The sequence below is a fragment of the Delphinapterus leucas genome, chromosome 1 (genome assembly GCF_059928025.1).
Source record: "Delphinapterus leucas isolate spDelLeu-1000000601 "Yukka" chromosome 1, BTC_Dleu_Yukka2, whole genome shotgun sequence".
Lineage (NCBI taxonomy): Eukaryota > Metazoa > Chordata > Mammalia > Artiodactyla > Monodontidae > Delphinapterus > Delphinapterus leucas.
Window position 1 is genome coordinate 29080041 of NC_143129.1, and position 288358 is coordinate 29368398.

General features: G+C 42.5%; 4 protein-coding genes and 2 pseudogenes across 7 annotated transcripts; 1 reads left to right on the forward strand and 5 right to left on the reverse strand.

Annotated features, from left to right (window-relative positions):
• Positions 1-779: 779 nt before the first annotated feature.
• ACBD3 (acyl-CoA binding domain containing 3) lies at positions 780-34840 on the reverse strand. 2 transcript variants are annotated; one of them, XM_030761751.2, is made up of 8 exons: positions 34530-34840; positions 18559-18700; positions 17773-17913; positions 14774-14932; positions 12878-13052; positions 8896-9082; positions 6703-6987; positions 780-2917 (listed from the first exon to the last, which is right to left on the reverse strand). In XM_030761751.2, exons 1-8 carry the CDS (start codon positions 34813-34815, stop codon positions 2706-2708), a joined length of 1587 nt encoding a protein of 528 aa, XP_030617611.2. In that variant the 5' UTR covers positions 34816-34840; the 3' UTR covers positions 780-2705. The 2 variants fall into 2 exon arrangements, with proteins under 2 accessions (XP_030617611.2, XP_089763452.1); XM_089907326.1 differs by lacking the exons at positions 18559-18700; positions 34530-34840 and adding an exon at positions 18327-18394.
• Positions 34841-64011: 29171 nt separating this feature from the next.
• On the forward strand, positions 64012-67071 carry MIXL1 (Mix paired-like homeobox). Its single transcript, XM_030761768.2, has 2 exons — positions 64012-64639; positions 65819-67071. Exons 1-2 carry the CDS (start codon positions 64232-64234, stop codon positions 66122-66124), a joined length of 714 nt encoding a protein of 237 aa, XP_030617628.1. The 5' UTR covers positions 64012-64231; the 3' UTR covers positions 66125-67071.
• A 4303-nt stretch (positions 67072-71374) lies between these two features.
• Positions 71375-177332, reverse strand: LIN9 (lin-9 DREAM MuvB core complex component). Of its 2 annotated transcripts, XM_030761752.2 has the most exons (15): positions 177157-177332; positions 170200-170232; positions 168690-168784; positions 167061-167165; positions 156028-156161; positions 154410-154535; positions 143706-143863; positions 111052-111185; positions 109334-109453; positions 108378-108479; positions 104535-104615; positions 78437-78562; positions 73669-73848; positions 73412-73509; positions 71375-72926 (listed from the first exon to the last, which is right to left on the reverse strand). In XM_030761752.2, the coding sequence occupies exons 1-15, from the start codon at positions 177233-177235 to the stop codon at positions 72821-72823; spliced, it is 1677 nt and encodes a 558-aa protein (XP_030617612.1). In that variant the 5' UTR covers positions 177236-177332; the 3' UTR covers positions 71375-72820. The 2 variants fall into 2 exon arrangements, with proteins under 2 accessions (XP_030617612.1, XP_089763466.1); XM_089907340.1 differs by lacking the exon at positions 170200-170232.
• On the reverse strand, positions 111192-136365 carry LOC149750431 (WD repeat, SAM and U-box domain-containing protein 1 pseudogene; annotated as a pseudogene).
• A 9395-nt stretch (positions 177333-186727) lies between the features above and the next one.
• Positions 186728-187793, reverse strand: LOC111177402 (isopentenyl-diphosphate Delta-isomerase 1 pseudogene; annotated as a pseudogene).
• A 27949-nt stretch (positions 187794-215742) lies between these two features.
• On the reverse strand, positions 215743-257818 carry PARP1 (poly(ADP-ribose) polymerase 1). Of its 2 annotated transcripts, XM_030761753.2 has the most exons (24): positions 257532-257818; positions 252957-253122; positions 245133-245248; positions 243608-243822; positions 241903-242002; positions 239940-240056; positions 239138-239314; positions 236643-236787; positions 236244-236303; positions 234860-235000; positions 233692-233934; positions 233320-233388; positions 232999-233131; positions 230938-231133; positions 226762-226890; positions 223693-223776; positions 222093-222215; positions 221414-221542; positions 219888-219986; positions 219229-219381; positions 218152-218279; positions 217307-217368; positions 216615-216729; positions 215743-216309 (listed from the first exon to the last, which is right to left on the reverse strand). In XM_030761753.2, the coding sequence occupies exons 1-24, from the start codon at positions 257649-257651 to the stop codon at positions 216228-216230; spliced, it is 3102 nt and encodes a 1033-aa protein (XP_030617613.2). In that variant the 5' UTR covers positions 257652-257818; the 3' UTR covers positions 215743-216227. The 2 variants fall into 2 exon arrangements, with proteins under 2 accessions (XP_030617613.2, XP_022435056.3); XM_022579348.3 differs by lacking the exon at positions 236244-236303 and having other exon boundaries at positions 257532-257817.
• Positions 257819-288358: the final 30540 nt, after the last annotated feature.

The following is a 288358-nucleotide window of genomic DNA, read 5'->3' on the forward strand; positions in this document are numbered from 1 at the left end:
TTAGGACTTGTGCTACCCCAAGAATACATGCATACATTTTTATGTTGCTGACAGAAGTGCTGAACTGAGAAGAAGCTTTGGCTATAGACTACTGCACTCTAAGTCCCAAGGAATTATTAGCAATCATTTGCTATTTTGAACTAATTGTTTCTTCTCTTCCATAAAGCAGATGGTCAAGACTCGGTAGCATGGTTTCTAAGATGTGCTCACACATCAACAACTCTCCTTAACTGTTCTATGATCTGCCTTCATGGTAGCAACAAACTACACAGAAAGGAAAAAAAAAAAAAAAAAAAGATGGCAACTTCATCTAGCCTCTCCAAATTTCCAAACGAGAAAAAAAAATTGATGTCCAAGTGACCGTGCATTTCAGTGGGGTCATTTTTAGAATAGTTTGTGGCACTCCACATCACACTGACTGGGGCATGCCTCTCATTGCTGCTTCCCAGGCGCCACACCTCAGGAGATATTTTAAAGGAGCATATTCCGTCTTCAAGGAACATGGTACACAAGTGGTTTGGAAGGGGAAATACTTTTATAATGTCACTGTCAATAAGAAAAGTCAGCGCTTTCCCTTCCACCAAGAAGTCTGAAAAACTGTTAACCTATTTTAACTAGGGTAATTCACAGCAGAAACGAAATAATTAGCCAGAAAGTTTGTTGTTGTTTAACTTTCTAAAACAGAAAAGATCATTTAAAACATTTCTTGTCCTACCCAAATGATGAAATACAGAACTAATGCTTCAAAGAGTAACTATATTAATGAAACATCAAGAAGATACAGATAAACATTTTAATTGATTAAATATATTATTTTCAAGATCTTTTTGAAATCGCACTTGTAATATACTAATCAACAGCCAAAGGCAATAAAAAAGTTTAAAACCAAAAATGTTCTGACATGAACATGTGACAGGAATTGCCGCTACGTCAAGTAACATACACTGCTCCCAAGAACAATATTTTTGGAGGATAATTCATCTTAACATGTGCAAGGAAAAATCTGTAATCAAAGGCTGGAAGAAATATATATTAGTGCCTGCTTTTTAAAAGTTTATTTTACATTTTAAATACAGTGTTTTCTCATTAAAAAAAAAAAGCCAGGAAGTGCCTAACCCCAAGGTTTCTATACCATGTACACATGAGAGCTGATGGACAGCTTGACAAACCTGGTGTAACAGTACGGACATCCATAAGCTGGGACTACTGAAATCAAAATTAAAAAACACACATTAAGCATCGCTTAGGAGAAAATAATCCAGTTTCTGAACAACCAAAAGAGAACAGAGTTAGATATGTACAAAACCAGGTACTGAAAAACAGAAAGAAATGCAGCACACAAAAAACAAACAGCCCCATATGTAGTGAATTGTATACACTGCAGCTAATCAATGGAAACCCTCCTACAAGAAGTGATTTGTGATTTGAAATTTTAAAAATCTAAGTATTTCAGTAATAACATATAATAACAGCATTATGTGTATACTGCCATCTTTGTGATTTTTCTATCTATACCACCCTCCCTTCTGAAAACAAGAATCTCCAGACGAGTCAATCACTTATACAAATTTGAGGCAATTAATCCATATTTGTTTTCAGTAAGGAAAACAAAGATGTACCTCTTTCCATCAATGAAGACATAATACAGATTAAAGCTATAAAAAAATTTAAGTACAGGCATACGCATTTCCAACTCTTTCTCGTAATTCCCAACTGGAATCATGTAGGGTGTATGCCTAAGTAGTATCAAATCAAAAGAAAACGGACTGTCTCTGGCAGTGATTTCCATATTAGTGCAATGTTATTCCCCATACACTGAGTTATATTTAAATGATTTTATGTATTTCAATTCAGTAGGTGTCATTTTAAGTTTACAAAATCCCTAACTAGATGCTTGTGTAGAGAACAGTTTCAATTGGAGATGCTCCGTAAAGCCAAATCAAGGCAAAAATGAATTGATTTCGCATTGCTACTGGCAGTTATGAATACCAGATGAAGAGAAAAGGGCCAAGAGTTTGTGGAGGCTTGCTAAGATGGATGTTTGAAGTGTTCTATGTATCTTGATACTTCAATTATCAATCAGGTTTGAACATTCTATATTAAGATTATTCAGAAAATAATTATCTGTAACATAACTCTGAACTAAACAGCTGCACCCAAAGCAAAAACAATCTGGGTCATTCAGAACAAGATCAAGTTGAGGCAATTTCTTTTTCTATTATAATCCGTGAGGTCTTAAGTTTTTAAGTTTTAAAAATGGTGACCTTCGATCAAAGTCAGATGTACCTCATGTAGACTATTAACAAAGGATTTCAACTCAGAGGGCACTGTAAAGGAACTAAGTGCTCTCATAAAACACAGAGCAGGCAGCAATGCACTAACCATCAGCCAGGTGGGGTCAATGTTGAGCTATTTTATTTCGGAGACTTTAAAAATTTAACACGTAGCTCATGTAACGTCAGCATCCACTTGTGACTCTGCTGGTCAGCACCAAAGGGCTGGATGAGTCTGAGGAGTCCCTTTAACCCCAAAGTACTAATGCTCAAGAGTTTCAAGGAAATCCTGATTCCCAAGAAGAGTCACAAACCATCAGACCAAAATCAACAGGGTAAACACAGACTGCAATGCTCCACAAAAGTCAAAAGATATTTCCAAATTAAATGCCATCTTCTGCCCAACCCTAGACTCCAGACTCTGTAACATCTTTATCTAGTATAATAGACTCTGTAGTAGACCGATTTTGACCTCCACAAAGAGTAGGAGTTGTCAAACTTGAGGAGGTAGACTCCTCTCCCTGGATATTGGTGGCTGCCAGCATACACCTCTTCATGACAGTCCCGTCGGTACACAGGCACAATCTCGTCCAGTAGAGGCTTGTTGGCATTCTTTTTGGCTTTCTCTTCAGAACTGATGTTTTCTGTGAGAAAGAATGGAGACATGTCACTGTGAACAGATCCAGGAAAACCACATTTGCCTCAAGCATCTTAAACTCCATCCTTTCTTTGAGAAATTGCTCATTAGGAATTCTCTCAATCCATTCTACAACTTTCTGCAGGCAAACATGTGTTGATTCCTTCTATACCTGAGCAGCTGCTATGTGTACCAAGCACTGTCTGGGCCCTGGAAGCCCAGCGGCAAACATCTGGTGGTGGCAGCAGTCAGCATCCTCTCTCCCTCTCTGTACTCACACCATTGCTCCTATTTCTGAGCCCCACTTTTTCCCTTCCACATCCACTCAATTCCTAATTCCTCCCAACAGGTGGAATCTCACTGATCTGAGTGAGACCAGGGAAAATGTTACTCTGATCCTCCTCTTCTCAACAATATGAAAGTCCTCTCTTGTTTTAGGAAGGTGGGAAGGGAGCTTATGAGGACTATTATTTTCTATTTATCTGAAATATAAAGAGTAAAATGAGAAAGCCACACTCGAGAGGTAGACATTCAGACACTCTGAAAATTCAATTATTTTCACTAGGCCTGTGAAACCCAGGGATGATCTCAGTGGCAAAAAATAAACTCTGATTCTAGGTTTGCCCCAGTTAATAGTTTTCTGAACTGTAATGATATGAGGTCAGGAAAAAAAAAATACCTGTAGAAACCTATAGGAATGAGAACTATGAACCAGTTTAAAAGTCTCAGTTTAACATATTAAATATAAACAGCCTCAAGGAAAATAGATCAAGGGAATACTCAGCATAGATTTTAAAAGACTTTCAGGTTTACAACATGACAGAATGAATTACAGAGACATGAGTCAATTATGTGACGCCTGTCAGTGGGCCACTATTAGGAATTTAAACCAGGAAGGTCTAAGAAACTCTCACAGTCTAGAAGAGCTTAAGGAGATGTGGTGACTGTAATGTGGCATCCTGGATGGGATCCTGGAACATTAGGAAAAATTAAGGAAATGTGAATAAATATGGACTTTAGTTAATAATGTATCAATATTGGTCCATGAGCTATGATGAACATACCACAGTACAATGCAAGGTGTTAATAATAGGGGAAACTGGGTTGTCGGGTATATAGGAACTCTTTGTATTATCTTTCCAATACTTCTCTAAATCTGAACCTATTCTAAAATGAAAAGTTTATTTTTAAAAAGTAGATGAGGGCTTCCCTGGTGGTGCAGTGGTTGAGAGTCTGCCTGCCGATGCAGGGGACACGGGTTCGTGCCCTGGTCCGGGAAGATCCCACATGCCGCGGAGCGGCTGGGCCTGTGAGCCATGGCCGCTGAGCCTGCGCGTCCGGAGCTCCGCAACGGGAGAGGCCACAACAGTGAGAGGCCCGCGTACCGCAAAAAAAAAAAAAAAAAAAAAAAAGTAGATGACACTTATAAACGGGCCCAAGTCAGATTTGCCTTAACACAGCAATACTACTTGAAAATTAAATGTCCTCCATTTGCAAATGCGAAATACAAGCCATTCAAATTATACACTATTGCCCATAAGAATATCCATGAAACAGATTATCAGGCCCCATTAATTCAAGATCCAAATTTTGTTCAAAATCTATAAAACTGAAGGTTACTGGGATAGACGAACAATGCATCTTTCATCAATCTAAGCAAAGACTTGAGACCTGGAAACAATCAAGTGGAGAACTACAGCAGGATGATGGATTACCATTATGTTTTCTTCAGAGAAAACAAACTCCTCCATCTTTCTATCTTTCAAGACCTAATGGAGAAAAACTAAAGCAACAAACAAAAAAACTGGACTCCTCTTCCATCTTAAACCAAGCTAAAAGGACCCCCCATAAAATAAAGTACACAACGTGGATAAGACATGGTGACACAGTAGCCTCCATAAGGAGGCATATGGCTAAAAGCCATTTGTGAGATAAATCTTCAAAAAGGAGACAGGCTCACTCTTAGGGAACAATTCTGGGGAGCAATAAATCCTCAGTGTTGTGCTTTTTTTTTTTTTTTTGGCCACACCACACAGCTTGCAGGATCTCAGTTCTCTGACCAGGAACTGAAAACCCAGGCCATGGTAGTAAAAGCCCGGAATCCTAACCACTAGGCCACCAGGGAACTCCCCTCACTGTCGTTACTGTTAATGTAGAGGTTTTAATGGGTTACTTTTAGTTGCAAATCATTTTATGATTAGGAACAGCACAAGGATAGGTAATGCCATTTTCCATTTGAGGGCTATCATACATTAGAACAAAGGTCAAGGATGTCTTACCTCTAGTCAGGCACTGGACCCCAGCCATTTTTACCAGTGCTCTTCCCAACAGCAATAACCCCAAAATGATAATCAGCTGAGGGCTCAGACTAGGAAGTAATCTCCTTTAAAAGCTACCTGGCTTACAAGCCAGGAGAAATATATTACCTCAACCCATTTCTTAACAGAGAATTCTTCTTACTATTCACAAAGTACAGTAATTTGCACATGCAACAAAAACTTCCCTTCCCTTGACAGGTATACACTAATATATATAAAATAGATAATAAGAGCCTGCTGTATAAAAAATAAATAAAATTAAATTTAAAAAGAGAAAAAAACCAAACTCCCCTTCTCAAACATTTGCAAACCATCTGATTTTAATGAGTCCCCATGTGCATCAGAAAGGCTAGTAAATGGCTTAGTTACTGGTCCTGATGTTGCTGAGGGGCACTTAAGACAACGGTAGTGGCACCTGCCCTGCAATCTCAGGTCTCTCTCTCACCTTTTCTTTTTGTTTTTCCTCATTCTTACATTTTTTTTCTTTCTGGTTCCGTTAGTAGTATTTATGGGCAATGCTTTACCTTGCTGGTGGTACTTAGAAATAAAGATTTGCTGAAAACAAAATGCCATGTAAGACAAAGTAGCTCCTAAATGACACTGGCCCATGTGTGTGTGTTGCCATACATGACCCTAAAGGGCCTAGACTGTCTTGGTGATGTAACTGAACTTGTATATCAAAAGCTGATTGAACTTTTAGCCCCCCTCCATGCACCTTCCAACAACTACCTCTTTAAACGTATCCCAATGGAGTCTCTGTGATTACCAACACTCTTCAAGAATAAGCAGTTTGTTTACAAGTCACCTGAAAGGTTAGTTAGGGCCAGAATTGAAGGTGCTTTTCCATTCTCCCAGTCAGGGCACTCTTTCCATATTACTGTCACTCAAGTCAACAAATACTTAAGTGCTTACTAGGTGTGTACAAAAGCCCTGCGTTCTAACTTTTCTGGATAACAAAACTGAAGAGACCATCTTCTCAATTAGTAAGCAATACATTTCACAACCTACTCCTTAGACCAAGATAGTTTAGACGGTCATTGGAAACACTCTATTTTGTCTAGTTAGAGAAAATAAATCTTAGAAAAACAACCTAGAAAGCTGATATCAGAAATATAAATTTAAATAAATTCCAGAGTTGGCAGAATTTCTTGCTTGCTCTTCTAAAAATTTTCAAAATGGCCTTGCACATTTGGCTTTTCAACACACAAGGCTGGAAGTAAAACAGCATTCAGAAAGCGGTAAAATAAACTGTCAAACAGACCTTCCCGGTGTTAAAAAAAATTCACGTTCAGGCCCCAGTCCCTTAAGAGGCTAGCTTCTCTCACAATCTTTTCAGCCCAAGGTCCCACTAATGAAGCGACTGATTCCCGTCCAGGAAGTGTTAGTTAGGAAGCATATGGCTGGCTGACATCTGAACTGCTAGCATTTTTGCCAACACACAACCCAGCTACTAAATATGGACCAATGGCTCTACCTTCTTCTTCCTCGTCGTCATCGCTGGACTCACTGACATGCACGCTGACAGCAGTGTTTGGAGAGTCTGTCCATTCAAAATACACCCCAAACCCAATGTCATAATTGTCTGTAGCAAATTCCCAAAAGAGATATGATCCTTCTTCATGGGTGGGTACTCGAACAGTGACTACTTCTCCTCGGCCCACTGTAATCACAGAATCCGCATCCTGTCGAATCTTCTCTTTAAAGTCTTTGATCTGGGGTCGTGTCCACATGGATGGAGCTGCTATTACTGGAAGAGATTCTAAAGGCAACAGGAATTACAAAGGCTAAAGAGGATGAGACTTCACCAGTAGGCAGCAACATTTGCATAGGATGACCTGCTCAGACACATGAAGGCACCAAGTGCAATCTGGTCTACCTTAGATTGAGGACTTTAAAAGCCTCCCCATGGAAGTCTCCCCGCAAATTACTACATTTAACAATGCCATAGGTATTTAGAGGTCATCATACCACTTTAAGTAATAAATGCAATCCATAGTCTTAAGGAGGATTTTTTCCAACACTCTAATTGCATATGGGCATTGAAGAATGACCTTGGAAACTTCCTAGCTGGAGATAGGGAAACATTCTAACAAAGAAGAGAGATCTGGACTTGAAATAAATTCATTTTTGGATGTGAACAAAGAAAGCTGGGCTTTGACTTCAGTCTCTCTGTCAGAAAAAAGTCTTGACCTCAGAGTAAACCAAAGTTCTAGGGGAGGGGCTATTCTAAAAGAACTCAAAGAAAGAGAAAAACTTGGATAGGAATGGAACCGCTAGCGACTGAGTAAAAATGGGTGAAGTCTTGTTACTGAGCAGTATCTACGTGTACTCAACAGGTTTTCCAGAGTTATTCACAGAGCCTTTGACAAAAGATTCATTTGAAAATACTGGTGAACTCTTAATAGGAAAAAAAAGGGGGGTGCTGTGTGAACCAAGGTATTTCAAGGTCTTTTCTGAAACTATTATCTGTTACTTGTTCTAAAAAGAATAAGGAAGAACTCTGAAATCAACTTTCTTATGAACCACACTACCATCTCTGATCACCGTCACTGAAATGTTCTCTTCTTCCTTTTTACTTAGTGAACTCTTACTCTTGCTTCAGATCTCTCAGCTCAAGTGTCCCTTCCCCCAGGAAAACCTCTGGTGACCTCTCTAACTAGGTCATAGCCCCCATATTATGTGCTCTCACATCATAAAAGACCTTTCTCTCCAGCACAGTACCTACCATAGCCACAATGCTCATTTTATGTGTGTAATTTTGCTTCACCACTGTAGCCCAACACTCAGAAGATCTTCAACCAATTGCTGAATAAATGAATGAGCTGCCCATGAAAAGGTAAGCAGACCTTTGAAAACCTAAATTCTTATTGGTAACATGGTACTTTTGTCTCAAAAATATATTGCAAATATATGGTAGCCAATCTACAAGATGGCCCCCAGTGATCCTCTGCTGTGCGTATTCATGTACTTGTAAGGTTACCACCCAAAATGCATCAGGACCAACAGAATATGGCAGAAGTGCGGATGTATTACTTCCAAAGCTAGGGCATAAAAGACACTGACGCTTTTGCCTTGTTTTCCTTTGCATCATGTGCTCTGGGGGAAGCCAGCCACTGTGCTGAGATCACTCAAGCAGCCATTTGGAGAGGCTTCATGGGGCAAGGAATTGAAGCCCTCCTGCCAACGGCCAGCACGAACTTGCCAGTCATGGGAGGGAACCACTTTGGAAGCAGAGCCTCTAATCCCAGTCAAGCCTTCACGTGACTGCAGTCCCAGCCGACATCTTGACTACAACCTCATGAGAGACCAGAGCCACCACCACTCAGCTAAGCAGCTCTCAAATTTCTGACCCACAGAAACTGTGAGAGATAATAAATGTTTATTATTTTAAGCTGCTAAATTCAGGTACAGTGTATCACACAGCGACAGATAACCAATATATACAACAAGACAACCCAAAGTGTCCAAAGGACATCTGATTTGCTCTTCTAAACTATTCAAAGAGTCACCAGAAGCACCAGATTCAGACTAAAGAGTGAAAAAGCGTTCAATTCTCACAAATACCTAATTGCTCTCAAAAGCTAATTAACCTGACTTCCTGACTTTTGCTTTTCATGAAGTCTGAATTACAGCATGTGGATGGAAGAGCACATATGCCAAACCATACCTTTTGGTCCATTCTCCAGGGCTTCTTCTGCGGCTTCTGGTTCAAGCTCTTTTTCAGAGTTGTCAGTGTGGGTTTTGGCCTGTCCATTCACTGACATCATATCACTTGGCGTAGTTGTATTCACTTTTGATGATGTAGGCAAAGAAGCCCCAGCTACTGGTACTTCCTGTTGTTTCTGTAATGCTGCCTATAAGTCAAGAAAGAGTGAAGATACACTGACCAGGAAGGCTTAATAAACCAGACATTGGCCCTGAAATGCATTCTGACCCTATGTTTTTGCCCCATCAAGTAGCTCCAAGAAATTACTAATAAACTTTATCAGTTTTTATCCTATCTATAATGAATATTAGTATCACAATATCAAACTGATAGCTAAAAATGTCAAAATATTAACGTGGACAAAAAAACTGTAACTGAGGATCACATTTTTGTGACCTGAGGATCACTAGAAAAACTGACCAGGAAAAATTAAAGTAGGTAGAAATAATCAACCCAAAATAAAATTATTATAGGTAAAAACTGAACACAGTAACATCTGTTCTTAAAATTGATAAAAGAAAATCTTGATAAAATTCAGATACATAAAATTTGAATCAGAAAAATTAAACTTGGTAGAAATAAATGGTCACAGAAGAAAATTCATAAAGGCAGAAGCTATAACTGGTGAAACCTGATAAGGGCCCCCAAAGTAACCAACAAATCAAATATGGACAAAAGTAATCAATAAATTAAATCTTCACTGTAAACTATATACAGAAAAATTCTTATCACGATTAAACTACAAACTGTTAATCATGTAAAAAATATTGACCTAAAAATTAAATAGGCTTATAAAATGGAGTCTGAGGTCAAAAGACTTTCTTAATGAAAATTCATCACTGTTTACATAATTATGATTAAAATATGTATATTCATAAACATGAAGTCAAAATGTCCTCTGAGTCAAAATGGAGAATAAAAACATCTTAAATCTAAAGGACAACTACTTTAGGACATTCCTCTCCTATCAAGATGAATAAATATTAATACTACTAGAAATGCCTAAGTATTACTTGAGTAACTTTTGGGGGAACTGTGAATTATAATGTACATATAGAAAAGTATACAAATCATAAATGTACAGCTTGATCAATTTTCATTAGCCAAACATACACATGTAACCAATGCCCAGATCAAGACATTACCTGTGGGTCTTCCCTGGTGGTGCAGTGGTTAAGAATCCGCCTGCCAATGCAGGGGACATGGGTTCGATCCCTGGTCCAGGAAGATCCCACATGCCGCGGAGCAACTAAGCCCGCGAACCACAACTACTGAGCCTGCCTGCTGCAACTACTGAAGCCTGCGCACCTAGAGCCCATGCTCTGCAACAAGAGAAGCCACTGCAATGAGAAGCCCGCGCACCACAAAGAAGAGTAGCCCCCGCTCGCCGCAACTAGAGAAAGCCCGCGCGCAGCAACAAAGACCAAACTCAGCCAAAAAATAAATAAAAATTAAAAAAAAAAGATATTATCTGCATGTCAGAACCCTTCCTGGTACCCCATTCCAGAAAGTCCCCCAAGGGTAACAACTATTCTAACTTGTAATATTACAGATTTGGCTTTGCCTGTTTTTGAACTTTACATACATGAAACTGTATAATATATGCTCTTTTTTGTGTCTGGCTTCTTTTACTCAACATTTGTTTGTGAGGTTCATCACAAGTAATTATAACTATTTTGTTTGTTTGCATTGCGACAGGATATGCCACTGTGAAAATACAAAATTTATTTATCCAGTCTACTGTTGAGTGTTGGGGCATTTCAGTAACTTTTTAAACTAAAACACTAAATTATAATAAGTAAGCATACATTTACAACAGTTAAAAAAAAAAAGAAAACCCAGGAAAAAAAAGCCTTTATAATATAATTTCATGGTTTAGGGATAATGATATATTTTGGCATATCTGTATATACATTTCATTTAACGTATCATTTACAAACCAGTTATTCAAACAGCAACGCCTCTCTCTGCTGCTAGTGCAGGTTGGCAAAACACTTAAGAGTTTAAAATACCTTCTTCCAAGGCCTAGATTCTCAGTAATTTCCACATCAGTTTTCTAAAAGAGTACCAGCTTCAAGAAAAAGGGCATATAACCAAAACAAGTCAGCACACTCAGAACATTCACTGCATGACAGGAAAGCAAAAAAAGCATTTCTGTTGATGATCAATTGGTCAGCTCAAATGGTCCCTCTCCATTTCAAGCCTTTCTTGAAACTCTCTAGCAGAATGAACAACTCCCTACCCCGGGATCCCACTGCCTATGAATATACATCTATTACATAAAATAGACTGTAATCATGTATTTACATAATCTCTCTTCTATACTCCAGGAAGTTTTTAAAAGAACAGAAAGGCACAGGAACAATGTAACAAACACCCATGTAACCACACCCCCAAATTAACAAGTGTTCCCATTTTGTTATTTTGCTCAGTATTTATATAAAAATTAATACTTTATGGGACTGAAGTTTCCCTTGCTCCTTCCCCAGTCCCTCTCCTTCTCTCTCTCCAGAGACAATCAATCAATTTGATAAACTTGAGTTTGTTCACTGCAATCTAAACTATGGCTTTCCAATTCTGTTTCAAAGATTTTTGGTTTTCCCCTATATGACTGACTTTGTTATGACTAAGTGATAGCAGCCTATAAGCAGGACAGTGTGTAATGAGCTAGCCTATTAAAAAATTACCTCAATGTCCATCAAAGAAGCAGGAAACGGGGAGTGACATGCTAAAGTAGAAACAGGCTTTAGAGGACAGAAAAGAAATCCCTCCAAAATACCACTTATCTTGTAACTCTAGTTTGACATCCTTTTCCTCTTCTCACGGATTATACAAAACCTGCAGTGCCTTTTAGCTGCTCACTAAATGTTAAAGACTCAGGGGAAAACGTATTTTAGGTGAGGATTAATTTTCAAGGAATTTAAAGAGCCTGGCAAAACAACAAAGATTACTTCGCCTAACAAGAAATATGGAGCAACTATAATGCAACACTTCTCTTCTTTTTTTTTTTTTATAAAACATTTTATTAAATTTACAGAGAAACATAGTTTGTGTTTTTTGGTTTTTTTTTTTTTTTTTTTTTTGGCCATGCCATGTGGCTTGCGGGATCTTTGTTCCCCGACCAGAGATTGAACCTGGGCCCCTGGCAGTGAAAGTGCCGAGTCCTAACCACTGGACCGCCCGGCAATTCCCTGCAACACTTTACTTCATTCAGGTATTTGGACAGGTAGTAACTGCTTTATAAGTGAAAATTAATTAAATACGTAAACTTAGCTACGTTAACTTTAAGGAGGCATTTTATGCCTCTGCAAGATGTAAAAAAATGAATGTAAAATCAGTTATCTTCCCTATGTACCAAATACTTTCACAGAGTAACTATTTTCTCATTTTATTCCTCTGATAGTCCTGTGAGGTTAACAAGACAAGTACCAGGATTTTATAGCCCATTCTTACTGACGGGGAGAAAAGGCGGAAAAATCAGAGCAATAGGTAACTTGTCTGAGATCAAACAAGATAATGGCGAAGCCAGGACAGAATCCAAGTGGTGTGTGACCTCCAGTCGCATGTCCTTCCCCTAAACCGCATATTCCTATGTGGAAGCAAAGCCTGTGGGGGCACTAATCACCCAAGTCCTCATGGTTCCAGGACCACTATTAGAATCTACGTCAAACTCACTGGAATAACACTAGGTCCATACAAATCCCAAATACATGTATGACAATATAATAGTGGCCACTTCATTTATTGCTTCAATATCATATCCTTCTTTTCTTAATTGCCAGTGCAATGTTAAAATCTCCCTTAATAAAGGTCATCTAAAAGTTACGTTATACCTGAGAGGCTAACTAATGCAAAATTCATCAGCAACTGTTAAAAAAGAACGTGCGTTCCCGTGAAACTAAAAACCCCGTCTGTGGCTGAATTCGGGGGTTATCTAGCGTACCTGTTGCTGTGCAAGCTGGACTTGATACAACTGCTGCATATACTGCTGATAGTGTTGCTCCTGCAACTGGCGGATGAGAATTTGCTGCTGTTCGTAGTTCCCTGGATACTGTTGGGCTGCATACTGCTGGAACTGCACGGCAGTCTGCGAGTTTAAAGCTGCCATTATCTGCTGCCTAAAAACATTAAAAAATATACACTAGTCTGACTACAGGAGATTGATTGTTCATGACAAAATAAAATGTCCTTGTTATTGATTTTTATAATGCATAACTCTTAAAAACGACTAAGGTAGTAATGTATACCAATCAACATGTGTCCTAGGTCCAGACAAAGAATAAGAAAATAAACTTGGCCCCTAATCTTTCACATAGGTTTTTCAAGGAAAATCTGGGATGAAGAGGGAGAATAATAAGCATATCATCACCACCACCATCATAACTGCTAACATTTATTGTGCCCTTACTATGTGCCATGCAGTGTTCAGAGCACTTCCATGTACTAACCCACTTAGTTCTCACAACTGCCCTCTGAGGTAGGGTTTCACAAAGCAGGAAATGGAGGAGTTCAGTAACTTGCCCAAGATTACACTGCTAGTAGATGCCAGAGCCAGGATTCAAGTCTAGGAAGTCTGGCTCCAGCCTATACTCTTTAAACACGGTGTTGTAAAAGGATGGGTTGTCATCTATGGCAGCGATGAGATATTTAACTGTTGGCCATGGTTTCTCTACCTAAATACATGAAAAGGCAGAATAGCTAAAAGATGTTACAGATGGTTCTGGTAAGTATAAAGAAAGCCAGTGAAAATCTGAGTGCCCTTGGCATTTAATGTAAAGCTTGCCTTAAAGAGGAATACTGAAGATAATAACTGGGCACACTTGGTTTAGAGATACTGATTTCTGTAAACTATTACTCTTCTTTTTTTTTTTTTTCCAGAGGAACCACATGCTTAAGTCAGTCATGTGACCAAACATAAACACCTCAAAGCCATCTCTTAACAGATAATAACAAAGCAGAATCTCACAAACTCCTGAATAGAACATGACACTGGGTCCATCTAGGGCACCCCTCTCCCCTCAAAAAGAGTAGCAGTCATAGTCTCTCTCCAAGGCAGACTGAGGCCCTGGGTCAGTTTGAAGCTTTTCTGAGGAACTACTCAGAAATAATGGGGAGAAAACAATGGACCCGCATGTCCTCTTGTTTAATCTATATTCCATGCCACCTCTAGAACCCTAGGCCTTCTTCCCACAGTGTTTTATGGGCGTTAATCCCTTTCTCCTTATTCCCACAGCTCCCTCTGGAAGAACCAATCCCTTCTGAGACAGCTGCTCTCACAGCCCTTACTGAATAAGAAATGGCTTCAGCTCCCAAGTTCTGTACTAGGAGACTAGGAACAGGCTGAACCAACTAGATCCTTTGGCCTGGGAATTTGTAACTGGGTCTCTCATATGCCAGCCAGTCTCTGTCAGATGCATGAAAACAAAGACCACATAAATCTTGGCTAGGACAGCCTTGCATATGCCAAAGCAGAGTGACAATTTGCAGAGAATAGGAAGAATGAAACAGAGACATAGCTGAGAGAAGCAAAGACAAGAGACTGTGTGGACCCAAAGACAGAGAGCAAGCAAGCAACCTCAGCTCCTATTCTAGTGCCTGGGTTCTGGGAGCAAATTCCAAATCCTTCTAATACATTCTTCATTCGCAACCAAATGATGCTTAAGATGAGGCCTTCCTTGGTAATACATCATTGGTACAAATGGCAAGCAGCTAATGCTGGTCGACTTCCCAGTCAAACAAATCAGAGAATTATTCCAAGGCACACAATGGTAAACGGTCAAGCACAACAGTGTGGCAATCCATTGCTCGTTGTGAAACACAAGCCACACAACACGCGTACTTTTGCTGCTCCAGCCGAAGCCTCTCTTCTTCTATCCGCCTCCTCTCTTCTTCCTCCCGTCTAAGCCTTTCTTCCTCTTCTTGCCTACGTTTCTCTTCCTCCTTTTGCAGACGTTCTCTTTCTTCCTCTTCACGCCGCCTTCGCTCTTCCTCCTCCTTCCTACAAGGTAAAGGACAGAGGGAATGAACCCTAAACAAAGAATCCCGTTTAAAAATAATTTAAGACTCTTTCCCAGTGAAGGCTGACACAAGCTTTTTAGAGAATCATGTGATAATTTTATCACAATCTGAAATACATATACTTCATGAGGAGAAATTTATCATATGGAGTCAATCTCAAAATACACAGATCACAGCAAAAACAATGACTGCTTCACAGCAACAGAAAAAGGAGTCCATCAGTAAGGTACCACTTAAAACATTACGATACCCTGAAACCTCCCTTCTAAGATATGCTCACAGCACCACAAGTTTTTCCTTCATACTACCTGCTGTGGTTGAAATTAAATTCGTGTGATAAAGTTAGCAATACATCTGCCTTACTCATTAAGTACATGCTCCATAAGGGCAGAGACTGCTCATCTCACACTGCTATATCCTCAGGGCTTACCACAGTGTGGGAAAGAAGAAGCACACAATAAATGTGTAGAGAAATGAATAATCCACCCTGAAATGCCACGTAGCCATAAAATAAGAATAGGACTACATGGCCCAATATGTAAAGACATTTAATATATATGTCTAATGGAAAAAGCAGGTAAATAAATAGAAGAAGGCCTGGAAAGATATACCTTAAATCTGTCCGCTATTATCCACGGAGAGGAGAGTGAGACTAAAAGTAAGGTGGGAAGGAAGGTTTTCAGTTTGTGCTTCATATACTGTCATAAATGGAAAATCATTTATATTGCTTATATTCATGTATAATTTCTGAAATTAAAAAAAAATTAAAGCTTTTAATTAAAAAAAAGAAAAGAACAGTTGGGGATCTAGGCGCAGCCCTTACCCAGCTCTTGCTCACCACCACAGCCCCTCTCCCGAGGGAGAGCAGACTCTGTTGCACTAGGAATGGAGGCCATATAGGCTGAGAGTTGTGAGGACTGCAGGGAGGTTGAAGATGGGATGAAAGAGAAGACTGCTGAGGGGTCTCAGAGGAGACACCATGTCATGGCCCTCCATGAGAAGTGTGTGCGTTACCCCTTTTCTCCCCAAACTTCTATAAGTGATTAACACGCCCGAGCCACAACCAAGTCTCAAACTACAGCAAAAACATGACCTACTTTTTATATGTCACAGATAGTACACAGGGCAAGATGTTCCATAAACCAGAGCTTAAGCTTCAGGATAGAGGAAGTCTAGTCTTAAATGCTTTAAAAGAATTCTACATGGACCTCATCTCATGACAAAGGTATATTTTTAAAAGGAAAAATACAGTTTTACATGTTGAGTAGTAACTTAAGTATTCAATTTATCATTAAAAAAGAACTTAAGGGACTTCACTGGCGGTGCAGTGGTTAAGACTCTGTGCTGCCAATGCAGGGGGCCCGGGTTCAATTCCTGGTCAGGGAACTAGATCCTGCATGCTGCAACTAAAAGAGCCCACATGCTGCAACTAAGACCCAGCGCAGCCAAATAAATAAATAAATATTTTTTTAAAAAAGACCTTAAAAAGCAATATATACTACTTCCAAAGACACAGCTACACCTCAATGATCCAATATCACTACACAAAGGACTGCAGCACATAAATCAATTCCAGTAAAGGAACCTCATTGCATTCTCATAGGAATCAAACTTTTTCTCTGGCTAAAAACTATCTTCCTTTGGATAAGTATCTTCTGGAAATATATTAAGGTATTTTCTATTCGCTTAAAGAGAAATAAATTATACCCAATACTCTGTCTCTTGGTAACTCAGGAGTTATAACTGCAAGCATAAAAGCTGTACACGCCATAATACAGTGATAGAGAGTTTACTTTCACATTAGCCCTGACTGCCACAGTTTTATCATTCTTGCAACTATTTTTCATGGTTTCTGTCTCCTCCCTCACTGTTAGGCTATTTTTTCTTCTAATGTTATTTCCAATCCAGGTTAAGGTGGGAAACCAGAGAACCAACTGTTTCTAAAGTAAGTATAATATAATCTGAGGGAAAATTGGTGTTACAGCATTATTTTCATTACCTAGAAATTTTGGACTGTCAAAGTTTTTGAAAATATAACCTCTAGATAAATAAAGTACTGGGGGACTTCCCTGGTGACACAGTGGCTAAGACTCCATGCTCCCAATGCAGGGGGCCCGCGTTTGATCCCTGGTCAGGGAACTAGATTCCACATGCATGCTGCAACCAAGAGTTTGCATGCCACACCTAAGGAGCCTGCCTGCTGCAACTAAGACCTGGTGCAACCAAATAAACAAATAAATACATATTAAAATAAATAAATAAATAAAGGGCTAACTATAATTCTGTTGAGTTCACAATCATGACAGAGAATCCCATAAACATACAAACAGCGCATTCAACAGCTCCCCACGCAACCTCTGGAAATAATAAGCCATCTGGAAGCCATAGCCAATATGAAATGCCTATATAAGGTCTACCATGTAGCACAGCTGATAACCATGATATGGAGTATGAATATTCTAGAAACCCAAGGGAGGCAGCAGCAAAGGGTGTCAGACCAGAGGGTAAGGAGGAAGGGAGTGGCTGAGCTTACTGTGCTTGCTCAGAAACCTAGTGTAGCAACACAAAAGGAATGCTGCCATGATGGATGGGTGGTTACTTTTAAAGGTATAGCCAGACGGAAGCAGCCAACCTTCTCCCCTCAAAACTCATAATAAAAACACCTGCTCACATCGGAAAGTTTGAGCAATTGCCATAAGAAGTGGGGATCCAATGGAACTAAGACACCTGATTTAAAACAGACATCCATAAAGCAAAAGCATCAGTATACCATGCAGTAGGCTGCTCAAGGGTAAAGTATTCTGTGCCTTCAAACTTCACCTTTTTTTTTCTTGCTCTTCCTTCTCTATTTTGTGGGATGCAACATACGTTGAAAAGAGATGGCAACACCTATTCAGGAGCTTGACAAACTCTACCATGGCATCCTCTTTAGACATGTTTCCCAGGGCTGCCCATTCTCTCCTGTGAAGAATAACAAGAAAAGTTACTTCCTCTTCTTAATACAATGAGAATTTGATTTAATTTAAACCTAAATATGAACAAGTCTCAATTATAACTAAAATGAAGAATAATTCTACTATAAACAAAAGGTTCAAAACTTCAACAAGCAGGTAGTGATTTACTAAATTAGATATGCCACATACAAACCAAACTTACTGTTGTAAACCACAATTTAACTGCACTGCTGATAATTTCCATACCAGTAAAAGGTATCAAAGTTTTACTTTTCTTATATCATACTTTAGCCTTAACTGAATAAAATGCTTAATATATTCTTTCTTGTCACAACTCTGTATATCCCAATAAGGGAATCAATTACTACATTGTAAATGGCTTTTTAAATATCATTTAGGAAGAATCAAATGAAGCTGTACTTGTCGTATGTTCATAAACAGATGAGTAAACTTCTTCCACAATATTTAGCCATAAACATCTCCGAGCCAAAAACAGATAAACGTCTGAAGACTCCAAAAGCTGCAAGCAAAAATGTTTGTTTAGTTCTTATTCTAAAGCTAACGAGCCAACTATATACATCTTAATCAATTTACTTTGTACCCTTTTCAACATTACTCTCATTAACTTCATTATACAATAAAACACCGTTACCTCCTGTCATTGCCCAACACATCAAAGAATCCAACCTCAGGACAAGTGTCTGGATTATATGGACCCATAAGAACCTGCTTAGGCAGTGCCACAAGCTTCAGTTTTTCTTCATAAGTTGGATGAAATGCTTTGCCATCTTTTTCTTTAAGAAAAATAAATACAAAGAAAACAATTAGCACTGACAAAATACATAATTTTCAGGATTATATGTTGAAATTTTGCTGTAAGGTATATCACAAATTGCCTGTGATATATATAAACCCCACTATAGGGAGATTTTAATTTCAAGTACTAAATTTTAATAGTCAAAGCCAAGATAGAAACACTTTATGCTGAATTAATTTTTTAAAAATAAAGCTTAAGTACTGATATTTATGTTAAAACTACTACAAAGAGTAAATCAACTACATTTAAATTAAAAAAAAAAAAAGCCGCTACTAAAGAGAAACCAATCTGTCAAGCTACAGTAGGGACACACATACTAGTGTACCACTTGACATATTTTACAAATGTTAAAAATGTTCAGCAATCATTTCTTAAAGTAGTTTAAAAACTAATTTTATATCAAGCACTTTTAACATAAGAGACAATTACATATACTTTGAAAGGCTATATTCAAAAAGCATCCATCCCACTGAGGCACTATGATGTGGTAGAAGGGTCTTTGGAATCAGACAGCCTAGGTTTAGATCTCATCTCAGACACTTCCTAGCTGTAGGACCATTTAACCTCTTTGTTTACCAATAAAGTGAAAAGTCCCCTGATACTTCAGAGGTAACAGGATAGTATTAATGGTAATAACTGTTAGATCCTTTTACTTCCTTCGTATTATGGCTGGCTCTGGCAGATTTCCAATGGGCTATTATGAGAGAAGCCAATCTGACCTGTAGAGACTTAACTACCACCAACAACATTCCAAAGTAGTATGAAACTGGGTAAATGGGAAGTCCTTATAGAATAGTTCTACTTCTTTGATAAATGGTAGGATTAATTACTGGTTGATTCTAATGATAATAAGAGATTACCAAATTTCAAAACAAACAAAACAGGAGGTAGAAAGTAGTATATTTTGCCTACAAATTTTATCCATGTACACAGAGGTCACCAAAAGAAAATCACTGATGATGAGAGAAGAATATGGTTTAAAAGGATATGAACAGGAAACTCAGAGAAGAAAAAAACAGAAGTTGCCAATAAGCATGCCAAGATACTCAATTTCACTAGTCAAGGAAATGGAAAGTGAAACCATTAGATACTAAGATGCTTTCTGCCATCAGATAGGTTAAAAAAATGCCATCAGATAGGTTTAAAAAAGTTAAGTAACATCAAGAGTTGGTAAGGACAGGACAAACAGGTACCCATTCTCATACACTAATGTTGAAAGTATAAACTGTTACAGTTATCTTGGAAGGAAGTTTGGCAATATATTCCAAAATTATAAGTAGATGCCCTATGGTCCAATAATTCCAATTCTCATCATCTACCCTTGATAAGCACTCCCAAATACACAAAAGCAGGTGGATATAGGGATATTCTTGCAGCACTCTTTTCTTGTTACTGTAACCAAATTAAAAGTTCATCAGTAAGGGAACAGCTAAATAATGTGTCATATTCAGCCTGTGGTATAAATGAAACACATAAAGGGAACACTGTTAAATGAAAAAAGCAAGCTGCAGAAAACTACATACAATCATAGCACAAAATATATATCCTCAATTCTAAGTACTTCTGCTACCCACACTTTAACATCTCTAAAATCAGACTAGCTTTTACAATCTATTGTATTTTACAGTTATCATTGGCAGTTTTTCTTTCTTAAATTACTTAAATAAGTTTTTCTTTCTTAAATAATAGTAAGTCTTAGAATTGATGAAATACATCATGTCAACATACCACATATATATTCTATAGGTACATTTATATGAATGTAAATGCAAAGAAAAAGATCTAGAAGGAGTCACACTAAAAAGATAAGAATGAGAAAGTGGGAGGGGGCTAAGATCAGGAGTGGTGATCAGAAAATTGAAAACTGGAAACATTTTATAGTTCTTTTTTTTTTTCTTTAGGCCACACCGTGCGGCATATGGGATCTCAGCTCCCAGACCAGGGATCGAACCCGTGTCCCCTGCCCTGGGAGTGTGGAGTCTTAACCCCCGGACTGCCAGGGAAGTCCCAAAACTAGAAACATTTTAATCTTTCAAAGGAAAATATGTGGAAGAACAAACTAACCTGTTAAGAGGTACTGCCTCTGGGGAAGTGATTGGCAAAACTGTGGGTGGGAACTGAAGAGAATTATACATACGTACTTCTATCTGCATTTTTTTCAACAAGAACAAATTCATGTAATATTTGGAAAAAAGACAAACCTGTGGCACTGACCTTACTTATGTAATAAAAATCAAAACAACTCAGAAACCTGCGGACCTGCCATCTGTCTTTGCTACTGAGCAAACAGTATCACTAAACAATTAGCACGAAGAGTAGGAATTTCCTCTAAAGCTTTTAGAACAGGATTATCCATAGGTCTATATTTACCAACTAAAACGCAATCCTCATTTTAAAATCTAACTCTTAGAAGTCTATTTCAATCAATGATGGAAATTATAAGCACTTTTTTACATTCATTCATTCAACTTAATAAATACTTATTGAGCCCTTGTACGCAAATCATTGTGCTAGACACGAGGATTCATAGCCCTCCTGGAGTTTACAAACTACTGAGCTCAATTAAAAATGTATAGCTTGGCAATACAGTATATAATTGTGTTTAGGTGCATATTTCAGGTATATATATACTGCAAACAAATTATTAAAAATTATATTGAGATAAAGGAACAATTATTTTAGAGTTAAGGAAAAAATAAAATTATGTCAGAGGTAATAAGATGACTTGTTCCAACTCTTTAGGTTGGGCCAGTAGTTACGTTTAATTCGAATATAGTATATAATCAAAATAAAGCAAAACAGATGAGAGCTTACAAAACCGAAATACATCTTTACATTATCTTTCATGTAAAACACAACAAGCCTAGGGACTTCCCTAGTGGCGCAGTGGTTAAGAAGCCACCTGCCAATGCAGGGGACACGGATTCAAGCCCTGGTCCGGGAAGATCCCACATGCTGCACAGCAACTAAGCCCGTGTGCCACAACTACTGAGCCTGTGCTCTAGAGCTCGTGAGCCACAACTACTGAGCCCATGTGCCACAACTACTGAAGCTCATGTGCCTAGAGCCCGTGCTCCACAACGAGAAGCCACAGCAATGAGAAGCCCTCGCACTGCAACAAAGAGTAGCCCCTGCTAGACACAACTAGAGAAAGCCTGTGCGCGGCAACGAAGACCCAACGCAGCCAAAAATAAATAAATTAGTTAATTTAAAAAAAATAAATAAAAAATAAAACCCAACAAGCCTAAAAGAGGTGTTCCTTATTTCATTCACTTCCCAATGAATCTTTTCTAAATACAGCCTTGAACAATTATCTTAGCAAGAAACACGGTGTTATACCTGTTCACTGCTGCATTACTTAAAATTAAAAACCTAATTATTCAACAATAACGCAATGCTTATAGTAATCCACTGAATAGATTATACAGCTATTAAAATAACAATATAAGGGCTATATAGCATTTCAGAGAATATATTTATGATGTATTAATTTAAATAAGTAGAATAAAAAATTAGATACTAGGTTTATAACTATGTAAAAATGGGTGATTACACATATAGATCTTTCTTTTTAAAAATTACAGTTAAGATTTTTCTTACAAAATTAGCTTATCAGAACTCTGTATTCTAAGATGTTAGGGTGCTAAAAAATGTGAAACAATAGTGGCAACTTTTTACCAAAAAGCCTTTCTCCAATTTTAAAGATGCCCATAAGCTGCCTTTACCATCTACCTTAATTTTGTACATATTAATCACCAAAAGTTTTCTTATGCTAATTATGTCTCAGAGAAACATAGCACAGACAACTTTCTTCTTACTTCCCCCAAAAGTGATGATCTGAAAAACAGTTCCAACCTTGACCATAGCCTATTAACTGAAAGATTATTATTTAGAAAGTTTTTGTTTTTTAAAACCAAAAAGGCACCAACCTAACTATTCATTTTATCTTGAGCCTTATAAAAGAAAAATATGCTGCTGGTCATTCAAGAAAAAAATAGGTGTAGTGAGGCTGGGAAACAGTGGAGGTAGAGTGCATAGCAGAATATAACTTCCTTGTTTTGTTCAATCAGGATCCCTGAGATTTTGTTTTGTTTTTTCCTTTAAAAAAAAAAAAGTTCTGAGTAGTCATGTAATACAGCAACTTTCAAACATACACAAGAATTCTTATTTGCTTTAGGGAGATGATCTGAAGCTAACAGATAGGACTAGTGGGTATGAAAAAAATATTTTTAAAATATGACTACTATAAAGTTATTCTAATGGAGGGAGGGTCCATTTCTTATGAGGTGATAAATTTGCTCCTTTATTTCAAACTAGAATCAGGGACCATGGGAGAGGGTGAGTCAACAAGGAAACTGTACCCATTATTCAGCAAGGTGTTAGGCTAACCTTGACCCTAAAAGGTGACTCATCAACAGAGGGAGGGGGGGTTTCAGGATTTTTGGATGTCATTTTAACATCTGCCCTTTTTATGCCTGACGGAATTAATTTTTCAAAAGGGGAATATGCTTTTAAGTGTAAGTTTCTGTCAAGCACTCACATAAATTTGTTCACCACCATGAACGCCAGCACTAAGCACACGCTTTGTTAACAGGCACTCACCACACCAAAACCACACCCAACAAATCTCTCTAAAGAAGAAACTGACTGTACAGGTCAAGTTCTGTGAAAATGAGCAAAACAGTATATCCAATCTTGCGAATTTTACTGGCCTTTCCATAGAATCTTTTATGCATTTGCTAGTTTTAAGACTTGCTCTATAATCCTTCCTTTAATACGTATTACTGAATCTTCAATTTATTCATCATTATTCTAGCTGGGAACTAAATCTGTCTTAAACACACACACATACAAACCAAAGAAATGGAAACACACCAAAATGTTAATACTAATAATTATTTCTGAAAGATTGGATTACAGATTTTTTCTTTATTCATTTTTTATTTCCTCAGATTTCCAATGTGCATATGTACTTTTATATCAAATACACATATGCTTTTTTTCTTTTTTAACAAACCTTTTTTAAAAGTCAAGGCAACTTATTTTTCAGCCTTTGGGACGAGATTAACAGATCAATTATTCTCTCCTGAGGGATATACAAAACCCAGAAGGATATACTAAGAATCCCAACCACCTTTAGTACAGGACAGCCCACATCATGTTGACATTCTAAACTTCAGCCAAAACAGAAAATGAAAACCCTTCACAATCAATATCATTAGGCAGACTATTATAGTATCACAAAAAAGTTACTTCTCTCCTACTCTTCAGATGGCTCTAGTTCACACACCACGAAGGTTTGTTTTATTTAGTTTTTCTGCGTTAGATGAGAATAATTTTCTCCTAAATTATTTCTTTTTTAAAAAATATATTTTATTTATTATTATTATTGTTTTTTAACTTGGCCTTGTTTCACGACTTGTGGGATCTTAGTTCCCTGACCAGGGATCGAACCCAGGCCCTGGCAGTGAAAGCACCAAGTCCCAACCACTGAACAGCCAGGGAATTCCCTCTCCTAAAATTATTTCTGGTTCCAAGGGCATTAAACATAGTTAGCAGGAAAGAAGTTATAACTACCATAACTGCAATAGACAGAAAAGCCTTGCTGAAACTCAAAGATCTTTAGCCAAGACCATATTCCCAAAGGAAAGCTCTTTCAGTCCTACTGGTAAGGAAGAGAGGCATCATCCTGGGTCCCTGCACTTACAGAGTTAATTAGTACAAAGTCATTAAATTCAATCAATTTGGAAAAGCTCTTTCTATGGCAACAAAAAAAGACAAATATAAATTATGCTGGAAAGAAGCGGCAGAGCTATTTTTCAGATGCAAGTGTGTGAAAACACATCAATGAAAGGCAGGAAATGACCATCGCTACTACCTGGAGAAGCGTGCGTACAGAGCTAGCCACTTTCAATCAAATGGACTAAAAGGGATCACTTGTTGGCATCTGTCCAGCAACAATTATATTAAAAAGTTTATTTTCTATAAAATTGAAGACCAAAAGTCAGGTTAAAAATCTATTTTACCTAAAGGAGACAGACTAAAGCAGGGATTGGCAAACTAGACCAACTCTGCCTACAGTTGTTTTTTAAGGCCTGTGAGCTAAGAATGTTTTTTATCTTTTTTAAGAATTGTTAAACAACAAGCAGAAATAGACAAACAAAAAACAAAGAATATGAACACAGACCATATACGGTCCTTAATGCCTAAAATATTTACTATCTGCCCCTTTACTGAAAATGTTTACGGACCCTGGACTAAAGGAAGAAATAAATGCAAAAGTCAAATGATTTCTAAATATTTTAAAAATTCGAACATAATTAAAAGGATTGAAAACATAAAATTCAAGTTCCAGTTAAACATGGTGAATTGAACACACACAATTACACCTGATCCTCAATGAAACCCCACTAAAAGGAAAAAGGAAGCCAATTCAGAGAACCCTGGAAAGGCTCGGGAATTGAAGGTACCAGGTTCTTTAAAAGCTGAAGTCTAGATAAAAATAGGGGTTTTGGTTTAAAAACTATCTAGGAACCTCCCTGGCAGTCCAGTGGTTAAGACTCCATGCTTCTAATACAGGGCGCTCCGATTCGTTCTCGGTTGGGGAACTAAGATCCCACACGCCTCGGGGCGTGGCCAAGAAGTAAAACAAACAAACAAATAAATACACACACACATATGTATGTATATAAATAAAAACTATCTAAAAAGCAGGTACCCCTACCTCCCATTTTGTTTGGCAATCCCAAGCAGGCAGATGGCTACCTTGCCCCTACTTAGCAGAGGTCTGGATGTGTACACTAGAGAACACGAATCACAGATACTCCAGGTAGGAGAACACCAGCCTGAGAGTGAACTGCAGGACTAAAAAGAGAAATGAAATGAAAGTTACGCTGGTAAATGGTAAACAACTTCCACCCACCCTCCCTTCTCCTGTCTAGTGCCTAAATGCTGGCCAACTAGATTCATACACTCCAGGCAGGAGACAGGAATATTTCCATGAAAAACTGGCACAAAATAAAAGACTTACACATACTAGTTTGAAAGACACTGATGTCGAGGGTTCCCCGATGAAACTTTTGCCTCATTACCTACAATAAAAGCTTGTACTCAAGGTTACAATTGGCTCTCCAGTGCCTCACCCTTTAACAAGAATGAATACCCAAGGATCACCGGACATTTGAGAAAGCTCCCAACATGGGGAAAAAAAAAAGGCTGAAAGAAATTTCCAACAGGAAAAGAGAAAGTCTAAAAGAAAATAAGGAATTCCAGGAGAAGGAATTCCAACACCACAGAGAGTTGAAGGTAATTTTCAGGATGACAGTGGGCAGAGACTCACAAGGTAGAAAGCTAAGACTGAATCAAAAATTTAAGGATATCTAGGAGAGATGTCTCTTAAAAAAAAGAGTTTACCTGAGGACAGAGAAAAAAATGATAATTACCTCTAACTACACAAAAGACAAAGAGTTTGCATAAGAACCAAAATATAATCAAAGTGCATGATCTGTCTCAGGTATGAATAACACAAATAGAAACAACTGACACTGATTTAATCACAAATGTGATATTATAAAATTAAGAATTTGGGAAGAAGGAAGAGAGAGGCATACATGTATAAGCTACTTTCTTCTTTTTCTTTCTTTTTTTTTTTTTAAATTAAAGAAGCAGGGACTTCCCTAGTGGTCCAGACTCCACATTCCCAGCTCAGGGAGCCTGGGTTTGATCCCTGGTCAGGGAACTAGATCCCTCGTGCCACAAGTAAGACCTGATGCTGCCAAATAAATAAATATGTAAATAATAATAATTAATAAATTAAAAGAAGCAGCAGGAAAATGGAGACAAATACCAGAAGAAACAGTTAAAATAATGGAAAGTGGTTGCCTTGGGGGAGAAGGTCTTGGAGATGGGAAAAAAGAGAGACGGGGTTGGTTATTTTTCCTTATAAATTTTATAGCACAACTTGACCTTTTAAATTGCCTTGGTTTTCACTTTGATAAAAAGGTAAAAGGAGTAAACTCATATGCTCAATTTCAGTAATCAGCTCAGAAGACATTATAACATGTGGTAGGCATAGTAATACCACCCCCCCCCAAAGATATCCACATCTAATCCTCAGAATCTATATCCCAGTGAATATGTTAGGTTACAGGAAAAAGGGGAATTAAGATTGCAGCTGACCTTATTCTGGACTACCCACGTGGGCCCAAAGTAATCACAAGAGTCCTTATAAATGGAGGGAGAGCAAGAAGAGTCAGACGGAGATTTGAAGATGTTATGCTGCTAGCTTTGAAGATGGAGGAAGGGGCCACAAGCCAAAGCATGCAGCTGGCCTCCCGAAGCTGGAAAAGGCAACAGATTCTCCCCTAGAGCCTCCAGAAGGAACAGAGCTCTGCTGACACCTGGATTCTAACCCCGTGAGACCCATTTTGAGCTTCTAACCTCCAGAACTATAAAACAGTATGTGTTGCTTTAAGCCACTAAATTTGTGGTAACACATTTTCCCAATAAAGAGAGAAATGGCTTCTAGATTACATTTCTACTAAATTCATAAGTATCTAACTTTACATTTCTAGTAAGACAGCATAAATAATTTGATAATAGCGTTATAATCACAGTTACCAAGCCCAAAGCTCTGAAAGATTACCCTTCCATCTGAGATCAATTAAACAAAAGGTTATTAGTCTCACATGTCAACTGTCAGAGTAAGTTTACTGAGAAATATTTTTCTCTTCTCTCTGGACGTGAAGATAGAGGAAGGTAACAAATTATTTCAATGTTCCTTCTAGCCTTTATTTGATGAAATGAAAGCCAATAAAATCTATGGGTTGGAAAGGATATTAAAGATAGACGACTGAACTGCGCAACCAAAGTTCAAATCCTCTCTACATAACCACTTGCTCTACAATAATTTGTTACTGGACACACTATATAAAAAGGTGTATATTGTAACATCAATAGTCTAAAATGTGAGGGAGGGAGAAGTGAAAGAACAGAGTTACTGTATGCTATGGAAGTTATCAGTTTAACCTATATTTTTATACTACAGTATAGTATTTTATAGTATAACTATATTATATAAGCCGCACGGTAACAACAAAGAAAAAACCTGAAGTAGATACATAAAAGATTAAGATAAAGAAATCAAAGCATACCCACCTAGTTACTGCTAACGTATGTTTGAACACTTCCTGGTGATGGGAATTCATTGTCTCAAACAGCCTATTCCATGTTTGGATAGCTGTGATTTTTATTTTAGGTCTTTATTCTGAGTAGATCTGTCTCAATTTTATCCACAGGGTCTATTTCTAGTCCTTGGCATTAAATAAAACACATCTAACAGATCAGACCTCAAAAAAAGCCACAAAATACTGTACATCATATTTGCCCTGAGTTCTCTATTCTTTAGGCTAAATATTCCCAGCTTATTCACTCATACATACCTCCTAAAGACCCAGCTCTGCTATTATACTAAGTATATAACACAGACACAGATAACCTTTCTTAGCCTCAGTTTTGCTATCAATAAAATGGAGATAATAACTTCTCACATTCCTTGTGAGGGTTAGAAATAATGTGTTCCAAAGTCTTGATACAGTGCCTGAGTAGAGCAGACACTCACTAAACAGCAGCTATTATGATAATGATGGCAGGGATTCGAATCCCCACACTATACAAGTTGCTCTCTTCTGAGTGAGCTCCATTTTGTCTTTAACCCTAAAGAATGATGCCTCAAACTGAAAGCAGTATCCAGGGACTGTCTGAACTGTGTGGAAGATAGCAGGACCACCTCCCCCTTCTCTCATTGCAAATACAGAATTTCCCCCAAAGCAGCCTAAGCTCAAATCTGTTTTCTTTCATGGCCCTATCACTGTTGTCTGGCAGAGAATACACTTTGAATAAAATCCATCTTCTAGAAAAATTAAAATTAAAACCACATCTCGTCCATGTTCAATTGAGAAATAAACTGATACATTCTTATACTACTTGTAAGAAAGTATAATAAATGCAGTATTTCTGAGTTAATGAGTATGAAACTCTGGAAACTGTCTAGCATGTACAAAGTGCTTAATAAAAGTTGATCTCCCCCCCATTAATTCAACACACTCTCTAACAAATTCTTGGTAATCTCTCCTCTTCAACAACATAAGCAGTCACAGAACACCAATTGCTAGGTACTCTGCTAAGAGTTTATATATATATATACACACAATTCTTATAATTCTTACAATTTGAGTAAAGGAAGGCAGATTTCAAACAACTGAGTGGCAAAACTAGGAAAAAGTACCCCAGGTAGTGTTCACTCCAGAACTCAACTTCCTAAATACTGAGCCAGAGTAGCTCTCGTTTTAGCTAACTGATAAAAGTAAACATTACCTCCTTCTGGTTGTTGGTTACCAAAGTGTACTCACTTTGTAAAAATTCATCAAGCACCATTTATGATTTATATACTTTTCTGCACGTGCAGTAAATCAACGGGAGGCCTCAGGCAAATGTTAAATCAGTTACACTAAAATATACACATATACAAAAATATATACAAAAAATACACATATATAAACATATCCTTGAATCCAGTATTCAAAGGAAAATTTTAGTTCAGCTCAAATCTAATATGAAATAGCAAATTAAAAAAGCAGATGTTTAAAAGGCATTACTATTCTTGGCGGCTATAATTTTCTTTCTTATAAGTGTCTCTTAGGTCTATTACATCCTCCTACGCTATACATGTATACCTAAAGATAAAGACAATAAAGAAAGAAGGGAAAAATAAACTCAAAATTTAATAGATATTCAATAGTAACAATTAAACTTGAAATTGTCTGAAGCTAGTCCACTTAAGCCCAGGAGGCGCACACTAATTATTATGTTACCAAAGAATAAATTACAGTTGTACAGTATTTTAAAACATTAATGGAGCCATTTATAAAAGTTCTTGGAGATGCATATGTTTCAAGAGGACAAAAGGAAATGGAACTATTCAGTATGTACATATGATTGCTTCTCTGCTATCAGCAACATAACACAGTGTAATCTACAGCAATGCTAGTGGAAATTCATTAACAATTCCACAGGGAAACTGAGTCCTAGACTTAAGTTCCTCCAAATTCAACTACAGCTTCCTTTCACATATCACACCCTCAAAAACTTATCACTCCCCTCACACACACACACCCTAGATCTGTCTACTGAAATAACGACCAATCCAGTAGCAATGAGCGTCCACTGCTAACACCTAGATTACGGCTCTTCAAATGCCACTTCCCACTAAAGGAACCATGTCTCTTTGGAGAAATAGCTGATTCCTATGGAGGCAGGAAATGTATACGATGAATCTGGAACATCTCATCATACCAGATACCAAGGAAGCTACAGAAGACTACTAGTCATGTCAAAGGAACTTAGGACCCAATCTTAAGAGGCCACCACTTGCTAAAGATCATACAATTTGAGCATCAATAATAAGAGCCTAAGTAAAAAAAAAAAAAAAAAAAGGTTTACATGCATGAGTATATAACATTTTGAAAACTGTCACCTTTTGAGGCTGCTAAGGGAGACAACTCAATATTTTGAAACCTAATAATGGGAAAGAAGCATTTATCTTTTCTTTCTTATTTAAGCTGTACCCCAAACCAAATAGCATGTGAAGAAAAGTATTACAGTGAAGGAAAGACAATTAGAATATTACCATTTTTCAATTGCTAATGAATCACACATCCATTTTCAATTTACCAAGAGTAAAACACAATCATTATGTTGGCTAAATGCAGGCCTCTCAAAAGGTCTAATAATGTATTAGTAGCAATGAGATTTAGCATTTACCAATATTTTTGATGGGCACATTTACTTCAGTCCTTTGGAGGGGATTTTTTCATAACAACCAAAATTGGAAACTGGGTAACAATGTTATGTAGGAATTTAGAGCAGATGATTCTCCCACACTTTACCTTTCCAGATCTCTGAAGAGATTCTCGATAAAACAATATCTTTCCATTAGCTCTTAATATTTTCAAGCAAATATATTAACGAAGTTCTAAAACGTGATAAGGCAACAAGGTAGGTAGTTTTGAATGTTTTCCTAGGAACACCATCAAAAAGCAAGGTTCCTATTTGCTTTTCATCTCCTATAGTGAGAAGAACTGCCTTTGGAATCAGATAGACCCAGGACCCACTCTGCCTCTTACTACTGGTAACTAACGGGCCTATAGGGCAAGTTTCTCAACTAAGAAACCAGGATAACATCCCCATTGAAGGGCTTGTAGAGGATTACACAAAACAGTATATATACAGCTCTCAAAATAGTACCTGATATTTAGTGCACATCTGCTCAATAACTGGTGGCAATTATCACTCTGGAATTTTAAATTAATGCAACCATCTACCAGCTCAATGGAGTGAGGCAACAAAGTATTAGAGAAGGAAAAACTCACCCCCAAGAACTCTAAAAACTGAAACACAACTCCCCAGGTTAACTCTATCCAAGAAGTATAAAGGCTACAATAAAGCCAGCTGATTCATTCCTTAACCTAAAGAGATAAGGAAACCAGCTTAATCTTCCTAAAGTAGAACTGGGCAACTTTGCTCCTCCTTTTAAAAACCTTCAATGGTTCCTCACTGTCTGCTGTCAAAAAGGCTATTTACAATAGCATTCCAGTCCTTCCACGGATCTGACACCAACTTACCTTCCCAGCTCTCTCCATTAAACTACAGTACCTACTTCCTATTTGCCATTTCCCCGACACACGTCTTGCCCTTTCATGGCTCTTGGCCTTCCCCCTTCTCTGGAATGGCATTTGCTCTCTGGATCCTCCACACTGTATTGCAGTTGCCACTGGGTCTTTAACTCCTCTTTTGGACTCTAAGTTCCATAATAGCAAAAGGGAATATACTATTCATTTACAGTGGTAACCTTATATAAAACTTGATCCATAATAAGGATTCAACAATGTCTGGAGCTTAGATGGTAAACTGCTAACTTACATTTTCCAGTATTTTCATCTATTATTTTACTTTTATCTTCAAAAACTAAGAGGGTTAGCTAATTGACACAATGGGTTCAGTCACTGGCCTATGATCACTGTGACAGGGATAGAATGAGAAACAGGGTTCCTAATTCCCAATCCAAGTTATTTTCAATGGAAAAAGATACCCATGCTTTCAAGATTTATTCCACAGTAAAAGATAAAGTGTAATGTTATTTCTAATTCATGTGAGATACAAAACCACAAAATAGTGATTTATTAAAGTCCTTGCAAGACTGATAAAAATGCCAAGTATTATGCTGGAAAAATTCACACATTAAAACAAAGGCAGCCAACACTCGACTCACCCTACTTTCCATAATTCTTCTGACTGTTTTTAGATCCTTCCCCCCAACCCCAACTCAGGAACCTCATATACTAATAGCTTCTTCCTTGCTAACATGTAATGATCCATGCAGAAAGGGAGCTTTTGATTGCTAGACTGTTATTTCTCCTTTTAAGTACTTGGACATTGCTTTGAGAGCTTGACTTAGGAACTTAGTAAATCATAACTATCAATGTAGCTTTTTTCTTTAAGGTGACTGATAACTAGGTCCCAAATTACAGGTTCCCCTAGGAGTCCTACCACTCAACAAACATGTTAAGATAATGTTAGCTTTAGAGCACTAAACCTTAAATCTGAGATGTCAAATTTCATTTAATCCAGCCATATTATATCTCTCTATATAAACAAACTGAGTCTGGAAGACAAAAGTTAATTGTCTAGGAGTACATGGTAAATAGAATCCAGAGGGATTCCCTGGAGGTCCAGCGGTTAGGACTTGGCGCTTTCACTGCAGTGACCCGGGTTCAATCCCTGGTCCGGGAACTGGGATCATGCAGGCGGCGCGGCACAGCCCAAAAAAAGGAATCCAGAGCTTCCTGACTCCCAAGCAATGCTAAATTTACTGCACATTAAGAGTGTTTTAGGGACTACCCTGGTGGCGCAGTGGTTAAGAATCTGCCTGCCAACGCAGGGGACATGGGTTCGAGCCCTGGTCTGGGAAGATCCCACATGCCGCGGAGCAACTAAGCCCGTGCGCCACAACTACTGAGCCTGCGCTCTAGGGTCTGCGAGCCACAACTGCTGAAGCCCGTGTACCTAGAGCCTGTGCTCTGCAACAAAGAGAAGCCACCTCAATGAAAAGCCCGCACACCACAAGGAAGAGTAGCCCCATCTCGCCGCAACTAGAGAAAGCCCGCCTGCAGCAACGAAGACCCAACACAGCCAAAAAAAATAAACAAATAATGGGGGGAGGGGAAGAGTGTTTTAATCTTTCAAAGAAGACATTACTACCATTTTCAAATAAGACAGGCTCAGAAGATAAAATTATCCATTTAATTTTTGTTAGTTATATGGTGAAAGTTAGTATTAGAAGTTCATTCTTTTCTATTCTTACATGTTATTCTGCTACAATATACTTTAATCTTATTGTACACCGGAAAAGTAAGTTCCAAGAATAAAAATTTTAAGTAAAATGTAGTTATATGAATTGTACAGAAACCACCAGATTTTTACATAAGTGGTATCATCACCTCAGGAAACTCTAAATTCAAGCCAGTGACCTAAGGGTCAAGTGATCCAAAACCCATTAGCCATTACCAATTCCCCAAGCTGGCACGGAGAGCTGAACTCATCATGCAATGACGATGAATATTTCAAGGGTAAACTTTTTAATAAAAAATGCAATGAAGGGGAATGACCAAATATTCTGGAAAATTTATAAAAGACTTTCATTAGTTTGCACAATTAGAGTCATTTTCAGAGAAAACAAATAACTTTCTAATGTATCACTACTTTCAACGACTCAACTTCAGCTAGTAAAATATGTACTCCAAAAGGTACTCCCTCTGGGAAAAGTGTCATAAATATGCTGTTCTGGAATGTAAACGGAACCTAGCAACCACGTCTAAAGTTTCATTTGCCGATGTTTCTCCTTGCTCATCTACCCCACAAGATCTAAGTATCTCTTCTCATCAGTTTTTCCCACTGACAAGGTCATGTGACTGGTACCACCACCATCTGACTACGTGAATCACCCAATTAAAAAAACCAAAAAAAAAAAAAAAAAAAAAAACGCACACACCACAATCTAGCTCTAAGACAAGATTTATTACAATTAATTCTGTGAGAAGTACAGAGGGTACTTTTAGGCCTTAATCTGAGAATTCACTCTTGGACATTGCTTATAAGGTAAAATTTTAACGATCTAGAAGTTACTAGTTACATAGTGAGCATCCCTTCTCTTCAGAGTTTGACAAGCCAAGGGGGATTAATACTTTACTTCTTTCTCTCTGCCACATCAGTACTGCCAGGTGATCAAGTCCTAAGCTCTCCAGAATGAATGGAAAGTATATATATGAAACCCATGGAAAGATTTCCACTGTGGAAAAAGGGCAAAAATCGGTGGCTCTGACGTGCCAAGCCATAACAAACAGGGAAAGGAATGCGACAGTTAAAAAAAAAAAAAAAATCCCAGAACGGGAACCTCTGGGAAAGAGAGAGATAGCTCATTCTTCCACCCAGGCTCCTGGAAAACCGAGAAGCTAAGTCAGGTAAGATGCCCCGGTAACCTCGGGGAGGCGGGACCCGGACTAATAAACCAAGGTTCCAGGCCCCTGCGGGTGGGACCTAGTGGCCAAGCGGGTAGTGACAAACTTCGGGTAACCCCAAGGACAGAGCCCAGCTCCGGTCACCGCGGTCCCGCACGGGTGGGTGAGGACGAGACGGGTCCAGTCTCCCCGGGGCGGGGCAGAGGCGGCGGGGGTGGGGCCTGCTCGGCTCACCTTTGAAGAAGCGCAGCGCCAGGCCATACAGCTCCTCCAGGCCGAAGCCCCAGCGCTGCTCCAGCCGCCGCGCCTCCTCCGCCGCGCCCCCAGCCGCCGCCTCCCCGGGCTCCGGCTGCTCCCCTGCGGCGCCCGGGCCCTGGCGGGACCCGGGAGGCGAGGGCGGCGGCAGCGGCGGCGGCAGCAGCGGGGCACCCTCCGCGCCGGGCCGCTCCTCCGGGTCCGGGCTTAGTGTGAGCCCGTCGACGGACACCTCGAGTCGCTCTGCGTTCAGCGCCGCCGCCATCTCCGCCTGCTGCGCCTCCTCGGCGGGGACAGGCGGTGGCCACGTATCGACTTCCTGCTGACCTCTGACCTCCGCCTACCGACACCGGAACTTCCGCCGCTGAGTAGAATCTAGGGCTCCCGGGCATGGTGCCCCGCCCCCCCGATCCGTCGGTGGGCCCCGCTCTGCTACCACTCGCTCCGACCCCTAGCCCCGCGGGTCCCGAGCGCCCCGTGCCCACCTTCACCCGGTCCCCCTCCTGCCCTCTTTCCTCCCGGAGGGAGGGTACTACGGCCCAGCGGCCCCCGCCCCGCCGTTCTTTCCGGCGGCTCGCGGTGTCCGGCAGGGGAGGGGCCGAGCGGGGTCAGAAGGACCCCGAGTAAGGTCTGTGACGGGAGGGTGACTGCTGGTGAGCTCCCTACCCCTCCGGTCAGACCCTCCGCATTGGTAGAGAGTTGTGTGGTTGGCGGAACTCTGGCAATTCTAAGGAAATGCCGAGCAAATGCCTTTTTTTTTTTTTTTTTAAGAAGAAACTGAGGCTGCAGAGAAATTCCGTGGCTTCTGAGACTGTCGTGGAAGGGCACATCCTGGTTTTTTCGGGAACTGAAGCTCCTACAATTTGTGGGGCCCTCATTAAGTAGAAAACACAAAAATCACGAGCAGAAACGTAGGAAAGTGAATATATATTTAGAATGAGAAAGAACTCAGAAGTGACATTTTGAAAAGTTAACAAAACTCACAAACATCACACAGATAACCATAAAATTTTTATTAACTGCCTGACACACTTCTACAGGGCGTCCAAAAATCCAGAACATAATTATTTATTTTTTAAAGATTGAGAAAGCTCTTGACAACATTATATTTATCTGTGTTCCTAGACTTTATGGGCAACAGTTACGATAATTTTCCCCACACTTTTTGGCTGTATACTTTTGATCAGCTTTTCCTATGATAATTATGTTGTAATGTTTTCTATAAGGAAAACAGAAAAATCAGTCTTTAGCATGGTGATCCTTTCTTTTTTTATTGTTAATTGCTTATAAATTTTAGCTTCACAACTTATTACTGAATTACTGTGTATTTTTTTAGGGTTATTGTCAAATTTGGGAAAACGTGTCAAGTTTGTCTCACATATGAGCTATAATATTTCAGGACTGTCTGGCTGCTCCAATGGCAATTTTTTGCCTGGTTTTTACTGGATCTCCAGCGATTTTCAGGACAAGATTTATCTGCTATGTTAAGACAGAATCTCCTCCATTAAGATGAATAAAACGTGACTTCACATAGAGACTCACTACAGTACAACTGCAAGTTTGTGTCCCACAAATACAAGAATTCTAATATATTCCATTCCATTCCATACAAACAAAAATAAGTATGGTGCACTTATAATTGTATATATGACATTACTTAGATTCCTGATGAGTGAGAACCTCTATTTTAGGTTAGGCATTGGGAGATTTGATCCCCTACTAGAGTCGGAAGGATTTTTTACTTCTGACAGTCGGAAGGATTTTCTATGGGCTAGTTTCTCGTTTTCTTTCAAATCTTGTTTCTCCTCTGCTGCCCATGGCATCACATTCCTGTACCAGACATCACAGAGTTCTTTTGCCCTCTAGTCCTACACCTCTGTGACATGGTGCTGGCTGAGCTGGCATAATGGGCAGTAGGTGTATTCCAGAAAGCCATCCCTACACCCACGGTGAGTAATAATTTAACAGTAGCCGGAAATGACTGCAAACCATAAATGCACGCTAGTAAACCCAAATGAAATGTATCCCTAATTCAATCATTGTTCCCTTAGTCAGGTCTCAGAAAAGCCAGTGGCCATTCCTGCACCACTTAATGCAGAAGAGAAGTGATGGAAGTCTGAATACAGTGTGACAGTGGTCTTAAATATCTTACTTTAGAAACTTTTACAGAAACATTTGATCTGGTAAATATATTGCCAGGGCCTCTCCAAGGGCCTTGGAAGTGGCCTGTGCAAGGGGCCCTGAAGCTTAAGCTTCATTGATCTACGGTAAACCCACATCTTGAAACAAACTCTCGTACTCTAAGCCCAGTGATTTTTTTTCACTTAGCTTGGATCTTTAGATTTAACTTTTTTTTTTTTTTTTTTTGCGGTACGCAGGCCCTTCACTGTTGTCGCCTCTCCAGTTGCGGAGCACAGGCTCCGGACGTGCAGGCTCAGCGGCCATGGCTCACAGGCCCAGCCGCTCCGCAGCATGTGGGATCTTCCCGGACCAGGGCACAATCCCGTGTGCCCTGCATCGGCAGGCGGACTCTCAACCACTGCGCCACCAGGGAAGCCCTAGATTTAACTTTAATTATTATTTTTTAATGTTTTGTTTTGTATTTTTGGCTGTGTTGCGTCTTCGTTGCTGCACGCAGGCTTTCTCTAGCTGCAGCGAGCGGGGGCTACTCTTTGCTGCGGTGCACGGGCTTCTCATTGTGGTGGCTTCTCTTGTTGTAGAGCACGGTCTCTAGAGCGCAGGCTCAGTAGTTGTGGTGCACAGGCTTAGCTGCCCCGCGACATGTGGGATCTTCCCGGACCAGGGCTTGAACCCGTGTCCCCTGCATTGGCAGGCGGATTCTTAACCACTGCGCCACCAGGGAAGCGCTAATTACTTTAAAGATATGCATATCACAAGGCCTAACCTCCAAGAAGTCATAAGTACACTACATTTTTGTATTCTATCTTTAGTAGTCAATAACTTTTGAGGGTGATAATGAGATGGGTAAATACAACTCTAGTTCCTGGAATTATAGATTCTGTTTTCCAAGTTTTCTACAATAAGCATTTCTTTTGTAATCAGAAAAAAAATTTTTTTTAATTTAGTGTAAATATTAAAACCTACAGAACACACCTAGGAAGATGGACAGGTAAAATATGATGCAGTGGTAATTATTGACATTTTATTGTTTTAGAGTTTAACATATTGAACATTCTTGAAAAATCTGCACATTCTCTAGATCAAACACATAAACCTCTTCCTAATATAACCATCAAAGAATGCCCTGTAGGTAGTTGCTCTTAGTGACCTAAAACAGATTAGGAAATATAATTTTCCTTTAACAACTCATGGTAGGAAATGAGTTCCAGACATTCACTACAAGAGGTCAAATTTAATGTGTATGAGAACCACACAAGGGTATCGTTAAACTGCAGATTCTGACTCAGGAGGGAGGCCTGAGAGTCTGCATTTCTAATAAGCTTTCTGGGCTGATACTGCTGTCCACAGACCACATTTTGAACAGCAAGAGTCTAGGAAACTTTTTCCACGGCTTTATGGAGGTATGACTGACGTCAAATAAACTGCAAGTACTCGAAGTTTACAATTTGATGAGTTTTAACATACACGTATACCTGTCAGACCATCACCACAATCAAGATGACATGTCCTTCACCCTTTCTGTAATGCCTCCCTCCCTCAAGCCATCTCAGTAGGTGTTTGTTAGAATGTGTTTGTCACAGTAGAATTTGATTTCTATAAACAGTTCAGAGAACCTACCTCTATTTCCCCAATCCTGTCTTTTATATGTGAGGAGACACAGAACCAGCAAAAACGTATATTTTCTGAAACCTTTCAAATATCTTCCCCAAGTCTGTTCCTATACAAGAGAGCGCTTTTCAATCAACCAACTTTGTTGTGTGAATTTCAGTTAAGCTCCATCCCTTTCAGTCATTTGCCAGATGAAGTATTACCATTGCTGAAATGCTTTTGAAGTTTCTTCCCTAAAATCAACCTTTCCCTTTGTTCCCTCCACATATTTTCATCTTCTCTGAAATACGGTTAGATCACCAGACAAAGACTGGGTTGAATTATACGTTCCCTGCTTTATCTCGTGAATTCATAATCGGTCCTTGGTAAAATTTTGCACTTAGTCTAATTTAGTAATGATAATTACTGCACTTTAGTAATGATAATTATTTTGTGCTCCTTGACTGGAAGCACCTGGAGACCAAAGGCTGTGTCCCTGGACTCCCGTAGTCCCTAACACAGGACAGGAAACATGGTAGGCACTCCAAATATCTTACTGAGTAAATGAATAAAGGTATAATTATATCTATTACATGCAATACCAGTTCAGCTCAACATACATTTAGGGAGTGCCCCCTATACTAGACATTGTAGGAAGTACACAGATGAGAGGCTGTGGACCACAAAGGAATCATGGTCCAGTAGGTGAGATCACGAGAGAAGCATTTATATTACAGGCGGGCTGCCAGTACTGGAACGCGCTCACCAACTCAGCGACCTTGAGCAGGTTACTTAACTTCTGCTTCCTCCTTTGTAAAATGGGGATAATAATAGTAACCGCCTCTCAGGCTGTTGGGAAGACTGGATGCATGAATACACGTAAAGCACTTAGAAAAGGACCTGCCAGGCACATAGTGAGTGTTTAGTACATTTTGGCCACCGTTATGTACAATGTTCCATTAAAATGTAGACGAGAGGGAATTCCCTGGCGGTCCCGTGGTTACAGCTCCACGCTTTCACTACCAAGGGCTCAGGTTCAAACCCTGGTCGAGGAAGTAAGGTCCTGCAAGCCACGCAGCCAAAAAGTTGTAGAAGAAAGATTGCACACTGGAGGCCCACTGGATGAACCCTGCCCACTAATGTCTTTTACTTGGCTTGCAAGAGTTGGCCCCTGTAGTGCTTTAAATCTGAATGGGTTGGGCTTCCCTGGTGGCGCAGTGTTTGAGGGTCCGCCTGCCAATGCAGGGGACGCGGGTTCGTGCCCCGGTCTGGGAAGATCCCACATGCCGCGGAGCGGCTGGGCCCATGAGCCATGGCCGCTGAGCCTGCGCATCCGGAGCCTGTGTTCTGCAATGGGAGAGGCCACAACAGTGAGAGGCCCGCGTACTGCAAAAAAAAGAAAAAAAAAAAATCTGAATGGGTTGCTAGCATTTCAAAATCTGGAATATTGTTTTAACAGAATCATTACTTTATTTTATTTGTTTATTTTTTGGCCTTGCTGCGTGGCTTGTGGGATCTTAGTTCCCTGACCAGGGATGGAACCCAGGCCCATGGCAGTGAAAGCGCCGAGTCCTAACCGCTGGACCGCCACGGAGTTCCCCCCAAATCTGGACTTTTAATGTAAAAGTCCAGATTTCTGAGTTACCTTTAAAAATTAAGAAATTTGGTGACACTGAGCCTGGCATTGATGCTAGACATCCATGAGCTGGAATTATGTAGAGGCTGCCTTCTTAAGAAGGGACACATGCTCTCGAGTTTGCGAGAATCCCCCCAGCCCATGGTGATAGACCCTGTCCTTGATGTTTATCATGGGCCTGTAGCCGGTGCTAGTGATCATTTTACACCAACTCTATTTATATTGTTACCTGCCTGGCCACTGTAGGCATTTGTGTTTGGAACTCCCTAATGCAGAAGAAAGAGAATGGCATATTGCCAGGAGGTTTTAGAGGTGGCTTCAGAGAGGAGATAAGTATGATCATTGTGCATGTTTACATTTGAAGAAAGTAGAATTCCAGGCAGAGGGAATACCATTTGCTAACTTCCTGAGGGTTAAGAGAGACCAGCGTGTTTGGTTAGCCTTGGAGGAGTGACAGGAGATAAGCCTGAAGAGGTAGGAGGGGTCAGATGTGCAGAACCTAGAAGGGTAGGCCAGAGATGGTCCTGAAGGTGATGGGGAGCCACTGAAGGATTTTATACAAGGGAGTTTCACAAATAACTTGGGCGGCGGTGGAAGGAGAATCTGGAGGGGAGGCTGGCAGTAGGGAGCTCAGAAAGAAGCTGTTGTTAGCCCAGGAGAAGACCATGTGATCCTGAAGAGGAGCTGCATAGGGAGATGACAAGGAAGAGATGGATTCTAAAGAGATGTGCAACAGAGCCAGCCAGAGTAGGTAAGGCAAGAGACTGAACCTGTCACTTTTTTTTTTTTTTTTTTTTTTGCGGTACGCGGGCCTCTCACTGTTGTGGCCTCTCCCGTTGCGGGGCACAGGCTCCGGATGCGCAGGCTCAGCGGCCATGGCTCACGGGCCCAGCCGCTCCGTGGCATGTGGGATCTTCCCGGACCGGGGCACGAACCCACGTCCCCTGCATCGGCAGGCGGACTCCCAACCACTGCGCCACCAGGGAAGCCCTGTACCTAATTTTTTTAATCCTTTTTCTTTAAGAGCTCCCCTTCCCCCCATAACTGAACAAGCTTCAGGCCTGGCTGTGCCCGTGCTTGGGTGTACTGGAGGACTGCTCTCCAAAGAGCATAGAACTAAAGCCAGGAGACCAGACTTCAGGGTTGGCTTGGTCACTTGTGGTCCTGTATCTCGGATCCAGCCTGAGCCTCCTTCCAGCTCCAGCACACACTCGTGCCGCGCAACCTTCCTTTACCTGCACGTGCACTTCACCTCCCTGGTGGCCAAGCCAAAGACTGACTGAGGTTTCCTGAGGGACGCTGGCCGTGGCTTGGGACTGCTGCCTTCCATTTCCTTGCACAGTGCCTGGAAGCCTTGGGTTGCTCTCCAAAAAAGTGGGAACACACCAAAAAACTGGCAAGTGCAAACAAATAGGAAGAATGGAAACTGGGTCCCCAAGGGCTGACAAGATAACTGGGGCAGGGGGACACAGCTGCTTACTGCGGTTTGGGAAGACTTCCTGGAGAAGGGATAATTTTGAGCCTTGATTAAAATCAACAAGCAACAAGAGCAAGAAGTACAGCTAAATGGATGTGGGAGAGGGAGGCTGAGCCTGGGAAAAAAGTATGTCAAGGAAGCAGTGATTGTTCTCCTTACATATCCCAATGACTCTCATGTGGACGAGGGGTACTTCTTCCACATACAGGGACTGGTCTTTATTCTCAGTTGTGCTCACAGGCCTGGCCCAGCCCCTGGCACGAGGGAAACAACCAATTCATGTTTGTTGAATGAACGAAAGAGCATGCAAAAATAAAGAACATTATAAAGAAATTAAAAAAAAAAAGAGCATGCAGATTTCATAGCAATGCAAGGAAGTTACAGGAACAAATTTTAGCTCAATAAGAGGAAAAACTTTCTAAAAATTAGAACTTATGATTGAAGGACACCAATAATAGCTACTGAACATGTATGTGTCACGGACTAGGATAAACTCTTTATGTACATTTCTCATTTAAGCCTTACAGTAGCTGCTTGAAATAAGCATCATCGTCCACATTTAAAAATGAGGAAACTGAGTTACAGAGGTTAAGCTACGTGCACAGAGTCACAAACCCTCCTTCAGAGCCAGTGGAGGAGCCTTGACTTGCAGACAGGTCTGTCTGACCCCAAAGCCACAGCTGACCGTACCCTGAAAGTTTGTCAGTGCTTCAAGCACCTTGCTGACCCGTGAGGCCCTTGCATTTCATATGCAGAATATGCACAGCCTTTCCCCTGAGGAGGCCCTGCCTGGTAAGATCTGCCAACAGGTACAGGAAAAGGTGCTCAACATCGCTAATTATCAGGGTTTTGCAAATCAAAACCACAAGGAGATACCGCCTCACACCTGTCAGAGTGGCTTTTACCAAAAAGGCAAGAAATAACAAATGTTGGGAGTTCCCTGGCGGTCTAGTGGTTAGGATTCAATGCTTTCACTGCAATGACCCGGGTTCAATCCCTGGTGGGGGAAGTGGGATCACACAGGCCGTGCGGCACAGCCCAAAAAAAACATGTTGGCGAGGATGTGGAGAAAAGAGAACACTTTTGCACTGTTGATGGACATGTAAATTGGTGCAGCCACTACAGAAAACAGTATGGAGGTTCCTCGAAAAGCTAAAAATAGAACTATCGTATGATCCAGCAATTCCACTCCTGGGTGTATATCCGAAGAAAGTGAAAACATTAATTCGGAAAAATACATGCACCCCAATGTTCATAACAGTATTATTTACAATAGCCAAGATATGGATGCAACCTAAATGTCCATCAACAGACGAATGGATAAAGAAGATGCACACACACACACTCACACACTAGAATACTACTCAGCCACAGAAAAGAATGAAATTTTGCCATTTTGCAACAAAATGGATGGATCTAGAGGATATAATGCTTAGCGAAATAAGTCAGAGAAAAATGCTGTATGTTATCACTTGTATATGGCATCTAAAAAAAAAAAAACAAACGAATGAATATAACAAATCAGAAAGAGACTCTCAGATGTAGAGAACAAACTAGTGGCTACCCGTGGGGAGAGGAAAGGGGGAAGGGGCAAGATAAGTGTAGGGGATTAAGGGATACAAACTACTATGTATAAAAGAAATAAGCTGCAAGGATATATTGTACAGCACAGGGAATACAGCTGTATTTTATAATGACTTTAAATGGAGTATAATCTACAAAAATTTTGAATCACTGTGTTGTACACTTGAAACTAAAATAGTATTGTAAATCACCTATACCTCTATAAAAATAAATTAAAAAATTTGAAAAAGAAGCAGCAAAGATACTGCTACCTCCCTCCAGAACGTGTCATAAAACTATTTAAGATAAAGTCGAGGTTGCTTTTTTTTTTTTTAACTTTAGAAGTACATGTTTGTTATAGAAAATTCTGTCAACATATAATAATATAAAGAAATAATCAGGCAGAATTCTGCCACCCAGAGAACCACTATTACACAAATTCTATTAACTGTATTAGCATTATCTCCTAATGGCAGGCTCTCCTGACCCAGCCCAGCAGAGGCTGCTATTTGAGAGACAAAATCTCCTTTGCAGTCCCCTTGTTTTGCCTGGGGCAGGGCAGGTGAGACAAGATTTGAACGTGGCCTCCCATCCAGGTACTAATGAGGTCCGACCCTGCTTACCTTCCAGTATCAGAAGAGATGAGGTATGCTCAGGGTAGTATGGCTGTAGGCTGAGCCTGGCCTCTTGATAAGAGACACAGAGCCCCTCAAAAGGGTACTAAGACATAGGCACAGGAATGTTTATTACAACAGCATTTATAATAGAAAAAATATTAGTAGCAACCAAAGTGCCCAGCAGTAAGAGGCAAGCAACATACATAATGGTGCATCCATTGGATGGAGTTCTAGTAGCTATTTTTAAAAAATGCCCGAAAATAGAAAGATCTCAAAAATATGTTACTATGTTACAGAGCCACATTTATAGTATGGCTCTTTTAGGTTAACATTTTTATATAGCTAAAGAAATCAATATATATGGGATATATGAGGGAGGTTTTAACCTTTCATTTTCTACCTCTCTGTACTGTTTGAATGTTCTAATCTTATATGGGCATTATTTTAAAATATCACAGTGAATTCCCTGGCAGTCCAGTGGTTAGGACTCCACGCTTCCACTGCAGGGGGCATGGGTTCTATTCCTGGTCTGGGTACTAAGATCCCACAAGCCCCACAGCCAAAAAAAAAAAAGTCACTGAGGATTATCTGGAAAGGAAGGGTTACGGATAATTTTTAAAATCTTTTCATTGTGTATTTAAAAAAACACATGAATCTTCTACTCCTGTATTCCAAATACTCTTTTTTTTTGCCCACGCTTTCTGGCTTGTGGGATCTTATTTCCCCAACCAGGGATCGAACCTGGGTCCCCAGCAGCGGAGTCCTAACCACTGGACCGCCAGGGAATTCCCTATTTTTGTATTTTTAAAATTAACCTTTTAGATATATATATATGTATCACTGAATCACTTTGCTGTACAGCAGAAATTAACACAACATTGTAAGTCAACTATGCTCCAATAAAATAAATTTTTAAAACATTAACCTTTTTTCAAAGCCTAATTTAGGAATTTTTGAGGTGGCACCCGTTATGGCTACCAGGACTGCCAACCATCCTCATGCCTGGCACATACTAGATACTGAATAAATTATTCAGTGGATGAATAAATTTGGTGAATCTGTTGGAGGCAATTCACCGTACTCACAGAGCTCAGCCCCTGAAGTCCTCCCACAATCTCTGAAGAGCAGGTTATCTTAAATGTAACCTTTGCAGCCTTCCTCTTCTACCCAAAAGCTCAAACATTTTCACACATTCAATCAGGAAATATTTATCGCTCACTTACTATATGCACAAGGCAGAGCAAGGGGCTGGTGTTAACTTCCCCAAATTATTTTCATAGCTAACTAGTTATTAAGTCAACAAATATTTATTGATCACCTATTCCAGGTGGAGGGGCAAACAGATGTGAACCCTGCTCTAAGGGACCTAGAGGTCCAAGGGCCATGGATCTCAACCCTATCAGACCCCGAACCTCTTCATAAAACAGATCCCTTTTAGTATCCCTCTTCCTATCTAAAAGAAATCCATAGATAAAACATCATATGTACACAGTCATTTTTTATGTCCTAAATATAATATAAAGGAGAAATGCAGGAAAAGCAATTAATAACAAAACTGTGGCTGTTTGAGCATGACTTGTAGGGCAATAATGAAGTGGTCAGATGCTTGCATGCATACATGGAACCACCTTGAAAACATCTGCTATAAATGCAGATGGATAATGCTGTTGCTGTTGGTAATGTGCTTTTTGAAATTGTGAACAACGCTTGAGAAAGAAAATTAGCTCATACATAGATACTTCCCTGGAAATTTTAGTGCAAAAACTCACTGTGTTTCTTTGTAAAATTCAGGTTCTGTGCTTGGATCATTACAGACCGGCTTTTTGTCTCCATGACCATCCAGCGGGACGTGGGAGTTGGGTAACCTGACCCATGAGTGGCAGGACATCGAGTGTCCCCGCCCTGCCCACGGATCGCCAGGTTCATTGCCCCCATGGGTAAGAAAAGCAGAAATGCTGGAGGGGAGATACTAAGAATACCAGGTCCAGAGGCTGCCACGGGAGGCTTCAGAGGCAGAAACTGAAGAGTCAGAAGCAGCCCAATCACACTGCATATCTTCAAACAACAGGAAGTCCTGACACCCAGGAAAAATGTGGTGTGCAAGCCCCAGAGCAGGGACTAGGGTGTCGGCTTTCCAGGTGCCAGACAGCAGGATTCCGGCTGAGGCAGATATAAAGGTGATAATCAAATAAAACCCCCATTATAAAGGGCCTTAAAGTAAGTACCAAGAGTGTGCCAGCTACACCCTCCCCCATGGCACAGGGCTGTGTGCAAGGCTGTATCGATTTATTTTTTAAAAAGCAAACTTTTGGGGGATTCCCTGGAGGTCCAGTGGTTAGGACTCCGTGTGTTCACTGCCATGCCCAGGTTCAATCCCTGGTCGGGATGCTGGGATCCAGCAGGCCACATGGCATGGCCAAAGTTAAAAAAAAAAGAAAGAAAAGAAAAAAGCAAACTTTTAAAAAGCTGCCTGGAAAGCAGGGCTATGGCAGCTCTTGTGTCAGGGTGTGTAACAGGGCGAGAGGCCCAGAGAACATTTCAATAGTCAAAAGGTAGTGGGACCAGGCAATATTTTCTTCTTCTTATTTTTACTCCTTCTGAATTTTATGTACTAGTCCTTACTAACATTAATCATAATTAATAAACTTCAATATATGGTGTATGTTTTAAATATAAAAGATAAATATATCATATTGTTATAATCATTAATATAATTATATAAATACCAATAATAATTCATTCTTAATAAAGGAATATTCTTTATTCCTACTGACTTCTTTCTAATATATTTACTTTTAAATTAATCACAAAAAAACACAGATTTGTGGTGAAAAATATTCACACAGCACTGCAGGGTATGAAGTGAAAAGTTAAATTCCCCTGCCCCACTCCTAAACTCCGCAGTCCCACCTCCTAGAGGTCAGAGTTTCTCAAGTATCCTTCCCTGAAATTTTTTCTATGCATATGCAAATATATACATGTAAATACAGTACAGAGCTTCTTTCAAAACATACACATGTGCTTATAGTAACAACTTGTTTGGCAATTTTCTTTTTTCATTTCACAATATTTTGGGGACCTCTTTCCAGATAGTACATTTAGAGCTACAAATTCTTTCTGCTTGGGTCTAGATCTCCTTTGAACCAACATACCCCAGTTTATTTAAGCAGGGTAGAGGGCACAGGAAACCAGACAAGAGGCACTCACCCATGCAGTCTCTCAGGTTCACCTGGGGAAGGGCAGAGGGGCCGCATTCCAGAAGGTGGCTGTGCTGTGTCATTATCCCTTCTCCCACTGCAGGAGACCGTGTATCGCTATGCTGGGAGATTATAAATGTGCCAGAGTTGAGAGAAGGGAGGGATGGAGGCTTGTCATGGTGAGGAGGTTAGACTGTGGTGTCTGGCAGACCTGGGCTAGGGTCCAGGCTGGGCCACTAAGCAGCTTGTGTAAGGAGGTCTTGAGTAAGTTATTTGGTCCTGTGCCCAAAGCCACAGTTTCCTTTTTAAAAATTAATTAATTAATTTATTTTTGGCTGCGTTGGGTCTTCGTTGCTGTGCACAGGCTTTCTCCAGTTGTGGCGAGCAGGGGCTACTCTTTGCTGCGGTGCACTGGCTTCTCTTGCGGTGGCTTCTCTTGTGCAAAGCAGGGTCTCTAAGTGCACGGGCTCAGTAGTTATGGCACACAGGCTCTAGAGCGCAGGCTCAGTAGTTGTGGTGCACAGGCTTAGTTGTTCCACGTCATGTGGGATCTTCCTGGACCAGGGCTTGAGCCCGTGTCCCCTGAATTGGCAGGTGGATTCTTAACCACTGGGCCACCAGGGAAGTCCAAGCCACAGTTTCTTTATCTATAAAATAACTGGTGACCACCATACAATGGGATATTTTCCAGCCGTGAGAAAGGAATGAAGTGCTGATACATGCCACAGCATTAGATGAACTTTAAAATGTTACACTTAAGTGAAAGAAGCCAGACGTGAAAGATCACACACGGGATGATTCCGTTTCTATAAAATATCCAGAATAAGCAAATGCAGAGAGAAAGGAAGTAGCTTGGTTGTTACCAGAGGCTGGGAGAGGCGAGAAGGAGTAGGAACTCCTTAGTGGACACGGCGTCTTCCCTGAGGGTGATGAAATCCTTTGGAACTAGAAGCGATAGTTGCACAACACTGTATACGTACTAAATGCCACTGTATTGTACACTTGGAAATGGTTAATTTTGTGTTCTGTGAATTTCACTCCTTAAATAAAATAAACGGTCACAGTGATTGTACTTACCACATAGGGCGGCTATGAGAGTGAAGTGAGATAAACTGTAGAAAGCATTAAGACTTCCCTGGCAGTCCAGTGGTTAAGACTCTGCATGCTGGGGACTTCCCTGGTGGTGCAGTGGTGCAGTGGTTAAGAATCCACCTACCAATTCAGGGGACGCGGGTTCGAGCCCTGGTCCGGGAAGATCCCACATGCCGCAGAGTCACTAAGCCCATGCGCCACAACTACTGAAGCCCGCGCACCTAGAGCCCATGCTCCGCAACAAGAGAAGCCACCGCAATGAGAAGCCCGCGCACCACAATAAAGAGTAGCCCCTGCTCGTCTCAACTAGAGAAAGCCACGCACAGCAACGAAGACCCAACGCAGCCAAAATAAATAAATAAATAAAATTTATTTAAAAGAAAGAAAAAAGAAAGAAAGCATTGAATGCAGAGCTCAGCACAGAAAAGAATTCACTATCAGCTATGGTTACAAAATCCTTCCTCTGAGCAAAGCCTTCCAGGGCTTGGGCCCCCAAGAAAAGCCAAAGTCATTACTCTGTGTCTACTAACTAACCTGGGCCCATCACCTCCCTGGCCTCTTTTCCTACTGCTTCCCCTGCTTCACACACTGAACTTGGGGTTCCTGCAACCCACCAGGCACACTGCCACCCTAGGACCTTTGCATTAGCTTTTCCCTCCACAGCCGTCACCTTCAGCGTTTGTTCCAGGCCCCTCTGACCGTCCTATTTAAGAGTGTCATCTCCACCCTATCCTCCTTCCCTACTCTTTTTTTTTTTTTTTTTTGCGGTAGGCAGGCCTCTCACTGTTGTGGCCTCTCCAGTTGCGGAGCACAGGCTCCGGACGCGCAGGCTCAGCGGCCATGGCTCACGGGCCCAGCCGCTCCACGGCATGTGGGATCTTCCCGGACGAGGGCACGAACACGTGTCCCCTGCATTGGCAGGCGGACTCTCAACCACTGCGCCGCCAGGGAAGCCCCCTTCCCTAATCTTTATAACACTTCTACCAAACTATGTAGTTAACATCATACCAAATTCCTGTATAATGAATCACTTATTTTGCTTATCGTCTGTCGCCTCTCAATCAGAGCCCCATGGGGGCCAGGAATTTTGCTGTTTGGTTCACCTCTGTGCTCCCAGTGCCCGGAACAGTGCTGAACTGATGGTAGGTACCCCCGGAACACCTCTGGATGAGTCAGGTCGGGAGGCCAGAATGTCTCCCATGAGATTTGTGTTGGGAGTGAGGACAGGACCAGAGAGTGTCTGGGGCTCACGAGGAGCCTCGTGGGTTCAGAAATCCTAAACTTCTGAGGCGAGTGTGCCGAGAAAGGGCAGGAGGGAGGGCACACTGACCAGATGGCAGGCTCCAGAAGAGCCAGGAAACATCTGTTTTGTCCCCAAATTGGTTGTCTGAGGACCGGGTTGTCATCTCAAGACTCGGTCCCTTTGGGGTTTGTGCGAGGGAACACCTTGATTCCTAGATGCTCCCAGGTGGATGAAAGAGGGCAGGGAAGCTGAGGAAGAGGCTCTGGCTTTCCCATCGTCTAGAGGGGAGTGCTGGGCGCCGCAGAGTGGTGGTGGGAACTGCATGGGGTTTGGAGGTGTGGGCAGACCCCTCCCCACCACATACAAGCTGTGGGTCCTTGGGCTGGTCATCTACATTCTCAGAGCCTCAGTTTCCCCACCTGTAAAATGGGAGAAAAGGCACATGAAGAGTGGATTATTGGGGAAACGATTAAGGTTATATGCACAGAGCAGTTAGAAAAGTGCCTGGCCCAGCATGGATACTCCTTCCTCCCCCTGGATCGTACTGAGTCTCCGTTAGTTTCTAAGTAGATGTGTAAGAGAGCTAAGTCTCATAAGAGGGTTTAACATGGGTCTACATGAAGTGCACTATTGGTCAGAGGCCATGAAAAGATTTTGTAGTAAAAGCCCAGTATGTTGCGTCCCAAGGGTTTTTATTAGCAGTCTGATAAAACCATGGCTGTATCTCCCAACAGTGGCGTGGGGGTGAGGGGTGCTGCCTCCTGTCTGCCAAGCCTTGTTGTAGGGCATGATGCACAACCAAGGCGGGACTCAGGCCCTGCTACAAAGATTCAGACAGTAGGGTGGGAGAGTGTCTGGATCAGCAAGGGGGGCACACGGTGATCCTAGCACCATGAGGGGCCAGGTGCCAAAGAACTTGGTACAAGTGGGCATCTGGCCACCTCTGTCTCTCCCCTCTGTCCCTGCAACTCCAAACACAGCACTAGCTCTTTGTCCATTTCCCTTAAGTGTCTGGGGTGATGGCCTGAGTCCGGAGGCCCCTGCACAGTGCACAGCCGTGGGCAGATCCCCGAGGTCCTCTCCTCTCTGAACGGCCTCTATGTTAAAGAAAAACATTATTCATGACACTTGTTAAAGATGGTAATGCCGACTTTATTCAAGACCATCTTGATAGAAATGGGGACCACTATGATCGAATTTTGCAGGGAAGGGAGAGAGATTGGTCTCAACTCCACATACGGCATGGGCAGGGGGGAAATTAGAGCCCAGGAGCAGGGTAGGAATCAGTGGATGGAAAATTACTAAGAGGTCATTACTAATATTACATCGGGGAAAGGGGGATTCTGGCTAAACTAAGCTAACAAGATTCTTGCTAAGACAGGCCAGGGTGACCGGACACCACCTGGGGATGGTGAAGGATGAAAAACCTGATCAGACATTTGAGGGGGGGATTCCTGCTAAACTGACTTAGCAGGGTTCTTGCTAAAACTGGATTCTACGAGGAGGTGCACAGACGAGCCTAGAAGCTTCGGGAGCCTGACTAAAGTTTGGTCGGACAAAGAATTCTTGTCACCCTCAGGCACTACAGTTTCCCTCTCCACACACAGGGTCCTGGGCCAGGTCCAGAGCCCCCTCATTGGACTTGGTGAGAACCTGAAACCCCCCAAGTCTCTGCTGGGCAGGGATGATGCCTATGGACTCGGAGTTCCCGGGGCAGAGAGAGGGAGAGGAGCTGGCATCAGGCTGGAACCCCTCCTACTTGTGATGATTTGAGAGTCTGTGGGTCATCCTTGCTCCCCCTCTCCTGGCTGCAGGCTTTCGGACCCTATCTCACTGTTCACCAAGGTTTCCACCTAAGAGGGTCAGGAGAAATGGCAGGAGATTGAAAACTCAAATAGTCTAATGTGATTATCTACTTACAACTCTGGTTTTAAAATTAAATTAATTAATTATTAAAAAAAATTTTTAATTGAAGCACAGTTGCTGTACAATATTGTATGTTACAGGATTACAATATACCGATTCACAATTTTTAAAGGTTATGCTCCATTTATAGTTATCATGAAATATTGGCTATATTCTCCATATTGTACAATATATCCCTGTAGCTTATTTTATACCTAATAGTTTGTACCTCTTACTCTCCTACCCCTATATTGCCTCTCTCCACTTGCAACTGTTTTTAAAAAAAGAATTTTTTAATTTTTATTTTATACTGAAGTATAGCTGATTTACAATGTTGTGTTAGTTTCAGGTGTACAGCAAAGTGATTCAGTTATACATATACATATGTTTATTCTTTTTCAGATTCTTTTCCCATATAGGTCATTACAGAGTATTGAGTAGAGTTCCCTGTGCTACACAGTAGGTCCTTGTTGATTATCTATTTTATATATAGTAGTGTGGGTATGTTAATCCCAACCTCCTAATTTATCCCTCCTCCCCCACCTTTGGTAACCATAAGTTACGCGGGCCTCTCACTGTTGTGGCCTCTCCCGTTGGAGCACAGGCTCCGGACGCACAGGCTCAGCGGCCATGGCTCACGGGCCCAGCCGCTCCGCGGCATGTGGGATCTTCACAGACCGGGGCATGAACCCGCGTCCCCTGCATCGGCAGGCGGACTCTCAACCACTGCGCCACCAGGGAAGCCCCGTAAGTTTGTTTTCTAAGTTTGTGTCTTAGAAAAGAATTTTGAGGAAGAGAATAAAACCTGACCAAAAAGAGTACTAGAGAAATCTTATATTTGAGAAGCGGTTGGAAGTGGGTTCTGCACACAGAGGGGGCTCCAAAAGACTCAGATATATGGTTGAATTTCTCAGTCCCTCATAGACTCCTCACTTGGTGGGAAGGTGGGTTATGATTAGCTAACCATAGAATTCTAGACATCCTTTATTCTAGTGCTCAAACTTGGCTGCACATTGGAATCACCTGGGAGCTTTAACAACTCTGATGCCAGTGTCCCACCACAGAGCCTCAGATTTATTCCATCTGAGGTGCAGTCTGGAGTCAGGATTTTAAAGATTTCCCCAGGAGACGACAGTGTGCAGCCAGTTTGGGGGGTCACATCTCTCCTCAGTTTCCTCCGTTTACACATCAGGAAACTGAGGCCCAGAGAGGGGAGAGTTTGCTCAAGGCTTCGCCTTTCTGGGCTTTGCCCTTGGGCCCAGTCTCCTCAGCATGTAACCCAAAGCCCCCCTCCTCAGGGAAATGACAGATTTTGCCCCTGATAAGGGCCCTGCTCCCTGCTGCCCTCACGCCCTAGGTGTGGCTGATTGGCATGCTAATTCTCCCCCCACCCCACACACCCAGCATCACCCTCTGGGTGGCTTCACAAGTCCCTGTCAGCTGACCACTTCCTCCAGCCCCTCCTCCGAGGCTTCAAAAACTGTGGAGAAACTTAATATGGCCCCAAGGTCCTTTCATCCCATCAGTGCCTTTCATCTGAGCGTTTTAAAAGTGAAAAGTTTCAACTATCAAAGAACCCCCGGGAAGAAGGTAGGAGGCAGGTACCACTTTCCCCATTTCACTGCTGGCAAAACTGAGGCTCTGGGAGAAGCTGTCAGTTGCCCCCCTGAGCCCTCCAGTTCCTCTTGAGATAAATCAGTTGACAGAAACCTGCAGGGGCTGAAAGAAACCCCACTGAGTCTTCCAGAAAGAGACGGCCGACCAGACAGTTGCTTCTGCATGGACGGCCTCCCCTGTCCTCTTGTGTCTCAGCACCTGGGGTGGGTGCTATACTCCTTACCTTTGTGCCCTCAGGAGCTCAAGGCCCCGGACTCATACAACCCCAGACACGTCTGAGCGTGGCCCCAGAGCTCGGCAGACACCGGGGGCCCTACACACCGGGAGCTCGCAGGCCAGATGGGAGCCGAGATGAGCACACCTGAAAAAACACTGACTTTGCAAAGCAGTAGTGAGACGTGATAGACCCGGCAGTGAGGGGCCACGGAGGGCGGGAGGGTGTATGCACAGAGCCAAAGTGAGTGCACGGTGTCCCTCTACCTCACTCAACCCGCAGCCCTGCCAGGAATGTAGTAAGGATCAGCTCCACGGGCAGTATTTGCAGTGTTCTCACGAGCCGAGACTTGCACCTGGCCTGGGCTAGCCAGCTTAAAAAGCCCTTTTGGGCGTAAGCACCTCTGCTCTCCACAGGCACATTTTGCAGAGGAGAAAACCAAAGCCTGGAGACGTTAAAGCCCTCACCCAAGGTCCAACCACTAATCGAGGACTCAAGTGAAGACAAATTCAAGAATCTGCACCCTTCTGGGGCTGGAGACTTGACCCAGAGTGGGCGGGAACCCCGAACTTGTGCAGTGTGCCAGCCACAGAGAACCCCTGACCCCCGCCCGCTTATCATAATGAAATGTTCACCGAGCCCCTCTTGCGTGCCGGAAACGAGGCTGGTGTTGGGTGAGTGGAGAACAAGTCAGATCCAGCTTCCGCCAGTCTCCCAGGGAGGCGGACAATTACCCAGGCGTCCCAGGCAGCGTGTAGACAGGAGGGCTGGGAGCAAGTGCCCTGGTCTTGGGCTCAGGGCTCCTTTTGGGTGTTCGTACCACACTTCTACGTGGGCCAGAACCCCAGGCCATCTAGCGCAGGTCAGGAACTGTAGTGACTGCGTGGGAAGAAAGGGGGTGGGGTCACCCAGACAGGGCTGTGCGCGGGGATTGTTGCCTGTGTCTGGCCTCAGGCTGTGAAATACACTCAGGATCAGCGCAGTAATATACCTGAACAGACACGTGCTTCGAGGAAAAGCTGGGGCTAAAACAGGGAGAGGCCTTTTAGAGTCTGAGATGGGTGCTCCCCAAACAGCCCAGCCAGCCCCTCGTCATCCAGGCCCCTGCAGACTCCACTCCTTCAGCCCTCAGCCCTCAAGGTGCCTCGTGGACCCCCAAGTAAGAGATACACACTCAGCCATGCTCTCCACTCAACCTCATCCCTCTCTGGACACGCTGGGAGGCATAGGCTGCTCAAGTTGCTGGACCTCTCCTAACCCAAAGGCTTGTAAAAACATCTTTGCTTCAAGATAAAAGCTGTGGCCGAGGCCCCGGCTCAGACCAGATCTCACTCAGGCCCTTCCCGGAGTGAGCTAAATCACCTTCTTCCACAGTCAGCGTCAGATGCTTCCAAAGTAGCGCTGCCTCCAGGAAAGCGGGGCCTTCCCAGAGCTGGAGCAATCCAGGGATTTCCCCCGGGGCATCCTCGACATACCCTGAGTCTTTCCAAATGCAGCACACACAGAAGATTACGAGAGTTTGAGAATGATCGCTGTGCAACGAATACAGATACTGTTAAAGCCTGTAAGGAAAAGTGTGAAAGTCTCTCTCCCCCATGCAACGCCACTTCCCACACAGATGGGCACACACACAGATTTTAGATTGTGATTTCTCTCCGGCGTCTGACAGATTTTATAGTGTGCTAGGCACACGGGGGCATAGTGATATCAAACAAAGAAATTATAGTCTGGCCAGGGAAACAAGATTCGACTGCAGAAAAACTATACATGAAATTATATAAATATATGTATAGACACACACACCCATACACGTGTACCTACACAGAAAAGGTTCTACCCGAAAGGGTTGATAAATGGCCGACCTCAGATAGATTTATTTCTGGGTCTTTTCTTTTTTCTGTGGTTTACATTTGACTTCTGCAGAAACTAGGACTCACATGAATTGACTGGAGAGCCCCACATACATAAGCAAGGAACAGTGGCAGCTGGGGCAGACCCGGGGGAAGGACGACTTGAACCCGGACTGGCAGGGGGTGGGGTGGGACTTGGAATAAGTATCAAAAGGTGGAACCAAGTTACTCCCGAGAAGGACAGGGGTTTGAGAGACGAGGAGGGATGGCCTGAGGGGGAGCAGACAGCACAGGCCCTGGCTTGGGTCAGCCTGGCTCTGATTCCAGCCATCTCAGGCCTCCCGGGCCTGTCCCCTCCCTGAGTCACCCTTCACCCCAGGGAGACTCGGGCAGGAAAGGCTCTGTGAGATCACATCTGCGCAGTCTCCACACGGGGAGCTCCAGGCTGGGCCGGGCCTGGTAAGCCCACCATTAGGCCCCCGGGGGGCAACGTGGAGAACCGGCAACAGGCTGAGGCGGGTCTTCCCGACTCTGGAAAGTTCCCAGGGTGGGCTCCTGAGCTCAGCCTCTCCGGGACAGGTCCCCTGTCGCCCCTGCCTCTGCTCTTCACCTTGGGCCAGGACCAAGCGCTCAGGAAGGGGGAGCTCCCCCAGCAGCGCACACCCCCAAGGCACTCTCGGCCCCAGTGGCCGAGGTCGGAGAGGGTCCGGCCTGTAGGGGGCTGTTTTCTTAAACCCCACTCAGGGACATTTTTAGGGCTGTGGTTGCAACTGGGGAGTCTCCTCCCAGACTTACAATGGAACGGTCCTGAGCTGACCTCCGACTGGTTCTTTGCCACCAGGGTGGGCACGACTTCCAGCAACTCGTCCTCTGGGGAAGACTTTAACAACAGATGAGTCAAAATTCCCGGCGATGCCTCAGAACTCAACCCAGAGTCCCCAGAAACTTGCCCAGGACCATGGGGGAGAAAAAAGGTGAAGAGCTGTTTGCAGAAGAAGAAAAAGTGCCTCGAGAGCAGTGGAATGAGAGGCCTGATTTTCCCTCTTCTGGCGTATTAGCTCTTCCCCTGGAGTCCCTGGCCATGGGGGATCCCTGTCCCCAGGCTGATACCTGGTGCTGGGGATCCAGGCTCCCTGACAGGCCTTGCTTATTCCTGCATTTGTACCTGTGTTCATGCCCTCTTCTCCCAAAGTCCTTCTCACAGCCTCCCTAAAGCCTGTCTGCCCGCCTGCAAGGCTCAGCCCGGCCACCCTTCATCCAGGACGTGTTCCTGCACCTGCCAAGCCCACCCTTGCCTCTCCCCCGCGTCCTCTCCCTCTCCCCCCAGTACTCCCTTCATTTGATAAAGCAGCATGACCAAGCCTTCTGTGGTTGTGCGATAAACACACTGACTCGGTGGCTGTGCTTTGTGCAACCTGGCTTGTGGCAGATTCCCCAGAGGGAAGACCCAGCTACAGATCACACTCAGCTCCGGCACCGCCCCCTTCCTCTGCTTCCAGCTCCAAACCGGGTGACTGTGGCTGGTCTTCTCTCCCCGGGGTTCATAAAGCGAGTGCCACCTCAGGCCAGCAGACCCTGCCTCTCCTAAGTGGTATTTCTGTCCTCAGCCTCAGTATCTATCTTCTGTTTCTTTCAAAAATACTGCCTATTGCTTTTTAAAACTTTTTATTCCGGAAAAATCTCAAGCATTCACAAAAGTAGAGAGAATAGCATTGTGAAAGATCATGACGTAACTTCAACTGTTATCAATTCATACCCAATCTTGTTTCTTCTATATTTCCCCTCTCTTCCCCCGACCCCCAAAATAGATTATTTTGAGAGCAAAGCCCAAACATCTTATTATTTCATCTGCCGATATTTCCATGTATCTCTAAAAGACAATGAGTCTTTTAAAAATATAACACAAAATCACCATAACTGAAGAAATATTAACAGCAATTCCCTAATATCGTATCCTATCTAATGTTTAAATGTCCCACCTTGTTTTAGAAATGAATTTTTACAGATGGCTTGTTGGCATCATTCCCCAGATGTTGCATTGGGTTGATATGTCTCTTTGGTTTCTTTTGGTCTTCAGGTTTTCTCTCTCTCTGCACTTTATCTGAGGAAGCAGCTGGTTTGTCCTGCAGAGGTTTCCACACTCTGGGTTTTGTAGAGTGTATCCCTGTGGGTGATGAGGGACCTGCTCCTGTACTTCTTTTGAACGGGTAGGGAGCTCTAACGGCTGAATGAAATTCTGGTTCTAAATTCTGGCAAGAATGATTCATAGGTGGCGATGTGCATTTCTACAAGGACGTAGAGTTAGCAGCCATGACGATCACCGCTTAGGTCCACTATTTCATTAGAAGCTGCAAACGGGGTTATTCTAACTCTATCATTCCTTCTTCATGTATCAGCAAAACACCTCTATAAGGAGAAATTTTTCTTTGTCAAGAGTGTGTTTCCCTTGAGTTTCAGTAAAAGGAAGGATAAATACTTCTTTCTTTTTCTTTGTTTACCAGTCTTCAGAATAAAGGGTTTTTCCATAGGTGACCAATTTTTGGTTTTTGTGATCATTATGAAATAAAGTTTTTTTTTTAACGTACTTGATATGTTTCAACCTATTGCTTTTAGTGTTCTTTTTTGACTTTTTGTTTTGTTTTTGCTTTCAGGATTTTTTTTGTTTGTTTATTTATTTTTGGCTGCGTTGGGTCTTTGTTGCTGCGCTGGCGATTTTTCTAGTTGCGGCGAGCAGGGGCTACTCTTCGTTGTGGTGGGCAGGCTCCTCATTGCAGTGGCTTCTCTCGTTGTGGAGCATGGGCTCTAGGTGTGCAGGCTTCAGTAGCTGTGGCACGCGGGCTCAGTAGCTGTGGCGCACGGGCTTAGTTGCTCCGCGGCATGTGGGATCTTCCCAGACCAGGACTTGAACCCATGTCCCCTGCATTGGCAGGCGGATTCTTAACCACTGCACCACCAGGGAAGTCCACTTTCAGGATTCTTATTGATGCTCAAACTGTCCCAATGTTTGGTCAGTAGGAGCCTATTCAGATGGTTTCTTGGGAGGGCTCCCTCAGTAGTGCTTAATAGTTTTGTCATTTTCAGATATGACTAAATATTTTAGACTCATACATTTGCTGTCTCAGGCCTAGAATGAGCCATTTCCCAATGTTTTCCCTTTTAATAGGAAATGGTATGTAGAGACCAAAGTCTCAGTGCTAATGAGTTTAAATAATTCCAGAATAAGCAACCCAAATTAAAAGCAGGGCCCCCTTTGGCACTATGTACAAGTGATAAACCCAAGGCAAAAGCATATTTGGGGCAATAAAAGGGAGTGGGCTGAGTCTGGGTCAATGTCTGGGGTCTCGGAGTGGTGGGTCAGCTGCGTGGGGTGGGCTTCATTCATGCAGAATGGCCACTAGCCCAAGAAGCCAGGCTGCAAAGCAGAAGGCCCAGCAGTAAGGAGATTCTCCTCATGCTACTGCAGCTCGGTGCCTGGAGGACATGAGCACTGTCTGAAAGAAGAGGAGGTCAAGGTTACTTACTGTTCCGTCCAAAGGAGTCCGAGGGCCGGGACTGTGAAAAGGTAAATGCCCAATTGCTGGAGACAGTGGATCTGTTTATTTAAAACAACCCTTCCTGGTGCACACTAAAATGGCTGAGAATCCATTTGAAGGTGCCTTATTATATCCTATATCCACCAAGAATCTGTGCTTGATTGGACTAATTTTAGGTGGTATTTTACTTGCACAGATTTTCTCATCTATTATAGGCTTATAATATATCCAGTAAATGACAATATATTGGAAATACAGACCCAGTACATGCTGGGTGGGACACAGAGTCCGGAATTGATCTTAGGTTACTTTGGGTATCTGCTAACATGTAATAAATTATTTGGGGGCAGAAAAGACAGGTATTGGCAGATTCTGCGTTCTCCTGATACCTCTCTCTTTACTTTTTCCTGGTTCAGTTTAACTTTGTGCAAGACACATGATACGCGCTAATTCAATACCATGCCGCACCCCACAGAGAGTCAGGGAATTCTGAAGCTAAGTTTCATTTCCCGCTTAGAAGAGAACAGAATGATCAAAATGAAATGGAGTTTAGTCAACTGACAATGTTGAAGAAACTCATGGTATCATAAGCAGTGTTCTCATATCATCACTTTGGAGAAACACCATTCACGAATGCTACAGGAGTACCTCACACACCGCTCAGCCAAATCTATAGGAGACTGTCCAGTAGGAAAATGAGGTGATCATTTTGATGATCCAGAGTTCTGTTTAAACAATAAAAATGAGATTCTAGAATTCAAATCTAGTGTATGATTTTGTATCAACTGAATATCTCTTTGTATCTACATATAAAAAATTATCATGGAGGAGTTCCTTGGTGGCCTAGTGGTTAGGATTCCGGGCTCTCGCTGCCGTGGCCCAGGTGCAATCCCTGGTCGGGGAACTGAGATCCCGCAAGCTGTGCAGTGTGGCCAAAAAAAAAAAAAATTATCATGGATCTAGAGATTATCATACTAAGTGAAGTAAGTCAGACAGAGAAAGACAAGTATCATATGACATCACTTATATGTGGAATCTAAAAGAATGATACAAATGGGCTTTTTTACAAAACTGAAATAGACCCACAGACACAGAAAACAAACTTATGGTTACCAAAGGGGAAAGAGGGAGGAGGGATAAATTAGGAGTTTGAGATGAACATATATGCACTAATATATATAACATAGTTAACCAACAAGGTACTTGTAACTGAACTCAATATTTTGTAATAACCTATCCGGGAAAAGAATCTGAAAAGGAATATATATATTGATATATACATATATTTATATATATAAAACTGAATCACTTTGCTGTACACCTGAAACTAACATAATGTAAATCAACTATACGTCAATAAAAAATATCAAATCAACTATATATTCAATTAAAAATAAATAAAATCAAAACAAAGAGGAGGATAGACAAACAGGCTGTGGACAATGAAAATACGAAAGATTTCAAAACTTAAGCTACAAAATCTAGCACTTACCAAATAAAACATTTTCAGATGAAAAAAGAAATTATCAAAGAAGAGTGATTTGCTGGATGATGATATAGAGCTTAGCTGTTAAATATGATAGCTACTAGTCATATGTGGCTACTTAAATTTAAATCAATTAAACTGAAATAAAATTTAAAATTCAGTTCCTTGGGGGCACCAGCCCCATTTAAAGTGCTCAGTAGGCACATTGCAGAAGGAAATGTCAGACAAACGCCAGGTGTGAGGACCAAATACTCTGCTAGTGGTTTCAGTTTTTCTTTTCAAGTGTGTAGACATAAACTTGGAACATTTATGGTTTCCTTTCTCTGAGGTTGAAATGTTCTTTTAACTTTATTGCATAGCTATGTGAATCGGGGTCGTGAAAGACATACAGGAGAGTCTTTCCTGCTCAGAGGCTTTTGGGTAAAAATCACTGAAAGAAGAAAAGGAATCATCCTTTTAAAAAACTCAACACGCTGGGTTCAAAATCTGTTTCGTGTTTGTTATTTGAATTTATACGACGCTGACTAAACAACAAAAAAAGCTTCTTAACATTTTATCACTTTCCTAGCACATTAATACCTTTTGGGGGTGTTGTCTCTCAATCTCTTGTAACCACTGGTTCTGAAATAAACTTCAGAAACTGAAGAGGTCTGGGCAGAAGAGGAGATGAAATCAAAGCGAGGCCAGGATCAAAGGGGCAAACAGCTCTCGGATCTCAAGGTGAAAGCAGAGCCATCGACTCCCCTCGGTTGCCTTTTCCTGGCTCTCCCTTTAATAAACACCCAGGGCTCCAGAGCCAGGCCTTAGGGCAGCCCAGAGGGGAAGAGAGTACTTAGCACTTGGAGAGGAAAGGCAGGCCTCTGTGATGTTTGGGGGAGTCAGTGACAGGAACCGTGGTGGGAAATGTGGAGGAAGCAGAACAGGATGGTGACCCCAGATGGCTCCATCCTCCCCAGCCTGGGCTGTCACAGAGCCAGTCTTGGCTCCAGAGAATAATGTTTTCTTTATGTGTCGTTTTTCTCCTGCGTTTTTACTTGTATTTACCAGCTCTCCCCCCATTATACAGGAAGCATCTCTGAAAACTGTCTTCTATTTCACCTTGCCCTTCCTTTGTGTCTATTTCAATAGGCGTTACTGACAGACCGAATATAAGTAATGGCCAAAAGCGCTCAGCAAATCAAGTGGTGAGGAGCAGAGCCCACGTGTTATGAGGGGGAATCAGACCCCTGACCTCAGGGATCCTTGTCTTCCGCTAACCCTGAACTTCGCTTTGCTATTCTGTAGCTGGTAAACTGACGTGCTTTGGTAGAAGAAAGTACTTTACAGAGCTTATGTAAAAGGTACTTAAATTTCACAGATTATCTATTTGGGGAAAGAACTTGCAATAATTATTTCTTAAGATATTGCCAAGGATCGGGCTCTTTCCATTTTGCATTTGGAGAAACAGGTATAGAAGAATGAACAAATGTTCGGTGTGCATTCGCAGCAGGGTCAATGAGTAAGGAACCTAGAACTTGGATTTAGTGAAAACCGCTTATGATTTTTTAGGTGTTTGTCAAGCAAAAGAGAAGCAGAAAATAACTTTAGAGTGAACGTACTCCCTAGAGACCCTGTAGAGGCTTACAGATTGCTCACCTTAGTCAATGAAAAGCCCAAGAGAGCTGGGAACACTGTTCCTTCTGTGTAGTAACACCTCTTTTCAGATACATTACATTGCATTCTTTGCTTCAGTTTTTAAAAATTAGTTTTTTTTTAAATTCAGATTTTACCAGTTTTTCCACGAATGTTCCTTTTCCTTTTCCAAGGATCCAACTCAGAATACCACATTGCATTCAGTCATCAAGAAACTAGGTTTTAAAAATGAACTTATAACAATAATACAGGCACATAATTAAAAAATAATAAAGCACACCAAAGGGTATAAAACAAAGTCTCCAGCTATAACACTTCACTCCAAATTCCAACCCTGGGTTTCTACTGTCTCCTCAGTGAGGTTATTTTTTTAGGTATATGCAAGCACACACCATTAAAACTTCATTTTAGAGCGAAAGGAGGAGAGAAGGGGAAAGGATGAAATCTTATTTCAACATAGAGGATTATAATTCCACACAGACTCTCAGGAAAAGTCATAAGGAGATAATGCTCATTTAGTCAGTTTGGAGGATTATCAAGTTGCAAATTGAACACTGCAATTTCTTATCACCAGTTTAAAAGACAGAGAAAAGACTGTCTTACGTGTTTAGATTCCTTCATCAAATCGTCACCAGGCACTCCATTCGTGTCTGCAGGTCCATTTTCCTGGCAAAACTGCAAAACAGGCTGGTTCGGGGGGCCCCTCACAAGTGAGCAGATAGCAGCAGAGGAAAGAGGCTTGGACAAAGGACTTGTGTGTGGGGGGGTATTTCCACACAGGCTGGAGAATGCTGATGACTCTTGACCCCTGGGCAGAGTTACTGGGTTGCTGGGCCATCTGGCTCTTAAACCTCAGCTGGCAGCCAGCAGCCGGCAAACCTCTGCTTTCCTTGCGTGGTTGGCCTCCTGATCTCAGAGCGACAGCAGTGGAACTCGGGGTCTGCGTGGATCTGGCTTCATCACCTCTACCTATGACTGGGAACCCAATGGGCCCAATGTGCCTGGAAGAGAACAACCCTGGGACTGGGGAGGGCCAGGGGGCTTCACCCTCCTCTGAGGCTGGCAGGGGAGCTCAGCAGGGCCCCCGGGGGTCATGTCTGGAGACCAGCTCGGCACAGTGCCTTTGGAGTCATTTGGGCCTCGTCTAGATTGTGGAGTGTTTCTTGATCTGTAAAACTGGGATAGGAATACCTACTTCATAGGTACGTAAGTAAAGCACAGCCTAGTACAGTGACACTACAAAAATGGTTTTTGAATTAATGAATGAAGAAGCATAGTAAAATAAGAGGGTCTGACCTCCCATCCCATACATCCTCTGCCTAAAAACCCCAATGACCTGGCTAAGGAATAAGGGAGGAAGGGAGGAGAAGGGAGAAAGAGAAAGACGGGGTAAGGGGTGGGTGCAGTTGTGAGAATGGTCAGACTGCCTACAAGAGCCTCGGGGGCTGCGCAAGGGCTCTGGGACACGGTCCCCGACCCTATCCTCTATCCCCACAGGGAGAGAATCAAGCACAGGGCTCCTCGTTGCAGCTGCCCCAAGAATCCTTTTTGCTTTGACACCTGGAAAGTCCATCCAGGACGAAAATATCCAAGGTCTTCCTGAGGCTGTCTTGTAGCATTCTAGAATGGATAGAGACAGGTGGGGACTGTAGCCTAAGAGACCCTCCCAACTCAGAGCCCTCTCTGAGTCAGTGACAGTAAATGGTCCTGGTGAAATCAGGGCTCAGGTTCCGGGAGCAAGAAGACCCAGGCCTTTGGGTTCCTCTCCTGAGGACGTGCACTCTGGTGGAGCAGTTCCCATACTGGACCATGAGTTTCTATAAAGTGAATTCAGTGGCATCCAATTCAACAGATGTTAATTGGTGCCTTATGCATAGCACCTTATGCATAGTAGATGTACAAAGCAGACACTCAGACTTGAATGAGAGAAGTGGTTCCTGTTAAGTCTTTACAATCTAGGAGAGGAAGCAGATACATAAACCGTAACCACAGTACCAATCTGGGTAAAACGGGAACCTTAAATGAGGACCAAAAGGCAGAGGCAAGAGAGAGTGGAAACTTGGTGGTGCCCCTTTCATCTCCTCCCTTCCAGCTCAGACGCGTCTTGAGCATTGTTGGCTATCTGCAGAAAGGCCAGATCAGGAGTCAATAAATGAGTCTAGAAAGGCATATTCTCAACCCTGCTGTGCCTAGGGTACCCTTATTCCTAGGCCTACAGGGACATTCCAGACAAAAGGTCTCCTCCCCTCCAAGGTGAGTTTACTGCCTCTCTTTAAGGTCTCTTTATCTGCACCCCCTTCTTCTGATTCAGGATTTGTTAGGGAGGCTTGCGGAGGACAGGGGCTGGGCTGTTTGACCAACCTGGTACAGGGTCTAGCACATAGCAGGGGGGGGTAAATAAATACCTTTGCTGACGACAGACGGGGCAGCGGGCAAAGGCTCACTGACCTGGCCGTGCGAGAGAGAGGCGGCCCCCGGCCCTCGCCGCCCTGAGTGGGTGACCTGACCCCAGAGGAGGGCGGTTCCGCCCGCACTCCGCCCACGCACTCGAGGGGCCCCTGGCCGCCGCGCTCCCGGGGCAGACCTGCTCTGGGGGATGTGGATTGCGGTGGCGGTGGCGGGGCTGGCGGGGCGGATGAACGGGGGAGGGGTGGGAGGGGGCCCCGGCCCAAGTTCACGCCTTCCTCCCTCCATCCCACGGGCAGCGGAAGCGATTATTCCCCACCGGCGTCTGGCGGGGCGGGGGGCGGGCTCGCACCCCGAAGAGACACGGGCCTCCCCGCGTCCACCCTTTTGATCGCGCCGCCACACCGGGCCCCCTCCCTCAGCCCCGGGGCCGGTATAACTAGAGGCCGTGCCCCTCCCGGCGGCGCACTGGGGTCCGGCAGCGATGGCCGCAGCTGAGCCCAGCCAGCTCCAGTTCGGGGAGATCGCCGCGCCCCCAGCCTACCGGCCCGCCCACCCCGGCGGGGCGTTCCTGCCGACCCCGAACCCCGCGGCTGCTCTGCTCCCCGCGCGTCCCTCGGGCCCCGGTCCGGAGCGCGGCGCCCCGGTGGCCTTCGCCGGCTTTCTTGGTAGGGGTCCCGGGCCCGCGGCGCCGCCCTCCGCCGCCCTGGGCCCGCCTGCGCCCCCTAAAGGCGCGGCCGTCCCGTCGGCGTCGCAGCGCCGAAAGCGCACGTCGTTCAGACCCGAGCAGCTGCAGCTGCTGGAGCTCGTCTTCCGCCGGACCATGTACCCCGACATCCACCTGCGTGAGCGCCTGGCCGCGCTCACTTTGCTCCCGGAGTCCAGGATCCAGGTGAGCGGCCGCGGCGGGCCGGCACGTTCGCCGGTGCCACTTGCTTGACGTTGGGCAAGTTCCTTCCCTTGAGCCTCGGTGTCCTAGGCTGTAAAACCAGTACTTGCCTACGGTGATTGTGAGGCTTAAATGAAATAATTCAGCTGCACGCTCAATGACTTCTGCCTCTCATTGCTGAGGATAATAAGGGCCCCTCCGAGGAGGCTAGCTGGTCTCTTTGAAATGGTCAGAAAGTAAATCCTCAGCAGGAAGGTAATAGGAAGTATTTTCACACTTTTTCCTTATCCAGGAAGAAGGGACAGATGAGGCACAGTTGGTGTTTCCTCCTGCTGGCTCACCAAGTTGCCCCCTGGGCCCCTAGGCCACTTTCTTGGCAGGTATTGGGTCTGCAATGTGGGTTGTAAAGGATGTAACGTCTTGGGGCAAAGCCTGAAGCATGTGGAGCTTCTCGTCAGAGTTTGAAAAATCTAGCACAAGGTGCGTTTGTTGCCTAAAGTAATAAAGACAGGTTCCTCGGTATTTGTGGGGAAATAGTGAGCTGAAAAATTTATTCATATAAGTGAATGAAGTCCACTGAGCAAAATGCCTCCTTAAATAATTTGACAAGGGAGTACACTTTCAAAACCTAATTTTCCAGGGCTTCCCTGGTGGCGCAGTGGTTGAGAGTCCGCCTGCCGGTGCAGGTGACACGGGTTCGTGCCCCGGTCCGGGAATGATCCCACATGCCGTGGAGCGGCTGGGCCCGTGAGCCATGGCCGCTGAGCCTGCGCGTCCAGAGCCTGTGCTCCGCAACGGGAGAGGCCACCACAGTGGGAGGCCCGCGTACCAAAAAAGAAAAAAACCCCTAATTTTCCAAATTCTTTTAAGGGCTATCATCTTTAAGCATAGTAGCATTTTTTCCTAAAATTCTTAAGTGCTGCTATTTCTGTGGCCTCATTTTTCATTGCAGATGTCCCTATATAAAGTATAGCTAGAACTAGGTATTATTCCAATTTTGCATCTGGGAATGGTGAGGCCGAGAAAGCTAGGTGCTCTGATTTGTGAAGTGTTCTGTGAAAACCATAAGGTTCGGGAGCAGGGAGCCAGGGCATGTTAAACTGGAATTTATAATGAACTATGAAGGTGTAATAGTAGCATGAGGACTCCAACCAAAAGCAGTTTCTCTCTCCCCCCTTCCAGGTGTGGTTCCAGAACAGGCGCGCCAAGTCGCGTCGTCAGAGCGGGAAATCCTTTCAGCCTTCAGCCAGGCCAGAGCTTTTCCTCCATCACTCTGCTTGTGAAACTGAAGCAGAATATTTGAAGCCCCAGCTGCCTCTGGAGGTAGATGTGAACTGCCTGCCGGATCCCAACAAGGTTGGAGGAGACATCTCCAACCCTAGCTCCCAAGCTCAGAATTTTGAAACCTATTCTCCTCTCTCTGAAGACATTGGTTCAAAGCTGGACTCATGGGAGGAACACATCTTTTCTGCCTTTGGTAACTCTTGAGGAGTCTGGGAGAATTCAGGATAAGTTCAGAGGAACCATGACTGACAGCCAGGGAGACACACATCAGAATACCATCCTTTCTGGCTTCCATGTTAAGGACTCATCCATGTTAACCTTGGTAATGGTTTTGGGTCATCTCTCACCTGTGAAGCTTCTTCCCCTTTTGCCCATGAACTTTTGCCCATGGCCTGTTCTTTCTTTATAGTACACACCCCCTAGGAGTTATGGCATTTTTTACCAGTGCATCTCCAAATCTGCACTTTCATTTTGGTCTGCATACCTGCTCTTTCCTACCAGTCCTGTTGGTATTTTTTTGAACTAGTTTTTCAGAACTATCTTCACAAGAACGCCTTGGTTCGACTCAGTTTCCCCTTGTGCTTAACAGCTGCTGTCTTCATATGGCTCCTCCAAGGCTTATACCCTTAGACTCATGTTAACCCAGCTCCTTCAATCCTCATCCTGTCATCAAGATTCACTACTCTTTAAATTTGGCCTGACATCTTTATGCTCATTCGTAGCGCCGGTGATTCTGCATCCAGATTATTTAAGAGCCCCCTGCCTCACGTTTCTCAGATTTAAAAAAACTGCTCTCTAGAAATCTGTAGTAGCCTCCAGCTGCTACCAAATTATAAAAACGTTTTGGTTACCCTTCCAGATAATGGACATTGATAGCCTACAGGACCATTATGCGCATCTTCTTAGGGTCACCCATCCACGATATATATATGCCTCTGTCTCAAAGCCACTCCTTTCAGTTTTAGAACCAAATGAATAACCTGTCTCTTTCAAAACACTCTAGACCTCCCTCCTTCTGAAGGCTGTAACTTTTTCTAATCCTCATTTTGTACCTGTTACTTCAATCACTGCAGCATTGCCCTTAGCACTTGTTGTTGTACTTCTGTGCAACTTCAGTTTATTATTATTAAATGTTTTCCACCAATGTCTCATTGTAATTCTATTTAAATGAGTTCTGTCCTTTAGATAGCACTTAGTACAGCGCTTCACTCCATAACTGCTCAGTACATATTTTGTGGTCATGAGAAACATTTCTAAAAGAAAAGTTTCTGCAAATGTAGTTTATAAAGCCAGTAATCATGGTATCAGCAGGCCACTGTGCTGAGGAATTTAACTTGGTTAAAAGTCTATCCAGCTTGTTCAAAGTTTAGTAACATGAGTCTTCTGGTTTCAGGAGATTTCTCTTTCCCAATTTATATGATAAGAATGTATGTAAATTACTAAGTTAGCCCAAGATGAATTACTGCTTCGAGGTTTTGAGGGTTTTCAAACTCCTAAGGACAAAAGGAAACTGTTTGTATATGAGGTAATCATAGGTGAGGTTTCTCTGTAAACTGTGCTTTGGAGGCAGCTCATGAGAAGCCATGGCTCGGGCCAGGACTCAGGTTTGTCTTTTTTTTTTTTTTTTGTAATGGAATTTTTTTTTTTCTTTTGGCTATGCCACACAACTTGCAGGATCTTAGCTCCCCGACCAGGGATTGAACCCGGGCCCTTGGCAGTGAAAGTGTGGAGTCCTAACCACCGGACCGCCAGGGAATTCCCCAGGACTCAGGTCTTGATGATTCCTAGAAGAGTCAGAGCTATGCTGAATGTCTCAGACATCATACATGCCAGTTACCCTGATTTTCAGAGGTGTTAAATGGCTTGCATTTTTCAGAGTAGCAAATCCACTATTAAAAGCAACCAGGACATGGGCTTCCCTGGTGGCGCAGTGGTTGAGAGTCCACCTGCTGATGCGGGGGGCACGAGTTCGTGCCCCGGTCCGGGAAGATCCCACATGCCGTGGAGCGGCTGGGCCCGTGAGCCATGGCCGCTGATCCTGTGCTCTGCAACGGGAGAGGCCACGACAGAGGCCCACGTACCGCAAAAAAAAAAAAAAAAAAGAAAGCAACCAGGACATAGTTCAGGCTTTAGTAGCACACTTGCCTTCTGAACCCTGAGAAGCTGTCTGAAACCAAAAATGAAGCGATAAACATTAGCTCTTACCATTTTCAGTGCTTGTTATGTGCCAAACATCGTGCTCGGGGCCTGCCCCCGGGGTGGCCAGGAAGTCTCACAATCACAGAGCCCTTCCTTTGCATTTAGCCTTGTGACAAGGCCAAATGAGACGACATAAATACACTCACAACTGAGAGACATACAATAATTAACTTACAGTCCCTTGCTGGGGAGAGACGCCCGCTGGGGGAAGCGCAGGGCAGGGGCCCCGTCCTCCCCAAAGCTTGGGTCTGCAGCCAAGTGGGTGCGCGTCGCCTCCTGTTCATGTCTGTTTCCCCACTTGTACCAGAAAATACTACAGTACTGCACCATCTCTGGACAGTTGAATCTGAAGATGTGGAACCACAGACAAGGAGGAACTACATATAGGAGAGATGACTGTGAAGTTACACAGGGATTTCCTATGGCAGGGAGGGTTGGCCCCTAAACGCCCTCCCCACACCATGTTCAAGGGTCAACTGTGTATCAGACTTTTCCTTTATTGTTAGCACGTTGTGCATCCAGTTGAAGACATCTTTCCTGCTCCTGGATTATAAAGGTATTTTCCTGGGTTGTCGTCCTACAGTGGCCTTTCCTGTTTAGGCTTTCAGTCCACCTGGATTTGACTTCTGAATATGGTGTGAGGTGGGGGGCAAGTCTCATTTGTCTGTCTGTCAAACTGTCCCAGCACCAGATTAACTTTTCAGTTACATCAGCAACTAATTGCTTTATTTTAAACAGTAATAGAAAAAAAAAAAGTAATAGAAACACTCCTACTAAAGTTAGTGAAGTACAAACCACTTCTTTCTTATCTATAGGCAATGTGAAGATTTTTGTTGTTTTTTTGTTGTTGTTAGGGAAAGAAACCATTATAAAAAAACATTTACACTACTTTATTTCACTTAAACATTCGTGTATCAGGATATTTTTATTTCATCATAAATGATTACTTAAGTCACTAGCATAAACATTCCTGAATTTTGAATCACTTTAATTATAAATACTAAATATAAATTTTAAAAAGCTAGAAAGACAATTTCAACACATTTTACATGAAAAACTTAAAACATTCGGTCTTTATTTTCTTTCCGTTCTTACTTTTCCTGGATGTTCTCAAATAAAGATAAGCAAATGACTTAAAAAAAAAAAAAACTTGCAGTCCACTAAGGATCACATTTAAAGGAAACATGGTAATTAGCTTACTAACTTTATCATTGCATTTACATTGTGTTATGTTCTGCTTTCCCCAGTGAAGAGTTTAGAAAATCTACAAATATTTAAATATTGCCACAAGTTTTAATGTGGGATCCTCTAAGAACAGTGATTTGTACCCCTCTCAAGCTCTTAGGAGACCCTAACTGCTAAATGTATCTATTATAGGCACTATATGTTTATTCCTCACAACTGCCATATAAGGTAGGGACTATTATTGTTTTAAAGACTACGAATTTTAAGTAGTGGTTGACAAATCACACAGCTAATAAATGACGGCCTGGACACAAATCTAGGACTAACTCAGTCCACCATTTTATTCACCACCATATAATGCCTGCTATATTGACCTGGCCTTTTTAGTTAGGACTAATGATAACGTGACAGGTTTAAAGGCAACTCCTTAAGCAGAATTTGTACACCCAAGTGAGTACTGTCTCATCTTTCAAAACAATCATCATGGAGGACGATACTTTTACTCCAGTGACACTAATGTTGCTTAGAGCTCTTTTGAGACTCTTATTTGTTCATTTGTTCCACAAATATTTGGTGCCTATAAAAGGTACTTTATCAGGGCCTGGAAATAAAATGGTAAGCAAAACCAGCAACGGTCCCTCCCCTCATGGACCAAAGAGGCTAGTATGGAGACAAAAGAAGAAATATAAAATTGCAAATGTGACAAAGTGCTGGAAGGAGGGGTACACGAAGACCTGTAGATGATGTGTTGTGGTCAAATAAAACTTCCCTAAGACAGTGATGCTGAAGGTAAGATCTGTAGGATGATCAGGAGTTACCAAGGTAAAAGAAGAGGGAACACAGAGGTCACTGAGTGTGCAAAGGCCCTGTGGAGTAAGGAGCAGGATGGAGAAATTGTAGGGGAGGCTAGATCATGCCTGGCTGTGTAGGTCTTGTAAGAGAGTTCTGAAATTGTCCCGAGAGCCGTAAGACTTCAGATGGGGATAACGTGACCAGTCCTGTGTTCTAAGAGTGTCGCTCTGGCTGCATCTGAGGAGAGCTGAGTGGCTACTGGGAGGTAAGTTAGGAAATAACTGCTGTGTTCCAGGCTAGTGATGATGGCAGCTGGGCTAAGAGTACTGGTGATAGTGTAGATGGAGAGAAGTGCATGAATTCAAGGGAAAAAAAATTTTAATTGGCAAGTTGTTTTGTAGATTCTCAACGGTAGCAAGTGAATCTGATTTTTGGAACTAACAGTAATTCAGAACCAAATCTGCGTTAACACCTGATATGCTTGCTTGTTCACTCAATCTGGCTTTGATAGTTTTCTTTGGAGCTCCAAAAATGTGTTAGGCAGTGGCAGCATCATTTAAATGAATGTACAGCTGACCCCAAATGACTACTTTGAATTATATAGATTTCTTCTTCCTTACACAAAAATAAAATTCAAATATATTCTTAGGCACAGTTCTTGCCATCAACACATGATGGCACTGAAAGATACGGACAATGCTTAATTAAATATGTGCAAAACCATGTATAATTTATTTTATTATTTTTTTAACATCTTTATTGGAGTATAATTGCTTTACAATGACGAGGTATAATTTAAGTGTGACAAGTTAGCCTTAAGAAATGTAAAAGAAAAAATGTAAAAAATGCTTACCTAAGTCTAGGCAGAATATATTAAAAAATAAATCCTTGGGCTTCCCTGGTGGCACAGTGGTTAAGAGTCCGCCTGCCGATGCAGGGGACACGGGTTCGTGCCCCGGTCCGGGAAGATCCCACGTGCCGTGGAGCGGCTGGGCCCATGAGCCATGGCCGCTGAGCCTGTGCGTCCGGAGCCTGTGCTCCGCAATGGGAGAGGCCACAACGGTGAGAGGCCCGTGTACCGCAAAAAAATAAAAATAAAAATAAACCCTTCTCTAGGTCTATATAGTAAGCCAAGTAACTTACTTGCTTAGTGTTTTCCACAGTGATTACTCAGTGATGGGAAAAAAACAACCCTAATGATATTTTAATTCAAAATGACTTGGTAATTAATCTGTACCGTTTTTCCTAAAAATATAATTTAGTGGAAATGATAATTTTTAAAAACTTTTTAAATAGAAGGAATACTTACCAACTTGTATTAATTAAATGAAAATGTAGATCATATTAATTTTCATAGATCAATTTATTTAGAATTACAAATATTAAGAATAAAAGATTTATGCATTTCTTAATTAACATAACAGTTTAGCTAAATATAAACTCTGCACTAAAGTTCTGCAGTGGCACAATACCAACAAAGAATATGGAAGCATTTTTAAACTATACAAAAATTTCAAATGGAAAATAATCTTGTTTCAGTTTTATTATACATTAACATATAAAAAGTCTCATTTTATGAGACATCTAAAAGAATCAAAGCCACTTCTACAGCTATATCTTTAACTCCAAATCTGAAAACAATTCATTTTATTTTGACTTTATAATATTCTATATTAAAACAGAGAAAATTCCAAATACACATTTTTTACAAGATTAACATCTTAGGCAGGGTTTTCCTTAAAAAACCAAAAACCAAAAAAGCCCACAACCAAATACAAACCTTTTTCTCCTTTTCCTAGCACTGGCTATTATATTTGTTTTCCTTATAAAATCTTTTTACTTTAAAAATTGTGTAACTGTTGGATTTTAACCAGTAATCTGGTTCAAGAGTTGTGCAAATAAACAAAAAATATGAAAATAGTGTGTTATCAGTCTTTTTTTTTTTTAAAAATAAATCCCATAACAATAGCACATCTTCCCCTGAATTGATGGGAAGAGACATGCCAAATCCATTTGCTGAAATTAAGCATCTTGCAGTAATGTTTCTTTCCTGCTCCTTCATTTTCTTTCAACAGACAAACAACAAAGGTTTCTTTTATAAATTATGATAAATTAAAATATTTATTATAAAATGATCTATAGAACCATGTCACATTGCAAGTATATATCATATATACTTGTAAAGTCCATATTTCCCACCTATATTCCAGTGGCTTCCTAAAAATGAGGACTTCCCATATCTCATGATGTTATCTTTTGAAGACTGAGGTGGTGATCAACTAAATGAACTGGAGTTGTAATTTTCTAGATGGAATTTCCACATTGCCATGCATAATGCACAAAAAGACCATGTTTCTTCACGTTCTCCATTGCAGTAGTTGTCTGCATGGGTTGGGTTGAATTCATGCACGTTAAAAAGATGGTCAACATATTCTTCCATAAAATTATATTATGTTCAGACATTTTCAGTTTAAAAGTACTTGCTAATAAACATATGTAACATAAGCGGTGCTACTGCAGCTGAGTAATAAAAGAAAAATAAATATAATGCTGGTCAGCAATGCTGGTTTAAGAAGCAGCACAGTATATTCAAATGCCTTACTTGGAGATTTAAATTTCCCTTGTTTTCCAGCAGTTAGGTTATTTGGTGTTGGAAGCCTATATAAAGGAAGAGAACTTCTCAAAAACAATGTCCTATGCAGTTGGAATAATTAAATCTTCTATTCAGTCTCTGTTGGTGTTATTTGCTGCAAAGGCATGTAAGTTTCCCATCTGGCTCAGGCCACTCTGAATATGTGCAACATGAATTTCTACATTATTCTGAAAGCAACTAAAGAAAGAAGAAACATGGTTAGCTACATTATCTCACAAAATGAAGAAAAACAATTTTTAAAAAAGGTAGAGCTGAAATGCTGTTAGGAAATAGCTAAGATAATGACCCCAGGTAAGTAAGAAATCTTCCCTTTACATTAGCCATAATTCTACTTCAGTAATAATTGAAAAAGTATATTTGAAAGAAGCAAAGAAGCCACAGGAGTACTGGAAAAGGAGGACGAATCTCTCTTTGGGAATCTCTCTAAGTTGAAATCCATGCTAATTCCAAACCTAAATATTATGTCTTCTGATTCCTTTGTATAAAAAAATCCATCTGAAAATTCTACTCTGTCAATAGACTGGATATAACCGAAAAGCTCAATTTATTTCAAGGATAAAAATCATATGAGTACTTCATAAATATGTAAAAGTCTTAAAGCTTATACTGGAAATCATTATGAATTTAATATAAAAATAATTAGAATACATCTAATGAATTACCTGATATTAGAAGCATCTATTGTACTCTTGATATCATTTAATGAATCTGTAAGTGATTTAAATTCAAAGGAATTCAGGTCTCCTCCTTCTGCCAGACACTAAAGGAAAAAATATTTCAAAATTTAATCGAATTATAGTTCAGATACAGACAAACACCCTGCTCTAGTATACAGTTTAATTTTTTAGCAACAAATTAGCATAGTTTGTTTAGGTGTCAAAATTAAGAAAATATTCTTAATATTTTCTCCGAAATTTACCTTAATTTGTAATAAAATAGCTGTAAGCCTGGAGATTAAGTCTGTCAGATTTTCATTTTCAACACAGGGCTGTCCTGTTGAGGAATTTGCATGCCGAACAATCTCCTGTGCCTCTTCCTCACACCTTCGTCTCATATCTGTCGGCTGATCTGCAGGCTGGAGCCCTTGGTCTGGAGCAAGCTGAATACAGATGATTAAAACATAAAATGTACATTCATAAGGCCATGATAACTTCTGTGTGTTTGTGCCCTGTTTTCAGGTTAAGATTTTTATAAATGTAGCATTTATAACAAAAATGATGCTCACTCTTACCTTAGAGGTTTTTTCTCCTCTAACTGTATTTTCTTTCTGATTTGTTTTATATTTTTGGTAACTTTTAATTTTGAGATACTTTAAAACTTCTAAAAAAGAATAGAACAAAAAACTCTTGATAACCTTTTACCCAGATTCACTAACTGCTTATGGTTTACTGTTTGACTTAACACTTGATCTTTTTCTGTCTGTATATAATTTTTTTTCTCTTAACTATTTGAGAATAAGTTGCAAACACTGTGCCTCTTTACCCCTAAATGCTCCAGTTTGTATTTCTTAAGTCCAAGGATACTCTCTTACATAATCACAGTGCAGTGATCACAATCAGGAATTTAGCACTATTTATAATGCTATTTTCTAACAGTCTACATTCAGATTTCATCAACTGTCCCAACACATAGCTAGTTTTCCCCCTGAAAACATTTGGTTGTCCTGTTTCTCTAGACTTCTTTACTCTGGAACAGTTCCTCGGTCTTTCATGACCTTGATATTTCTGAACAGCACCAGCCAATTATTTTGCATAATATCCCTCAGTGTGGGTCTGTCTGTCTCCTTTTGATTAGACTAAGGTTATACATGTTTGGCAGGAACAGCACAAAAGTGATGTTGAGTTCTTGTCAGTGCATGGTGATCAGGGAGTGCATGATGTTTATCTGTCCCACTACTGCTGCTGTTACCTCCGGTCACCTCGGTTAAGGTAGCCATGTGCCTCCTAATCATCCCAGAGAGCCTCCTTGATCATTCTTAGAGCAGCACACTGCTCCACCATGGGATGTGCCATAAGTTTAGCCAACTCCCTATGTATGGGCGTTTAGGTTTTTTCTAATATTTTGCGATTATCAGTAACACTGCAGTGATGAACCTTGTCTTCTAACACTTAAAAGTTTTTTTTAAATTGAAGTATACATAAACATATAAAAGGATACAAATCCTAAAGTGTATGGGTTAATGAATTTTCACAGATCAAACATGAGAAATCAGCATCGAGATTAAAATGGAACATCACCAGCGCCTCAGAGACCAACTGTCATCTTCCAGTAGAATACTCCAAGGGTAACCACCATCCTGACTTCTAGTATTGTATGTTGGCTTTTGCTGGCTTTTGACTTTTACATAAACGGAATCATGCATCATATATTCTTTTGTGTCTGACTTTATCTGTTCAATATTTACATATGAACAAATATGTTCACATATGTGTGAGTTCATCCATAGTGTTGTGAGTAGTTGAGTTCATTCATTCATTTTTTTTTCCTAAGATTTTTTTTTGATGTGGACTATTTTTTTAAAGAAGTCTTTACTGAGTCTGTTACAGTATTGCTTTTGTTTTATGTTTTGGTTTTTTGGCTGCAAGGCACGTGGGATCTTAGCTCCCTGACCAGGGGTTGAACCTGCACCCCCTGCACTGGAAGGCAAAGTCTTAACCACTGGACCGCCAGGGAAGTCCCAGAGCTCATTCATTCTTATTGCTGAGAATTCCATTGTATATTATATGTCAGTTTACTGATTCATTCTAGTATTGATGGGTATTTGGGTAATTACTAATTTCTGGCTATAATGAACAGTGATGCTATGTATATTCTTGTGTATATCTTTTGGTAAATACACGTTCACATATATTTGGTATATATTTAGAAGTAGACTTGCTTGTTCTTATTTTAAAATCAATATTGTACTTCCATAAGAACTTTGTGAAAATTAAATCATTTTACTCCATTAGGAAATGAGCCTATCACATATGGCCTTGTGTACATAATGAGATACAAAAAGACTGGTGAGCAATCCACTTCTGCATGTTTTGTTATATGTTATCTTGGACTGCTTGGTTTGCACCTCTTGTGGATGGTTGCTAGTCCATGGGGAGAACTCTATTTGCTAGGACACACATATTGCTATGTAGGTAAATGACAATTACCCGGAAAATAAAAATAAATGATAATGGATGGCTAAAGGAATGAGCAAAATATACTCAGAGTTTAGATACAGGTAATCACAGTTCATTTCCCTCAGTTCTATTCAAGTGGATTGATAACATCACCAATGGCAGATCTTTGGGACTTATCTATGAGGCTAGTGTCATAAAAAACTATTTAAGAATCTGATATCACAAATAGAGATGGCTTTAAATAAACCCATGCACTTATGGTCAATTAATTTACAACAAAGAGGCAAGAATATACAATCGAGAAAAGGCAGTCTCTTCAATAAATGGTGCTGGGAAAAATGGACAGCTACATGTAAAATAACGAAATTAGAACATTCTCTAACACCATATACAAAAATAAACTCAAAATGAATTAAAGACCTAAATGTAAGACCAGATACTATAAAACTCGTAGAGGAAAACATAGGCAGAACACTCTTTGACATAAATTGCAGCAATATTTTTTTGGATCCTCCTACAGTAATGGAAACAAAAGCAAAATAAACAAATGGGACCTAATTAAACTTAAGAGCTTTTGCACAGCAAAAGAAACTAAATAAAACAAAAAGACAACCTACTGAATGGGAGAAAATATTTGCAAACAATGCAACCAACAAGGGATTAATTTCCGAAATATACAAACAGCTTATACAGCTCAATATCAAAAAGCAAACAACCCAATAAAAACATGGGCAGAAGATCTAAAGAGACATTTCTCCAAAGACGACATTCAGATGGCCAACAGGAACATGAAAAGATGCTCCATATTTCTAATTATCAGAGAAATGCAAATCAAAACTACAATGAGGTATCACCTCACACTGGTCAGAATGGCCATCATCAAAAATTCTATAAATAATAAGTGCTGGAGCGGGTGTGGAGAAAGGGGTACCTTCAGACACTGTTGGTGAGAATATAAATTGGTACAGCTAGTATGGAGAATGGTATGGAGGTTCCTTAAAAAACTAAAAATAGAGTTACCATTTTGATCCAGCAATCCCACTCCTGGGCATATATCCAGAAAAGATGAAAACTCTAATTCAAAAAGATACATGCACCCCAATGTTCACAGCAGCACTATTTACAACAGCCAAGACATGGAAACAACCTAAATGTCCATCAGCAGATGAATGGATAAAGAAGATGTGGTATAATATAAGAAAAAAACAAAACAGAACAAAACAAGAAGATGTGGTACATACATACAATGGAATATAACTCAGCCATAAAAAAGAATGCAATAATGCCATTTGCAGCAACATGGATGGACCTAGAGATAATCATAAGTGAAGTAAGTCAGACAGATAAAGACAAAGATCATATGATATCACTTAAACATGGAATCTAAAAAAATGATACCAAAAAAAGATTAAAAAATGATATAAATAAACTTATTTACAAAACAGAAATAGACTCACAGACACAGAAAAGGGGACATATAAAGGTTTACCAAAGGGTTTCCCAAGGGGTGGGGGAAGGATAAATTAGGAATTTGGGATTAATAGATATACACTACCATATATAAAACAGATAAACAGTAAGGACCTACTGTATAGCACAGGGAACTATATTCAATATCTTGTAATAACCTATAATGGAAAAGAATCTGAAAAAGAATATATATAATTATATATAATATATATATGTAAAATTCAGATACATATATATATGTATCTGAATTACTTTGCTGTACACCTGAAACATTGTAAATCAACTATACTTGAAAAAAAAAATAAGAGTGGCTTTACTGGAAATATACAGCCTCTAAGAAAGCAAATGCAGGAGCACACTAAACTCATCACAATCATCTAATTCTTACCTTTCAGTAAGAAACTCAAATTTTAGGTGAACCTGTTGAACCACCTTCATATATATAATTATATGTGCATGATAACAATAATGATAATTCACAAATAACCCCATAATCTATGTGACTGAAGTTCAAGAATCTATAGTTCTAATGTAAAGTTTATTTTTTTAATTTTTATTTATTTTTTAAATTGTTTTGGCCACGCCGCATGGCTTGCGGGATCTTAGTTCCCTGACCAGGGATTGAACCTGGGCCCTTGGCAGTGAAAACACGGAGTTTGAACCAGGGAATTCCCAAATATAAAGTTTAAAAAGGAACAAACAAAATTATATACACAGCATGATCATAACTTTGAGAGAAAAAGCATGTATGGTAAAAAAAAAAAAAATTAGGAGGAAGTAAACCAAAATATAGTCTTTGGGGTAGTGGAATTAAAAGAAATTATTTTTCTGGATGTTTCTAAATTTCAGGAGAGCTATAATATAATCATTTGTAATTCAAACAAACAGAAAACCAACAGAATTGATAGCTCACTGTGTATAAAGCACTCTTCAATACTGATGCTGTAAGGAATAGAAATATATATAAAATATGGTTCTGCTACAGGATCTTGGCTTAATTTGGATTTTCTAAAATGTGATGGTAACAGTATTAAGCTTCAGATAAGAGTGGAAAAAAAAAAAGACTGGAGGTCACAAGGGAGATTCATACAAATTACCTACCTCATAGCAGTACTGTTGAACTTTATGCAAAACTTTGTTTAGGTCCTTGTTCAGTTGTTCAAGCTCTAGAACAATTGTTGCATATCTCCGCTGAAATTCAATGCTAATGGGCATGGAATATGATTTCTGAGAAGAAAAAAAAAAGTCAGATTTTGATAAATTTTTTTTAACAATGTGATTTCAATTTATAACAGGACATTGGACTTACTCAAAATAGACTAAAAGTTATTAAAACAGTCTGTACTCAGTGTTATACTTCTTAAATGTGATAATGGTATTATTGCTATTTAGGAGATGGTTCTTAGGAGTGTCATGATGCCTGTCATTTACTCTTTTTTAAAAAAAATATATTTATTTATTTATTTTTGGCTGCGTTGGGTCCTTGTTGCTGTGCGCGGGCTTTCTCTAATTGCGGCGAGCGGGGGCTACTCTTTGTAGTGGTGCGCGGGCTTCTCACTGCAGTGGCTTCTCTTGTTGCGGAGCATGGGCTCTAGGCGTGCAGGCTTCAGTAGTTGTGGCACGCAGGCTCAGTAGTTGTGGCACATGGGCTTAGTTGCCCCGCGGCGTGTGGGATCTTCCCAGACCAGGGATCAAATCCGTGTCCCCTGCATTGGCAGGCGTATTCTTAACCACTGCGCCACCAGGGGAGTCCCTGTCATTTACTTTTTAAAAAACAGAGATCGCAAAAAAAAAAAAATAAATAAAATAAAATAAAATTATTTTTTATTTTGTAATTATTTTTTAAGCTGAGGTACAACTGACATACAACATTCTATTAGTTTCATGTGTACAACATAACGATTCTATATTTGTATATATTGCAAAATGATCACTACAATATGTCAGTTAGCATCCATCACCAGTTACAGAATTTTTTTCCTGTGATGAGAACTTTTAAGATTTACTCTCTTAGCAACTTTCTAATGTGCAGTACAGTATTATTAATAGTTTGGTCTGCAGCTTTCCAGTCACTTTCTCAAGGCATTTTATACACATATATGTATAGCTTTTTTTGTTTTTTTTTTCTGTTTTTGTTTTTGTTTTGCGGTACGCGGGCCTCTCACTGTTGTGGCCTCTCCCGTTGTGAAGCACAGGCTCTGGACGCACAGGCTCAGCGGCCATGGCTCACGGGCCCAGCCGCTCCGTGGCATGTGGGATCTTCCCAGACCGGGGCAAGAACCCGTGTCCCCTGCATCGGCGGGCAGACTCTCAACCACTGCACCACCAGGGAAGCCCTGTATAGCTTTTTATAAAAATGAGATCCTAATATAAATATTATTCCACAATTTGTCCAATTACTTAATGTGTCTTAGAGAGCTTTCCATGTTGATATAGACAGATCTAGCTTGTTGCTTTTAAGAACTACATAGTGTGGGACTTCCCTGGTGGTGCAGTGGTTAAGAATCCGTCTGCCAATGCATGGGACACGGGTTCGAGCCCTGGTCCAAGAAGATCCCACATGCCATGGAGCAACTAAGCCCGTGTGCCACAACTACTGAGCCTGTGCTCTAGAGCCCACGAACCACAACTACTGAACCCGCATGCCACAACTACTGCAGCCTGCGTGCCTAGAGCCTGTGCTCACAACAAAGAGAAGCCACCGCAATGGGAAGCCCGCACACTGCAACAAAGAGTAGCCTCTGTTCGCTGCAACTAGAGAAAGCCTGTGCATAGCAACGAAGACCCAACACAGCCAAAAAAAAAATAAATAAATTTATTTAAAAAAAAAAAAGAACTACATAGTGCTCCAGAAGAATGGCTGTCCCATGATTTATTTAACCTCTCCTGTTTAGATGGACATATTGTTTCCACCTTTTTTTTTGCTATTACAAGCAATGCTGCAATAAACATTCTTGTATGCACACCTTTGTGCATATGCACATGAATGTTCATTTGCAATAGCTAAAAACAGTAAACAATCCAAATGTCCATTGACAGATGAATGGATAAACAAATTGTGCTACAGCCATACAATGAGATACTACTTAGCAATAAAAAGGAACAATATTGTGCTAACTTTGAAACGTGCAACCAAGAGGGTGAATCAAAACTCATTATACTGATTGAAAAGAGCCAGGCAAAAAAAGAGTACATGCTGTATGATTCCATTTATATAAAATTCTAGAAAATACAAATGAATTTATAATGATAGAAATTAGATCAGTAGTTGCTGGAGCCTGAAGTAGAGGGAGGGATGGATTACAAAGGGCTTGGGAAATTTGGTGGGGGGAAGGGAGAAGATAGAAATATTTGTTATCTAGCTTGTGGTGATGGTTTCATGGACGCATATGTCTATGTATACACACACAAATATATCCCACCAAATTGTACATTTTAAACAGGTATAGTTTATTGTACATCAGTGATACCTCAACAAAATGATAATGGGAAAAAGCTACCCAGATCAAACAACAGAACATTGCTAGCACCCCAGAAGCCCTCCATGTGTCACCTTACAATCAATTCTTTCATCTCTCTCCAAAGTAACCATTATCCTGACATCAAACATTATAGTTGAGTTTTTGAACTTTATATAAAATACAATCATACTATATATGCAGTCTTTTGTTACTGGCTTCTTTCGGTTAACATTAAGTTTGTGACATTCATCCACACTGTTGTGTATATCTGTAGTTAGTTCATTCATTGCTGTATATTATACCTTTGTAGAAATACGATATATTCACACATCCTACTGTTCTATTTGTTGTTGGGCATTTGGCCTGCTTCTAGGTTTTGGCCAATGTGAATAGTGCAGCTATGACATTTTGTACTTTGTTCAATTTTAGTAGATAGATCTAAATAGTTTCCCAAACTGATGGAATAAGAAAGTTCTGGCTGCTTCATATCTTCACCAATCTTTAATACTGTAGTCTTTGAATATTAGCCACTTCAGAGGGTGTGAGTGGTATCTCACTGTGGTATTAATCTGCATTTCTCTAATTACTACTGAGGTTACTACTTTTCAAAAAAATTTTTGCTAATTTGAATATCCTCTTTTTAAAAATATCTGTTCAGTTTTCTTTCCTGTCTTCTATTGGGCTGCATATATTTTTCTTATTGACTTAGAGTTCTTTATATATTCTGGATACAAGCTTTTTATCAATTATATGTGCTGTAAATATTTTCTTCCATTTTGTGGCTTGCCTTTTCTTGTAGTTGTATCTTTTGATGAACAAAGGTTTTTAATTTTAATGTAGTTCAATTTATCAATGTTTTCTTTTATGGTTATTGCTTTCTATATTCTATTTATTTCATTAAAAAAATTCTTATCCCAAGGTCTTAAAAATATTCTCCTATATTATCTCTAGAAGCTTTATAGTTTTGCCTTTCACATTTATATCTAAAATGCCAGTCGTCTGGCTATGTTATGAGATTTACCCCCCTCCCCATACTGATAACCAACTGATCCAGCACCATTATTTCAAAGGCCTTTCTTTCTTCACTGTTCTGCAGAACCACCTTTGCCATAGATCAAGTGTCTGTACATGTGCAAGTCTATTACTGGGCTCTGTATTCTGTTCCATGGTCTTTTTGCCTATGTTGTGTCAGTAGCACACAGTCTTCAATAACTCTAGTTTTGTAATAAGTCTTGATATCCAAGAGTAAGTCATCCTACCTTATTGCAGTTCCACATAAATTTTAGAATCAGCTTGTCAATTTGAACGCACTTATACACACACACACACACACACACACACACACACACGTGGGATTTTGATTGAGATTACATTCAATCTATGGATAAATTTGGTGGAAATTGACCCCTTTACAAAAGATAGTGTCTGAAATCATGAATATGAATACCTCGCTTTTTATTTAGGTCTTCTTTAATTTCTCTCAACATTTAATAGTTTTCTATATAGAAGTTTAATATATCTTATGCTATATTTATATCAAGGTATGTAGTTTTAAATGGTATTTTTGAAATTTCATTTTATAACTGCTTATTGCTGATATATAGAAACACAACTGCTTAAATAAAAAAACTGACCTTAAATGTAGCAACTATGCTAAACTCACTTATTAATTCTAATAATTTATCTGCAGATTCTTTTACATTTTCTAGGTACACAACCACATTATCCGTGGATAAAACGGTTTTATTTCTTCCTTTCCAATCTTTATAGCTCTTACTTCATTTTCTTGCTTTGTTACACTGGCTAGGCCCTCCTGTGTACTACTGAATAAAAACTGCGATAGTAGGCCTCCTTATCTCATTCCCAATCTTAAAGAGAAAGGTTTTAACACTCACTAATAAGTATGATATTGGGAATTCCCTGGTGGTGCAGTGGTTAAGAATCTGCCTGCTAATGCAGGGGACACGGGTTCGAGCCCTGGTCCGGGAAGATCCCACGCGCTGCAGAGCAACTAAGCCCATGCACCACAACTTCTGAGCCTGTGCTCTAGAGCTTGCGGTCATAACTACTGAAGCTCGCGTGCCTAGAGCCCATGCTCCGCAACAAGAGAAGCCACCGCAAAGAGAAGCCTGCATACCACAACGAAGAGTAGCCCCTGCTCGCCACAACTAGAGAAAGCCCGCGAGCAGCAACAAAGACCCAACAGCCAAACAAACAAACAAACAAAAACCCTGTACCTGAATGTTCATAGTCACCTTATTCATAATAGCCAGTGTGGAAGCAATCCAAATGTCCCTCAATGATGAATAAATAAAATGTGGTATATCCATACAATGTAACATTATTTGGTAATGAAAAGAAGTACTGGGAATTCCCTGGTCATCCAGTGGTTAGGACTTCACGCTTCCACTGTCAGGAGCTGGGTTCGATCCCTGGTTAGAGAACTAAGATCCCACCCACAAGCTGCACAGCCAATAAAAAAAAAAAAAGTACTAATACATGTTACAACATGGATGAGCCTTCAAAACATTATGCTATGTAAAAGAATACAGTCACAAATGATCACATTTACATTAAATGTCCAGAATAGGGGGACAGAAATTAGATTAGTGATTGCCTAGGTTTGGGGTGGGGGGTGGTTAGAGGTGAAATGAGGAAAAAATACAGGGTTTCTTTATTGGGATAATGAAAATGTTTTTAAATTGATTATGATGATGCCTGTAAACCTGTGAACTGAACTGTAAACTAAACACCACGGAACTGTCCACTTACTGTAAATGGGTGAATTGTATGGTATATGAATAATACCTCAATAAGGCTGTTATTTTAAAAACCTGCCCTTTTAAATAAGTTACTATAATTAAGCGTGGTTTCCTATCAATCCCTGCTATATAATCAGCTAATGTGCTTTAGGTCAGGGGTCCCCAACCCCCAGGCCATGGACTGGTATTGGTCCGTGGCCTGTTAGGAACCAGGCTGCACAGCAGTGGTGAGTGGCAGGCAAGCGAGCCAAGCTTCATCTGTATTTACAGCCGCTCCCTATTGCTCACATTACCGCCTGAGCTCCGCCTCCTGTCAGATCAGTGGCAGTGTTAGATTCTCATAGGAGTGCGAACCCTACTGTGAACTGTGTGCGCAAGGGATCTAGGTTGCGTGCTGCTTATGAGAATCTAATGCCTGATGATCCGAGGTGGAGCTGAGGTGGTGATGCCAGTGCTGGGGAGCGGCTGCAAATACAGATCATCATTAGCAGAGAGGTTTGACTGCACAGAGACCATAATAAATCAATTGCTTGCAGACTCATATCAAAAACCTATCAGTGAGTGGCAAGTGAAATCAAGCTCAGGGCTCCCATTGATTCTGCATTATGGTGAGCTGTATAATTATTTAATTATCTATTACAATGTAATAATAATAGAAAAAGTGCACAATAAATGTAACGTGCTTGAATCATCCTGAGACCATCCCCCGCCCCCCACCCCTGGTCCAGGGAAAAACTATCTTCCACAAAACCAGTCCCTGGTGCCAAAAAGGTTGGGGACTGCTGCTTTAGGTTGTCACATACAGGTTGAATGTGGCACACAAAATGGACTTTTTTTTTTTTTCTTGGATGTATTCTACTTTCAGGACTAGTTAACTAGTAAGGAGATTTCTGCAGAGATGCATAATCTCAAAAATAAAAGAGGACTAACAAACATGATATGACAATTCTGACAACATATTCAGGGCAAGAAAAGACCAACTTTCACAGTGGTGGATGGAGAGAGGGAAGGAGTACAGAGAACATAGTATTCAGAGTTTTCCAAAGCCACTAATACATGGTTTTAAAAATGGTTAAGACAGAACTCTCAGGGATATCCCCTTTTCCACTCTTGAATTATTATTAATGTCCATGTATGACAAGTCAAATTTCCAAAGTGGAAAAGCAATTATTAGAGACTGAGACTGCTAGTTCAATATCTAATAGTGTTGAGGCAATTCAAATCTATTTTAATAAATTCCACATGCACTATTAATTTCTATGTGGATGCTTTGTATATGTATTTTAAAAATATTTTAATAATCCAAAATAGAAAAGGCATATTGAAGTCAATAAGCTTAGACAAACTTTCACTGACTTTAACATACTACGTAATCTGGACAAGAAAAGGTAGTTCAAAGCTTTAACTCTGAATGAACTTGATAAAAACTTCTCAGGTGTATGGCTGAGAAATTTGTCCTTGTTGTATCATAAAAGTGACTAAAGTATTTTAAAATCATTTTCCTCCCTTTGCTTTACAAATTGAAAGTCTGAACATCTAATTTCATATTTTGACAACTGTGGTTGTAGTTTGCTTTTGCTGAGTAAAGTATTAGATAAACAATTAAGTTTTCCAAAATTAAAGGAGACTTTATCAGACCAATGTTCCATTTTTTAAATAAATTCCATCAGAAAATATACTGGACAAAGTAGTATGTCTAGTTCTTTGAGATGAAAAATAGTGAACTACTCAGGTCATTTTGGTAAAAACAGAATAGAAATTAGCTATCAGCTTCAAAATTAAGTTAAATTAATTAAATAAAATTAAATATTTGTTAGGGCAGAGGCTGGGTAGGGATAGGGTAGATAAAATTACTCCTAGTCAGTGCTAAAATCACTTGGGATTAACGCAAATGTTAAATTAGTTCAATGTCACTAACCTGATGTGTCACAGAAAATTAGGAAAAAATGTATACCAAGAAAATCTGTAATCCATAAATCTGAAAGAATTGCTATACTTCTGAAGGTTTTTTAAAATAATAGTTCTGGATATATTAAAAACAAAATCTCCTTACAATACCTGGGAGTCTTCCTTCTGCAAAGAAGGAATTAAACTAATTGAATAATCTGTATTTGTCCCTGAAATACTCTGCAAAATTCCAACTCACAAATAATATACAAAACAGAATAAATAATAGGTATGTTAAGATTAAAGGATATAACTCAATTTTTACTACCTCTACAAGGCTGTACATATATTACATCAACATAATAGAAATGGCATAGTCTCTGAAGATACTTTCCACACTTTATTTACTTTTTAAAACTAATCTCAAATCACATACCATACACCTATTTCCTTTTTGATGATTCCACTTAAACTTAAGGGTATGGTTTGTTAAACAAAGCTTATGAACAAAATAATTATCATGTTTATTGTATGTTATACAAAGGAGCTACTCTGAATAGAAATCCATCCTTCTCCGCCATTTGTTTTGTTTTGTTTTGTTTTGTTTGCGTTACGCGGGCCTCTCACTGTTGTGGCCTCTCCCGTTGCGGAGCACAGGCTCCGGACGCGCAGGCTCAGCGGCCATGGCTCACGGGCCCAGCCGCTCCGCGGCATGTGGGATCTTCCTGGACCAGGGCACGAACCCGTGTCCCCTGCATCGGCAGGCGGACTCTCAACCACTGCGCCACCAGGGAAGCCCTGATGTACCTTTTTAAACATACTAACAAATTCCCATTTGTTAATATTTTGTTTAGGATTCTGTCACCTACATTCATGAATGAGATTGGCTAGTAGTTATTCTCTTTTGTCGTATCTTTGTTAAGTTCTGATATCAAATTATTCAAGCATTACAAAATGAATTGGAAAATGCTCCTTGTTATTTTCCTATTCTCTAGAAAAAGTTTTTGAAAGTTGATGGTAATGGTAAACACCTGGTTGAATTCACTGGTATGGAAGAATTCATCTGGGGTTGTAGGATCTTTGTGGTCAAGTTTTAAATTACAAATTCATTTATAAGGTAGTGATAGGCTTATTCAGACTTTCTAGTTCTTATTATTTCAATGTTAGCAAGTTGTATTTTGCTAGGAATTTGTCTCCATCTCAATTTTCAAACATATTTACAGGTAGCTGTTTATAATATGTATTAGTCTGCTCAGGCTGCTATAACAGAACACCATGGACTGGTGGCTTAAGTAACAGAAATAAATTTTTTTGTAGTTCTGAAGGCTGTAAGTTCAAGATCAAGGTGCTGGCAGGGATGGTTTCTGATGAGAACTTTCTTCCTGGCTTGTAGATGGCTGTTTTCTCATTGTGCCCTCAGATGGCCTTCCTTCTGTGCACACGTGAGAAATCTCTGGTGTCTCTTCCCCTCTTCTTATAGGACACCAGTCCTATTAATCTGAGCCCCAACCTATGGCCTCATTTAACCCAAATTACCTCCTTAAAGGCCCTATCTCTAAATACAGTCATATTGGGCTTAAGGCACCAACTTCTGAATTTGGAGGGGACAAAATTCAATCACACAAAATTCAATAACACAGTATCCTCTCAAGATCTTATTCATGTCTGTAGGTGATATTGTGATGTCCCCTCTTTCTTTCTTCCGTTTTTTTAAAAAAATTAATTTATTTTTGGCTGCACTGGGTCTTCGTTGCTGTGTGCGGGCTTTTCTCTAGTTGTGGCGAGCGGGGGCTACTCTTCGTTGCGGTGCGCAGGCTTCTCATTGTGGTGGCTTCTCTTGCTGCAGAGCATGGGCTCTAGGCCCGTGGGCTTCCATAGTTGTGGCTCGCGGGCTCTAGAGCGCAGGCTCAGTAGTTGTGGCGCACAGGCTTAGTTGCTCTGCTGCATGTGGGATCTTCCTGGACCAGGGCTCGAACCCATGTCCCCTGCATTGGCAGGTGGATTCTTAACCACTGCACCACCAGGGGAGTCCAGTCCTCTCTATTTTAGATTTGTTTTCCTTTTTCTTAAAAAAAAATTATTTATTTATTTTTGGCTGTGTTGGGTCTTTGTTGCTGCATGCGGGCTTTCTCTAGTTGCAGCGAGCGGGCTTTCTCTAGTTGCAGTGAGCGGGGGCTACTCTTCGTTGTGGTGAGCAGGCTACTCATTGCGGTGGCTTCTCTTGTTGTGGAGCATGGGCTCTAGGCACGTGGGCTTCAGTAGTTGTGGCATGCGGGCTCAGTACTTGTGACTCGCAGGCTCTAGAGCACAGGCTCAGTAGTTGTGGCACACGGGCTTAGCTGCTCTGCGGCATGTGGGATCTTCCCAGACCAGGGATCGAACCTGTGTCCCCTGCATTGGCAGGAGAAATAACCACTGTACTACCAGGAAAGTCCCTAGGTTTGTTTTCTATTTCATTATTTTTCTCTTTGGATTTAATTTGTTGTTCTTATTCTAATGTCTTGAGATAGATGCTTAACTTACTGATTTTCCAGTCTTTCTTCAATTTAAACATGTTTTTTATTCTAAAATAGGCATGGCTGCATACCAAGATTTTGATATATAATTTTCAATACCACTAAATTAAAAACATTTTCTATTTCCTGATAATTCATCCTTTGATCTATGGTTTATTTAGCACTGCATTCTGTAATTTTCAAGCCTGAGTTTTTTTCTTGGTATCCTTTTGTTATTAACTTCTAAGCTTATTTGCACTGTGATCAGAGAACTTATTCTGGAGAATTCTAATCACTTTGCAATTTGTTGAAATTTGATTTAGGACCAGCATACAATTAATTTTTTTTTTTTTTTGCTGTACACTGGCCTCTCACTGTTGTGGCCTCTCCCGTTGTGGAGCACAGGCTCCAGACGTGCAGGCTCAGTGGCCATGGCTCATGGGCCCAGCCGCTCCACGGCATGTGGGATCTTCCTGGACCGGGGCACGAACCCGCGTCCCCTGCATCGGCAGGCGGACTCTCAACCACTGCGCCGCCAGGGAAGCCCTACAATTAATTTTTGTAAATATTCCATGTGGGCTTGAAAATAATAGGTATCCTGAAGTTGGCAGGTATAATTGTCTACATATGCTCATGAGATCAAGTTTGTTAACTGTGTTTTTCAAGTCTATGTTCTTTTTTAAAAAAAATTATTTATTTATTTTATTTTTGGCTATGTTGGGTCTTCGTTGCTGTGTGCGGGCTTTCTCTAGTTGTGGTGAATGGGGGTTACTCTTTGTTGTGGTGCGCAGGCTTCTCACTGCGGTGGCTTCTGTTGTTGCAGAGCACAGGCTCTAGGCACACGGGCCTCAGTAGTTGTGGCACGCAGGCTCAGTCGCTGCGGCACATGGGCTTAGCTGCTCCGCAGCATGTGGCATGTAATATTCCAAGTAATATTCCATTGTGCGTGTGCGCACCAAGTAATATTCCGTTGTGCGTGTGTGTGCACACGTGCACGTATATGTGTACACACATACATACAGACTACACCTTCTTTATCCATTCATCTGTTGATGGACACTTAGGTTGCTTCTGTATCTTGGCTATTGCAAATAATGCTGCTATGAACATTGGAATGCATGTATCTTTTTGAATTATTGTTTTTGTTTTCTTCGAATATATAACCAGGAGTGGAATTGCTGGATCATATGGTAGGAGTTGGGTTTTGTTTTTCTTCCAGTCTGGCAATCTTTGCCTTTTATTCAGGAAATTTAGTCTACTTATACTCAATACTATTTATCAATATATTTAGACTTAAATCTACCATCTTACTATTTTCCTTCTATATGTCCCACCTGTTAGGTGTCATTTTTTTCTTTCTTTCCTTGCCTTCTCTTAGACTGAATGAACATTTTATTGTTCCATTCCCTCACCCACCTTCCCCTGATTAGTTTGGTAGTTATTCAACTTTTACTATTATTTTAATAGGTACCTTAGAGATTAAAATGTACATCCTTGATTTATCAAAGTCTATGTGTATACACACCCCTTACTCTGACCAAAAGACAACTGTTGTACTTTTAAACCTTTATATTTTAAATGCCACAAGATACTATTTTATCATTTTATATGGTGTCACTTAGACTAATCTACATATTTATCCTTTTTGTTGTTTTTCATTCCTTTTTGAAACTTCAAGTATCTTAAAAAAATAAGTTTTTCTTTCCTGCTTGAAGAAAACCTTTATTATTTTCTTAAGTATAGGTATTCTGGTAACAAATTCTATAATTTGTCTGCAAATGTCCTTATATTAACTTTACCCTTAAAGGAATTTTCACTGGATATAGAACTAGGTTGGCAGTAATTTTGTTTCTGCCCTATAAAGATGTCATTCCATTCTCTTCCATCCTCTGTGGTTTCTATGGAGAAGTCACCTGTCAAACAAATTGTTACTCTTTTGAAGGTACTTCCTCTCTTCCATTCTACTCTGGGTACTTTAAATACTTTTCACTTTGTGTTTGGTTTTCAGCAGTTTTACTATGATGCGTCTAGGAGTCATTACCTTTTTATTTATCCCATTAGGATTCATGGGGGTTCTTGAATTTGTGGCCTGTTGTCTTTCAACAGTGTTGGAATGTTCTCAGCTCTTAAAATATTCTTTCTGTCCCATTCTCTTTCTCTTCTCCTTCTGTTACTCTAGTAGACATATTAGACTCCCCACTATATCCCTTATTTATCTTATCCTCTCTTCTGAATTTTCTATCCATCTTTCTCTCCTTGCTTAAGTCTGGATATTTTCTTCTGATCTGTTTTCAATTACTAGTTCTCTCTTCAGCTGTTCCTAATCTGCTGTGGTTATATCTACCAACTGAGTTTTTTTTTTTAAGATGTTGGGGGTAGGAGTTTAGTACTTTATTTATTTTTGCTGTGTTGGGTCTTCGTTTCTGTGAGAGGGCTTTCTCTAGTTGTGGCAAGCGGGGGCCACTATTCATCACGGTGCGTGGGCCTCTATCGCCGCCTCTCTTGTTGCGGAGCACAGGCTCCAGATGTGCAGGCTCAGTAGTTGTGGCTCACGGGCCTAGTTGCTCCACGGCATGTGGGATCCTCCCAGACCAGGGCTCGAACCCGTGTCCCCTGCATTAGCAGGCAGATTCTCAACCACTGTGCCACCAGGGAAGCCCCAACTGAGTTCTTAATTTTGATTATTGTAGTTTATATCTAGAGTTTCATTTGGTCCTTTTTGTTGTTGTTGTTTCCAGTTCTCTTCTAAAATTCTCCATTTTGTCTCATCTCTTTAAACAGAACAAGCATTTAAAATCTATGTCTAAGAATAGCAATCTCTGTAATTTGCCCACTGTTCATATTTTCTTTTGATTTTTGTTAGGGTTATCTTGTCTCCTATTGTGTCTGGGATTTAAAATTGAGTATTAGATACTGTATGTTAAAAACTGTAGAAATAATTTCAGGTCTAGTATGATATTATATTCCTCTAAGAGGATTTATATTTACTTCTAGTGGGCTGCTTGGGGTCCTAGTGTTCCATAATCATCTTAATTCAATTTCAAAGGTAAGATTATTTGAAGCTGGGCCAGTGTAAACTTTTGGGGTTCCAACCCAGAACATGGAAGGTTCACCAGCTTCCCTCAACCGTTGCTAGTTCTCTGGACTCTAATTTTTGTCCTCCCCACCCTTGTAAGACTTTTGAGAACACCACTCAGTTTCTCAGCCACCTTTTCTGCAACTTGCAGAAGCCCCTAAGGAAAAAGGAATCCTAAATGACAGGTCCCCCCTTCTGAGTTTACTTCTTTTCCTAGATTCTATCCCTATAATTCTTTAATACCTTATTAATGCTCCAGTTTCTTCAAACAGCTTATTTTCATATTTTATTACAGAGGAAATAGCTATTCTCAACTATCTGGATTAGGAAGACTAATCCAAATTATCTAGTCTACCATTATCAAAAGCAGAAGCAGCATTAACTTTTCCCATGCACTATGCTGAAATTCTTTAGAGAAGTGTCTGTTACTTTCTCTCCCTTTAACTTGGGTAAATATCACATTTACATTCTGTCATTGGGATGAAGAGGGGAATGTGGAAACAGAAATGGAATGAATTCAATTTAAAGTACTGCATCTCACTTTTGAATTCCTCTATCATATTTGCAACTATTGGCCTGGTGTCTCTTCAAGGTTCCAACATGCAGACTCTTTTAGCCAAGGTTTTTATTTCATCCAACAACATATAAGAAAAATTTTAAAAATCTTTCAGACATTTTTAAGCAGTCTGTTTCCATGTATTCTATCTACTTTTTTTTGTACTTCTTATTTTGCATGGAATTGTAAGGGATAGGAAGAAAACACATGTTCAGCCTACCATCCTAAATCAGAAGTATAATTAAATCTTTAAAATGCTCATACATTTTGACCCTGCCATTGTACTTTCTAAGAATTTATCTATTTTTTTAATTTTTAAATTTTATTTTATTTTTTTATACAGCAGGTTCTTATTAGTCATCAATTTTATACACATCAGTGTATATATGTCAATCCCAATCACCCAATTCATCACATCACCACCACCACCACCCCGCTGCTTTCCCCCCTTGGTGTCCATACATTTGTTCTCCACATCTGTGTCTCAATTTCTGCCCTGCAAACCGTTTCATCTGTACCATTTTTCTAGGTTCCACATATATGCATTAATATACGATATTTGTTTTCCTCTTTCTGACTTACTTCACTCTGTATGACAGTCTCTACATCCACCCACGTCTGAACAATGACCCAATTTCATTCCTTTTTATGGCTGAGTAATATTCCATTGTAAATACATACCACACCTTCTTTATCCATTCATCTGTCAATGGGCATTTAGGTTGCTTCCATGACCTGGCTATAGTAAATAGTGCTGCAATGAACATTGAGGTGCATGTGTCTTTTTGAATTATGGTTTTCTCTGGGTATATGTCCAGTAGTGGGATTGCTGGATCATATGATAATTCTATTTTTAGTTAAGGAACCTCCATACTGTTCTCCATAGTGGCTGTATCAATTTACATTCCCACCAACAGTGCAAGAGGGTTCCGTTTTCTCCACACCCTCTCCAGCATTTGTTGTTTGTAGATTTTCTGATGATGCCCATTCTAACTGGTGTGAGGTGATACCTCATTGTAGTTTTGATTTGCATTTCTCTAATAATTAGTGATGTTGAGCAGCTTTTCATGGGCTTCGTGGCCGTCTGTATGTCTTCTTTGGAGAAATGTCTATTTAGGTCTTCTGCCCATTTTTGGATTGGGTTGTTTTTTTAATATTCAGATGCATGAGCTGTTTATATATTTTGGAGATTAATCCTTTGTCCGTTGATTCGTTTGCAAATATTTTCTCCCATTCTGAGGGTTGTCTTTTCGTCTTGTTTATGGTTTCCTTTGCTGTGACAAAACCTTTTAAGTTTCATTAGGTCCCATTTGTTTATTTTTGTTTTTATTTCCATTACTCTAGGAGGTGGATCAAAAAAGATTTTGCTGTGATTTATGTCAAAGAGTGCTCTTCCTATGTTTTCCTCTAAGAGTTTTATAGTGTCTGGTCTTACATTTAGGTCTCTAATCCATTTTGAGTTTATTTTTGTGTATGGTGTTAGGGAGCATTCTAATTTCATTCTCTTATATGTAGCCATCCACTTTTCCCAGTACCACTTATTGAAGAGACTGTCTCTTCTCCACTGTAGTTCCTTGACTCCTTTATCATAGATTAGTTGACCATAGGGGTGTGGGTTTATCTCTGGGCTTTCTATCTTGTTCCATTGATCTATATTTCTGTTTTTGTGCCAGTACCATATTGTCTCGATTACTGTAGCTTTGTAGTATAGTCTGAAGCCAGGGAGTCTGATTCTTCCAGCTCCGTTTTTTCCCCTGAAGACTGCTTTGGCTATTTGGGGTATTCTGTGTCTCCATACAAATTTTAAGATTTTTTGTTGTAGTTCCGTAAAAAATGCCATTGGTAATTTGATAGGGATTGCATTGAATCTGTAGATTGCTTTGGGTAGTAGAGTCATTTTCACAATATTGATTCTTCCAATCCAAGAACATGGTATATCTCTCCATCTGTTGGTATCATTTTTAATTTCTTTCATCAGTGTCTTATAGCTTTCTGCATATAGGTCTTTTGTCTCCCTAGGTAGGTTTTTTCCTAGGTATTTTATACTTTTTGTTGCAGTGGTAAATGGGAGTGTTGCCTTAATTTCTCTTCCAGATTGTTCATCATTAGTGTATAGGAATGCAAGAGATTTCTGTGCATTAATTTTGTATCCTGCAGCTTTACCAAATTCATTGATTAGCTCTAGTAGCTTTCTGGTGGCATTTTTAGGATTCTCTATGTATAGCATCATGTCATCTGCAAACAGTGATAGTTTTACTTCTTCTTTTCCAATTTGTATTCCTTTTATTTCTTTTTCTTCTCTGATTGCCGTGGCTGGGACTTCCAAAACTATGTTGAATAATAGTGGTGAGAGTGGACATCCTTGCCTTGTTCCTGATCTTAGAGGAAACGCTTTCAGTTTTTCACTACTGAGAATGATGTTTGCTGTGGGTTTGTCGTATATGGCCTTTATTATGTTGAGGTAGGTGCCCTCTATGCCCACTTTCTGGAGAATTTTTAGCATAAATGGGTGTTGAATTTTGTCAAAAGCCTTTTCTGCATCTATTGAGATGATCATATGGTTTTTCTTCTTCAATTTGTTAATATGGTGCACATTGATTTGCATATATTGAAGAATCCTTGCATCCCTGGGATAAATCCCACTTGATCGTGGTGTATCAACCTTTTAATGTGTTGTTTGATTCTGTTTGCTAGTATTCTGTTGAGGATTTTTGCATCTATATTTATCAGTGATATTGGTCTGTAATTTTCTTTTTTTGTAGTATCTTGGTCTGGTTTTGGTATCAGGGTGATGGTGGCCTCATAGAATGAGTTTGGGAGTGTTCCTTCCTCTGCAATTTTTTGGAAGAGTTTGAGAAGGATGGGTGTTAGCTCTTCTCTAAATGTTTGATAGAATTCACCTGTGAAGCCATCTGGTCCTGGACTTTTGTTTGTTGGAAGATTTTTAATCACAGTTTCAATTTCATTACTTGTAATTGGTCTGTTCATATTTTCTATTTCTTCCTGGTTCAGTCTTGGAAGGTTATACCTTTCTAAAAATTTGTCCATTTCTTCCAGGTTGCTCATTTTATTGGCATAGAGTTGCTTGCAGTAGTATCTTAGGATGCTTTGTATTTCTGCAGTGTCTGTTGTAACTTCTCCTTTTTCATTTCTAATTTTATTGATTTGAGTCCTCTCCCTCTTTTTCTTGATGAGTCTGGCTAATGGTTTATCAATTTTGTTCATCTTCTTAAAGAACCAGCTTTTAGTCTTTGTTTCTGTTTCATTTATTTCTGCTCTGATCTTTATGATTTCTTTCCTTCTGCTAACTTTGGGTTTTGCTTGGTCTTCTTTCTCTAGTTCCTTTAGGTGTAAGGTTAGATTGTTTATTTGAGATTCTTCTTGTTTCTTGAGGTAGGCTTGTATAGCTATAAACTTCCCTCTTAGAACTGCTTTTGCTGCATCCCATAGGCTTTGGATCATCGTGTTTTCATTGTCATTTGTCTTTAGGTATTCTTTGATTTCCTCTTTGATCTCTTCAGTGATCTCTTGGTTATTTAGTAACATATTGTTTATCCTCCATGTGTTTGTGTTTTTTACGTTTTTTCCCCTGTAACTGATTTCTAATCTCATAGTGTTGTGGTCAGAAAAGATGCTTGATATGATTTCAATTTTCTTAAATTTACTGAGGCTTGATTTGTGACCCAAGATGTGATCTATCCTGGAGAATGCTCCGTGCGCACTTGAGAAGAAAGTGTAATCTGCTGTCTTTGGATGGAATGTCCTATAAATATCAATTAAATCTATCTGGTCTATTGTGTCATTTAAAGCTTCTGTTTCCTTATTTATTTTCATTTTGGATGATCTGTCCATTGGTGTTAAGTGAGGTGTTAAAGTCTCCCACTATTACTGTGTTACTGTCGATTTCCTCTTTTATAGCTGTTAGCAGTTGCCTTATGTATTGAGGTGCTCTTATGTTGTGTGCATATATATTTATAATTGTTATATCTTCTTGGATTGATCCCTTGATCATTATGTAGTGTCCTTCCTTGTCTCTTGTAACATTCTTTATTTTAAAGTCTATTTTATCTGATATGAGTATAGCTACTCCAGCTTTCTTTTGATTTCCATTTGCATGGAATATCTTTTTCCATCCCCTCACTTTCAGTTTGTATGTGTGCCTAGGTCTGAAGTGGGTCTCTTGTACACAGCATATATATGGGTCTTGTTTTTGTATCCATTCAGCAAGCCTGTGTCTTTTGGTTGGAGCATTTAATCCATTCATGTTTAAGGTAATTATACATATGTATGTTCCTATGACCATTTTCTTAATTGTTTTGGGTTTGTTTTTGTAGGTCCTTTTCTTCTCTTGTGTTTCCCACTTAGAGAAGTTCCTTTAGCATTTGTTGTAGACCTGGTTTGGTGCTGAATCCTCTTAGCTTTTGCTTGTCTGTAAAGCTTTAGATTTCTCCATCGAATCTGAATGAGATCCTTGCATGGTACAGTAATCTTGGTTGTAGGTTCTTCCTTTTCATTACTTTAAGTATATCATGCCACTCCCTTCTGGCTTGTAGAGTTTCTGCTGAGAAAGCAGCTGTTAACCTTATGGGTGTTCCCTTGTATGTTATTTGTCATTTTTCCCTTGCTGCTTTCCATAATTTTTCTTTAACTTTTGCCAATTTGATTACTATGCGTCTCGGTGTGTTTCTCCTTGGGTTTATCCTGTATGGGACTCTCTGTGCTTCCTGGACTTCGGTGGCTATTTCCTTTCCCTTGTTAGGGACGTTTTCGACTATAATCTCTTCAAGTATTTTCTCTGGTCCTTTCTCTCTCTCTTCTCCTTCTGGGGCCCCTATAATGCAAATGTTGGTGCATTTAATGTTGTCCCACAGGTCTCTTAGGCTGTCTTCATTTCTTTTCATTCTTTTTTCTTTATTCTGTTCTGCAGCAGTGAATTCCACCATTCTGTCTTCCAGGTCACTTATCCGTTCTTCTGCCTCAGTTATTCTGCTGTTGATTCCTTCTAGTGTAGTTTTCATTTCATTTATTGTATTGTGCATCTCTGTTTGTTTGTTCTTTAATTCTTCCAGGTCTTCGTTAAACATTTCTTGCATCTTCTCTATCTTCGCCTCCATTCTTTTTCCGATGTCCTGGATCCTCTTTACTGTCATTATTCTGAATTCTTTTTCTGGAAGGTTGCCTATCTCCACTTCATTGAGTTGTTTTTCTGGGGTTTTATCTTGTTCCTTCATCTGGTACATAGCCCCCTGCCTTTTCATCTTGTCTATCTTTCTGTGAATGTGGTTTTTGTTCCACAGGCTGCAGGACTGTAGTTCTTCTTGCTTCTGCTCTCTGCCCTCTGGTGGATGAGGCTATCTAAGAGGCTTGTGCAAGCTTCCTGATGGGAGGGACTGGTGGTGGGTAGATCTGACTCCATGAATTTATCTTACAAATAGACACAAACAAATGCACAAAACTATACAGACAAGAACATTTACTGTAGCAGTATTTTAGTATAATCATGGAAATAACTTAAATATCAATTAATAGATTATTTAAATTATGGTATAATACAGAAATTTTAAGAGACTGAAATAAGTTAATATATAATGATATAATTTCATTTTTGTTAGAAAATAATTTTCAAAGCAACTCGGAAACAGACTCTGACCTGTCAGGGTGGCAATGGCCACTGAGCAGGGAGGAAGTTCTGCCTCGCACTCTGCGCAGGCTTTAGCTCCTCCAACAGCAGTCACACTTCCTATCAAGGTGACAGTGGCCAGTACACCCTCAGGAAAGATGTGGCTGTCATCCACATAAAATTCAGCCTTCAAACCAAAGACACTGGGCCCATGCAGTCTACAAAGGGACACTCCCACATAAAAACACCCCTTCAAGACCACAATAGATAACTGTTTCACCCAAATTCACAGAGACAGAGAAAGTAAAATGAAAAGGCAAAGGAATTACTCTCAATTGAAAAAGTAAGAGAAAACCCCTGAAAAAAAATAATGAAACAGAGATAATCAGTGTATCAGACAATGAACTAAACAATTTGGTAATATGGGAATTCCCTGGCGGTCCAGTGGTTAGGACTTGGTGTTCTCACTGCCAGGGGCCCAGGTTCGATCCCTGGTAAGGGAACTAAGATCCCGCAAGAATGGGATCTTAGTTTGCGTGGTGTGGCCAAAAAAAAATAAATTTGGTAATAAAAATGCTAACTGAATTAAGAGAAATGATCTATAAGCACAGATCATTTTAACAAGGAACTAGAAACTATAAATAAGACCCAATCAAAAACAGGTCATTCAATTCCTGAGATAAAAGCACTCTAGAAGCAATGAATAGCAGACTAAATGACAGAAGAACACATAAGTTATCTGGAAGACAGAATAATGGAAATCACCCAATCAGAACAGCAGACACAAAGACAAATGAAAATAAACAAACCAAAAAACAAACAAACAAACAACAAAAAAAACAAAAGCAACATGTGAGATCTTTGGGATAATATAAAACGTGCCAACATTCACATTATGGGGTTTTCAGAAGGAGAAGATAGAGAGAAACTGTATTTAAAGAAATTACGGCTGGAAATTTCCCAAATCTAAAGAAGTAAACAGATATCCAGGTACAGGAAGCACATAGGGCCCCAAACGAGGTGAACCCAAACAGGCCCACACCAAAACATATCATAATTAAAATGGCAAAAGTTAAAGATAAATAGAAAATTCTAAAGGCAGCAAGAGAAAAACAGAGTCATATATAAGGGAATGTCTAAAAGCCTATCAACTGATTTCTCTGCAGAAATTCTGCAGGCCAGAAGGGAGTGGCATGATATATTCAAAGTCCTAACAGGGAAAAACCTGCAACCTACGATACTCTACCCAGCAAGATTATCATTTAGAATAGAAGGAGAGATAAAGAACTTCTCAGACAAGCAAAAACTAAAAGAATTCACCAATACTAAACCTAGCCTAAAAGAAATGTTGGAGGGTCTTCTCTAAATGGAAAAGAAGTTAACAGTCTATAGGAAAGGGGAAATCCCAATAGAAAAGGCAAATAGTAAGGATTGAAGATCACTTAAATAAGACAGTACCTAGATTAAAAAAAAAGAAATTATAAAAGCAACTATAACTACAATAAACAGTAAAGGGATAAGCATGAATGTAAAATATGACATCAAAAAACAACATATGAAGGGGAATTCCCTGGTGGTCCAGTGGTTAGGACTCGGTGCTCTCACTGCCAGGGCCCCAGGTTTGATCCCTGGTCAGGGTACTAAGATCCCACAACCCGTGCAGTGTGTGTGTGGGGAAAAAAAAAATATATATGTATTTATATATTATATATATTATATTATATATATATATATATGAAGGAGGGGAGTGAAAACTGTAGAACTTTTCAGAATGTGTTTGAACTTAAATGTTTATCAGTTTAAAGCAAGTAGACATAATTATAGGTCAATATATATGAACCCCATTGTAACTACAAATCAAAAACCTACAGTAGATACACAAAAACCAAAAAGAAAGGAACTCAAGCATACTAAAAAAGAAAATCATCAAACCAGTATAGGAGAAATAAAAAGAAGAAATGAATGAAGAAGAACTACAAAAACAACTGGAAAACAAGGATTAAAATGGCAATGAGTACATACTTATCAATAATTATTTTAAATGCCAATGGACTAAACTCTCCAAAAGACAGCGTGGCTGACTGGATTAAAAAAACAAAACCCTTCAATAAACTGCCTAATAAACTCACTTCAGGGTAAAAGACACATACAGACTGAAAGTGAGTGGATAAAAAAATATTTCATGCAAACAAAAATGACAAGAAAGCAGGGGCAGCAATACTCATATCAGACAAATAGACTTTCAAAGGTTATAACAAAAGGTAGCAAAGGGCATTATATAATGATAAAGGGATCAAAACAAGACAGGATATAACATTTGTGAACATACATGCACCTAATATAGGCGCACCTAAATATATAAAGCAAATATTAACAGACATAAAGGGAGAAATTGACAAAAATATAATAACAGTAGGGGACTTTAACACCCCATTTACATCGATGGACAGATAATCCAGACAGAAAATCAACAGGGAAACAGTAGTCTTAATTGACACATTAGACCAGTTGGACTTAATTGATAGCTACAGGAAATAACATCCAAAAAGAGCAGAATACATATACATTCTTTTCAAGGGCACATGGAACGTTCTCCAGGATAGATCACATACTAGGTCACAAAACAAGTCTCAAGAAATGTAAGAGGATAGAAATTATATCAAGCATTTGTCCCAAGCACAACAGTATGAAACTATAAATGAACTACAGAAAGAAAACCAGGAAAGAACAAACACACTGAGACTAAACAATATGCTACTAAAAAAAAAAAAAAAAGGGTCAATGATGAAATCAAAAAGGAAATTAGAAAATACCTCAGGACAAATGAAGATGAAAACACAGTTTTCCAAAATCTACGGGATGCAGCAAAAATAGTTCTAAGAGAGAAGTTCATAGTGATATAGGCCTTCCTCAAGAATAAGAAAAATCTCAAATAAACAACCTAACATACCACCTAAAAGAATTAGAAAAAGAAAAACAAAGTCCAAAGTCAGCAGAAGGAAGGAAATAAAAAAGATCAGAGAGAATAAATAAAATAGAGACCAAAAAATCAACAGAGAAGATCAATGAAACCAAGACCTGGTTATTTATAAAGACAAATAAAATTGATAAACTTTAGCCAGGGTCTCATCAAGAAGAAAAGAGAGAGGACCCAAATAAATACACTACTACAGAGAAACAAACAAACAAAATGACAGAGAATACTATGAATAGTTATATGCCAACAAACTGGATAACCTAGATGACATAGACAAATTTCTAGAAAGATACAGCTTGCCAAGACTGAGTCAAGAAGAAACAGATAATTTGAAGACTGATCACTAGGAGTGAAATTGAATCTACAATTAAAATACTCCCAGCAAACAAAAGTCCAGGACCAGACAACCAAACATGTAAAGAAGAACTTATACCTATCCTTCTCAAACTATTCCAAAAATCTGAAGAGGGGGGAATGCTCCCAAATTCATTTTATGAGGCCCCACCATTACCCTGATACCAAAATCACACAAAGACTCTACAAAAAAGGAAAATTACAGGCCAATAACTTTGTTTAATAGAGATGCAAAAATCCTCAACAAAATATAAGCAAACCTAATCCAATGATGCATAAAATGGAGCATACATCATGATCAAGTTGGATTTATCCCAGGGTCACAAGGATGGTTCAACATACGCAAATTAGCCAATGTGACATACCACTTAAACAAACAAAAGATGAAAATCACATGATTATCTCAACAGACGCAGAAAATGCATTTGAGAAATTCAACATCCATTCATGATAAAAATGTTCATCAAAGTGGGTATAGAGGGAACAAATCTCAACATATACGACAAACCCACAGCCAACATAATACTCAAAAGTGAAATGCTGAAAGCCTTCCCGCTAAATTCAGGAAATAGTACTGGAAGTCCTAGACACAGCAATCAAAAACAAAAAGAAATAAAAGGTACACAAATTGCAAGTGAAGAGCTAAAACTGTTATTATCTGCAGATGACATGATACTCTATAGAGAACCCTAAAGTCTAGGCCCAAAAACTATTAGAACTAATAGATGAATTCAGAAAGGCTGCAGGATACAAGACTAATATACAGAAATATGCTGCAGTTCTATACACTAATAATGAAATATCAGAAAGAGAAAGTAAAAAACGATCCTGTTTAAAATTGCACCAAAAACAAACAAACAAACTCTAGGAATAAACTTCACCAAGGGGGTGAAAGACCTATACTCTGAAAACTATAAAACATTGAGGAAGATGATTCGAAGAAATGGAAAAATATTCTGTGCTACTGGGTTGGAAGAATTAACATTATTAAAATGGACATATTAGCCAAATCAATCTACAGATTTAATGCAATCCCTATCAAAATACCTAGGACATTTTTCACAGAACTAGAACAAATTATCCTAAAATTTATATGAAGTCACAAAAGACCCTTAATTGCCAGAGCAATCCTGAGAAAAAGGAACAAAGCTGGATGTATAACCCTCCCAGATGTCACACTATACTAAACTATAGTAAGCAGAACTGCATGGTATTGGCACAAAAATAGACACATAGATCAACGGAACAGAATACAGTCCAGAAATAAACCCAAGCACCTGCGATAAATTAATCTACGACAAAAGAGGTAAGCCTATACAACGGAGAAAAGATAGTGTCTTCAACAAGTGGTGCTAGGAAAATGGACAGCCACATGTAAAACAGTAAGAGTAGAACATTCCCTTTCACACCATATACACAAAAACAAAACAAAACAAAACAAACCCTCAAAACAGTTTAAATGTAAGCCCCAAAACCATAACACTCCTAGAAGAGAACAGAGGCAGAGCACTCTTTGACAGAAATTGTAGCAATATTTTCTTAGATCAGCCTCCTAAGGTGAAAGAAATAAGAGCAAAAATAAACAAATGGGGCCTAATTAAACTTAAAGATTTGCATAGCAAAAGAAACCACTGACAAAAGAAAAAGATGAACTATGGAATGGAAGAAAATATTGGCAAATGATGCGGCTGACAAGGGGTTCATATCCAAAATATATGAACAGCTCATACAACTCAGTATCAAAAAAAACAAGCAAACAATTCAATCCATAAGTGGGCATAGGATCTGAATAGACATTTTCCCAAAGAAGACATGCAGATGGCTAAGAGGCACATGAAAAGATGCTCAACATCACTAATTATTAGAGAAATGCAAATCAAAACCACAATGAGGTATCACATCACACCGGTCAGAATGGTTATCATCAAAAAGTCTACAAAAGACAAATGTTAGAGAGGATGTGGAGAAAAGGGAACCCTTATACACTGTTGGTGGGCATGTAAATTGGTGGGCATGTAAATACTCCACAAATGGAGTATTAGTTGGTCATAAAAAACAATGAAAAAAAGCCATTTGCAGAGACATGGATGGACCTAGAGAATGTTATGCTTAGTGAAATAAGTCAGACAGAGGAAGACAAATACTGTATAATATCACTTATATGTGGAATCTAAAATGCAGTACAAATGAATGTGTATGCAAAACAGAAACAGACTCACAGATATAGAAAACAAACTAGTGGTTACCAAAGGGGAGAGGAAAGCAGGAAGGGATAAATTAGGGACATGGGATTAACAGATACAAATTATCATATAAAAAGTAGATAAGCAACAAGAATACACTGTATAGCACTGGGAATTATGCCCAGTATCTTGTAATAACCTATAACGGAATACAATCTGACAAAAATACTAAATCAATATGCTGTATACCTGAAACTAAGACAAAACTGTAAATCAACTGTACTTCAAAAAACAAAACATATGAAAGTATATGCATAGAAGAAGAAATCCATATGATAAGCATAAAAACATATTTATACCATATACTAAATAGTTTTACAGCATTTCAATTTTTATAATGGTAATTATTTCTAATCATAAATAAATTATACAGCCTATCAAGCCAGTTAGATTTCTACAGAGATCTCACATACCAAGAAGTCAAACCAACATCAGAACAGGCCTTTTTTAAAAAGTACGTAACGCTAACTAGGCTAAGGCAAGTCCAGTACTTTAAGGTGTGAAACCTAGATACAGGGAAAAGTCCTAGCTAGTGATATGAAAGTTAAATAATTTGATTATGCATCAAGGTGGGAGAGATGATAAAATGATCAGAGGAAATGTAGTGGGGGAGCATTGAAAAGGCATAGAATAAAGGGTAGAAGTAGAACTGATGGAAACCAAGATAAGAATTAGAGTCCAGTAGGAAAGAAGCAAACACATAATATTTTTACATTTAGGATATATAATGGCAATATGTTACGGCTATTTTTTTTCAATCTTTGATAGCCTGTGTATCTGACAATACTAATTTTATATCATGCCTAAATGAGTTAAACTGGAACTAAGAAGCCTGTTCTGGTACCTGTACTACTAAATAGCAGCATAATCTTAGTCCAAAATCCCTTGATATCGTTGGTCTTCAGTTTTCAATTCCATAAAAATGATGGGTTCAAATTAGATAATTCAAAGTCATGTTCAGATAAAAAAAATTCCATAACCCTAAAAGGATTGTTCCTCATTCAGTTAGGTAACTACTTGTCCAGCTATTTACCCACACCTACCCCTCACACCATTCCATACAAGAGATGACTAATGTTACGACAACTCCCTATTCCTGCATTCATGACAGACATTGGTAATTAGCTACAGCCCTCGGCCCCCAAGCCCAATCACTGAGCTCTCTCTTACTTTCATACATCCTTGCAACCATTTTCAATCAACTGGAGATGGTACCTGAGATAAAATCTATTCACCATCCTATAAATCCACAAGCAAGTTATGACTTTCAATACAATTAAAAAACTTCCTTAGTATTTTCTACATTTTAAGAAACTCTGATAATTCTCTCCTATGAATAAAATTGACTCATATTTTTGTACTCATTAGATTAATAAAATAGGATATAAGCTCCATCAAGATAACCTGAAGATACCAGCCTATGTATTTCCTGATTTATTTATTCTGAATCACTTTTAATAACCTCTGCTAATATGACTTCCTTAGTCAGAGGGACCAATGCTAGGAATTCTACACTCACGCAAACTGTCAAAGAACCTTATATCCATTAATCCTATTCAATGGCATAAGGAGGTCTGGGGTAATGAACTGTATTGCATTGCTAATTTACTTAGCGTATGTTCAGTATAACAAGAGATAGAGAGAGCAAATCAGGATTTAAAATTAACATTTATCTCAAGGTTTTCTTCCACAAAATATTTTAAAATCTTTAGATATAGAAGCTGCCCACCATTTTAAAATGAGACAAAGAAAAAAAAAATATCCTTACCAGTTTTTCTGCTTCTGTGTTCATTTCCCTTAATTTCTTGATATGCTCCTTTTTAATCATGAGAATTTTTGATAATCTGGTCTATAGACAATGAAGAAGAGATGTTTTGGCATAAACACAGGCGCTTAAGTATATCATGTAGATGTCAAATTTCTAAGTTTTCACCAAGATATTTTAGCAGATTTTAGTGTTTCAATATAAATATAGCACAGACACTATTTTATAAGTCAGACTGCCTGAGAAGAAGATATTTTAAAATCCACTATAACCAGGATATGTCAAAACGATTAAGGAGTCAACCTGAATAAGCTTTCACTGGTCCAATATGGAACAATGTGTGGACCAATCATAATAATAACTACAGTTAACTGAAGCACAAATACATTAAAATCCATGAGTTCAGACTGATACTTAAACAAAATTAACCATTGTTGGAGAATACTAGTGACCATACTCATAAACTGGAAAACAAAGACAAAGAGTCAAGCATTTATCCTGCCTATACTATACAAACTATATGCCATTAGGTAACCAAATAATAGATTAGGGGAAGTTTTTCCTTATAGAACTATTTCAGCTACTAAACAAAGAACAAGAATAGCACCATTTTGCAATCCTAATGAATGAATTGACCTACGCATTGATAATTAGTACCAGCCAACATTATATAAAAAAAGAGATAAAATAATATGGGTATCCTATTAGAACACAAAACCACACATATAAGTAGTCACATAAAAACAAGTACACCAATCAAATAAAAAACCCAAATCAAATCAAACCTTTATATTCAATGAGCAATTTACATGAAATATAAAAGACAAAAGAATATGTTGGATGTTATCACAAGGATTCAGTCAGCAAAATCCAGACTGTGGGAGGCTCTATGGACAAATAATCTAGTTTCTTCAACAAATAAGTTAATGGGGAAAAAGTACAGTCAACATTTAAGAGACAACTGGAGAACTGGAATGCTGACTGGATATGTGATGATATTAAGACTTTTTTGTTAACTTTTTAGAGGTAATAATGATAATATAGTTATGTCTCTTAAAAAAAAGGGCCCTTACCACTTAAAGATATATAATGAAATATTTACAGATAAATGATATGACATCTGATTTCTCAAAACAGAGAATGTGGGTGGGAGTATAGCTGAAACTGAACTGGCCAGGAGTTGTTGATAACTGTTATAGCTAGATAATGGGTACCTAGAGGTGCATTATACAACTGTCTGCTTTTTTCTTTTTTAATTAATTAATTAATTTTATTTATTTCTGTGTTGGGTCTTTGTTGTTACACACGGGCTTTCTCTAGCTGTGGCGAGTGGGGGCTGCTCTTCGTTGCAGTGCACAGGCTTCTCATTGAGGTGGCTTCTCTAGTTGTGGAGCACGGGCTTCAGTAGTTGTGGCACGTGGGCTCAGTAGATGTGGCTCACGGGCTCTAGAGCACAGGCTCAGTAGTTGTGGTGCACAGGCTTAGCTGCTCTGTGACATGTGGGATCTTCCCGGACCAGGGCTCGAGCCCGTGAACCCTGCATTGACAGGTGGATTCTTAACCACTGTGCCACCAGGGAAGTCCCCTGTCTGATTTTATATGCATTAAATTTTTGATAATTAAAAAAAATCTAAAAACTTGACCTAAGTTGATACAGGCAGAGGGAGAGCCTGGTGAGATATGTTACATACTTATTCACACAGACCCTCATTAGTATCTCCAGAGCTCTGGACTGGTGCCCTGTCTCTAGTTGTTGGGGTTTTATGGAAATTTGTGTGATTCTTCAGAGTTAGAAGCAGTAAAAGATGGGATGACGGCAACAGTCTCTCTCCCATTTTCAGTTCTGTGTTTCTTCTTTTTTTAAAAATTAATTAATTAATTTTTGGCTGCCTTGGGTCTTCGTTGCTGTGTGCGGGCTTTCTCTAGTTGTGGTGAGCGGGGCTACTCATTGTTGCGGTGCGTGGGCTTCTCATTGTGGTAGCTTCTCTTTGTTGTGGAGCACAGGCTCTAGGTGCTCAGGCTTCAGTAGTTGTAGCTCACGGGCTCAGTAGTTGTGGCTCACAGGCTCTAGAGCACAGGCTCAGTAGTTGTGGTGCACGGGCTTAGCTGTTCTGCGGCATGTGGGATATTCCCGGATCACGGCTCGAACCCGTGTCCCCTGCATTGACAGGCGGACTCTTAACCACTGCGCCACCAGGGAAGACCCTTCTTGCTTGTTTTTGATAGAAAATCACGCTGTTTCCTTTTCATTCTTTTCAAAACTGAGTCCTCTCTAAGAAGTGGATCAGTCTTTTAGATTCCTCAAAATCCCTAACCCCAGGAAAGAAAAAGTTTCCTCACTAAGAAAATTCATTGTAAACTATGAATTATAAAACTTGCAAAAAATTATGTTTATTTTGTTATAAGAAAGAAAACAGTAATAGAAAAAGACAAAAACATATCTCACAGCTTAACAAGAGGAAATCTGAGTTTCATAAAACTTTACATATTACAAAAGACAAGTACATAAAAGGACCTTTATTTTTATCTGCTAGATAGCTTAAAAAATGAAAGCAGTGTTTTAACTAGGCTTTTACACGTAGATTTTGAAGTTAAAATTAAGCACTGCAATCAAACATCTAAGCATCAATAAAAACATCAATACTTTAGAAGTAGCGTACTAGTATTTAGCCTCTGACTCCCTCTGCTGGTGTATCGATGGATCTCTCTCTCTCTCTCTCTCTCTCCCCCACCCCCGCAGCCCCTCTCTCCCACTCCCTGACCCCCGTTCTTCCCCCCATCTCCCCCTACACACACTTGCCCATATATGACATATTAGCTCTGTTTTTACTTCCACTATTTAAAAGAAAGAATTTCTTTAAAACAGAAGTGTCCTATGTGTGAAAATGATAAGCCTTGGCTCTTTTCATATTTTTAACTTTTCATATAAAAGTATCTTATCTACCTTTGGAAGTTAAAAGGTGTAATTCTGTATTCCAAGGATAATTAACAACATACAACTAAGGAATAAAAAATGCTATACACATACACACAAATGACAAGACTTTTCCTCAAAATAACATTAATTGTAAAAGGTAACACTGTGAATATTTTAATGGATTACGCTATAAACGTTTTTATTTATAAAGACTCTATCCCAAGCCAAGTAGTTTTTCTTTTCAAACAAAAAGAAAAGAAACAAATCAAACATTATTAGACTATGATTCAAACTAAATAAAAGAAAATAAAACATTAAATTACTGATAAAAAAACAAACTAAATAATTTATTTAATCTAATTTTCAAAACAAACAGTGCATTACATTCTTGAGTCAGGCTATTCAAGAAAATTGTTCTATATAATAATTCTATACTTGTTTCGATTTAGCCTTAGATTTCTTTGTGCCTAATCAATAAGTACTTAGCAAATGAATAGCTATTCCTAGTCTCAGAAAAGAAATAAAGTTCCTCCTAACCAGAGAGCTGGCCAACACATCACAATTGCTGAGGTCACTGATAATGGCAGGATGCACTGAGGTTACTAAATAAAAACCTTTATACTTATACAATTTATGAACAGTTAACCATTCAGTTTCACAGAGCATATACTAGAAGGTTAGAGTCCTTAACACAGAAAAATAATAAGAACCAAACCCAAGAAAAGCCCAACAAAAATAGATCTGTAAGTCTTTTTTTGCTGTTATAACTTATTTTCAAGCTTGTTGGAAAATAACAGAGTTCTTAAAACTAACACAATGATTTTTAAAAGTATAAAAATATTTGGTCCTAGAAAAATTTTCAACTTTAATAACACAAAAGTCATTGAGTTTTTTAAACAAATAACCGAAATATTCAGAGCAATTCTTACCACTTGGATAAGGAACTCTACTGGAAAACCACCTAACGTTTCTGTGTCAGAGCCAGAAATTTTACTTCTCCAAGGTGACTGTCCTAATAAGGGGTCATTATCCTGTGGGAATAAAAGGGAATTATTTAACCATTGACTTTTCAAAAGGAAGTATCTATTTTTTTAACTAATTAATTAATTTATTTATTTTTGGCTGTGTTGGGTCTTCGTTGCTGTGTGCAGGCTTTCTCTAGTTGCGGCAAGCGGGGGTTGCTCTTCGTTGTGGTATGCAGGCTTCTCATTGTGGTGGCTTCTCTTGCTGCGGAGCACAGGCCCTAGGTGTGCGGGCTTCAGTAGTTGTGGCATGCGCGCTCAGTAGCTGTGGCTCACCAGCTCTAGAGCGCAGGCTCAGTAGTTGTGGTGCACGGGCTTAGGTGCTCCGTGGTGTGTGGGATCTTCCCAGACCAGGGAATGAACCTGCGTCCCCTGCATTGGCAGGTGGATTCTTAACCACTGTGCCACGAGGGAGGTCCCAGAAGTATCTTATTTTTTAAAAAATTTCTTTTATTGAAGTATAGTTGATTTACAATGTTGTGCTAATTTCTGCTGTACAGCAAAGTGATTCAGTTATGCATATATATACTTTTTTTTTCATATTCTTTTCCATTACGGTTTATCACAGGATATTGAATATAGTTCTCTGTGCTATACAGTAGGAAGGAAGTACCTTATTCTTAAATAAAGAACAAATTCTATTATAATTACTACTCTATTAAAAATCCTACAAAAAGGAAAATATTTCCAGAGTTGAAGCAACTATTTTATTTACTTTATTAACTTTTTATTTAATATCTGATAACTCAAAATAATGTGGGCACCCCTGAAGTTATTGTAATAGATGTGTATTTCATAAGAACATAGTTTACATTCATAATAATCATTTAAACTACTGGTGACATCTAAAAAATATTACTTACTGTAATTGGTGACTGGAGAGGAGGAGTATAATGTAACCGTGGTGGAGTCATAAAAAATCGAGAAGGTCGCTGTTTTTGTCCAAAGGCAGCAATAGGCATCGTCTCATGAGGCTCATTACTCTTTGGGAAAAGAAAATAGTCCCCAAAACTTGAAGAACTTTACCAATCATTTTAGCTTTATAACAGTTCTATTTTATCATAAAATATATTAACCTACAAAGATCAAAGGGCTAGAACTTAAGTCAGAGTATGGATACTACTCTGTTACTAAGAGGTTGAATTCATAAAACAGAAGAAAGTGATCTACTGAAAGAAAGGAAAGCGATCTATGGCCACCCTTGGTTGTCTCTGTGTTAAAGACTATCTGAATATTACCCACTGTAATTAAAGGCAATTCTTATCTGGCCAGGGAGAAATGTTTGGGTGATCTCATAAAGGAAATTACATTAATGAAACAGAAAAGTAATTTTTCTTTTTTGAAATGGGAGGTTTAAAGATTTCCTCCTTTAATGAAAAAAACTAAGATTGGTATACCTTGCTCTATATTTAGTCCAAATTTCCTTTCTCTCCTACTCCTCTCTAAAAGTACATTTGATAAGGAAACCCTTACAATAAGCAGAGAGTCACAGTTTTTTAAAAAGTATAGATCAGAAAAAAAAGATTCTTCTATTTTTGCACTAAGGAGATAAAGTAATTTTGATTTTTAACTGTAAGTTCACAACCCTTAAAAATCAAGTTTATAACAAAGAAATGGAAAAAGGGGAGGCTAAATGTGAACAATTTAATTTCCATAATGCTTAGAGGCAAACAGTTTTGTTATAAAAAGTTCATTACTCATTAAAAAAAACTATTAGAGTTATATTTATCCTTTATATTTTAACTTATTAGAAAGGTATATAATTTCCATGACATTGCTAAATCAAGCATGATCATGAAATAATGGTCCAGTAGTTTAATGGACTATATCAGAAGTTCAAAAGATGTGGATTCCAGTCTCAATAGGGCAAGAATCCAGCTTGAAAGCCTTGAATAAATTACCTAACGTACTTATGTCTCAATTTCATCATGCAAAAAGTGGGGGTAATTAACAACCACCCTGCATACTCTGAGGATAAAATAGGAACATATAAAAATATATATTTTAGGGGCTTCCCTGGTGGCGCAGTGGTTGAGAGTCCGCCTGCCGATGCAGGGGACACGGGTTCGTGCCCCGGTCCGGGAGGATCCCACATGCCACGGAGCGGCTAAGCCCGTGAGCCATGGCCGCTAAGCCTGCGCGTCTGGAGCCTGTGCTCCGCGGCGGGAGAGGTCACAACAGTGAGAGGCCCGTGTACCGCAAAAAAAAAAAAAAAAAAAGAAAAAAAGAAATATATATATATATATATTTTGAAGTCCAAGATGTTAACATACTTTTAAAGTCATTTTGCAAGAGGACTATACCAACAGCTGAAATGAAAGTGTTGTGTAGCTTATTCCCTAAGATTAGTCAAGAGTGATCAGTTGTGTCACACTAAATTAGGCAGACAGATGCTAGCTTCTGGAAAATGTGGAAGACTTTAGTTCTGCTCCAGGAGTCTAGTAAGCAGGGCTGGAAACCCCTAAAGATCTCTTCCTCTGTGACGTGAAATTTTGATTCTATCATAAATACAACCCCTAAGAAAACTCTACAACACATATTTAATAGGCATAAAACACGTGTATTATGAAACAATACTTACAAGAACTTCATAGTCAGGGATAGTATGAGTTCCAAGCCCTGCTCTATCAAAAGTTACTCTATAAGTAGCATTAAGAGTATCCACAGCATCTATCTGTCCAGTGAACAGACCATCATGAACACCACGTAATCGTGCTGAAAAAAGAAACAAAAAGGCATTATGATATTTAGGAGATACAAAAAACTGTTACATACAAAACTGCTCCAAGCATGTAATTCAAAGTGGAGAAAGTATAGTACTGTTGTCTATTAAAGTTTTAAAAAAAGCATGTACTTTATTTTAGGCTTAAAGGAACAACAAAAAAATTTTTTGAAACAGAAAACAAAACTATAAATGGTGATCCCTAATTTGATATATGAATGAAATCATATATCTACCAAACTAAGGGGAAAATACTTTAACATCATATCATTGCTTTAAACCTCGAATTGCAAAAAAAAAAAAAAAAAAAGTCAACAAATCTGGTCATTATACTCATGAATGAAACACTAGTAGTTCAACTGAAAAAAAAAAAAGAAAAAAAAGACAAGGGTGCTATGCAGAAAAGATTTACTAGGTTTCAGACTGCTAACCTTAGAAAGGGTTGCCTATAATGTTGACTTCTGGGTACTTGAATTTTGGGAGTGTTCCCATTGTTCCCATGCTAAGAAAGAGTGGTTTACTGTGCCTAGACTGTGCAAACAATGTGGTTACCTGCTTTCCAATTCTTGTATGTGCTGGGCAGAAGGTGCCTACGTAACCAGCCCCCTGTATAAACCTTGGGCATTGAGTTTCTAATGAGTTTCCCTGGTAGACAACATTTCACAAGTGCTGCTACAACTTGCTGCTGAAGGAATTATGCAAGTCTTGTGTGACACTACAGGGAGGGGACTCTTGGAAGCTTGCACCTGTTTTCCTCTGGACTTTGGCTCCATGTACTTTTCCCTTTGCTTATTTTGCTTTATATCCTTTTCTGAGATAAGCCATGGCCATGAGTACAACTATTTGCCAAGTACTATGAGTCTTTCTAGTGAATCACCAAACCAAACCTGGGGGTGGTCTTGGGGATCCCTCACACAGATGAATTCTTGTGTCACTATTTAAATCCAGTCTGAAGTAACATAAGGAAAATCCAAGCAAACATCCAGCATGAGTGAAAAATATAAGAGCAGTAGCATTTAAGGCATTAAACTAGGCAAAGTGACACATTTTATACACACAAAAGCATATAAAGATAGTATTTATTTTTAAATTTTTTTTGGCCATAGTGTGTGCCATGTGGGATCTTAGTTCCCCAACCAGGGATTGAACCTGTGCCCCTGCATTGGAAATGTGGAGTCTTAACCACTGGACCACCAGGAAAGTCCCAATGATATCATTTAAATAAAATACAAATATTCAATGCAAAACTATTTAAAAGGATCAACTGATAAAAACTCAATTGTAGAAGACTAAAATATCATTCTCTTATGGTTACCAGGGGGGAAGGGTGGAGGGAAGGGATAGTTAGGGAGTTTGGGATTGACATGTACACATGGCTATATTTAAAATGGATAAACAACAAGGACCCACTGTATAGCACAGGGAACTCTGCTCAATGTTATGTGGCAGCCTGGATGGGAGGGGAGTCTGAGGGAGAATGGATACATGTATATGTATGGCTGAGTTGCTTTGCTGTGCACCTGAAACTGTCACAACATCGTTAATCAGCTATACTCCAGTAAAAAATAAAAAGTTAAAAAAAATATCATTCTCAGTCTTTGACAGACCAATTAAAGGAAAAGTAAACAGGTATACAGAAGATACGAGTAATAAAGTTGAATAAACAAACGTAAATATAGAAAAGGACCTCCAGTTATGGCAGCGTGAAGAGGTTGGTGATTCTTCTCTGCAAAAGACTTGTATAAACCTGTACAAGATTGTCAAAGACAACCATTTCAGGGTACTAGAAATGGGCCAAATGCAGAAAACAATTAAGAAATGATTACTGTTGAAAAACTGCTAGAGCTTCAGTTAAGGACAAGTGAACTCAGTGGCCTTTCTGCAAGAGGCTATTCACACTCACCATCAACAGCTTGGCTGGTAAAAAGAGTTTTTCTAGTGTATGGTTGGCCATGGAAACAGTGTTGTTTGTTGCCAGAGGGGCAGACAGGATGTGGACCAGTGGGTAAAAACCTGTGACTGTGCTAGTTAAGAGTGGCAAACTCGATCAGGAAAGAATAAGAAAACCCCACAACTCTGCAAGCCTAAGAGGTAGTCCTGTCTGAGGTGACTGGCAGAATAGCTAGGAATTTAACAGGGAGATCCTGGAAACTAGAGAGCCATAAAAAGACTGAAATAAACTCTCCATAAATTCTTGCCTAAGTGGAAAACTATGTGATTGGGTGGGAAAGACCTAAGAAAGTCTGGTAAAAAGTAAAAGCTAAGGATGACCTGAAAACGGACAGCAACTTTGTATGTGTTTCCCAAGTCCACACAGAGATCAGTCTGAGGCCTTTCTGGATTAAGATGTTTGAGTACAATCTCTGCCTAAGTCACTGGTTGGCCACTAAGTTATGCAGACACAGGAACATTCCCTAGGAAGCAAGCTTAAAAATAAATAAAAGAGTAAAAAAAAACTGAGCAGAGACATCAGTGGTTGCATAGGAAGTTACTAAAGTAAAAACAATTCTCAAAAAAATTACAGAGTTGCTACAATATATTTTCTAAAATATCTATTTTTCAACCAAAAATTACTAGATATGTAATGAAATAAAAAAGCATGATTCTTACTCAGGATAAAAGTACAGTAAGTAGAAACTGACACAGATGATACATTAGCAAAGTCTTCAAAAGTAGATTTTATAAATATGTTCAGAGAATTAAAGACAATGACTCAACAGGGAATTTCAAGAAACTATACAAAAGAACCAAATAGAAACTCTAGAGTAAAAGAGAAGATTTGAAGAAAAGAATCAGGGAATATTTTAGATAATATATTGTAGCAAGTCTGGATTCTGATCTATTAAAGAGAGATCAGGGCTTCCCTGGTGGCGCAGTGGTTGAGTCCGCCTGCCAATGCAGGGGACACGGGTTCGTGCCCCGGTCCAGGAAGATCCCACATGCTGCGGAGCAGCTGGGTGGGCCCGTGAGCCATGGCCGCTGAGCCTGTGCTCCGCAATGGGAGAGGCCACAACAGTGAGAGACCCGCGTACCGCAAAAAAAAAAAAAAAAAAAAGAGAGAGACATCAACAGAAATTATCCAATCCAAAGAACACAGAGAACAAAAGATTGAAGAAAAATGAAGGGAGCCTCAGAGAGCTGTAGGAAGATGTCAAGTGCACCAACATATTTGTAATGAGAGACCCAAAGGAAGGAGAGAGAGAAGGTGAAAAGGAAATTGGAAGAAATTATGGCTAAAAATCTCTCATATTTGATTTAAAAAATTAAGCTACTAACCCATGAAACTCAATAAACCCCAAGTAGGATAAATATAAAGAGTATCAAACCTAGACATATCATAGTGAAATTTCCAAAATCCAAGGATAAAGAGAGAATATTCAAGAGAAAGGCTTCCAGAGAAAAATGACTCATCACATGTAGAAGAGCAACACAATTAACAGGTACATCTCATCAGAAACAATAAAGGTCAGAAGGCAACAGAGCGACATATTCAGTGTGCTAACAGGAAAAAAACATCAAGCAAGAATTCTATATCCTGTGAAACTATTTTTCACAAATGCAGGAGAAATGGAAACATTCTCAGATAAAAACAGAGAGAATCTGTTGCTACTAGACACGTTAGGAAGAAATACTAAAACACATTCTTTATGATAAAAGGAAATAATACCAGACAGTAACTAAAATCCACAGCAAGAAAAGAAAAACACCAGAAATGGTAAATATGCGGGTGCATATAAAAAACGGTGTGTACAAAATACACACACACACATTTTTTCTATTCTCTTCATTTCATTTTTAAAAAGTAAGATTATTTAAAGCAATAATTATAATACTATATTCTCAGGTTTATCATAGATATTAATGTAACACGTTTGATGACAGTAAAAAGGAAGTAGGAGAAAATGGAGCTATATTGGAGTAATTCTGCTATATTTTATCAGAATTAATTCAGTATTAATCTTAATTAGATTGTGATATGTTAAAGCTGCATATTGTACTTCCCAGAGCAACTAACACACACATACACACAAAACCCTCAAAAAATACGTAAAAATAACAGAGAAATTAAAATTGTATACTACATTTGTATACTAATATACAAATACTAACTATATAACTATAATAAGTAAAATTTGTATACTAATTGTATCCTAAACAGTCTTCGTTTAACACAAAAGAATGCAGGAAAGGAGGTAAAGGAAAATAACGGATATGAGACATATTGTAAACAAATAGCACAACGATAGGCATAAATGCAAGCATATCAATTATTACATAAAATGTGAATAGACTAACCACTGATCAAAAAGCAGAGGGTGAAAGGGGTCAAAAGGTACAAACTTCCAGTTATAAAATAAGTAAGTCTATATAAAATACATAACCAATAAGGACCTACTGTACAGCACAGAGAACTACACTCAATATCTTGTAATAACCTATAATGGAGAAGTGTATATATATATAGATATACACACACACACACACACGCACGCACACACACATATACACATATAACTGAATCACTCTGCTGTACACCTGAAACTAACACACTGTAAATCAACTATATTTCAATAAAAAAATTTTTTTTAATTGTAAATGTACAATAAACAAACAAAAAAAGTCATGGGGAGGTAATGTACAACATGGTGACTATAGTTAATAATACTGAATCCTGTATCTGAAAGTTGCTAAAAAAGTACATCTTAAAAGTTGTAACATTTTTGGTAACTATGTGTGGTAATGGATATTAACTAGACTTACTGTGGTGATCATTTTACAATATATACAAATATTGAATCATTATGTTGTACAGCTGAAACTAATATGATGTTAGATGTCAATTATACCTCAATAAAAAAATACAAGTAGATAAAATTTTCTTAAATTTTTAAAAAGGCAGAGGTTTGCAGACTGACTTCAATAGAACAAGACTCATCTATAAGCTGTTTATATATTTCTACATGTGTCTGAGACACACTTTAGATTCATAGATGCAAATAGGTTGAAAGTACAGGATGGAAAAAGATTCACCACAGTAACAAGAGTACTGGAATGGCTATATTAATGAAAATTTAAAATAAGGGATACTACTGGAAACAAAGAGGGACATTTCATAATGATAACAGGGTCAATGTATCAGGAAAATATGACAAATATAAATATATATGCACCTTAACAGAGCACCAAAATACCTGAAGCAAAATCTGATGAAATGGTAAAGAGTTCAACAATTATAGTTAGAGATTTTAATATTAATCTTTCAGTAATTGATACAACAATAAAACAGAAAGTCAATAAGAATATGGAAGACATGTACAACACTATCAACCAATTTGACCTAACTAACATATACATAATGCTCAACCCAACAGCAATATACAGTCTTTTGAAACATACATGGGGCATTCTCTAAGACAGACCAAATGCTAGGTCATAAAACAAGTCTCAACAACTTTAAAAGAAGTAAAATCATACAAAGTGCTTTCTCCAACCGCAACAAAATGAAATCAGAAATCAGTGAGTCTTCACCAAGCAGGCTTGGTTATGCAAAATAAACTGAGAGAATACTTATAATACGAAAAGTATAAGAACTCAAATATAATTTGGAGGGAGGAACATCTTATGTTCTGGCATATACTGTATACTTACATACATCAAACTTTAGAGGGAGATTTATAAAACTTTAGGGGAAACTCACTTTCTACACTTCTGTGTTTTTTTCTTTTTTTTTTTTTTGAGAATGCATTGCCTTTATAAATCAAGAAAAGAAGATATTTCCATATTTTTATATGGATGTCATTTATGTCCCTCTACCACAGATCAATATTTGAAGTCAGGCTCCCCTATTATTACAGGAGTATCTATCTGTTCAAGTGATGGCTAAATTCTATCCAGTTTTACTTAACTGGCTCAAAGACTTTTAAAAATACTTAAACTTTTGTCTCTAAGGCGGCCCTCTCCTTAACAGCCATTTCCAGATTACTGGTGCTGACAATGCAAAGCTAAAAAAACAAAAGCAGCAACCTAAGTTAGTATACATGGTCACTAAGGGATGAAAAGCAGATTCTTGGTCAGAATGCCAAGTTCAGGAAAGTAAGAAAAAAATGCTGTTGTGGTTATCAACATTATCCTAAGGCTCTGAGAATATTTTATAATAAGAAAAAAATTCAAAAACATCCTTTAGGTAGGGTAAATCCTATTAATCCATAAATCCTATTAGCTGATTATCTCAGGACAATGTCCATTTACACCTGCTATCCTACTTCAGTTATTAACAGCACCTCCTATTCTACTTTCAGAAGATGCTTACTTGAGTGATAAAATTATATGGTCACTCTACTTCTCTGACCGTTTATAAGGTCAAATAACGCAATGCAAAAAAAAAGAGAATTTTTCAAGCACAACAGAAGGTTTGCTGGGAATCTGGTGAACATACCTAATGGCATCCAAAAATCCAAGTTTAGAAAGTAATTTCATTATAAACAAACATCAAGGGACAACTTTAAATATTATTGGTCAGAGCCTCAGCTTTGGGCCAGGATTCAGAATTTGGGTTAACCAGCAGCTGTCAAATCTTAACTCTACATTTACTTCTATAAATCACATCTTCCATATCTTCCAAATCACATCTTCCATATTGTCCTTGATGACTTCCTTTCCCATAGCCCTTTTGACTTAGATAAACTACTTAGATAAACTACATTACTTTTAGGACAGTTCTGAATTTTACAATTTCTTAACAAACTAATGATTTTAAAATCTCTTTTTATACCCTGACTTCTCTGACTACACAGAGTTCTAGAACTATTCAGAGCAACGGACACCTGATGAACAACTTCCTGTACAATGTGGTTAAAGTATCATGTCCAGACGTTTCCCCAAGGCTTTTCCATTATTCAAATTTTCCATCATTTTGGTGTTTGTCAAAACACTTGCGTTCTTAACTCTGTAACTAAGAATCACTTGTCGTCACTTTTTACCTGTCTTCTTTGCGCCTACTGCAAAATCTTAAATATAGTTACTTTAAAAATTCCTTTGTTGTTGTTATTGAGGAGAAGTCTACTACTCCTTCTTTACTAAGAAATTTCTTCCCAGAAAGGAATGTGGAATTTTGTTTGTTTATATACTTTTCTTTTCTAGGTAAAATTTACATACAGTAAAATGAAAATGTAAGTGTATAATCCTATAAGTTTTGACAAATGAAATCATCCATCTTTAAAGTCACGGAATATTCTTATTATCCCAGAAAGTTCCCTTTTCCTAGGCAATCCTTTCTTCAGGAGCAACCTCTTTTCTGATGATATTTTTCTACCATAAATTAATTTTGCCTATTCTACAACTTCATATAAACGGAACCATACAATATGCATTCATTAGTTTTCAGCTTCTTTTGCTCGTCATACTATCTGAAGTTAATCTATATGTCAGTAGTTAGCTCCTTTTTATTGTCAATTTATATCCCAATGTAAGAAAATATCATGTTATGTTTATCCATTCGCCTGTTGTTGGGTTGATTCCAGGTTCTGACTATAAAATTAAAACAAAGATGCCATAAACATTCTTGTATATATCCTTCTGTGAACAGCAATTTTCATTTCTCTTACTTAAATATCTTGGAGCAGAACTGCTGGATCACAGGACAGACATAAATTTAATTTTATTAAAAACTGTCATGCTTTACTCCAAAGTGGTATACCATCCTATCAACAATGTATATAAATTATGGTAGCTCCACATCCTTGTCAACATTTGATGTTATCAGTAGTTTCAATTTTAGCCATTCTGGTGTGTGTAGTGGTATTTCATTATGATTTTAATTTGCACTTCCTTGATGACTACTGATGTTGAGTGCTTTTTCATGTGCTTATTGATCATTCATACATCTTCCTCTGGGAAGTCTCTACTCAAGTGTTTTGTCTATTTTTTGAATTGGATTACTTATGTTTTTATTACTAAATAATACAGTTCTTTAGGTTTTCTAGATATAGTCCCTTTTCAGATATATGATTTGGAAATATTTTTTTCCCAGTATATGGCTTGCCTATTTATTTTCTTAATGTTTGCTTTTAGTGGGCAGAAGTTTTAAATTTAAGTTAAACCTAAAAATCACCTTTATTTTTCTTTTTTGATAATTAATTTTTTGTCAGATCCAAGAAATCTCTGCCTACTTACAGATCACAAGATATTTTCCTGTGTTTACTTATAGAAGCTTTATAGTTTTGGCTTTTATGTTTAGCCCTTTGGTCCATCTTAGATTAAGTTTTTGTATAGCATGAGGAAAGGTCAAGGTTCAGTTTATTTCCATATATATACCTAGTTGATCAATCATTATTTATTGAAATGCCCTTCCTTTCCATTGAAATGCTTTGGTACCTTCAGAAAGTCAACTGGACATATGTGTGGATCTATTTCTGGATTAAACTATCCTTCCCATTTTCACAGACATTAGAATAAGCACGACAATTTAAAAAAAAAAAAGGAAAAGAAAAGAAAAAGAGAAAGAAAAAGAAAAGGGCTACTGTGATTTAGACTGTTTATCTCTAAGATCAGTCTTGGCAGAGCTGACATTTTTAACAATACTGAGTTTTCCAATCCATGACATGTTTTATCTAATTATTTAGGTTTTTTATGCTGTTGTCAACAGTGTCATTTTTTAAAATGCCATTTTCCAGTTGTTGCCTTATTATACAGAAATACAACTAATTTTCATATTGATTTTATATCCAAAGACCTTGCAAAAAAATTCATCTCATTAATTCTAGTCCTTGATTTGTGGATTCCTTAGGATTTTCATATGGGTAATCATGTCATCTGTGAAAAGAGACAGTTTTACTTCTTCCAAACTTTATGATTTCTATTTTTTTTCTTGTATTATTTCACTGTATCTAGCAGAATACTGTATACAGATCCTAAGTGTATCCTTGCATTGTTCCCCGTCTTAGTGGCAAAGCATCCAAAATTTCACCATTAAGTATGTACCTGCACATAGATTTTTTCATATATTAACTTTGTCAGGTTGAGGAAGTTCCCTTTTATTTCTAGTTTTTGAGAGTTTTATCATGAGTGGGCATTAATACTGTCAAATGACTTTTTGTTATCTATTGATAGGACCATGTGGTTTTTCCACTTTATGCTACTAAATATGGGGAATTACATTAGTTGATTTTTAAAAACAGACTTTCTTTTTAGGAGCAGTTTTAAACACAAAGCAAAATTTAGAGAAAAGTACAGAGTTCCCATACATGCCCTACCTTTACTCTCCCTAAGAGCTTCCCCTACTATCAACCCATATAGCTCCTGCGTGACACACCCAACAGGCTCTCCCACTATCAACATCCCACACCAGAGTGGTACATTTTGTTAGCTGATGAATCTACACTGAAACATTATTATCACCCAAAGTTTATAGTTTACATTAGGGTTCACTCTTGGCACTGCACATTCTATAAGTTTTGACAAACGTATAAGGGCATGTACCTGCCCATCATTACAGTATCACTCAGAGCAGTCTCACTGCCCTAAAAAACCTCTGTGCTCCACTTATTAATCCCTCTTCCCACTAGCCCCTGGTAATAACTCATCTTTCAACTGTCTCCATAGTTTTTACCTTTTCTAAAATATCATACAGTTGGAATCATTCAGTATGTAACCTTTTCAGATTGGCTTCATTCGCCTAGTAATAGGCACTTCAGGTTCCTCCATCTCTTTTCATGGAATTTTGTTATTATTATTAGGCCATGCCACACAGCTTGTGGGATCTTAGTTACCCAACCAGGGATCGAACCCAGGCCCCCAGCAGTGGAAGCGCAGAGTACTAACTACTTGACCACCAGGGAATTCCCTCTCATTTCATTTTAGCTTCAAATAATATTCCATGTCTGGATGTATCAGTTTATTCATCTAATGAAGGACATAGTGGTTCCTTCCAACTTTTGGCAATTATGAATAAAGCTGCTATAAACATCCATGTGCAGGTTTTTGTGAAGAGGTAAGTTTTGAACTCATTTGGGTAAACACCAAGGAGTGTGACTGATGGACTGTGTGGTAAGAATATGTTTAATTTTGTAAAAAATTGCCAAACTGTTTTCCAAAGTGGCCATACCATCTTGCATTCCCACCAGTAATATATAAGTTCCTGTGCTCCACATTCTCGTTTGGTGTTGTCAAGTTCTTGATTTTGGCTATTCTAATAGGTGTATAATGGTATTTCATTGTTTTAATTTGCATTTCACTGATGACATATGATGTGGCATATCTTTTCATGTGCCTATCTGCCATTTGTATATCTTTTCTTTTTTTAAAAATTGAGGTGATATTAATTTATAAGATCATATAAGTTTCAGGTGTACATTATATTTTGACTTCTATATATATTACAGCATGCTCATCACCAAAAGTTTAGTTTCCATCCGTCACCATACAACAGACGCCCTTTACTCATTTTGCCCTTCTCCCAACTCCTTCCGCTCTGGTAACCATACTACTCTGTTCTCTGTATTTATGTTTGTTTTCATTTTGTTTATTAATATTCTAGATACAAGTGAAATCATATGATATTTGTCTTTCTTTGACTTATTTCACTTTGCATAATACCCTCAAGATCCATCCATATTCTCACAAATGGCAAGATTTCATTTTTCATGGCTGAGTAGTATTCCACTGTATATTTTATACACACACACACACACCACATCTTTATCCATTTATCCAACAATGGGCACTTTGGTTGTTTCCATAGCTTGGCTATTATAAATAATGCTGTGATGAACATAGGGGTGTACGTAACTTTTTGATTTGGTGTTTTTGTATTCTTTGAATAAATACTCAAAAGTTAAATAGCTGGATCATATGATAGTTCTTTTTTGTGTGTGTGTTATAGTTCTATTCTTAATTTTTTCAGGAATCTCTGTACTTTTTGCCATAGTGGCTGCACCAATTTATATTCCCACCAACAGTATGAGAGTATATCTTCTTTGGTGAGGTACCTGGTCAGATCTTTTCTCCATTTTTTAATCAGGTTGTTAGCTTTCCTATTTATTAAGTTTTAAGAGTCCTTTGCATATTCTGAATAACAGTCCTTTATCAGATATGTCCTTTGCATATATTTTGCCCCAGTCTGTGGCTTCTCTTCTCATTCTCTTGACATTGATTATTTTTTCAATTATTTTGTTGTAGTAAAATACACTAAAAAGTTATCATCTTAATCATTCTTAAGTGTAGAGTTCAGTGGTATCAAATATTAATAACATTGTTCAATCATCACTCATATCTATAACCCTTTTCATCTTGTAAAACTGAAACTCTACACCCATTACAGTAACTCCCCATTCATCCCTCCCCCCCAGCCCCTGGCAACCACCATTCTACTTTCTGTCTCTACGACTGTTTCTATTGTAAGCAGCTCATATAAATGGAATCACAGGGTACTTTTTTCTGACATTTCACTTATCAATGCCCTCAAGATTCATCCATGTTGTTGCAAATGGTAGGATTTTCTCCTTTTTTATGGCCAAATAATATTCCATTGTATATACAGTTGACCCTTAAACAGCACAAGTTTGAACTTCAGGGGTCCACTTACACACAGGTTTTTTTCAGTTGTAAATACTACTGTACTGCATGATCCATGGTTGGTTGAACCTGCAGATATGTAACTGCAGGTATGGAGGGCTGAGTGTTTGTGAATTTTAGACTGCACGGGAGATCAGCACCCCTACTCCCCGCATTGTTCAAGGGTCAACTGTATACACCATATTTTCTTTCTCCATTCATCTGTCAGTGGACACTTAGGCTGTTTCCATGCCTTAGTTATTGTAAATAATGCCGCAACGAACATGGGGGTGCATGTATCTTATGGAGATAGTGAGTTTGTTTCCTTTGGATAAACACCCAGAAGCAGAATTGCTGGATCACGTGGTATTTCTATTTTTAATTTTTTGAGGAACTTCCTTACTGTTTTACACAGTGGCTGCACTGATTTACATTTCCACTACCAATCCACAGGGTTCTCTTTTCTCCACATGCTTTCCAACACTTGTTATTTCTTGCCTTTTTGATAATAGCCATTCTAACAGGTGTGAGGTGCCATCTCACTGTGGCATTTCCCTGATGATTAGTGATGTTGAGCATCTTTTTGTGTACCTGTTCACCATCTATGTGTCATGTTTGGAAAAATGTCTATTCAGCTCCTCTGCCCATTTTCTAATCAGGTCGTCTTTTTGTTGTTGAGTTGTATGAGTTCCTTACATATTTTGAATATTAACTTCTTATCAGATATATGATTTGCAAATCTTTTCTCCCATTCTGTAGGTTGCCTTTTTATTTTGTTGATTGTTTCTTTGGCTGTGTAGAAGCTTTTTATAGTTTGACGTAGTCTTACTTGCTGATTGTTGCTTCTATTCCTTTGATTTTGTGTCTTCTTCTAGTAATTTAATAGTTTCAGGTCTTACATTTAAGACTTCATTCCACTTTGAGTTAATTTTTGTGAGAGGTGTAAGATAGGAGGCCAGTTTTATTCTTCTGCATGTGAATATCTAGTTTTCCTGAGACCATTTATCAAAGAGTCTGTCTTTTCCCCATTGAGTATTCTTGGTTGCCTTGTCAAATATCAGTTGACCATATATTCATGGGGTTTTTTGTGGGGGTTCAATTCTGTTCCATTTGTTTATGTGTCTATTTTATGCCAGTCTCATACTATTTTGATTACTATAGTTTTGTAATATAGCTTGAAATCAAGACATTTGAGTGTTCCAACTTTGTTCCTCTTTCTCAAGATTGCCTTGGTTAGTCAGGTCTTTTGTGGTACCACATAAATTTTAGGACTGATTGTTCTATATCTGTAAACAATGCCACTGGAATTTTCATAGGGATTGCACTGAATCTATAATTGGCTTTAGGAAGTATGAACTGTTTAAAACAATATTAAGTTTTCCAATCCATGAACATGGGATATCTTTCCTTTTATTTTTGCCTTCTTCAATTTCTTTCATCAATGTCTTGTAATTTTCAGTGTACAGATGTTTTACATCCTTGGTTAAAATTATTCCTAAGTATTCCATCGCTTTTGGAGCCATCGTGAATGAGACTGTTTCCTTATTTTCTTTTTCAGATATTTTGTCTTTAGTGTATAGAAACACAACCGATTATTGTATGTTGGTTTCATATCCTGGCTTTACTGAATTCATTTACCAGTTCTTATAGTTTTTTGTAGAGTCTTTAGGGTCTTCTCTATATAAGATCATGTCATCTGCAAACAGAGATAATTTTACTTCTTCCTTTTGGATTTGACACCTTCTTTTTCCTTGCCTGACTGCTCTGGTTTGGACTTCCAGCACTATATTGTCACACTTGTCTTGTTCTTGATCTTTAGAGAAAAAGCTTTCACTCCTTCCCTGTTGAGTATGATGTTAGCTGTGGGCTTGTTCTTTGGCTTCTTAAGGTAAAAATAGAAATTTATACCTTTTTAAAATGTATATAAGCATTTTCTTCTGATGTAAGTATTTAAAAATGTAAAAGTTTCCTCTATATACTTCTTTAGCTGCACCCCACAAATATTTATATTTGGTATATTTATTATCTTTCAATTTAAAATATTTGTGCTTTTCCCTTGAGATTTTCTCCTTTTACTTATGAATTATTTAAAGTATGATGTTTCATTCCCAAATACTTGGATGTTTTCAGAGATCTTACTGTTTCAATTTCTGATTAAATTCTGTTGTGCTCAGAGAAATTCTGTACACTGTATATATTTCAATCTTTCAAAATTTACTGACATGTGTTAATAGGCCAACATATGATTTATGTTGACAAAGCCTAAGCACGTGCAAAGATTATATATTCTGCAGTTTTGGGGTACACTGTTCTAAAAATATCAATTAGGTATCATGATTGGTAGTGCTATTCTTTTTTTTTTTAATTAATTTATTTTATCTTTGGCTGCATTGGGTCTTCATTGCTGCGTGCAGGCTTTCTCTAGTTGCAGTGAGCAGGGGCTACTCTTCATTGCGGTGCGCGGGCTTCTCACTGCGGTGGCTTCTCTTGTTGCAGAGCATGGGGTCTAGGCATGCGGGCTTCAGTAGTTGTGGCCTGCGGGTTCTAGAGCACAAGCTCAGTAGCTGTGGCACACGGGCTTAGTTGCTCTGCGCCACGTAGGATCTTCGCAGACCAGGGCTCGACCCCGTGTCCCCTGCATTGGCAGGCAGATTCATAACCACTGTGCTACCAGGGAAGCCAAGTAGTGCTATTCTAATTCTCTATAGTTGTACTGATTTTTTTTTCCTGTTCTCAATTACTGGTAGAGAGTTGTTAAAATCCACAACTATAATTGTCGACCTGTATATTTCTTCCTTTAGTTGTCTTACTTTTTGCTTTAAGTATTTTGAACTTCTGTTATTAGGGGCCTACTAATAAGTATATATTAGGATTTGCTGTGTTCTTCTAATGAAGTGCTCTTTCAATCATTATCAAGTATCTCCTCTCTCTGGTAATACTCTTTGTCTTGAATTCTATTTTGTCTGATGTTAACATAGCCACTTCAACTTCCTATTGTTAATATCTGATTGGCATATCTTTTTCATTCTTTTGCTTTTAACCTGTCTGTGATTTTTAAATTTCAAGTACAACTCTTGAAGACAGCACATACAGTTGACCCTTTAACAACATGGGGATTAGGAGTGGTGATATCACCTGAGCAGTTGAAAATCTGTGTATAACTTTTAACTCAAGGGTATAACCCAAAACTTAACTACTAATAGCCTACTGTTGACTGCAAGCCTTACAGATAACATAAACGGCAATTAACATGTATTTTGTATGTTATATGTACTATACACTGTGTTCTTACAAAAAAGTAAGCTAGGGATAAAAAAAGTTATTAAGAAAATCATAAAGAAGAGAAATACATTTATAGTACTGTATATTTTTATCAATACCATAAGTTTACATCATCTGTTTACAAGATGAATCATGTCTCAGTACCTACATCAATATTGTCTTATATGATATTACAAAATGCTTTACATGTTGCGCATATTACTAAAACTAGACATCAAAAAAAAGAAAAGATAATGTGAAAAAGAAATTCATCTTTATTTACAGGTACAATGATTCATGCATTGATAATGAAGAAAAAGCAATACAAATTGCTTTATAGTAGTCTAGTGTAATCAATATGATGGCTTCATGGTAGCCTGGCATATACATTAATGAATGAATCATTATAAAAATTTTATGGCATACAGTTTTACTGTCATAGTCATAATACAGTATTAAAACACTTTCATTTTTAAAAAATTGAGGTATAGTTGAATTACAATATTATATTAGTTTCAGGTATACAACACAGTGATTCAAAATTTTATAGCTTATACTTCATTTAAATTTTTTACAAAATATTGGCTATATTCACTGTGCTGTACAATACATCCATGTAGTTTATTTATTTTATACTTAGTAGTTTGTACCTCTTAATCACTTACCCCTATCTTTCCCCTCCCCTACGCCGCTCCTCACTGGTAACCACTAGTTTGTTCTCTACATCTGTGAGTCTGTTTCTGTTTTATTAGCAACATAGGTTACTTCCATATCTTGGCTATTATAAATAATGCTGCTGTGAACATTGGGTTGCATGTATCTTTTCAAATTAGAGTTTTCATCTTTCCTGGATGTACACCCAGGAATGGAATTGATGGGTCATACGGTAGTTCTGTTTTTACTTTTTTGAGGCACCTCCATACTGCTTTCCACAGTGGATACACCAACTTACATTCCTGCCAGCAATGTACAAGCACTCCCTTTTCTCCACATCCTTACCAACATTTGTTAATGGTGGTCTTTCTGATGACAGTCATTCTGACAGGTGTGAGGTGATATCTCATTGTGGTTTTGATTTGCATTTCTCTGATGATTAGTGATGTTGGGTATCTTTTCATGTGCCTGTTGACCATCTGTATGTCTTCTTTGGAAAAATATCTATTCAGGTCTTCTGCCCATTTTTAAAAATCAGGTAGTTTTTTCAATATTGAGTTGTACGAACTATTTATATATTTTGGATATTAACCCCTTATCAGTCATATCATCTGAAAATATTTTCTCCCATTCAGTAGGTTGTCTTTTCGTTTTGCCAATGGTTTCCTTTGTTGTGCAAAAGTTTTTAAGTTTAATGAGGTCCCATTTGTTTATTTTTGCTTGTTTCCCTTGCCTTAGGAGACAGATCCAAAGAAATATGGCTACGATTTATAACAAACTGTGTCCTGCCTCTGTTTTCTTTTTTCTTTTTTTTTGCAATATAAAATAAACAGTTTTATTTTTGATGTGTCTCCAGCCATCGATCAATGGCCATTTTCAGAGTCCTATTTGGTATAAGTACCAAAGAAGGAAGAACAAGATTTGTCATGGGACTTGTACGTTTCTTTTTGCTGATCCAATTTTCCATTGCTTCCTTTTCGTACGAATAGCCATCTGATGCAATGACAGGATCTTTCATAAGCTCCCTAGTTACTGGACATATAAATTCATCAGAATTCCAGAAGAAAGGGTTTTCATCTTTGTCCTGAGCTCTTCAATTTTCTGCAGAACTTTACTACACAGCCCTAGAGATTCAATTTTCAAATCATCAGCCAGACTTTCTTTTGTAAGATTCAACAGTTCTCGCCCATCAATGTTATTCATTTTGAAAATACCAACAAGGTCTTTTAAATCTTGTGCACAAAGCCAGTTTGAGACATCGTCCTCTGACCAATCTTCAGTAAATTGCTTTGGTTGATCTTCTGCGATCCTTGCTTGGCAAGGTGTTTCCAGATCAAACTGCCAGATACTCACTGTTTTGTCCATTGAACCAGTAGCAAGTAAAAGGATATTGGGTGCAAAGGCACAAGTTGTGACATACCTGGTGTGCTGAGTCAAGGTGTGAAGTATATTCTCAGTATTAGTATCATACACTATGACAGACTTATCCACTGATCTAAGGTATGGGTAAAGGAAATAACCCAAATTTTGATCTGGCAATCCTGACCACATGATGCCAGTCGAAAGAACTGAAGACCTTGTTCTCCACCAGAAACTGGCTGTGAAGAAAAATCGCAGCAGGTAATTCCAAGATCATGTGCTTTTTCACTATGCAGACACCTCATTTTATCATCCCACACTGTTAAATCTCCACATGAGGAGCCAGTGACAAAGAGGTTTCCATTAGGAGAAAATGCACAGGCCACCAAGGAGCCATCCTTAACACTAGCACATCTATATAACTTGTATGACTGTGCATTCCACAAAACAACAGTTCCATCAGCTGCCCCTGATATCAAACAAGTGGAGTCTGGGGAAAACCGGCAAACCCTCACAGGGCTACCACTGGGCTGTTCCATCACTGCCAAAGTCTGTCCGTTCTGAGTATCCCATAAGACAGTGGTACCTGTCTGTTGAAAATGAAGCCAAAATATGCCCTGAAGCAGAGAAACAGCAGCAGTGGACAGCAGAGGTGTGAAACTTCAATGGAGAGTGTGGCAATTCACTGAAGTCACTCAGGGAGTACAGGCGAATTGGTTTGTCCAAGGAGCAAGTGGCCAAGAGGGAAGAGGAGAAGGCACAGCAGTTGACATCATCATCATGATCCGCTAACGTGTGAATTAGTTTCACCATGTTCTTTATTTGAAGTAAAATATTCTGGTGTGGGCGTCCACTTAAACCTCAGCCGTCAAGCCAAACACTCAATTTCCGGTCATACCCCGGATCAACTTGCCATTGTGAACACATGCATACCCATCTAATGCAAGGCAAACCCGAAATGTGCCAAGAATCCTCCAACATAAAGCTCGAGACCTACTCCCACCGTGCCCACGCGGGGACCAAGGATTTGCCCAACTCTTGAGAGCCAACCAGGCCTCAGCGAACCGAGAGACCCACGGCAGGAGCACGGCCGGCGGGGAGCAGGGCCTTCCAGAGTGCGGGGACCGGCGCTTGGGTTGTGGGGGAGGGGTGGAAGCCAGCTGGGGCTTTCACGCCCCGCCGTGAGGCGCTGCCCGGCTCCCAGACCAAGGCCTTAAAACCATGCATCGCTCTGGTCAAGGTCTCAGCAGGTCCCTGTCACGCGCTTAGAACCTGACGCCGAGAAATGGAGGGTTTAGACACCTTCAGCGGGGAAGCTCGGCGGGCTGACCCCAGTCAAGGTCCTCCACCTGCCTCCACCGCTGTTAAACTGGCCCATGGGCACTGCCCCTTTCACCTCAAAGACCCACGACGCCTGGGATCAGCACTCAGATGCCGGCGAGTGGCGCAGGGCATGTGACACGCAGGTGAGGGGGGTCTGTTTTCTTTTTTTTTAAAAGTAGTTTAATTTATTTAAAACTTCATTTTAAAAAATATTTATTTACTTATTTTTGGATAGTTACAGAAGTCAAGGGATCTCGACTTTTTTTTGGCTGCGCAGCATGTGGGATCCTAGTTCTGTGACCTGGGATCAAACCCCCACCGCCTGCACTGGAAGCATGGAGTCCTAACCACTAGACCACCAGGGAAGTCCCTGCCTATGTTTTCTTCTAGCAGTTTTTTGGTTTCTGGTCTTACATTTAAGTCTTTAAACCATTTTGAGTTTATTTCCATATGTGGTGTGAGAAAATGTTCTAATTTCATTCTTTTACATGTAGCTGTCCAGTTTTCCCAGCACCACTTATTGAAGAAAATCACTTATTGAAGAAACTGTCTTTTCTCCACTGTATATTCTTGCCTCCTTTGTTGTAGATTAATCGACCATAAGTGTGTCAGTTTACTTCTGGGCTCTCTAGTCTGTTCCATTAATCTATGTGTCTGTTTTTTTGCCAGTACCATACTGCTGTGATTACTGTAGCTTTGTAGTATGCTCTGAAATCAGGGAGTGTGATACCTCTGTTCTGTTCTTTCTCAAGATTGTTTTGGCTATTCAGGGTCTTTTGTGTTTCCATACAAATTTTAAAATGATTTGTTCTAGTTCTGTGAAAAATGCCATTCGTATTTTGATAGGGATGGATTGAATCTCTAGATTATCTTGGGTAGTATCGTCATTTTAACAATATTAATTCTTCCAATCCAAGAACATGGTATATCTTTCCATCTGTTTGTCTCATCTTCGATTTCTTTCATCAGCGTCTTATAGTTTTTGGAGTACATGTCTTTACCTCCTAGGTTAGATTTATTCCTAGGTATTTTATCCTTTTTGATACAATTGTAAATGGGATTGTTTCATTAATTTCTCTTTCTAATAGTTCAGTGTCAATGTATAGAAATGCAAGAGATTTCTGTATGTTAATTTGGTATCCTGTAACTTTACTGAATTCATTGATGAGCTCTAGTAGTTTTTTGGTGGTGTCTTCAGGATTTTCTATATATTGTATCATGTCATCTGTAGACAGTGACACAGCGACAGTTTTACTTCTTCCTTTCCAATTTAGGTTATATTATTTCTTTTTCTTGTCTGATTGCTGTGGCCAGGACTTCCAATATTATGTTGAATAGAAGTGGCAAGAGTGGGCACCTTTGTCTTGTCCCTGATCTTAGAGAAAATGCTTTCAGCTTTCTATTGTTGAATGTGATGTTAGTTGTGGGCTTATCACATATGGCATTTATTATGAAGTATGTTCACTCTATACCCACTTTGTGAAGAGTTTTTATCATAAATGAATGAATTTTGTCAAAAGCTTTTTCTGCATCTATGTAGATGACTGTATGATTTTTTATTCTTTAATTTATTAATGTGGTGTATCACAATGATTAATTTGTGGTTACTGAACCGTCCTTGCATCAACTGGGATAAATCCCACTTGATTATGATGTATTATCCTTTTAATGTATTGTTAGATTTGATTGTTAATATTTTGTTGAGGATTTTTACATCTATGTTCATTAGTGATATTGGCCTGTAATTTTCTATTTTTGTGGTATCTTTGTCTGGTTTTGGGTGATGGTGGCCTTGTAGAATGAGTCTTGAAGTCTTCTTTTCTCTGCAATTTTTTGGAATAGTTTGAGAAGGATAGGTGTTAACTCTTCTCTAAATGTTTGGCAGAATTCACATATAAAGTCATCTAGTCCTGAACTTTTGTCTGCTGAGAGTTTTGGGGTGTTTTTTTGTTTTGTTTTGCTTTAAATTACTGACTCAATTTCATCACTGGTAACTGGTCTGTTCATATTTCCTATTTCTTCCTGGTTTGGTCTTGGGAGATTGTACAGTTCTAGGAATTTGTCCATTTTTTTCTAGGTTGTCCATTTTTGGGGCATATAGTTGTTTGTAGTATTCTTTTATGATCCTCCAGTGTCAGTTCTGACTTCTCCTTCTTTCTGGCCCTCTTTTTTTCTGGGCGAGTTTGACTAAAGGTTTATCAATTTTGTTTATCTTTTCAAAGAACCAGCTCTTAGTTTCATTAATATTTTCTTTTTTAAGTCTCTATTCCATTTATTTCTGCTCTGGCCTTTATGATTTCTTTCCTTCTAATAAGTTTGGATTTTGTTTGTTCTTTTTAAGTTCCTTTAGGTGTAAGGGTAGGTTGTTTATTTGAGATTTTTCTTGTTTCCTGAGGTTGGTTAGCATCGCTATAAACTTCTCTCTTAGAACTGCTTTTGCTACGACCCATAGATTTTGGATTGTTATATTTTTGTTTTCACTTGTCTCCAGGTATCTTTTGATTTCTTCTTTGGTTTCTTCAGTGATCCACTGGTTGTCCTTGCTCCATGGGGTGAACCCCTACAATCGTAATTATTCTTATTTGTGGGTTGCCCACCCTGGGGGTATGTATAATGATTATAAAGCAACTCCACCCCTCTTACCCATCTCACTGTGATTCTTTCTGGTAGTTTCCAGTCTTTCTCATCAACAGTTGTTCTGTAAATAGTTGTAATTCTGGTGTGCCCATGAGAAGAGGTGAGCTCAGGGTCTTCCTTCAATACAAGTCTTTTTTTTTTTTTAATTGACATATAGTTGATTTACAATGTTGTGTTAGTTTCTACTGTACAGGAAAGTGATTCAGTTATACATATATATATACATTCTTTTTTATATTCTTTGCCATTATGGTTTATAACAGATATTGAATATAGTTCCTAGTGCTATACAGTAGGACCTTGTTGTTTATCCACTCTATAGGTAATAGTTTGCATCTGCTAATCCCAAACTCCCAATCCATCCTTCCCCCAACCCCATCCCCTTGGCAACCACAAGTCTGATCTCTATGTCTGTGAGTCTGTTACTGTTTTGTAGATAGGTTCATTTGTGTCATACTTTAGATTCCACATATAAGTGATATCATATGGTATTTGTCTTTCTCTTTCTGACTTCCCTCACTTAGTATGGTAATCTCTAAGTCCATCCATGTTGCTGCAAATGGCATTATTTCACTCTTTTTTATTGCTGTGTAGTAGTCCATTGTATATATGTACCACATCTTCTTTATCCATTCATCTGTTGACGGACATTTAGGTTGTTTCCCTGGCTATTGTGAATAGTGCTGCTATGAACATAGGGGTGAATGTATCTTTTTGAATTATAGTTTTGTCCAGATATATGCCCTGGAGTGGGATTGTTGGATCATATGGCAACTCTACTTTTAGTTTTCTGAGGAACCTCCATATTGTTTTCCATAGTGGCTGCACCAACTTACACTCCCACCAACAGTGTAGGAAGGTTCCCCTTTCTCCACACCCTCTACAGCATTTGTTATTTGTAGATTTTTTAATGATGGCCATTCTGACTGGGATGAGGTGGTACCTCATTGTACTTTTGATTTGCATTTCTCTAATAATTAGCAATGCTGAGCATCTTTTGATGTGCCTGTTGGTCATCTGGATGTCTTCTTTGGAGAAATGTCTATTTAGGCCTTCTGCCCATTTTTCTATTGGGTTGTTTGTTTGTTTTTTGTTGAGTTGTATGGGCTGTTTGAATATTTTGGAAATTAAGCCCTTGTAGGTCACATCATTTGCAAATATTTTCTCCCATTCTGTAGGTTGTCTTTTTGTTTTGTTTATGGTTTCCTTTGCTGTATAAAAGCTTGTAAGTTTGATGAGGTCCCATTTGCTTATTTTTGCTTTTGTTTCTATTGCCTTGGCAGACTGATTCAATACAAGTCCTGCACACAATATTCCACATGATGAATAATACTTAGGTCATGATGATGATGACACAAATACATCTCATACAGTTCTTGCCGTGCAGTGATCAGATTTTCAGAGGAAGACACTCACACACCTACACAATAGATAAGTTTATTAACTGTATGGAATGATGATTATTTACTATTCACTAAGTGGAAATGAATCATCATAAAGGTCTTCATCCTCACCATTTTCATGTTGAATAGGCTGAGGAGAAGAAGGAAGAGAAGTTGCTCTTGCTGTCTCAGGGGTGGCAGAGGTGGAAGAGGTGGAGGAGGTAGAAAGGGAGGGAAGACAGTCAGGCACACTTACTGTGAATTTATGGAAATACATCATAATTTCTACTTGATTTTTTGCTTTTTCATTTCTCTAAAAATGTTTCTATATGGTACCAATCCTTCTTCCACTATTTGCTTTAGTTTAAGTGACCCTATCATAGAAGGGTCTATGCTATAAAAAAAAAGCAAAAGCAGTCTTGAAAATTGAAAGTCTTCTCCCCAACTGTCTAATGTCAATTTGTTTTCTGACACTGCATCTTCTATGTCTTCTTCTTTATTGGCTGGCACTGATTCAGAAGCACTCATCTCCATCAAGTTGTGTTGTTAATTCCTCTGGTGTGGTGTCTATTAGCTCTTCAAAATATCTGTGTCTTGAAGCCCTTTACCTCCAACCTCTTTTTTTTCCTCCACCTCTACAATCTCTTTCCTTTACTGGCTCTTTCAGGCTTTTTCTATAACAACAGTGACATCTTCAGTGATATAATCCTTCCAGATTTTCATGATGTTTTCTCTATTAGAGTTCTCTTCCATAGCATTGACAATCCTTTCCATAGAGTACCATGTGTAATGAGCCTTAAAGGTACTTAAGGCTACAGGCTGAATTATAGATGTTGTGTCTGGGGGTAAGTAGACCACTTCAATGCCTTTGGAGTCAAACTCATGGGGTTCTGGGTAGCCAGGGGCATTGTCCAATATCAAAAGAACTTTAAAAGGCAGTTCCTTACTGCCAAGGTACTTCCGGACTTCAGGGACAAACCATCAATGGAACCGATCCAGAAAAAGAATTTTTGTTGCCCAGGTCTTCTTGCTGTACAACCAAAAGACGGGCAGCTGGTGTTTATTTTTTCCCTTCAAGGGTCCAAGGTTAGCAGCTTTTTTTATAATTTAGTTAAATTTTTTATTGAAGTACAGTTGATTTACAATGTTGTGCCAATCTCTGCTGTACAGCAAAGTGACATAGACATTCTTTTTTTTTTAATATATATTCTTTTCCATTATGGTTTATCACAGGATATTGAATATAGTTCCCTGTGCTATACAGTAGGACCTTGTTGTTTATGGCTGGCAGCTTTATACATAAGGGCAGTCTTGATCATAAACCCGACTGCATTTGCAAAACAGTAGTTAGCCTATCGCTTTCTGCTTTATTTTTTAAATTTTTGGCTGCATTGGGTCTTTGTTGCTGCACGAGGGCTTTCTCTAGTTGCAGCAAGTGGGGGCTATTCTTCATTGCGGTGTGGGCTTCTTACTGCGGTGGCTTCTCTCGTTGTGGAGCACGGGCTCTAGGTGCACGGGCTTCACGAGTTGCAGCATGCGGGCTTCGTGGTTGTGGCTCGTGGGCTCTAGAGTGCAGGCTCAGTAGTTGTAGCACACGGGCTTAGCTGCTCTGTGGCATGTGGGATCTTCCTGGACCAGGGATCAAACCTGTGTGCCCTGCATTGGCAGGCAAGTTCTTAACCACTGCTCCACCAGGGAAGTCCACCCTTTCTGCTTTAAATCCTAGTGCTTGCTTTACTTCCTTACTAACAAGGCTTTTTTGTTTTGTTTTGTTTTGTTTTACCAGAATAGGGCACTTATGTCTGCATTAAAAACCTGTTCAGGTAGATATCCTTTCTCCTCCATGACTTTCTTAATGGCATCTGGGAAGCTGTTTGCTGCCTCTCGGTTGGCAGAAGCTGCTTCTCCTGTGATCCTGACATTTTTTAAGCCAAACCTCTTTTTAAAATTATCAAACCATCCTTTGCTGGCATTAAATTCTCCAGCTTTAGATCTTTCACTCCCTTTTGCTCTGTCGTCATATAAATGACTTTGCTTTTTCTCAAATCATATCGGAGTCCATAGGTATGCCTTTCTTATATCAATCCTGCACCCACATAAAAGCTGTATTTTCATTATGAGGTAAAAAGATATTTCAAAAAAATGCTAGGTATTCATGCCTGCTGGCATAGCTGCAGCTATAGCTTCACCAATTTTCCTTTTCTTTTTTTTTTTACAATGGTCCTTACACTGTATTCATTTATTTATCTTGAAATAGTGGGCAATCACAGATGAAGACCTCAATCTACAGTACATATCAAGCAATTCAACTTTTTCTTGTAATGTCATGACTTTTCTCTGCTTCTTAGGAGCAATTCTAGCATCACTATGGCACTTCATATGGGCTCCATGGTTTATGGTCTTCCACTAAACACAATGAAAAATACTTGAGAACTGCAAGAGATCACTTTTTACAACGATATGCAATTTACTGGAGATGAACTGATCACATGGAAATGATTACTGTCACACAGCATTTTTAGCAGATACTCACAACACTTGAGCTCATTGCAACAGCATCGGGAGGTTGCTACAAAATTTTTACAGTAGTACAGTGTATACTACAGTTAGTTTTATGAAGCTATGATTTAATATGGCATCTTTATGTTTGCTTACATTTCTCTCAATGGCAAATGTATGGACTGTGTTTGTGGAAATAAGTTTTGATAAATTTTACTACCATAAAATACGGTAGTAAATGATAAAATAGACTATGTCTACATATATCTTGTGCATTCATGACATATCTAACTTTTTAATTTTTTTCAATATTTCACGTCTAAGCAATTCATCTGCAAGTTCTTTCACGTTGTCACAAATTTCCAAAAAAATTTCCAGTGTGTTATTGAAAAAAAAATCCACATATAAATGGACTCACACAATTCAAACCCATCAAACCCATGTTGTTCAATGGTCAACTGTAGTTGAGTTTGACTTCCTTTTTTTTTTTTTATTTTTTATTTTTTATTTTTTTTGACTTCCTTTTAAAAAACAAAACAAACAAAAAAAAATCCAGTCTGATAAGCTCTACAGTGTAGTGTTTAGTTCATTGACATTTAATGTAATTTTAAAAGGGCTAGATATAAGTCTACCATCTTGCTATTTATTTTCTACTCCTCTGTTCTTTCTTTCCTGTCATCTTTTCACTTAACTGAGTATTTGTTAGTCTGTCAAATTTAATTCCTCTACTGGCTTTTTAGGTATACCTCTTAACACTTTTTTAAAAGTAATTCCTTCAACTGGACAGCCAAATGCAAAAGAAGAAACTAGACCACTACCTCACATCATATACAAAAATCAACTCAAAATGGACTAAAGACCTGAAAGCAAGACCTCAAACAATAAAACTCCTAGAAATAAACATATGCAGTATGCTCTGTAACACTGATCTTAGCAATATCTTTCTGGATATGTCTCCTCAGGCAAGGGAAACAAAAGCAAAATTGAACAAATGGGATTATATAAAACTAAAAAGTTTCTGCACAGCAAAGGAAATCATCAGCAAAATGAAAAAACAAATGGAAGATATTTGCAAATCATATATCCATTAATTGGCTAATATCCCAAATATATAAAGAACTCATACAACTCAACAACAAAAAGACACACAACCCAATTAAAAAATGGGCAGCAGAGCTGAATAGGTGATTTTCTAAAGAAGACATATAGATGGCCAACAGGCACATGAAAAGATATTCATCGCTAATTGTTGGGAAAATGCAAATCAAAACCACAATGACTCACTATCAAAACAAAACAAAACAAACCCCAAAACAACCCAATCAAAAAACAGGCAGGGGACTTCCCTGGCACAGTGGTTAAGAGTCCACCTGCCAATGCAGGGGACACGGGTTCAAGCCCTGGTCCAGGAGGATCCCACATGCCATGGAGCAGCTGGGCCTGTGGGCCACAACTACTAAGCCTGCGCTCTAGAGCCCTTAAGCCACAACTGCTGAGCCCGCGTGCCACAACTACTGAAGGCCGCACGCCTAGAACCCATGCTCTGCAACAAGAGAAGGCACCACAATGAGAAGCCCGCACACCGCAACGAAGAGTAACCCCCAGTCGCCGCAACTAGAGAAAGTCCATGTGCAGCAGCAAAGACCCAACTCAGCCAAAAATAAATAAATAAATGAATGATTAAATTAATTAATTAATTAATTAATTAAAAATAGGCAAGTGATCTAAATAGACATTTCTCCAAGGAAGACATCCAGATGGCCAACAGGCACATGAAAAGATGCTCAACACTGCTAATTATTAGAGAAATGCAAATCAAAACTATAATGAGGTATCATCTCACACAGGTCAGAATTGCCATCATCAAAAGTCTACAATAAAAAATGCTGGAGAGGGTGTGGAGAAAAGGGAACCCTCATACACTATTGGTGGGAATGTAAATTGGTGTAGCCACTATGGAAAACAGTCTGGAGGTTCCTTTAAAAACAAAAAATAGAGTTATCATATGTTCCAGCAACCCCACTCCTGGGTATATATCCAGAAAAGATGAAAACTAATTCAAAAAGATAATGCACCCCAATGTTCATAACAGCATTATTTACAACAGCCAGGACATGGAGACAACCCAAGTGCCCAGCAACAGATGATTACTTTAAGGAGATGTGAGATTTTATATGCCTGTATAAAACACACAGGAATATTACTCAACCATAACAAAGAGTAAAATATTTAAAACAACATGGATGGACCGAGAGAATATCATAGTAAGTGAAGTAAGTCAGAGAAAGATAAATATTATATGATGTTACTTATATGTGGAATCTAAAAAGTAATACAAATGAATCTATATACCATACAGAAACAGACTCATAGACATAGAAAACAAACTTATAGTTACCAAAAGGGAAAGGGAGGTATGGGGGGTATAAATTAGGAGTATGGGATTAACAAAACTACACATAAAATAGATAAGTAACAAGGATTTACTGTACAGCACAGGGAATTATATTCAATATCTTATAATAACCTATAATGGAAAATAATCTGAAGAAAATCTGTATAATTAAATTACTTTCCTATACAGCTGAAACTAACAGAATATTGTAAATCAACTGTACTTCAATTAAAAAAAAACCACAGTGAGATATCACCTCACATCTGTTAGACTGGCTATTATCAAAAAGGCAAGAAATAACAAGGGTTGGCAAGGACGGGAGAAAAGGAAACCCTCATACACTGTTGGTGGGAATGTAAGTTGGTGCAGCTACTATGAGAAACAGTGTGGAGATTCCCCCCCAAATTAAGACTAGAACTACCACATGATCTACCTATCCCACTTCTGTGTATTCATCCAAAGAATACAAAAACACTAATTCAGAAAGATATATGCACCCCTATGTTCATAGCAACATTATTTAGAATAGCCAAGATATGAAAACCTAAGTGCCTATCAATGAATGAATGGATAAAGATATGCTACACACGGGCTTCCCTGGTGGCGCAGTGGTTGAGAGTCCGCTTGCCGATGCAGGGGACACAGGTTCGTGCCCCGGTCCGGGAAGATCCCACATGCCACGGAGCGGCTGGGCCCGTGAGCCATGGTTGCTGAGCCTGCGTGTCCAGAGCCTGTGCTCCGCAACGGGAGAGGCCACAACAGTGAGCGGCCCGCGTACCACAAAAACAAACAAAAAAAAGAGATGCTGCACACACGCACTGGAATACTACTCCACGGTAAAAAAAAGAGTAGTGATTACCAGAGGGGAAGGGGTGGGACAGGGGAGGGTGAAATGGGTAAAGGGGATCAATTGTATGGTGAGAGACAGAAACTAAACTTTTGGTGGCTAGCATGCTGTAATGTAAAGAGAAGATGAAATATAACGTATACATGAAACTTATGTTATAAACCAACGTTACCTCAATAAAAGATTTTTTAAAAGTAATTCCTTTACTAGTTCTCAAAGTACGGCCCCACTCCAGCAGCATCAACACCACTTGGAAACTTCTTGAAATGCAAATTCTCAGGCCCTACCCCTGACCTTCTGAATCAGAAACTCTGGAGTGGAGGCCAGTAATCTGTCTTTTTAAAGCCTTCCAGGTGATCTGACGCACACTAAGGTTTCTGAACCTCAATATTCTAGGGATTATAATATTCACTCCTTACTTATTACACTCTACTTCAGTTAATACTGTATACTCTCACTACAAATTTAAGAAACAAACACAACAGTTCCATTTTACACATATATTTACTATTTCTGGTGCTGTTAATCTGTAGTCAAGGTTCCATCTGGTATCATATCCCTTCAATCTGAAAAGTTCATTTGACATAGCATCTAGTGTTCTTTTCCTGTAAGAAGTCAGCTGCTGTTTGTATCACTGTTCCTCATATAATGTTGTTTTTCTAATGAATGCTTTCAAGATTTGCTCTGTATTTTTTCTGTATTGTGTCTAATTATGGGTTATGTATACACGTGGGTTATATGCCTTGGGGTTTAGAGTACTGTGGATCTGTACTTTTTTTTTTTTTTTTAAATCGAGTTTGGGGAAGGTGGCCAAAATGGCGGAGTAGGAAGTCCTTGAGCTCACCTCTTCCCATCGGCACACCAAAATTACAATATTTACAGAGCAACTATTGATGAGAAAGACCAGAAGCCAAGCAAAAATGATCTTCTACAACTAAAGATGCAAAGGAACCACGACCGGACAGGTAGGAGGGGCAGAGACACAGTATAGTCAAGAACAATACCTCCACAAAGGGGAGGATAATAACAATTGTAGAGGTTCTCCCCAAGGAGCAAGGGATCTGAACCCCACGTGGGGCTCTCCAAACTGGAAGTCCTGCACTAGGACGACAAACACCAGAACACCTTCCTTTGAAGGCCAGCAGGGCTTACATTCGGGAAGGCCAGAGGGCTATGGGAAATAGACTCCATTCTTAAAGGGTGCACACAAAATCTTACAAGTTCTAGGACGCAGAGCAGAAGCAGTAGTTCAAAAGGCGCCTCGGTTAGACCCACCTGCTGATCTTGGAGAGCCTCCCTGAGAGGCAGGAGCCAAGTGGAGCTTACCGGGGGGAAAGAGACACTTGTGGCAGCCATTTCTGGGAGCTTGTTCAACCACGAGGACACTGGTGCTGGCAAGCGCCATTTTTTAATCCTCCTTCTAGCTTATTAGGGCTGGGACTCGGCCCCGACCAGCAGCCTGTCTGCACCAGTAATGGGACACCTCAGGCCAAGCAGCTGGCTGGGCGGGGACACAGCCCCACCCACCAGCTGGCCTGGCTGGGAGCCCCTGAGCCCATAGCCGCTTCAGGACCTGGACTTATCCACCAGAGGGCCCAGGACCGGCCACTGACACCAACGAGCCTCACTAGTCCCAGGTCCCCAGGGCCCTGCACCAGAGACCCTGGGACCTGGCTTTGCTCACAAGTGAGCCAGCATTAGCCCCAGGATCAGCCTCACCCACCACTGGGCAGGCACCAGCCACTGGGTCCTGGCCCCGCACAACAGAGACCAACGCACTAACTCAGGGAGTTCCAGGGCCCTGCAGCCAGAGACTTTGGGACTGGCTCCACCCACCAGTGAGCCGGCACTAGCCCCAGGACCCGGGCTCACCCACCAGTGGGTGGGTACCAGCCTGGGGACCCCCTGGGCCTCAGCCCTGCCCACCAGTGGGCGGACACCAGGCCCTGCTGCTAGAGAACCCAGGACCCAGCTCTGCCTACAAGGGGGCCGGCACCAGCGCAAGGATCTGATCCCCTGCGCCCTGTCGCACCCACCACTGGGTGGACAGCAGCCCCAGGACCACCACAGACCTACAGCCTGCTGTGTCTGGATGCAGCCCACAGACCAGCAGGCCTGCACTAGCTCCAAGACCCACTGAGCCCTAGTCTCACCCACCAGCAGGCTAATGCCAGCTCTGGGACACCTTGGGCCCCTCAGCTAGCCGCCCCAGGAACTGCTCCTGTCCACCAGTGATGGGACACTAGCCCAGGGAATAGCAGGGGCTCTGGCCTGCCAACCAGCAGGCTGACAGCAGGCCACCAGACATACTGGGCCCCTCAGCCAGCAGCCTCAGGACCCAGCTCCACTAACCAGCGGGCTGATAACCAGCTTTGGGATATCCCAGGCCCCTACAGACAGCCATGCCAGGAACTAGCGCACCCACCAGCACTAGATCTGGGACCCCAGCCTGCAACCACACACCCCGAGCCCAGCTCCACCCACCAGTGGGCCAGTACTAGTCCCAGGAACCCCCCACTCACTCCTGCAGCCAGCCACCTTGTGCCCCAGCCCACAGACGGAAGCCTTCCACGAGGCAGGGCCTAGCAACCAACCTGAAGGAGGGCCAGCCACACCTATCAGACTGCCCACAGTAGTCAGGCCACCACAACAGAAGGACCCAGGCAGCCCACACGGGGGGCACCCCTAGAGCACACAGCTCTGGTGACCAGAGGGGAGTGCGCTGCTGGGAAGCACAGGAGGTCTCCCAAAAGAGGCCACTTCTCCAAGGTCGGCAAATGTAATGGATGCAAGTCAAATCATTATGACCTACACTTTACAGGGTGTATGTCAACTATATCTCGAAAAAACTGAAAGAAAAAATCAAGTCTTTTTTTTCCCACATGCCATTGTGCCTTTCTTCTCCTTTTAAGAACACTAATTACATGTATGTTATTTGCATAATATTGTCCCACAGGTCTCTGAGGCTCTATTAATGTTTTTTCCATTTTTTCCTCCATGCTTTCACAATGGATCATTTATACTGATTTATTCTGAAGTTCACTTACCCTTGGTTTTGCTGTTTCCAATACGCTTTTAAGCCCATTCAGAATTTTTCTTTTCAGACACTATACTTTTCAATTTTAAATGTGTTTTATCTAAGTAATTTCCATCTATCTACTGTGATATCCCCATTAATTATGACCATATTTACATTTAAGTTCTTGAACATGTTTTATAACAGATATTTTGAAACTAATTCCAGTATCTGAGTCATCCCACCATCTGTTTTCTATTGATTGCTTTTGGTCTTTACTACAGAACCTGTTTTTATGTTTCTTCATAGGTTTAATAATTTTTTATTGTATGCTGACACCTCCTCTAAACCAAATAGAAACCTTCAAAAGCTCTAGTAGTTGACTCCTACAAACTTTTCTCATATCTTGACATATCCAGTCCCACCTATTCTGCATTGTGACATGAGTACCTACTTACTGACACTGTAAAATTTTCAGTCTTATCAAATAATACTGCCAATCCTTAAATGCTGTAGCACTTAACTTTTAAGGATTTCCTAATTGGGTCTACGTGCCACTCTATTCACGCCAGCATTTCTCTGATTAGTAGTTATATTGTAGACTTTGTACTTATTTATATGGGGTTTTTAGAACTAATATATTTTTTCAGGAATGCTATCTCTCCCTCACTCTATCTCCACCCCCACTCCCAGACTAATTTTGTAAAGAGAGAGACCATATATATCATCTGTAACTTCTATACATGGTAGGTTATGACTAAATGCATTCTTCTCTTTTCCAAATGCATTTTATATGCATGATACAGTCTCTTCCTTATTATCTACCTTTCCTTTCATTACCCATTTTTACAATATAATGGAAACATGTACCACTTTTATATCCAGAAAAAAATAATATAAATATGTAATTCAATGTTCCCTTTCCTCCAGAAAATATTCTCTGATTAATCCAACCATTTTTCAAACTCTTCCAGTACTATTACTACCCTACCTACCCACTTAACACCTTGTTATTTCTTGTATTATATAAATTGTAATTTTAGATCACCAAATTATTAAGGATTAACTTAAACTTGAGGTTTTGGTGGTAATTTCCCTCAGTGTTGTAACTGAAGTGAACACATAGAATCACCACCTACAAATGGACAGAATTTACATCTTTACAAAACTACCTACTGAATAATTTAGTTTTATTCAGTCATTAGAAATGGAGTACTTCTAAACTCAAAGATCACAAGAACAATGGTGTTTGTGAACTAACCAGGTTAAAATGGTTAGAAAAGAAAATCAATGAGTGGAAGCAAAAACAGAATTCAAAATGTTTAAAATTTAAACATTATACTTATTTTAAATTTCATCTTTGTGGCAGTTTGCTTTAGTTTACGTTGTGGCAGACATTGCTTTGAAAAGGTACACTTTTATCCAATTTCTTTAAAAAACAGACTTCACAGATTAAGAAACAGTAACCTCTACAGAATATTGCTATAGAATTATAGTTTAAGCTTTCTAATATAAAAGCCATTTGTCTAATAAACGTTATCTTGGTGAAAAACTACAAGTCAAAATAGTAATAAGCTTATCTTCACCTACCTGTAACTTTGGTTCCAATAACCAGGGGCAAAGGAATTTCATCTGGGAGATCCTTGAACTGTGAAACATCCGCAACTTTCCTTTGTTGTAAGAGCCTTATTTTCTGCCGTTTCTGTTTTAATGCTGATCTCTCTTCCTCAAAAAATGCAGAAGAACATCTAGAATAAATTATAAAAATCATATAAACTGATAACTGTCCTATATAAAAACTTCAAGTCAGACCATTCATCTCACTACTCCCTTTATTCTTCTCATTCTTTTAAGTACTATATTTAAAAATGGGTTCTTAGCAATAATAATTTTCTCTTCAAAGTAAATTACCTTTAGATCTTTTTAAGAACAGGACCTTGCAAGACTGAAAGATACATAAGCAAGTCTAGATTATTCCTTCCTCAAAGCAGGAGGATTTGTTCACCATCCTTTGACAAAACTGCACCTGGATCCCAGGTCTCCTCTTAAGAACAATGTTCAGTTTCAATACTCTATTCAAAAGAACATGATATTTTCCCTGTGACCCAGTGAACCTATCTGTACAGGAATTAAAGATGAGACTTGCCACCGTGTAAACTTTTAATCATATTTCCTGTCTTGAAGTATGAATACTGAATATACTCTTACCTTTAGGGCCTGTCATATTTCTATTTTCAAATTCTAGGATGAACCAAAGGTATTTAAACAAAGCTTTCAGGCCACGAAATATACATCCATGTCACTACAGTCAAGATAATGAACATACAAAGACATTAATCAGCCCCCTAAAGTGTCCTTGTGCCACTTTACTATCCTTCCTTTGCTTCCTCTCATTTCTATACTCCTACTTCCCAAGCAATCACTAAGTTGCTTTCTGTATTAAGTTTATATCTTCTAAAGTTTTATATAAATGGAATCATCTAGTATATACTCTTTCTTCAGGCTTCTTTCATTCAGCATAATTATTCTAAGATTTGTCCATATTGGTGTATGTATCAGTGGTTCATTTCTTTTTATTGTGACACATCCTATTCTATGGATATAGCACCATTTGTTTATCCATTCACCTGTTAGTGGACTTATGGGTTATTTCCAGGTTTTGGCTATTACGACAAAGTTGATATGATCATCTGTGTGTGGGCTTCTGTACAAACATATGCTTTCATTTCTCTTGATTAAAGTAGTAGAAGGGCTGGGTCATACGGTCAATGTGTGTTTAACACTTTAAGAAATCAAAGAATCCAAATATCACCAAAGAAGATATACAATTAGCAAATAAGCATATGAAAAGATGCTCCACACTATATGCCACCAGGGAAATGAAAATTAAATGAGATATCACTACACACTTATTAAATTGCTAAAATCTGGAACACGGACAACTTCAAATGCTGGTGAGGATGTGGAACAACAGGAATTCATTCATTTCTAGTGGAATGCAAAATGGAAGACAGTTTGGTAGTTTCTTACAAAACTAAATATACTCTTACCATAAAATCCAACAATCATGCTCCTTGGTTTTTACTCAAATGAGTTGAAAACTTATATCCACACAAAAATCTGCATAGATGTTTACAGAATCTTTATTCATAATTGCTAAAACTTGGAATCAACTAAGACGTTCTTCAGTAGGTAAATGAATAAACAAACTGGTACATCCAGAGAATGGAGTATTATTCAGTACCAAAAAGAATGAGCTATCAAATCATGAAAAGACACGGAGGAACCTGAATGCATATTACCAAGTGAAAGAAGCCAATCTGAAAACGTTACATTCTGTGTGATCCCAATACATAACATTCTGGAAAATGCAAAGCTATGAAGACAATAAAAATATCAGTGGTTGCCAGCAGTTGTGGAGATGTGGAGAGGGGTGAATTGGTAGAACACAGAGGATTTTTAGGGCAATGAAAATACTCTGTAAAATATAATAATGATAGATATATGTCACTAAACATTTGTCAAAACCCACAGAAGGTATAATACCAAGAGTGAACTCTAATGGAAACTACGGACTTTGGGTGGTTATGATGTGTTGGTGCAGGCTCATCAGCTGTCACAAATGCACCACTCTAACGGAGGACACTGACGGTGGAGGAGGCTATGTATGTGGGGGGGGGCAGTAAACCGGAAATCTCTGTATCTTCCTCTCAATTTTGTTGTAAACCTAAAACGACTCTTAAAAAATTAAGTCTTTTAAAAAAGAAAGAAAGGAACTGCCAAACAGCTTTTTCAAAGTGGTTATACAATTTTATATTCCCATCAGCGGTGTACAAGAGTTCAAGTTTCCCCATAGCCTCACCAACACGTGGTAGGCTTGGTCTAGTAAATTTTCAACACTGGTTTTAATTTGCATTTTTCTAATGACTAATTATGTTGAATATCCTCTCATTGGTTTATTTGATATTCTTATATCATTGGTGAATCATCTGTTCAAATCTTTTGCCAATTTGTTAAATGGGCTGTTTGATTTTTTTTTTTTCAGCTGTGCCGTGCAGCATGAGGATTATAGTTCCCCAACCAGGGATCAAACCCGTGCCCCCTGCAGTGGAAGCATGGAGCCCTAATCACTGGACCACCAGGGAATTCCCGTTTGATTTTTTTTTTTGCGGTACGCGGGCCTCTCCCGTTGCAGAGCACAGGCTCTGGACGTGCAGGCTCAGCGGCCATGGCTCACGGGCCCAGCCACTCCGCGGCATGTGGGATCTTCCTGGACCGGGGCACGAACCCGTGTCACCTGCATCAGCAGGCAGACTCTCAACCACTGCGCCACCAGGGAAGCCCCCGTTTGATTCTTAATACTGAATTTTCAGAGTTCTTCATACATTCTGGATATAATATACACTTTCAGCAATCAAATTTTATTGAAATAGTATTTTTGCATAGTTAATACATTCATAGGCTTCTAAGTTAAAAGGTTCAAAAGGCACTGAAAACTCTTAATACCTCTGTCCCTCGGTTTCCTGTCTTCCAGAGGATCATGACTGTAAGTTTTCTACATGTCCTTCATTGATACTTTAGGAATACACAAGCAAAAACTGCTTATGTTCCCTTCTTATTTTCCCCAAATAGCTACAATATGCTCTGTTGTGTATTTTGCTTTCTTAAAGTATCTTAGCAATCACTTCTATATCAGTACATTAGAAAACTCCTCTGTTTTTTGGTGGGTTTTTTTGGTCACACCACATAGCATGCGGGATGCTGGTTCCCCGACTAGGGATTGAACCTGCGACCGCTGCAATGGAAGCGCAGGGTCTTAACCCCTGGGCCTCCAGGGAAGTCCAACTTCCTCTGATTTTAAGTTAAATGATTTCAGAGTTTTCTAGTATTTTGAGGTACCATACTTTAATTAATCATTCCTCTATTTATGGACACTTAGGTTTTTGCCAATCTTTTGCTTCTACAAATACTACTGTACGTGTCATTTTACCCATGTACAAGTATTGCTGTGATCTAAATTCGCAAAAGTACTAGGTTACAGGGTATAGAAATTTGAAAATTTAACAAATGTTACCAAATTGCCCTCCACAGAGGTTATATAAATTTAATCTCTCACCACCAATAGTGACTTTTTCACCACACCATTGCCAAACCCAACATATTAAAACTTTATGAACTCCATTGATCTGACAGTTAAAAACAGTATTCTGATTTTATATTTGATTTTATACTTCTCACTATGAGTAAGATTGAACTGTTTTCATCTGTTCAGAAGAGCCATTTCTTTTTCCTTTCTTATGTACTGTCATATAAACAGACACTTTTATTATAGGTTATTTGACTTTTTTTAATTGATTCATACATAGTTCTTCATATATTTGGAAATTAGTCCTTTGTTGTAAGAATTATAAATATTTCTGTTATTGTCTTTTGACTTTGTTTATGGATTTTCTGTAGGGGGGCAATGCAAAATGTTTTCATTTTTATGAAGTCAAATTTATCGATATTTTCTTTTATGGTTCCTAGCTTTGGGGCCTGTTAGAAAGATCTTCTCCAATTCAAGATTAAGCAAAACTCTCCTACAGGTTCCCCTAGTGGTTTTACTGTTTCATTTTAAAAATGTGAATCTCTGATCCTTTTCAAATGTTTCCTGGTATAAAGTATGAGATATGAAACCAACTTGTTTTCTTAGATTGCTTCAGAGTGGTCTCAGTATCCATTAAATAAGTAATTTAACCCCTCTCTCCCTATGTGCTTGAGATGCAACCACTGTTATCATGTATTAAATTCCTATAGACATCTTTGATTCTATCTGGACTTTCTCTCTCTTTTTTTTTTAGTTTTAATTTTATTGGAGTATAGTTGATTTACAATGTTGTGTTAGTTTCATGGGCTTTCTCTCCTTTTTTTTTTTCCTCTCCTTTTTAATTCATCTTTCTATGCGTGTACCACTACAACACCATTTTGATTATGATCACATTATATCTATTTTAATAGGTGATAATACATACTACATATGTATGTATGATACTACATAGTCTCCCTTTATTACCTTGCTTCTTCAGAATTTTCCTGGATCTTCCTGCTTGATTTCTCCTCTTATATGTGAATTTTAGAATTAATTGATCTAGTTTAAAGTAAAAAAAAGGGGGGGGCCTACTGATATTTTTATTGGGACTGATTTTAGAATGCTGCGTATCCTAATCCAAGATCATCTATGTCTTCCCATTTCCTCATTTGTATCCTGCACATTTCCTGTTAAGCTCCTTCTTGGTATTTTACTTTACCTTTTTTTTAGGATATTTGGAAAAGTACATTGTATCAATAATTTGTAGTGTACCTCAACTTCCTCAGAGAAAAGAAAAACTATAAACTTTTGTTGAAAATAAAGACTTCATTTCAACTATTAATTTACCTTGATGAAGTAAAGGACTATAAAATTCAACAATGTTATGGTAACATAAGAAAGGATAAATTAATAAGAGAAATATTATGATTTTATGAAATATTATATTTTATGAAATATTATATTAGAAATATTATGACAAACTGCAGAATTATAACTAAACAATAAAATAAGGTGTGACTAATATCTCATTCTGACAATAATTAGAAACAGTGTGGCTTAATTTACTCAAACATGTAAAGTCACAGCAAAAAGCCCCCAAATGGCCTAAAGTAATTAACAAAGACCATAAATTACCTGTATGAAACACACTAACATATCACATTTTGATTTGTTCTTATAAATGAGGGAGATATTTAAAACATCAGCAGCAATGTCATCTTTCCATACAAGGGATAAAATAAAATATTACCAGTTCAATGAAAAGTTCTCCTTGAATTTCATTACTATCTACAGAAATCAGGAAAACTAAATTCCATACCTACTTGTCCAAGTCACTTTATAATTCCAAGTCTTCTCTGAATTTCCCCACCATTTAAACTGAAAAAGTCTTACACATGCTTTTACTAGGCAGACAGACATGAGACTAATGATGTAGTATATTGCAAAATTTCTCTCAAAAGTAATATAAAGTTTTCTGATGTGTTAAGAAAGCAAGATAACACTAGAAAAGGAAAAGCAGTTTAACACGAAAAGTAATTCTCAGGAAGTAACATATTGGATACATTCACTTGATTTGTTTCTACATAAAGTAAAACATGCATTTGTGGAAAGGCTCTTGAGGTGATAAAAAGAGTTTTACAAAAGGTAATAACAATGTATGCGGGGAGAGAAGGGGAAGATGGCAGAAGGGTAAGACGCAGAGATCACCTTCCTCCCCAAAGATACATCAGAAATACATCTACATGTGGAATAACTACTACAGAACACCTACTGAACGCTGGCAGAAGACCTCAGACCTCCCAAAAGGCAAGAAACTCCCCCACGAACCTGGGTAGGATAAAAGAAAAAAGAATAAACAGAGACAAAAGAATAGGGACGGGACCTGCACCAGTGGGAGGGAGCCATGAAGGAGGAAAGGTTTCCACACACTAGAAGCCCCTTTGCGGGTGGAGACTGCGGGTGGCGGAGGAAGGGAGCTCCGGGACCGCGGAGGAGAGCGCAGCCACAGGGGTGCGGAGGGCAAAGCGGAGAGATTCCCGCACAGAGGATCGGTGCCGACCAGCACTCACCAGCCCGAGAGGCTTGTCTGCTCACCCGCCGGGGCAAGCGGAGCTGGGAGCTGAGGCTCGGGCTTCGGTAGGAGCCCAGGTAGAGGACTGGCTGCGTGAACACAGCCTGAAGGGGCTAGTGTGCCACGGCTAGCCGGGAGGGAGTCCGGGAATGGAGCTGCCGAAGAGGCAAGAGACTTTTTCTTCCCTCTTTGTTTCCTGGTGCTCGAGGAGAGGGGATTAAGAGCGCTGCTTAAAGGAGTTCCAGACACGGGCGCGAGCCGCGGCTAACAGCGCGGACCCCAGAGACGGGCATGAGACGCTAAGGCTGCTGCTGCCGCCACCAAGAAGCCTGTGTGCGAGCACAGGTCACTATCCACACCCCCCTTCCGGGGAGCCTGTGCAGCCCGCCTCTGCCAGGGTCCCGGGATCCAGGGACAACTTCCCCGGGAGAATGCACGGTGCGCCTCAGGCTGGTGCAACGTCACGCTGGCCTCTACCGCCGCAGGCTCGTCCCGCACCCCGTACCCCTCCCTCCCTGCAGCCTGAGTGAGCCAGAGCCCCCGAATCAGTGGCTCCTTTAACCCCGTCCTGTCTGAGCGAAGAACAGACGCCCTCAGGCGACCTACACGCAGAGGCGGGGCCAAATCCAAAGCTGAGCCCCGGGAGCTGTGCGAACAAAGAAGAGAAAGGGAAATCCCTCCCAGCAGCCTCAGGAGGAACAGATTAAATCTCCACAGTCAACTTGATGTACCCTGCATCTGTGGAATACCTGAATAGACAACCAATCATAACATATTGAGGAGGTGGACTCTGAGAGCAAGATTTATTATTTTTTCCCCTTTTCCTCTTTTTGTGTGTATGCTTCTGTGTGAGATTCTGTCTGTATAGCTTTGCTTTCACCATTTGTCCTAGGGTTCTATCCATCCGTTTTGTTTTTTTTTTTTACTTAAAAAATTTTTTTTCTTAATAATTTTTTATTTTAATAACTTTATTTTATTTTACCTTACTTTATTTTCTTTTATCCTCTTTCTTTCTTTCTTTCTTTCTACTTTTTCTCCCTTTTATTCTGCGCCGTGTGGATGAAAGGCTCTTGGTGCTGCAGCCAGGAGTCAGTGCTGTGCCTATGAGGTGGGAGAGCCAACTTCAGGACACTGGTCCACAAGACACCTCCCAGCTCCACGTAATATCAAACGGCAAAAATCTCCCAGAGATCTCCATCTCAACACCAACACCCAGCTACACTCAACGACCAGCAAGCTACAGTTCTGGATACCCTATGCCAGACAACTAGCAAGACAGGAACACAACCCCACCCATTAGCAGAGAGGCTGCCTAAAATCATAGTAAGTCCACAGACACCCCAAAACACACCACCAGATGTGGACATGCCCACCAGAAAGACAAGATCCAGCCTCATCCACCAGAACACAGGCACTAGTCCCCTCCACCAGGAAGCCTACACAACCCACTGAACCAACTTTAGCCACTGGGGACAGACACCAAAAACAACGGGAACTACGAATCTGCAGCCTGCAAAAAGGAGGCCCCAAACACAGTAAGATAAGCAAAATGAGAAGACAGAAAAACACACAGCAGATGAAGGAGCAAGATAAAAACCCACCAGACCTAACAAATGAAGAGGAAATAGAAAGTCTACCTGAAAAAGAATTCAGAATAATGATGGTAAAGATGATCTAAAATCTTGGAAATAGAATAAAGAAAATGCAAGAAACATTTAACAAGGCCCTAGAAGAACTAAAGATGAAACAAGCAACGATGAACAACACAATAAATGAAGTTAAAAATACTCTAGATGGGATCAATAGCAGAATAACTGAGGCAGAAGAACGGATAAGTGACCTGGAAGATAAAATAGTGGAAATAACTACTGCAGAGCAGAATAAAGAAAAAAGAATGAAAAGAACTGAGGACAGTCTCAGACACCTCTGGGACAACATTAAATGCACCAACATTCGAATTATAGGAGTTCCAGAAGAAGAAAAGAAAAAGAAAGGGACTGAGAAAATATTTGAAGAGATTATAGTTGAAAACTTCCCTAATATGGGAAAGGAAATAGTTAATCAAGTCCAGGAAGCACAGAGAGTCCCATACAGGATAAATCCAAGGAGAAACATGCCAAGACACATATAAATCAAACTGTCAAAAATTAAATACAAAGAAAACATTAAAAGCAGCAAGGGTAAAACAACAAATAACACACAAGGGAATCCCCATAAGGTTAACAGCTTATCTTTCAGCAGAAACTCTGCAAGCCAGAAGGGACTGGCAGGACATATTTAAAGTGATGAAGGAGAAAACCTACAACCGAGGTTACTCTACCCAGCAAGGATCTCATTCAGATTTGATGGAGAAAGTAAAACCTTTACAGACAAGCAAAAGCTGAGAGAGTTCGGCACCACCAAACCAGCTTTACAACAAATGCTGAAGGATCTTCTCTAGGCAAGAAACACAAGTTAAGGAAAAGACCTATAATAACAAACCCAAAACAATTAAGAAAGTGGGAATAGGAACATACATATTGATAATTACCTTAAATGTAAATGGATTAAATGCTCACACCAAAAGACACAGACTGGCTGAATGGATACAAAAACAAGACCCATATATATGCTGTCTACAAGAGACCCACTTCAGACCTAGAGACACAGACTGAAAGTGAGGGGATGGAAAAAGATATTCCATGCAAATAGAAACCAAAAGAAAGCTGGAGTAGCAAGTCTTATATCAGACAGAACAGACTTTAAAATAAAGACTAGGGCTTCCCTGGTAGCGCAGTGGTTGGGAGTCCGCCTGCCGATGCAGGGGACACGGGTTCATGCCCTGGTCTGGGAGGATCCCACATGCCGCGGAGCGGCTGGGCCTGTAAGCCATGGCCGCTGGGCCTGTGCGTCTGGAGCCTGTGCTCCACAACGGGAGAGGCCACAATGGTGAGAGGCCCACGTACCGAAAAAAAAAATAATACTAAATAAAATAAAGACTATTAGAAGAGACAAAGAAGGACACTACATAATGATCAAGGGATCGATCCAAGAAAAAGATTTAACAATTGTAAATATTTATGCAACTAACATAGGAGCACCTCAATACATAAGGCAAATACTAACAGCCATAAAAGGGGAAATCAACAGTAACACATTCATAGTAGGGGACTTTAATACCCCACTTTCACCAATGGACAGATCATCCAAAATGAAAATAAATAAGGAAACACAAGCTTTAAATGATACATTAATCAAGATGGACTTAATTGATATTTATAGGACATTCCATCCAAAAACAACAGAATACACATTTTTGTCAAGTGCTCATGGAACATTCTCCAGGATAGATCATATCTTGGGTCACAAATCAAGCCTTGGTAAATTTAAGAGAATTGAAATTGTATCAAGTATCTTTTCTGACCACAACGCTATCAGACTAGATATCAATTACAGGAAAAGATCTGTAAAAAATACAAACACATGGAGGCTAAACAATACACTACTTAATAACGAAGTGATCACTGAAGAAATCAAAGAGGAAATCAAAAAATACCTAGAAACAAATGACAATGGAGACACGACAACCCAAAACCTATGGGATGCAGCAAAAGCAGTTCTAAGAGGGAAGTTTATAGCAATACAATACTACCTTAAGAAACAGGAAACATCTCAAATAAACAACCTAACCTAACAACCTAACTTTGCACCTAGAGAAATGAAATTGAGCTATTTGTAATGAGGTGGATGGGCCTAGAGTCTGTCATACAGAGTGAAGTAAGTCAGAAAGAGAAAGACAAATACCGTACGCTGACACATATATATGGAACTTAAGAAAAAAAAATGTCATGAAGAACCTAGGGGTAAGACAGGAATAAAGACACAGACCTACTAGAGAATGGACTTGAGGATATGGGGAGGGGCAAGGGTAAGCTGGGACAAAGTGAGAGAGTGGCATGGACATATATACACTACCAAACCTAAGGTAGATAGCTAGTGGGAAACAGCCGCATAGCACAGGGAGATCAGCTCGGTGCTTTGTGACCACCTAGAGGGTTGGGATGGGGAGGGTGGAAGGGAGGGAGACGCAAGAGGGAAGAGATATGGGAACACATGTATATGTGTAACTGATTCACTTTGTTATAAAGCAGAAACTAACACACCATTGTAAAGCAATTATACTCCAATAAAGATGTTAAAAAAAAAAAAGATTGTACTATGAAATAGCATGTTTCTAGAAATTATAAAACGTATTTATGTTTGTCACACCACAAAATGTTAATAAAGTTCACAATTGTTTAATTCTTTGTTTTCACTAAAAAATTAAAATTTCAAAGGATAAAAAAAACAATGTATGCATAACCTTATAGCTTCATTAAATGATTTTTAGTGCATTCTTAAATATTTTTTGGAACATAGTGGAGCATAGATAATATAACAAAATTATGTTCAAAGCCTGTGACCTAAACAAAAATGAAATTGTGCATTTAATTATAAGATGCATAAGTATAAAAAGCACCTACATTAATGTTGGTCAGTAGGATATGTTTAACCTATAACTATTCTGGAAAGTTGTGTTTTGGTACTAGTCCTTTTGAAGATGAAGAAGTCAATATGGTAATGATACTACCAACTAATTTATTAATTTTATTTTAAATAAAAACATTATTTTTACCTCCGTGGTTTCCCCATAAGCCGCCTGATTTTTCCCCATTCTACTCTTGTTAACTTTCTTGTTTTCAAATTAGGAAAAGATTCCTTTAGACAAACACAGAAGTCATTGTCGCCTTCAAAAAGTGGTCTGTAAAACAGAAATGGTATTTTAATAGTTAATATACAATGTGTTACTTAAGAGCCATAAAATTCAAAATATGCATTCCAATTTTCAACATATTAATCACAAGATGCCAAACTTTCACCTCTACCCAAAACAGGCACAAATTCCAAGTGTTAAAATTAAACTAGATCCTTTGCATTTATGAAACAAATAATGTGTAAAAGTTACTCAAGAAATACTGTCTGTGCTTGAGACTCCAAGAGACACTGATTTTTGTTAAAAATCTCCTATAGGAGTCTATCCTTCCAGAGGTTATCTTGGCATTATCATTATATCTGGTGAGGATAAACAATGTTAGCTACAAAGTATCTTTGTCCCTAAAGTAATATCATCACCAGGGAGTTCTCTTTGAGAGTAAATTCGTTTTAGAAAACTGGGGGACTCCAGAAGGTTAGATTAGTTCTTGGGAAATTGAGGACTCGGATCATACTAGGACACCCTGAGAGCTGTCTTAAGCCTATGAAAAAATTTGTGGACAAAAATAAAACAATTTTATTCATGAGTTTGGGAAACCAGGAACCAGTCTCAGCAATGACACATGAAATGTCTTGGGCTTAAATATGAATGTTCATGAGATTCACAAGGTTCAGAGTACGCAACTGGTGAAAGCAGAGAAAGGAAATAAAGATAAGCAGTCAGCAAAGCAAGCACCACTGACTGGCATGGATTAGATAAGATTAGATTGTGGTGGATGAGAAATCAGAATTTTTCCTCAATAAATTCTGTTGTTGAATAATTGGATTTCACCCAAACCTCTTACTATGTTCTATTTAAACATTTACATATAACTAAAATGCATGAATATCATCCCCCAAATAGAAAGACTCATTAAAATCTTCCTGAATCACTTTTACCATTAATAACTGTTTCTCTACTATTATACTAGCATTTAAAATCTCGAGATTTATAAAACAAGTTCCATTCACTGCAAATAATGGTGCTTTGTTTTTAGGGTATCTCCACTCCACAGTCTTTGTAAATTATAATATTGAGATTATACTTTCATTTGATTTTTCAGAAAAACATATAACAACTTCTTCCCCAAAAGGGGGAGGAGGGAAGAAAACTATGAAAAATGGAAATGGATCAAACTAGAATGAGGAATAGAAAAAGAAATTCAGGAAAAAAATAGAATCAAAATAGACCTCTAGAAAAGGTTGAGGCTTTGAAAGGTTTTTTTTTTTTTTGCGGTACGCGGGCCTCTAACTGCTGCGGCCTCTCCCGTTGCGGAGCACAGGCTCTGGACACACAGGCTCAGCGGCCATGGCTCACGGGCCCAGCCGCTCCGCGGCGTGTGGGATCCTCCCAGGCTGGGGCACGAACCTGTGTCCCCTGCATCGGCAGGCGGACTCTCAACCACTGCGCCACCAGGGAAGCCCAGGTTGAGGCTTTTAACATTTGAAAATCTTAAACTTCTGGTTCAAATGATACTTGTGATATGAGCCATGATACATACTTATCTATATTTGAGTAGAACCACTCATATATGCACCACTTATGTGCTTTGGGAAGCTTGAGTAAGTTACGTAATCGAAAACCAATCTTCTGTGAGGCCTTCTTATCTGGTGTTGACATTGTTGCTGTAAATTTCTGTACAATAAAAAAAAGAGATTAATTACAGTTCTATTAAGTAAAAATGAACATCTATAACAGTGAATACATTTGTAAAAAGCCAGATTATGGTAGGTACTCAAAAAGATTCAACAATATACAAAATGAAAATTTTTGTTATTATTTAACAAATATACATTCTGATTATTTCTTACAAAGTTAAAGCCTCCAATTTCATAACATATTTTGACAAGGAGGGTGAAATATTTGCCCCTGCCATGTTTGCACTACAGTGTAATTTCAATTTAGGTATGTAGGAAGAAGATACTTTTGAAAAATATTTCTAGAGTTCTAGGTCCAGAAAAGACAAGTAAGGACTCTGACACTATTGTGAGAGACAGAGTGAGAGTGAGAGAAAGAACCTGAAGAAAATATCACTCATTTGTATGAACTTTAAAAATGTCTAGAAAGATGTTCTGTACTCATGGATTGGAAGAATATTGTAAAATGTCCATAATACCCAAAGCAATCTACAGATTCAATGCAATCCCTATTAAAATTTCAATGGCATTTTTCACAGAGATAGAACAAGCAATACTAAAACTGTTATGAAACTACAAAAAAACCTGAATAGCCAAAGTAATCTTGAGAAAAAAGAACAAAGCTGGAGGCATCATGCTCCCTGATTATAAACTATATTACAAAGCTACAGTAATCAAAACACGATGGGACTAGCATAAAAACAGACACATTAGGGTTTCCCTGGAGGTGCAGTGGTTGAGAGTCCGCCTGCTGATGCAGGGGACACGGGTTCGTGCCCCGGTCCAGGAAGATCCCACATGCCATGGAGCGGCTGGGCCCGTGAGCCATGGCCGCTGAGCCTGCACATCCGGAGCCTGTGCTCTGCAATGGGAGAGGCCACAACAGTGAGAGGCCCGCGTATCACAAAAAAACAAACAAACAAACAAAAAAAACAGACACACTAGAGCAATGGAACAGAATTGAGCCCAGAAATAAATGCACGCATATATGGTTAACTGATATTTGACAAGGTAGCGAAGAATACTCAATGAGGAAAAGACAGTCTCTTCGATAAATGGTGTTGGGAAATGGTTTTCATGTGCAAAAGAATAAAACTGGCTTCCTGTTTTACACCACTCATAAAATTTAACTCAAAATGGATTAAAGCTGTAAATGTAAGACCTGAAACCATAAAATTCCTAGAAGAAAACATAGGGAAAAGTCTCCTTGACACTGGTCTTGGCAATGATTTTTTGGGGATGATACCAAAAGCAAAGGTAACAGAAGCAACAATCAACAAGTGGGACTACATCAAACTAAAAAGCTTCTGCATCGCAAAAGAAACAATCAACAAAATGAAAAGGCAGCCTACAGAATGAGACAAAATGTTTGCAAATCATATATCTGATAAGAAATTAATACCCAAAGTATGTAAGAAACTCATAGAACTCAACAACAAAAAGACAACCTGATTAAATAAATGGGCAGAGACGCTGAATAGACATTTTTCCAAAGAAGACACAAATGGCTAACAGGTACATGAAAAGGTGCTCAACATCACTAATCATCAGACAAATGCCACAGTGAGATATAACCTCACACCTGTTAGAATGGCTATTATCAAAAAGGCAAGAAATAACAAGTGTTGGAGAGCATGTGGAGAAAAGAGAACCCTGTGAACTGTTGCTGGAAATGTAAACCGGTGCAGCCAGTACACAAAACAGTATGGAGGTTCCTCAAAAAATTAAAAACAGAAGTACCACATAATCCAGCAATTCTAACTCTGGGTGTTTATCCAAAGGAAATGAACTATCTCCAAAAGATACATGCAGCCCCATGTTTGTTGCAGTATTATTTACAATAGCCAAGACATGGAAACAACCTATGCATCCACTGACGAATGAAGAAAATGTGGTGTATAAATATATATATAATATTATTCAGCCATAAAAAAGAAGGAAATCTTGCCATTTGTGACAACATGGATAGGCCTTGAGGACATTATGCTAAGTGAAATAAGTCAGACAGAGAAAGACAAACACCATATAATTTTACTTATATGTGTGACCTAAAAAAAAATTACCTCCCTCCCCACAAAAAACCCAACTCAGTAGATACAGAGAACAGACTGGTGGTTGCCAAAGACAGGGGTGGGGGGCAAATGAAATGGATAAAGAAAGGTCAAAAGATACAAACCTCCAGTTGTAAAATAAATAAGTCATGAGGATGTAATGTACAGAATGGTGACTATACCATACTGTATACCTGAAAGTTGCTAAGAGAATAAATTTTTAAAGTTCTCATTACAAGAAAAATATTTTTGTAACTATGGTAATGGACGTTAACTATAGTAGACTTACTGTGATGATCATTTCACAATACATACAAATACTGAAATCATCATGTATACCTTAATATAATGTTGTCAATTACATTTCATTTTTTAAAAAGCTTAAAAAACACCATCAGAACATCAAAAGAATACAACACAACCAAGTGGAATTCATTCATGTCAAGAATACAAGGATGGGTCAGTATTAGAAAACTATTAATGTAATCTGTCATTATTAATAAATCAAACAATAAAAGTCATATGATCACCTCCACTGATGCTAAAAACACTTGATAAAATTCAATATCCATTAAAAAAAAAACACTTAATGGAATATAAAAGTAGACAAAATGACTAAAAAAACATGATATACCAGAAGTTAAATGATACAACTAAAGTAGTACTTGAAGGGAAATTTAATTCATTGGGTAAATGCTTATATTAGAAAAAAGGAAAAATTTCAAATAAATAACTTATCCTTCCACCTTAAGAAACTAGAGAAAGAAGAAAACTCAAAGCAAGCAGAGGAAGAAAATAATAAAAGTTAGAGCATAAATAATAGAAAGAAAAAATAGAAAACCAATAGAGAAAAATCAATAAAACCAAAAGTTCTTTGAAAAAAAATCAACAAAATTGACAAACCTTTAGCAATACTGACCAAGAAAATAAAAACAGATGAACACTTTCTTAACCTTCAAAACACATTTCTCCCCATTCCAATCGAAAGGTCAGTATCGGACTTCCCTGGTGGCACAGTGGTTAAGAATCCGCCTGCCAATGCAGGGGACAAGGGTTTGAGCCCTGGTCCGGGAAGATCCCACATGCCATGAAGCAACTAAGCCCATGCGCCACAACGACTGAGCCTGCACTCTAGAGCCCGCGAGCTATAACTACTTAGCCCTCATGCCACAACTTCTGAAGCCTGTGCGCCTAGAGTCCGTGCTCCGCAACAAGAGAAGCCACCGCAATGAGAAGCCCGCACACTGCAAAGAAGAGTAGCCCCCGCTCGCCACAACTAGAGAAAGCCCGCGTGCAGCAATGAAGACGCAACACAGCCAAAAATAAAATTAATCAATTAATTTTAAAAAAAGGTCAGTATCATATTCAATGTTAAAATTCTAAAAACATTCTCATTAAAGTGAGGAATATGACAAAGATGTTGATTATACCCCTATTTTTTTATTTTTTATTTTTTTTGCGGTACGCAGGCCTCTCACCGCTGTGGCCTCTCCCGCCACAGAGCACAGGTCCCGGACGCGCAGGCCCAGCGGCCATGGCTCACGGGCCCAGCCGCTCCGCGGCATGCGGGATCCTCCCAGACCGGGGCACGAACCCATGTCCCCTGCATCGGCAGGCGGACTCCCAACCACTGCACCACCAGGGAAGCCCTATACCCCTATTTTTGACACTGTTTTGATGGAATTAGCCAATTAAACAAAAGGAATAAAATTGTAAAGGAGAAGACAAAATTACCATTATTTTCAGGTGATATGACTCCCCCAGAAAACTCAAGAAAATCAACTATAACCATTAAAAGGAATAAATTAATAAAGTGGGAGAAAACAAAGTTGTTATACAAAAATCTCTATTTAAAAAAAATCATTATCGACTCAACTGCCCCAGAGCCTGAGGGGAGGGCGAACTCACTGAAGCTGCTGGCTCTGGAGGGGCCCCACCAGCCGAAGCCGCGACAGTCTTTGGGACCCCGGGCCAGTTGTTTCAACAAGTAACTTAAAGACAAAATGGAAAAACAAGGAGGTTTGTGCCTGAGATCATGTTGATGTAAAACCAGGGATGGCTACGTTGTGCCAGCTCATTCATCCTGGGGTAAGCCAGCTGCCATGTCATGAGGATACTCAAGCAGCCCTCAGGAGAGACCCATGTGGCAAGGAACTGAGGCCTCCTACCTACAGCCGCGAAATCAAATTATCAACGCCTGAAGGAGACTGACCAGAGGCCCAAGGACACAGGAAATATCAAGGTCATTACACAAACATCAGCCCCACAGAACCCCTAAAGCCCAGATCCTGAAGAAGCAAAAGAGGAGATAAACTGCCTCAAAAGGGATATTGGTTATGTATACTCCCTGCAAGAGTACATCAAAGGGCTTGTTTCCACTGATGATGCCAAGAGATGCTACAATGGTACTTTAAGTTTTCAATATAATGGAAAATAAACCAAAAAAAAACAAAAACAAAAAACCATTATCGGGACTTCCTTGGTGGTGCAGTGGTTAAGAATCCACCTGCCAATGTAGGTGACACAGGTTTGAACCCTGCTCCAGGAAGAGCCCACATGCAGCAGAGCAACTATGCCAGTGCACCACAACTACTGAGCCTGCGCTCTAGAGCCTGTGAGCCACAACTATTGAGCCTGAGTGCCACAACTACTGAAACCCATGCACCTGGAGCCCATGCCCAACAACAAGAGAAGCCACTACAATGAGAAACCCGCACACCGTAACGAGAAGCCCACACACCACAACGAAGAGTAGCCCCTGCTTGCCGCCACTAGAGAAAGCCCATGCACAACAACAAAGACCCAGCACAGCCAAAAATATATAAATAAATAGATAGATAAATAAATCATTATCTTTTCTATATATCAATGAGAACAAATCAAACAGAAGAAATATCCTGTTTATGACAGCAAAAATAACAAGAACAAAAAGTATTAAACACCTAGGAATATACTTAAGAAATGTGCAAGATTGACATGGAAAAAAATGTTAAAGTCTACTAAGGGGTACTAAGGCTTGAATAAGCAGAACTACAACCAGTTCTTGGATGGGTAGTACCAATGTTACACGTCATAACCCCAAAATTAATTTATAATATTAGTTCAACATCAATGAAAATCCCAACAGAATTTTTTTCCTAGTCAAGTTGATTCTGAAGTTCATATGGAAAAATAAATGTTCAAGTATACTTAGGAAAATCTTAAAAAAGGATAAGCAATAATGTTATATCAGAAATTAAAACACAATATAAAGTCACATTAAAACAATTTGAAGGACTTCCCTGGTGGCACAGTGGTTAAGAGTCCTTCTGCCAATGCAGGGGACATGGGTTCAATCCCTGGTCCGGGAAGATCCCACATGCCGCGGGAACAACTAAGCCCGTGCGCCACAACTACTGAGCCTGCGCTCTAGAGCCCACAAGCCAAAACTACTGAGCCCATGTGCCACAACTACTGAAGCCCATGTGCCCTAGAGCCCGTGCTCCACAACGAGAAGCAACCACAATGAGAAGTCCACATGCCGCAATGAAGAATAGCCCCCGCTCACCACAACTAGTGGAAAGCCCATGCGCAGCAACGAAGACCCAATGTGGCCAAAAAATAAATTAAAAAAAAAAGTTGACACAAGCACATACAGAGACATGCTAGACATAAAGAGATAGAAAGTCTAGAAATAGGGGTTTCCCTGGTGGCTCAGTGGTTAAGAATCCACCTGCCAATGCAGGGAACATGGGTTCGATCCCTGGTCCAGGAAGATCCCACATGCCACAGAGCAACTAAGCCCATGCCACAACTACTGAGCCCACATGCCACAACTACTGAAGCCCTCGTGCTCTAGGGCCCATGTACCACAACTACCAAAGCCTGTGCTCTGCAACAAGCCACCACAAGAAGAAGCTCACACACCAAAATGAAGAGTAGCCCCCACTAGTAGCCGCAACTAGAAAAAGCCTGCGTGCAGCAACGAAGACCCAACGCAACCATAAAATAACAAACAAACAAACAAAAACTTAAAAAAAAGAAAGTAACTTGGTCTTCCCCATTTGAATTCTTAAAAAAAAAAAGTCTAGAAATAATCCCAAATATATAGAGGAATACAGCTTGTCATGCAGCAGCATTATAAACCAATGTATAAAAGATGGATTGGGGCTTCCCTGGTGGCGCAGTGGTTGAGAGTCTGCCTGCCGATGCAGGGGACACGGGTTCGTGCCCCGGTCGGGGAAGATCCCACATGCCGCGGAGCAGCTGGGCCCGTGAGCCATGGCCGCTGAGCCTGCACGTCCGGAGCCTGTGCTCCGCAACGGAAGAGGCCACAACAGTGAAAAGCCCGTGTACCGCAAAAAAAAAAAAAAAAAAAAGGTGGATTGTTCAGTAAATGTTACCTAGGACAAATAAGTAGTCCTCTAGGAAAAAAATTTGGTTGCCGTCTTACCTCATTCTTTACTCCAAAATAAATTCCAGATGGATTGAAGATTTAAACATATTTTTTTAAAAATGAAATAAGAAATATAGAGGGAATTCTAAAACTATAAATGTTAGACTAGGGAAGGTCTTTCTAATCATAAAATCAAAAAGTCATTAAAAGGAAACATAGCTATATTTGACCCTTAGAATTTTTTCAGTCCTCTATGGTGAAAAATATAGAAACAAAGCACAAGACAAACTACAAACTGTGAAAAAAATTATAACCAGTATGAACAGCCAAAGGGCTAATATTCTTAATATATATAAAATTCTTACAGACTAACAAGAAAATGACCAACAATCTAATAAAAAATGGGAGAAAGACAAACAGTTTTGAGCTAAGGAAAGAAAGTTTGTAAACATATATGAAAAGTATCTCACCGTCACTCATAGATGACATGCCAACTAAAACAAGTGAGATGCTATTATGAGATTACCAAAAATCTAGATGTTTAGTTATATACTGAGTTAGCAAGCATTAGGTAAAATAGGCACTGTGATATATTACTGGTTGAAAGTATAAGCCAGTACAATTTCTTTGGAGAATAATTTGGCACTACTTTAAAAACTTTAAATGTGCATATCCTGTGATCCAGCAATTCCACATTTTAGCCATCTGCCCTAGAAAAACACTTGCAAATTTATACAAATATGTTTGGGATGTTCACTACAGCATTGTTTGTAATAATGAAAACTTAGAAACCACTTGAATGCCGATAAAATAGGAGAATTTATAAATAAATTATGATATAAGATTGACTACTACAAAACAGTAAAAAGAAATGAAATATTGAAGCGTGTCTAACTAAATCAGTCAGCATGGCCAGATCTCAAAAACAGACTTTTGATTTCACTGCAGGGGGCCCGGGTTTGATCCCTGGTCAGGAAACTAAGACCCCTGCAAGCCGCGAGGCAAAAAAACCCCAAAAGAACAAACAAACCAAACCAAAACAAAAAAAACACTTTTGAGTGAAAAAATAAATTAAAGAATGATGCCTGATACAATATCATGAAAATAATACTACTAATGTAATTTTAAAACTACATACACCAAACAATACCATATATTTTCTATGAATACATATACAAAGGTTTAGAAGTATTAAAAAGATCTAAAAGGATAATCAAACTACAGTGGTTGGTTACCGGTGGAAGAGGGAAGCAGATCTGGAGGGTGGGTGAAGGTCAAAATTAACTTTTTATTTTTTAGTATAAAACTTTACTTAGGAAAAATTGTAGATTTATAGAAAAGTTGCAAAGATAATACAGAGGTTCCATATGCCCTTCATCCAGCTTTCCCTAATGTTAACGTCTTATATAACCATGGTTTGTCAAAACCAAGAAATTAACATTCGTATAATACTATTAACTAAACCACAGACTTTATTTGGATTTCTCCAGTTTTTCCATTAATGTCCTTTTTTTGTCCCAGAATCCAATTCAGGATACCACATTGTACTTAGAAAATTAACTTTTTAATGTAAAAAAAAATTATATGTCATGAGTCATTTAGCATAAATAATAACCAAATTATTATAAAGTATTATTATCAGAAAGAGTGCTACTTTTATTTCTACTGAGTTATTGACCCAAATTCTAAAATAGCATATTGGTGGCTCATTGCATATAAAACTGTATTAAAGATTCCTGTTGAGTATGAGGAAATATATTCAATCTGTTAGTGGAAATATAAATTATTACAACTTTTATAAATAGATTATTAGGTAGTATCTTGCAAAGTTTAAATACCCTTGTAGCAATTACACTTCTAAGGGTTTATTCAACAAATGGAAAATGGACAGTGACTGCTACTGATTTATTTTGAGATGATGAAAATGTCCTAAAATTGGTTGTGGTGATAGTTGCACACCTCTGTGCATATATTAAAATGACTGAATTGTATGCTTTAAATAGGTAAATTGTATGCTATGTTAACTGTATCTCAATAAAGCTACAACAAAAAAGTAGACCTCTGAAGACAAGCTGCCTGCCATTTAGTATCGGCTTTCACTTATTAGCTTTGTGATCTTGAACAAGAAACTTCTCTGTGGACTTCCCTGGTGGCGCAGTGGTTAAGAATTCACCTGCCAATGCAGGTGACATGGGTTCGAGCCCTGGCCCGGGAATATCCCACATGCCATGGAGCAACTAAGACCGTGTGCCACAACTACTGAGCCTGCACTCTAGAGCCCGAGAGCCACAACTACTGAGCCCACGTGCTACAACTACTGAAGCCCACGGGCCTACAGCCCATGCTCTGCCACAACAGAAGCCACCACAGTGAGAAGCCTGCGCACCACAACATAGAGTAGCCCCCGCTCACTGCAACTAGAGAAAGAAAGCCCACGCGCGGCAGCGAAGACCCAGTGCAGCCAAAAAGAAATACATTTAAAAAAAAAAAAAAAAACCTTCTCTGTGTCTGTTTTCTCACCTGAAAAATGGGAAATAAGAAAATAGTAACCTAACTCATGGGGGGGTTGAAGATTAAATCAAAGTAATACATATGAAGTGCTTAGAACAGGATCTGGCACATACTGAGTACTGAATAAACGTTGGTTTTTAATAATTTTCCAGCTCTGAATAGTGCTCTTTAAACAAACACACAGATAGAATACACCAGATTTGAGGCTGTGACTAGGAGAGTAAGAGAACAACGCATATCATATAACTGAAGATTGAAAGAACTAGACATGTTAAGACTAGAAAAGAGAAAACTCAGAGGATATAAATTTTTTTCACACAGTTAAAGAAGTCTCACATCATGTCTGTCCTATGTTATATTTGTTCTGTATTGCTCACAAGTAGAAAGGCCTTTGTGAAATAGTCCCAGAAGGAATGATATGCGCCTGGGGAGGAGGGCTTTGGATAGACTTAGGGCAGGATGGTTTCATAGTCACAAAGATCAGAGTTTTCTGTATGTTTGAAAAATTTCCTAGTAAATAGTTGGAGGGAAAAAAAAGAACTTAAAAAAAAAACCACGGGCTTCCCTGGTGGCGCAGTGGTTGAGAGTCCGCCTGCCGATGCAGGGGACACGGGTTCGGGCCCCGGTCCGGGAAGATCCCACATGCCGCGGAGCAGCTGGGCCCGTGAGCCATGGCCGCTGAGCCTGCGCATCCGGAGCCTGTGCTCCACAACGGGAGAGGCCATAACAGTGAGAGGCCCGCATACCGCCAAAAAAAAAAAAAAAAAAAAAATCCACACCTCTGGAAATTTAAAAAATCTAAACAGCGTTAAAGCATCCAAATTATCCTAATAACACAGCTCTTCTAAAATCAATACAAGAAATAGTTGTTGACTTCTTGTATACATTCAACCTTGTATCCGACATCTACTGAGCCAAGCAATGCACACTGTGTATTAGTTTCAACTGGGTCAAATTTTTAAATTGAATTTTAGATGCTTATGCACACTTGTCACTGATGTTAAAAAGTTCATATATTTTTGTTCATTTTACAGAGAACGAACATATTTTACTATTTTTTTCATATTTTACTATTTGAAATGATTATAAAGGTATGTAAAAGTTCTTTGGTTTTTTTTTTTGTTTTTGTCTTTTTTTTGGTAAGGGCCTATTGCTGGTAATACCTTTAATTAATTTGATGCCAAATCCTTGGTTGAGAAAATTACCTCTACTGTGATACATCCTACTAGAAAATGTTATAACACTTTTGAAAAAAAAATGAATGGGAAGTAGGGAATAACTATATCAAAAATTATACATTTCATAGGAGAAAATTATTGTTTTCTTAAAGTTAATATTTCCTTATCTAATTTTCACTCATTGCTTTGATTCTTACATGTCCACTATAATTTTTCTTTAAAAGATGTCAAAAATGAAAAAGGAGATATGATTTCATGCTCTATATTTTCCTCTTTTGGATAAAGGAAGTCTTCAACATACTTCACTCAATGACAAAGTAAAATGAGTTTTCCCCTCTGATTTCCATGCAAACGCCAAGCTGATTCCAATTTGCCAAATCCATTTGCTGAATGTCCACTATCTCCATGCTTAAAAAAAGAGTGTGCGTGGGAATTCCCTGGCGATCCAGTGGTTAGGACTCCATGCTTCCACTGCAGGGGGCACAAAATCCTGGTTCAATCCCTGGTCGGGGAACTAAAATCCCACATGCCTTGTGGTGCAGCCAAAAAAAAAAAAGAAGAAGAGTGTGCATCTGTAAGACTGAGGACTGGCTTTCTACACTGGCTTAAATTCCATCAATAAAATAATGCCCTGTTTTAGGTAATTAAAATAGGAGCTGAGCTGAAGTACTGATTTAAAGAACTTGTTACTCAAAATGTCATAGAACAATAAATATAAACTTTATTATACTGAGGGATTGCTCACTTCCTTTCAATGAAACAAAATTTTAGCACACACATACCTGTGGAACCATTGCCACCCTCTGATTTCTTTTAGGTGACCTTGTATTTATTTGTCTGTCATCTTCATCAGAAAAGAGCCGACTTCGTTTTGAATTTCTGAAAGGCTATGATAGAAATTTTTTTATTTAATGAAAAGGCCAAACACCTGCCATTTTTGTTCCAAAACACAATTCTATACTTGGAAAATACAGCTAACTCCGAATTATCAGCAGTATTGAAGGATGAAGAACGGGTAATAAAAAGCACACAAATAATTTCAGATTTTAGAAAGCAGAAAGATACATATGTATGTAATTTGTTTAGAAATGAAACACCTAGCTATTAATTAAAACTAGAACCCTAGTCTTCTTTGTATAGTACACTGGCAGTCTTGAATGCTGAAGATAGGAAAATTAAGCTCTGGAAATTCTAGTTCTCATTATGTTGGCGCTTGGATTAATACCAACCAGTTGGGTGTTTCACCTGATAGGTCTATTGGATAGGGCTGGGTTGGGACAAAGTTACTAGATCACTTTAGAGAGTAAATCTAAATGTATATAATATTATACTAGATCCGCTGTCAAAAACTGTTGACAAATTTCCATTTGCAAATAAAAATACAAGATACCAATAACAGATACTTAATAAGTGCATGCAGAACTAAAAAATTTTAAGCATCCAAAGTACATCACACACTTAAGAATTTATAATATGAAAAATTTTACAGTCCATCCTAGGTTCAGAGGCTTAATAGGGAAGAACAACAGAAATAATATCCCAATAGCACCCACATCATTTTTCAAATCCTTCTCCCACCCTTCAAGACAGTTCCATGCCTACTTAGAACTGAAGCCGGTGCAGTGGGCTAGCAACATATGGGAAGCATCCAACTGGGTCAAGGCTAGAGGTATGGACCGGTGAAATTAAACCCACTGAGAGTCTCAACACTGCAGAGCCCTGACAGGAAGTCCCTTCTACCCTGCTCCCCTCCTCTGAGCATGGGCAGAGAGGAGGAAGAGAATGATGGTGACAGAAATGATAACAGCGTGGAGAGTCCTGTACACTCACTGTGGCCAGCTGCCCAGGCTACTGACAACTACTGTCTAACCTAGCTCCAGGCTTGTTTCATGATTGACCCCTAAAATTTCCTGGCTACCTGGCTGGGCAGGGGAGGAAGAGAGGCCCCGAAAATTGTTAGTCACGCCAATTATATGCTCATCTCTACTTCCCAGCCCTAAATGCATTTATCCTTGACTTACACAAGATTTCAGTATCCTACCACTTATTTATATATCTTTTTGTAGGGACCAGAGCCAGGTACAATCTTTTTATTAAAAAAAAAAATCTATTAAATTATTAAAAATCTATGTTAAAAGTAAGATTTCGGGTTGCTGGAGTTTTTTGGGTTTGCCTATTTAAAGAAACTACAATTACTTAACAAATGCTTAATGATGAACAGATTATCACAGGCTATAGATTATTTATCTAGGTATGATCCAATACTGTTCAATGACACTTAATGACACAAATGCTTGGAGTTGGGGAAAACCCTTGGAAAATTTTTATAGTGCTGTAAGAATGTGCATGTGACAATAATACAGACAATTTAGCTATCATATTCTAAAGAGTAAGAAAAACTAATTCCTTACCATTTCCACAGCAGAGCCTGTATTCCTGCCTTTCCAAACAGGTGTTTTTTGTAAAGAACTGTACTTTTCATTCCATGTGTTAGATAAGCTTCCCTCTGTAATAAATAATTATTAATGATATTTAAGTTTAGTTCAAAGGATTTCATACTATAAACATGGCCTTTTTAATAACAGCAATATATCTGAAATATTTACGAATACAGAAAAAATATACTGACCATAATAATTTTAGTTTATTACAAATAAAAAAAATCTTTTCTGTATTTTTTTGTCAAACTCGCTAAATAATCTGACAAGGCAATGCTACTTGAAAGTATTACATTTTCATATTAAAACATGTGTGGCTTATTTCATTTTGTTTTTCAATAATCCCTCTATTCTTATTTGCCAAGAACTACCTCAGTACAATCTGACTGAAAGCAGGCAAGGAAAAATGCGAAAAGCTCCTTTAACCTTGAATTTAGAGCATATTTCTGCTTCAACGTGTAAAACACCTGATATCCAAAAATGAAATATGTGGGTTTTTTTCCCTTAATTCAAAGAAACGTCTTCAGAGTTGTATGCAACCAGAAAAAATCCGATCAAGTTACCGATTAAGCGTGTTATGAAAATAAAGAAGGTGAGTTTAATGTTTACAAAAAGGATATGTTTATTCAGAGAGAGATATAGAAAACTGGGATGAATATACACAAGATAGTTTTATTTCTTTCTAATTACCTGAAAGCATTTTCTAATTTTTGTATAAAAAATTTGTATCACTTCTTTAAAAAGAGAAATGGCTTTAATATTGGGAGAAAAAAATTAGTGGAATACTTTTTCAGACATATATTTTAATAAGTACAAAAGAAAAGAGATGGGATGGAGTTGATCCTGCTAGGCAAATAAATTAGGGTAATCCTGGAAGATAAGTATTCTCAAGCCAGAAGGACTTAATTTGGTAGATCACCAATCCAAAGTATAATACGGTAGCTTTAAAAACTGAAAGCACTAATGAACCTTTGAGAAGATCTACATTGGTTCCAAATTTACTTACCCAGTAGAATCTTGCTCAAGAGGTAAAATCTCAAAATAAATTATATTAAGAGGATAGGTCTAACGTACTTACACAAAGAAACAGAAAGACCAAGGAACATGTCTAACTTTTCCTCAGAAAAAAATACTATCATTCTTTTATTTCAAGAGACTTGCATTACTACTTAGAAGACAAGATTCTTAAGAAACAAACAATTATGTAAAAATACAGCTTAGCCCAGTTGTTTAATAAATGATTTAACTCTAGTAAGAAATGTCTGGAATGTTTAGTTAGAAAGTTCTTTAATCAATAATTCTAGGGGGAGAAAACAAGGGCAGATTCCCCATATGAACTTATTATCACCAGTGAAAACCAATATTTAAAAGCTATAATGAATCATAACTTAGAAAGAAAAGAGAAATACTATATCCAAATAAATTTAATGAAATAAATTCCTAGTTTGTGTCATACCTAAAAGAATCATGCTATGATTCTTACCTTTTAAACTGACAAGGGCTTTCGCTGAAGAGCCTACAATGAAAACAAATCAGTATTACTTCATAATCAAAGTGAGAGAAAAAGAACTTGGTTTAGGTGATCCATTTAGTTTTAGTAATGTTGAAGTGACAGTGGAATGTGCAATTAGAAATAACGAGTAGGGCTTCCCTGGTGGCACAGTGGTTGAGAATCCACCTGTCAATGCAGGGGACATGGGTTCGAGCCCTGGTCCGGGAAGATCCCACATGCCACGGAGCAACTAAGCCCGTGCGTCACAACTACTGAGCCTGTGCTCTAGAGCCCGTGAGCCACAACTACTGAGCCCACGTGCTGCAACTACTGAAGCCCGTGTGCCTAGAGCCCGTGCTCCGCAACAAGAGAAGCCACCACAATGAGAAGCCTGCACACTGCAATGAAGAGTAGCCCCTGCTTGCCGCAATTAGAAAAAGCCCGTGCACAGCAACGAAGACCCAACACAGCCAAAAATAAATAAATTAAAATAAATAAATTTATTTAAAAAAAAAAAGAAGTAACTAGTAGACAATTCAAGCTATTGACCAAAACTCAGACAATGTAAGGAAGAACTGGAGATATTCGGGAGTCTTGTTTGAAGCTGTGAGAACTGGAAACCTTCCCAAGAGAGAAAAATGTAGAAAGAGAGGTAAGAGGAAGAGTAGGGACAGAAGTGATTTGGGATCCTCATCCAGAAGTGTGCTGGAGAAGGAAAAGAGAAAGGGAATTGACATTTATTGAGGCAAAGATCAGAAGTGGTTATAGAGTGGAGAAAACAGAAAATGGAAATGATCCAGGGACTGTCATAGCAGACAATAAGTCCCTTGGAAGTCTAGAATGCAGGTATGTGCAACACTTAAAGATTCAAGCTGGATTAGGGAGCTGGAGGGGTTCACTGACTAAAACATCAGTGCATATTAGAATAACCAGGAAGCTCCCCATACATGCAGAAACTGTGCGATTAATAAAGGCCCTCAGGGGATTCTGTTGCAGGTACCCCTCAGGCCCATTTCGAGAAACACTGGGCTACAGGTTCTGGTGTAAATAAAGGATAGGATCTATAGGTGAGGGGAAGTAGGAGAATTGATAGGGAAAGAAGTTTTTATGAGAGAGGGGGAGCACTAAATTGAAAATCTCAGAATTGCATAGGTATACTGCAAAGAAGTTCAAGTCATTTGAAAAATAATAAAGTATGATCTCTCTCACTTACATGTGACACCTTAAAAAAAGCAATAAAAGGGAAATCCCTGGCAGTCCAGTGGTTAGAACTCCACACTTTCACTGCCAAGGGCCTGGGTTCAATCCCTGGTCGGGAATTAAGATCCCACAAGCTGCGTGGCATGGCCAAAAAATAATAATAAATTTTTTTTATTTAAAAAAACAAAAAAACCCCACCAAACTCACAGATATGGAGAACAAATTGGTGGTTGTCAGAGGCAGGGGGTGGGGGACAGGCAAAATAGGTGAAGGGGGTCAAAATGTACAAACTTCCAGTTATAAGATAAATAAGTTCTGGGGATGTAATGTAAAGCATGATAACTATAGTTAACAATACTGTATTATATATTTGAAAGTTGCTGAAAGAATAGATCTTAAAAGTTTTCATCACAAGAAAACAAAATTGTAACTGTGTGATTAGTAGTTAGTAAGTAACTAAACTTACTGTGGCAATTGTTTTGCAACATATACAAATATCAAATCATTATGCTGTACACCTAAAACTAATACAATGTTATATGTTAATTATATCTCAATAAAAGAAAATAAATTAACAGGGGAAAAAACCTTTCTATGCTTCAAAATAGAAATTATTCACATAATTATTAATGAGCAAAATCTCCCTCTTTAAATTTAAAAAACTGTTTAGAACACCTTTTTTTCTTTTACTATAGTCAACTTATTATTTATCATTCCTCATTTTTAAATTTGTTTTATTTTAGAACCAGCTATTTCTCATCTCAGTTAGAAGCCCTTGTCAGTTAGATGCCCTCTGACATCCGTTTATGTTTAAAAAAATATAATCTAAGACCAGGCAGTAGTGATGTTATTTGAAAGGTTAGCCTTTTACTTACATTGAGAAAAGACAGATTTGTAAGTGGCTTGTTAAAAATGTCTGTCAACATCTGTAAGGAGCCAGTCCAGTATGACATTACACAAAACACAAAAATAAATAAATAAAAGATGATCTCAGGGAATAAAGTAAGATAGAAGAACATGAACTAAGTACAAAAATCAGAGGCGACAGATTAATTCTCCTTGGTTTTTAACAAAAGCAGCAATGATTTACAACTCACATAAAGGGACAACAGGCGTTAAATGAGAAGTAACAGATAAAATATCATGGTTCTGGCTATGAAACATTTTTATGTATCTCAGGTCTCTAAACCTCAACTGACTTCTCTGCAAGGCAGTATGAGAGCCTTGTCGGACAACCCACCAACATCAAAGCCACTCTTGCTTTCCCCCTACTCTCCTGCCTAGATGTGGAGAATGGTTAACAGGACACGTTAACAGCTTCTGTATGGCAAAGTGAAGTTTAATGACCAAAGGCAGTAAAGTTGTAGGGGGAAAAGTGGGGGAGAGAGCCCATAAAGCCTTGCTAAGAAGCCTCAAAAAATACAACACAACTGGGAAAGCAGCAGTAGTAGACAGGGCATGACGTGTCAGTGTAGCTACCAAGAAAAACATGGTTCATTTGAGAAAAAGTGGTAACCATTCATTCATTCATTCAGTGAATATGTGTAGAGTGCTGCCTGCATCCTGGACCCTGCTCTAGTCACTGCGGGTATGGACAGCACGCAAAACAGACAAAGTCCATGCTCCTGATGCTCTTTACATTCTAGCGAGGGGGAAACAAACACACACACACACACACACACACACACACACATCACGGGACGATAAGCACTACTGGAAAAAAAATAAAGCAGGATAATAAGGATAGGGAATGTGGGGTGGGAGTTGGTGGAGGGAAGACTATTTCTCTATAAGGTGCTCATGATTAGCTTCTCTGAAACGTGATATTTGAGCAGAGGTCTGAAGGAAGAGGTGTGAGTTGTAAGGATATTCATTCCAGCTCCAAGAAGGCAGGGACTGTATCTTGCAGACTCTGATCTACCACCTTTAACCTTCTTCCCTTCTTGAGAGATAGTATAGCATAATGGTTAAGAACACAGATGGAGACTAGCTGTGTTTGAATCTTGGCTCTGCCACTGTCTTACTGTGTTATCTTAAGCAAGTTACTTAACCTCTCTGTGCTACTTATTCTTCTTTTGTAAAATGGGGATTAAATGAGTTAGTATATGTAAAAGTGCTTAGAGAAAAATGCACATAGTACAGGACTAATTTTCAGACCATGCTTATTGTTTGTATTACTTTGATCAATCAAAAAAAAAAGATTAGGTTAAGAACATGTATTTTACAGGCAGGTGAATTCAATTAAGTTAGACTCCTGCTTTAACTGGGTATGCTCATTCATTCTATATATATTCACTGAATACCTGCCACAGCACTATTCTAGGGACTGGGGTTAACTGAAGGAAAAGCTAGACAAGGCCTCTGTTCTCAGGGAAGTTTACACTGTAGTGGGAGGAGACATACAATAAACAAGTATATAAAATGACAGCTACACTGGTGGCAGCTGCTGTAAAGGAAATAACCAAGGGATCGCAGTGTGGGGAGTAACTAACTTTACACAGGGTGGGTAGGGAAGGCTTCTCTGAGGAGGTAACATGTGAAAAGGACTAGCCATGAGAGGACGGGGGGCAAAGCAATGAGTCAGGCTGGTAGAAACAGCAGGTAAAAAAGCCCCGAAGTAGAACATTTAGAATATTCTAGGAAGGGTGGGGGCATTATGTTTGGGAAGTCACTGGCAAGAGAAGGGTGGTTATGAAAAAAAGAACAGAGAAGTAAGCCAGCTGTCATGCATGGAACTGGAACGCAAGCATGAAGAAAAACAGAAATGGCACCTTCTCTGGTGGGGCTTCTAACCAAAGCTAACCAAACAATCACAGTAACAAACATAAAGCTGCAACTGTGACAGCTGCCACTAAGAAATTACACAGTGGTGTGAAAAGATTTAATAAGAAGATGTATTATTTGTCAGGGAGGACAGAAGCTTAAAATGGGATCTAAAGGATAAGTAGCACTTAGCTGGAAGTGAGAGGAAGGAAGAGCATTCCAGGTAGAGAGAACAGCATGTGCAAAAAAGAAAGCCTAGTGAGTATAGGGAATGAAAAAGGTCCAATTTAGTTCAAAGGGATAGAATGAGAGGAAGAGTGGTACAAAATGTAGCTGGAGCGGTGGGGAATGGCCAGACCAAAAGGGTCTTGTAGTTAGTAAAGTGTTTTCAGCAATAGGATGACATGACATACATTCTGAAAGGATCACTCTGGCTGTGTGTAGGTTGCGGGGGAGGGTTTGGGTGGTGGATTGATGGGAGGCTGAAGCGATTAATGCAGAAGAGATGGTGACAGCTTGGACCAGGATGAAGGTGAGAAGTAGGTAAAACCGAGAGACATTTAGAAGGTAAAAGTTACAAGATTCAGTAAAGGCTTAATTATGGGAAGTGTGGAAGACAACCTCTATCTAGGTTTTAGATGACTGCACAGCGGAGCCATTCATTACGACCGGAACCACTGGAAGTATCTCTGTACTGCAGTAGGATTATGAGGTAGATCTTGAACCCATAAAGTCTGAGGGGCCTCTGAGGCATCTGAGAGAAGATGTGAAATGGGCAAGAAATATTAAGCACAGAAGCCCAGAGGAAAGATCTGGGCTGAAGATAGCCTCAGCTACCTCATTAGTAAGAGTACTTACCTCAACTGGAATGAGGATTAAATGAGCAAATGTATACAGTATGCTTTGCACAGCACCCGGTTCATAGTTAGTACTAAACAGATAGTAGCTTTTATTATTGTTAATGTTATACTGACTATTGGATAACTTACAAACTAGTCCCCTTGACTAAAACTGGCAAAGAGACATATCGCTACTTCTAGTATCAAACTGAAATCACTTCTGCTGCAGTTAACCATGCCTCTTACCCTACATTCAATTCCATATAAATTAAGCGTTCATATATACCTGATTTATGGCACTGTGTGACAAACCAGGTAAAGCAATCCCTGCTTTCAACCAGCTGTGGTCAAGCTAAACAAGACATATATCGCACAAGCTAAGGTGCACGCCCACACACACCCTAGTGTACCAGAGATGTCACAAAGCAATATAAGTGATTATCTTATATAGCTTGAGAGTATAGTTGTAATTTGAACCCTAGTATGAGTCCCAAGTGTCTGCAAAGAACCAGAGTAAATCCTCAATAAAAGTTTAATGATAATGAGCAAATATTCTAAATGACAGTTATCTAGTGGGTGGGACTTCCAAGAGGTGATAAAACATCTTTACGACAAAGAGATCAAGGACTTCCAGATGACGAGCACACTGTGTTTAGCAGGCCCACCTTTATTTAGAAGCATCCTAAATCACAATCAACTGTATTCTCCAAATAAGAAACAATAAAGCTCATTGGTGGTCTACGGCTATGCCTTATCCAATACAGTAGCCGCTAGACACACATGACTATTTAAACTTAAATGAATAAAAATCAAACGAAATTTAAGTCATTCTAGCCACATCTTAAGAGTTCCATAGCCACATATGGCTAAGTGGCTACCCTACTGGACATTGTAAAACACAACATTTCCATCACTGAGAAAGTTCTACTGGAATTCCACGCTGGTCTAGAGCAAATTTAAAACACAAACTCTCTTAATACAACTTTTCACCAGTCTGGCAACTTGAACTTTCAACTTTATAGCGCATTAAGAATATACGACCCCACAAGGAAAACAGAATTGGCTGTGTTCAGTTCTCACTTTAAAAGTGTCTTGCACAGATAAATTTAAGTTGTTTCTATTACACTAAAAACTCTCACAAATGATACATATACATAAACCGAATAGTGAGTGTGCATCAGGACCCATCTGTAATTAACTGAAAGATGCGCCTTTATCTTGTATACTTTATATCAATACAATATTGTAAATTACAAAATTAAGTTCTATTGTGCTTAAACTACAGAATTAGTGCTTTTACTTACTAAACACAAGTGAGCATCCACGTCTGAGGTGGCAGAATGAGTAAACGTGGTTAAAGGAGGCAATGCACAGTGTGGGTGTCAGGAAGAGTACTGAATATGCCTGTGGTGATGGTCACATCCATGCGTACAGGTACCCCCGTGATTCCTAAGACACATACGCAGAGAAGAAAGTCTGCGGGATGGGGGCTGCCTGAACACTTGTGTACCCAGTCTGGATTATCTCTGGAAAGGTCCACAGCCACCTGTGGTCCCAGGGGAAGGGGTCAGCCCTTTGACACGGAAATGCTTCCAGGGGTGGACACACCGGAGGAGGGAGGGGAGGGCAGTGATGATCATAAGTGCCTACAGCGGCAGGAACTGTGACAGGACAGGATCAGAGGCCGGGACAAGAAGGAGAGCTGTGACCACCCCCTCCCCAGCCCGAGCCCTTCCCGGCCCCCGAAAGCGAGTTACATAACCCCGCCAGGCGTCTCTCCGCGCCGGGCGAGCGGTGCAGGCGGGGAGGACAGCCCCCGCGGCCGGCGGTCGCTCTTCCCCCACCTCGGCCGGGGGCCCGAGCCGGGCCAGGAGAGCAGCCACCGCCTCCGCCCCGCCCGGGTTGGGCCCCCGGGCTTTCGGTTTCCGGCCCTGGCTCTCACACAACCCCACAAACCAATACACAGACACCATAACAAAGGCGGCGACGCGGCGGCAACACCGGGGTGGAAGGACTAGGGGACCACAGCGGGGCTGGCAGTCAGCCCACTTGCCCGGCAGAGGGCACGGCCGCCCGTCCCGGCCGGATGCAACCCGGGGGCTGGCGGACGGCGGGAAGAGTGGGGGTGCTTTGAGGTGCTACTCACTCTCGTCAGGCAACTGGTCGAGCTCCGCCATCTTGAACGAGCCGCGCCGCTTTTTCAAAGGCTGCCCGCCGCGGTGCATTGTGGGGCGGAGACTGTCTTTGCGAGGGAGGTTCGAATGCGGATCTCGCTGCCCGCGGTGCGGCGCACCGCGGCGCTACTCCCGCCGCTGCCGGCTGAGGCGGGCCCGGCTCCGCCCGCGCCTGCCCTGGGAGGGGGTGCAGCCGAGTGGGGCCGCGCCTCGCCCCTCCGCTCCCGCCCCCGGCCGGGCCGGAGGGAGGGGGAGGGAGGCCGGGCCGCCAGGCCCGTCTCGCGCCGCCCCTACCTGGGCCCGGCGCCGGAACGCGGGGAGAGCGGGGGGAGCGGCGCGAGCTGCCGTGTCCCGCCCGGCCCGGCTCCCGGTCCTCGCCGCCCGCCCCCTCCGGGGCTCGCTCCCGGCGCGCGTTTCGAGTCTCGCGCTGCAGCTGCGGGAACTGTAGGCTGTTTATTCCGAGTGGGGAAAAGGAGGGAAGGTGGGAAGGAGGCCCAGGCCGGCTGAGGAGAGGGCAGGGGGGCAGGGAGGCGGCACCCGTAGGCCCGGCGCGGGGAGAAGCCCCAGGTTCTCGGCCTCATTTCCCTAGGGGGTTCTACCCGAAGTAAAATTTTCGCGGCTCTCCAAGCCCACGTTTCTCCGGCGTCTCCATCCCCTCCTTTCTCCGGAGAGCTGGGGGAGGGCCGGGGAGGAGGGCTCAGACCGCGGCAACCCCACAGCTTGCCCGCCCAGGACTGGCGGTGCCCGCAGCCCCTCGGGAGCCTGGGCCACCCCTCCCGAATGCCGGAACCGGAGTTGCGTGGAGCTCGGAGGAGAGACCTTGAGAGGTCATGAAGTTAGTCATTTAGGTCGGCAGCTGAAGAACTGTTTTGCTCAGCTCTTTCCCCCATTCACACTAGACCATGTAGTGTGCTGGGAGAGAATTACAGAAACAAAAACCGACAGTGACACTTAAAGATGATGAAGTACCCTGATCGAAATGTTATGAGAACACAATGAGAATTCATCCAGTTTTGAAAGAAGCCCAGGGAAAGATTTCACAATTCCTGTCTGTAACAGCGGCCAGTAATAAACCACTCTTGCTTTTTAGCAATTCATCTGACAAATGTTACTGAGCTCCAGTCCTCTTTTTCCAGGGATGTAAGGGGGCGGGCGGGGCGGGGGGGGGGGATAGTTAAGCAATGAGAGTACAACACGGGTGAACTCCAGGAACTAAAAAGTTAAAAGGTGGTAGACAGATGAGGACAGCAGAACACACAGGCCGGCCCAGGCTAAGGAGCTGAACTTGCTAAGAGCACTGGAGCAATGGATGGTGGGGTTTTAAAGTATAGGGCTGGCATGTTTCCATTTGTGTTGTAGAACACAAATGTGGGAAACGAATTGGAGTGTGACAAAATGAGAGTTCTGGAAACCAGTCAGGAGGAAGCTTGTTGGGGCAGGCAGGCAAAGGAGAGGAGATATCTGTACCAAGCCACCCTAGAGTTTCAGAGGATGGACTCTGGAGCCCCGAGGTTTGGCTGGGATTCTGGCTGCTAGTTATATAATCTCAGGCAAGTTTGTTTATTAATTCTCTGTGCCTCAGTTTCTCACGTGTAAAATGCAGGTAATAACAGGGTTGTTTTGAGCATAAATGCCTTGGTAAACATAAAGACCTTGTAATAGTTCCTAGAACACGTTTTGGCTCAAATATTAGCTATTGCCACCACCACTTTGGAATGGGAAGTATCACTGGATGCTAACTTCGTGCCTTGGGTAACTGGGTACCGCCACTTACTGAGGTTGGAGGTGAAGCAGGGTGTGAAGGGGAGGGGGATGAAAATTTTAATTTTACAAAGTAATCCTTCATAGGTAACTTAACCCCTCCTGTGCCTTCTAATCACATTCTGATCTACCTTATGTGACGATGAAAAACAACTGATGGCAAACCAGGTTTTATCTTAAGGCAGTTTTCACACACACACAACAGCAGGTCTGCTGTTTAAACAGATATTTTGAGGCTATTTCTCTGATCACCTGCGTCTTAAAAAAGGACCCTAAATGAGTCTTCTCACGCTCCGAAGCCTGAAGCTGTATCCCAGCCTCAGATCTACCACTTATTAGCTGCGTGACTGCAAACAAAGCACTTTATTATTTTCAGTGAGGGTCTTTATTGGATATTTATGAGGGAGATTTTTATAATCTTTGGCTTACTTGATCCTCCCAACAATCTGGTAACTTGTTCAAGGACAACATTGACCGGGTGATAGAATCAGGAATCCGGCCCCTCTCAGAGCCTCAGTTTCTCCCTATGTGATGATAGGATAACACATCCATCACAAGGTTGTTAAATTTCCTCGAATTGTGTATTCCAATTTAAAATGACATGATTGTATGTGTCATTGTTTGCTTAAAGAAAAAAAAAACTAAAATTTTGACAAGGTCACTAAAGTCATGAAAATAAATCATAAGAGAAATAAACATAGCCACATTTTAGGGACTTGTTTGGTCATTTCCAGTCCCATGGCCCATATATCAAATATTGAGTTATTTCTGTGTTAACTTGTGTGCTTCAAAGGACACCATCAAGAAAGCAAAAGACAGCCTTCAGAATGGGAGAAAATATTTGCACATCATGTAATAATAAGGGACTTGTAGCCACAATATATAAAGAAATCTTACAACTTGCTAATAAAAAGACAACCCAATTCAAAAATGGGCAAAGAATCCAAAGAAGATTAAAAAAGCCAATAAGCACATGAAAAGATGCTCAACATCTTTAGTCATTAGGGAAATACAAATCAAAACCACAATGAGATACCATTTCACACCCACTGGGGTGGCTATAATCAACAAGACATAATAACAAGTGTTGACAAGGTAGTGGAGAAATTGGAATCTTTGTGTATAGCTTGTAGGAATGTAAAATGGTGCAGCCACTATGGAAATAGTATGGCAGTTCTTCAAAAAAATTAAACAGCATAACCATATGATCTAGCAATTCCACTTCTGAGTGAGTATATAGCCAAAAGAATTGAAAGCAGGGTCTTGAAGAAATACTTGTACAACCATATTCATAGACGCATTATTCACAATAGTCAAGAGGTGGAAGCAACCCAGGTGTCCATCAATGGTGAATGGATAAACAAAATGTGATATATACATACAATGGGATATTATTCCTCAGCCTTAAAAAGGAAGGAAATTCTAACATATGCACAATATGGATTAACTTTGAAGACATCATGCTAAGTAAAATAAGCCAGTCACAAAAAGACAGATATTGTATGATTCCACTTACATAAGGTACCTAGAATAGTCACATTCATAGAGACAGAAATGAGAACGGTGGTTGCCAGGGATTGGGAGAGGGGGAAATGGGCAGTTACCGTTTAGTGGGTATGGAGTTTCTTTTGGAAAGATAAAGTTCTGAGATGGATGTGGTAATGTTTGCGTAGCAGTGTGAATGTACATAATGCTACTGAACTGTACACTTAAAAATAGTTTAAATGGCTAATTTTACATTATGTATACTTTACCACTATAAAAAAAATACAGTCCTGGCAGTCCAGTGGTTAGGACTCTGCGCTTTCACTGCCGAGGGCCTGGGTTCGATCCCTGGTGGGGGAACTAAGGTCACACAAGCCTCGCCCGCAGTGCAGCGAAAAAAAAAAAGTACATATTGCACAAACAGGACGCACAATGTGATCTCATTTACAAATATATATGCATAGACTAAAATCCAGAACGAAAGATATACAGTGGTGGCTGTCTCTGGGTGGTAGGATTATGGGTGATTTTTTTTTCTTTATAGCTATTATTTTTCTACAGTAAGACTTTTGTTACTTTCATAATAAAATGGTTGTTGAAAAAATTGGTATATAATATAATAATAATAATAATGGAATATTATTCAGCCGTAAAAAGAAATGAGGTACTAATACATGCTACGACTAGATGAACCTTGAAAACATTATGCTAAGTGAAAGAAGTCAGACACAAAAGACAACATATTGTATGATTCCATTTATATAAAATGTCCTGAACAGGCAAATCCATAGAGACAGAAAGTACAATAGGTTAATTGCTGCCTAGGGCTGGAGAGGGGAGGTGGGGGAGATGTGGGAGGTGGGGGGAGAATTGGGAGTAACTGTTAAAGGATACAGTGTTTCTTTTTGGAGTGAGGAAAGTGTTCTAAAATTGATTGATTGCAGTGATGGCTGCACACCTCTGTGCATGTACTACAACCCACTGAATTTTAAAACGGATGAATTTTATGCTATGTGAATTATATCTCAATAAAGCTGTTACGTGAAAAATCTTACTTTTAGACTTTTTGGGTTTTGTCTCAATCTAAAATCTTTGGTAGTCACTTGTAGAATCCTTTTCTTAGTCACTTAATGAAGATGCAAAATCAACCGCACTCTGCTGGACAATTTTATTTATATATTTTTTAATGAATTTATCTTTTTTTTAAACATCTTTATTGGAGTATAATTGCTTTACAATGGTGTGTTAGTTTCTGCTTTATAACAAAGTGAATCCGCTATACATATACATATATCCCCATATCTCTTCCCTCTTGCATCTCCCTCCCTCCCTCCCTATCCCACCCCTCTAGGTGGTCACAAAGCACCGGGCTGACCTCCCTGTGCTATGCAGCTGCTTCCCACTAGCTATCTATTTTACATTTGGTAGTATATATATGTCCATACCACTCTCTCACTTTGTCCCAGCTTACCCTTCCCCCTGCCCGTGTCCTCAAGTTCATTCTCTAGTATGTCTGCATCTTTATTACCATCTTGTGCTGGGCAATTTTAAATGATAGCTGCAAACAAAAGACTGATATCAAACTGCTTTCCTTCCCACTTTGTCTTTTCTGCCAAACATTCTACTTACTATTCTGCAAACTATGCTGGAAAGAAACTGCTTTTCCTGTTGGACCCAAGTGGCTACAGGGAGGTGCAGACTGAATTCCTGACAGATCCTGCTTTTTAGAATGAAGCTTAGGGGGGTCATCAAACACCAGTTTCTCCTCAGACCCAGATGAAAGTGTCATTTGGTTAAAAAACAACAACAGCAACAACAGAGGAGGGGATTATTAAGCCTGTTTCCAGGACTGTAGTGCGAATTAAATGAGATCACTTATGTAAAACACCTGGCCCACATCCCAGCACATAAACACCAGCTCCCTGTCACTCTTTCCTACATCTTGTTTCCCTAAATTGTACCAAGAAGGAACTAAGTGTTGTTAGTTGTATTTCTGAGAAACTACTTCTAAAGACATTATGCTCAGCAAAGTTTAGTGGTGTATCCCAGGTTATTTAAGGAGGCCTCTGTTTTTCAGTCTGCAAAATGGAGCCAAGCCTAAGGAAAACCATCACTTCCTTGAAGGAATAAGAGCAACCTCTTTCACCAGGTATCTTTAGTAACAAACTATGAAAAAGTTGTAATAGATTAAACCATGGGAGGGAAAGTAGAAAGACATATTCCCCACACAAATGAACACACTCCATCATTGTCCAGAACTTTCTAAATGAATTGGGGGACATCAGCTAAGGAGCACATGAGACCAGACTACCCAAGAAGGAGTGCCTTGTCATCAAAGCTCCCCAGCCAGAAAGATGGCTTCATGCAGTGGATTTATGGATTCCAACCCGGAAAGACTGCCCCTTCAGGACATGTATGTGTCCATGGCATGTAAGAAAACATTGAATTGGATAATCACTGATTTTGCTTTCTCTTCTTAACCCCCAGATTCTAAACAATTCAACAGGGTGAAATTATCCATCAGTTGATCAGCAAATATTTATTAAGCACCTACTGTGTGGCATAAATTAGGCAACATTCAATGTGACATAGTGCCTACCCTTACAGATTGTACAGTCTAATGGAAAACACAGATTCTTTAGGAGATTACAGTAGCATGATGAGTGCTACCTTGAGGTTGAGGACAGGATGCTATAAGAGAATAGAGTAGGGAGGGGCGGGGAGCAGGAAAGTTTTCTCAGGGAAATGGTCTCTAAACTGAGACCTGAAGAATGAGTAGAAGTTAGGGAAAGGAAGTGGAAAAGAAAGTAGTATTATTATTCGCAGAGGGTCATATACAAAGGCCCAGAGGTGAGAATGTAAATGACTTTTATTCCAGGAATTTTAAGTAGCTCAGGATGGCTGGAGAGTAAGATATGGCAAGAGGAAAAACCTGAGAAATAAACTGGGGTCACACAAGAGTCAGGGGGAGCTTTGAGAAACTTTTCCTGAAGTGGGTTTTGCTAGCTATGGAGGTAGATGCCTCACAGATGTCCAGGCCGTCGGTTGACGGCCCCAGCTGCTGCACCCTAAGATGTGCTCAGCATTTATGCTGATGCCATGCTCTCCCCAGGCTGCTGCTCCTAGCCAATGACTGAGCATGGCAGAGCTGCTAGCGCCAGGCCATTTGTCCTCAACATGGGCCTCCCATAATGTACAATCTTGGCTCTGGGGCTCCTGCATGGCATGGTCTGGATTGGCTGCATGCTTACGTACAGAGCTGCCTGCAGCATGTGACCCTCGGCAACACTGTTGAACACAATAAAGGATGTTCTGTGACCATTGGTCTGTGTTTGGGGTGCAGGATATACCAGCTTGTCAGCATTAATAGTTGTTTCTTTGGTGGAGCCTCAGGGATTTCAATGATTGGGGCTGGTAGTGGAGCTAGAATATGCCTACACTGTCAGCTCACTCCAACAGATTCCCACCATGAGTCAATTTTGGACTCCTTGGTACACAAGCCAATGGTGGTTTGAGACCTGGAGACAAAGCGCATCCTGTGCGATCCAGCAGTGGGAGGACAAAGAAGCCTGTGCCTGAGATCTCCAGCCCCCTTCCTTGCATAACTTCTCCTGCTGTTACTCCACTGTATCCTTTGCCTGTAAAACAAACAAACAGAAACACTGTTCTGTGCTAAGAGTGGAGCCTAATGTAAACTGTGCACTTCAGGTGATAACGATGTGTCCGTGTGGGTTCATCAGCTGTAACAAATGTCCCACTCTGGTGGGGGGCGCTGAAAACGCGAAGCCGTGCTGTGGGACGCGTGTATCTAAGAAACCTCCTTCCCTTCCATTCAATTTTGCTACTAAAATTGTTCTTTAAAAAAAAGTCTAAAAACACACAAACAAAAAATGCAGGTAGGGCTTCCCTGGTGACGCAGTGGTTGAGAGCCCGCCTGCCGATGCAGGGGACGCGGGTTCGTGCCCCGGTCCGGGAGGATCCCACACGCCGCGGAGCGGCTGGGCCCGTGAGCCATGGCCGCTGAGCCTGCGCGTCCGGAGCCTGTGCTCCGCAACGGGAGAGGCCACAGCAGTGAGAGGCCCGCGTACTGCAAAAAAAAACAAAAAAAAACCGCGGGTATATAAGAAACCTTCTTCCCTTCCATTCAATTTTGCTACTAAAATTGTTCTAAAAAAAAAGTTTAAAAACACACAAACAAAAAACTATGAGTATAAACCGTTGGAGTCCTGTGAGTCCTTTCAGCAATCAAACATGTAAGGTGTTTAAAGCATAATTAGCACAGCCTCCCCACTGGCCTGGCCAAGATATCCTCAGAGCTGCAGTGCAATTGGAAGCTCCTCCTATGAGATGCTCCTTCCCTTCCCTTCCCTTCCCTTCCCTTCCCTTCCCTTCCCTTCCCTTCCCTTCCCTTCCCTTCCCTTCCCTTCCCTTCCCTTCCCTTCCCTTCCCTTCCCTTCTCTTCCCTTCCCTTCTTTTCCCTTCCTTTCCCTTCTCTTTTATAAGTGTCAGACCTGCAATCTGGTCTGAGGCTCTCCCCACAACCTCATGATCCCTCTCTGCTATATCTTTCAAAAGTGTTTCCCCAAATAAATCTTCTGCATATCTGATTCTATCCTGACCTCTGCTTCTCAGAGAACCTGAACTGGAACAGTAGGTATTAGGAAATGGTCTGGAAAAGCAGGTGGTACAATGGATTTTGAACTGGATAACTCATCACCCGGCTGGCAGGGACTATCCCAACCCAAGTGGAATGTGGAGCGTAATGCCTGCCACATGGTGACTGAAGATTCCACCTGTGGTGTCCTGGGAACTATCCCAGGGCAGGGGAACACACCTTTACTGGTGCCATGATTCAGGCATTGAAAGAAAAGGGGAAAATAGTGCTTATGGGGACAGTGGAGTTGGCTGGTTATTACTAAATTGCACTGACGTCCTGTATAGGGATAATGAAAAAAAAAAGAGTTATCAAACACCTAAACACTCAGTGGAGAGCCAGAGGGCCTCTTTGGTAGCTTATAAGAAGGCCTTTGTCACCTCCTTGAAGCGTGAACACAGCTAAGGGGTAAGAGCAGAACTTAATAGCTTGAGCTCCAGAGACATTTAATCTCTCTGCCAAGGCAGGTTTGTTATGCTAAGGTTAGAGTTCTAGTTGAGAAAACCTGAGGTCCTTTGACAGTGACACATGGAAAGGAGACTTTTAGGGGGATGCCCCTGAGGATCTGGCTCTGCAGACTCTCCGGAACCCTCAGAGTTGCAGAGCTGTCCAGCCCTCCTTTAAGAGCTAGCACTCCTCCCATGCAGGAAGACACTGCAGAATCTTCTCTCTGACAAAACAATAAGTTTCTGACTCAGGAGTGATGGGAATGATGCATGGCCTATTGAAAATAACAGAGGCCAGATGGCAGTGCTTAATCATGGGAAAGCAGGGGGCTGCATTTACCATAAAAATTGGCAAGGTTGGGGCTTCCCTGGTGGCGCAGTGGTTGGGAGTCCGCCTGCCGATGCAGGGGACACGGGTTCGTGCCCCAGTCCGGGAAGATCCCACATGCCGCGGAGCGGCTGGGCCCATGAGCCATGGCCGCTGAGCCTGCGCATCCGGAGCCTGTGCTCCGCAACGGGAGAGACCACAACAGTGAGAGGCCCGCGTACCGCCAAAAAAAAAAAAAAATTGTCAAGGTTGAAGGGACAGCCAAGGGGAGTTGACCCACAGGGACATGTGGAAATGGAAATAGTTAATAGGACATGGTGTCTCTAGGGGCAAAATAGCTGGGTAGCCAGCAAAGCAGGTACTTAATATCTACAATCAAGGCAAGACTGGAGGAGTAGGAATGGGAGGGCAGTCACCCTAATGAAAGGCCTTGATGCCTTGCTCATTTCCCAGACCTGAGTCAAATTTCAGATCTGGAACTCATTGATTGAAGAGCTGGCCAGGTCCCTAGGAGGGAGCGCCCTGGAGCAGTGTGGCAAGTGTACACTGGAATGATGCCTAGTCGTTCCTCAGAGGGACCTATATATTCAGGTGACTGTACCCTGAGGAAAGGGGGGTACCCAGATGTTTCAAGGACTATCGAACACATATCTGAGTTTGATAGTCATAGGCCTGAAGTCATCATCAACGTCCCTTAAAGTTGGGGTATGTGGGGTAGAGACAGGAAGTCATAAACGGAGTCCTGGCTTCCAGTAAGTCCAGTGGGTCTGTGGACCCACTTGGTGATCATTTCCTCAGTCCCTGAGAGCAGAAGTTGGCAGTTAGAGGGTCCCCCTCATTGGGTCCTTGGCCTGTGGGATAAGAAGAGCTACTGTAGTGGGGAAGGTTAAAAGGGTAAGTGGAGCCTCTGAAACTACCCTCTGTTTCTCCCCACAGGATATGAAATCAAAACCAGAATCAAATCCTGGGGGAGAGGAGGGTGAAGATTGTACCACCATCAAAGATCTGAAAGATCTAAAGGATGTCAAGTCTCAGATTTGATTCTTTTTAATCTAAGTTTAATAGAGACCAGTTTTTCAGTACTTGTAAAACCATTCAGCCACACTTTCATGTCCATGTCAGTTCAACGAACTGATTCCAAAAAATTACCTCAACGCGTAAGGAGAAAAGTCTGTGCGATCATTTTAAACCACGAAGTTATCTTGATTACACCATTGGCTCCTTTTCTCAAGAGTCGTCTAGTTCTTCCTTGGACACGTAACAATAGCTCTTAATCCCACAGGGATAGGAATCCAAAGCTACATTCTTCCTCACAAACAAAATGTACCCAATTTCACCCCAAATATTATCCGATTGATCCTTGTAGTGAATTTGCGTTAAAAAATTAACGTCTTCTGGGGAAACCTGCGCCATGGGAATTGCTAATTCAGCTTTTAAAGACCTCTGTGCTGCCCTTAGTCCAATTGCATCATTTTCTTCAAGTTCTCCTTTATGACTTAATGGATAACTACAAGTGTTGGTAAAACAACCTGGAAAGGAAATTTTAGCATCTGACCTCTGCTGTAGCAGTAGCTTATTTTCTGTGTTGAATACGATGACACTTAAGGCTCAGGGCAATAGTCTTTTCTCAATGTTTTCATTCAAGTCAGAATTCATTTTGGTTCTAGGTCCAATTTTGTTGTAATTTTCATGGATAAGAATATATATCGCTGCCAGAAATGAAAACTGTTGCTCATCAAAATTGTCAATATTTATTTCAGGCATTGTTAGCACATGTCTGTTCTGTCCTGAATATCCTTGCTTCTCCAGGACCTGCAGGTCACCGTTGATTGGCTCAAAGGTAACTCCTACCCAAGATTTTCTTTCTCACACTTTGCCACAGGTGATTGGTTCAAGGATGGGAAACTGAATCAGTGATTCTCTCCTGTAGGGATTGCTGAATGGGATCCATAAGAGTGGACTTAGTCACTTTCCAAATGGTTGTACAGTAGAGCACAAATTTGTCCTTTTCTCTGTCTATGTTTTCTGTCTTGTGGCTAGAAAAAGCCCGTCCACAGAGAAAAGAAAGTGGTGGACTCACAGGAGGCTCAGAGAGAAGAGAGGGATTGAACACCAGCCGTGTTTCCAGGCCCCTTTCCATTTCTTTGCTTCTGAGGCCTGGCTGCACTCCCGCCCTGGGGTTTCTCGCAACCCAATGCCTCACTATCCTGTATTTCTATACTGTAGTTAAACTAAACTGCATATGAGCGAAAGATGAGAGGCAAAGAAGGAAAATGAGAACAGCTTAATTTATTTGATGGGTGAATGTTGGCCTTTATTTTTATGTCTGTGAATAATTTGCATCACAACCAATTTTTAGATTTTTTTAAAAAAATTGAAGCATAACATACATTTACTAAAATGCACATCTTAAATATATAACATCTTGACAATTTTTTTCTTTTTAAATCAACTTTATTGAAGTAAAGTTTATATATAATAAAACGTACCCATTTTAAGTGTATAGTTTGAATTGTGACACCTGTGTATACATCATCAAAGTTAAGATACACAACATTTTCTTTTTTTTTTTTTTTCCAGCTGTGCTGCTCACATGCAGGATCTTAGTTCCCTGACCAGGGATTGAACCCATGCCCCCTGCAGTAGAAGCGCGGAGCCCTAACCACTGAACCGCCAGGGAATTCCCAAGATACACAACATTTTCATCATTAAAAAGTTCCCTCTGGGCTTCCCTGGTGGCGCAGTGGTTGAGAGTCCGCCTGCCGATGCAGGGGACGCGGGTTCGTGCCCCGGTCCGGGAAGATCCCACATGCCGCGGAGCGTCTGGGTCCGTGAGCCATGGCCGCTGAGCCTGCGCGTCCGGAGCCTGTGCTCTGCAACGGAAGAGGCCACAGCAGTGAGAGGCCTCCCCCAGGAGTTCCCTCACACTCCTTTGCAGTCAATCCCACCCCCTTCCAATGCGAGGCAACCACTGATCTGCTTTCTGTCACTATATAGTTGTTTTACCTGTTCTAGAATTTTATATAAAAAGATATGTGTATATATAATAGATATATAAATATAAATATATGAATACTTTTGGGAGCCCAGATTATTTAGCTCAGCAATAATGTTTCTGAAATTCATCCATGTTGCATGTATTGTTAATTTGCTCCTTTTTATTGCTGGGTAGTGTTCCATTGTACGGATGTACCACAGTTTGCTTATCTATTTGCATATAGATGCACATTTGGATTGTTTCCAGTTTGGGAGTATTATGAATAAAGCTGCCATAAATATGTGTTTTCAAGTCTTTTTTGTGGTCATGTGTTTTCATTTCTCTTGGGTAAATACCTAGGAGTAGAGTGTCTGACAGGTGTGCATTTAACTTTATAAGAACTTTTCCCTCATACATTTTCCCTCACATTTTCCAAAGTGATTATGCCATTTGATGTTCCTACCAGCAATGTATGAGGGTTCCAATTGCTCTGTATCCTTGTCAGCACTTGGTATTGTCATTTTTTTCTAGCTAATTTTTTTTTTAAACAAAGCTATAGTTGATTTACAGTATTGTGTTAATTTTAGCAGTACAGCACAGTGACTCAGTATTTTTGCAGATTATATTCCATTATAGTTTACCGTATTTTATTTTTTAAATTTATTTATTTTTATTTATTCTATTTTTGGCTGCGTGCGGGCTTTCTCTAGTTGTGGCGAGCAGGGGATACTCTTCATTGCAGTGCATGGGTTTCTCATTGCAGTGGCTTCTCCTGTTGTGGAGCATGGGCTCTAGGCATGTGGGCTTCAGTAGTTGTGGCTCGTGGGCTAAGTAGTTGTGGCTCATGGGCTCTAGGGCGCAGCCTCAGTAGTTGCAGCGCATGGGCTTAGTTGCTCTGTGGCCAGAGCAACTCCTGGATCAGGGCTGGAACCCATGTCCCCGGCACTGGTAGGCGGATTCTTAACCATTGCACCACCAGGGAAGCTCTATGGTATTTTCTTAATTTCATTTTAGAGTCAGTGCTTTATCAAAAATTAAAGGATTAGATGAGGTTGACTATGGAATGAGGATTCCGTATGTGTTTCTGTACATAAAATATCAACATTATATTTATTGCATGGTACATATTCATACTTATATACAAACATTCACACCAAATACAGTGCAGGCAAAAGAGATAGAATGGTTAGTTCTACCTGGTGATCTAAACTACGGAAATGCTTCACACTAGTGAGGTTGCCTGAACTGAGTTGAGGTAGAAAAGGCCACATGAGCATCTAATTGGATGAGATTTACCCTGGAAGGTGAGGGTATTGTCATTTTTTTGATTTGTTGCTGTTGCCGTTCTGCTTCTTTTGGGGTCAAAGAACATACTCTATATTGTTTCATGTGAGACTTGTTTTATGCCCAGGATATGGACTATCCTGTTGAACGTTACATTTGCACTTGAGCAGAATGTATATTTTGCAATTGTTAGGTGGAGTGTTCTATAAATAACAGTTAGGTCAAGTTGACTGATAATGTTCAAATCTGCGCCTGTTGATTTTCTCTCTACTTAATCTATCAGTTGCTGAGAGAGAATTGTTGAAATATGCAACTGTAACTGTGGATTTGTTTATTTCTCGTTTCAGTTGTGTAATATTTGGTTTCCTGCATTTTGAACCTCATTTACTAAGTATACACATACTTAGGATTCTTATCTTCTTGATGAATCGTCCTTTTTGTCATTATGAAATTTTTTTAAATCTCTGGTAGTACTCCTTATTCTGGAGTTTACTTTATCTGATATTAATTTAGATTGTTTATGATTAGTGTTTGTATTTTTTCATACATTTATTCTTAATCTGTGTCAAAGTACATTTCTTTAGACAGTGTACAGTTTGGTCTTGCTCTTTCATTTTACTATTTTTTAAATTAATTAATTAATTTATTTATTTTAAAATTTATTTTTGGCTGCTTTGGGTCTTTGCTGCTGCATGCGGGCTTTCTCTAGTTGCGTCAAGCGGGGGCTACTCCTTGTTGCAGTGGGTGGGTTTCTCACTGTGGTGGCTTCTCTTGTTGGGGAGCACGGGCTCTAGGCACGCGGGCTTCAGTAGCTGTGGCTCGCAGGCTCTAGAGTGCGGGCTCAGTAGTTGTGGTGCATGGGCTTAGTTGCTCCGTGGCATGTGGGATCTTCCTGGACCGCAGCACGAACCCGTGTTCCCTGCATCGGCAGGCGGACTCCCAACCACTGCGCCACCAGGGAAACCCCGTCTTGCTCTTTTAATCAGTCTGCCTTTAGCTGAAATGTTTAGATTATTTGTATTAATGTAATTATCAGTATGGTTGAATTTTAGTCTGCCACTTGCTAGTTGTTTTTCACTTGTATCATTTATTCTTTGTTTTTGTTTTCTTTTTCTTTTGCCTTCTTTTGATTATTTTTAGGGTTCCATTTTTTTCTTCTCTATTGACTTATTAGCTATACCTCTTTTTTATTTCTTTTTCTTCTTTTTTAAAAAAACCTCATGCTAGGATTTATAATATGAAACTTTAATTTACCTCATATCTTTAAATATTGTTAGCCCACTTTACATATAGTAACTTTTAATAATATACCTCCACTTTCCCCTACAACCTTTAGCCTACTGTTGTAATACATTTTATTTCTATATATCTTTTAAAACCCAAAATATATGTTTATTTTTTGATTAAATAATCGTCTTTTAAAGATTTTAAAAAGTATTTTGTATTTATCCATGTATTTGCCATTTCAGCCACTCTTTTTAAAAAAATTTTATTTATTTTATTTTTGGCTGTGTTGGGTCTTCGTTGGCACGCAGGCTTTTCTCTGGTTGCAGTGAGCGGGGAGCTACTCTTCCTTGTGATGCGTGGGCTTCTCATTGTGGTGGCTTCTCTTGTTGCGGAGCATGGGCTCTAGGCACATGGGCTTCAGTAGTTGTGGCACACAGGCTCAGTAGTTGTAGCTCACGGGCTCTAGAGCGCAGGCTCAGTAGTTGTGGCGCATGGGCTTAGTTGCTTCACGGCATGTGGGAGCTTCCCTGATCAGGGATTGAACCTGTGTCCCCTGCATTGGCAGACGGATTCTTAACCACTGCACCACCAGGGAAGCCCAGCCGCTCTTAATTTCTTTGTGCAGCTCTGATTTTTCTATTTGGTATCATTTTCCTTCACCCTGAGGCACTCTTTTAAAAACATTTCTTAATAATGAAATTCTGCTGGAAATGACCCTCTCAGCTTTTGTTTATCTGAAAATATCTTTATTTCATTAGACTGGGAAGTTTTTTTCTTTCAGCACTTTCAAGATGGCATTCTATTTTTTCTTGCTTGCTTTGTTTCTGATAAAAACTGTTTGTTCCCCTATATATATGTCTTTTTTCTTCTTGTCTGTTTTTAAGATCTTTATCACTAGTTTTCAGCAATTTGATTATAATGTCCTTTGGCATGTTGTTTATTTGTGTTTTTCCTGCTTCAGGTTCATTGAGCCTTTTGGATCTCTGGGTTTATGGTTTAGCAAATTTGGACAAGTTTTGGCTACTATTTTAAAAAATACTTTGTTTCCTGCCCTCCACCTCAGACTCCAATTATACATATATTAGACTATGTGATATTGGGACAGAGGCCACTAAGTTTCTGTTCATGTTTTCAGTTATTTCTCTCTCTGTGTTTTAATTTGGATAGTTTTATTGGATAGTGTCTTCAAGTTAACTGATATTTTCTTCAGCAGACATTTCATTTTTGAGCTCTAGAAATTCAGTTTGGTTGCTTTTTATGTTTCCCATTTTTCTCTGCATTATGTCTCTGTTTTTCTTTACATCTTTTTTTTTTTTTTTTTTGGCGGTACGCAGGCCTCTCACTACTGTGGCCTCTCCCGTTGCGGAGCACAGACTCCGGAGTCGCAGGCCCAGGGGCCATGGCTCACGGGCCCAGCCGCTCCATGGCATGTGGGATCTTCCCGGACTAGGGCATGAACCCGCGTCCCCTGCATCAGCAGGCGGACTCTCAACCACTGCGCCACCAGGGAAGCCCCTCTTTAAATCTTTACACATATTTGTAATAGCTTTTTAAATGTCCTTGTTTAATTCATTTGTCTCTGTCATTTTTGGGTCTATTTCTACTGACTGATTTTTCTCCAGGGGTTATGAGTCACATATTCTTGTCTCTTTGCATGTCCAGTAATTTTTATTGGATGCTGGTCATTGTAAATATTATATTGTTGAATGTATGGGTTTTTGTTTTCCTTTAAAAAATGCTGAATTTTGTTTCAATAAACAGTTATATAACCTGTGGGTTCGTCTGATCCTTTCAAATCTTATTTTTAAGCTCCATTAGGGTGGCTCTAGAGAAATCTTTACTTTAGGGCAGGGTTTTTCAACTTTGGTAATTTTGACATTTTGGATTAAATAATTCTTTATTATGGGACTGCCCTGTGTATTGTAGGATGTTTAGCAGCATCCCTGGCCTCTACCTTCCAGATACCAGTAGAAACTTCCTAGTCATGACAACAAAAATTTTCTCCAGATATTATGAAACGTCCATTGGGGAGCAAAATTACTGCTGGGTGAGAACCACTGTTCTAGGACTATTTTAGCTCTACTCTTTTTTATTTTTTTAAATTTTATTTATTTATTTTTGGCTGCATTGGGTCTTCATTGCTGCGTGTGGGCTTTCTCTAGTAGCGGTGAGCGGGGACTACTCTCTGTTGCAGTACATGGGCTTCTCATTTCAGTGGCTTCTCTTGTTGTGGAGCACGGGCTCTAGGCGTGCGGGCTTCAGTAGTTGCAGCACACCAGCCCTAGTGTGCGCCGGCTTCAGTAGCTGGGCGCATGGGCTCAGTAGTTGCAGCATGCAGGCTCTAGCGTGTGTGGGCTTCAGTAGTTATGGCATTTGGGCTCAGTAGTTGTGGCTTGCAGGCTCTAGAGCTCAGGCTCAGTAATTGTGGTACATGGGCGTAGTTGCTCCGCAGCATGTGGGATCCTCCTAGACCAGGGATCGAACCCATGTCCCCTGCTTTGGCAGGCAGATTCTTAACCACTGCACCACCAGGGAAGTCCTAGCTCTACTCTTAAGGTGTGACTTTTTGGGGATCTCTATTAAGTATCTTAGGTGTTTAATCAATACTTTTCACTCTGATTGGTTGGAAGTTGCCATAAACTGAATGTTTCTTCTCCCCCAAATGCAAATGTTGAAACTGAATCCCCAGTGTGATAGTATTTGGAGGTGGGGCCTTTGGGGGGTGATATGTTCATGAGGGTGGAGCTCTCATGAATGGGATTGGTGCCCTTGTCAAAGAGACCCTAGAGAGCTCTCCTGCCCCTTCTACCATGTGAGGTTACAGAGAGAATTCAGCCATGTGTGAACCAGGAAGCAGGCTCTCACCAGATACTGAATCTGCTGGCATATTGACCTCGGACTTCCCATCTTCTAGCACTGTGAAAAACAAATTTCTGTCGTTTATAAGCCACCAAATCTATGACATTTTGTTATAGCAGCATGAACAGACTAAGACAGAGCTCAAGCATCTCTCAGCTCAGCGTGAGCTCTGGTAATTGTCCAACTTACATTTCCTCATGGTTATTTTTTGCCTGACTTTGTAGAATCTCATGTTAGATATACACAGCTTAGTCTCCCACACGAGACTCAAAGGGATCCTGTGCACATTTATTGCACAGGCTCTTTCTCTGGGCTCCTTTCTCTCTGTTACTCTGCCTTGCAAATTCCAGCCATCATAGCCTCCTGAAACCAATCCGTCCTTCAGCTCAATGAAACTCTCTTCTTCCACGACAGCAGTCTGGGAAATATCCCCGGGCAGAAAGCCTACATGATCCTTGTGCTCATTTCATTCCTTTCCCTTCTCAAGGATCACAGTTTTGTGTTGCACAATGTCTAAGAACATTTGTTTAGTTTGTTTTTCCTAGCTTCCTTACAGCAGGAGAGCATGTATGGTATCTGTTACTCTGTCATGGCTGGAAACAGAAATCTTCCTCAATAATTACAATTTTAAACATTTCATCTACTTAACATGCCTTGCAGATGTTAACCTTTCTTCCTTTGGCTCTTTAGTACTTATGTTTTCTAAACACTCAATTAGTGAATCATACAAAGTGGACAACTCAAGGAAACATACTTTGTTTTCTTTGAGATCACCTTTTACAAAACGTGTTAGATCTCTATTTTGCTTTTGGGTAATCATAGTCATCCTTGAATAAATACTGACCATATCCATTATTCACTGTGCCCAAGGTAGATACACCTGCTTTCAAATCAGCAGGTAAGCTGGACAGTCTCAGTTTATTAATAGAGTAAAATGATGATCTTCCATCTGGGTTCCTTTGTAATTCAGAACTGAAGCTTTTAAGTGGACATTGGTAGTAGAATTAAGTAAATTATGTATTATTTTGTAATACATTTGATTATCAAATTATGAGAACCCTTCTCTCATTCTCCATGCAGGCTTAGGGCCTCTCCTCCTTCAGGTAGCCTTCTCAGCCAGCCTCTCCAGCAGACTAGCCAGGTTTCTTACATGGTGCCTCAGGACTTCCAAGAACACAGAAGCAGAAGCTACCGATCTCTTCAGGCTCAGGTCCAGAACTGGTCCAGCATCACTTTTGCAGTATTCTATTTGTTAAAGCAAGCCATGGGTCAAGTCAGATGCAAGATAAAGGGCGTACATACTGGGAGGCATGTTCCACTGGGAGCCATCAATATAACAGCCTACTACTACCACCTCGGACAAGTGACTTCATCTCCATGCACCTCATTTCTTCATGCTAAATGATGGTTACATTTTAACCCACCTTACTGGATTTTTTTTTTTTTTTTTTTTTTGGTACGCGGGCCTCTCACTCTTGTGGCCTCTCCCGCTGCGGAGCACAGGCTCCAGACGCGCAGGCCCAGTGGCCATGGCTCACGGGCCCAGCCGCTCCGCGGCATGTGGGATCCTCCCGGACTGGGGCACGAACCCGCGTCCCCTGCATCGGCAGGCGGACTCTCAACCACTGCGCCACCAGGGAAGTCCCACCTTACTGGATTTTAATGAAAGTGGAAAAGTAAGACACTTAAGCCATGTCACACAGTACTGGGCTTAAACCTGCTATAAATGGTGGCTGATTGTGTTATTCAGTGTATAGGACTCCACTATGGTCTCATATGTTTTAGATAATCACCTGACACTCTTGTCCCCTGAATAAATACTACTGAGGGAGAGATAGTAATTTTGGATCCGGATGATGCTGGTACAATGTCACAGAAGCTCTTGATTTTTCTATTTTACATTAAGCCAATTTACATTTTACATTAAATACACTTACATCCATCATCTTATTATTATCACCACTTTATAGATAGAAGTGAAAGGTTGGACTTCCCTGGTGGCGCAGTGGTTGAGAGTCCGCCTGCCGATGCTGGGGACACGGGTTCATGCCCCGGTCCGGGAAGATCCCACATGACGCGGAGCGGCTGGGCCCGTGAGCCATGGCCCCTGGGCCTGCGCGTCCGGAGCCTGTGCTCCGCAACGGGAGAGACCACAGCGGTGAGAGGCCCGCGTACCACACACACACAAAAAAGTGAAAGGTTTAGTAACTTGCCTAAAAATCACATCCATTTTCATTCACGGAGCATTTACTGAGCATCTGCTAATTACAAGGCACTGAGAATAGCTCAGTCCCTGCCTGCTAGAGGTTTTCAATCTAGTGAGAGAGTTAGGCAGAACGTGATAAACGTAGGAGACAATGGGTGTGGTGCAGGGTTGGGGGTGTATTTGGGGTCAGGAAAGGCTCCCAGAGAGGATGATGCTTGGGCTGAGTTTTAAAGGATAATTTATCTAGTCAATGCAGGTGGGAAGTTCACTCCAGGCTAAGGAAAGAGGTATGAAACGGCATGGCTCATAAGTGCTGGCCTAGGATGTCAGGTCAGGCCTTCTGATCTCTAGCGTGTATCTGTGTGCCGCACCAAATGTCAATTTTTGGGAAAAGAGCCAAGGTCGTGTAAAAATGAGTGTCATAATCTAGAAATGATTCTGTTTTGCCACATGTGCATAAGCATCTGGAGAGTGTGTGAGAGAGAGAGAGAGAGAGAGAAAGAAAGGGAGGGAGCACGAGAGAAAGAGGGAGAGAGAATATCCAATTCAGAATAAAGCTGGCTGAACTTAAAATGGTCTCCTTAGTCTTAAATAAGCTTCAAGCAACCTATATCCTTGTTAATTCATTTACTCATTCATTCATTCAGCCAGAGTGCCCTCAGTCCTGCCTTGATGTCGGGCACTTATTTGCCTAGAGCTGAGAGTGCAAAGTTGAATCAGACGGTGCCCACTACTCTCAAGAATCATAGAACAGGGTGAAGAGCATCATTGCCTGAGGCAGATTGACACTTCAGAGTCCCCAACAATGTGGGCATTTCTACCAATCCAAAAGCATTATTAAAAAAAAAAAAGAGCTCAGAAGACTGTATGTGAACAGACTTCAAAATATATTGTAGGTTGATTTGAAGGTGGTGGATTTTAAGAAGTTCCTCCCAGAAAAGTAGGATGCAAAATTGTATATACAGTAGGGTTACAACTCAAACATTGTATATGGGGACTTCCCTGGTGGTCCCAGTGATTAAGACTCTGTGCTTCCTCTGCAGCGGGCACGGGTTCGATCCCCGGTTGGGGAAATAAGATCCCACATGCTGCTTGGCACGGCCAAAAATAAATAAATAAAATAAATAAATAAAGTAAAGCTAACTTTGTATGCATGATGTCTCAAATGTATTAAATAATATTATTAAAAATTTTTATATAGAAAAAAGACAGGAAAGAAATATACGAAAATGTCAATAGTAGGTAACTTTGGTTATTTGGTTATCATCTGATAATTATTGGTTATTACTTTTTTCTTTTTTCTGGCCTACCTGATTTTAGGCCTTAAACAATTTGGCATGCTTGTGATAATTGTTATTTTGCATTTATATAATAACTAGTAGTTACCATTTAAGAATACCCACTACATACCAGTTACTGGTTAACACTACCTGCGTTTTTCTCAGTTAATTCTCACAACGTACTGAGAGAAGCACCATTATTATCATCATTTTACTGATGTACCAAGAGTTTAAAAAACTTTCCAGGACCACATTGCTAGCAAGTGGCAGTTAGGCAGCCTATGGTCCTCAACACTGAGTGACTATGACAGCTTCAATTTCTCAGCGACATGAGCACCTAGCTTCAAAAAGGCCCTCTTTCGGGGCTTCCCTGGTGGTGCAGTGGTTGAGAATCCACCTGCCAGTGCAGGGGACACGGGTTCGAGCCCTGGTCTGGGAGGATCCCACATGCCGCGGAGCAACTGGGCCTGTGAGCCACAACTACTGAGCCTGCGCGTCTGGAGCCTGTGCTCCGCAACAAGAGAGGCCGCGATAGTGAGAGGCCCGTGCACCGCGATGAAGAGTGGCCCCCACATGCCACAACTAGAGAAAGCCCTCGCACAGAAACAAAGACCCAACACAGCAAAAATAAATATATAAATTAATAAACTCCTACCCCCAACATCTTCTTTAAAAAAAAAAAAAAGGCTCTCTTTCAGTTAAGCTTCTGCATGGTACCTGTTACTAATTAAAAAATATAAAAACTGCTAACTTTGAAGAGTGGCACAAAGATTATATTAGTCACTCTCAAGCTTTTTCATACATTTTTTCTTCTGTTTGAATGAAATACTTCTTATTTTTCAAATGAAAAACAATTAGTCACACACCAAATGCTACTGCGTCGATAACGTGCTTGCCTCTGGATCATAATAAAAGGAATTATTTAGCCTGCAGCAACTTCCAGGCGTCTATGACTGAGAATTTAATGACCCACCACAATGTCATTAAGTCCCTCTGCATTTTCTATGCCCAAATAAATTCTCTGTAAATTTCAAGATCCAGCTCCTATATTTCTACGGTCCCTTCCAGAATCATTCCAGCCACTCTGCTAATTTTCCTTTCTCTGTGCTTCAAAGACACAATAGCCCTTACGCAACAATTTGTTTCTTGATCATATATAGTCCCTAATTTATTCAGCCAGTAGTCATTGTGTGTATCTTATGAGCACACAACAGAGTGCTCTCAATTGTTTTGTTTGAGAGCGAATCTTGTACTTTGGTGGCAAGTGTTCTCGGATTTACTGTGCCACCTCCATGAGCAAACACGGAATGGGTGTTTAATAACTCTTTTCGCAGTCACTGCCTCCAGCCCCGGTCCTAGAACAGGTTCTTTCTCCTACTACCTTAGCTCTTTAACTTTAGTCCTTCCCCTGGGCCTCTGTGTTCAGCAAACCATATTACCTCTCCGTTGATCATCAGCATGTTTAAGTTCTCAGTTATTCAGCACCTCCTCTTAATTTCTTCCTGTATCATTCTAATTCCTCTTCCAAAGCATAATCTCCTCCCGAATGATGTATATGGGTTTTGTCTACATTTAGCTCTTGGCTTTTATTCCCCTTTCTTCCTCTGCCTTCCTGTTCTGTTTCGTTGTTTCCTTAGATGTTGCTGTTCCTTTAGGGGACACACACACACACACACACACACACACACACACACACACACTGAGCTTTCCCTCCAATGAGGAAAATCTTTTTAAAGTCCTTTATGTATTGAGTCCTTTGTATATTGAGAATTCTTAACTGTATCAGTTATGATCATTGTAACAGCCTCGCTCGAATGGCTTTAAACAATAAAGAAATGGTATTGTCTCAGGCTGTGAGACTCCTGGAGGAGGGACAGCCTCAGGCTGGTGGGTGTCCAGTTTGGGGAGGTTAGCAGGGCCTGGGGCCCTTCTCTCTCCTTGCTCTGTCTTCCTCAGCATATCACCTTGTACTCGAGAGGGCTAGGCATCCAGACATCAGAGTGCCCAGGGGGAGGACCCCCCTCTTCTACTTCTTAACCTCTTTTCCAAAAGCTCTTGGCAGACTTCTTCTTATGCGTCATTGGCCCGAATTGGCTCACATGCTCCTTAGTTGATGTGCCAGCAAGGGGAATGGGACCCCCATAGTTGACTTAGACCAGTGGTGTCAGTTATCAGCCAGGTGCCATGTGTATGTGGAATACCGTGGGGAGCTTTAAAAATCACTGATCCCTGATGCCCAGCCCCTCACCATCCACTTTAATTGGTCTGGGCTCTATCCTTGGCATAGGGATTTTTAAACATCTTCCGAGGTGGTACTAATGTGTAGCCAAGATTGAGGACCACTGTCTTAGACTCCTCAGGATTTACCCTGAGCTAAGTGGGGAGAGTTGGGGAGAAGTAGATATCAGAAAAAAAAATATGGGCCAGGCAGGAGGGGAATGATTGTTGGGCTGGCAAAGAAATAGTGTCTGCCTTGCCCATTCACCTCCTTTGAAAGCAAAGTATGTCCATTCATTCTTTCATTGATTTATTTCTTCTTTCAACAAACATTTATTGGGCTCCCACAATGATCAGGAGATGAGAAATCAAAGGGCACTGTTGAGGAGTGAGAAAAAGTTATATATCAAATAAAATAGGAAAAGTATACCTCCTCTGGCTAGATACAACCCCACAAGGCATGGAGCTTGATTCAGGAAGAGCAGGCTGGATTTCAGCCCTCCATTACCCGCTTGGCTGGGCATCCTTGTGCAGTGTACAAACTCATTAACTGCACAAGGAGGACTGAAGAAGACAAAGATAAACCAGACTTAGGTCCCACGTGCCAGGACCTCAGACTAGAAGAGCGAAACACACAGGTAAATATACCAACTGCTTCTCATAGTTTATCAAGTTTATAAGGGGTGGTCAAAGAAGGTAGAAGGCACCTAAAAGTTCTATCATTAGATTACATTTTTATGGCTTTTCAGGAGACACATGCTTTTAATTTGGTCTATTTTCTAAGTAGGAGAGTGACTATAGGTGCACACCCTAATATAAGGCCATCTTGCATGGCAGTAATTCATTATGAGGTTATTTGTCTTTAGAAACATTTTTCTTAAAAAAGAAAAAAGCCAGCACAATTCTTCACGTAACTTTCCTCTGTTCTGAGAGTACCGTGCATGCATTTTTAGCCAATGAGAGCAGGCTGTGCTGTGCACCCTGAGCCTATGAGCACGAGCCTCCTATAGCACAAGCTCTCAGCAGTGAGTATCTCTGCATTCTCTTTGGTTGGGTGAGTTCTGCAAAGGGTGATGTCATTCCTCTGTGGCCTTTCTTTTTGCATCAATTTTGTTTCTGGCAAGTAATCCTGACCCACAATAGCTGGCTTTAGAAGTAATAGGGCTGGACCCGTTTCAAAGTAGCAAAGGAAAAGTGTCATATTGGATTTCAATAAGGACTAAAGGGGCCTTCAAGGCAGCAGTCCAGGAAAGGAGGATCAACAGGTAAGGATTGGTGGGAGTCCTCTGACTTGATGAAGGAAACCATAAACATCGCTGCAGACCAAGGCGATTGGCCGACAGGAGGAAACTATGGTTGGAGAAAGTCCATGATGTCAGGGAATCTGGAGAGAAAGGACCAGCAATTCACAGTTGCTAATGCCCTAAACACAAGCGGGGACTTCCACCAGCAGGGACCACTCATAGAACTGATTTGCCTGGCATTCTTATTTCCAGAAGTGCTACACGTAACATACACTGGAGCTGATACTTTCAGCGCAGCAAGGAATAGTTCACTAGTTAACAGGGGTCTTAAAAAAAAAAAAAAAGGAAAAGAGGCAGGGCATAGACAAGCTAAGTTTTGATAGGGACTGAGGAGCTGGGAAGGAAATCTGAAAAAACGCAGGCCACCAGCCACGTAGGCGGAAGCTCAGGTAGCAGATTTTGGCTCAGTACAAGTCAATGTTTAAAAAAATGAACTGAGTGAGCTTATGAGGTAGGAATACTGGAAGTATTCAAGTAGTGTTGGTTTGACCAACACTCAAGGATGTTGTGGAAAGGATTTCTACATAGGTTAGGAGGCTGGGCTAGATCCGGGGTTCTTAAACCTTCTATGGTCAGGTGCCTCCGAGAACCTGAAGAAAGGTAAAGACCTTTGTTTTCCTCTGAAAATTCACATGTCCATTGAACTGATTATGTACAGCTGCATTATAAATCACTCCCAAGAACTTAGTGGCTTATTATCTCACAGTTTCTGTGGGTCAGGGATTCAGAAGCAGCTTAGCTGGGTGATTCTGGCTCATGAGGTTAAAGTCGAGAGGTCGACCAGAGCTGCAATCATCTAACACAGTAGCTCTCAACTGGGGGTGACTTTGCCCCCCGGGGACATTTGGCAATGTCTGGAGACATCTTTGATTATCACCAAGAGTATGTTGTGTGTGCTGTTGGCATCTAGTGAGTGGAGGTCAGAGATGTTGTTAAACCTCCCATAGCACACAAGAGAGCTCGCCACACAAAAATGATCCCCAAATGTCAATAGTGTTGAAGCTGAGAAGCCCTGGTCCACAGGCCTGACTGGGTTTCGAGGAGCCCCTTCTGAGGTTGCTCACTCTTGTGGCTGGTGAGGGCTGCGGTGTCCTCACAACATGGCAGCTGGCTTCCCCCAGGCGAACAGAGAGATGTCAAGGAGGGCCGGTATGAAGCGCCTTTACGACTGTTTTTCTGGAAGTCTCTGAATACAGCCCACAAGGAAGGGGAGAGTGGTTAACTTTCACTGTTTGAGGGGAGAATTATCAAGGAATTTGTGGGCATATCTTAAAACCAACACACCCACATACAACAAAATTTTACATGTCAAAGTTGATGTTTCACAGATTCCGCAGCCCCTCCATGGAATCCCTAAGTTAAAAACCCCTCAGATTCCTTCCAACTCCAACAGATATAATCTAACAACCCGTGATCAGGAAATCTGCAAGGACAGGTGAAACTGGCAAAACAACCGAAACAAAACAAAACAAAAAAACCCTCAGTATTCTATGCCCAGCCACAGTTCAAGCTCCTGTTTTCACATTATGCCTTTTCTTACCTCCTTCTGGGTTTTCAGTCCAAGGTCCTTACAATTTACTGTGTTACATTGCATTTCATTCTAAATATACTGTCACTCGATTTCATTCTAAAGCAGAGCAGAGGTGCTGGGCCACTGACATTTACAGATAGGAGAGTTGAGACTCCATTTCAAGAGAAAGCTTGGCTGGGATTTCAAGACCTTCCTCCCATGAGACATAAAACAAGTAGGACTATTAACGTCGCAAGTAAAGGTAGCTCTCATTGTCTATCAGAGAAAATGAAGGACTGCGGGTTAAGTGATACACTCAGGTCCATTCACGGGATTTCCTGACACCTTAATTCCAGTCCATTAATTTATTTGCTTTCCATTAAATACGAGCAACTTCCAAGAGAGTGGTTCCAAGAGAATAAGAAAGATTCCTTCGAATAAGAAAGAACAGAATATATATATTTTTTTACTAGAATGTTTAAAAGATTTTCTGCAAAATCATTTCTGGGTAACAATTTTCTGTTTTCAGAACAGAGAGGCTTACAGGCTTCTGGATATAAAATGGCATTTTCAACCCAGTGCTTTGATAGATCAAAGGGGGGAAAACTCTAATGTACTTGGTTGCCTGCCCTTGAAATACCTCAGCTGAGCCCCTTGGGGCAAAATATCAGTGGAGCAAAGGGGTTTTAACAACAGGGTCCGGGTGTTTTTCCTGGCCTGGAAATGCTGCTGATTTTGCTTCTTGCTGCCCCTTTGATCACCTTTGGAACAAGCAGGGGCTGTGACCAGAACAGTCAGGTTCAGGCACTGCTGTTTCCTCAGAGATCTGAGTTTTAATGGGAGGTGCTGGCAAAACCAGGTCTGTGGGAGGGGGCCTCCCTTTGTTGCAGGAAGGGGACCCCTTCCGGGGTCCGAGAGTGGGCTCTTGTCTAACGCTTGGAAATGAATTGTCCGAGGAGACACTCGTGCTGACAAAGCGAGAGACTTTATTGGGAAGGGGTGCCCGGGCGGAGAGCAGCAGGGTAAGGGACCGCAGGAGAAGTGCTCTGCCACGTGGCTCGCAGCCTTGGGTTTCATGGTGATGGGATTAGTTTCGGGTTGTCTCTGGCCAATCATCTTGCTTGGTCCATATTTGGTCTGACTCAGGGTCCTTTCTGGTGGTGCGCACAACGGCTCAGCCAAGATGGATTCCAGCGAGGAGGATTCGGGGAGGCTGGTAAGACATGTGGACAGGTGTCTCCTCTCTCCTTTTGACCTTTCCCGATTCTTCTGGCTGGTGGTGGCTTGTTAGTTCCATGCTCCTAACCAGGATCTCCTGTCGTAAAATAACTCATGCAAATTGTTGCTGTCTTTGCCTGGCCCGGGCGGGCGGTTTCAGTCAGTGTTTCCCCTAACAACTTCACAGGTCCTCTTGGGATGGAAGTGGACAGCGTTTGTGGCATGAAGGCACCATGGAAAATGGACAAGGAGCCCACTCCTCGGGCACCAGATACCACCTGTTGATCTCTTGTACACGGGAAGTTAAGCCTCTGTGTGTCCTCGCCATGGGGGCACCCGCTGCTCCCCAACTGAATTGTGGACACAATTCATCACCAAGCCCTGCAGGGCCTGGCAGGTTAACCGGACACACAGCATGGTAAAGGGGGCGGTCCCCATTGTTTCGTATACTTCCTGAAATCTGTAGGATGATTGATAGATAAGTTGGCAGTGTTTCGTGCATGCCGTAAAGAAATGACAACTACGAAGAGCCACTGTCAACCTAGTTGAAAGTACCTATGGTCTTGAATTTTGTATAAAAGCCAATCAGAAAGAAATATTTAGTTTTTTCTCTTAAAAATTACAAAAAAAAATATGGAGTGAGATTTTTAAAAATTAATTCTTTTCCTCTATTTTTAAATGAAATATTGTTGTTTCAACGTGTTGATTTTTTCTTTGAAGCACTTAGAATAGAACCAGGCAAATAAAACATACTATATCGTGTTTGTTAAATAAATGAGTAAACAATGAAGGCAACATAGACAAACTTAAAAGATGACGTACTAGGAAGAAGTATCTTTGACCTCTAAAAATTCAACAACTTACTATCTGGGTTTTAAACCAGCCTTCCTGAACTTCACTTAGGATGTGGGATTTATAATGTGAAGAGGAGTTTTGCTGGGGACTCCACTCTGGACTTGCCGCTGCTCAGGCCCAGAGTCCTCTGGGTCAGGACCACCGGCCCCCCACCCGGAAGTCTTCCCCCCTCTGCAGGAGGCCTTGACCCGGCTGCCCCCTTCTACCCCTTAGAGGGCTGAGGAGGGCCATCCAGACCTCCCTGCTTCCCTCTTTCTCGCTGCTATCAAAGGCAAGCATGCAGACCCGTTTCCATTTCAAGAGCAGGCAACTGTTAACAGTCAGGGCCGATGTGGGGAAGTTCCTGAGGTTCCAGAACCTTACCAAGGGCTTACCTCCGCTTCACAGTTCCTCTCTCCCTTATCCTTTTTTTTTTTTTTTAAATTTATTTAATTTATTTATTTATTTTTGGCTGTGTTGGGTCTTCGTTGCTGCGCGCGGGTTTTCTCTAGTTGCGGCGAGCGGGGGCTACTCTTCATTGCGGTGCGCAGGCTTCTCATTGCGGTGGCTTCTCTTGTTGCGGAGCATGGGCTCTAGATGCGCGGGCTTCAGTAGTTGTGGCACACAGACTCAGTAGTTGTGGCACACGGGCTCAGTAGCTGTGGCTCACGGGCTCTAGAGCGCAGGCTCAATAGTTGTGGCACATGGGCTTAGTTGCTCCGTGGCATGTGGGATCTTCCTGGACCAGGGCTCGAACCCGTGTCCCCTGCATTGGCAGGCAGATTCTTAACCACTGCATCACCAGGGAAGTCCTCTCCCTTATCCTTAATCAGCCGGCAGACCTCACCAATCCCCTACCCTTGGAGTCTACCTTTGACCACGTGGACATTTTCCTCTGTAAAACGCAACTTCCCAGTCAGAAAAGTGCAGAAAAAGGAGTGCCCCTTTGTCTCTTCCCAGTGGGCAGTTATAACCCACCCGGGGGGTGAGGACTGGAAAATGTTTTCTTAGAAAACAAGGCCTGCAGCAGTCCTGCAGGCCTGTGCTCTGGGAGTGAAGGCCCGAGCATCTTGGAGGCGAACAGCCCTGGCTAGGGTGCCTGAGGAGCTGGCCTTGGAGGGGAGGCACCGGAAGGCCACCCACAGGTGCCCACACACCTCAGCCACAGTGCCTGCTGTCTCGGGCTGAGGGCACCCAGGGTCTGTCAAGGGGAAAACGTAGAAAAGACTTAGGGGACCCAGGACCAGTGCTTATCTGTGGTAAAGAGCAGGGATAATGAGAGTGTGACAGGAAGGTTGACTTCCCAACTATATTAAAAAGATTTATTGTTTTTATTACCTGATTATAAAGGCTTATTGTGGGAAAATGTGAAAAACCCCAAAGATAGAAACTACCTGTAAGTCTACCACGAAGAGACTGCTACTTTTACATTTTGGGGTTTTCTTCTCAATCCTTTTTTTTCTAGGCATGTATATTTTCATTTTTTCTTATAGAATTGCATCATGTTGTAGAATATAGCTTTTAAAACTTTAATTTGTGAATTAAATTTTAAATCTAATTTCAATTTTAATGAGATGAATATATGTAGATAGTGTGATAAGCAAGTGAAATGTTTAAAGGCAAGTTTGTTTTAAAGTGAAATGTCTTTAAGCAAGTTGAAATGTTTAAAATTGACAGAGATGGCTGAGAGGAGGGAGTGTTGTGGGCTGGGGGGATGGGAAGTGCTCAATGTTGACTCTCAGGGGACTTTCCGAAGCCCTGTGGTCCCTGCTGCTGTGGCTACACAAGTCACAACTATATCAGGCACTGATGTAAGTACGCCACACCTCTAACTCATGGAAACTAAAGAGATAAAAATTACCCCAAGCCCTGAGAACAAGTCCATGAGTAGGTACTGTGATCCCAACCTACAGAGGAGGAATATGAGGCCCAGAGAGGTTTAGTAACCTGTCCGAGGTCACTTCAAGCCCAGGCAGTGTGGCTGGAGAGCGTGCTCTCCTCCCCTGGGCTTGGGCTGTGGGCTCACCACGCCAGTCACCCTGCCCTTCAAGCTACGAGGGTTCAGAACAGTCACAGTAACCTCCTACGTTTGGGCAAATCCAGGGCTTGCTTCATCTCAGGCATCAGTGGCTCCATCCCTCTTGTCCCCTCATGCAGAGAGCAGGCTCAGACGCTCCCTTTGACTAACCTGCTTCGTTAGTCTGTATGGCTTCTCTCTGTCTCATTTCTCCAAGCAGGAGCCACACCAGCAGGGAGCAGACTGTGTCTGGCCTCAAACAGTCATCATACATTTCACTGTTCATTGGCCCTCTTCCCAGAGAGGCCCTGGTGGCACTCTGTAGGGATGTGAGGGTGAGCTTGTCAGATAACAGGGTACCTGGATGAGTACGCAAGCCCCAGAAGGAGAGGGCCAGCCCAGCAGAAACGTGACAGTCAGGAACACAGGCGGGGAATTCGGGCCCAAGAGCCTGCACGTGGGTCCCCTTGCTGCACATGCTGGGGTGGGGAACGGTCGTCCACCTCTCTGGCTCAAGAAAAGAGGAAGGCTTACGATAAAGTTGCAGAGGCCTTGGGAGTCCAAAGGAAGGAAACAGAGGGGATCTGGATCTGTGGGAAACAGGAAGTGGGAAGTAGAAAGTCAGGAGCTGAGGTCTTCTCTTCCCTTTTAGGTGTGGGCCCTGTGACTCCTCTGGAACTCTGCTGGGCACCTCCCTTCCCTTTCATGACTTCCGCTAGCTCTTCATGCAGAGTCCAAGTTGGTTCCCAGATCCATGTCTGCATAATGACATCTCAGCTCTAGTTTTCACCACTGAGGGGCAAGAGGTTATTATTATTATTTAATCGACTGCTATTTCAAAATCAACTTCACTGAGGTGTAACTTAATAACAGTAAGATACATCTGTTTAAAGTGTGCGACTCAGTGACTTTGACACCGCAGTCAAGATACATAACATTTCCATCACCTGAAAAGGATTCCATGGAGGAGCAATCATTTTTTCCTTTGTACAAATTAACACATTGGTCATGAGTTGCTGGCCTTGGGTTAGGTGAAGGGGGTTGTCACTTGGTCCACCCATTCAGCAGGATTTGTGTAGGGGTCAGGCAATGAAAGGCATGTGTAGAATAGTCATCTACTAGGTGTATGACCTTGGAAAAGTCACTTAGCCTCACTCTGCCTGTTTCCCATCTGTAGACCATGGATAATATCTACCTCACAGGGTCGGTATGAGGATAAAATTAAACAGTGTGCAAGAGGATGTTAGGATTAAAGTTCAGGTGGAGATTCCAAAATACAATGTGCAAAGGAAACAGTCTGAGAAGTTTTATGACTCTTAGAACCTTCAGCCAGGTCGGGGATATAAAGGAAATCAGCGTGTGGAAGGGGAGCATCTTGTAAGAAGACCATCTTAGAAGAAAGCTGTGCCGAGAGCCCATCCTCCTCCCCCAGGAAGGGGAAGTGGGGGGCTTGTCTCCTCGGAAGGTTTATCTGGAATCCCTCTGCTGGGGGCTTGGTGGACTGGGGTCCGTCTCCCACCAGATAAAGATAGGACAGATTGAGTGCTTTGCAGGAGAGGTTGGGGAGTGCCACTGCAGTGGGATTGGCCAAGCTCCTAGAGGCGGTCAGGGCAGGGGATGGTGGGGGACCAGGGGGAGTGCAGCGAGGGGTCCTCTCGGGGCGTGTCCGGTGGGGCGGCCTGTGTGCGGGGAGGAGCCTGGCAGCAGGAAGCTGGAGGTGAGCGTCTGATTGCTAAGCCTGCCCAGGCGACCACAATAGACACGCACCCGGGGACCCCCTGCAAAGACAAAGAACGCACCCTAAGAAAGAGCCAGTGTCACATACCTGCCAGAGCCAGGTTAAGCAGGTGCCAGCATAGGGGAGACCTTTCCCAGCCCTCAGCCTTTGCTCCCCTTCACCTCCCCGGGGCCCTGAAACTGGCCAGAAACTCAGACGGGAAGAGGAGAGGCCGACAAATAAGAGAACAACTGTGTCCCTTTCCCACCACAGGCCTCCAGCCTGAAGTAGGCCCAACGGAGCCAAGGAAGGGAGAAATGGTAATGCTAAACCAAGTCCGGAGATTTGATAGCTATCTTGGACTCGGCATTCCAATTGCTGAGTTGAAACGGTTTGAATCTTGGAGTCACCATGGGGTGTCAAAGACCATCTGTCTTTATAGAGGGAAGCGTCAGAGGGCCTGCCTGCAGAATTTTCTTCTGGTGGCAGCAGAAAGCTTCCTTCACTGAACAATTTTAAAAGGGCAGTGGGAGAAAAAGAAATGGTTCTGATCACAAGCTGTGCTTGTTCAGCGTAATGTAAATAAGGTGTGTTTTGTTTGACAGGGGCGTTAGGTGTGTTTTTGCAGTAGTTGCCACAAGCCAGGGCCTGCCAGGAGAAGGTCCCTGCACTGGGGATAATTTGGGGGTTAACCAAGGAGACCAGGCTGCAGTTCACCAGGTTCAATGCAGCTCTTGGTGCCTGTGGCCCGCAGGCCCTTGTCCCTAGGGAGTCACTAACCCTGCCCTGGGAGATCTCCTCAGATTGTCATAGCCAGTTGGAGCTGTTTCCAGTGGCTGCCCCACCCCAAGAAGGAATGGAATCACCACTAGTACAATTGAAATCCAGTACCCGCTCAGATGAAGGATTTCAGCTCCAGACAAGCAGGGCAGGACCACCCTCTGGGCAAGGGCACTGGGGTTCAAAGCAAAAAAAAAATAAAGCTAAGGAGGAAAAGAAAAACTTGGTGGTCCCAGGGGTTTCTAACCATGACCTCCGCAGTGTCATCGAAGCCTGACTTTGTCTGTGAGGTGGACACTAAGTACTGCCATTTAAACTATTCTGGGCAACTGTTTCTATCGTGATGGTCTGCATCTTTCTTCACGAAAATCACAGAATGTTAGAGCAGCTGAGTGAGCCTTAGTGACTCTCCACAGCTGCAGTTCTGGAAAAGCCTTGCATTCACAGACTGCTGAGAATCTGGTGGGTTCTATGGACCCACCGCCCAGAAAAAAGTGTGCCTGGGCCTCAACTCCCTTCCCATATACTTCCCAGGGACTGACATGCACTCGGCCACCATTCTTGACCCCCTTGGTCCTTGCTGGTAGAGCCCACTTCCCTCTAAACAGGCTGAAAATACCAGATATTCCATGTCTAACCTCCCTTATAGCTGTGTCCCAACCCTTGCCAATGAGACTGGTCTACTAGGAGCAATGGAGAAAAGTCTTTCTGGCCAAAAGAGAAGGATGAGGGGGCAACCCTCTCCTTTGGATGTTGATGTTAGGAGTCCAGCTGCCATCCTGCAACCGTGAAGGGAAAGCCAAGGGCAATACAGAGCTGAATTACCCAGTCCTGCCACTGACCACTTCTTGACAGAGATTACATATGTCCTTATAGTTGGAGCAGCTGTTACTTGGGTTTTCCTTTTCTTGTTGCTGAAAGCAGCCGTTGACACAGTGGATTCCCTGATGACCATCCAGCAACTTCTAAGAATTCACAGACCCAGCTTAGGGAGCCATGAACTAGAGTCTGGTCTCATCATTCTAGCGATGTCTTCTCAGGTCCTCAACTTCCTTCGGTGGCTAAAGCATCAGCCCACAGAGAGGCAAAGGCAGGCCGGATCACAGATCTCCAAGCCACACTGGGCTGTCTCTTAATTTTCTGAGGGAATTTGTATGCAAGGCAGTCTTCGTACATGGGGGATGATGCATAAGAAACATCCTGCTGGAAAATACAGGTTCTCAACCTGCTCGATCCCAACCTTTGTTGGGAACTTGGGACAGTCTCACCTCTCTGACACTGTTTCCACATCTGCTACTTCACGCTACCTTGTCTTAAGGGACTGTATGTGAAATTGCCAAAGTCGGTTCTTGTTTGCATCTGTGGTTAATTTCTTCCTGATCACAGTCCTTCCACGGCATCAAAATGCAGCCCATCAACCAGAAGTGGTTCCAGAGATGAACCAGGAAGCTAAGGCTTTCTCCTTTCATTTTGACCAAGAGAGCAACCAGGGGTTAAGTGTGCCCAGGGCAGGAGCTGGTATCATCACCTGCTTCTCACCGTCCTCCTGGCTTGTCCCCAGCACCTCGCAGGCCTGACTGCCTGCTGGCTCTACAGTTTGGGGTCTTGTTGGTTCAGAGAAACAAAATCCTTTAGAAATTACATTTCTGGAATGCCTGTAAAGCGCTAGGCAGACACACAGATCACAACAACTCAAAGCTTTGTTATTGGCTCCAAACCAAAGTTGCACACTAGCTTATTCAAATCTAAAAAGCCTAGCCTGGTCTCTGGGTGAGCACCACATGCCTAAAATTAGCCTGGCCATCTGCTGAGACAGCAGCTGGGCTATTCTGAGCCCCAGCAGGCCTGGCTGGAAGTGGGGCTGGGCCTGGGGGGAACACTGTTGGAGAGTCTGTCCCTTTAAAGTTAAGGTGGGTGACGGGGAGGGACGGGAAGATGAAGCCACACTGAGGGGAGGCCAGTGTCACTGCGAGGTTTCACAGGAGATTGAAAATGTGGGCATAAGGTCACATTTATAGTCTTGGGCTCTTCCTCCTGACTGTCCAACGGCTCCCAACGAGCATAGGATTTGTTTTCTTTGTCCTGGTCCCTAGTTTCTCATTTTTTACCTGGAGCTTCCTGTTTTTTTTTTTTTTTTTTTTTTGCGGTATGCGGGCCTCTCACTGTTGTGGCCTCTCCCGTTGCGGAGCACAGGCTCCGGACGCGCAGGCTCAGCGGCCATGGCTCACGGGCCCAGCCGCTCCCCGGCATGTGGGATCTTCCCGGACCGGGGCACGAACCCGCGTCCCCTGCATCGGCAGGCGGACTCTCAACCACTGCGCCACCAGGGATCTTCCTGTTTTGACTCCTACCCCAGCAACGACATTCTCTAGAATTTCAGCAATAATGGCCAAGATTTACTGAGGGCATATCAAGGGCAGGAACCACGCTAAGTACTTTACAGGAATTAGCACACATTCTCAGAGCAACTCAGAGGTAGGTACCAAAAGATTTCAGGGATTCAGAATGGCTTGATTCATCTTTCTGCGGTGAAGAGAAAGAGCCCTGGTTGAAAGGGCTCAGTTGACCCTGGGAGTACAGGGGCTCTCTCCTTTGGGCTCTTCCCCCAAGCTGAGCCCATCATTGGTTCTCTAGAGGGGGCAACAGTAACCCTCAGAGTTCAGGATCCGCTGAACTACGTACGGGGTGGGGAGCTTGGGGGTACAAATGTAACCTATACTGACATTTATAGATACTTCATAAACAAGAGTTCAGTTTTATATTTATAGCCATTCTAACCCAACATCTCAAATCCTAGACTCAGGCCAGTTAGGCCAGTTGTCTCCAGCCCCCTATCTGGTTGCTTCAACCATTTCTATACTTGGCCATAAAGCCACAGTTGTTACCTGTAGCTTCCTTCTTCAACTGTCCGTTGCCTATTTCTTCTGCCCTCAGCCAGAACTGTAGCTGATCAGTTTTTGACCTGGTGAAGTGCCCAAACCTTCGTTCCTGCGGGTCTGAGTCCTCAAAAGTCCCGCCACTGTCATGAGCTGCTGACTTCCACTGACCGCCCCCTGTGGACACGGTGATGCTGAGAAGCGACTGGGCTGCAGACACCGTCCTCCCGACTCTGCGGTCCAGCATCCCAATTTCCCACTTGGTGATCAGTCACTCCAGCCAGTAGAGGAACCCCTTTCTCTGCTTGTGGGGACGGTGGCCTCTCAGGAGCCCCAAACAGCCAGGTAGCAGCTTTATCTTCCAATTCATTGGAACCACTGTTGTGGCCCCTAGGGAAGCATGTCTCCCTCAGGACCTTGGACTTCCAAACCAGCAGAGCTACAGGGGAAGTCTTATGTGCCAAGAACCAGGAGCTACTCCCACTCCACCCCTTGCTTCCCAGACCATAGACTGGTCTCTGATCTTAAGCATATACTGGGATTGGGATTGACACATACACACTACTATATAGAAAATAGGTAACTAAGGACCTACTGTATAGCGCAGGGAACTCTACTCAATATTCTGTAATGGCCTATATGGGAAAAGAATCTAAAAAGAGTGGACATATGTATAACAGAGTCACTGAGCTGTACACGTGAAACTAATAGAGCGTTGTAGATCAACTCTACCCCAATAAAAGTTATAAAGAAGAAAAAAAAGCATATTCTGGGGCCTAGAAGCTCGAGCCCCATCCCCTCAGGGTGCTGCCTCACAGCCGAACCGTCAGAAGCCATTCCGCCTTCAGTCAGGCCACTTCCGAGGGATGGCGACTGTGGCAAAACCCGTGGACCCACGGGCACGAGCCCACTGCTGCACGCGCCACCCGTGCTGAGATGAGCCCCTCGCCCAGAAGCAAGGCTGCGCAGACAGCACGGTGGTGGAGCGGGGCTAATGTCCAGGCGTCCCCATCACCAGCACTGTCCACCAGTCGGCAACCTCTCACCTGAGGAAAACGTTTGCAGGCCCCATTTTCTTTTTACTTTTCAAAACAAGTCTCCCCAAATCTGCCTGCTTATAACCTAGATCCTGGCTTGGCTCTGCTCTCTTAAGCCAGAGACATGGGCAAACTGAGGCTGCTGTCCCATCTTCCAGGCAGAGGTTCAAAACTGGCTATTAACCCCCAGTAAGTCACAATGTAAAAGGCCTTGTTTGAAGTGGTAGAAACACTATTCCTTAAAAAAACAACTCCCGGGCTCCCCTGGTGGCGCAGTGGTTGAGAGTCCGCCTGCCGATGCAGGGGACGCGGGATCGTGCCCCGGTCCGGGAAGATCCCACGTGCCGCGGAGCAGCTGGGCCCGTGAGCCATGTACGCTGAGCCTGCGCGTCCGGAGCCTGTGCTCCGCAGCGGGAGAGGCCACAACAGTGAGAGGCCCGCGTACCGCAAAAAAAAAAACAAACAAAAAACTCCCGATCTTTGGGGAGTTGAAACACCGAATTGAAGGGGAAGGAAGTGAGGTCCCTTTGGAAATGTGAACTCCTTAAAGTAGCCGGGTGACAAGGAGCCGCACAGGTTGGAGATAACCGCTCCTGATATTCAGATCTCCGTGGAGAGAAGACACGGTGTCTGCAGCACCTTACACGAGGTGGAAGAGCTTTCAGCGTGAACACTAAACACACGGAGCACACACTCTGCACACGCCACGGGCTTCACTCAGGGGACTCCCTAAAAGCACAGTGCTTCGGGGTCCACCCCAGCGCGAAGTTCCACTCATGTCAGTACAGCAGCTTCACAGGAGTCCTCTGGGCTGTCGGAGGAGCTGTTCTCAGCCTCCAAGAGACAGCGGCAAGAGAGAAGAGCCAACACCAAACCCATTGGTTAACACATCAGATCAATGGGGGGTGCTTCTGCTCAGAAAGTTTAAACCTCGGGCGTGGACTACACTGCGTGGAAGGGTGTGGACTGAAACGTGAGCCAAGTGCTGCCTCGGGCAGACGCGGCTGTCGTGCAAGGGCATTTCCAGGCAAAGGCAGGAGGGCTGGCAGCTCCCAGGAGAGGCCGAGGGCAGTACCACGTCTCCCCGAGCACCCTGTGCTTCTGTATGATTTAAATTTTAAACTAACTGCGCACATTTTCGCTGCTACCCGGAATTTTTATAAAGTGAAGAAAGAAAACCAAAATATGAATACTGAATCCTAACATGGCAGGTTCCCTCTTTTACAAGAAAAATGCGGAATCAGAGATGTGAATCTCTCTTTAAGAAAAGAGATCAGTTTTGATTACAGAGAACCTATTAAGCAATCACTCCAATCTAAAAATACTGTCTAATCAGGTGGGGGTAATTGCCTTTCTCTGTGCTGATAAAAAAGGTGAAGAATACAGAATATTCAGGATCTATGGAGCCCGAGAGAATTACTGAATGGCTGGCTGATCAGGGGCCCTCAGGTCAATGGTGCTAAGGATTTTCATCAAAATTTAAGGACACTGAAAAAACACAAAGACTCTGTTATCAAGTTGATTTGCCCGTGTCTGAAATCCGACACCCTAACTTGGGTTTGTGTGGCCCTCAAAGTTTGCTGACTGCAGAAAGTCACAAACATGCCTATGACGAGACACAGCCACAGCTCATAAACTGCACCTACCATTGTAATCACTAAAATGTAGCTCAGCTCAGAGAAAACGTTTTTCTTCTTTTCTGTCTGGAGTGATGTCTGTCCTTTGTTTCTCTGACCAAAGATTCCGGTGCAACTTTGGGTTTGAAACAACAGCTCACTCTGCTGCTTTCTCTTGCCTGTGACTCTACCTTCCAGCCCACGCTTCCTGTTCTCCTCTGTAAAAGGTCAAAAGTGTCATAAGATATCATCCTGGCTCTCAGGGAGCTTAAATGTAAATATTTGATAAGCACCGCGCTCAAATATACAGTGGTAGTATGAGGCGATACAGTATATGTAAAATGGTACTCCATAGAATAGAACGACATGCTGACATGTGTCTTACCACCACTAAGTATCTGATAAACTGAAGAAAAAGAAGAATGCCCTCCTATGTTTGGTTTTCTGTCACTCAGACACGGCACTCCTACTGGGCACTGCCGTTTGTTGCCTGGCACATTCTGTGGTTTCACAGATACGGGTACAAACAATCCCCCTACAGTCTTTGTGGACCTTGCACTGTGACGAGGAAAAGATCTGCACTCAGAATGAGACCAGACACACAACACACAAGTACAGAAGCCATTTCAATTTTAATTCAGAATTACTATTAGCCCTTTGGTATTCTGGTGATACAGTTCTAAGTTAGAAGACAAAACCGTTGAGAGGGAAGTTGAGAATTTCAAATGCAACTTAGAATTACTACCCTACGTATTCTGCGAGCTGCCACGTTCCAGTGTCTCTAGAAAAGGAAAGCACTTTTCGTTTCTGAGTATGAGAAATTGTTCATGTTCCTCCCTTTGGTCTCCCCACACTCCTCACCAAACACCACCAACAAAAAGCTAAAAGGATGACAACAAATGCAAAATAAAAAAGGAAATTTAAATAGTATGAAATTAGTTTTTATTTTAACCTCAAAATAAATGCTTAACATTTTTCCAAAACTAAAGATGAACACTTAGAAATAAGGGCAGAAGATTATTTTTTCCTTCCCTGGGGAAACCAGTGAGGCAGACGTTCTAACGTGGCTTGCAAGGTTCTTTCATTGGACTAGTCTAGACACACAGAAAAACCCTCCCCAACTTTTCCTCTATTGTTAGGTGTACCTACCAGGGTTATGGCTGGAAGGAGAAAAACCCAAAGCAACCCCCGGCCCCACCCCCACCCCGCCCCAGCAACACAAACAAGGGATTTGAAAAGTTGGGAGAATCATTTAACATGTGACCTAGTGTTCATATAAAATCCCTTCTAAGGAGGTTTAGTGAAGGTGCTATCCCTCGGCAACTCAGCTCAAGTTTCTGCCTGGTCAGTCGGTACAAAGCACGTCAGGCGAATTCACGCCGCAGTCACTGGGCTGCCACGCCTCACAGCTCACCACAGGGAGGTCTTAAAGTTGAACTTCAGCTTCAGCAGATACTTCAGACTGACCTGAGCAATATCATAGACAATGTACCTGGAGGGGAAGCATGTCAAGGTACAAACGGTTCCACGCGGAGTGCACTTGCTGCCGCTAAGCCAGCCTGCTGGCCACACCCTGCAAACCCTCGCTGCGGGGGTGGTGGGGGGGGGTGGGGGGGCGGGGGCGGGGGACGGGGGGTGTTCAGGTCTCTCACCCCGACCAGGGAGACCACTGCGGGGAACGACACACAACAGGATAGTCTCTAGCCAGCCCACCCCAGGTTAACTGGCTGCGTATCAGTGACTCCACAGCCCCAGAACATTCCTTTGGGCTCACACAGCACACGCGTAAAAGGATACTCGTTATACAGTAGACAGGTGTCGTTAACACCAGATGAAATCCCGGTCCCAAGAGGAACCTCTACACCATCCATAGTAATACTAGCTGAAGGGTCAGGGGTAGTTTTGCCTAAACCTGCAAAACAGAAGGCAGAAGTGATATGATTTGTGGCAACAGACGTTGAAAATGCTCCAGAGAGATGAGATCTACGTGTTCATTTAAAAGACACACAAATCCCATCCCATACTGCATCCTTCTTCCAGACATAAAGCTGTAGGTATATTATCAAGTTCCAGGGTATCAGCCTTAACTGATTTTCATAAGCATAGTAGTGCCCCTGGCCCTCTTTCTGTTGAGCAGAATTCCAAAGCCCTCGGTTCAACTAGTCAGTAGGAGGCCCTAATCATCACGGGCTACGAGCTGCATCAATTCAAGAAGCTCCAGGTACCACTATGCCACCAGAGGTCCCTCAGGGCTGAAGCTAAGAGTCAGGTTAAAACCCAGAGCCAGCGCACCCGGTTACTGGAGCTCCAACCAGGACCCTCCTATAGCATTTGCGATACTAGTGGCAGGCACAGAGAGTCATTTTTTAAAAAAAAATGAACCTGTAATAGCTAGCCACAGGAACTGTGGCTTTGGGGGAAAGAAAGCCCGCTCCCTGTGCCGTCCAGGGTGCCTGGGGCTGCAGCAGCAGGTTTCTGAAACACATTACCTTTGACACTGTGCTTGCCCTTGGGTAACTTGCTGATATGCGAAGCATGCTTCAGTTCATACCTATTTAAGAGAAGACAGGTTCAGAAGAGCCTCCAAGGTCACTGGGCTCTCAAACCAACAGTATGACTAGCAGAGCAAGGCCACGGGAGCTGCTGAGATAAACACTCAGAGAACCCAGTCCACCTTCCATGCTAGGAACTCCCTCCTTCTCTGGTTCTAGAAACTGACGGCGCAGCCCCTTTTGAACAGTTTACGCCCACGATCACTGCCACGGGGCCGCTTTCAGGAAAGGGCCCGTTTAGAGCTGTGGGGTGGCTGGGCGTTCTGGAGGTTTCTGTCCAGCTCACGAACCTGGGACCCCTCCTGGTCTGTTACATAACCCTGCTCTCTTTGGGTTACGGTTGATAGGACCAAGGTGGACAGTCAATCCAAGCTGGGCCAATCAGACTGCCTCTGCAGGGAATCTGGAACTGGGACTGAGATTCCAGTTCAACCTGAGCTGGTCTCAGACAGAAAAGGTACACATCAGCAGGGGGACAGGGGTCGTGAGGCGACCATCCTTTGTGCAAGTCAACCTCTCTGTTTCGCAGCCCACAGAAAGAATGGACACTGCCAGTTCCCGAGGCCTGGCTGTATTCCTGTCCTTGGTCTTGTGAGGCATTCCTGTATCTTGTTTGCTTAACATGCACTGGCGTCTGATACCCACTGCCTAACTGGTGGGTCCTCTTAATCATGGTGGGGAATTCTCAGGATCAACCCCCAGCCAAGGGAAGCTCTCCTTCCTACAGCTCACCCCATCCACCCCCATCAAGTGCCACCAGCCCCAAAGCCAGGGTTACTCACATGTTTCCAAGGGCAACTTCTCCCAACAGGATTAAGCCTATCGGGTCTCCCTGGGATGTGTGGCAGTAGTTGGCACTCTTAGAGACCATGTCGGCGAAATAGATCCCCTTACCAAACATGTAGCCCGTCTGGAGGGATGGAAAAGGGACAGCTGAAGACCTTCTCACGGGAAGTTAGCAGCACCACCTACTGACTGCGTGTCCCCACTTCCCACAGTGCCCCCGGCAGGCGGTAGAGGCCCATGCTCTGGAGCAGGCTGTTCAGATCCCAGCTCTGCCGGGTACCCAGGGGCTGGGAGGAGTTAGCTAATCTCTCTGGACCCCACTTCCTTCTCTGAACTGGGGGAAAGCACCCCAGGGGGCTGCTGTGAAAATTAAATGAGTTAATAACAGCTTCTTAGACCAGGGCCTGGCACGTGTGAACACCCAGTAAACATGGCTGTTATATTTATTCCTTTTGGTAAGTGAAAGCGAGGTTCAGAGAGGTTAGGGCGTTTGCTACCACACAGCACTCATGAGTCCGGTCATTAAGCCTCTTTGCTCCCCTCTTTTTACAAGTACAAAACGAGGGGCTTGGAAGACTATTCCTAAGTCCCTGCCTGGTGGGTCACGTCTATAACCCAGCAGGTGACACAGCAATCGCTCAGGTCTGGGTCAGGCTCTACTCATTTATCGGCACATTTCACCGAGGCATATGCTGAAGCTCAAGGAGGTCCCCCGCTGGGAGGTGGGAGAGGCAGGTCTGAACTCAGCCTTGGCCTGCGGCCAAAGCCTGCTCTCTGTCAGTCAACACACCCAATTAGCATTCAAAGCAGGGCCTGGACACTTACTTCCTTTGTTCCAGAAACTCTGCTTGATAACGTGTGCAGCTACGCTCTCAATAGTGAGGGTCAGGAGAGGGACATCTGGCAACGTTCACCTTATCAACCATGGCTACACCTACATCTTTAAACAAGGCCCCTTATTCACCGGGGCATGTGCACTTCTCACGCAAGTACCCACAAAGCTCTGGTGGAGACAGCAGCAGAAACAGGCACTGCCCCCCCCCTCCCCCACAGCTCCCGGGCCAGGCACATACCACAGGTGCTTCAGGTGGGGCTATCCGGAGACCCTGGGACAGGATCCCGGCGAAGTTGGTGGTCCTGGAGCCGTGCCACAGCAACCTTCGGTTATGCAGTTGCTTAAACGGCTTGTAACGCTGGCTCTCTCCTTCACGCTCTATCTTAAAGATCTGGTCGGAGCATTGGATAAAGAAGAGAGGCAGGAGGAACCACTTGTCACTCTGGTTAACTGGAGATCTGACTAGACACAGGAGAACCGACCAGCTGTCTGTCCCCAGAGCTGGAGCACTTTAAGGCCTTCTGCAGTACGCAGGGTGCTTCAATCAGGCTGGGACGGAGCAACGCTGCTACTCAGGGTCCCATTTAGCAGAGACCAGCTATTAAAATTAGCGCTGCGTGTAGGTGCACACTTGAGGCACTTTATTTTGGATCTCTGATAACTGTTCTGATTGCAAAACTAGGTTTCGGGGTAGGAAATGTCTTTTAAAAAACAGAATAAAAAGCCACCCCCAAACCATAGGACTATGAACTTCTGTGTTCCACAAACAACCGAGTCACTTCCTCTGGTGATTTAAAGCAAAGTTAACTGCTCCTTTCTACCCAGGCCCAGGTCGGAGGAATGAGCAGGGAAGAGCTGGCAGGACACAAAGGGGGCAGAGGGGGGAGAGAGCCTTACATCCACGACTTCCAAGTCATATGCGTTGTGTGTGGTCGCGTGAGTGTTCTTAACATACTTCCTAATGATCTCAGCCTCTTCAGAATCTTTGTCCACCACCTAGAAGGAAGGCGCCTGGAAATTAGAGCAAGGGAGACCCCAAGAGAGCCGCACAGAGGCAGGAAGGACAATCACAGGCTCAGCTGATACACAGGTAATAAACGGCCCATGTGGAGCCCGGGCGGGACAGAGCCAGCCTGTGTTCCGAGCCCTACCACGCTCGCTCCGGGGCAGGTGCCAGGCCAGTGCCCCCACCTCCCCAGGCATCGGCTTCTTCATCACCTATCTGGATGAGCCCAGTGTTCCTTCTGCCTTAAAACCCTGTGCTTTGGGATATCACGAAAGCTAGAAACATGGGGCTCACTGTCTGGGAAGAGGGAACCTCTAGAACAAGGAGCTGGAGACACCCTGCAGTCAAGACTTGCAATGAAAAGCAGCAGGGATCCCACGGACTACAGGGGTTTTGACGATGGGGATGAATGCTCCATCTCTTCTGGATCCTCAGGGCCGTGCACATCACGGCTCAGAGCAAACACCCACCAAATAACCATCAAGTAATGGAATCTCTGCCTAAATAAATGGGTGTGTTATGGGAAATACGACGTGTGTTCTCTTACATTTTCATACTCTTACCCAAAGTTAAGAGAATTCAGGAATTCTGGTCTTCCTCATTGCCTCTTAATTAAAGGGCTTCAGAATCACAGATGGAGAGAATAACAACCCCTTCACGAAGAACCAGGCCGTTTGGTGTCCTACCCTGCATACACCCACAGACCTGTATTTTGTCCTAAGCACGGAGCAAAGACTCTTTCAGTGACGTAAACACACGACACCAGGCTCAACAGATCCTGGTGCACTTGAACCTCCTAACACTGCAGGGAAGGACACGGGGGCTGAGGAAGAGAGATGTGAGACTGGGCTCAAGGCCAGGGCAAGCTCGGAGCTGAGGCAAAAATTTCTCCTCCGGGTGGCCTAGGCAGGGTGATTGCTGCCCAAGCCTCCAGCACACCCAAGTTCAACGGCTATGTGCACCAGTCGAAGAGCCACTTCGACTCCAGAGGACACGAACCCAGGCACCATAGTTTTATTACAGCTGCCGTCAGGCACTTCTACGTCTCAAGTAGGATACCAGTAACAGATCCTGCAGAGTTCACACCCCAACAACCTCCAAAAACAGAGACCCTCTCTAGATTAAGGGGAAAAACAAAACTTTAAGGCCCCACAAAAACAGGTCTTTACACTCAGTTGAGGCCGCGACTTGGAAGCCTGCCTCGCAAACAAGGTGCTTCTTTACCGGCGAAATGCTCTGAGGTTCTCAGAGTATCACAAGCCGCAACACCTGGGAACCTGTTAGGACGGTCAATCCTCGGACCCCAGCAATCTGTTCTAACAAGCTCTCCAGGAGATGCTGACGCGCATTCAAGTCTGGGGACCACTGCTCTTGGGATGAAGGGTTTGGATGCTTCAGAAAGGGCAGGCCCTGTTACCATAATGTCAGTTCTGAGCTTCTCATAGTTGACATCGATGGGGTCCTTGCTGCTGTCATCAGAACCACCCCTGAGCAGACTGTAGGCCACCTCGATGTCCAGCAGGTTGTCGAGCATTTCCACCTTGGCCTGGAGGAACACAAGAAAAACCCTGAGCTAAGGACCAAGGTGAGGGAGAAAGACTCACCCAGGTAACGTCCAACACAGAGAGTGAAGAGGTGCCTCCTAGCTGCTCAGGGACAGCCCGCCATCCGTTCACAGATGAACACTCCTAAGGATTTCTGGAATGCTAAGGAGGCTGGGAGAAGAGGCAGAAGCCACACGGTGATGGTAAGAACGGTCTTTCCTCTGGCACGCACTGGTTGACAGGTGGGGACTGATCACTGGCTCCCTTATGAAGCAGGGAGGGAAAGCAGGGAGGAAGACGCTCCCTCTCTCCTAAGGCTCCTTTTCCCCAGACTGACGTGGTCCAGGAAGGGCAGGAAAAACCAACCGTTCTACCCTTGGGCAGGCTCCTAATACGGGTAGAAACCCCACTTCAAAACGAGGGCCCAGTGGTGGGCCTCCAGCACTGGCCGCTGTCCTCAGGGATCGTGACGTGGAGGCGCAGTGGCACAGGAGCGACACCCAGCCCTGCAAAGCCCGGGACCCGGGGCTCCCTGCTGGACCTCGGTGCTACCTGCACGCTGTCTGAGTTGCTCAGGAGCGGAGGCTTCTTCATCCCGAAGTCGTGGGGGATCAGGGTGTAGAAGCGATTTGAGAGATCCAGGATCTGGGAGTCGCTGCTGCCCTGGGACAGTGCCTTTCAGAGAGGGGACAGAGGGAACAGACTGAAGCAGCACTGAGTCCCCAGCACCTGGCTGGGCTTTCTCCTCTGGAAGCTGGGTGCCGCAGCCGAGTCCCCAGGCAGCCTGCGGTGCACAGGGGCCAGGGAACCTCCTTCCTGGGGTGTCACTCAACTGGGCGGTGGCAGGATCTCATCCTCAAACTGTGCGGCTTGGCACACACGGGGCTTCTCGTACACAACTTCACTTGTACAGAGAGCTGTGTAGTTACAGACACATAAACCTCCACCACTCCGCAAAACGTCACCTGCGGCATCTAGGTGGTGGGCTCATAGCTTTCAACTTTTTGTATGTTTGTAAACATTTCATAATAAAATGTTGAAAGGGAGAAAGAAACCCCACTGCTACCAAATTCAGTCAGGCCCCTTTGGCCACTGCCCTTCATCTTTCAGGTGGGGAATTCGTCTTTGGTGCCCCCGGAGGGCCAGGGCCAGGCACAGAAAGGCGAGCCCCTCCCTATGCTGCAATGCCAATTAGCGCTCTATGCAGAAGGTGCTCAGTAAATGCACAAAGAAATGGAGGAGCTGGACTAGCCACTGCATACTCGGCAGACACCCTAGGGGCCTACAGGATGGCAGAGGGGCAATGACTCGGCACCCTGCAGGCACGAAGCTCCAAGTCCGCTTCTCGCTGTGACACGGGCTTGTCCACACCTGAACATCTGCCTGTACTGCAGTCTGCTCTGTGCTATGGGCAAAGGACACCACCCCAGCGCCTCCGCCTCAACATTCTGGGACAGGAAAGAGCCTGGGCTGAGGAAAGCCTTCCAGGTCTCAGGCAGTGGGTGACGAGGAAAGGGGTCACGGCTCAGGACCGGCTGTAACCAGACTGAATTGCTACATTTCAGGGCCTCCTCTCCAGCACCAGCCAGAGCCCACCTCCCTGGTCCCACGTGAGTTTCCTGTTTGCTTTTCTTCTTTCACACGCCACTCCCAAATACAAGTGGAACCCTCCAGCCCCTTCAGGGCAGAGGCTTAAATCAGGCTCCGGGGACTGGGGGACGTTGGAGATGCTCAGCAGATTGATGTTGAATGAACATAAATGAAAGAAAGACAATATTTAACTTCCTATTTGATGATTTCCTAGTAACCGCAAAATAAACTCAGCTTCTCTTAAGGGCACACAAGATAAAACTCAGAACATTTCTATGAGGCAGGAGAACGAAATTCCTCATTAGGCGTATAGGGAGTTTACTGCATAGCTGATAACTGAAAGCACCGCTAAATCATCAGTACTGTGACCATCTTTTCGCAAGTGGCAGGCACTTGTCATACTTGTTGAACTGAAAACATCTAAATCATCATGAATCAGTATGCCTGTTTCATGTAACCTTGAGTAAATGTACTGCTGCATGCTCTCCACCGCCCCCCTGCCGTGACAGGCCAGCCAGGAGACCCCCTGGGCAGCTGGAGGAGAGGTCGGTCCCTCGCTTACCTGCTGGACCTCACTAAGGATGGAGTACGCAGCCTGGATCTGCCTTTTGCTCAGCTTCCCCAAGGGCATCTTCTGAAGGTCAATCTGAGGAGACAGGGGTATTTTTCCCTTTGAAAGCACTGTGCAGGGAGATGATGGGAGAGCCGGACCAAGCGGCACCCCAGGCCTCCTGGGCCCTTACAGAAGCAGTCACAAGTCTTTCTGGTCCTCCCGGGGACACCCGGTGACCCAGCTCCACGGGCTTTGCAGCCTCGCCCCCACTGCAGGGGACAGGAGTCTGTGAGGGAAGATTCTGGCTCACTGCCATTTGCGGCAGGGAAAAGCCAAGCAGGGCTCGCCCACCCCTGCACTCAGTCTGAAACAGCCCCACGCTTCTGGAAGAAGGTGACACAGCAGGACTCCCATCTAATTCCAAAGTGAGGACGAAGGTGCACCCTCCCTGGGGTCTCAGAGCCAAGGCCATTCCCACCCGGAAAATAAGAACCATAAAGCAGTGAGAATTATTTTTCAGAGGGCACACCCCTGAACATACATGCTTACACCAAATCAACAGTGTGCCCTTCGAATCAGTCACCCCAAAGGTTAAACATCCTCCCTACGACAGTGCTGCTCACAATACCTTGGGAACCAGCATCCAGGGAGGTGGCAAGCTGGCTGCAGCGGCAGAAGCGTGAACTCTGGGGGCCGAGGCCTGGTCGCCAGCTAGCGGGCGAGGCACCCGCTCCCCGTGGGAGCGACCTGCCCGAACGCTGCCTCGGCCCCTCTCCCGCCTCAGTGCCGCACGGGGCCCCCCACCCTGAAACCGGAGCCACTGTCTCCAGGGCTGTTCCCAGTGGACCCTCTGAGCTCCTGGCCCCAGCACTGCACCTTGCCCATCTTGACATCTCCAGCACCTGCGGGGCCTGGAACAAAGACTGGGCTGGATAAGCACTTGAGAGATGAGACCACTATGCCGATTAAATGAAACAGGATGTGAAAGTGCTCACAGTCCATCAGGAGCCGATCAGGGGCCAGTGGTGACAGCGTCTAATGATGACAAGCTATGGCACGTCAGCGTCTCTGTACCCTCAGTACTGTCCATCCCCAGGGGAGAGCCGGTTTCTGGGAAGAGTTAAATAGTTGGCGCTCAGTCCGGGGAAGGAGGTGGATAATGTATTCTGAGCCAAGGCCACAGTAAAATAAAAGAACAGAGCGACCTTAGCATGGACTGAGTTGGCGCTAAAGCAACTCTAAAGAAGGAACTCCGGAAGGTGCTCTGGCCACGGGCAGCGTGGCCAGAGTGAGAGCGCATGCTCTGAGGGGAGCGACTTCCCTGAGCTGTCTCATTTCGGTGTTTATTTAAAAAAAGACTCTAACCGGCACCCTCAACACACACACACACAGGCCACAAGAACAGGAACAGGGCTCAACCAACACAAGCTGCCTCCCCTCCCGACTGTGGGCTGGGGGCAGGGGCTCCACAGCAGCTGCGTTTAGGGAGAAAGTGAAAAGTGGGAGAGATGCCTTGGGGTCAGGGCACTGAGAGCCACAGCTGCAGCCAGAGGGAGGCTTCGAGAGCTGTAGCCAGGACTCTGGATACAGCACACACTCTCCTGACCTCAGCTGGGACTCTGCTCTGGGCTCAGGACTCACCCGCCTTACAGGGAGCGCTCAGTTCCCCTGGGCACCATGTTTACTCATCTACCTGGCCACCCAATCCCACGTAGAGCCCATCAGGCTGGGAGCAGGCGCCCCCTTCTCCACATTCTCAACACAGGCTGCCTTCCAGCAGCAGGCCCCTGGCCCTCTGCCTCCTGCTTATCAACTAGTTCCCTGTCTTGAGTGTAAAACAAGCTAAAAAAAAAACAAAAGTCATGTTCACAGAAAGAGACTGGGTCTGATCACAGTTGAGAAATTCTATGAATCACAGATAAGCCAGAGCACAGGAAGCCGGAAATGATACGTGGGACATTTCTTTTGAAACCTTAATGAAACGGAGTTGCCTCCTGCCCTCCTCCCCGCCTCCGCACATCTCACTGCCAGCATTCCTGGGGAGCCCACCCACAAGCTGTTCAAACTAGTCAGACCTCCCAGACAGAAGTCGGGTTGTTTATCTGTTTGAACAAGACATCCGCACAAGCCCTGGCTATCTTCAAACCCATTAGGGGTTTCCTAGGAGGTGACCCAACACTCAGTTTTCTAACAACAGTGGAGCCTGAGCAGTCCTGCCAGGCTGAGCTCCAGACACGGAGATGCGGGGCTGAGGAAGAGAGGCTGCCAGTGGTTTATACCACTCAGATTCGTTCCGCCCCCTTCCAAGGCTGCCTGGAGCCTCTAGGAAGGCCCTGGGAAGAGGCAGGGAGGGAGCCAGCCGGCGAAGGGGCGTAATGGCCAAGGCCGATCTGCAATTCTTGCTCTCTCGGCTGGTTCCTGCTTGTTTTTCAGAGCAGCCTGAAGCTTCTGGGCTCGGTGGCTGGAGAAGAGGGGAGAGTCTGTTTGCCAGCCAGATACCAGCAGCGCCTGGACGACCTCTGTGGGAATGCCCCTTGGGTGAGCACTCAAGACCTCTGATGCCAGAGGCAGCAAGAACAAGGGGCCCTTCTGCACTCATTTCCCAGGAAAACAAACTGAAAACGCCTGGCCTTGGCCAGGGTCCCCGCCACTTTTCCTGGACAAAAACAAATACCATCACCCCCATCCCACCCAGCCCAATCTCTCCTTAAAAACAGCTGGTATGAATTTTATCTGATGAAGCAAGTGTCAGAAGCTCTCTGCATTTCTGTCAATGCTGGTTACAGCAGTTCTTTTACCGTAAGTGGGCTATGTCTTGGACTTCCCATGACAGCCCCAGGTGGCCCCTTTGGTTGGGCCACGAAAGACCATGCCCACAAGTGGGTCTAGGGACCCAGGGGACAACACACCATCTATTTCACAGCAGGCCAAGGATCCTCTGCAAAAGAGCATGCACCCCAGGCCTCAGAGCTCCTGCATGTCTCAGGCTGAAGACCAGCCACCAAACTCGTTGCCAACTCGGCACTCAAATCATCAACCCCAGCAAACGCTCACAAATAAAACAAAAAGTGCAGTAACCTCATACTCCACCATGGCTTTCTTCATACTTTCCACATCAAAGATCATCTTAATGAGGTCCTGCACTGGCTTGGGGAGCTTGGACTTGGTGCCAGGGTTTACCGTCAGCTTCTTTACTGCCTCTTCATCCTTTAGGGAAAAAGAAAATCAGGAAGGGACACAATTAAACAACCTAAGCAAAGTGGTGGTGGTGTTTGGCAGAGAAAGGACACAGGATGGAGTGCCACCAGCCAAAAAAAAAAGCTGAGTGTTAATCAAAAAGGCTTGGCATTAGTTGCCAGGAGAAGCATGTATGCATGTGCACAGGACCAGATACTTGCTGTGCACCCCTCCAGGTCCTCTTGGCTGCTCCAGATTCTTACTCCAGATGCCACTGAAGCATCCAGCTCTGTACAGGCAGACCCGCAGGCACCCACACTCCCCTCATGCCCTCACCTCCTCCCTCACTGCCTCCCATGCCGGGGGTGCTGGTGCCCTGTGCCTGGGAACCTGCCCGGGGCCCATTCCTGCCCAACCTGGAAGTGCTGGGCAGCTATGAGGGTGATCCTTGGACCCAGGGGACACTGGACTGATGGACAAATCTCGTCTCCTTTCTTCTCTTGCCCTGCCTCCCCAAAGACTGAATCCACACAGCATTCTCTATAGTGCCAGAGGACCACGCTAACAGTCCGACTTCCCGCCAGGCAGCTAAAGCGCATCCCAGCATCAACCCTCCCAAGTCTGCACCCCTCACCCCTGTTCCCTGGGACTGCTCTTCCCAATATTCTACTAGCACAGGACTTCACCCCTGCCATCCGGGGAATCCAGGCTGAGCCAAGACCCGGCTATGCTGAAAACGCCTTAACCCTTCTCACGTTTGAACCCACAAGGGCAGGGACTATGACCATCACGGTGTCCCCTAACAACTAACGGTGTTTGGTATTTGTTTTGAATGAAGGCAACTGGCATTGGGCCTTGAGCCTGGAATCTGCTTGGCTTAACAAAGCTGCAGAGAGGAACCTGTGTGCTAGTGTTCAGGGCTGCTGCTGTCAGGGGCACAATACATCTACTCTTGATGCTGAAACACAAGTCTTAGATGCATTCTTATCCTCTAGCTCAGTCGTCCCCAATCTTTTTGGCACCAGGGACCGGTTTTGTGGAAGACAATTTTTCCACGGACTGGAGGTGGGGGGATGGTTTCGGGATGATTCAGGTGCATTACATTTATTGTGCACTTTATTTCTATTATTAGTACACTGTAATATATAAGGAAATAACTATACAACTCACCATAATGCAGAATCAGTGGGAGCCCCGAGCTTGATTTCACTTGCCACTCACAGATAGGGTTTTGATATGAGTCTCCAATCAACTGATTTATTATGGTCTCTGTGCAGTCAAACCTCTCTGCTGATGATCTGTATTTGCAGCCGCTCCCCAGCGCTGGCATCACCGCCTTAGCTCCACCTCAGGTCATCAGGCATTAGATTTTCACAAGGAGCGCGCAACCTAGATCCCTTGCGCACGCAGTTCACAGTAGGGTTCGCACTCCTATGAGAATCTAACGCCGTCGCTGATCTGACAGGGGCAGAGCTCAGGCGGTAACGGGAGCGATGGGGAGCGCCTGTAAATACAGATGAAGCTTGGCTCGCTCGCCTGCCCCTCACATCCTGCTGTGCGGCCCGGTTCCTAGTAGGTACTGGTCCATGGCCCAGGGATTGGGGACCCCTGCTGTAGCTGTAACTTCACTGAAGGCAAACGATTAGTATGTTAAAAAGCCTTATTTAAATACGTATACTCTGTGACCCGGTAACTCGATCTCTAATGATAACAAGCAGAGAGGTAAGTATATCAGCATCATTACAGCAAATACCTGGAAATAATCTAAGTATCTAATTGGGGCATGGGAGGGTGTTGTTTGGTAAATCACAAATAATGGCCACCCACAGGATGGAATTCTATACAGACTTAAGAAATGATGCTCTAGTTCAGTGCATTTTAATACAGTAGTCACTGGTTTTGACATGTGGCCACTCTGAATTGAGCTGTGTTCTAAGAGCTAAAAATACACCAGCTCTCAAATATTCAGTTAAAAAAAAAAGGTAAAAATATCTCAATGATATTAATATATCAAAATGACAATATTTTGGATATTCTGGGTTAAACACATAACTAGTATTAATTTCACTGTTTCATTTTGCTTTTTAAAATGTAGCTACTAGAATATTTAAAATTGCCTAAGTGGCTGCCTATCTCTCTCTGTTGGACAGCATTGCTCTAGAAGACATGGGGAAATGCTCCTAGAACAGTAAGGTCAAAAGCTGGTGGTGAAAATACAGTATGTAAGGAAAGACTCCAGTGTTACATTGGGGAAAAGTAGCTGTGAAGTGAAAGAAGTATATAAAGACATACACCATGATTTTAATTCTTTGTGCCTCTGTCATTCTCAAAATTTTCTAAAACAAATACAGCTGACCCTTGAGCAACTCAGGGACTAAGGGCATTAACCTTCTGTGCAGTCGAAAATCCGAGAATAACAGAGTTGGTCCTCCATATTCCTGGTTTCTCCCTATCCTCAGTGCTGCATCCGTGGATTCAACCAACCACGGGTTGTGTGGAACTGTAGTATTTACTAATGAAAAAAATTCCACAGGTAAGTGGACCCATGCAGTTCAAACCTGTGTTGCTCAACTGTATATATTTTTGAAATGGGAAAAATAAACTCACTAGGGGGCACTGCTGAGTTAGACCAAGTCTGTGCAACTCTAAACTCCCAAGTTCTCCACCTCAACATTATACAAGAGCTAATTTCTATTTTTAATGGTAGAGCTCAAGACACTCTATAAACTAGAGAATTCTTCCTTTAAGACATGTTAGGCCTCAAAAATTTGGAATTAAATCTGTACCATCTACAAATCTCTTTCTTTCTGCAATATAAGCATGCACCACTCTCCATTATAAAAGCAGTAAGTTTTCGTATAAAAACAAGGTGGGACTTCCCTGGTGGCACAGTGGTTAAGAATCTCTCTGCCAATGCAGGGGACACGGGTTTGATCCCTGGTCCGGGAAGATCCCATGGGCTGCGGACCAACTAAGCCTGTGGGCCACAACCACGGAGCCTGCGCGCTAGAGCCCGCGGGCCACAACTACCGAAGCCCACGTGCTGCAACTACTGAAGCCCGCGCACCGCAACAAGAGAAGCCACCGCAATGAGAAGCCCGCCCACCGCAACGAAGAGTAGCCCCCGCTCGCTGCAGCTAGAGAAAGCCCACATGCAGCAACGAAGACCCAACACAGCCAAAAATAAAAATATATAAAATAAAATAAAAACAAGGTAAGCATTTTGTGAAAACCAATGGCCACCAAAGTATCACCCAAGAGACAACAGAAGGCTGTCTGGTAATATATAGGCAGACGTTCAAGCAACAAATATAAATAATGGGAAATTATTAGGAAATAATTTGGGACTAAAAACTGGGACCTACTGGAGCACGTCAAGTCACTATAATTCTATCTTGATGATAAAGCAAGTCGCGTGATCTATGATTCAACATAGCTTCAGATAAGAAACCTCACCTGGAATCTGTGAATTATTCCCTGTTGTGTTTAGGGAGCAACTTCAAAGACTGTTCCTCCTTGACAGTCTTAAAAATGCTCACACTGCTTGTTCTCATCTAAGCGCCATCTCATATTTCACGGGGTAGATTCTATTCATGAAAGGGTACTGGATTTTATGAAATGCTTTTTCTATGTTTATCAGGATGACTATGTGGCTTCTGTCCTTTATTCTATTCACGTTACATTACATGGACTTGACTTCCATGTTGAACCAACCTTGCATTCCTGGGATAAATCCCACTCAGTCATGGTGCATAAATCCTCAAGTGCTGCTAGACTCAGTTTGTTAGTATTCTGTTGAGGATTTTGCATCTATATTTATAAGGATATTGGACTGGAGTTTTCTCGGGATGTCTTTGTTCATCTTTGGTATCAGGATAATACTGGTCTCACATAATGAGTTGAAGAGTGTTTCCTCCTCTTCTCTCTCTTGGAAAAGTTTATGAAGGACCAGTATTAATTCTTTAACCATTTGATAGGATTCACCAATGATGCCATCTGTTCCATGGCATGTTTTTAAAAGAATAGTGTCCCTTCCTTTTATGAGAACTAGAAGGTGTAAGAGCATTAAGTGATTACCTGGCCATAGTCAATCTCCAGAGGGTAGAACTTTTTGGGATGTTTTGTGAAGTTTTTGGAGTGCCAGGCATTCCCAGTTTTCTCTTCATATAATTTCGTAAAATGCTCAATGGCCTCCTCCTTGGATGGCATCTGCTCCAGTTTGTTACTACCAATTACCGTGCCCACACGGCCCCAGGACCTGAATATCCAATACCTGTGGGAGGAGAGGAGGAACATCAGATACAAATTCAAGGGTCAGCCTGTTGTATTTCAGGATGAGTTTCCCTTCCCTGCCACTCCCCTTGAGGGAGAAACAACTGCAAACACCCCCAAAATGATGGTGACTGACAAAGAGGAACAAAAGCAACTGGTATTACAATGAAGGACCTTTATTTTACTTTTATTAAACTGAGTGTTGTAGGTTTAGAGTAATTTAAAAATGCACTTCCAAATCATACTGGCAAATGGGCTATAAAAAGTACCAAAGAACAGGTTAACCTTGTATCTGGCAGCCAGACTTGAGGAGTAAATCCTGAGGCCTACAGAACTTTACATAAGAGTATCCAATTCTTCTCCCCAAAGAAACATGGCAAGCAACACTTGGAGGTCATGCGTTCAAGGTGATGCAACCATCAACGACGTGTATTAAAAATAATGAAGAACCTTTGGCTCAGATCAGAGGCTGAGATGTGATGAAATGGGAGGGGGCGGGCCACTGGCCTGCAGGGTCAGCCACCTACAGACCCACGCTAGCGTCTTCAGTTTCTATCTCAATCTAGGGCCAAGTCTTGGGTACCCTGCGGGCTGTGCTGCCTAGCTTTGGGCGAGTTCATTTTTTTTTAGTGGAAATCATGCATAAGTTAAATTTTACATCACAATAAACACAGATATATTGGAAATCCAGAAAGATTTGGATGCATTTTAAAGATAAAACCAGAGATTTCAAAGAAGATTTGGGGCTTCCTGCTGGCTTTCTGGGCTACTGCCCAGAGAAATACAAATTCATTCTCTGCTGGGTTATTTCCCTCTGGAAATGTTTGGAAGACACCACGCTGACCTATCCTGAAAAAAACCTTCTGACTCTAACAGCCCACACTGTCCTTTCCCTCTAAAAACCAATAAATCTAGGCCACCAGAATAACGCCCATGTCCAAAATCACCATTAGAATTTGCTTGCTGGAGGTGGACAATTCTGTTCTCATTTGCCTGTTGTTTAACACACTCTGGCACTCAGCACATTTCCACAAAAACCCTATCCCTTCTCCTGCACTCCAATACACATCTAGCTTTTGGAAGGTATGTTTTACAAGCAAGATACCCTACTTTGACCTTCTGATCTCCAGCAAGAGTAGGTAGTAAAGTAAATGACGCAGGCTTTTATTTCTTCAGAAATTTTAGGTAGCCACACAGATACTGTGTGCTCTTTTAAGGGTCTTCTGACATTCACATTTTCAATGAAAGGTTTGGTGAGATGTGAAGAGCCTGAGCCTGCCAGTGCCTACAACCTGCGGCTGGCCAAGATGCACCGGGCGCGGACTGTATCTCCCGGCGGCTGCCACTCTCACAGGGGTTTGCCTTTCAACGAGGAAAGCTTTTTGGATCTCCTGGAGTTCCAATGTGTAAACTGTTTTCATTTGCTAAAAAGGAAAGGTCAGTTTAATATACGAAAGTGCTCCCCCCACCCCCTTAGAACTTAACACACCTTCCCCACTTACATGCAGCTCCTGTTCTGTGCTGGCTGCAATGAGGGCCCATCGACTTGGCAGAGAACTGCCCGTACTAGTAAAGTGTGCGTGGCCAAGCCAGCCCAGTCCCTCAGCACCCCAGAACTGGCTCTTACCTGCCTCCACTATGTTCAAAATAAAACAGATGCAAACCCAAACGCCTTTAGTAACTGGGGAGCCCGAGGTAACACTGATGAGTGAGGACAGAAAGGCTGTCTGGGGGCGGGGGCCTCTTCCCTCCCTCACTGCAGGCCTCACGACACACCCATGCTCTTCATGAGGCGGCTGGCTCCCCAGGAGCACTGAGAGCCTCTCAGGAGCACAGCGCTGCTGGACACTCCCGCCCTCGGCGCACCTGCTCTCTTTGTCATCCTCCAGGAGCTGCAGCTTGTAATAGGAGTTGGTTCCCTTAACGATGTCCACCAGGCCGAGGGTGGCGCTGAAGACCTTCCCGCCTTTCTCCAGGACGTGTGCGCTGTGCTCCAGACCTGTCACGGGCAGAGCTCCTGTGATGAGTCTCACAGGGAGAAGGGGGTCTGCAGGCTCCCCACAAGACGTGTGCGTGCTCAGGACCCGGGAGCCTTGAGGCCGGAGGGCGAGGCGCAGCCCTGTCCCACATGGTTTCCCTCATCAACGGGGTGCCCACAGCTCACTCTGCTCACTCCCGTTCCCTTACCAGAATCAGGGTCGACAGCTGCTCCTCCTTTAAGAGTTAATTTCATTCTCTTTTCAGATTTGTTGGTACCTTGGAAGGGGATAGAGAAGTGCAAACATTAAATTAAAAATAAATTAAAAGTAAGGGGAAGGTAGCAGGCAGGGCGAGTGGGTCACCTTCACCTGTGTCAGATGTCAACATGGCATCTGTGTGCTGCCTCGCACCATCCTGCGCCCAGGGAAAACGAATGAGAAAACTGGTGTGGGCAGCGTTCAAAAGACCATTCGGGCGCAAAGGGAGAGGCTGTGCACAGGTGGACCTGGCCAGCCTGGCAGAGGCCACGGCCCCCGGCAGGGTGGGGCCACGGCAGGGTGGGGCAGCTCGGGGCCTCACCTTCCTCCTTGACGGGGCCCTTGCTCTTCTTGGAGAGCACAGCCCCCGACTTCCCCTTTGGGGCCACGGCTTCAACAGGCTCTGCCTTCACCTCGGCCCCCCAGCAGGACAAGAGGTGGGTTGAGAGCAACTCCTGAAGGCTCTTGGTCGAGGTGGAGATGTCCTGGAGGAAATCCTCAGACACGACGCGGACGTTAGCTTCTTTTACTTCCTCCATCTTTTTATTCATCTTGTCGACCTCCTCTGTTCAAATCGGAGGGAAGAACTTTGAAATCTCAAATCACTACACAGTTATTACTTGCTGGGTACTTCCCAACGCTCGTCACCCACAGCTCTCCTCTCCTTCAAAATCTAGTGCTTGGGGCTTCCCTGGTGGCACAGTGGTTGAGAGTCCGCCTGCCGATGCAGGGGACACGGGTTCGTGCCCCGGTCTGGGAAGATCCCACATGCCGCGGAGCGGCTGGGCCCATGAGTCACGGCCGCTGAGGCCGCTGAGCCTGCGCGTCCGGAGCCTGTGCTCCGCAACGGGAGAGGCCACAGCAGTGAGAGGCCCGCGTACCTCAAAAAAAAAAAAAAAAAACAAACCTAGTGCTTGGGGCCTTGGTTCATTTCAACAATCGTCTCTCACCAGCAACATCCCCCTTTTTCTAAGGTGCGATGAGTGAGAGCTGCTTTTTCCAAACCCTTCTACAGAATGAGATGTTAATAGGTATTACATAGAGAAAGGAGGTCAGGTTCCTATGGGAAGAGCGGTGTACCGTTTTCTGGTCTTGGAAACTCACAATGGTCGTCGGCATATTAAGCCTGCAAAGAAACCTGTTCACCTTCGTTTAACTCTGCATTTTCCAAACTTGCTTAAGCTGTGAACTTTTTGCCTGGAGGCAAACCCACCAACATCTTGTGAACAAGGTGAGAAGAGTGGGCTGTTACAGTCTTTACTTGGGCGTTTTCGGTACGTGAATATAGACCACAGCATGGAGCAGCAGTGCCAAGTACAAGTGCCCACGCCCCTTTCCAGAGGACCTGAACAATGCCAGCGACGATAAGAGACACATTTCTGGGGTCCCTCTGTGTGTCAGACACTGCGCTCGGCACTTCACCTCGTTTAATGCTCAACACCACCATGAGACACAGGGACCCCTCTGGTTCACAGGCAGACTGAACTCACTTTTGCTACTTATGCACAGGGAGGCCTTGTTGACGGTCCCTGTCAACTTCCCCCCGAGTTTCTCGATTGTGGCCTTCACTTCATCCTTGTTCCGGGAGAGTTTCCCAAGAGTCAGGATCTTCATGTTGGATAACGGCTTGTCTGGGATGGGAGAAAAGGATCACTAGGCAGGGCTGCTGCCCGGGGTGGAGGGCGGGAGCAGGAGACCAGGCAGCAGCTCCCAGGGGAAAGCCAGACCGGTTGCAAGGCCCCCGAACGGCCTCAGCACCCTCTCTGATCAGGGAGAAAGGGATCTCCTTGAGGAGAAGTCTATGTAAACAGAAGAAAAGAGTAAGAGTAGCAGGAAAGCAGAGGGCAGGATAGCAACCTGTACGCAGTCCTCAGCACAGGAAGGACCGGCCAGGGAGAAGCCGTGCACTGACACTGCTCCACAGCAGGCCTCAAGCAGAGGTGGCCGGGGGCGCCCTGGGTCTGCTCCACAGACAGACGAGGAAGGACCAGGAGGCCGGCCAGAGGGTGGGACGCCGGGGTCACGTGAACTCCCGATTTCCTTCTGTTATTCTGTTCCCACCCCAAGCCTAAAAGCAAACTACAGTTCTCACAGGATGCTTATTAATCAACCCCATTAAAAAAACTAGCCTTGGGGAATTCCCTGGCAGTCCAGTGGTTAGGGCTCCACGCTTCCACTGCAGGGGGCATGGGTTCGATCCCTGGTTGGAGAGCTAAGACCCTGCGTGCCGTGCGGTGTGGCCAAAAAAAAATTTAAAAAGTAGCCTTGTCCACGGCAGTCACTGAGAGCTTTGGTCAGCATGACCACACTGAGCTGAGAGAACTGATTCAGGCACCAAGGACCCTGGCATTTTAGGTATTTAGCACTGACCCGGGCCAGAAAGACCTGGGTCAGGGGTGTGCCTTCTGTTTGTTGCAAACGGGAACATACAGAGCTGGTTACACATTTCCACAAGAGATGCTGTGGGGAGGAGTCCTTTAAGCTGTCCCTGTGAGGGAGAACAACTAGGGATACCCGTAGGGTTTAACTGAAAGTTGGCCGAGGTCTCCGCAGGGAACGGAATCACTTAGCTGTGAACTGCAAGTAAGGGGAAAGCAGAAGGGACCCTCAGGGCAGGGCCCGGACGTCGACCCCGCCTGGCCCACCACACCTGCTCTTGGACCCAGGCTGCAAGCAGCAGGTTGAACTCGGGATGACCACCCACACGCCCCCTCCCCAGAGGATGGAGGGAGGTCACTGCTGGGCTCACGTTCACGGGAGAATCCTCACCCTCCACCCAGCACACGGTGGCCATAACCATTAGACTACACCACATGTCCCTGAGTAAACAAAGACAGCAGTGTCTTCTGCCACAAAAACACAAACTCATCTCACTGTCTTTGTTGGTGTGGAGTACTTCTCGCTGACGCTGATCACAACAAGTACGGCAAGTCTCTGCAGGCGACAGAGACCCAGCATCACATCAGGCTCAGGATGACTGGTGGGGGCAGGGATGCCCGGAAGCACAAGGCTGAGCCCTGAAATGCTGCTCTGTAGCGTAGCGCAGTCAGGCAGGAGAGCCTGAATGCCCCTTGCAGGTAACTGTCTCCCTGGCCTTTCTCAGAAGCCCCCCCTCCCCAACCTACCTCCTCCTGCTGGGGGTGGGATGGGGAGAACAAGGGCAGAGCTTCTCCCCAGGATCAGCCAGCAAAGAACCCAGACGGACACCCTCTCCACCCTTAGCTCAGGGCCCCAGTCCCCCCACCCTCCCCCGAGGCTGGCCCGGAGCTGCACCTGGGGGAGCGGAGTTCACAGTGGCGGGCGCTGAGGCTGCAGAGGGCAGGGGTGCTGCCGCCAGCGGGGCGCTGGTCTCTGGGGGGAATATACGGTCCTGCTTTCGGATCTTCAATTTCTTGAGGTAAGAGATTTCTCGGAATTCCTAAAGAGTGTAAGTTTTAGTTAAGAAACCAGCTCTCCCTTGAAATAACCAGCTGATAGAGAAAAGAACTTAAGAATCTTTTTCTTCTTATGATAAAGAATAACACAAAATAGGAAAATTTGAGGCTTTTAGTATGAAATACAGTATTACTGCTGATATGGTGCTTATCTGCAGTACTTCTACATTTATAATACAGCTGGTACTGTGACGCTTGAAGAGAAAAACTATTTTCCTTAAAAAAACAAAAACAAAACAAACAAAAAAACCCAGTTGATAATCTGGTCAGGGAACCACTGCTGGAACCTGATTACAACCCCCAGGCCTCATTCTGGAGTTGTTCCCCTCAAGAATGAAGAGGCCTCTTCCTGGGGTCCTATGTCCATTCCATGACCAAAAGCCGCCCCAGACTCCCCAGAGCACGGGAGAGAGATTACTACCCGAAAGGAAATCAGGGCAATTCCCTTCCCTTCCCAGAAGAAGGGACCATGAATGCAGGGAGCCCATCAACAGTCAGTGCTCCGTATTAACTCTGCCACCAGCACGGTCCACCGGCATTCCGGGCGATTCACAATGGGCTGTGCTCTAAGTGGTCACTCAATAAACATCACATACACCAGGCTCAGGGACCAGATCCCTACCCTCCTAAGTCTTCTTCCCATCAAGAAACAGCCCTTCCCTGCTAGGTCCATGGTCAACGACTGCCTGGTGGAGAAAACGTTATGCTAGGCATCTAACACAGTGCCACACATCGCAGTGAGTTTAGGATGAGTTTCTGCCTTTGAGAAAGAAGCTCAGCCTTGACCGACAGTCAGATATACAAAGGCAACTTCTACATAGGAGCTAGCTTCTAAACCAGAGGCGTGCTGAAGTGATGCAATACTGGGAATGCTGGGAGGGCTCCTTGGAGGCAGTGACCTACCAAGTCAGGGGCAGGGGGAGGGAGGGAGGGAGGGAGAGGGAGACAGAGAGAGAGTGTGTGTGTGTAGGGGTGGTGTAAGTGGTATGTGAGGAGAAAAAAGGTGGCAGAAAGAGGGGCTGCAGAAGGTAGCTGGAGCCAGATCATGGAGAGCTTTGGGGGAGGAGAGTTCAAGCTAAGGAGATGACCGTGATTCTGTGATCCAAGCCCCTGGGGGCAGCACAGTCCCTACCCATGGTCTGTAAATCCATGAATTTGCATGGGCAGCAAGCACTGTCCACCTGACAGAATGTCTTGCACCTGTAGGTACCGTTTTAAAATAACCTTTTAAAAATGTATATAGATGCAGTGCAACTGACATAAAATCCTAAATAGTTCACATCACCATCTTACTTTTTTCCTAACCTAAGATATTAAAAGGGATACAAATACCACAAACGGGCCTGTAACAATGGCATTCTCAGAAACGCTGGGAAAATATTTCTAGAAGAAATGGGGAATCACCGTAGGTTTTAAGGGTGGGGAAAGGACAAGGTCAGACTTGTAGAGCAACCGAGCAAGCGAAAGTACAGAGATACGTATACAGTAATGATGGCAGTGAACAGAGAAGGCAAGAAAAGAACGAGTGGAAGAGGCAAGCGGGGAAGTGGAGTTCAGCTCTGGATGCTGAGGTGCTAGAGCCCCCAGGGCCCACAGGCAACAATTCTGGAGCGCTTACTATGTGCCACTGGTCCAAATGCTCAACCACCCCGGGAGAAGGCACGGGCGGTGAGGGAACTTGACGGACATCAAATCCCAAGCCCAGGGAGCCCACGACAGCCCCAGGTGGTGGGGCGCCAGCTCGCACCGAGTCTGAGGACATGGGGGAGTCCACCCAGCAGCCAGCCCCCCAAGACACTGCTGGCTCCCCCAACAGCGCAGCTCCAAACAAGGTCCCCCAACTGAGGTTTTTTACATTCTGAGAATTCAAGGGAGAGAGAGAGAGATCAACAGGAGACTTGAACTCTGGACACAACTCCCCGTCTGGCACCAAGGCAAGGAAATGTCTTGCTCTGAGAAACACTCTCCCATCACAAAGGCGGGAATTACCATTTGTTCACCACCATGTCCCCTGTGCCCAGGACAGTGCCTGGCAGAGGGTAGGCACTTGATAAACAGAAATAAAAGTAACTCACGGTCTTTGCAAGCAGGAAGATTTTACACCAGTTGGACAAACCTGTGCTCCAGTTGGAAGTGCTTTGGTACTACATCTGTGTAGTGTGCAAATGTACAGAACCAAGGGCATAGTTCTACAATCTGATTATGAGGATGGCCCCGATGTAAAGAGGTCTGAGAAACTGCTCTGCAGTCGTGGTGACCTGGAGTGTGGACAAGCCCAGAAGATGGGACCAGGTTTTTCTGCAAATATATCCCAGGATCCACACCCCCACTTACCTTTGGGGTCACCCACTCCTTCCGGTTGGGCGTCTGTGTCTTGACCATACACTTGGTCCAGGCAGTGACATCCCCGGTACAGTAATAGGCATCGCTCTTGAAGACCAGCTGGCCTGAGCATTCCTCGCAGGGAAGGAGGGCACCGAACACCATGCCGTCGGCCACTCGGTCCAAGATCTGAAGCCAGTGAAGAAGAGAAGTCAGTCAAGGAGGAAAGGAGCAGCTACAGGAGAGGACATTTACCAAGAATCTGCACGGACTCCACTCGCTAAAAAAGAAGGGAGGGACTACCCTGAGGTTCCTAACATTCCCCGGAGAAGGTGGTTTACAGTTGGAGCTTGCATTTTTGTGCTTTATGAGATCTTACTTCCACGCATGAGGGGTTCCTGCAGCTCCCCTTTCCCTCAGTGACTTAGAAATAAAGGGAGAACCCAGAACATCCACTGTTTCTGCACCAGAGGGACGGCAGGGCAGGGCCTGCAGGGAAGACAGCCCTCGCGGCCCTCGGGGAGTCTGTGAGAAGAAGGCAGCAGAGAGGGCTCCTCGGGCCAAAGTTTGTGGTGTGAACACACGAGGCAGATGTGCAGCCCACCTCGGTCCTTGAGCGCCTGCCCCTTCCCGCCCCCGCAAGCGGCAACCTCGATGGCGATGACCATGCAACATGACTATGGAATTTCACTCCCAATTAATATCAGCAGGTGTTCACCCGGAGGGCCTCCCACACTCCACCGGGGAAGTCACCGTGCACCGCGCATGGCCTGGCCGCTCGGCTCGCGGCGCCCGTAACACAAAGGCAGCTCACCGCAGACTCCCCGGAGGGCACTTGTTGCTTGTTGAATATGAGCAGCTCTTTCAGGTCATTCGTCGAACATGCTTTCTTTAGCTCGTCCTTGATGTTCCAGATCAGGTTGTTCTGGGCCTGTGCACGAGAGCCAGCAGCTGAGAGACCAGCTCCTCTCAAAGAAAGAAACCCAACTGGAGGAAGACTCCACCCTGGCTTGCTTCTGCCTCTAGTCACAGCCCTGCGCTCAGCTGAGCTGCCCCGGGGCTGCCGCATCCCCAGGACTGTGCTCCCAGCTCGCGGCCGCGGTGTCTGCCTGGGGTGCGGGCGCTCAGGGAGGGCCAAGGCAGGTGGGGAGGCTGCGGCCCAGGCACCGGGGTCCCCGGAACCAGCCCCTCAGGGACAAGTCCCAGGACACACAGGAACACACCCGAAGCACCAGGTTCATCTGCCCCAATACCCGGCCCCTAAGGGAGGAAGGGGCGGCTCCTCAACAACCTGAAAGCAAGCAGCAGGGGCAATCCCCAAACACCTCCCACCTCCTCAATACTCAGTGGCACGGAGGAACAGACTTAAGCTCTTCTGAAGATGGGACTTTAAACCTCGGTGGTAATATTCATGCAGCGCCTACTCTGCGTGGGACACTTTTCATGCCATCGCACGCACTCTCACGACCACCTTGGCCAGCAAGGCAGTAGTCTCCCGACGTCAGAGGCGGGGCAGGGAAGAGCGTCCTCCCGTTTGAGGGTGGTGGGCGAGTTACTCACGTCTCAGCCTCAGACCCCACCACCTCTGCAAAACAGGAAAATGCCGGCCCTCTCTGCACCGAGCGAGGAGTTGTTTAACTCGCTTGTCACGCACACACACACGCGCGCGCACGTGCCCTTTCCCAGCCTCTGTAAGGGCCTCTCTCGATAACATCCTTGCCTGCAGCGCCACGTGCTGGGCCACTGGTGACGGAGATGAGGGAGCACGAGGCAAAAGTCTAAGGGTATAAGGTTAGATCAGAGAAGCAGAACTTTGTCATCTGCGTGACCAAGGATGGGAGGCCAGCATAAATGGGTGTGCCAGGGTGGGGACCATGCGCAGTGTTCCCAGCTTCTGATTTTCGTTTTACCTCTGACAACACTGGAGACGGGGAAGATGGGCATGAAGGGCAAATGCAGAAGAGCACCCCAGCTCCACTGCAGCTGGGGTTGGCACCAAACTGACACAGTTTTCATTGAAGGACAACCACACCGAATCTGTGATTCTTATCAAGCAGCTGGAACCACACCAGAACTTGCTTCTAATTTTTTACACCAACGGCAAAAACCGGAATACTCACGGAAGAGCGCAGCAGAGGGCTCATGGAAATCACGTCCCCAAGAAGCGACTGACTGCTCTCCCCTAGTTTCCCCAACACTCACCTTTTTCTGGTTAACAATTTTTACTTCGTTTCGACACACACGTAACCAACACAGCGATGAATTTCTCTGGTCAGTGACCGCTGACCTAACGGGCAGTTTTGCTCCTCTTAATACATGCCTTTTATTATTATTTTTTTTAACAAGAGATTTTCATTAAAAAAACATGGAACTTCATCTCTTCCAGCCATTGCCTGTGCCAAGAACCTGTGGCATCCTTGAATTTAATACGCAGTTTCCAACGTGCTACAGGCCCGGGAGGCACAGTGATGCACAGTGTGGCTGAAGCACGACGTGCCCGTCCCAGCGTGAGGCTGCCGAGCGGGAAGCGACAGCTCAGCTCCTGCCGAGCCCGGCTACCGCTGCTCTGGCGCCTAGCTTTCACATAATAACTATTGCTTTGGGAGGAGGGAAGAAAACCTGGGGGAAAAACCAGGCTATTTACCAACAGCTATCAAGTTGGGAACTTTTAAAGCTCTCATTAAGCAGGACACACGCACCTCCTTGAACTTTCTTCCCAGAATGAGGATGAGAGTTGAGACTGAAAGGCGAGAGGAGACGCCTAGCTTGGGACTCACCTTGAGGGCCTTTTCAAGCTTACTCTCCTTGTCTTTTTCTTTTCTAGATTTCTTCTTGGCCACTTCCTCCATTCCATCCACCTCGTCGCCTTTTCGCTTTCTGAAAGAGACAAAGGACGTAAGGGAAAGAACCAGAGCCATTAAAGCCCTGAAAGCCAACAGCTCTGGCGACACACCATCCTAAGGCCATTCTCATGCGGCTCAGCCAGGCCCTGCCCACTGAGAAGCTCGCCCTCTGCTCAGGCAGTGTCTGTGGCTGACGTCATCCACTGCAGGAAGCACAGCTGCCAGGAGGGGCCAGCGGTCCCTCCAGGGCCTTGGAACAACCCGGCGCAGCACAGATGAGAGAGATGGCCTGGAAGGTTCTGGCAGGGACTATGCCGGAGGCAAGACCATAGCTGAGGGCGGGGACTGCATCAGTGCCAGGCGCTGAGCCTTTCAATCTAAGACACAGGGCTGCTCCTGAGGCCAAGAGGCTGTTCTCAGGCCGGGGAGGCTGTGTTGCCACTTCAAGCCCAACAAGAAGCGGTGGCCTAGGCGCTGCCAACCAGTCTGCCTCAGCAAACGCTGCCGACCAAGTTCTGCGGCATCATCCCTGACCTAAGAGGGGGCACTGAGGGTCATCAGTAGGCCCTAGAAACAGGGCAGGTCAGCCACGGAGGTTAATACTCAGTTTCAGCCATCACACAGGCCTGAGATCAAACCCTTGCATTTTTCCTCATCCGTAAAAACAAGGAAAAGAATACCATCGACTCCGTAGGATCGTGGTGACGGTTAAATGAAACACCCTCTGTAAAAGGCTTAGCATAGTGCCCGGCATGCCACAAGTGCTCAACCAATGCTGGTTGTTACAGCATCAATGTGAGCTTGTTCACTCCTACACCTACACCCCATATCAGAGCACCCTGAGGCTTTTTAAATCTGTGGGTCCGACTTTCCAGTTTTCTTTCCCATTCCAGAGCCACGTGTGCGGTGCAATAAACTTGTGCGTTTTGAACCAAAATACTGCGCGAAGGCCGCTTGATGATGGGGATGTGGGGTCACCCCGACCCTACACTGTCCAAGGAGCACAGTGTACGCCACAGCCCTGCCACGCCCCCCTCGGTGGGCTCGTCACCAAGAACTAGACTGGGGCCGAGGGACTGGCAGAGGGAACACAGGAAAGAAGTGCCCACAGGATCAACACAGACCTAAATGTTAGCACCGTATGAAAGCCATACCATATCTGAACTCAACCAGATAACTTATCGACCGCCCACCCCCGCTATTTAAAAAGAGTCAAGATTCTCCCAGCGCCGTTCTCAAGAGAGACCCAGACACACAGGGACACATCCACACACGAGGACATCAGGGGGATGTGAAAGTGGGTCATGCAGGGGTCAGAGGAAAGATGGAGGTGGTGGACTCCAGCCAGGGGAGCGCTCAGACGGAGCAGGGGGAAGTGGGATTTGCTCTCTGCCTGTCCACGGAGGTCAGATGTGGGACAGGGAACAGACCACCAGCAGCGGCAGGAACACGCACTGCAGCTTCCCCAGGCCTTCCCTGCTCTGTCCCCCACTGCCTCAGCTGGGGAAGGGGCGGAGCTCTGCTGCCCCCCAGCGCCTGCACCCCCAGCTTTCTGACGGGCAGCAAGGGGAACACAGGAGTGATATGGACTCTGGGCCTGTGTGAAGCCTCCATCCACCCTGCCGGCCCCGGCACCCACCCTTCACTCTTGATGGCCGGGAGCTGCCTCTTCAGGGCTTCCTTGTCCTCTGCGGCGAGGAGGCTGAAGCCCTTGAGCTGGCTCGCGCTGTACTCAGGTCGGAAGCCCAGCTCCTCTCTGTTCTCAACAAAGCAGTTCGGGTGGTACCAGCGGTCGATCATGCCTAGCTGGGGCTTCTCGGGGTCCAGCATCTTCTTGGACAGGCGCACCTGGCCCTGTAGGAGAATCCACATGTGTTACCAAAGACAGACAAGGAAGGATGGTCAGACATCGGGGGGCCAGGGGCGACCAGGTCCACACCGAAGGCAATGGGAGGGCTGCTGGGAGGTTTTGGCTCTTTTATGCCACCAAGGATTGTGTTTCCCTCAAGCCTCAGGACCCCATTTAAGAAGGGGTTAAGTCCAACCAGCTACCCACCTACCTAGCTGCCTGGGCAAGTGAGGAGGTAACAGCATTACCCTGAGGATGTTCTGCTGACCTGGTGCAGACGTAAGAACAACGCCTGGGCTGCTATATCGCAGGCTCAGAAGGAGCCAGTGCAGGCCCCAATTCTAGCAGGGACTTTCTGCAATCCCTCCACCCAGACTCTTCAGTCTCTTTACACATATGAAGACCCCCTAAGATGCAGTAATAAACTATCTTATGCTAGAATCTAGCCCCGCCATCCTCCCCAGGTTTACAATTCCCAGGCCTGACATTCCGAGTGAGTTTCATGCCTGTGAGCCCAGACTGGAAACCTTGTAACAAGGAGCACCAGACACTACTCCACTCCAGGCCAAGCAACAGTCAGCAGCACACAGCCTCGGGCATTCCCTTGGGAACCTTAACTTTTGCCTCAAATTCTTGTGGTTGAAGGTAGCTGGAAAAGATCTAGCAATTTCATGTTTTTCCTTTCTAAACACCCACTGACTCACCTCAATTTCCTGTATAATACCAAGGAGGCAGAAACCTTTAATCGATGCCTTGAATTAATCAACCAGCATGTTTACCTAAGATCAGAGCATCTTGGGTAATGAGGCTAAAGGGCACAGGCCGACCCCTCCACCTGTGTCCCTGCTACTCAGATAGCCGTCACTCTGCCAGACCAGCTGTCATTCTTCAGGGACCAGAGTTGGTAGGGAAGGGTGGTTAATGAAGTTCCTGATTAAGAGGAAGAAACCTGGAGGCTCATACCAGGGAAGAAACACACTCCTTAAACTGAATCCTACCATAAAACACAGCTTTCCCCCAGCCACTGCACAGCCCAGGAGAGAGCCCTCGTGTAAATGTTTTTCAAACTCTCCCAGGTCTCCTAAAAGCAGGTGCAGCGACGTACATGGGCTGGACCATGAATAATCAGGGCCAGACCTGCCTGGAAGAAAAGTCACTGTCATCTCCTGTCTCTACTAAGATCTTCACTTTATTTTTAACCACTGGTGCTGAGCCAGCACCTAAAGCCCCTATTTTTTCTTTTCTTTTGAGATATCCGATGACATCCAACGCAAGAAGTCCAGAAAGTCAGACAGGTGAAGTCCAAAGCTCTCACCTTTTCTATCTTCTCCATGCAGCCCTTGCAGGTGCTTCTGTTGGACTTGGCATACTCTGCCGCAAAGTCGCCCAGTGTCTTCTCCGTCTTGCCGCCAACTCCATCTTGGCCTTTGCCTGAAGCATGAAACACAGCCACGCTCATTTCAGCAGCCTCCGCGCAGCTCCAAGGAGCCCCTGTCCTCCTCCTCTACCTCTTGGGATTCCTCTACCAGGACACCTTGTGTTCTGGGTGACCACAGCTGGTCCATCTCATCTACACTTGTTTCTTACCATTGTGGTTGGTTAACAGAGCTTCTTTTCTGGCAATAAAATAAAAAAATTTCTCAGACAGCCTCCTGGAAACAGCACAGTGTTAGCTGGTGGTGGTCTTGCTGTCCCCCTCTCTCCATTTCCTCTGTAGCCCCCTTCTTCACTTTGGAAAGAACGTAAGTGCTTACTATGAAAACCCTGTAACATACTAAATTCCAACACTGCCTTCTAATTTCCATTACACCTTCACTTATCAGAGTTGAGTGCTGAGTTAAAAGGAGTATCTTGGTATAGGAACAGATAAAAGTATATGTAATAATTAAACATGTGGAGCTACAAGGATATATTGTACAACACGGGGAATATAACCAATATTTTATAAATATAAATGTAATATATTACACGAGTCACTCTATTGTACACCTGTAATTTATATACTATTGTACATCAACTATACTTCAATAAAAAAACAAAAACAAGAGTGCTGACAAACAACAACAAAAAAACAAAAAAACCTCCATAATCAAGAGAAAAAGAAAATTAAATATGTGGTAAGGTGGCATTCCTAATTAGCGGGGAAAGATTGAATCATTCAATAAAGAATCTTGGGAAAAAATGGCCAACCATTTGGGACAAAAACTAGATTCTTTTCTTATATAAAAATAAACTCCAGGACTGAATGTTTCTCTCCTAAGATCAGGAATAAAGCAAGGCTGTCTTCTCTTACCACAGACAACACTGTACTGGAGGCTCTAATACGTGCAGTAGGCAAGAAAAAGAAACAAAATGTGTAAGTGTAGAAAAGAACAAGTAAAGCCATCTCTATTTGTAGATGACATGATTGTAACTGGGATTAGTCTTAAGTATCTACAAAAAAGCTACTAGTACTATTAAGTGAATTTAGCAAATTTGCAGAGCACAAGGTCAATATAAAACATTTCTATATATTAGCAATAAACATAGTGGAAAAAGAAATTAAAGCACACTACTATTTAAACAGCATTAAAATATACAGAATACTTAGAGATAAATTTAATAAGACATACAAGATCTCTCTCTACACTGAATCTACAAGATTTTGCTGAAATTAAAGAAGAACTGAATATCATGTTTATGGACCGAAAGACTCAATTTACTACGATGTCAATAATCCCCAGTTTGATCTACAGATCTGATGCAATGCCAATCAGAATCCTAGCAAGCTTTTCTGAGGGAGAAATTGACAAGTTTACCACAAAATTTGTAAGGAGATGACAAAGGACCTAGAAAGGTCAAAATACTGTTGAAAAAGAACAAATTTAGAGGAATTACACTACAAGACTTCATGACTTACTCTAAGGTTACAATCATTAAGACAGTGGAGTAGCATAAATCAGTGGAACCAAGTATCGAGACCATATACAGACCTATCATCAACTGGTTTTGATAAGGAAGCCAAAGTCTTTTCAACAAATGGTGCTGCAACAAAATAATAGCCACATGGGAAAAAAAACAAAAAACGTGTGCCTCACACCTAACACAAAAGTTAATTTAAGATAAATAAAATTAAATAATTTAAGATAAGCTAAAACTATAAAACTCCCAGAAGTTCTGGAGCATATCCTTCAATGACCTTAAACAGTAAGCAAAGATTTCTTAGGAGACAGAAATTACTACCCCAAAAAGGAGAAAAAAACACACACAAAAAAAACAAATTGGACTTCATCAAAACGAAAAACGATTGCTCTTCAGAAAATGTCACTAGGGCTTTCCTGGTGGCGTACTGGTTAAGAATCCGCCTGCCAACGCATGGGACACGGGTTCGAGCGCTGGTCTGCGAAGATCCCACATGCCGCAGAGCAACTAAGCCCATGCGCCACAACTACTGAGCCTGCGCTCTAGAGCCCGAGAGCCTCAACTACTGAAGCCCGCGCGCCCAGAGCCCGGGCTCCGCAACAAGAGAAGCCACTGCAATGAGAAGCCTGCGCACCGCAATGAAGAGTAGCCCCCGCTGGCCGCAACTAGAGAAAGCCCGTGCAGCAACAAAGACCCAATGCAGCCAAAAATAAATAAATAAAATAAATAAATTTTTTAAAAACTCAGTAAATAAACGAAAAGACAAACCTCTGAATGGGAGAAGGTATTTGCATTATTTATATCTAATAGAGGACACGCACCTAGAATATTCTAAGAACTCTTACAACTCAATAATAAAGACATGCAAATTAAAACCGTGATATCACTACACACTTATCGTAATGGCTAATATCAAAAAGAGTGACCATACCAAGTGCTGACAAGGGTGTGGAGGAACTCTCAAACAGTGCTGGTGGCAATGTAAAATGGTACAACCACTTTGGAAACCAGTTTGGCACCTTCTTTAGAAAGCTGAACGTACATCTAATGTATGATCTACCACTCCATTCCCAGCTATATACCCAAGAGAAACGAGAGCACACGTGCGTACAGAGCTTGTACACAAGTGTTCGTAGCAGCTGTATTTGTAATGGTCCCGATCTGTCAACAACTCAAAAGTTACCAACAGGAGAATGGATAAACCAAGTGTGATATACTCAAAAGACTACTCCTCAGTAATAAAGAAAAGAACTGATGACACATGAGACAACCTGGGTAAGTCTCACAGACATTATGCTGAGCGAAAGCAGCTTACGAGAGAAAAAGATACTACTCTTTTTTCCCTGAAACCCTAAATCACACAAAATTAATCCAAAGGGACAGAAATCAGAACAGTGGTTACCTTGCTGAGGCGGAAGGTGACCCGGAAAGGGCATAAGGGACCTTTCTGGGGGTGGCAGGTACAGAAATTTGATAGGGTGAATATTAGATGTGTGTATGCATTTGTCAAAACTCACTGAACTGTACACGTAAAGTTTGTGCATATAACTGTATGTACGTTATTTTTAAAATTCCGGATGAAAGATTTCAAAATACCAAAAACAGATACTTTATTCAAAATACCAAAAACAGGTACTTCTGGGCTTCCCTGGTGGCGCAGTGGTTGAGAGTCTGCCTGCCGATGCAGGGGACGCGGGTTCGTGCCCCGGTCCGGGAAGATCCCACATGCCGCGGAGCGGCTGGGCCCGTGAGTCATGGCCGCTGAGCCTGTGCATCCGGAGCCTGTGCTCCGCAACGGGAGAGGCCAGAACAGTGAGAGGCCCGTGTACCGCTAAAAAACCAAAAAAAACCAGGTACTTCAAGTGAGAAAACAGATATGACAAGAACATTTAGTCAAAGATGAAGCTTCAATATGATGAAACAGAAAATAACCTATCTAAAAGAAACATGTCAAACCAGGAAAAATATTTGCAAAACATGAGACCAAGAATTAGTATCTTTTGTATTTCACTAAGGAAAAGAAAAATACCCCAAGAGAAAAATGAGGAAAAGACACACGCAACTATTAAAGTAACACAAATGACTGATCAACACATGACAAAATGTTCCATGTCACTAGGAGCAAAATGAAAAGGAATGAAAATACTTAGGGATGGTGTGGAAGTGGAGAAATGGGTACATCTCATACTGTTGGTACAAGTGGAACTGATACAACCTTTCTGAAAGGCAAGTTGGCACACACACAGAAGGCCTTCAAATACTTTCTCTCTTTCAGCAGTATTTCCCCCCTCTTGGAATTAAAGAAAAAACTGGACAGGTGCCCAGGATATACCAGAAATCTGCGGCAGCTCTATGTGTAATAGAGCCAAATGGTTTAAAGTCTAGTTTCAAAAGCAAGAGAGTCTGGACTTGAATCTCAGCTTGAACATTTACCACCAGCATAACCTTGGGCTACTTACCTAACCTCTAGGTGTCTCAGCTCCCCAACTGGAAAAACTGGTAAAGGGCTGGGGCAAGGATTCAATGAAATTAATATGTCAAATACGTGAATGATGCGCAAAATTGAGCAAGACCTCAAGAAGTGAATACTACGTACCTTTAACAATAACGATGGAAATCTGTAACTTAACATGAAGAGTAAATATTAAGCTGTATAATGCAATAGGTAGGTATGGGGAAGTACAAATCAAGATCACCATGAAATACCACTTCAAATCATTAGGAAGAGTATTACTAAAAAGAAAAAATCCTGAAAAACCAACCTCCCCTCCCCTCCCGCCAAAATCCAGAAAATAAAAGTGTTGATACGGATGTGGAGAAATCAGAACCCCGTGTATTGCTGGTGGGGATGTACAATCCCGCAGCTGCTGTGGCAAACAGTACTGCAGTTTACACAAAAAATTGAATACAGAATAACCATACGACCCAGCAATTCCACTTCTGGGTATATACATAAGAGGACGGAAAGCAGGGTCTGGAACAGGTATCTGTATACCAATGTTCACCAATCACCAATCGGCAGAAACAACGCACGTGTCCATCAATGAATGAATGGATAAACAAAATCTAGTATAGCCATGTAACAGAATATTATTCAGCCTTAAAAAGGAAGGAAAGTCTGACACACGCCACATGAATGAACCCTGAAGACATTAGGTGGAGTGAAATAGTCAGGCACAAATTGACAAATATAGTATAAGCCAAACACAAAAGGACAAATACTGTATGATTCCACCCATATGAGGTACTTAGAAGTAGTCAAATTCATAGAGACAGAAATAAGAGTGGTTGTCAGAGACTGGGGGGAGGTAAATGAGGGAATTAGTGCTTAATGGGTATGGAATATTAGTTTGGGAAGATGGCAAAGTTTTGGAGATGAATGGTGGTGATGACTGCATAACAATGGGAATGCACTTAACACCACTGAAACGTACACTTAAAAATGGTTAAGATGGTAAATATTGTGTTCTGTATACTTTATCACAAGAAAAGGTGACTGAACATTAAAAAAAGTTAATACCTAAGGTAGAATCCCACTTCTGCAGGAATGAAAACACACACGCATCAATATTTGAATAGAGGGCTTCCCTGGTGGCGCAGTGGTTGAGAGTCCGCCTGCCGATGCAGGGGACAGGGGTTCGTGCCCTGGTCCGGGAAGATCCCACATGCCGCGGAGCGGCTGGGCCTGTGAGCCATGGCCGCTGAGCCTGCACGTCCAGAGCCTGTGCTCCGCAACGGGAGAGGCCACAACAGTGAGAGGCCCGCGTACCGCAAAAAAAAAAAAAAAATTTTGAATAGAAAATAATTTTCTAATAAGACACCCGCAACATTAATGATAGTTCTTTCTGAATTACAGGATCTGGGACGATTTAACTTTTTCTCATCAACAGCCTGGAGTCACAACAACAGGTTAAACTGGGTCAGTTCACAGCAAGGCAGAGAAATGAGAATTCAGTCTCAGGAGATCTTCAAAAGGGGACAAAAAAAAAAAACTGTTTAAAATTTAAAGGCATCTCAGCAAGTTTGCGGATGCTGACAAACTGACCAAGGCTTATGAAGAGGCAGAGGACCCAGGACAGCCAATACAATATTGAAGAGGAACGAAGTCAGGGGACTGACACTACCTGACTTCCAGGCTTGCTATAAAGCTATATAATCAAGACAGTGTGGTACTGGTGAAATACACAAACGGATAAATATGCCAGAATACAGCCCAGGAGCACACCCACACAGATACAGTCAACTGATGTTTGAGGAGCAAAGGCAACACGGTGGAGAACAGCCTTTTCAGCAAGTGGTGCGGGGACAACTGGGCACCCGCATGCAAAAAAATTTAATCTAGACAACAGATTAAACCTGTCGCAAATATTAACTTAAAATGGATCACAGGGGCTTCCCTGGTGGCGCAGTGGTTGAGAATCTGCCTGCCAATGCAGGGGACACGGGTTCGAGCCCTAGTCTGGGACGATCCCAAATGCCGCGGAGCAACTTAGGCCCGTGAGCCACAACTACTGAGCCTGCGCATCTGGAACTTGTGCTCCACAGCAAGAGAGGCCATGACAGCGAGAGGCCCGCGCACCGCGATGAAGAGTGCCCCCCCCACCACCGCTCGCTGCAACTAGAGAAAGCCCTCGCACAGAAAGGAAGACCCAACACAAATAAAGAAGCTTTCATTTAAAAACAAACAAACAAACATTGTTTTCAGAATAATACTGTGTATCACTGATTTGTCTTAATAGCACTCCCACACCCAGTCTTTGGGGAAAAAAAAAAATGGATCACAGACTTAAACGTATTGATAGAACACAAAACTATAAAACTCCTAGAAGATAACACAGGAGAAAATCTAGATGACCTTGGGTATGGTGATGACTTTTTAGATACAATACCAGACCTAGTACATGAAAGAAAGAATTGAGAAGCTGGACTTTATTAAAATCTAAAATGTCTACTTTGTGAAAGACAGTGCCAAGAGAATAAAAAAGACAAGCCACAGACCGGGAGAAAATACTTGCAAAAGACACATCTGATCAAGGACTGTTGTCCAAACTATATGAGGAACTCAATAAAACGAACCTGATTAAAATTGGGAGAATATCTGAACAGACCTTTACCGAAGAACATATACAGATGGCAGATAGAAATGTGAGAGGATGCTCAACATCATATGGTACTAAGGAACCGCAAATTAAAATGAGATACCACTACAAACATTTTAGATTGCCAAAATCCAAAACATTGGTAAAAAATGCTGGTAAGAACGTGGAGTAACAGGAACTCTCATTCATTGCTGGTGGTAATGTAAATGGTTTGGCCATTTTAGAAGACAGCTCACAGTATAAACATACTCTTACCACACAATCCAGCAATTGTGTGCCTTGGTATTTACCCACATGAGTTGAAAACTTAGGTCCACCCAAAACCCTGCACATGGATGTTTACAGTAGGTTTATTCATAAGTGCCAAAACTCGGAAGCACCCACGGTGTCCTTAAAGGATAAACTGTGCTACCTCCCAACAATGGAATATTATTCAGTGCCCAAAAGAAGTAAGTTATTGAGCCGTGAAAAGATATGCAGGAACCTTAAATGCATTATTACTAAATGAAATAAGCCAATCTGAAAAGGTTGCATACTGTTTGATTCTAACTATGTGACATTCTAGAAAAGATGAAACTATGGAGATAGGAAAAATGTCAGTGGTTGGCAGAGGGAGGGATTAACAGGTGGAACACAGAGGAATTTTATAAGGGAGTGGAAATACTCTGTACGACGTTATAATGATTGATATATGTCATTATACATTTGCCCAAACCCATGTAAGATGTACACCACCACGAGTGATGACTAATATAAACTACGGACTTTGGGTGATGATGTATCAGTGTAGGTTCAGTGACTGTAACAAATGGACCATCTGCTGGGGGATGTTGATAGTGGCGGAGGTCATGGGAACTCTCTGTACTTTCCGCTTAATTTTGCTGTGAACCTAAAACTACTCTAAAAACAAGGTCTATTAAAGATAACAACCGCAACAAATGTAAAGGCTACATTTCAAGCATCTGGAGAAATATCCTGCACCAAACAGAACACTGGGTCCCTGAGGCGCTGCTGAAATAACAGAGGGGTAAGCTGAAGGACCTTTTCTTTGCTGCCACAGAAAAGCTCCCCCTCCCCCCCACAATCCAGGAAGCTTCGGGGGTTGGGGCAACCCCGGCACCTCCCCGGTGTGCACGCACCCGTCACTCCTCCAGCCTCAGCCGTCTTCTTGACCTTCTGCTGGTCATCCCAGCGGAGCTCGGAGAACCCATCCACCTCGACATCAGGGTGCCGTATGGAGTGGCCGACCTTCCAGAAGCAGGAGAAGTGGTACCAGTGCGGGACTTTTCCGTCGAACATGGGCGACTAGAAGGGCGGAACCAGAGGAGGAGAAAGCGCAGTGAGCCTCAGGCCCGGCCCTCAGCACCTGGCATCTAGCCCCCCGTTTGCTTACCTGTAAACCAAGGGCAGCCTCCTCTCCACTCCCCGACGTCGCAGGGGAAAAGCTGCCAACATGGGCAATCAGCACCCACCCCTCAGCTATGAAAGCTGCCTGCCGAGCCCGCCCTGGGGACAGGGACCAGGACATCCCTCGGGACTGACCGCCGTTCTGGCTAAGAGTTCAGCGTACTGTTACCAAAGTTGCCGCCACGCTTCAGTCACAGGCTCAGCCCAGAGCTCGGTGAGGGCACAGGAGACTCAAGTCCTGCGTCCCGCACGTCCACACGTGGAGAGGTGCCACCGCCAGGCCCAAAGGGCTCTGTGCACTTAGAACAATGCGGAACAAGCCCAAGCTCAGGCGCCAGGCCAAGCAAATGTGTCAGAGAAGCGTCACGCCAGCAGCGAGCCACGCAGATGTGCGTGGGATGAAGGACTTCTACGAGGGAGAGGGACGGGGGGTGGGGGTGTCACCTCACCCCCAGCAGCTGGGAGGTCCCTCCTGCCCCTCACCAGCCACCAGGGGACACCCTGCAGTTGTCTCTGGGGAACCAGCACCGTTATTTCACAGTTGCATGGGGGTGGGGGTCAGACAGGCAGCAAGTGACTCGGCCTCAACTTGAAACAGTGACCACGGTTCTTTCCACTACACTGCTCGGCAGGAAGAGGTACTTAAAAATATACAAACGGTCTGACTGGAGCAAGAGAGGCCCCAACCATCTGCTTTGATAGAACGTAAGTCTAAATGTCAAGCAGATGGCATAAAACAGCATTAAAAATAAATACCATGCAGAACTTTCAGGATGGAGTTGTGCGGACAGGGGAAGTACTCTGAAAAAGCAGTGACAAGATCTCCAACTGGCCCTCTCCTACTAGGTGAGCGGCCTCTCTCTGGATTTAATATACGGTATTAAATAAAGTGTAGGGTTAATAAGGCTGGGGCACAAGGACTCTTCAGCATCAAGCAGCTTGGGTTTACAGCAGCATCGGCTGTTCCCTGGGCCCAGAATGTGCCCCAGCCCTACGTGGGGCGAACGGCACTTCCTCAGGTCCCATGACACCCCTTCCCATGCCCCCCCAGAGTCAAGATCCATTTGGGTTATTATTTGATCAACGTCTGTGTCCTGCGTCGGGTTAGAAGCTCCCAGAGAGGCACGATGCCTGCCTTGCTAGCAACTGGCAACGCCAGCTCACGGCGGGCACACAGTGTCTGCGGAATGCCCCAAGTCTGGAGGGAAGAGGGAAGAAAGGTGGGATGGAGGAACTCCTGCCGTGGAAAAGACGCTCCGTCCAAACCTGAGACAGCCCTCCCCACCCCCAACCAGACGACAAACGGCATTTCAGAGAGTAGACTTGTGCCCTGGCTCTCAAACTTTCACCAAGGCAGCCGACACCTCGTTAAGCATCTGGACGTCTTGTTACAACATCTGTGGTGGCCTCGACCTGGGTCTTCCTGCCCTGGGACCCCTGTCTAAGCCTGCTCTAAAAGCAAAGGGGGGCATGTGGCTCAGCGGCTTTGCCCCCGACTGGAACTCATGGCCGTGGCATTTCTTCCTGGCTCTGCTGGGGCCCAACACTTACCCCTTAAACTTCGATCTGGGTGCCATGCCCCCAACCACTGGCGCACTGCCAGACACCAGAGAGGAGGCCTGCACAAGGGTGTACTCACAGCACAGGCTTGGGGGACTGTTAGGCCTCCCGTCCTCCCCCAAAAGAGGAAAGACCCCTTAACCAAGGCAAGGCTTTACTTTAGAACTTAGGACTGAGACTGATACAGCTGGAAGGGAATTGGACCAAGGGCACAAGACTACTGGCTCCGCTCGGCAGCTACCAGGCTCGAGCAAGCAGCCGTATCCTTTGCTGTATACTCAGCAAACGTGAGCGCCTACCACGTACCAGGGTCCTTACCCAGCCACTCAGTCTGTTTCCAGAGAAACGGGCCACGAAAGGAAGCCATACCGCGGCCCACTACCCCGCAGAGAGCGGAATGACCACTAGCATGAAGAAAGTCACCACGCAGTTTGCTGCAGGTCCTTCCAAGAACACCAACAAGTCAAAAGGCTGGAAGGCCCAGTTCATCCCCTCGAGGCTGCCCCAGAGCATGCCAGCTAAAGTATCAGGTATTTGATACTCAGAGAACAATCCTCCCATACAAAATGTAAAAGAAGGTATTTAAATCCAAGGGAAGTGGGGCGGGGGCGGGCGGGCAAGAATGGCTTCTTTCTTTCTGGCCTTCACCAGCTCAGCCTACAAGACCAATGTTACATTCTGAGTTAAAACCCCACCCCCAGTTACAGTTAGAGAAAACCACACTTAATTTTAATAATAATTTCCTTCACTATCAAGAAGGATCCAGAATGTTAGACTTTCTTACCGCCTGGACTCCGATAGAGAGAGCCAACCCACCTCTTCATTCCTCACCAGTGTCCTTGTCTCCACACACTGGCTGGACTGAGGTTTTCTGTCTTTCCCAATAGAACAGGGTCATCTTTGGCTGTCCGGCGAAGGCTATGGATGTCCCTTTCTCAGACTAACATTTTAAAATGCACGATAAAATACATACGCTCACAAACGAAATCAATTATATTGAAATAATTATCAAAACATTTAAAATGTTTACTGGGATACAGTAATCTACAAGCTTTAAAGTATTAAATAACGAGACACAGTACCCACTTTAATAACTACTGTGATCTTGTAGCGATGAGTGTAAATGGTTATTTTAAGAAATCCCCAACAACTGTAAAGTGATGTGAAAATAACAGTAACTACTACTGATGACAAAAATCACAGGTACTGCTAATGCGCCTTTGCTTTGCAGGTTACATTCATAATTGTAGGAAGTAATGAACTGTAACTTAAGTCTAGTGAAAATAGAGATGCATATTTTTTCTCGCGGAAACTCATGGACCTCTTGAGTTCTATCTGCCATCCCACAGACTCCAGGTTAAGAGCTCCTGCGCTAATAGCAACTTCATAGGATCGGCGGCCCAAACATTAGGGTGAAAAGATGCTCTGCAGGAGATATAACGCCTCAAATGGTAGGCCTTGCCCACTTCTGCATCCTCAACTTCCTGCCACTTCTGTGATGAGCTCCCATCTTGGGCACATCATGCCTAGGGAACAGCTCCATCAGGTGGCACCCACCCCTGTACAGCAATGTTTACCAGTCATCACCCCTTTAACCAAACTGGAAGCTCCCAGGCGTGGAGTCTCTCCTTGTGCCCCTAGTACCTAACACAGTGCCCGGAACCTAGCAGCTGCTCAGCAAGTGTTGACTGAACGAATAAGTATTGTGTGCCAGGTACTGAGCTAGGTGGCCCTGAGGCTGCTTCCAAGATGACAACCTCAGTCCCTGCCATAGTATGAAATGAGACAGCCTAAGTACACTATGGTACCCACTCCCCTCCAGCCAGTAACTACTGCAAATCCAGCAGTACCATCCCGTCATTCATAAAACACATACTGCATCACCGCCCGGAAGGAAAATCAAGGTACCTTGACCATGAGCACTAAGCTTGGATAAAGGCTTTCTGTTGGGAGTGGGGAAGACAGGGCAGGTGGGAACCCTGATTAGGCAGGCAGACAGGAGCTGAAGAAGGCAGGAACCTCCAGACACACTACCTCACTGCAACACTCCTCCCGCCATCGGGCAAGCCTCAGGGACCACCGGAGGGAAATCCCGAATCTGTCAAGAAGCTCAGGTGAGAAACCCCAGGAGCCACTCTTACTCAAACCAGAAAGCTGCAAAGGCATCAGGAGGACGTGTCTGTGAACTTGGAAAGTTTGAGGAAAATGTTAAACCATAAATTAAGCCAAAAGTGAATGCACTGTACTGAAATGACACCAACTTGCATAGTTTTGCATAATTAAAAAAAATGAGAGTGGGTGTTGAAATGATAGCCAAAAATAGATTAAAAAAAACAACCCTCACTTGCCAGTCGCCACCATCAATGTAGGACAAAAATCTTCCAGAATAAGGTTAGGTCAAAACCAGACTAGCTTCAAAAGACCACGCGTACGTTTTCTTCCCAAGGCGAATGGCTGTAAAACAAACCCAGAAATAAGGACAGAAGCGGCTCCTTATTTTTACAAAGTAAAAGGCACCACCAGCTCCTGACCGTATTTCCCGGGCTTTTGCTGCAAGATCAGCAAAACCTTCCAAAAGGGTCCACCCGGCGGTCCATACATGGGACGAGAGGAAGCAGCTGCGCCCGCAGGCCCCGCGCGGGCTCGAAAGGGCCGGCCCGGCCTGCAGCTCCCGACCAGCCCTCCCCCCACCCTCCCCGGACGCGCGGAAGCCCCAGCCTCGCACAAAGCGGCCTCTCCGCCCGTACCTGCACCATGATGGCCATCCGGAGCGAGTCCTTGGGGATGCTCTCGCTGCATTTCTTGCAAGAGGCGCGCCCGCTCTTGGCGTACTCGACCCGGTAGAGCTTGTCCGATGACTCCGCCATCCTCCTCCTCGAGCTGCTGCAGCTCTGGGAGCCCGACGCCGCTACCTGGAGACCCGCTGCTGCTACCAACGCCTCACCCGCCGGTCCGCTCCCCGCTGGCGCACGAGCGTCTAGAGACGCAGCCGCCGCCGCCTCCGAGCAAGCCGCGTAGGCCACCCGCCGCTCTGGATAGATTACTGATGCCTGGCGGCGGGCACGCTCCGGCGTCCGCGCTCACGTGGCGGGGCCGCCGGCGCGCGCGCCCCCTGCCGGCAGTGGGGCGGTGTTTCCCCGGCGCCTGAGGCTGCGGGAGCTCGACCCTGGCTGCTGCGGGCCTAGGCCGGGCTTACCCGGCGTCTGTAGCTCTTTGAAGGACGAAGCGCCGCCACCCCTTTAACCATTTGCCCCCAGGAAGGCTTACGTGCTCTCACAACTAATTCCAGCCTCTTCGCTTTTTAATACGTGTATCCTCTCTCCCCTGAGGGCGGACAGGTCTGGAAGGCGCTGGGCTGGCTCGGGAATGTGGTTGATCTGCCAAAGAGAGGTCAACCTGGGCTGGCCCTCGGCGGACGTTCTAACTGCAGTCCGCAGACCGTTGGGACCCAATACTAACTGAAATCTAGCATCGCCTTCATTATGAATTTTAATGCATGGATACAGATTCTGGGAGTCTTAGCAATACCTGTGACTTTGTCAGCAATAGTTAGCACAGGTGCTTTCCTATCACTTTACAATTGTTGGAGAGAACTCAGTATTAAGCTCATCACTACTTAAATTGCGGTAGTTAAGAGACCTGCTACTACTAGATCTTGTTTTTTAATGTAGAACTGTGTTTTTATATAACTGGTTTCTTTTAAAATTCTATGCATTTAATTTTATTCATTTAAAACCCTGTAACAGAGTGTGCTGTCTTTGAGACTCTTCAGTTCTATAGAGGACAAGAAAAAGAAACGGGATGAATGAAACAAAACTTGTTAGAGAGGAGAAGAAGAAAGCTAGTAGCTTTTGAGACATGGATGCTGAGTAAGCAAGAAGGTTGTGGGACATAGGCAAGAAGCTTAAGTAGTGACCTGTTAGATATGTTGAAGATAAATAGAGTTAAGTGGAATATATGATGGAACAAATAAAAGAATTTTACTTGGAGAGAAACCAAAAGGCATCATCATTCTACGTCTGGGTTGACACCTATGTCCTCCCTAATGGCCACTCACTGGTGATAACGCTATGGTCCCATTCTGGCTCCCCTACGCTCTGCCCAAGAATTGCAGATAAAACCCACGTCTGTTCAGCAGGCTGATTGGCAAGCTACGGTTGTGGCCAGGCATAGTTGCCCCTGTGTCTTTCTGATAGGTGACTGTGAGTTGGCTCCAGATACTCTCTGTTGAGTAGCCTCGAGCATCCTCAGCTCTGGTCTTCATAACCCCACTGTCAGTGGGGTTGGATGATGAAGCAGAGAGAAAGAGAGACAGAAAATGAACATTGCATGACCCCAGGTTTAGATGGTGTGGTCCACCTCACCTCTAGCCTGTCCTGGGTATGTTATGCACCCCATGTTGTTCCCTGCTGCAGGAAGTTTCAATCAGGTGTTTCAGATGGATTTAATAAGCCCCACAATTCAAGCATCTTAATTTGGTCTGTGGGGCTTTCTGTTTTGTGACTTAGATAACTTGCCTGATAGTGTATCTAGAAGCTACCATTGCATTTGAGGTCCACAGACTTCATTGGATCGACAAATGGGTCCTGGGTGCACACACAAAGGTTAAGAATTCCTGCCCTACGTATATCCAGACAAAACTATAATTCAAAAGATACATCCCTATGTTCGTAGCAGCACTATTTACAATAGTCAAGATATGGAAACAACCTAAATGTCCATCAACAGATGAATGGATAAAGAAAATGTGTTTTTTATATATATATATATATATATATATATATATATACACACATACACACACACACAATGGAATATTACTCAGCCATAAAAATGAATGAAACAATGCCATTTGCAGCCACATAGATGGACCTAGAGATTATGATACTAAGTGAAATAAGTCAGAAAGAGAAAGACAAATACCATATGATATCACTTATATGTGGAATCTAAATTATGACACAAATGACCTTGTCTACGAAACAGAAACAGACTCACAGACATAGAGAACAGACTTGTGGTTGCCAAAGAGGAGGGTTGGATTGGGAGTTTGGGACGAGCAGATGCAAACTATTATATATAGAATGGATAAACAACAAGGTCCTATTATATGCCACAGGGAACTATATTCAATTTCCTGTAATAGACCGTAATGGAAAAGAATATGAAGAAGAATATATATATATAATATGTATAGCTGAATCACTTTGCTGTACAGCAGAAATAACGCAACATTGCGAATCAACTATACTTCAATTAAGAAAGAAAAGAATTCCTGCCGTAGAACACTGAGGAGAGCCAGGTATATTCTACTGCCTACTCGATATTTCTGTTTGGATGTCATATATATATCCAGTGATGTCCAAAACCTCCCCTAGTACTTTCCACCTCAGGAAATGGTCCATGGTCCTCCACGTTGCTTAAGCCAAACGCCTTGGAGTCAACTTGACTCCTTTTCTCTTTTGTTCCACATCCAATCCGTCACTGAATCCTGACTTCCATGACCTCAATAGTTTCTCACCACCTTCCCATCAACACAGCACCACTGTCTGGACCGCCATCATCTTTTGTGGTTCCGAGACAGTCCCCTTCCCTGCTGGCCTTCCCGCAGTCTTTTCTCCCCATGAAAGCATGTGAGGTCACTTTAGATCTCAACCTGTGTTACTTCGACATTCAAAACCTTCCAAAGCCTTCTCATCACACTTGGAATAAAAGCCAGAATTCTTCCTGTGGCTGAATCTGAGCCCTGTCTGCTACCCTGACTTCATGGCCTCCGTCTCCTGGGGGCTCCAGCTGCCCCAGCCACACCGGCTTCCTGCCTGTTCCTCAAACTCCACAAATTCACTCCCACCTTGGAGATTTGGAGATTTGCATTTACGTTTCCCGGAACAGTCTTTACCGGTGAGTGCAGGGCTCACTCCCTCTCTTCGTTCAGCTTCTGCTCACACATCACTGTGATGACCCCAGCTAAGATGCTTCGTCTGCACACCATCTTCAAATTCTTGCCCTGCTGTGTTCTTCTTTGCACTTATTGCTCCTAAGCATATTTCATATATATGTATATGTTTATTGTCTGTCTCTTTCACCAAAATGTAAGCTCCACCAGGGCAGGGGTTTTTATCAATTTTGCCTGTAGTAATATTCTCAGTGCCTGGAACAGTGCCAAGCACTCAGAATATTTTGTTGAATGAATGAACGCATCCACATTTGGCACTTCCTCTGCACAGCCCACCTGTTTAATAATAAGGTTCCTTCACACTTATATAGATTTTTGTGTTTTACAATGGGCCTTCCCAAACATTATTTTGTTTGCTTCTCATTATAATGACATGAAATAGTTTTCTTTTTTCAAAAAACTAATAAACTATTATATTTACTTAGAAGCACTCAAGCTGTCACAAAACTGTTACAACTCCCCTGACCCCTAGTTACAGAGTAGAGTTCAGTAACAGAACAATTATTTCGTGTAAGCTGCATGAGAGACAACTGAAAAAATGACAGTGCCCCTATATAATTAATTTGTCTTTTGCACCTACAAGAATCTGCTTTGAATTCCCATGCTGGGTCACAACCCGTATACAATACCAGGTAAGGTTAGTGGCCTTGGAAAATATCACCAGGACAGGGTTGTATAAAAAATTATTTAGGAATTCTTGTTAACAATAACCCCCCATCCCAAAAAGGGGCAGTTTAAAAGAAAATCTTACCCAGCTTTACATTTCAATTTTTTTTTTAATTTAAAAGGAATGAAAAAAAAATGAATTGTGTCCAGGGAGGTTAAATGCTTAATAGACAACAAAAAAAATGCTGCCCTAGAACCACTTCATTCATCATCGTCTTCAACTTTGTTGTCTTTATCTTCCTCTTTCTCATCTACCTTTTTTTTTTTTGCGGTATGCGGGGCCTCTCACTGTTGTGGCCTCTCCCGTTGCGGAGCACAGGCTCCGGATGCGCAGGCTTAGCGGCCATGGCTCACGGGCCCAGCCGCTCCGCGGCAGGTGGGATCTTCCCGGACCAGGGCACAAACCCGTGTCCCCTGCAACGGCAGGCGGACTCTCAACCACTGCGCCACCAGGGAAGCCCCTCCTCTACCTTTTTTTTTTCTTATCTGGATCAGCCTTGACAGCCTCCTTTTTTTTTTTGCCACATCAGCTTTCCTTTGCCTCAGGATGCAGCAAGATCCTTTCGGTACTTTTCCTTCCTCTGAACAGACTTCTTTTCAGGCTGCCTGCCATCCACAGCACTGTCACTCACATCTCTCCCAGTTTCTTTGCTTCATTGCCAATAGACAGACCAGGATCTCCTGTGGTTTGGGGGTGGTACTCAGAAGACGAGAAAGAGGCCATAGGAGGCTTTTTGGGTGGTTGAAATCCCTGAACTTCTTTTTGTTTCCATTTTGGGAGGAATAAAAGTTTTCATTTCTGTTTTATAAGGGGCCTTGTTCACTCTTGACATTTCTCCAATTTCCTTTCTCTTTGGCAGACAAGGCTTTCCACCTTTCCGAGCATTTTAAATAACATATTGAGAAGTTGACCGAAGCATCTGGATGGTTTTTCCTGAGCTCCTTCCAGCAAGTTTACCCAGAGTGCCTATGATGTCATTTGCCCTCAGGCTTTGTAGGACCTCCTCTGCCCGTGTTTAGTTATTCTTCCTCAGGGAGGCACAGAGTTGCTCGGTGCCCCTTTCTCTCACTTGCCTTGGCAGTGTCTCTAGGTATTTTTAATACCAGTTTTCGTGTAAGAACATGAACCCGACAGGTCTGGAGGCTTTGCTCATCCCTTAATCATTTAAGCCTTGTCTGCTGCCTCTCCTGTTCTTTTCTCTCCCTCCCTCTGCTATTGTCTTCACCACCTCGTCCCGCAGCATTATTCTTCTCACCCTCTTTCAACATGTCCATTGCTTTTTTAAAAACAAGTTTGGTCATGACGTCTATCCTGCTCAAACCCCTCTGTTGAATCCCTGTATTAAAACTTTCTGATTATACGCGACAGAAACCCGGCTTGAAAAAAGATAGGCCAAAAGGGGAATTGGGGGAGGGGGTACTGGGGTATCTACAGAACAGAAGGAAGAATTAACCAGACCATGGGAAGGACTAAATGCAGATGGACAGCAGAGATGGTGGGATCTAGGGACTGAGATGCCTCTGGGACTCTGTCTGCTTCGTGTCTCTGCTTCTCCAGAGCATCTTTCTTATAGGAGACCGGCTCCTACCACCAGGAGGAGGTTGAGAATTCTGATGAAACCATTGTGGGTCAGATGCCCACCCCTGGACCCATCAACAGGGACCCAGAGCTACAGTCATGTAAGAACATGGGGGCTTCCCTACAGCCATGTGGATGGGGTGAGGGATGTCCCCAGAGAAAGAAGGGGCTAGGCAGACAATAGTCACTCCACTTTGCCGAACCAGACCCAGACAGCTGGTGGCCCGAAGGCCACATTTGGCCTACGACATTGTCATGAATAGGCTTAACATTGTTTTGAACTATCTGTCAACATTTCAAAACCTGGATATTTCTCATAAAAGCCTGGATTTCAACATACTCCTTGAAAATGTTGAAATGTGAGATCACTGGGCCCTTACATTCTCACGTGGCTACAATTGGCTGGAGCTGAATGGAGGTTGCTCATGTAACTGGGGAGTATTCAGGGCTTCCCTGGTGGCGCAGTGGTTGAGAGTCCGCCTGCCGATGCAGGGGACACGGGTTCGTGCCCTGGTCCAGGAAGATCACACATGCCGCGGAGCGGCTGGGCCCGTGAGCCATGGCCGCTGAGCCTGCGCATCCGGAGCCTGTGCTCCGCAACAGGAGGGGCCAGAGCAGTGAGAGGCCCGCGTATGGCAAAAAATAAATAAATAAATTTAAATGGGGTATTCAATTGTTGCTGTCCTTTGACCTCTTGCTACTTCCCTGTTGTAGTTATCTATTGCTGCATAATCAACCACTCAAAACTAAGAGGTGAAAAACAATAAAAGTCATTTATGATCATTACCTGTCATGTTTCTGGGGGCTTGCTGGGTTCAGCCAGGTGGGTCTCACCCAGGGTCTCAGGTGGTCGCAGTCAGAGGGGGATGAGGCTGAAGTCTGCTCAGAGGCTTCCTTTGGTGGCTGCAGCTGGCTCCTGGCTGAGATGTCAGGTGGGGCTCTCAGCTGAAACACCTCCACGTGGCCTGGGCTCCCTCGCAGCATGGCAGCTGCCCTCCCCTCTCAGGGCAGACTCAATCCTGTGCTCAGTGCTCTGGGTTCACTTTTTAAGTTACATGCTTTCATTTTCAGGTAAGAAAACAAGGACACAGAGAGATGAATGGATGTGCTTAAGGTCACCTCGTATTCAAGCCAGGAAGAGAGCTGAACCTCTGCCTTTTCCCTCTCAGTTTACAGGGTAAGCTGCTGTCTCCTCCATCCTTGTCTCTGTGCTGAAAGCTCTGTTGTCTTAGGCCCTTCCTCCTACTGCAGCCAGCTGTGGCCAGAGCTGGCCCCTCGCTAGGTTTCAGCTCTTCCTTAGCAGAGACTCTGTTTTGCTCAACTTTTTTTCTCTATGCCAGCTTGATGCCTGACATTTAGTAGCCCTCAGAAGATGTTTATTTAATCAGATCCCTGTTTTTCAAGCACCCTCAATTTTCTCTGAGTTGTCTAGCCAGCTCCAAAGGAACCCCAGTTCCTGGTATGTGGGGGGATGGGCAACTGAGTCGGAGCAAGGAAATGTGTCCCCACCTGCTCACCACCTCTCAGGACCTCCAGAGATGCCTGAGGAGCCCCTGAGGCCACATATTGTTGTCTTGTGGGGGAAGGGTGTGTGTGTGAGAGACTGAGCTTAAGGGATTTACTGTGGCTTTCCTTTGATAAAACTAAACAAAAACAAGCAACAAATTAACTAATACAGGCATAAATAGAATAAAGAGTGAAAGCTTTTAATCAATCCCTCCCTGTTCTGTTCCCACACTTCGGAGGTCATCACTGTTTACAGCTCCTCCTATATCCTGCCATATTCTTTCTGTATACACACACACGCACACACACACACACGCACACGCACACACATGAGATCGTATTATGTACTGATTGTAATCTACATTTTTTTAATATCCCAGAGATATCATTTCTTTCAATGACTGCAGGAAAATTTATAATATAGATGAACCATACTTTTGTTGGTCTGTTTGGAGAGATGACAATGTTATTTATATTTATTTTATCTATACGGAGTTTTCCTATTTCACACATGGTATACAAACACATCCTTTCTGTAAAATATTTAGACCTGTGTTCAGTACAGCAGCCGCTAGCCGCACGTGACTACCGAGCACCTGAAATGCAGTGCGTTGGAATTGAGATGTGTTGCACGTGTAAATGCACATTGGATTTTGGAGACTTAGTATGAAAAAAATGAAGTAAAATATCTCATTAGTAATTGTTTATATTGATTACATGTTGAAATGATGCTATTTTGGAATATTGGGTTAAATAAAATATATTATTAAAATTAATTTTATGTTTCTTTTTCTGAAGTGCGGCTAGTAGTCACAGGGAACTGTAGTCAGTGTTCTGTGATAAACCATAATGGAAAAGAAATTTTAAAAAATGCACACAGTATACGTATAGCTGAATCACTTTGCTGTACAGCAGAAATTAACACAACACTTTAAATCAACTATATTTCAATAAAACAATAAAATGTGGCTAGTAGAAAATTAAAAATTACATACGTGTCTTGCATTATATTTCTTTTGGGCAGAGTTGATTTAGAGAATACAAACACGTACAGAACAAAAGATGAAAGTTCTACTTCATCATCAAACCTCCTTCCCTCCCTGAGTTGTCACTTATTTTTATCTTTTTTCCAATGTGTATTTAAGGCTATATACTTTATCCTGAGTTATGTTTTTGCTATATTTTTCAGATTTTGTATGTATATTGTGCTTTTGTTTGTTTTTGAAAAAGTTTATTCTCTTATTTTCCGTAAATACTTTAATTGCAAATAGAGTTGCTTTAAATTAAACAAGTAATACATGACTTTTAAAATAAAGACAGTGAACTCTTCCTGTTTTTCACAACCCTGATCCTTCTCCAGAATGCATTGTTTTTGGTATTGGCATTGCCACCTACCAAATTAAAGACAGAAATAGAAATGCTAATATCTGAATAATAGGAATCCCAGAAAGAGAAGAATGGAAATGGAGAGAAGGAAATGTTTCAAGAAATAATGCAACAAGGTCCTACTGTATAGCACAGGGAGCTATATTCAATATCCTGCGATAAACCATAATGAAAAAGAATATTTCAAAACAAGAATGTCTATATGTGTATAATTGAGTCACTTTGCTGTACAACAGAGATTGACACAGCATTGTAAATCAACTCTACTTCAATAAAAAAATAAAATTATAAAAAGGAAAAAAGACATAATGAAGGTAATTCCTCAAAACTAAAAAAATAAAAGGCAACAAACAAGAAAGACATTCAGGTGCAAGATCCACAGAATTCCAGAGAGAAAAGAAAAGGAAAAACCCACCCGTAGACTCATACAGAAGTGTAACAAAGAGAAGATCACACAAAGAAACAAGAATCAATTTGCCATCAGATTTTCCAACAGTAAAATGGTGTAGTATTGATCAGAGAGAGACTTCAGAGGGAAAGATATCTTTCATAGGAGAAGATACGGACATCAAGATTAACTAGCAAATTAACACATTCACCATAAACTGTAGACGTTAGTCAGACCTTATGAGGAAAAAGAGACAAAATAAGGAGAAAACAGGCAAGGCCTCAGAGGGCTTTCCACATTTTGATCACACAAAAAAAGAAGGCAAGAACACAGAGAGAGTTGAGGTGTCAGTGGAAGTGGAAACTGCACATCCTGATGGGCCTGGCAAAGGAACCCTCTTGTGATAATACTGTTATACTTAAAAACCCACATGCTAGTGAAAAAAACACGAATTTGAGGGAGCCACGCATGATTTAGAGTGCTTCAACTTGGAGAAACATCTGAGGTAGAGCTTGGGGAGGGTCTGAACACAAAGATATGAGGACATAGAGAAAGAACTTGAGTTATGTTTTAAAAGTATCAGTCTATATGATCAAGAGAGCTTCCATAAAAGAAAACACTGATAAGTTGTACTTCATCAAAATTTAAAACTTGTGCTTTTCAAATGATACTATTAAGACACCAAAGAAACAAGTTATAGATATTTGCAAATATATTTGCAACAGGTGTATCTGACGAAGAATTTGAATCCAGACTATATATCAATAAAAAGCTTCTATATGTTAATATTAAACAAGCAAGCAACCTAATACAGATGAGCAAAAGACTTGAATAGACATCTCAGGAAAGCAAATGTATGGATGGGACTTCCCTGGTGGCGCAGTGGTTAAGAATCTGACTGCCAATGCAGAGGACACAGGTTCGAGACCTTGTCCGGGAAAACTCCACATGCTGCGGAGCAACTAAGCCCGTGCGCCACAACTACTGAGCCTGCGCTCTAGAGCCGGTGAGCCACAACTACAGAAGGCCGCGCGCCTAGAGCCCGTGCTGCGCAACAAGAGAAGCCACTGAAATGAGAAGCTCACGCACCGCAACAAAGAGTAGCCCCCGCTCGCTGCAACTAGAGGAAGCCTGCATGCAGCAACGAAGACCCAATGCAGCCTAAATAAATAAATAAATAAACTTAATTAATTAATTAAAAAAAGAGAAAATGTGTGGATGTATTATAAGCACATGTGAGGAGCTCAGGAGCATGAGTCAGCAGGAAGTGCAAATTAAAATCATAATGAGATACTATTTCATACCAACGGAACAGCTACTATTAAAAAGGCTGACAATTCCAAGTGTTGGTGAGGATGTAGAGGAAGTGGAGCTCCTCTACATTGCTGATGGGATTATAAAGGGAACAACTACTTTGGAGAACTCTTTGATGGTTTCTTATAAATTATATATGTACATCTATGCCATGATCCAGGAACTCCATTCCTATATTCTCAAGAATAATGAAAACATGTTCCTTAAAAAGACTGAAAGAATCATATCAACTTTATTTACAGTAGCCAAACACTAGAAACCACCCAACACCTTTTAATAGGTTAATAGGTAACAAATTATACTATATTCTTACAAAGGACTATGCCTCAGCAGTAAAAAGGAATAAACTACTGATAACAATAAAGACAAATATTAAAAACATCATGTTGAGTAAAAGAAGCCAACTACAAAGTATTAATACTATGTGATTCTGGTGATAGAAATCAGAACAGTAATTGCAGCAGGAGTGGGTGGGCAGGTATTGACTGCAAGGGGCATGTGACATCTTTCTGGGGTGACATCTTTCTGGGGTGATGGAGGTGTTTTGCATCTTGTTTGGGGTTTTAATAACTTGGGGGTTTACTGCTGCTGAAACTCACCAAACTGAACACTTAAGACCTGTGTAGTTTATTGTGTGTAAATTATACCTTGATTTTCATAATTAATTTGGTGCCATCAGGACTTAGTTGTGGCAAATGGCTTCTTAGTTGTGGCATGGGAACTCTTAGCTGTGACATGCATGTGGGATCTAGTTCCCGGACCAGGGATTGAACCTGGGCCCCCTGCATTGGGAGCCCAGAGTCTTAACCACTGCACCACCAGGGAAGTTCCTACCTTGATTTTTAAAAAAATGGTTATTCTTTTAAAAAAAAAAGACTAAATAAAAAATTAAAATGCTCAGAACTGAATGATAGTGAAAACATTTTGTTTCAAAGTTGCGGAATCCAGCAAGATTGACTTTCTAAGGGCAATTTATAGTCTTAAATACTTATATTAGAAAAGAAGAGGGCTTCCCTGGTGGCGCAGTAGTTGAGAGTCTGCCTGCCGATGCAGGGGACACGGGTTCGTGCCCCGGTCCGGGAAGAGGCCACAACAACAGTGAGAGGCCCGCGTACCGCAAAAAAAAAAAAAAGAAAGCCTCAAAACGAGTGAGCTAATGTTCATATTTAAGAAGTGATAATAAATATCCATCAACAGATGAATGGATAAAGAAGATGGGGTATATATAAGAGTGGAATATTACTTAGCCATAAAAAAAGAATGAAAAAATGCCATTTGCAGCAACATGTAAAGTAAGTCAGACAGAGAAAGACAAATATATGATATCGCTTATATGTGGAATCTAAAAATGATACAAATGAACTTATTTACAAAACAGAAATAGAGTCACAGAAGTAGAAAACAAACTTACGTTACCAGGGAGGAAAGGGAGGGAGGGATAAATTGGGAGATTGGGATTGACTTATACACTCTACTATATATAAAATAGGCAACTAATAAGGACCTACTGTATAGCACAGGGAACTCTATTCGATACTCTGTAATGACCTATATGGGAAAAGAATCTAAAAGAGTGGATATATGTATGTGTATAACTGATTCACCTTGCTGTACAGCAGAAACTAACACAGCATTGTAAATCAACTATACTCCAAAAAAATTTTTTAAAAAGTGATAATAAGCAACAAGGATTTACTGTATAGTACAGGGTGCTAGATTCAATATCTTATAATATCCTATAATGGAAAAGAATGGAAAAAAAATAATATGTATATCTGAATTGCTTTGTTGTACACCTGAAACTGACATATCGTTAATCAACTATACTTCAATTTAAAAAAATAGGTTAAAAACAGGGAAGTGACCAAAAACAATAAAATAAACTCAAAGTAAGTATAAAGACAGAGTAAAATAAATAAGAGCAGAAATCAGAGGTCGGTGAAATTAAAAATGAAGGTAAAATAGAAAATATCAGCTAGCCAAAACCTGTGTTTTTTAAATTTATTTTAACTTGATGAAATACACATAACATTTACCATCTTAATCATTTTTAAGGGTATGAACCACTTTTAAGAGAATATTTTAGATGTGGATGGACCTAGAGAGTATCATATAGCGTGAAGTAAGAAAGAGAAAAGCAAATATCATATAATAATGCATATACGCGGAATCTAGAAAAATGGTATAGATGATCTTATTTGCAAAGCACAAATAGAGACACAGATGTAGAGAATAAATGTATGGATACTAAAGGGAAAGAGGTGGCGGGAGAGGAATTGGGAGACTGGTATTGACACATATATGTTATTGATACTATGTATAAAATAGACAACTGATGGGAACATACTGTACGGCACAGGGAGCTCTACCTAATGCTCTGTGGTAACCTAAATGGGAAGGAAGTCCAAAAGGGAGGGGATATCTGTATGTGTATGGCTGATTCATTTTGTTGTGCAGTGGAGGCTAACACAACATTGTAAAGCAACCATACTCCAATAAAAATTAATAAAAAAAGAGAAAGTATTCAGCTGTAGTGTTAAATTCATATTGTTGTGCAATCAATCTCCAGATCTCTTGCTATCTTGTAAAACTGAAAGTCTATACCCATTAAACAAAAACTTCGCATTCATTCCTCCCTCTAGCCCCCGGCGACTACCATGCTACTTTCTATCTCTGTGAATTGGAGGTATGTTCTAGGTACCTCATATAAGTGTGGAATCATATAGTATTTGTCGTTCTGTGTCTGGCTTACTTCACTCAGCATAGTGTCCTCAAGGTTCAACCTTGTTGTAATGTAGTATGTGTCAGAATTTCCTTCATTTTTAAGACTGAATAATATACCGTTGTATGTATATACCACATTTTGTTTATCTGTCCATGGACACTTGGGTTGCTTCTTCCTTTTGGCTATTGTGAATAATGCTGCTATGAACATGGGTGTACAAATATCTGTTCGAGGTCCTATGCTCAATTATTTTGGGTATATACCCAGAATATATATTGATATTTTGGGTATGTATGATAATTCTATTTAAAACAATTTGAGGAACCACCATACTGTTTTTCACAGCAGCTGTACCATTTTACATTCTCATCAACAATGCTCAAGGATTTCAATTTCTCCACATCCTCATCAACACTTGTTATTTTCTGTGGGTTTTTTTTTTTATAGTAGTCATCCTAAAGGGTGTGAGATGGTAGCTCAATGTGGTTTTGATTTGTATTTCCCTAAATGATCAGTAATGTTGCATCTTTTAATATGCTTGTCAGCATTTGTATGTCTGGAGAAATGTCTATTCAAGTCCTTTGCCCATTTTGTAATTGAGTAGTTTTCTTACTGTTGAGTTGTAAGACTTCTATATTTTGAATATTATCTCCCTTATTAGATATATGATTTGCAAATATTTTCTCCCTTTCTATAGGTTTCCAACTCTGTTGGATGTGTCCTTAATGCACAGAAGTTTTAAATTTTGATGTAGTCTAATTTATCCCTTTTTACTTTTGTTGCCTGTGCTTTTGGTCATAACCAAAAAATCATTCTTAAATCCAGTTTCATGGAGCTTTTCCCCTATGTTTTCTCTGAAGAGTTTTATAGTTTTTGCTCTTATGGTTAGGCCTGTGATCCATTTTGAGTTAATTTTTGTATGTGGTATAAGGTAAGGGTTCAACTTCATTCTTTTGCATGTGGATACCCAGCATCATGTGTTGAAGAGACTGTTCTTTTCCCACTGAATGGTCTTGGCATCCTTGTTGAAAATCATTTGGGCCATACATGTGAGGATTTATTTATGGGCTCTATATTCTATTCTTTGCTCTGTATGTCTGCTTTCAAGCTGGTACCACACAGTTTTGATTACTGTAGCTTTGTAATATGTATTGAAATCAAGAAGCGTGAGACCTTCAACTTTAGTGTTCTTTTTCAAAAGTTGTTTTTTAAAAAATCAAACACTCTGTCAGAATTGATCAAGAGATGAAAGAAGACACAAAAAAACGCAATTAAAAATTTTTTTAATTTAAATTTTTTATTTTTCTGTTGAAGTATGGTTGATTTATAATGTTTCAGGTGTACAGAAAAGTGATTCAATTATATACATACATATATATATCTATTCTTTTTCAGATTCTTTTCCATTGTAGGTTATTATAAGATACTGAATATAGTTCCCTGTGCTATAGTAGGTCTTTGTTGTTTAGATATTTTGTATATAGTGGTGTGGAAGTTTGACCGCAAAGGGGGCCCAAAGCCCACCCAGGGATTTCCTATCAAGCAAGCGAGGCAGAGGTTGCACATATGCACCTGGTTCCCATTCCACTAGTCACATGCCATGTTAGGTACAAGGGAGGTGGTGATGCAGTCTAGCCTGGGTCCCAAAAGAAGGCCGGAAGAGATTTCTGTGGACAACCGGCAGTGTCTGCTACAGTTTCGTTCTGAATCATTCTTCTTAGTACGAAGTGGCCATTGCATCTAAAAAGCTGTGTCTTCAGTTCTGGGAAAATATTTTCCCTACCATTGCTTTGACTATTTACATTTTTCCATTTTGGAAATATCCTCTCAATTTCAAAACTTTCTGTTTATTTCCTTAACCTGTTGCAGGTTGGTGAGAGATTTTCTCAGCTCAGTTTCCCAGCTCACTAGTGAGTGCTTCAGCTGTGTCCTCTGTGCTCTCCACTCCACCTTTTATTGGCTTTTTTATTTTAGCCATTACATGTTTTACTTTCTAGTATCTCTACTTGGTGTTTTTATGGATATACTCTTGCATTTATTGCTTTTTAAATAGTGTTTCTTTAGGTGTTAGTTCTTCTGATGAGTTTGGTACTTATATACCTACAGTAGTACAGGAAGGGTTCCCCCCCAAAAAACACAAATGGTAAAATGTTGAGGTTGTATAATTGTGAGGTTAATAAAAGGACTGCTCTGAGCCTTTCAACGATAGCCAGCTGGCGGCAATGGTCCTCTCTGGCTTACATATTGATAAGGCAGTTTCGGGTCCTGCAACTGCCTGGGACTTCTGGACAGCATTTCCAGGAATCTCCTCTTTTGTCAGTCTGATCCAGAAATCTGGATTTGAAGAATACTTGGGGCAGAAGGATCCAACCTCTGCCTTCCACTTCTGAAGAGGGTCACTTGCCGTTTCCTAACCTGGCTGCTCTTTCCTCCATGCCTCCGACCTCCATCTCCTCCAAAGATAAGATTTATCTTGCCCCTATTAGAGAATCAAGGCATGGGGAAGAAGGGCGCCGTGACCAATCACCTGAACTCTGAGCCAGAGCTGTCACTGGGTTTTCCTGTGGGCGGCTTTCGTAGTGTTGTGTTGGCAGTCTTCAAACATTTAGTGGTTCTTGGTCATCTGCTGATTTGTGTATTGAGGTTATATATATGTTCATCTCCGGTTTTGTCTTCTATGGCCCATGACTGGTGATTTTGTGTGTGGGAAGCAGGGGGGGGGAGGTGAGGGTGGAAGCATGCTCCTGCGATGGGGGTGCTCGTGGGTTGTCTTCTGCCTGCAGGAGTTCCCACACCCCTCCTGGGGTCAGCAGAAGCCTGGAGCCATGAGAGCCTCTCCAGTCCCCACATCTACCCTAGATGTGCCCTCATAGCCTTGACTAATGCCCCTGAACCCCTCTTCCTCCACTCAGCTGTTGTCTGGGTGTGCAGCTTTCCTTACCCACTGTATGGCTGTTAGCATAACTGACGCCATCTTGGGCACTTACAGTTTCTCCTGTCCTTCTGCTGATCCTGCTCAGGACCGTACTGTGCAGTGAGTCACTTCTCTGTTGTCAAGGGCTTCGCAGTTAATAGATATTGTTTTATAATCATTAGGACCAGGTAGCCTCTATGCCCTGTTATTCCCCTTCGCTGGTATATTCCTGGCGCCCACGAGACTAGTTACCCATTCATAAATCTTGACTTAGGAATGCCTGTCCTGTTTCCAAGCACCTACCTCCGTTCTCTAGGTTCACTATAAAATTGTCCCAGGTGCAGAGTGCAGCTACAAATGCTTCCTGATTGCTGTCTACCCGGTCCTGATCCCACCCTGTGAGTAAGTGACCCTATAATATGGAGCTGCCTGCCTCATTTTTTTAGTCTCAAGATGCCTTCTCAGCTTGGTGGGCATTTGTCATTCCCTCCATCCTCCAACACCCAGTCCTGCCCCTGCGGCAACTTCTCCTGTGGTGTCATCTGTGGGTCTCCCCACACATCCTGCCCTACCTGCTCTCTACCATTCGGGATTTCCTGAGGTATTGGTCCACTGTGTATTGTAAGGCCTGGGATGCCACATGCTGCTTTGCCATCTTTGGGCCTCACAGGGCCCAACCCTGAGTTCCCTGGCTCTCACCAGTGTGTCCCCCCTAGACAGGAAAGGCTCCCCACTAGCTAGCTCCTCTAACAGTTGGACCAGCAGTACCCCACCCACCTGAACCTCGCTGACTGGAAAAAATGCACAATCTACAAGTTGAGAATTATGTTTTATTTGCTGCATTACTGAGGACTTAAGCCCAAGAGGCAGCCAGCCTCCCTCAGGTATCTCTTAGGGCCTGTTCGAAAGAGACAAGGGAGGATCCAGGATATACAGGGGTTTTTGAAAAAAGAACAAAACAACCCCCCCCCCAAAAAGGTAGTTGAACATCAAAAGATTACTGCTGGGACTTCCCTGGTGGCGCAGTGATTAGAATCTGCCTGCCAATGCAGGTGACACAGGTTCGAACCCTGGTCCGGGAAGATCCCACATGCCGCCGAGCAACTAAGCCTGTGTGCCACAACTACTGAGCCTGCGAGCCACAACTACTGAAGCCCTCATGCCTACAGCCCATGCTCCGCAACAAGAGAAGCCACCGCAATGAGAAGCCCGTGCACCGCAGCGAAGAGTAGCCCCCGCTCACCACAACTAGAGAAAGCCCGCGCACAGCAATGAAGACCCAATGCAGCCAAAAACAAACAAGCAAACAAATAAATAAAAAGATTACTGTTAATTAAAGAAAAATCAGACATCTCAAATTAATGAATTTAGTACTTTTCTATGTTTGGGAAGATGCAAGAGTCTGGGCTTAATGAAATTATGTCTTTGATATGCGCCTTAACTCTCTAGGGCCAGTATCCTGTTTTTCTCCATCTTGAATCCCCTCAGGGTGCACCATCATGGGTGGCTGCAGTGGCTGAGGGCTTGAAGGCTACAACATCCTTATTTACCGAAAAGGCAGGTGATATTCTTTGTCCACAGCCTCACCCTAAGGGGTTTCACCTTCCTGCCAGTCTGAAAATTTGCTCAAATAAGCCAATCACATTCTCCCGTGGGAACCAAAGGTCACCCCACCTTCTTGTCACTACAAAGCCTGCCTCTGACAGTCACTGCTTGTTCACTCTGCTCCCAAGTGCAGCCCTGGCGTGGCCCTTCCTGGTGCGGGGTATCCTCCACCCCGGGCTGTGATGTAGGTGATTTATACACTGCTGTCGTCCTCATCTGCCCAGTGTCAGCTGTCACGTGTTTAGCCATCTCATACTGTTTAGGGCAGGGGATGCCTCCTTCACCAATCGGGTGATGGGGAGGTGATCAGAACATACCGATGGCAAGCTTTCTTGTTTTCCTGTGCTATTATGGGCTTATTCATTACTTTAAAATATTTCTTCGCCACGGGCTTCCCTGGTGACGCAGTGGTTGAGAGTCCTCCTGCCGATGCAGGGGACATGGGTTTGTGCCCTGGTCTGGGAAGATCCCACGTGCCGCGGAGCGGCTGGGCCCGTGAGCCATGGCCGCTGAGCCTGCGCGTCCGGAGCCTGTGCTCCGCAACGGGAGAGGCCGCAACAGTGAGAGGCCCGCGCACCGCAAAAAAAGAAAAAAAAAAAAAAAAATATATATATATATATATATATATATTTCTTCTCCAACTTCATGGATTTGGGGTGGGACGGATATTAGATGACGTGCACTCAGTCTGTCTCCCCTTAATTCAGTTGGCTTTTATAAAAACCTAGGTTGTTGCCTACTGTTTTTTTTTTGTTTTAAAAATAATGCTGCCATTTTCACCTTTACACGTGTGTCTTTGTACACCCCCTGCTATGATTTCTGAGATGAAATCCTAGAAGTGGGATGATGAGATAAACGTTCTTAGAGACTCTGGCAAATTGCTGTTCGAGGAGGCTGCACTGCTTTATACTTCCTCTAGCAGTGCTCAAGACTAACAATATCCACTGGAAATTGGGAAAGTGTGAGGAAACGCACAATCCCTTAAATTCTGAGAATCTAATGACTTCCTGATTTTGCTTGTAATGATGTTACTGAAGAGCAACATACAGTGACGTGCACACATCTTGAGCGGACAGTTTGATGAATTTTACTGAGTGAATCTACCTGCATGATCACCACCCAATTCAGGATACAGAACATTCGCAGCTCTTTACAGGCATCATGCCCTTTCCCCGCTATCACCTCCCACCAACCGCTGCTCAGCTCCTATCTTTATAGTTTCGCCTGCTTTTAAGCTTCATGCAAATGGGCACATACACTCTGTGTTCTTTTGTGCTTGCCTTCTTTTGCTCACCATTACGTCTGTTAAGATTCACCCCATGACTGTGTGTGCTTGCACTTCGTTCATCAGATTGCCATGTACTATTCCACCGGGTGACCACACCTCCATGTACTTCTGTTCTTTCTTTTTTTTTTTTTTTTTTTTGCGGTACGCGGGCCTCTCACTGTTGTGGCCTCTCCCATTGCAGAGCACAGGCTCTGGACGCGCAGGCTCAGCGGCCATGGCTCACGGGCCCAGCCGCTCCGCGGCATGTGGGATCTTCCCGGACCGGGGCACAAACCCGCGTCCCCTGCATCGGCAGGCGGACTCTCAACCACTGAGCCACCAGGGAAGCCCTGTACTTGTTCTTTTGTTGATGGATATTTAGGATATTTTTGGCTGGTTCAAATCTCATTACCAGCCACTGGAATGTACATATCTTTTGGTGCTCTTATTGGGTTTTAATATTATTTTTATTTAAATAGTGTTTGATTGCCAGTAAGGTTGAATATCTTTTTTTATATTCGTTGGCTGTTTCAATTTCTTCTTCTGTGAATTTCTTGTTCTACCTTTTGCCCATTAAAAAATATTCCCCACCTTGTTTACTCTAAGAGTCATAGTTCTTTTTTTTTTTTTTTTTTTTTTTTGTGGTACGCGGGCCTCTCACTGTTGTGGCCTCTTCCCGTTGCGGAGCACAGGCTCCGGAAGTGCAGGCTCAGCGGCCATGGCTCACGGGCCCAGCCACTCCGCGGCATGTGGGATCTTCCCGGACCGGGGCACGAACCCGTGTCCCCTGCATCGGCAGGCGGACTCTCAACCACAGCGCCACCAGGGAAGCCCCCATAGTTCTTTTTAAATGATATAAACGTATCTTACTTTATTTCCCTGTTTGTTCTTAACTTCCAAATGCTCTTTACCATACATTATGTTGCCTGGTTTATTAACAGAGCGAGACTAGACAAAAATAATGCTCTTGCACGATGAGGGAAGACAGAAATGATGGTGGGAGACTGGGGTGTGCGGTTGAAACCAGGGGTCTGTGCAGAGTGAGAGGCGGAGAAGGGCTGTTTCCATGGCTGCCTCCACCACACGTGGCCTCACCATCCTTTTCTTGTCTTCCTTTTTAAAAAGCCACAATATAAACAGCCTTGTTGTTTTTCCTGATTATGTAAGTAATACTTGCAGCCTGTAGAAGCAAAGCAAAGCCACATGACTTCGAGGATGAGAAATCTAGCAAGACTCCTGCTCTGTTAACGTTTTGATGGCTACCCCAGAAGGAGGTGCCCTCGGGCAGGCCCTCTGTGCATCTAGTTCTTGTTCACTGCTGGGTCCCTGGTGCCTGGAGCAGTGCCTGGCATAAATGTGGCGACGTGGATGACGTCAGAGCTCCCCCTCATTTTGAAGACTTCCTCCTAAGCCTCATGCAAGAGGAAGGCGTGTAGTTTGAGCTGAAGGAGCACCTTGAGCCCGGAGCGCTCGTGGGGCCCCTGGTGGGGGACAGGGAATCTCCACGACAGTCTAGTTGTTTAGTTTGATATACAGTCCACAGTCGTGCTGTAACCAGTACCCCTCCCCATGAGTCTGAGCCCTGGCATCTTCGGGGCCCTCAAGGCCATTGTTGCTGTGGACCTCGGATGGAACCATTTCAATCAGTCAGAGAAGTTTTGGCGAGTGGGTGGAGAGGATGGGGGCTGCCTTTTTCTCCCAAGAGTCTCCTTGGACCTCTGCAGTTTTGTTCTCTCCCAACCCCCAGTAACAGATCTGCACACCAAGGAGTCCTAGGCAGGGAACCCTTGGAGGCCTCACCTCAAAAAGGGGTAATGGGGGGCTCTGGACTTTTTGAGTGCTTGGCAATACTTAACATAGATCATTCCAAAGGGACACCTGGGTCAGGCAATTTAGAAAAAACAACTTCTCTAGAAGTGAACGAATGAATGAATGGAAGCCAGCCCCCTTCAGTGACCCTCAGCGTGCCAATCGCATTTCCTACTAAACTGTAAATCCTTTGAGGACTTGCACTTGCTCCTTGAGAGTCTTACTCATACTATACCTGCGGTGCCCTGTGAATGAATGAATGAGCGAATGAGTGAGTGAATAACACAGCTCTCCTACTTGGCAACAGAGGTAAGTTTTAACACATGAATTCTTTTGTATTCTTTACCCTTAGCCTCACATCTGCACATGGAAGGCACCTAGTGAACATTTGCTGAAAGAATGAATCAGTGATTGAATACATATACAAATATGTAAAAAAACGTTTTTTTGACTTGCCTTTAAAGACGTGAGGGCAAGTCCAACAGGGCCTGGTGAAAAGCAGAGCCCCTCAGAGGAGGACGCAGTTCAGCCGGCAGGTTTGAGCCCTGGTCTGTGCCTGTGCCTCCCGAGCGCATTTCTCACAAAGCAAATAAGCCTTGATATTTTGAACCACGAGGCTGACATAAAGAAACTCACAATTGCCTCCGAAAATTATGTTCCCTGCTAAGCCCACGCAATTGTCCTGGACGTTGATTTTCTGTCAAGAACGGGGCTTTGTTGGGATGGACTGAAATATTCTAGAAAGATGAAGATCAAAGCTTGGTCTGTAGGTCTGGGGCCGATGCAGGAACTGAAGTGCTGACAGCAAACTCATTTCTCGAGTGAGAGCAAAGCCACGAATTATGTACATTTTCATTCCCTTGTTTCTAGTTTGAAGATCTCTGTCCCTGTTCTCTTAGTGACTAAGCCGATCTTACTTTACTCCTTTGTTCTTTTACAAAACATAAAAAGGAGGAAAGGGAAGAAATTAAAGCTACGGGTAGCTTCCCAATTCAAGAGGGTCGTAGCTTCCCCAAGCCACAGTTACATTACGATGCAGTTGGGAATCTTTGTGTTTATGAAACAGAGCTGGTTTGGAAATCATTGCATAATTCCCATCAGAGTGAAGATTTCCTAACCGCATTCACACAGAGGCGCCTTTCAACTGTTATGATTTATTGTTCAATAACTATTCTTTTTTTAAAAATAGCATCAAAATCAGTGATTCTCCTTTCTGTACAATTTCAGAGGGCAGAACATTTAGTTAGAACTAAATACACACAAATAATTTAATGTTTTAAGATTTGATTGTTTGAATTACAGTAGAACACTATTGTAGTGTGATTTGTTATTTGACTTACTGAGAAATAAATGAGTCGAATTTAATTCCCTGGAATACGATAATAGCAGCCCAACAGCCCCACTCTCCACCCGCAGACTTTTTAAACAGGGAGGCATCTTGGAGTTGTGTCTGGTCTCCTGGATTTACAGCTGAGGCCAGAGGTAATGTGATTTCCCACAGGTCACCCAGCTAGTGAGGGCAGAGTAGAGAGAGCACCGCTGTTCCAGCCAGGCTTTCCCCACTCTGCCCCAGTAAGGAACAAGATTAATTTATATGAGTCGAGGGCTAGCGTTCTGGAAAGAAGCATTCTCTTATTGTGAGACAAAGGTGTGGGCAAGGGTATAAAGAAGCAGCAGTGAGCCAACCAGTGATGATGGAGACTCAGGGAGCCAGGTCAACCCCAAGACAGGCTTGGTCACCTGGATTATACCACAGATGCGGCATGGAGGGCAAGGTCCCTCTCCAGACCCGGGGACAGTGCCCTGGAGACACAACCAAAGAGGGCTTCTCTCAAAGCTGCCCAGAGTCTAGACTAAACTCATTGGACTCTCCTTAACCATGTGCTGAATCCTGTTTTATAATAATGTGCTCCCATAGCTGGCTTTCCCTCTAACCTGTGAATCCTTGAGGACAAAGGCAATATCTGGCTCATTTTTGAAATTCTACCGAGCACAGTGACCGGCACAAAGAGAACTCAACAAATATTTGCAAAATAAATGACCGACGGTGACTGCCCCATTTAGAGCCAATCCCAGTGCAGAATAAAATCACAACCAGCCATTGCCTAATAAAGTTGAACTTGTTCATCTTTCTGACCCATAATTCCATTGCTAGAAAAATACTTTAATTCTATTTATCAAGCTGGATGATAAGTACATGGCTATGATCATTCTTTAAAAGGGTTACACATATTATACACATCCACATAGTTCATAATAAAAAATTCCAAACAACACACCACCACCAAACAAACCTAGATGGAAGCTCTCCATAACACTTTTGACCTGGTCTGTCCACAGAGGTGGGAAGGAACCTGTTGGGGAGCCCATGGCCCTTGAACAGTCTGACTCTACCTGTAGTGGGTTTGTCTGCTGGGGTTTGAAACCCTGTCCATTTCAGTGCCTGTCTGCTGAGTGCTGTCCCTCTGGGGTCTGTCTGTAGCGTAAACAGGGACATGGAGGGGCAAGTTTCCTTGGCCCGGGGGAACTGGATATCACCCCATAGGACCACTTCGAGCATCCTTAAGGAGGAAAGAAAGGCCAAGAATGTGCTTAGAAAATCTTTCCCATCAAAAGTGAGGAAGAATCGTTCCCTCTTAACAGTGATGGTGGTGGGTTTGGGGATGCTCATGCGTTCATTGTACATCTATGAGCCGCAGCTTTTTTTTTTTTTTTTTTTTTGCGGTACGTGGGCCTCTCACTGTTGTGGCCTCTCCCGTTGAGGAGCACAGGCTCCAGACGCGCAGGCTCAGCGGCCATGGCTCACGGGCCCAGCCGCTCCGCGGCACGTGGGGTCTTCCCGGACCGGGGCACGAACCCGTGTCCCTTGCATCGGCAGGCGGACTCTCAACCACTGCACCACCAGGGAAGCCCAAGCCGCAGCTTTTTATTAAATAAGTATGAGGCAAAGCTATCTCTTATTCCTTCCTTCTTTTCTCTTGAAAACATTGCCTATATGATTCCATGAAAACGTCCCCAAAGCCCAGGGTAGTAGACTCTGTGGGTGCTCCCAGCATGTTCCCTCATCTCCTCTATTCAGCATGCTCCCACCTCCCTTCCAGCAGCTGGGATCTGCTCTGGTTGACGACTAGAAATACCGCAGCTCCCTTGCCCTGGGGGTGGGATGATTCTAAAGCTCCCAGGGTTTCCCATCTGGATTAAGCTTCCATTGCCCTCAGAGGGAACCTAAAGCAGCCTATTTTGGTGATGTTCCCTCTTCTGTTTCACTTCTTACCCACCTACCTCCCACTCCGAAATAAACCACCACCCAAATCCTTGTGTCAGGTTTGCTTCTGAGGGAGCCCAAACCAAGGCACTCTGGAAAGAGGGACTCTCTCCCTCTTCACTCTATCCTTGGGGCAAGCATGGGAAGCATTGAGGTTATGAGTGTATGCCCTCATCCTATGACTGACGGTTCCAAAGAGTTGCCTCTTTATAGGTGGACAGCCATTCGTCCTGGTTTGCATAGGAGAGTCCAACTTATACCTGCAGTGCTGGTGTCCATCTGGTTTAGCATTTCTCTTGGAAGACACTGTCCTGGCTTGGATGATAAATGGTACGGTCACCCCATTTCCAGGAGACCTCTGCTTGGCAGGAGGAGTGTGATCTAATTGGACCATAGGCTGTTAGAGCTGGAAGGGATTTTGAATTCATCTGGTATAAGCTGCTTGCTTACAGATGAGGCAATGGAGGCCCTGGGCACTAGGAAAACTGCTCATGGTCAGGCATTTAGCGTCAGAGCCAGCCCTGAGGCTAGGTCACCCTCTGTGTGGAACAACCCTAATCTTCCCTTCCCTGGACCTACTGCCAGGGCCTTCCGAGAAGGCTGTAAGTCACCTTTGCTACATTGACCGTATTGTGGAGTCAAAGCAATCTTTGCTCTGAAAATCTGGCTATGTCCTAAATCTTTGATATTAGAAGTCTGACTAGGGCTTGGGGAGATCATTCCATAGCCTGGAAAGAAGTTGTCCTACTGTCCACTAGATGGTGTCCAATACACACCCCCTACACATGCATCACTGGAACTGCACAACTAAGCCTGATGTTGATGAAAGAAAGATCTAATCCACCCCAGTTTGGTCATCTTGTTTTGTTTCCTGGCAGCACGCTCTAGAAGAGATTTGGGGACTGGCACGAGAGGAGGAAGACGTGCCCTTAGACAATCTCTCTGGTTGAACGGTTGCAGGACATGAGGCAGAGAAAAACAGGAGCTGTTGGAGCCATGCTGGTGAGAGGGGATGCTGGCCTGGACCATGGCTGTGTGTGATGTGGATGGAGAGCAGTGGATGGGTCTGGAGGAAGGAAAGACAGGCCTCGATGAAAGGTTGCACCTAGCACTCCCTGAATTCCCTAGTTTCAACCTCTCCTTCTGTAAGATGGCAGAGGTGTTGGCTTATCAGTGTTGGCATTTCCAGTGCAGTGCAGATACTCAAAATGTGGAGGCTTTTTGGAAACTAATGAATAAAACAGCTAAGATTTATTGAGTGCATATGGGAGCCCTTCTAAGCACTTTACATGTATTAATTTCCTTTATTCCCCCTCAAATACACATCTTGGGCCCCTGCCCGGATCAAAACCTCTGGGACTGATGGGCCTGAGCTAGTGTATTTTGAAAAATCTCCCCATGTGATCCTTACACACTTCTGGCTCTGGTGGGGGAAGGAGCTGAGGCCCAGGCAGCCTTGTCCTGTGAGGGGATCTGGGGCTCCCACCTGGCAGGGCTGCAGGGCTACCAGTCAAGGTCTCCCAGGGGCCTCAGGCCTCGCGTCTCTCTTCCACTTTGACCTTCTCACTTGAATCTGCCACACACCTCATGTGTTTTCTTTCCTCCTTTCTCCCGTTCTTCTTCACAGAACTCCTCCAGGCCCTGCTCAGTCTCTCTCTCTGTCCCTTATCCCTCCTGTGAATCATGCACAGTCCTGGAGCCCATCTGTGGTGTTGGCCCTGGTTCCCCCAGGCGAGAAGCCCTGTCCACTCGGTGCCTTCCAGAGGGGCCGTCCTTGCAACCTCCATCCTGCCCTCCTTGCAGGGGCAGCGTCTGGCCTCCACCTCAGGCCCACAGCCCTCCCCACCCCTTATTCCTGCCGGCTGTCATCAGGGTCCGCAGCGGCCCAAGCACCAGTAACCTCCATTGAACACGCCCTCCCCGCCTGCCTGTGGTGTGCTCCGAGCACAGAGAGGCGGAGGGCCTGGCGTCACAGAGGCCTGAGGACGTGGCTGCGGGAAAAGCCTTGCTGTGCTGCTCCCTTTCCAACAAAAGTGAGCGGGGGGCTTCCCTGGGTGTGCAGTGGTTAGGAATCCGCCTGCCAATGCAGGGGACATGGGTTCGAGCCCTGCTCCGGGAAGATCCCACATGCCGTGGAGCAACTAAGCCTGTGCGCCACGACTACTGAGCCCACGTGCCACAACTACTGAAGCCTGCGTGCCTAGAGCCCGTGCTCCTCAACAAGAGAAGCCACCGCAATGAGAAGCCCGTGCACTGCAATGAAGAGTAGCCCCTGCTCGTCACAACTAGAGAAAGCCCGCGCACAGCAACAAAGACCCAACGCAGCCAAAAATAAATAAGTAAAATAATTTAAAAAAGAAAGTGAGCCAGGGCTGTTTTTAGTTCAACAACCATTCATCGGGTACCTACTGCACACCAGGCACCCAGCTAGGCCTTGGGGTTACCAAGGTGAGTAAGACATCCTCCTCCCACCCAAGCACCTCACTTCTGTTCACAGATGCAGCCACAAAACATCTGTTATGGGACACCCGGTGGAGAGAAGGTGCCCATGCATTTGTCACAAGGGAAAAGGGGGATGTTAATTGAGGCTGTGAGAATCTGAGAAAGGCTCCAGGGAAGCCTGTTGCCCCTTAAAACTTCGCTCAAGTGTCACATCTCCCCCAAAACCTCAAGCCCCGTTGGGAAGACCCCTAGGTTGATTTAAGAGCCCTGCTTCTGGGCTCCCAGCACCCCCATGGCGGTTACTGCACCATATGAAGAGCTGTGATTCCCAGGGTCCCTCTGCCGTGAGCAGCTTCAGCCTGGAACCATGTCTCCACTTCCCACCCCAGAAACCAGGGCCTGAAACACAGTAGGTGCTATGTATTCGCCTGTTGAATGAATAGGAGGTGCCATCTGAGCTGGGCCTTTGCGCACGGGGAGGATTTAGAGGATGAGAGTGGGGGTGAGGGCTCGGGGAGCAGGACGTGAGGTCAGGAAGCACGGCAAGAAGCCCAGCTACTTCGGTGCCCCCTCCTCCGGTTACTCTCTGGGGCATCTGAGCATCAGGGACTCCCCCCGCCACTCCGCCTCCAGCCAAGCTTTGCAAGGCCAACCTTCTCCCTTAGAGCCCGGGGTACTCGCCCAGGGTCTACACCCCTGTCCCCTTGTTCTCTGGCCTTAAAGGGGGAGGTGGGTGGTGGGATTGACACCCCTTCAACCGGGGACGACCCATCCTCTCTCTCCCTCCCCAGTAGCTGTAGCTGAGCCTGTTGATCTCACCTCTGGGTGAACTTTAGAATCACCAGAGAAGCTTTTTAAAAACACCCATGCTTTATTTGATTGGGCTGCGGTGGAACTGGGGGAGCATCGTTCTTAAAGTCCTTCAGGCGATTCTAACGCACAAATGCACTAAGCCAGCCCCCAGCTGGGGCAGGACCCCCATCCCCACCTCCCGCAGGGCCTCTCCCCCCTCTGCTGCTCCAGCCTCCTTCCCAGCAGTTTTATCTCACGCAGCACATCCCAGAGCCCTCTCGGCACTGAATTATACCCATCCAAGCAGACTGCTGCCGTGTGAATTACAGAGGCCGGAGCTGTAAAGGCATCTCCTGGTAAAGAAATTAAAGGGCTCAATCATTCGGCAGAGAGCCAAGGCCAGAGGGATTCTCAGCCCCTAGAGAGAAAGACAAGGGGGTGCGTGAGCGCAGGGAAGGGGAGAGCCTCCTTTGAGGCGGAGGAGACAGATGGCAGTGTGCTGGGGGCATGTGCCACAGCCGGCAAGGAGGGCCCCCCTCCCTGACTTTCCTCTTTGGAAGGCTGGCACCCAAGACCCCTGTCTGGGGTGTGGAGGCCACAGGCAGGCAGGGGCTACCGCTCGAGGGTTGGGTGAGCTGGGCGTGGAGACCTCTCAGGGCGGGCAGTGTGAGGTTAGCCAGATAAAAGTGGGGTGTTTCAAATGCCACCTCCCATAGCAGCCCTTCAGGGACTGAGCCAGACATTTCCTTCCTAAGAAACGAGGATACGGCCTCCCAGCCCCCAGGACACAGACAATTGGGACTTCCACAGGCTGGAAGCCCTCAGTCACTCTTTATTTACACCCCGCTGAGTGATACCGCAACTGCAGCTATGGCTTTGGGCAGAGGACAGGGACGTGATGAGAAGGGCTCCTCAGCCTGGGGCCCAAGCTGGGGCCCCGACAAGGGGCTCAATGTTGCTGTCTTGACATTTTTGGAGTCACAAGCTCATAACAGAGGTGTGGGAGTCCCTGTGAGGCAAAGGGGGAGCAAGGAGGGTGGTGCTGGCGTTTCTGCGCTTACTGGGACACATCTTTAAAGATGGCTCTCCTTCTCCTTCAGCAAGTGTCTGGGCCTTTGTCCAGGAACTCTCAGTGGGGACATCAGCTACGGACCACAGATTCCTCCCACGTGGCCATCCTGTCTGTGGGATCTCAGGTGTGTGATGAGAGAGCTGGTCAGGCATGGTGGTGGGGAGCCAGGTCCGTGCTTGGTCTGCTCCTCGATCACAGTTGGTTCCCCGGGTAACAGTTCCTCATCTGAGCCCTGGGTGGGGGACCTTTCCCACTTACCAGACAGTCAGATGCCCAAACACAGGGCCTCAAGCCAGGAGCATCATCTTAATGCCCCAAGGGTAGCCCCTTTTGGGGTCCCCAACTCTGATTCTGGATAGCCCAGAGAAGGCAGTGGTAATCCCAACACAAACCGGCGTTGTATCTTGGTGGAGGGATTTCCATAGCACCTGTAACAGAACAACTGCTTGGTTAGATAGCCCTTGCTTGGCGCTCTTAAAATTTCACAGCACACATGCTGTGGTCTGTCTGGATTGACTAATTGTTAAATTGAGTCCCTGCTCTGACTGGACATAGTTAAGAGGTTTTTTACACGTAAGTGAAAGTGAAAAATATATATCCACCTGTAAATGAGGAGGTGCGTTGTCCACATCCTCTGGTTAAGAATTGGACTCTGCCCTGCACATCCTGGAATTGCACAGAGGGCAGTGGGGGCCTGGAGGGTATGGTTGGGTTTTTCCCCGTTCAGGCACCTGACACCTGAGGAAGGATTACCACTGTGTCCATCAGAAGGAAGGCTGGAATGATGAACATGGTGTCGACCATGGGAGGGCTGCCGGCAGAGCCTATTTATCCCTCGCTCAGAGGCTGTCATCAATTTGCAATTAGCTGGAGGCTTGGCAGGCAGCTGCAGGCTCCAGACTCCACCATATTAATGAAAGAACCGGCCCTGCTGGAGACAGCGCTGAACAAGGATGGAAGTCTAATTAGGTTATCCCAGTAGAGGGACATCCAAGCTTTGGTTTGGGGCTGTCAGCTTACCTCTGGCAGGGCTGGGAATTTCCTCGGACTCTGAGGGTGAACTCTGCCCAACATCTTCCTCTGGGCTGGGGTGCCGGTGGTGGGAGATTTTTACCCCTGGAGCTGAGTCTCAGGGCTCTGCGTCTTCCCTCCACAGGGGCAAGCAGGAGCCTAGGACAGAGCTGTGGGGTTTTCTGTCATCTTGGGCTTGTAGCAGGGAGGAACACTGGGGTCCCAGGGCCCTCCCTGTGTGGGGGGCTGCATTGACTGTCCATGTATAGACAAGGCAGGGGGACCCAGGATTGGCTGGCCCCTCAGAGTGATGGAGACGGCTCAGAATCCATGATGGTAAGTCTGACCAGCCTCAGGCCCCGGCTCTTAGACAGAACCCAGCCTATTTGCAGTAACAGGAAAGGAGGGAACGCTGACTGGTGGTAACAAGCTTTAGAGCAGTTGCTGGGGAGTCTGTGGGAAGCAACCCACTCCCTTCTGCAGAACCCACTCCCCGGGGAGTATCAGCTTCCCTTGTTGATTTGCTCCAGTCTATCAGATGCAAACAGGTTTTCATAAAACTCAAGGAGACATCTGCTGAGAAAATTAATTCAGTGGGCGATGAAGTGTTTCTCTGGGGAGCCTCCATGCTTGTTCTTTCCTCCTCCCTCCCCCTTGGCTGCTCAGAGTGGTCTGAGGTGTTGATGGAGCCCAGTCTGGGAGCCCTTGTAGCCCAAGGCTCAGATAGCCCAGGCTCAGGACCAGCCCCTTGTCTTTTTGCCTGGATCCTCGGGAAGGTGGAACCAACTAGATGCCTTGACAGGGAACCTAGCAGAGGTGGTGGGCATGCGGCTTGTCCTGACTCACACTTGACACCCAGGTCATTACCTTCATGACCATCATAAACCCTCCCATCGCTGAGTGTCCAGCACTAGATGAGGAGAAAAGGAGATGTGGAGGAAGGAGGAGAATGGGGGGCAGAACTGAATGAACACTTCTTCAGTGAAGTCTCGAGGCTGACGAGCCCAGGACTTGGGTTACGTTCACAAGATGTGAATCCTGTGAATCAGGTTCCTTGGCTCCAGCATGTAAGGTTCTGAGAAGAGCTGGAGAGAGCGGCCTCCCCAGGAGCCCTGTTTGGTGAGCTGGTGAGACGCCATATCCATCTCTAGACGCAAGACAAAGTAGAAAGGTCCCAGGCAGGTGAAGCCCATGGCAGAATAGGGACTTAGAGGGAGGGGTCCATCATCAGACCCCATGATTTCTCTCGTTGCCTGATTTCAATGGTTCTCAATCTTTACATCCTAGAAGAACCTTGAAGAGGAGGTCTAGAAATGAAGATTTCCAGGCCCCACTCCCAGAATTCTGATTAAGGAGGTCTGGGGTGGGACCCAGGGATCTGCATTTTAACCTAGGGGGCCGATGGGACCACACGTAGAGAAAAGCACTACCTCAGTCCAGCAAAATGAATAAAGCTTCATCCAAGGTTTCCAGTTGCTTTAAACCCTCAGAGAGGCTCAAATTAATTAAGCATTTTCTGAAAGCCTATAACTAGAGCCTCAAATCAGGGCTGGCCTCGTGGGTGACAGCACATGGGTGGTACAGGGGCCCACGGGCAGAAGGGCTCCCACGCTTTCGGTTTAACGCTCTGCAGTGGCTGCCCTTGAAATGCTTAGTAATTTTGTGAGTTTGTGCTTTTGTGGGTGAAGTCTAATGGGACAGTGGATCACGACAGGGCCTTGGAGCCCGGGTTCACAGCCACTGCCTCTGGAGGATGGGTTCTCACCATCGTAGGCCCTGCCCTACTCCACGACTACTGCCACCAGCTTTCCCAGCATGGGTCTGGGTGGAGATGGGGACCGTCAGGGTCTGGCTCCCTGGCCCCAAGGTGTCGGGGT

What these genes read in the sequence shown, in the direction of transcription:
- LIN9 (XM_030761752.2), bottom strand. Translation starts at nt 177,235, where the DNA reads ATGCACCGCGGCGGGCAGCCTTTGAAAAAGCGGCGCGGCTCGTTCAAG. An exon ending in GGGTGGCAATGGTTCCACAG is followed by an intron (nt 156,162 to 167,060) that starts GTATGTGTGTGC and finishes TTTATTGTACAG; the next exon opens with AAATTTACAGCAACAATGTC. An exon ending in ATAGATGCTTCTAATATCAG is followed by an intron (nt 72,927 to 73,411) that starts GTAATTCATTAG and finishes TTCTTTCTTTAG; the next exon opens with TTGCTTTCAGAATAATGTAG.
- MIXL1 (XM_030761768.2), top strand. Translation starts at nt 64,232, where the DNA reads ATGGCCGCAGCTGAGCCCAGCCAGCTCCAGTTCGGGGAGATCGCCGCG. An exon ending in TCCCGGAGTCCAGGATCCAG is followed by an intron (nt 64,640 to 65,818) that starts GTGAGCGGCCGC and finishes CCCCCCTTCCAG; the next exon opens with GTGTGGTTCCAGAACAGGCG.
- ACBD3 (XM_030761751.2), bottom strand. Translation starts at nt 34,815, where the DNA reads ATGGCGGCGGCGCTGAACGCAGAGCGACTCGAGGTGTCCGTCGACGGG. An exon ending in GTGTTGGGCAATGACAGGAG is followed by an intron (nt 17,914 to 18,558) that starts GTAACGGTGTTT and finishes TATTCTTCACAG; the next exon opens with GAGAGAATGGGCAGCCCTGG. An exon ending in GAAGAGCAAGAAAAAAAAAG is followed by an intron (nt 14,933 to 17,772) that starts GTGAAGTTTGAA and finishes TTTACCTTGTAG; the next exon opens with GAAGGAGGAGGAAGAGCGAA.
- PARP1 (XM_030761753.2), bottom strand. Translation starts at nt 257,651, where the DNA reads ATGGCGGAGTCATCGGACAAGCTCTACCGGGTCGAGTACGCCAAGAGC. An exon ending in ACTCCACACCAACAAAGACA is followed by an intron (nt 235,001 to 236,243) that starts GTGAGATGAGTT and finishes CTCCCATCCCAG; the next exon opens with ACAAGCCGTTATCCAACATG. An exon ending in AGCTCAGAACTGACATTATG is followed by an intron (nt 219,987 to 221,413) that starts GTAACAGGGCCT and finishes CCTTCCTTCTAG; the next exon opens with GTGGTGGACAAAGATTCTGA.